Source organism: Dermacentor albipictus, chromosome 1 (genome assembly GCF_038994185.2).
Source record: "Dermacentor albipictus isolate Rhodes 1998 colony chromosome 1, USDA_Dalb.pri_finalv2, whole genome shotgun sequence".
Taxonomy (NCBI): domain Eukaryota; kingdom Metazoa; phylum Arthropoda; class Arachnida; order Ixodida; family Ixodidae; genus Dermacentor; species Dermacentor albipictus.
Genome location: NC_091821.1, coordinates 70117755 through 70406112, shown reverse-complemented (window position 1 = coordinate 70406112; position 288358 = coordinate 70117755). Strand labels below are relative to the sequence as shown.

The following is a 288358-nucleotide window of genomic DNA, read 5'->3' as shown; positions in this document are numbered from 1 at the left end:
GCCTCGATTTAGGTTGCGACTAATGATGCGGCGCACCGCGAAATATATTTCGCCTCTCTGGGATTTGCGGAGAACGGCCAACCGATTAGTCACAGCTTCCGCGCGGTGACTGTACACGGATACACAGCGCAAATGAACAGAGGTGTGGTGACGTGGTCAAAGAACACAGCCGCCGACGGGCTCACCTTATCGTCTATCACCGCCAAAACTACCGCAGTAAGCATCTTTATCTACCGCGGCGGGTTGCCGTTGAAGGCGTACTGTACAATTTTAATAAGCGATAACCGAAACATGCCACCGTTCTCTGCTGCCTCTTTGAATTGGACCGATCCGAATGTGCGTTGTTTCCAGAAGCGAAAGGAGCGCCAATCGGCGCGTTGTCGCCTCGAGCTAAGCGTCGCACTCGAGCACTGTTTGCGCGGTGAAGAATGACGCGAGCATGAAGCTAGCTCACTGCGCGGACGTTACCGCGCAAAACGCGCAAGGGCGTGTACGCGACGTTCTGCGCACAAATCGCGCGGGATGATCGGAGCCGCGCCGGAGCGGCTAGCTTCAAAGAAGCGGTACATGTTCTTACTCGTACAGGCACGCTCACGCTCGCATCGCTCTCGGCGTATGTTTAGGTCATTCCTTCTACTGGACTTCTGCCCAAAGATTCGATATCTGTTTGGTATGGGCTATGCACTGTCGCGTGGTCTTTGGTTCTGCGAGAGAGCCGGGAATATTTTCCCCACTGTGAAACATCGCTGTGCGTGTTTTAGCTAACATTTACCGTAGCAACCCATTCCTTCCTTTTCTCGACGGCACTCGTACAGAGTCCCAAATTTTTACTTGTCAGTATAGTGTGTACTTCTATTTCGTGCGTAGTTATGTGCAGTGCGTGGCAGATTCTTAATCCGCGCAATCTCATTTTCTGTCCACATTCCCTTCTCACAGGTTACGTATGCAGTAAATTCCCAGATGCTAAAGTGTTCTACGCCAAAAGCACCTTGGCGTCGTGCAAGAGACACCCGTTGATATGTGGCTGATTCACTAGCAAGCTCGCCTCAAGTGGGATTTTCAACTATTTTTTGTGTTACTCTGTGGTGTACCAGCTGCTGCATGGACGCTGTGAAGGCTTACTTTCGATTTGCTCTGGCGTTTAGTAGTAAAGGATGGGCTACCTTTTGAGAGGAGGCATTTACTTTTGTTTGTGAGAATGTTTACCAGCCTAACCAAGTGATACGTGGGTACTGTAAACAACAGCAAACAGGCACATGAACCTTTTTATGCTCTAAGTGCATGCGTTCTTTTTCTATATGTTGGAGCGAAAATTGTAAACTTACATATGGATATATATCATTTCCCTTGTAATCTTTTTCAACATGGGTGCTGTAGCTCCCTCTGTCTTTCAGTTACTGCTTTGTCCCAATTTTTATGCAACCTTTATGTATTTTATGCAGCAAAATTCTGGTGCTATTTTAATAAAATTTATCTGCGCAATTGAGGTAATTGGTGTTTCGTATATGCATTTATTGGCGTTTTTCACTGTCTCAGCAATCGGGCTCGAGGATAATGAATACCTTCTTCCGCAAGCGGGATAGCCGAAAATGGACGTGGAGGAGCCCGAACGGCGAGACTAGAAATGAAATAGACTTCATACTCTGTGCTAACCCTGGCAGCCCGGTACTGCACTTTTGCTGTACTAAATTATGGTTTGCTTGATGGTATGAAGCCTATGTTTCGTACTTACACGAAGAACACTGCTAGCTAGCCAATGTTCGCAAAACCTGCGCTCTACGAGGCAATTTCTAAGCGTAAGGTATGAGTCAGGAGCCACTCTTTCATGCAGTCAGACACTTTAACGTTTAATGTCGCACCCTTTTCAAGACAAATCTGTAAACACGTTGTTGGGGTCCTGTATAATGTCAAGAAGTACTGACTTCCTTCAAAAGAGCTGCTTTGTTTAACACCCACTTTTATTAAAGGGTTGAGGATACACGGGGCTTCCAAATTCCAGCCCCATTCATGGGCTGCTGCAACGCCCTTTATGGCGACCATGCTTTTGTCCTTTTTTCTGTTTGTTCCGTTTGCGTCGAGTGAGAAGGCGAAAAAAAAAAGGCGTTAGCTGGACTGGAAGCGAAATTAGCCCGAAGGCGAGAACCTTATGGAAATCACAATTTTACTCCAAATTTCTCGTTCCTTACAATTAGTATTCAATCATGCTCTGTTCCAACTATTTCGCTCCTTTGATCGCCATCAGGGCTGTTGCAGTCCAGCTGACATCGGCTTCCTCTAGTTTTCGAAAAGCCTGTTTGAGGTCACCAGACGACCTGAAAGCTTCGGCTGACGCTCCATGCTTATCTACACACAACAGAACGGATGCACATAGTGCCTTTTTTCTTGAAGTTTCTAGTCCTCCATGTCGCATTTTTTGTTTTGCTTGTGCGTGTGGTGAGAGTACCGTGAAAATGCGTCGCTTCCCGGTGGGAAAAAAGTTACTTAATCTAATGATACTGCATGGTGGCACTTTATTGCACCTTGATAGAAAGTTTGTTCCAAGAAGAGCGAGAAGGTTAAATGAATCCGATGGGCTCGGTTTCCTGTGTCAGTTACAACCATATGCAGAAAACTATGTATGTCTGTAACACCTTGTTTAAAGGTGTTAAAGGGAGCCCGAAAAATCGGACGTTGACTGTACAACTAACCAAGAGGATGCTTCAAAGGGTCCATGGGGCGAACGCGTGGTGGAAGGAGGATGAGAACAGAAAGGACGGACGCACTGAGGAATTAACGAGAAAGGAAGCATGCCGCCGCCTCTTTGAAAGAGCTTGAGCTCAAAAAACAAAGTGTTGGCTGACGCTGAGATGCAAGTGTCCCTCATCCAAACCAAAATAAACTTTTTAAAGCAGTGAAACCCAGCACTGAGATGTTGTGCAGCTGAGAGTATGCCAGGACAGTTGAGGCTGACTTCCCAGCTGCTGAGAGAAAATCTTAGTTGTGACAAAGTTCAGGCCTCACACCGATGAGCTTGCTACCACTTCATAGAAATAGCTCGTATTCGAAAATATTTACTTTTGTATGCATCTCCTTTTAATTCTTATTTAAAAATGTTCGACTCAATTTGGAATGGGTTTTACCATTTTTCTCGCTGTGCATTTTACTAACACCTTCCTTCTGTTTTATTTTTGAATAAAATATATACTACTCCTTACTATTCAAACTGGATTAAGTCATTTTTTTGTTTCAACATGCTTACTAGAGAGTGACGGCATCGGGCATCATGGTGTCAGCCCGTCTTGACATAAAACAATGTTCTGGCTCATTCAGGGAATTTTGCAAATGTGCTCAGGGGAAACCTGGAAAACTCAGGAAATTTGGAAATGTCAACTTGGTAGACACCCTGACTAGTGTTTTAGCATTTCGCTCGCCATAGCAATGTAGATAAACATAAACAATTGATAACTGTTTGTGAGCAGCTGCTTTATTTTTACAGTATGTCTATCTACTTCAGCTTAGTGCGCGATAATAAGCCATTATTTTCATCAATTTTTTGTTTTGCTTTCATGTCCTGCCTAGCGTCACACGATAATAAACGGAATATGAGACGGTCGACGCACGTCCTACGACTCAGTTTTCACTAAAACGCTCAGATCAGATTTCATGCAAATTTGATCCCGGAAAGGTCAAGTGTCCCGTCAGATTCATGAGCTAAAGTGAGGCAGTCTTTCTACAATAGAGTTACAGAGTTTGAGGTCTGAATTCTTCACATACATTTCCAGTATGTGGGCATTTTGTTGAACAGCGTCGTTTTACAGAGAGAGCACGCTTTACAGGGGAAATAAATGAAGCTTGCACGGGCTGGTTTTGTCGCGGACTACCGGCGTCGTTGTTTTTTGAGGAGCGCGAAAAAGCAGATTTGAAGCGTCCACTTACAAATATTTTACAAACAACGAAAGCGTACACCCCAAAAATGTCTAGTTTTCATAATAACGTATAAGGTGTTGCTGAACACACAGTTACGCGATGTTCGGCTTTTCACATGGTAGCTTTGTTCAGAGGTTTGCACTCCGTGAATCGAAGATGATGTCTATTGAAACTATGAGCTTTTACAATTATTACATGATTACTCTAGTGAAGTATGTATCGTATCATTGAAATCGAGTCTACTTAAGTGATAACTGCCCTCACCGTATTCAGAAGGCAACTTTTTTGTATTGATGTTATTATGTTTGGCGATGTCTCGCTTGAAGATTCATGTTATGGAACCTGAATAATCTTCAAATATTTCAATGAAATATTTGAAAAAATGTAGGATTTATCGTGTTGGAAATCCATACTTTCAGTTCGCAATAAGAAAAAAACTGGTTGTGGCTTAGCTAAGGTTAAGCCCAGGATGCGAAGCATACTAGCCTTTATTTTAATGCGACAGCGTTAAGGAGCTCGTGTCGCAGAAAAGCCGGTGTCGTCAGCGTCGGCTCAGGCGTGCGGCGCTTGCTCAGGCGCACATTTCATTGTCGCGCCGAACGCTGCGTTGCTCGACGGTCACCGCGTCCGATGCGGGGCGCGTAGTCGCTGCGCCGTAGCAAAGCCACCTAGAAACAGTCTCTGTAGCACGCCGCAACCTTCGCTTCTCATTCCAACGAGCAGCTCTGTCTCCAGGAGGCATCTCACCTCGTGAGTGTCTAGCAGAGGCAAGCGCAGCTGCTTATATACCGCCGCGACGCCGTGAGCGACGGCGCGAGTTGGAGCCCCGTTTCTCCTCTGTCGTGACGTCACGGTGTCACGTGGTATTGAAGGTGACACTGCCGCGCCTGAGGAGCTGGGTTGAGCTCTAGTAATATGCTTCGCATAAAAAAACGAGAACCAACAATGTCGTGAGACAGCGCTTCGTCCATGTCACGTTCGTCTTCGTCTGTTGATGGCGAGATAGCGTACTGAAGGTGTTTAATGAAGCATCACACATGCGAAACCACACCCAGTTGTCTGAGTAGACTTTTCCCTTGAAGTTCTTGAATTGTTTGAGCTTATGTTATCCTTTTAAGCATGTCGACTACTGTAAGGCGTTCTGCTTCCTTATCCCTTACACTCGTGTCACTTTGTCGTCAGTTATCGCGTTGTTCTCTTACAATAACTGACGACCCAGTGGCACAAATGTAATGGATAAGTGAGCAGATACCATCCTTTGGTACTTTGCAGCAGGGAAGGCGGACCTATTCTTTCCTTTCGCTTCAAAAGCTACAACATGCAGCGACAGGCTGGCGCGGGAGATCTGAATGAGCAAGGTCTCGGCAATCTCGTCATCTGAGAAAAAGCTCATCGTACTGCAGTGTAATCTGGTAAAGCATTTTGGGAGATATAAGGGTGCACAAGTAATTCTGGTACACAACTATGTGCTCCATTTCATACTTTTAAGTGTAGAAAGGTACCGCTTTGTTGGAATTTCTTTCCTTGTAAAGCAGCTATCCTGTTTAGAGATACTACGTTTTCTCAATTGGAAGGTCATTGGATAATTAAAAATATCCAAAAATATGTGCGCACAGTTCTGCACATGGGTTAGCGTTGCGTCTTTATTGCCTCCGACGTCGCAAGAAACTTTATTCTAGAACCAACGTATCATAGGTTTCCATCGGTGTAAGCGGCTTATTGAACTTTTTAAATATCAGAATTTAGAAGAACCCACAATAAACGTGGTCTTTTTCAAGGCGCACCCATTAAAATACCTTTTTATAGTGAGCAAGGCGAGAGTGCTGCAGTAGAAGTGCGCATTGTATGACTATTGAGAAGACTGAAATGACATTGCTGAGCGTAAATAGGATATACGTAAACTTAACAAGCCTACATTACCTACGCATTCATGATTTTATAAACAACCAACTCCATCACGCACGTGACTACAGAATGAACATGCTTTACGGTACAGAGAGAATGACGAGAAATCTATTTTACCCGTGCAACAACACCACCACCACCAACAACAACAATAACAACAACAAAAAAGCTGGCGTTTTCGAGTTCCAGCAAGCTTTGTGTTTCCTTGTGGATCCGGGACACAAGAAAATCTCCTGTGAAATGAGTGCACGTGAACAAGTCCTCTGCGATGTGCGCGCACTTTTTTTAGGCGTACTTTGTTCACTTATTTGTGGGTGTTATGCGCGAAGTCTCTCCTATTTCTGTTGCGAGTTTAAACTGGCCCTTCGACACTGATTGATTGGCGATACCATGAAGCCGCTCATCTAAAGGGACATCGAAGCATGAAAGACAAGAGGAGCGAGTTGCCTGCTTCGTGCTACACGAAGCATCAACGTCCGACAACCGCTAAGGCGATCGGGGAAAGAAAAGTAAGTAGAAGACCATCAATTAAATGTGCTAAGTTACTTTGTTTGAATAACGTGACTTTGGATATATTCTGGTCCGGCGAACAATGTCTCGAGCTACACGTTGGAAACGCCGCGCATTCCCAACAAATTATTGGATCGAATTAAAGTGCTCCACTTCTGTTGGGAGGCCTTGTATTGGTGACTACCGTATTAGTTTATTTATTTTGATGAACGTTCTGTTTATGTACTGCACTCAAGAAAAGTTGCCACATTTATGACGCTTGATATTGTTCGTGCTGCTTTCCTACACTCATGCTTAGTGGAGAAGGGCGATACTGTAGAAATGCTTTTCTGGTTGCGGCTATTATTTTCATCCTTCCTAACCTTCGACATACTGTGCAGGCTTCCGATTTTGTGGCGCTTAATTTTACCTGAACAGGAAAGATATCGTTTTCGCTGTAAGGCAGTTTTTTGATGAATAGCAAATAAGTGATGTTTGGTGCGGATATTGTCTTTCACTCTTTATTGTAACCCATTTTATAACTTACTTTTTACTAGCCGAAGTGAATGGTGCAGGGATCGTTGTAGTTGCGGAGCCCTCTGTCAGTCGCCCTTTCACTATAGTAGTTTACTGGGCTAAGTAGTTATGAGCTAGGAAACCGGCTACTTTTTACTCTCGAAAGACTGCCCAACGTGAATAACATAATGCAGACAGAAGAAAGAGATAGAGAGAGAAAAACTTTATACTCATGTCGGGTGGGTGTGATGAAAAGGCCATCAGTCCAGAGCCTCGTTTGTGGCATTCTTCAGTGCAGCACTGATAAACGACGCGAGGTACCGTTTGTCGTCGGCGCTGGTGGCTTCTGTCAGCCACCCGGCATGGAGTTTAGGGAGCAGGTTTGTGGGGGCAGGCAGGAAAGGGTGGGGATGATCCACAGGACCAGAGGATATGCGATGTGTTCGGGTGTTGGCCACAGTGTCGGCACGGTGAGGGATCTTCAGGTAAGAGCCCGCGGAGGAGGAGTATTCACGCTGGCAACGGGAGTGTTTGAGTCTGGGCCTGGCGAATAGGTACACTCTGTTCACGACTGAGTGCTTTGCTGAGCTTGGGTAGCTTGCGCCTTGCCTCTTGATAAGGCCGCAGACGCAGGGGTGTACCGTATACCAATTGAAGTAGGCAACCCGTTGGCGTCGCCTCTCCTCGTCTCGTTCGGGATTCATGTGGCGTGGCAGTGGAGCTACGGTTAGGATTTCGCGCGGGTTCGGGTGTATTGGACACGAGCTTCGCCACAATAAGCGAAGTTCGTGGATGATAACCAATGCTATGGAGGATGTGTGTGTCTTTACATGTGTGTTTGAAATGAAATTATCGGCGAGGGCGATGAATACTACCTCGTTCCGCCACCGTGTTATCGGAACCCATGTCAAGGAGGAGCTTAGTGCTGGCACTAAACACAATGCCAATGGCCAGCTTTGTTGCCTTCCGCATGAGAGCATCAAGGCGATTGATATTCTCTGGCAGACATTAGTATAGGACAGGTGGCACCGCAGGCGAGACATAGTGAGTTTCGCAGTTGCTGCATATCTGCCTCCTTCACTCGACTGGTTCGCTTGGCGGCTCTATAATAACTTGATATAGTTATAAAGCTTGGCTCCTCAGCCAGTAGCTTCGAGTTCTTGCAGCATAGCATCGTGATTAACATAATCAAAAACTTTTCTTAGATTGGTAGCGAGAATTCCTTTAAGCTGAGCGCTGCTTGGTTCCTTAGCGATTTCTTCGCGGAGTTACAGCAGAACGTCTTGAGTCGATAAGTAATGTCTGTATCCAATCTAATTAAGGGATAGGTGTTGCGTTTTCTCAAGGTGACTAAGGAATCTATTGAGCATGACACGCTCAATCAGCTTACCGACGGAAGATGTTAGTGACAGTGGACGCAGATTCGCTATGGCTTTGGGCTTCGGAATGATATTGATGTTAGCTGCCTTCCGTTGTTCTGGCAAACTGCCCAATTCCCATACATTGTTCATCTGCTGAAGTAAGATACGTGGTCTGCTTCTGTAAGGTTACGAAGCTGTGTCGTAACTTGGTCCGGTCCGGGCGCTTTATTCAGCTTTGCTTCTGCTAAGGCACGCTGTTATTCTGCCAGTGTGATCAAGCCGATCAGACTCTCATTTGCTAGCTCTGTGCTTTTATAGTCCGTAAACTGTGGTTGGGCTGAATCCGCAATGTAACCTGCTTTAAGCTCGTTTAATAGTTGGTATGTCTTATCAAATGTTGCTAGCAGCTTGCGGAGGACGACGAGGCGACGCTGTTCTTGTGTGCTTTGATTCGTTCCTCTTGTATGCGCGTGCTGTATTGCATAGGTTTTCAAACAATGTATTCTTATAAACTAGCTGGGCTTTCTGTTAATCAATGTCACGCGGGTACTGTGCCGCTACTCTACAAGCTCACTGCATTACCCACAAGAAAGAAATGTGCATTAAGGATGCACATGACTGCGCGCTTACTACCGCATTTCTTAAGTGGAATGTGAAGAGAGAATTCATTTAATCGCGCAATAAGCTTGCAGTCAGCTTAGAGATCGCTCATTACAGCATGCTTAGGTAGCACAACACGAGACAACAACACAACAGGAAGTGCAGTGGACTGGCTGGAAAATAATTTTTTCTTAAGCGCACAGATGACACAAACAACGTGGGGACTGCCGTATGGGCAGCAATTTGGGAATATTTATTTCTGGGTGCAAAGAAATCAGTGACCAGAGAAGTTGTAAAGTATTTCTTAGTCATGTTAAGTGAAAGAAGTTGAATACAGGTGTTTCTGTTTGTGTGGCGTGCAGCTTAACCTGTCTCTAACAAAACAACTTGAATCGTTTACGAGAGCTGTTTACGAGAACGGTTGAAATCTGGGCCTGTTGGTACATACTTGAAGAAAAAAAACAGTCAAAAAACACGAACGACAAGAGGAGAGGTTCACACCAGTGGTTGTGGTGGGAGCCTCTCCTCTTGTCCTTTGTGTTTTTTTTACTGGTTTTTTCCGTCAAGCTGTTTGCGAGAGCCCCTCGTATTTTGGAGAATTCCCGTCGAGGTGTCCGAGGTTGCGGCTGACGCAAGGAACCACACGGGAGCACGGTCGGAGCTAGCGTTGAGCTTACAGTCAGCTTAGAAATACCAAGAGCCTTCTATGAACAAAGATGGGCTTGGTGAAAATAGAAAGACTAAGAAAGGGATCACGAAGTCCTGTTATCAAATAGTTGTTTGTCGCTAATATTTTGAAAAGTGTCCTTGCCGGTATAGAGTAAAAAATGGGTGAGAGGCTATTGCCATAAATAAAAATTTGTTGTCGGTGGATAAGGTTTGCCCGTTGATCAAGCTACTCACAGCGCTGCTGGATAGTTACACGCGCCCCTTAGTGAGCTGCTGTTTTCTAGCAGATAATTAAGCTGGCCTGACGTCCCGATTTTATCCCCGTGTTTCCGCTGTCCCGTGGCTTACATGTGGAAAGGTGTTTTGTACCACTTTGGCCCCTACGAACCCTGAGTTGTCCGGAGTCCGAGAAACAGTGCCCTGTACAGCTGCATCATAAAATGGATTGGTCTACCCCAGTTTTTCCCGCAAGGAAATTTGAAGATCTGCGCAATGGCAACTAACTTCTTCTTCAGATAGACGCAGTGAGGGCTCCACCCTTTCCCCCACTCCCAGTGTAGGGTAGCAAACCGGGTGCTCTTCTGGTTGACCTCGCTGCCTTTCCTGTCCTTGCTTTCTCTCTCTCTCTCTCTGAGTTGGCCGGAAATGCCTGCCCTGTGATGCCAAATTGGTTGCTAGCTTCCTACGATGTGCTGGCGCCACACTAAAGAATACTCGAGAGGCAGTCGGCAAAGCGTAACACTTGCGGAACTGAGGCAACAGCAGTTGCAGTTATATAACGCGGTTATATTGGTCACAATGGTGCTTTTGCTTACGAAAGCGCTATTCTGACCAATCACGCGAGGGCAAGCGAATGGTCGGCTTTTCGCCCCGTTATGAGATTGCACTCCTCCTAGTACGCGGGACCACTTACGGCTCGTACATTTTCTCGATCCAGCTATAATAAACTTCTAGATTTCCGGGCTAAGAAGCCGTAGAAGCCAAAGCACTTAGCGCACTCTTACTTGAACCGCATGTGGTATTGGAAAGACGTGAAATAATGATGAAACGCAAGTGCAAATTTGTGGTATGCCTTGTAAAAGAATTACCATTCACATAAACAAAACTTAGAATGAATGCCGAATCTCGCTTCTACCTTCGAGTACCACAGCCACTGCATTGTTCACGCAGTTCGCAAAAGAAGAGAAATAAAATAAAAAAGGAAAAAGAAAAAGAGAAGGAAAGGGGAAAAATAAAAAAGAAAAGAAACAAGAACAATGAAAGTCAGAAAGAAAGAAAATAAATATATACTCGCTTCTCTGTCGGCTAGAACGAATAACAATGTGTCTGTGCTAGGATGCGGGCTCTTCTGCTTGCTGGCTTGATTGCTTCCTGTTTGCCAGCCGCTGATTTCGCCACCAGCTCCGCTGATTCCTTGCTTGTCACTGGCTTGCCTCAATGGTCATATTCTCCGGCCATCTCCTTTTCAGGCTTGCTCTTTCTTTTGTGACGCTTTCGTAGGCTTGCTTGCACAAATGACATTGCGTATCTGCTATCATGAAGGCGGGCTGTAGTGGGGTCTCCGGATTAATTTTGACGTCATGGTGTTCTTTAACGTGCAATCATTGCAGGGTACACATGCGGTCTCGCATACCGCTCCTATGGGAACGCGGCCGGGATCGAACCCGCAACCTCGAGCTCAGCAGTGCATAACGCAACGCCATAGTTACTGGGCTCAAGCCGCGGGTCGTGCATAAACCGGCTCGTAGATATAGCATATATCGCGGCATTTTGCCCTCAAAGTAGGGCCAGTTCTGTTCTTTAGGGCTTGAACGCATTTACTGGCATTGTGCACTTTGGGGGCCGGACACGTTGGACACTGAGCTACCACGCAACATTCGCGCTCGGTAATTTGTGCAACACCTAATGGCACCGTGGAGCCACTTACAGTAATTTGAGAGTGGTGGCTTTTGTGCTTGTACTTCGAAGGCTATAATGTGGATACTACTTCGGTTTTTGAAAGATACGAGATTGGACAAGCGGCTGTGACAGTGATATCACGTACCACGCAGGAGTGATGGACTCTAACAGACGATGTGTGTGCGGTGCTAAGTGCTCTCCCTCTTTCTCCCTTCCCTATCTCTCATCCCCCATCCCGCTGCCATTGTAGGGTAGCGAACCGGTTAAGCTAAACTGGTTAACCTCCCCGCCTTTCCTTCTCTACTTTTCCCTTCCTTCCTTCCTATATAGCGGACATGGTCAACGTATGTATCGCAAAGAAGTTTTTCTTGAGAACGATGTCCGATGTGAAAGGTTGTTGCTATTGCAATAAATGAGTGCTGAAGTCTGCTGATATTTTTTTTTCCGAACAATGTTGAAAATTCTCTTAAAAATGGCACAGTTTGGTCTGTTCAGGTGTTTCCGCCATGTTAGCTATAATTAATATTTCAGCAAAAGATGCTTTTAAATATATTAATAAAATTTGTTGCTGGGCGATTTGCTTAAATACTAAGGAATACATATTCAATCTACAAAGAAAGGGAGACTTAGAGAAAAAAGAAGTAGACAACCAGAGTAGAAACAGAACGCCCACACTGCTTCTTTCTACTCCCTTCTTCCTAAGTGATTCATTCCTAGAAGCGCTAATATGTATTTCTTAGTTCTAATAATTTCTTTTCATAACCTTGAATAACCTTGAAGTTGCGAAATTGAAACACAGCAGTAGAGAAGTCATGTCTGCTTAGTATAAATTCTAATAATAGCAGGACTTGGCGGATATCTGACCCCAAATTCCGCTAAACAACGCATTCGCGTTGCAGTTATTATCGTTCCTAACTTTTGATGGGAAGCTTTTGCGAAACGATTTACTTGGATGCCAATGTTATGGAACAGTTCCTTTTCGCGGAGCAGTTTGTTCTAGAGAAACGAGATGGCGCTTTAGGCGGCGCACCGCACGTGGCCTCAGTGACAGCGCACGAAAACGAAGCCATTACCGTCTCCACCTTCTTTCTGTGCGATCAGCTGTCAGAAATGCAATTGAGTTTTCGCTAATGTAATATATTCCAGTCATGCTGGATTGAATCACGTGGATTGAAGACGTGTGCAGTAGTTGACTGCAAAAATAGGGACTGGCATATTAAAGAATGGAATGAATCTGTGTTGACAAGTTCACGGACCGCTGTTACAACTATCCGTGCGTGTGAGCGCCACTTCGAGATGTACGGCTTCCCTTGAGGATACAGAAAGTTGCTAATCCGCCAGCATTACATTACTAACCTTTAAGGAAAGATGTATCAGGCATGTATGCAATGCGCAAATATTTGCACATTGTTGGACGGACAGCCTCCCCGGACTGTTCAGTGTGTGGCGCTGTAGAAACTATAGAGCATGTGCTCGTGGTGTGCCCTCAGTATGCGCGCGAAAGACTGACAATGACAAACACATTGAGACATTTGCAAAATGGACCACTGTCGGAGGACCTCTTGCTAGGCGCATGGACACAGAGTTGGCAGACGACAGAGACAATGCGCGCACTTTCACGCTTCCTAGGTGACACGGGCCTGGACTCACGCCTGTGATACCAGTTGTGTAATGTGTCCTTCACTTCGTTCCTCCCGTTATCATCCCCCATTGTGACCCTTTTTCTTCCCCTCTTCCCCTTCTCTTGCGTAAAGTAGCAGGCCAGATGCTCCATTATCCGGCCGACCTCTGTACATTTTCCAATCATTAAAATGCTTCTTCTTTAAGGAAAGGGCATCAATTCCGGAACGTCGTCAAGAGTGATTACCGCCCGTTGAACAATGACAAAAGGTGTAAAGCCGCTTGCTCTCATAGTACATTTCGCGCACAGTATCTACGCACAACTACCCCAACTGGCACGGAAACTTACACCCGCTCTATCGCAAACGTGTCAATAAATGGATGGGCACACATTTCAATATACAAGCGCTATATACGCACAATAAATGACGGACTACACCGATAGCGCACGCGTGGTCGAAGCTGAATGTTTCGTTACGGTCGACAAAAGTAATTTAAGCGAGTTGCTGGCGATAACAGATCTTTGCTACGAGGTGTTACACTGCACAAAGCAGCTATGTTTCAAGCCTTGTGCGCAGTAACAACAAATTTATTAGAAGTAAGCACACCTGCGAGCGATTACGCAGAAAACCAGATAGTGACCGCACCGAGGAACTTAATTTAATCAAAAACGTGACAAGCCGCTGCTTCAAAATATTTGCCAAATAAAGAGCGAATATCAAAACACACTACTCCTGATTGAATTCATGAGCGGGAAGTTGGCGTAACTTGGAAGATATATTTAGCCACACTTCCAGCTTAGTGATGAATTATCACTACTTGCAGGACCAAATAAAGCTTTCCTTCCTTCCTTCCTTCCTTCCTTCCTTCCTTCCTTCCTTCCTTCCTTCCTTCCTTCCTTCCTTCCTTCCTTCCAGAACAAGCAACATATAGGCTGCTCGCGCCACTCGGATATAGCTTAACCAGCTCCGAAAGCGCTTTTGCATGTATGTTCTCTGTAACTGTGGCCATAGCTTCATTTCGTCCACCCAATCACCGTCTACAATATCTCCCGAAACAGAGCTTTGCTAAGCCGCACCGGCGTCATATAGACCCATTGTCAACGTGGAGGCGATGGAGGCGCTTGAGGCAAGCAATGTACGCGTCCCCACGTGATCAAACATGGCAGCGCCCACGAGATCGCCGCGAAAAGGACCAATACAGACTTACGATTTTCGCTACGCACTCAAGACTTCATTTACTAATGCTCGGCTTCACTTTCACTAATGAACGATTAAAAATGTTTATTTTTGAAGCATGTTAATTAGCTACTTGAACATAGTGATTTGTCGTGTAATGTCCGCCACATCAGGTAATCAACCTAAGCAGGTGAATCTACTTTTCTACAGGTGGTTTCTGAAACACTTGCTTGAGCTAAAAGAGACCAAAAGAAAAAAAAAACGAGCTACAGGTACACTCGATGCACGTAGTTATTTTAGAAAAAATAGCGCAAAATAGTAATAATAAAAAATGTCGCTGAATGGTAAGAGCGTTCGGCTTATTGCCGCACATTGCCACACGCCGCGGTAGCTAATAGTGGCTGGGGTGTTGTGCTGGTGAACTCAAGATTTCGATTTCTGCGGTGGCTGCCACATTTCGAAGAGGACGAAATGAAAAAAAAAATGGCCGTTTACTTCGATTAGGTACGCGTTAAAGAACCGCAGTTGAACGAAATTAATCCTGCACTATGGCGTGCCTCATATATTGTGGTTTGGTGACGTAAACCCCGGAATTTCTTTTTAATGCTAATTGCCGCTTGCAAGGGCAGCGACATACACACACATACTGTGTGTGTGAGCGTGTTAATTGGGTGCCCTTAATTTTTAATGACCAGAGAGCGTTGCGCCTCGTGCACGAGAAAGAGGAGGTTATATAACACAATTCTCTCTCTCTTTCTCTCTCTCTATATATATAAATATATATATATATATATATATATAGTCTTCCAAAAGCTCGTCGTCTCTTTCCTGCGTATATATATGTATATTGTAGGGTTCGCTTGCTGTAGACCCCCCATCGCAGGCACGCAGACAGAGACCAGCGTCCTTCATTCGCACAAGGGCGTTCACTTACGCAACTCGAGTGCCGCGCAACAGGCCAAACAACCCCTGAGGCGCGCAGCTCTCGCATTTTATGCGGATGCTTGTCTCAGAGCGCATGCCCCAGTACCGATGGCCAGTGCTCCAGGCGCCCCAAAATATGCGCCCTCGACAACTTGCTGAACTGGAGATTTACATTCAGATAATGTAGGCGAGAAATAATAACGTACGCACAGCAAGCCGCCGAAAATAGGGGTGAAGTAATCCTTCAGGCATCGGTGATGGCACGCAACAAACGCATTCTGTCGCTTCTTTTTATATTTGTTTTCCTTTATTTGAAACCCGCGAAATATGTGAAGGGTTTACTAGGGTTGTGCGAAAGTCTCAGTATGCACGATTGCGCCTGTTCCATCATTTTGTACATCGACATTACGCTATTTCTGGCATTATAGCCGCGTCGACGTTATAGAAATTCAACAAGTGTGCCGACAGAGATCTGACACATCTATATACTACTCCAATCTTTATTCTTGTCACGTTTATTACTTCTAAAGCAGAACGTGTATCCCTTTGAAATCCGGTATTACCCAATTCGAAAACTGTGACACTAACGTTGCACAATGCCATACAGGCGGCACAAGTGTGAATGGAAAGCTACACCTTGAATTTAAGTCTCGGCAAATACAGTAAATAGTTATTGGCAACGCATACAGAAAGACAACTAAAGAGTTTCGCCCTTTCATGTAAAAAAGTAAGTTGAAGCATAGATAGCAGAGAAGAGTGTCGGGGATTTTCCTGAATGAGATGTAAACGACGAAACATTTATTTCTGTAACCATGGCAAGGGTCGAAAAATGTATTGTGTTACTTTGCATCAAAAGGCATCCCGCAGTTGATACCACCGCAGTTGGTAAGGATGCATAAGAAATTGTGCACTTTTTCTTGTTACTAACTCTGAGTGAGTTGATTGTTTCCTCAGTAATAGCAACCCTTTGCAAGGATTTTAGGGCTGACGTCCAGGAGCTGCTCTATACTTTACGTCATGGTTTCTTATTGCAGTCTTTGAAGGAAATTATCAGACATTTTAATGACGAGACCAGCTTCACAGAGAAAACAGCCATACTGTGGGTAGCGCAATAAACACACGGCAAAGAAGGGAAGCCACGGACCGCACAAGCGCAAACTCTCAACGGGTATTTTTTATTGAAAGTAGGGTAATGTATACAAAACTGTCTTTGACAAGCGCTACCTGGTAGTGAAAACAATTTAAAATAAACAAAAATTTATCGGAATCATGCGAACATGCAGGGTCATAGTTCCAGATTCATTACCAAGATGCTTAGGAAGCATGATTTCTCCCTGCCTAACTCTGCCCGTAGCCACTTGTTAGATCAGTGCCGTAGTTGTGGTTGCAGGCCGGCGTTCACGGATACCCAAATTTTGGTAAGATACAGACAAAAAATTAGCAGGGAGGACATGCAGAGTTTCCCCCATCCCCTTCCTTCCCCTTCGAAAAAAGTTTGTAGATTCAGGGTTGGTTCTGTCATGATGGCGATGAGCGCTCTGCGCAAAACAACGGACAAAAATCTAATAATGTAACGATAATACAGCGAAGTGTCCTCGTTACCGCCTGGTTTCACGTCCCTTGTGTCGCATAGTGCGCACGTCATCATCAGGATTGAACTGTTCCGACTTGCCCAAATCACCACTCTGTTCAGGATCTGCCTGTGTTATGGCGACAATTTCCCTATCAGGGCCAGATTATGGAGGGTTTTGTAGCCATTATTATTATTATTATTATTATTATTATTATTATTATTATTATTATTATTATTATTATTATTATTATTATTATTATTATTATTATTATTAAGTTCCTGATCGCTACCCTTTACCGAACATTCAGGACTTCACGGTAGCATTGCACGGTGCGACGATCTTTTCTAAGATCGATCTCGTTCGCGCCTACCATCAACTACCGGTCGCTGAAGAAGACATTCCCAAGACCGCCATCACCACACCCTTCGGTCTTTTCGAATTTCTCCGCATGCCTTTTGGTTTACGGAACGCGGGTCAATCCTTTCAGCGTTTCATCGATTCCGTCACCCGAGGTTTGCCTTTCGTTTTTGCATACATTGACGACCTTCTCGTTGCAAGCTCTACGGCAGAAAAACATCTTCACCACTTGCGGTTATTGTTTTTACGCCTTGCCAGTAAAGGAATTGTCATCAACGCCGCCAAGAGTGAATTCGGGCAACCCGAACTCGAGTTCCTCGGTCACATCGTCGACGCTAATGGCATTCGACCACTGCCGTCCAAGATTCGCGGCATCGAAAACCTTCCCCGACCGACCACACTCACCAAGCTTCGCCAATTTCTCGGATTTGTCAATTTCTACCGCCGATTCATTCCCGAGTGCGCAGGACTTATGGCTCCGCTAGACGCTCTCCTGGTAAACAAACGCAAACAAGTGCTTCAGTGGACTGAAGAGGCCACCGACGCTTTCACAAGAGTCAAGTCTGCCCTCGCCGACGCCACGCTGCTTAGACACCCAAAGCCAGACGCACCCACTGCCATCATGACCGACGCTTCAAACACTGCCGTTGGTGCCGTTCTGCAACAATTCATCGACAATGCGTGGCATCCACTCGCTTTTTTCTCCAAGAAACTGAAGCCTGCGCAGTCCCGCTACAGCGTGTTCGGCCGTGAATTACTCGCTGTTTACCTGGCTCTCAAGCATTTTCGCCATTTCCTCGAAGGCCGTGCATTCACTGTCTTGACTGATCACAAGCCCCTTGTGCACGCAACGAATCGTTCGGCGTCCTGTTACTCGCCCCGCGAGATTCGACACCTTTCCTACATCTCCGAGTTTACAACAACGTTCCGCCACATCAAGGGCACCGACAACGTTCCAGCCGACGTTCTGAGTCGTGTCAATGTCGTTTCCACGTTGACATCGGAACCTTTCATCATCGAGGCCGACTTACTCGCCAGTCAACAGCGTGACGACACTGAACTTCGTACACTCCGGAATTCGTCAACGTCCCTGAAATTGGAACACGTCGTTGTGACCCCAGATGGTACGTCCATCGTCTGCGACACTTCTAACGACACACCCAGACCATACATTCCGGCATCCCTTCGCAGACGTCTATTCGAAACCGTGCACAACCTGTCGCACCCTGGCATACGCGCGACACAGAAGCTTCTTTTTAGTCGTTTCGTTTGGCCTCGGCTAAACGCGCAAGTTCGCGATTGGGTTCGCTGCTGTTTGTCGTGTCAACGTTCGAAGATACAGCGTCACCCCATTCCGCCTGCCAAGTCTTTTCTTCCACCGGATGCTCGTTTTGACACCGTACACCTGGACCTCGTCGGCCCTCTTTCACCTTCGAAAGGTTACTGCTACATACTGACATGCATCGACCGTTATACGCGGTGGCCAGAAGCTACACCTATATCTGACATCTCAGTACCCACTGTTGCAGCAGCTTTCGTGTCTACCTGGATCGCAAGGTTCGGCTGCCCATCCACAATCATCACAGATCGAGGTCGACAGTTTGACTCAGCACTCTTCAACGAGCTTCTAAAGCTACTCGGAACGACACGTTTTCGCACAACTGCTTACCACCCGCAGTCCAATGGACTAGTTGAACGTTTTCACCGGCATCTCAAGGCGTCCCTTATGGCACATGAATCACCGGAGAAGTGGGTCCTACATTTGCCCCTCGTCTTACTTGGCATCAGAGCCGCACTCAAGAGTGACCTAGGATGCTCCTGTGCTGAGCTAGTCTACGGCACTCACCTACGCCTTCCGTGCGATTTCTTTGTCGCCACCCCCAAAACGCCTATGCCATCACCTGCCGAATACGTCGCCGACCTGCAAGCCTTCTTCAGCCAGATGCGCCCCATGCCTACACGTTCACAAGAAGCAAGGTCCCCGTACGTTTCTCCCGCACTCAGCTCTGCTACCCACGTTTTCGTGCGTAACTGTGCCGTGCGGAAGCCTCTACAACCACACTACTCCGGGCCGAGCGTCGTCCGACGACGTTTGTTGTGAATGTCAACGGCCGATCAGACACAATTGCCCTGGAACGTCTCAAACCCGCCTACATCGAAGCACCCGCGCCATCAGCTCCACCAGTATGCGACGCGACCCTGCTGCATCCTTCGCCGCCGCCAGTGCACGTGACACCCAAGACCAACGCCAAGACACGCCGCGTCACGTGGACTTTTCATCGTTCGTCGAACTTTCCTCCTCTCTAGGGGGGGGGGGAGCCCTCTGTAGCGGCAGCAGCATCGGCGTCGCACGAGGAATGACGTAGACGCTCGCGTCTACACGAGGCTCGAGCGGCTGGCGCATTCCGGCGCGTGCTGGCGTTCCGAAGATCATTAAAAGAATGCTACGCTAAGCGACGGAGTGTTGGTTCTTCCTCTCCTGCGACAGCCCGAGACTTTACCGGTCTACGTGGTCGCTCGTCGCCACATTATTATTATTATTATTATTATTATTATTATTATTATTATTATTATTATTATTATTATTATTATTATTATTAGCCACGGAACCATATTTCGACATACGTGATCACATTTGGTAAGAATTTGGCGGGTCGCTTTTGTATCTTCTAAAGGCCTTCACATCCACCCAGGGGCAACGTGCTCCAAGATGATGGCGTTGTGAGCGGTCTCTCCACACTAAGAACCTGTAACCTGTTTGGCGTCGAGGCACCCAATGCTTTGCGTGTGCATTCAATCGTCTCGCGTGTGCATTAGGTCTACAGGTGCTCCCGTGCTAAGGGGTATCGTAAACCAGGTACATTGTGCCGGGATAGTCTGATGACCCATGTGTTTCGGTACGTCTGTTATAAGTTCATTTTTGTAAATCATGCCATTTGCACTCATACGTGGTAAAAGTTCAAAAGCTCTTTTTAGGAAAGAGGTCGCCGACATGAGGTTACTTATTATTGCAATTATATGGGCCCTCCATGGGCATTTTTGCCATCGTGGTCGCTGTCGCCGTAATGTCCCTTATAAAGTCGAAGGAAGATAACACCGTTGCCGCGCGCCGTATGCTGTATGTGCGAGTGAAAGCGCGTGAGAGTAGCCGACCATCGCGGCTCAATCTGGCGCGCGCAAGGGAGGACAGCTGAGAGGAAACTGTGGTGATAGCGCCTATGCCACGTGTCATGTGTCCACGTTATCTGGCGCTGTGGCCCTAATGTCGGAAACGTTGTCTGTGAGTTTTCTCTATGTATGCAGGCTGCTGGCATGGAATGAAGGTTGTTGTTATCAAGTCCGCCATCGGAGCTACCACTCAGTTCTTGCGGCTAGTCCTGCTGCGCTCGGCATACGGCAAGGGCCGTAACACCACATGGTATCAGGAGTGACCGTCTTCTGATATTCGAGGGGCGTTGCACTATCTTCGTGAAGCGGCGCATTGTCAGAAGACAACATACTCAAGCCCTCTCACGGCATGTTCGCAGTTCAAGCTCCATGACTTCGACCGGACGTCCGAATGACCTTCTTGGAGCCAACTCGTTGATGACTACCGCTTTGCCTCTGGCCTAAATGAGCGCAATGAAGAAGCGTAATTCCGGACTGTGCTTTATACGATAGGCATGGAAGCAAGAGAAATCTTCTCGACTGTTGCATTATCTCAAGGAGAACAGAAGCAGTATGAAGTAATCAGGAAGAAGTTTTACAATCACTTCGTGGCCGCACGAAACCTTGTTTATGAGAACGCATGTTTCACCGACGCATTCAAGAGCCTGGAGAGTTAGTCGACCGATTCATTGCCGCGTTGCACGAGCCGGCGGGCTGGTGCGACTACACGGAAAGAGAACGCATGATTCGCGGCAGGTTTATTGTCAGCTTCAATGATATAAAGCTATCCGTGTCATTTCAAATGGACGCAATTTTGACACTCGGCAACACTTTGGCAAAAGCCCGCTTAAAGGAGACCGTCCAACGACAGCAGCGAACCCTTGCAGCGGCAACCACCAACTTTGACGCGGTCAGCAAGCAAGCATGGCCCAGCAAAAATTCTTCAGGACAGCATTCGGGCAGCTGGTCTAAGAACTTTTCGCCTTGTATACAAGGTCGGCGCACCAGAGCACAGTCCTACCGTCCCGGCACCCCCTGTCTGTGCCACAACTGGGGTCAAGGAGTGCACCCCAGTGCCTCGTGTCTGGCAAGAACAGTGAAATGCAACCATTGCGCTTGTTCCGGACATTTTGCAGCCATATGTCGGAAAAAAGCTGCAGGTGAACGAAACAAGGAACAAATTTCGTCTCTGCATACAGACAAAGGTGCGCATTTTGTTGGCGCGGTGAACGGGGTGCTCTCTAATTCTCGGTATGCACAGGTCGTCATTAACGGCACTCCGGTGTTCGCTAAATTAGATTCGGGTGCAGAAGTTTCTGTTCTAACCTCAACGCTTCCCAAGCTGCCTACTAGGTTGGACAAGTGCGACATAACCCTAACAAGCCCTACGGATTACGCTCCGTATGTTTGGGCCTCCCAGCGATTGAAGCCCTGGAGGTTACTAAGTTCCCAGACTCGGTCACTTGTGCGCCAGCCATCGCAGCTTCCTACCCGTAGCTTTTCGGCTGTCTAGGCGCTACGAAAAGGAAAATACAAAATTAGACTAAAGCCACACTCAATACCTTTTGCAGTTAATGTTGCGCGTCGCATTGCCTTACCCTTGGGTAACCAAGTTAAACAGGAGCTCGAGCGTATGGAGCCAGATGTAATCCGCAAAATAGATGAACCGACAGAAAGATGCTCGGGAATTGTGCTAGTACTTAAACCATCTGGAGCTGTTCGTATTTTCGTTGACTTGACGCAAATAAACAAAAGTGTATTCGCAAGTGTTGTGTCATGCCGACTGTTGATGATAGCCTCGGTATATTAAGTGGGGCATTCGTGTTTTCAAAGCTGAACGCCAACTCTGTTTTTTATCAAATTAAGTTGTCGCCCGTAAGCCAGTTGTTAATTACATTCTTAACGCCCGTTCGGAGCTACTGTTTTCAGAGGCTGTTGTTTGGAGTGGCGTCAACACCCGAGTTCTTCCAGAAGAAAATGTCGCAGATACTTGAAGGAATCCCAGGATGGTGTGCCAATTTTTGGCTGCGGCAAAACTCAACATCACGAGCGCTGCGCCTAAATTTATATCGTCTCACAGAGGCTGGGGTTACGGTAAAAAAAGTGTTGTTTACGGGTAACCGAGATAAATTTTCTTGGCTTTGTGCTTAGTCGACACGAAATCAAGCCAGACACTGAAAAAGATTGAGCTATTAGAGAACTGTCTACACAGCTAACTTGTCTGACGTTCGACGGCTGCTTGGTATGGCTAATCATCTGACAAGATTCATAGCAGATTTGGCTTCGAAAACGGCGCCATTACGTCACTTGCTGTTGAAGGGTTCTAAATGGATGCGGGGACCAGCCCAAAGGCAAGCACTGTCGAACACTAAAGACGTTATCGGTTCGCCGCGTCATGGCTAACTATGATGCAAACTACACTACGATTCTTTCCGCTGACGCGTCATCATGCGGTTTGGGGGCCGTAATGGTGCAAGTTTAACCAAACAATGAAACACGGCCAGTTGCCTTTGCATCGCGCTCGTTTATGCCCGCCGAATTCAGATAGTCTCGAATTGAAAAGGAAGCATTGACGATGGCTGGGACGGCAGAATGATTCGAAGGGTACGCGAAAGGTCACAAAATTTTGCATGAAACCGACCACAAACCGCTTGTAACATTGTTGGGAAAATATTCTTCAGAATTTTCATCACCTCGTATTCAACGTTTTCGCATGAGGTTTATACGGTTCAGTTATGCGGCTGTGGTTGTACGAGGTAAGACCTCGTTACTACAGATTTGTTGTCAAGGGCCCCTGAATGGGGCCCTTGGTGGCGCTTCAGCCCCCCCCCCCTCCCGCCCCCCCGAAATTTTTCCCTGCTGTCATTCACTGCCGGCCAAAACAAGCCCAAGCACCGGAAAGCAGGCTGGATTTGGTCTAGAATGTCCTTTTCACCCTCGAAAAGACATTTCAGCGCGAACATTGCGAAATTGGGCTTTTTATTTCGCGGCAACGCACATGCACCGGGAGTCAGATCACGCAAGGAGCCCCATCCGAGCAAAATTTCAAGGGCGTTTTGATGGCGAGCGGGCTCGTCACGGCACCTCGCGGAGGCCGTGGAATGTACGGAGCGCATTAATTTCATTTCCGAATTTTCATGGGTATAAAGTTCTCATGAATTTTTGATGCAAGGTGCATTGACATTTCTAAAGTCGTGCTTCATTTAGATTTTCAATTCTGGAACTTTGTGGGTTTAATATTGCGAAATACATTTGACGCCAAAGGTGGATTGACTTTTTTGAAGTCGTGCATCGGACCATACAGCCAGAGAAGCCATACGAACACACTATCAGACAATTTGACAAAGCACGCAGCGAGGTCCGATGAGACGAAGCATTGTGGTAGTTCAATTTCGCCGTCATGTCATAGAAAAGAATGTCAACATTTTTTTTTTCACCTGCTCCAAAGCATCCATGTCAAGAAACTAAAGCCAGAAAATGTAACTACATTCTTATTTATTTTTCTACTTTGACTTTTATTCGCGAGGACACATTGAGCCTCTTCAATTTTTTTGTTCTCGCTACCCGCGGGCTGCCAGAGCCAGCAAGAGTGCATGCGCTTTTCTCGTGTTGCCCCGACGACCACGCGGAGCACTTCGACGCGCGTTCGTTTTTCTCTGGCCGAGTGGATTTTCGCCTGGCAGAGTTTTGGACGCTTTCTGGCTAGCAGACGAGAAAAAGAAACAATGGTCGCTTGCCGCCTTCACTGCGGGGACTCGACGGCTTGCAACGCGTTCGCTTGAGCGCAACCTCTCCAAAAAAATGTTTCTCGCCGGTATGGGATGCAGAGCAGTATGCGTATGGATCTCTGTCGACCAAGCATCTCACGCTTTCTTCAACATTCCTTCGGTAGCCACATTAGGTGCCCAAAGTAGGCATTCGATTGTGCCCAACGTGCTTTCATTTGCGCTTTTTATTTCTGAGCCCCTGCCCCCACAAAAGAAAAAAAAAACATTGTTGCGGTGCCGCAAATTGTCGCATTGTGAAAGTTCGATTTTGTTACTTCTTTTACGGAAAGTAGTGGGCCACGGGACGCTTGAGTTGCCGGATACTCTTATTATATTATTGCGGTAGTAATTATATGGACACTCTAGGCGCATTACTGCCATCGCCGTTGCCCTTATGTTCCGTATAAAGTCCGAGGGCGATAACATAGCGGCCGCGCGCCGCATGCTGTATGTGCGAGTAAAAGCGTGAGGGGGGGGGGGGGGATGGGAGAGCCGACGATGGTGGCCCAGTCTGGTGTACGCAAGGGAGAAAAGCGGGGAGGAAGCGCGCTGCCTCCTGTCTTGCGCGATATATCAAGGGGAGTGGAGGGAGGGGTGCTGTGATCTTTGTATTTCTGATTTCACAACATGTTTATTTGCCTTGTTTGACGCATTATATACAGTGACTTCTTCTTCGATGCATAGATTTATTGGAGACTTATGCGTATATATAAATATCTTGTTGCGAGCTTTTTCTGTATACGTGCAGTGAACGCTGTTTCCAGGGGCACTTTTTTGCCCTTTATCAAGCTGTATCTTCACATTTGTATATTCCATGGTATCATTTAATTTCTAATGTACGGGCACGAGTCAAATGAAAATGAGCTAACCCACCCCACGCAATAATGGTTCGGTTCTTTATTTGCGAGGCATGTGCGTAGCGCAGAGGCATCTCTCATTTACAAAAGTGATACGTAGGTGTGAGGACAAAGGTTTTTAATTCTGGGTTGAACATGGTTGCGTGACATAATGGACACTCCAAAAGTTGAACACCGTCGTGTCGTGAGGATTTTGACAGCTGAAGTTGTTTCCCAAAAAGAAAAAATTAGTCGCCGTATGGCTGCCGTGTACGTATAACATTGCAGTTCATTTGGCCAGTGTGAAGCGTTGGAGCAAACGGTTCAAAGAAGGGCGTGAAAGTTGCAAAGACGATCCAAGACTGGGCTAAAGCCACCATGCAATCGCCCCCAACACAGTTGCCAAGGTTGATGAGCGGATTAGACAATAACGGAGGATAAGCATCGATGAACTGGCAGAGCGTATGAACACCAGTCACGGTTCGATTTACACCATAATTCATTAGCATCTCGGTTATCGGCTCTTGTGCGCGCAATGGATGCCCAAAATTTTGATTCACCGCCAGAAGACGAAGTTCGGCACTGCCTTGACTCATCTGATCTGGTGTCACAATGAGAATGACGACTTCTTGTCTGCAATTATGACAGGGAACAAATCATGGTGCCATACGAGCCTGAAACACGACGGCAAAGCTTACAGTAGAAACATTCCAATTCACCGCGCCCAAAGGAAGAAAAGGCCGTCATTTCCGCCGGAAAGATGTTGTTGACTTTTTTTTTCGATCATCAGGAGCCATTACTACTCGAATTTGCTAAACCTGGAGAGACTATAATTCGTTTCTGATATTTTGAAACGCCGGATCGGCTGCGTGTCGCAATGAAGAACAAACGACGTAGAAAAATCGGGAATGGGGTCATCTTGCTCCACGATAATGCCCGTCCCCACGTCGCTGATGTGGTTAACATAAACAGGCAAAGTTGAAGAGCGAAACGCTGCAGCATCCGCCATGCAGACTAGACCTGTCGCCTTGGGACTTCCACATTTTGGGGCAATTGAAGAAACACCTCAAGGGAACCAGATTCGTGTCGGACGATGACGTCAAATAGTCAGTTACAGAATTTTCGAAGCAGCAACCCAAGGAGTTTTATGGCACAGGAATCACGCTACTCGTTAGACAATGGGACAAATGTCTAAATGCTCATGGAGACTACTTTTCAATATAGTACTGGCCGTTTGTCATATATTCGCATTGGCTCACTTTCATTTGACTCGCCCTTGTATATTTTGCAGAACTCCTGCTTTTTATATGCTCTCTCTGTTGCTACTATAATTCCGCTGCAATCACAATACTTGACCGGTGATGGCTGCTCCTGGGCAATACATTGGGACAAAAGACAGCGTCACTGAGATTTCTCCCTGGCCGTTTCATATGTACAAAAATGTAAACAAAGTTCTTGAAGTATAAAGTTTCATTAAAATATTTGTCCTCAACTTGTTAATTTCATAGCCTTTACATTTCTTATATCAGCGGCATGCACTGCTTTGCTAGTTTCAAGCTGATATAGTTATAAAGTTCGTGTGATATTACCTTTACTTATTAAGTATACAGAAAATATGGAATCATTGACATCAATTATTTCGGGCATAATTTTCGTGACATACGAGTATATACTTTTGTATATACTCGTATGTCACGTAAAAATGCATATTTTACTTGTCTTGACAGTGCACAGCGATCAAGAATTCGTTTGGAGCATCTTTGGCAATGGCAATGCAGTTATTCACGTATTGAATCCCTCGACAAATTCTATAAGGAGGAGGCCAACCTGCAACGTCAGCTTGGAAAAAGCCCCGCAGAAATTCTGATGGGCAGGCGGCTACGCACCACAGTTCCTGTCTTTCCAAAGTGCTTTCTACCTAAGAGTGGACTCTGAACAAGTTCAGAAAGGGCGATATGGCCATCCGACAGCGGCAGCGTAGGTAATTAAACAGTCGTCATAGGGCTCTTTCGTTGCCACCCCTCGAACCGGGCGCGTAAGTGTGGGTGACAGGCTGCAAAGCGAAAGCGCGAGCCTGGCGTCTTCCAAAGCGACCGAGGTCGTGTGTCGTTGGAACTTCCACTGACGTAGTTCTAGAAAGAAACAGGAAATTTTTGGTTCGATTTCTTCCACGGCAGCATTAGTGCGAGGACGACGGAGGGAGCTATGATTTCCCACAGGCATATGATAGTGCGGTACTGATGGAACGGGAAACTAATAGTGCTACAAGCGGCAAGGAACCTGGTGGTTCATCTAGCACTCCCTTGCCCTGAACTGACCCTCCTGGATACAGAACGCCTGTTGGTCGTCTTTCTGACAGCCAGCCCGCTATGGGTTCAGCAATTGAGTGTTATTACAGCGAAGCTGTATACTTCTGTCGTCCAAAAAAATTTTCGCGTCGTTTTTGTAAGCAAAGAAACTCTCCATACGTGGGCTAATCCGGGAGATAGTGCAATGCCGGGCCGACCCGCGGCGGAGGTGAAGCAGGCGTTAAGCACTCCCCATACGTGGGCCAATCCCGAAGATGTACAATGCCGGGCCGACCCGGTGGTGCAGGTGAAGCAGGCGTTAAGCACTCCCCGTACATGGGCTGATACCGAAGATAGTGCAATGGCGGGAGGACGCGCGGCGGATGTGCAGTTCACCATTAAGCCGCCCACATACACAGCTTCGCTGGTCATCCTTCTTCACAGAGTGGAAAGGCACTGAGATTTTTTTTCCCTTTGCACATTGTTCGTTTCCGTTTTAAGTGTTCGTCTTCGGTTGGTTGTGCTGTGAAGTTTCGCTGTGACTGTCGGCGTGTTAATAAATAAAAAGGGGAGATGTTTTGATAGCGCCTGTGCCCCATGTCATGTGTACACGTTATCTGGAATTGTGGCTTTGATGTCGGAAACGTAGTCTGTAAGCGACGTCACTTGTCACATGAGTGTTCTCTATATATCTAGGCTGCTGGCATGAAATGTTATCACGCCCGCCATGGGAGTCGCCGCTCAGTTCTTTCCTGTGGCTAGTCCGGCTGCGCTTGGCATACGGCAAGGGCCGTGTTAGGTCTCAACACCACAAAGGCGTTAAGGTCGGGATACATGGAGCGTTTCTTTCGGCGAATTGCTTGCAGCAAAAACACCCAACTTGTGCTGGCTGGGAATACATGGCGCGAGAAAGCGGCAGGTGCCGCCTCAGTGTCGCCAGACAAAGCAAAACTGCTTTAGTCAACAGGAAATTCACAAATAAAGTTTGGATACCTTTGCTCTTTCTTTACAGCAACAAAATACAAAAGAAAACCCCTAAAACCTTGTCTAAAGCTCCTTCAGTTGCTATTAATAATGTATCAGTATGTTTTGTGCCTGTTTAGCGGAGAGACTGCGTTGGAAATAAGCGGTATTGCCACACTGTACGAAATCAGAAAAGATTGACGTACAAATGAGTCTCCGTCTTGATAATTTTTATAATCTACCCTACCACTATCCCACAATATGGGACGCTTCTACACCGCGCAGATAAGCTTACCGTTAAATTTTACGCGAGCTGCCCTTGAAGTCATGGCCATGTCGCTAACACAAAGTGCCAAGCCCGCGAACACAGAAGCGCGCGCGCGCGAAAAGCATGTGTCGGTGACGAAGACGCAAGTGACGGAGGTCTCGGTCAGTAAGCCATGATTGGCTGCCCTTGCTGGCCGCTTCGGGCACCATCAGACGTCGTGCGTCAAATATCTGGCGGGTTTTGATCGGCGGCGGCGGGCGTTTTTCTCGACGCCGGGCGTGGAGTACGTGTCGTCAGGCGAAGACCGCAGGCTTGCCGCCGTAAGAACGCTCCATGTATCCTGGCCTTTAATTAGACTTTTAGACGTTAGACCGGACGTATTGGTCGATGGGCTTGGTGGATTCGTTGCCCTAACGCTACCTAAGCCGCACAAGCCGTAAAGGCGCAACCACTGGCATGCGTCGGCACGCTTCGGCACGTGCCGACAGGCGAACACGTCGCTTCGCGTCGGTTGGAGGAAAAGGGCACGCAACCACTGGACAGAAGCAATGACGCGGCACCGGAAGCTCACTCCTCGGCTGCGGCGCACTGTTGTTGGACTATTTTGTCTTCAAGCGTCCAAGTCCGACCTAAAAGAGCCTGCTGTAAACTAAGCTTGAAACAATAAGTTGGTGATCTGCATGCTCTTTTGATAGGAACAACACGTTTGGTTAATGAATGTACGCCTGCCGCAACAGTTCTTTACCAATTTGAATTATTATCGACATCAGCGCTCGCGCTCGCGCATCGTCAGCCTACAAGATAGCTTTGCGAACACCTGCACGACCGTGTCATGTCGCATCATAATCTGTTGTATGATTTCATTTTTTGTTAGCCCACTGCACAGCTCACTATGTAAGAATTAGGTGTGCAAAGTATCACTGAAGCATCTGTGTTACAAATATTGTCACGTAGTAGTGACGGTGAAAAATGATGCAGAATCAAAACTGGGAGTTACAAATCTAACTCTTTATTAGGCGAACTTGTGCCCAGCAAAAGCAACACTCATTTGCAATGATAGCGGCGAGCAAAGTCGGTGGCCGTCGAAAATCTCATCTGAGGGTCAAGTGCGTCGGCTTTCATATATCAGTCCTCCAAAGTTCTAGCGTACTCGCTGGTGACCTCGCGCCTTCCAGAAACTACTACGAAACTCGTGTTGCGTATGCAGTCAGGTTATACAAGGTATCTCGACAACTCACAACCGACAGAACTATCGATAACATTCGCAAAACTTCCGATACGTGCAGGCGCGTCCCGCGCCGAGCGATAACGTTCAACATTTGTTAGCCGGTTAAATACTGTCACTGTGTACAGATAAAAAAGCATTCATGTCAATATACTTATAGTCGTTGGTGCATGAAAGAAACGTGAAAAAGTGGGTTCTGAGAAAATCAGCAAAAAGAATTGAAACACCTGCAGCACTCACCAAAAAACATGTAGAATAGCTAAAATTTTCGTAATTCGTAGCTTGTCTCCTCTCAATTTTCGATTCTGTCGAATTTTGGCAATGAAGCACCTTCTTCATTACTCTAGGTTGTTTTGAAGCATGAACACCACATCGAGAGACCTTCACATTGAGTGTATTGCTAGAAAAATTTCCACTGTGTAAAGGCCATGTTCTATAGTTAACTGGTTTCAACATCTCAAGTCTGTCTTTCTCTCTGTTAATGAAATGAGATACCGTCAGATAATATAAGCTTGAGAATCGGAGGGCTTTAATAGGCGTCTTTCGTTGCCCTTTGCCAAGTCGTACTATTGAAGCACTTATTCGAATGTATGGAGGCAGCTCATTTGCATAATATAAGAAATATATATATTGATACATGCATATTGCGTGTATCATTGCGCATAGCATATTGCGTGTATTGCGTGTAATATAAAGACGTTATTTTCATAATTTATGCACTCAAGTCCCCGCAAAAAAATACCTGTTAATTGTCTTCAGCCTACTGTGACGTTTTGACTGAGAAAGTCATTCAATTTATTCTGTGAGGCATGCAATAATTGCGGTGGCATAATATTTTATTGAACACTACTAGATACAGTGGCTAAGCATTATTAACACTCAGAGAAAATTAATAGCTCAAAACATATTGCCACGTGGTAGTGACGTTAAAGAACACAGTAGCAGTACTGTGAAAGACAAAACTGTTTTTTTATTGGGTGAACCTGTGCCCACAAAACAGGCTACACTTAAAGTGCAACGATAGCGGCGAACACAGTCGGCGATCGTCGAAAATCTGATCAGCGGGTCAAGCGCGTCGGCTTTTATACAGCAGTCGTCGAATGTTCCAGTCTAATCGTTCGGACCCGCGTGCCTTCCACAAAGTTCTACACCATTCGCGTCACGCGATGAAATCAGATAATACAAGGATAATACAGACAGCGGATAGAAGCATCGATAACTTTCCAGAAACTTCGGATACATGCAGGCGCGTCCCGCGCTGTGTGATAACATTTGTTCCGCGGCGAAACGTGGTCGCCCGATAGAGATAAGTACACGTGTCAATATGATTAGGCACATAGCATTCCATTGCACTTTATTAATTTACGCCTATTTTTAATTGCACAAAATCTAGTGCACTGAAATAATATACTATAGAATACCTTTAGTACATACATAAAGCACGATTTTATGCTACAATAATCATTCAGTCAGTCAAGCAATCAAATGTTCATTATAGTGCCCAGGGACACCTAGAGAGCCTTCGTACTGGTGCACTTAAAGAGCAACATGTGATACAAAATGTACAGAAAACATGAATGTGGTACACAAAACAATGCGTGGCAGAGAAGCAAATAGGGAAAAAGAAAACGAGGAAGGGTAAAAGGTAGTTAATCATAAATGATTGTCTACAGATACGCAAAACACAGGAAATGAACTCTGAACTATGTCAATACAGGCAAAATTATTACATGTTTAATGGAGTCAAGTCTTATATAGCGCAGTCTTTAATGCAACAAGGCCAGGCTAAGAATGCGGAATGCTGTGTGGTATACTGTTGCAGCACGAACAATTGCATATGATGAAGAACCTTTGGGGAATGTATAATGCCATGGACTACCTTATACAGGAACAAAAAGTCTGATTAATTAAGTCTTCAGTCTACAGGTGCAAGTTGAGATATATTTGAGAAAGCTGAACTATGCTCGCCAGAATGGCAAAACTAGTGCTTGAAGATCAATATCAATTTATTCTGGGCGCGTTCAATGAGGTCAGCATTAAATCTGCACGTTGCACCGCCATCTACAGAGGCATACTCTAGTAGTGGAAGGCCCACAGCAGTATGGAACAAGTATGCTTCCATACATCTTAACCCTTTTAGACACCACTTTATCCCATTGATTTAAAACTTGCTTTCGCCACATCTCTTGCATTTTCAGAATCATAGAAAGTGTACAGCTGCAGAAAAGATTAAGAATTTTCAATGGTTTAGTGAGTTTTGTCAAGTTTACAGAATTTCGACTCAATGCGAAAACTCGCTGCAAGAACATCAAATATGAGAACAAACTATTTCGTGTTTTGAAAGGCTTGGAAAGGACTTATGCAGCCACTTGAAAATTATGCCTGCTGCATGACATTGTCGAAAACAATAAAAGAATGGAACCCGCTACATACAACATACTAACGCAGAGTAAAAATACCCAACCGTCTACCTTTCCATTCATTTTGCTAAGACATTCTGCACGTTATTCAAACTTTCAGCACAGTTCCAATAATAAGTGTTTCAAAATGTATGCAACACGCTTTAAATATCATTACTTTGATTACTTTCATATCATTACTTAAATTGAGGACGACGCAACGAGCTATGGAAAGCAGAATGGCGGGTGTAACGTTAAGGGATAAGAAGAGAGCAAATTGGGTGAGGGAACAAACACGACTTAATGACATCTTAGTTGAAATCAAGAAAAAGAAATGGGCATGGGCAGGGCATGTAATGAGGAGGGAAGATACCCGATGGTCATTAAGGGTTACGGACTGGATTCCAAGGATTCCAAAGTTAGGTGGACGGATGAGATTAAGAAGTTTGCAGGGACAACATGGCCACAATTAGTACATGACCGGGGTAGTTGGAGAAGTATGGGAGAGGCCTTTGCCCTGCAGTGGGCGTAGCCAGGATTATGTTGTTGTTGATGATGATGATGATTTTCATCAATCCTTTTGCTGTCGATGCACTATCTTAATGTAGACAATTGTGTAGACAGCGCCTGAAAGAGTTAAGCACTGCGGAAGGAATACCATCAGCACCGCAAGAAAGGGAAGGTTTGAGACGCTTCATACACTTGAAAACCACGTCTTCATTGACTGATAGCGCACACACCATGCAAAATTGAAAAGGAAGGTTACTTGAATCATCTCTTACATCATACACAGAACACAAATGTTCTGCAAAGTCATCAGCAGTGTTCGAGACAACATCACCATTTTCACCATGAAGGCATACATCATTGGCGCTCTCTTTAAAAGAGGGAGAGCGCATGATTGAAGCTCCAGAAATATTTTGAATTACGTGTGACGCTGGCTTCAACACATTCAATGTGGTCGTAGTGATGATTCTGACGATAATAGTAGTAGTAGTAGTAGTAGTAGTAGTAGTAGTAGTAGTAATAATAATAATAATAATAATAATAATAATAATAATAATCTTAGTGGTAACATGGAACTCTAGACAGCTCGCAAGACTAAAAGAAAGGCTGATGCCTGTATGCTAGAACGTCTGAAAGCTAGCCATCTAGAACAGGAATTTGCAGGGGGCAGAATACACCCGCCCCCTCCATGTGTACGCACACACACACAGACTTGCTCAATCGCAGAGCACAGCACACACGCACACAGTCGACGGGTGCACAACACGCAGGAGTGCCAAGTCAATCTGGTCGCAAGGAAAGGGAGCCCGAATGGCCAGGGAGATGGAGAGAAAGCTCTGTATGCCAGATATAAGCAAGGAGTTGCGGTGTTTGGCCGTACAGGCGTGATGGGGCTCAGGCTGTGCTGACCGCTTGTTCAGACGGAATGAAGAAAGATGAGTGCTGTCCAGAGAGCCGTCAGGCAACCTGCAGAATAGAGAGACTAGTGCAATGTTGCACTGGTACTGCACGGTGTGCCACTTGAGAGCTTTGAGGCAATCCTTGTAGGCTGGCATGAGCTTGCGACGGGAGACGGGAGTAGAGACGGGAGTAGAGGGTACGTGTTGCCCAGCGACGAACAAAATCAAGTTTGTCAGCGACGTGAATTTGGTACAGGGACTATACTGAAGATTAGTACTCAAGCCATGGCGTAATGATAGGGTAGTGGGCAGTACTCATAGAACCCTGCGGTAGAAGAAGAGATTGGACTAGCGCCATCAGGCATATATATAGACTCGACGATGGTATCCCCAACATCAATGCAGCTACCCGTTTAATAAATGGCAATTCTTTGGGGGCCTTATGTTCCTACAATAGAAGTGTAGAGTGCTAGGAAAAGCTCAGGTCCATAGGCAAGAGACACACGGGACACAAAACTAAGAATGCAATGATACTTAGATGCGGGGCTGGTGACATATGAAGAAAAGTCGAGAGAAAGGCTGAATGTTACACCCAGAATGGGAAGGGCCCGAACAGTCTTTATAAGGGCGCCTCAGAGGAAGTAGGTTCGACACGCATCAGTTTTGTACTGGCTGATACTTATGGCAGCACCTTTTGCAGTGCTACTACAAAGTTTTTTATTGTAGGCCCAGTCGTTCACCTTTACGGAATGTATTTATTTCAAGCACGTATGCTGTACATCGGCATAATTTTGCAGTGGAAGTGTTAACTTGTTAATCGAACACATGCTGCAAAGATGCATTAGCGACTTGGTTTTGAGTTCATTTTTTTCCTGACTACAGTTTATAGTATAGCAGCGAGTGACATTTTAGTGGAAGCTGAAGAGATTTGGGCAGTTTAAGCATACCGACTGCACAAAGCACTGATGACACTTTTTCACCTTCCTCGCAATGCACTCACATTATCTGCTCTCTCCATAAACAAAACAAAAAAAAAGATCAAAAGCCAATTACAGTTTCACTCACTCGGTACGTGCTGCTTCTCAAGCAGGCATCGAATCAATACTGGTATACGCGGCTACATGCATATGTCTTGCATGATGCAGGTCCTCCTATGCATTGCACATGGTGCACATATTGCAAGCAGATGATTTCTTTTTGCAGTGCTCAGGTAAAAGGACACACTAAGTCAAATATGGCTGCGCTGTGTCGCGTTTCCTTCTGTGCTTCAGCGTTCTTGAGTGCTGCACGAGTGATTTATTTTCAACTAGCCCATAAGACGCATGCACTTGAAAAACGTTAGTGAAGGAGTACTGTGAACTTGTACTGAACGGCATTCACATGTCGAATAGAATAGCGCACTGCCGGCTGAAACGGACGGCATGGCTGATGACGTGCGTACTTCCTATTGTTCGGTCTTTCGCTTTCGAAAGTTATCTTTGCCACATGGAAACAGCATAGTGCTCGCCCGTTAAAGTTGAGCCACCTGAGACCACACAAAACACGCCGCCGTTCACCACCTGAAGTTCCACACAGTTCATTCACTACTTAACAGGGAGAGGCGGGCTAGTTGGTGGTCGATATTGGAATGCATCATGTACCCGCGAGAACGACAACGGGCGAAGAAGGAAACACACAGGACAGGCGCGGAACTTCAACTTAGATTTACTCCGGGAAAGCCCACATTTATACATGTATCATAATCACACTTGATAATCATCGGACAACCATCACTCGACAATTGCATGCGGGCGTGAGTGGCACAAATTTGCACGTAAATAATTGAACTCTTCATTACTCAGTGACACTGAAGAGCTGCTTACGCAGCTGCCAGATTGCATTTTTATACAGTAAGCTTCATAGATTTCTCGGCTCAGTTCTGACGCGAACATCTTCAAGACGTTAGTGTCGCGGAACCTAGGCTTGCAATTACGACAGTGGCGACAATAGTAAGCCAGTTCGCCACCCCAGCCAATCCTCCTACCCCTGCGCGGTGCTCTTGCAGCCTGACGTTTAGACACCGTCCCGTCACGGGTTTCCAAGTTCATGTATACGGCTGATAAAACTACTATCCTTACTTTGTACAGCCATCTACTATTTTGCTATCGCAATCCATGCTTCACCTTTCGGGCGAAACTGCGACATTTTTGTAAAGTGTCTACCAAGGACAAGCCTCAATACATGGACGAGATTGCGTTCTTAGTCGGGAAACATATATATGTTCTATTTATGCTATCAGAACTGTCAACATCTGTTAAAGTATAGCACGGCGACTCTACGTTGGTGAAGAACAGGCGTGACTTTTCTTGTCTTTATTGAGTTATAGCTCAGCAGGCCTACGGGCCAGCGTAGACGCCAGTGCGCATACGCGGTGCAACATGCGCAGTGGCGTCTGCTCTGTACTGTTGGGCCTGCTGACCCGCTGGCTCGCTGAGCCATAACTCTGTTTTACTTGTAGTGGTCTGAATCCTGTTTTCATAATAAGTACCATATATACTCGTGTAATTGCCGCGCCCGCGTAAAGACCACACCCGGAACTTTGCAAAAAAAGAATTCCCCAAAAAGGCATATTTAAAAATTACCCGAATGCGGCCTATACAGGCCACATCCTTGATTTTTGAGTAGGTTAGCAGTGTTATCTCTTGTGTGGTGCGAGAACACCGAAGCTGCTATTTCAATCGGTGACAAAACAAGGCAGCCGTGCTGAGTTTTCGGTGACTCGAGGAAGCAAATGCACAGCCTCCGATATTTAGCGGATGCTTCGTAGACGCTGCCGTCGCTGGCATGTGGGCGTCATCATTTATACCAGCCGGCATGTGACACGCTACGGGAATAGCCAGAGCCAGTACAAGCGAGTACTGCAGTTCAATAAAGGCAAATACCACGGAAAATATTTAGGAAAAAAAATTGTTCCGCTTTTTGACCGTCTGACGGCCGCACTACCGATTTTCACCCAAAATCTCGGGGGGGGGGGAGAATTTTTTTTTTTTTGTAATCAAATACACCACCTCAAGACCGCCCGTGTTTCTTCCGTGGTTCTTATCAGAGAGTGAGAGGAAGAGATGAAAGGAAAATAAATACAGGGAGGTCAACAAGAACCCTTGACTAAGGCTTCCCAAGAAGGTAAATGCTAGATAGCCAGCCTTCCGCGTACTCTAACGCGGGCAAACAGTTCGCGATTATTCCGCGCACGCATGCAATCTCGCACCGTTTGATGAAAGGGAACGGGTGCTGCAACATTGTTATTATTATTATTTTTTTCGTACGCAAAACGCTTACCAGTTTGTTGGCAGTTGTTGACAGATAGAAAGCAGGAGTAGATAAGGAAGTTCGCGATTGCTCCGTCATTCAGTCAACCATGTTAAAAGGTACGCCGAATTTGGCCCAGAAATTGTGTGTGACACACCTCTATCCTATGGCACACTATGCAGTGCATTGTGAATGGCTGCCCAGCGCATGAACAGTTGGGCCACGATGCGACACGCCGTGGGAGGCGGTGACAGTGCAAACCTTCTCGCTTCCTATACAAACGATGGCGTACAACAGCGCCGCAAGCTAACACGCCTCGCTTTGTGTTTTCTATACTCCGCTTCAGACGTAAGGTGCAACGCTGTGGAGGGTAGAGAGACTTTTTGCAGTAGCTGCGTAAACCATTAGAAATGGTTCGATATTCTTGATCGCAATTGTGCGAAACTGTTCTTTATATCGGCTCAGTATTGAATGAACGAAATGTTGATACTTAAAAACAGACTGTGGTATACAGCTATCAAATACGTTGTTTTAGCTAAATTTGTTTTTTATCCCCTTTCTTTTCGGCTTTTTATTGGCAGCCCGTCGCGGCAGCTTCGCGCGGAAGCTCGCGCGAGCGAACGCCGTTGGCGCGCAGCGAAGCATGGATGGAACGCGCGGAGTGATACATTTTCGTCACCGAACTTCTGGCGTAGGTTCCGCAGTGTTGCACCTAATGCCTAAACGGAGTATAGATACTGCGTAAATAAACACATGTTCTTCAAACAAGATAAGGTTAAATATCAGTTCACCACTGTTGTATTACACTAAGCGTGGAACAACAGAATTCAGCGTCAGAATCAGCACCAATATGCGCAAATCAGAGCAAACACTAAGGAAAGTGTCGCTTAACCTGATTACCGGAGTGCGTGGGATCCGCGTAAGTAAAGACATATATATATATATATATATATATATATATATTTGCTAGGAACTGTAGCTGCGGAGGTAAGAAAAAACATCTGCGCCTTAGTATCACATCTGAGATAAGGCCAGTACTTTTTAATGTGACATACGTGCCACTCTTCAAGGGACCCTTATCAAGCTGACATGCTCACTGTAGAAGCGGGACGCCAACTTGGGTGATATAGGTATGTGCTTCTAAAGATGTGCCCCTCTGCTATGACGAGAAAGTACTCTTAAATTTCTCTGATGCTGAGAAGAATGGAATCCACGTGTCAAGGGTTCCTCATGGACAGCAACCCGACCCATTATCAGGGTGCGCCATAAATGCACTGGCTATGTGCCGCTTTTCAATGAACGCGTTTACCGCCAATGCTTTACCAAGCACCGCCATGAATGCACTGAGTATGTGCCGCTCTTGAATGAACCTGTCGCCAACTTGGGCCGCTGAGTGTTCGGCAAGAGAGGGAACAATCCACCTTTTTTTTTTCATTTTCCTGTGCTGGCCTCTGCCGCACGCCACTGGAAAAATTTTGGGCGGGTGCCGGGGTTTACGCCGGTTGATTTATGTACCTGCGCCCACGTTGTGCGCGCGTCAGTTTCGCGTTTCGTGAATCGCGAGTCATCATTAAGGGCTTCTCCGGCGCAGAATGTCGTTCCTGGAAGCTAGGAAGCACTCAATAATATGTATTTTCCTATTATTCCGAACTTGTATATTGAAGTGTATGATGAGATTTCTATGGTGAACTACGACTACTATTTTTTGTGCAAATTAGTGAGCTAGTATAATTTCCTATTTTTATTTATACTGTGCCTTGCCTGTATATCATTTTTTTACCTCCTTTATGTAGCCTCTTCCCTCTATAATGTATATTTACTCTGAGGGCACTCTAAATAAATAAATAAATAAATAAATAAATAAATAAATAAATAAATAAATAAATAAATAAAATGACTATAGTGGGCGAGCAGGCCTAAGTGCGCTGTTGTGGAAATGGTGCGGCCTATATAAAGGCACGCCGAGTTACCTTGCCGGCTCGGATGCCGTGGAGTTTGTTGTCGCTGATTTCTGCGCTTGGAGCTCGATTTTTGTATTCTTTTCAAGCATTATTTAGACAGTTCGCATATTCAAGAAGTGTTCGAGCGCAGCCTTCCGCGCCGGATTTATCAAAGCGATGCACTTGTTTACATCGACATATACAGACACAGATTGTCGTTAGGGTTAAATATATGGAACAGGTGCATCGCTGATATGAAATAATGTCAAAAAGTAGCAAAACATGCATATATCTGCGCATATTTGCAGTGTTGTTCCACCCTGCAGAGACAAGTCGATATGAGCGGCCGAATCAATTAAACAACGGCAACTGTGATCCGGATAACATATTATGGGCATTTAATTAATTTCTGATTCTCGTTTTTCTTTAACTCCATAGTACTTACAGTTTGCGCGTGCCATAAAGCATTATTAGAGAAAACTGTGCTCGCATAAGTGCTCACTTATAGGCCGTGTTGTTCTCTCGCGAAAACGCGGATGTCACCACTGACACCATTGGTAACTAAGCGACGTGGTTGTCTAGGCTGCTGTATACCGAATACATTTTTTCTTGTTTCCTGTTTGACACAGAGGTCAACGTACACCTCTGGAATCGAGAAATACGTCGGCATAAAAATACGTACAGACCCAGCCATCTACTTAGCGAATGCGACCGCAGCCGGCAACTGTGACGTACACATGCTGGCACAGCGTTCCGTCACGGCTAGCCGCTTATTGTGTACGCGCCGTGCGAAGTGAAGGGCAGTTGATTTCAAATCGCTAAGGACAGAACTGAAATATAAAATCAGTTTCTTTCATCCTAATTGCTGAGATTTCAGTTCAGGTCCGCCGGTAGCGGGCGCATGAACTGGACGGCGCTGCAGGCTTAACCTTCGGTGAACAGTATCAACATTGGCTCAGACTTTACGTGCACGGCTTGAGAGGGTTGAAGCTTGTGCATTTCAACTTTGTAGGCATGTTTCGACGCACTGTTAGCGCGATTAGTTATATATACAAGCGAAAGCGCTGTCGCTATTGCGTTGTCAGTTCGATGGCCGATCGCGCAGAGTCCCACGAGGATCGGCACGCTGATTTTGTCGGTGACGTCGACAAGAAAGCCCGTCACATTACGACAACTCGCGCTCGTCTTTTGCGTCGTTGTCGGCCTGGTGCTATGAAATGGTTTCAGCGGCACACTGTGTTGAATATACGGTCAATTGTTGACATGAACGTCTTGTCAGTCTCGTATCGACCCAGTGTTACCGTGCCTTAAACGAGTACGTGTAGTCAGGCACGCGCTGCCCCCAGCAAGTGAGGACAGACGCTGCAAGCAGACTTCATCAGCATCGTGATGCTTTCAAGTGTCGCTCAACTGTAACGCACGAGTTCTTTTTTTTAAATTTGCTAGACATCAATGAAAGGCGGCAACTACGTGGTTCACGGTGCAGTCTGAACCACTCGGGCGAAGCCCTGGCCCCTTTCTGTTTTAAAGTGAAGTTCCAGTCTTACACTGCGCACGTTTTCGGTACCGCAAGAACGTCGAGCTACCAGTGGAGTTTCAACGCGGTACTTGGCACGAGGGTTTGCAACAGCGCGCGCCCGAGTGCTTTTTTTCTTTTTCGGGGGACGTTCCGGCGCACCGCGACGCGCGAGACCCTTCCAAAACTTTTCGCGACTAATCCGCTAGGGCAGTGCGCATGCGCCGTCGTTCCATGAAAAAGGTGGATTCTCGGCGTTCGCAGGCACCGGTGCGCTACGCTTCTCGTCCAGATAGGGTGCCTCGATGCGCGCGCATCGAGGCAGCCTACGTCCTGAAGGCAACGCGCGGACTTCTCGGCATTGCCACGGATGGCGGAGCGTGTCCAAAAAGAAGCGTGAAAGAGGAGTCCGGTTGCTGCGTTTCTCAGCGTTCGCACGCACCAGTGTGCCATGTATTTCGGAGGCGACGCACAGGCTTCGCAGCAGCTGCTCCACCTGGTGCAGAGTGTTCATAGAGAAGCGTGATATAGGGGAGTCCGGCTGCAGTATAAACGCCTCATACATAACTCGTTTCGACGGTGGCAATACACTGTGTGGCTGTATTGATTCAATGTTAACGCATTATTGTCGACAGTCATCGTAAGATGGGTTCTGCCGCAATTTTTGAGCTTCCCTGTGGTGCGTAGCGCTGCTACAAGGTCGATCAAATAGGTCGCGAAGCTTCGGGCGAAAAGCGGTTCAGTACAGATTGTCACCAACATCAGGCAAGGGTGGTTGAGGGAGCAGCTATTGAAGCGCAACTATGTTTGGAGGGAACAAACATTGCGAAAAAAAAAGCGCTTTTTAATTCAAGCAAGACACAGTTAGATTCATTCAACGAAAATAAAATTCCTGGTCAATTTTATATATTCGTGACGAGTTAAGAAAATACAAGTTTATTTAATGTTAATATTATTAATAAATACATTTCTTTTCAGCGCCCATCGTCACAGGGGGCGTTGACGCCGCTATCGCTCGCAATGCAATGCGCCTCTTGGAATGTGAAGAAAGGCGCACTCGCAAGTTTCACCTGTTGAAACACGCCTCCCTCACACGTTGTGCTTTTTTGCTTGTCGAAGTTTGTCTAAATTTGGTGACACGGGTAGCTTGAGCGCTTCTTAACCTGTTCCGTCAAAAGTAGTGAGTTAGGACCGCCAGATAATTGTGTAGTTGTTCTCGGGCGCCTTCGCTGGCCGACGGGCTTGGCATTCGACGATAGGATAGCACTCTACACCTAAAGCTTTCGTCGACCTCCAAAGAAAGTATGTTCTGTGCAGGGTAGCGATTTCGACAATCCTACGGCTGGCTTTTTCCTGCATCGCTTTCCGCGCTGAAAGCTCGAAACGCCCATAAAGTCGAGTGGCGGGGCATTTGAATATACAGTTCTAAAGGCAGGCCAACAAAACAAATTTCGCGGCCCTCGAAAACAAAATGACGTCATTTCTGTTTTTAAAGGAACACTAAAGCGAAACAATAAATCAGTTTAGACTGATGGAGGATTGTTTGAGAACCCTACAGGCAGTCATTAAAAAAAAATAGTTTGATTATTAGATGAGAAAATGAAGGTCTAAGTTTCAGTATTTGAATTTCGCGCCGAAACCCCAGCGCTGGTACGTCAGCGTGACGTCAGGGATTCCAAAGTACATTTTCGCATTTGGGCCGCGCTGGCTGAATAAAGGTTCCCAAAACTTGCCATGCTTAATATTTCGTTCCTTTAGAACACAATGTAGTCAATCTGTACCGCTATATATAATTAGTAAGCCTTCGAAGATGCCATCAAAATCCAAGACGTCACAGCCCCCGAGGTGCGGGAACTCAAGTAGGCGTCGCCACCCGTATTTCGTTCTTCCGCTTTTTCTGGCTTATCAAACGTCTTATCGTTGTAAGAGTGGTGTTTTTGGTGGTGTAGAACTGTAATTTACTGATGCAGCAGAAATCATTTTTCACTTTAGTGTCCCTTTAACAGATATGGCGTCACATTATTTTTTCCTCCACCGGAAGTGTTCCCTCCACATACAGATGGCGCTAAGCCCCATGAACCACCGATATAAACCGCCATGTTTTGAACGTATGGGCTCCTATGGAAGCTTCATTACCAGGTATATTTACCTTGGCTGCTATGTTCGCTTAAGATTATTGTTGCTGTGTTCTGCCCACGATGAGCGTGTTTACTTAAAATGTATTCGAAATGTCACGCGCCCTTTATAGGGGCCCTTTAATCTTACACCAGGGCACTTCGTCAGCGCTTCAAGTGCGGACCAATGGCCGCGTTCAAAGCAACAGTCTTTTGCAGGTGGTTGCGGTCCAAAGTTGTGAAAACCGTGATGGAGTGCCAATATGCGTTTGTACGCTGCATATAAAAAGTGTTCCCAAATATACGTTCCAGGCATCTGAGACCAAAATCCTGAGCAGTTGATAGTAGCAACCGAATTGGGCAAGTAAAAATAAAATAAAATAAGTGACGTTGATTCACCTGTCTGCGATGGCTCAGTGTGCAAAGGGTGTACCGGCTAATGTTAGCCAAGCCCTTCGAAGAAAATAATTATTTTAAAGAAACGCAGTGCAAGAAACAATTTTAGGGCCTACGGTGTTCAGTCGTCATACCTCTGACGACCGAACACTGTAGGTCTTGTCATTTAATCTTGCACCGTTATTTTTAATCTTTTTCTTTTCTTAGAACAGCTTTGCTAACGTTAGCTAGGAAACACGGTATACCATCTTGTTGGTGATCATAAAGTCAAAAGTTCGATTCCCGGCGTCAAAGACCGCATTTTGTTATTGGGAGAATATTTAAACGCTCGGGTGACGAGCTGCATTCTTTAGAAGAATGCAGGTGCATAATAGCCAAGACTCTTTTTTTCATAAACATAATGTGGTCTTGAAACGTAAAACCCTATACTGGGTCATAAAAAGCAGGGCAGCGTCTTGTTATTCGTAGGAAACGCTACGCTGTAGTTCGTTTTGCCGAGTACTTCGCACATATGTCGGTGTTTGCCCTTGCTAAAATGCCCGCCTTATATTTTTATATTACGTATCATTATTATGACTAAATCTTATTTTTATTGTTTTGTTCGAACACATTCTTTTATTCACGGTAAGTGAAATGAACCAGCCGGAAACACGTTGCCTCAAGCCTCTGCGCTTAGACCCGAGTTGACGCTCTACTGTACCTAACCACAGAAAATCAACAATTCCACTGTACTACACCACATCAAACTTATGCAACGTCGACGGAGCTGCATCCGTCCTGTACTAATCGAGGACCGCATTCACAAGGCTTATTGCACAAAAGAATGGTGCGCTGACAACTGTGTAGTTGGCGATCGTTACTGTCCAGTGCATGGCACGGCCCCCGACCAAATGCGAAACCTTTCCGTGCCCCATCAGCTTAGCGACAATGGCGCTTCCATTAGCTTGCGCCGACCTTAAGCTCTCTCTCACGATATTTTTCGTACCGCGATGTGTATCACATTTTCCCACTGCGGGAAAGCAATTGGCTCTGTTTCTCCGCATGCCCCGCCTTTGATCTTTCCACTAATGCACCTCTTATTTCATTTTCCCGAGCGCATGAATTTTTTCTATTGGCTCCTTCTTGATCTTTTTTTTCATCGTTAATTTGTAAAACATATGCCCCTGTAACAAGGGTCCTAGATACTTGGTTAAGCTAAGAGATAATGATAAAACGCGTGGCTGGAGTGTCCCTCGCGCTTGCAAACCCACACGCACGCGAACAAGTGTCATGCGTTGCAGGAGGCGTGGCTTGGCGGAGTCGAAATTCATGGCTGCGTTTAAAAACGTGCATGATGCTCTATGGCCGCTTCCCACGGCAAGCTTCCGGTGTGCTCTGTGAAGTCACTCTTTGCGTGTGTACGAATATTTCCGTGTGGGGGTTTCCTTGGGGGACGACTTTGCCGTCGACACCTTCGATTATTTGAGCTACGTGCACTACCAGTGCGCACATTTGACATGCCTCAAAACAAATGCGGTGTAAAACACACTATGATAAAGCGTTTGGGTAAGCAAACAAAAATGGGACGCAACAATGGGAATGTCGACAACGTTAGGCAAAAGAGAAGAAAGATCATAGAGAAAGATTCCGCTACTCTTCTCCTAACACAGTCAGGGCTTGCAACTTTGGCTGCTCGAGTAAAATGAGCTCGTCTAAAATGTCTGCATCAAATACTACACAACCGACTAAAAATAAATGCCTCTGCGTACATTTGTGGCCGTTGCCACACGCGATGGAGCCCTACACCATGCCTGCAGCGTCACTACCCCCACTGCAGAGACGGCTGAAGAAGTGGCCATCGCCCTGGCCACTTTAGATCCCACCTGTCACACCATAGTGTGTGACTCTCGCTCAGCCGTTACTAACTTCAGCAAAGGGCGTATTTCTCCCCAAGCTCTTCGCATCCTCTGCCAGGCACCACACTCTAAAGACAGCATAATCTCCCTAACATGGATCCCGGCCCATGCGGGCCCTGTCCACCCACACCTCCCCAATCTCAACGAGGTCACCCACTCCATTGCACGAGGCCTAGTCAACCGCGCCGGAGTCACTGGAGATGAGTTGGACACCAGGGACAGTCTGACAACTTATAACGATCTCGTTAAGGCCTTTTACCTGAGTCGCCGAATCTTCCCCCCGCCTCACCCAAAGTTCAGCCGGGCGCAGGCTACCACCCTGCGTCTACTACAAACAAACACGTACCCTTCACCCGCCCGCCTCCACCTTATATTTCCGGACGTCTACACTACCCCCAACTGCCGGTGCTGTGGAATTCACCCGGCTACGCTTCCGCATATGCTATGGGAGTGCCCAGCACAGTACGCACAGACTAACACCACGACTCTCTCGTCGAGGTTGCATGAGGCTCTGCGGAGCTCCGCCCTCGACGACCAAACCTGGGCGACCCAGCACGCCCGCGAGGCGGCGGCGAGGCAAGCCCTCGACGTCCCTTCGTGGGAGGTGTAGGCCCGGCCATCATAAAGTGCTGGTTCTACAATAAAAGTTTATTCCTCCTCCTCCTCCTGCGTACATTACCTTTTCTAAATCCCGCGTACTTGGTCATAATCGTCTGTACACACTTACACACTAAACGAGTTCCTTTGTAATAACGAAACGTGTTGTTCGCATGTGGAATAACCTATACATACATATATATATATATATATATATATATATATATATATATATATATATATATATATATATATCGAAGCATCTGTAAGTGACACTGTATCGCAGTCTGATTTTGTTAAGTTATTGGAAGATGAAATAAGTAGTTAGGAAAGGAAACAGTTCTTATGCACATATAATCGTGAGAACTGCCATTCTTCTGAATTATAGCTAAACATTTAGCTCCTTTGTTTACTTCTTCGTTTTTGTAATACTGCAATAATCTTTACGTACATTTAATCTGAAGTGTGCTTTTTATGTGAGTTGCTTAAGTTATGCATTGAACCTGTTTGATGTATTTCCATTTACATGTTTGGATGTTTTTACCGTTCGGCATATAAAACATGAATGGTATCTCTAATCATATGCCCACTTGCTATGGTCTCGATATGAGACTGGCAGTATTGTAATAAATAAATAAATAAATAAATAAATAAATAAATAAATAAATAAATATTAAACGATTGTACAGTATATTCTTGAGCAAGCTTTATGGCCCCATGTTTACTCTCTACCCCTATGTTCGATACCTGAATAGCGGCAAATAGAGACGAGAGGTGGAAATTGATGGAAAAAGAAAATGGAGAGGGAGGAGAAAGAAGACATAATAGAAAGATACAAATACATGTCTGCTTTTTAATGCACTAAGCATTTTTATCTTACTCACGTTGTGTCTATATATCTAATCTGCTTACCACCTGTCTTCAAATATTATTAATACTAAAGCATGTTAAATTAATTTGATGCTGGGCAGAACGAACCCGCATCGCACGGTTTCCTTAGTACAGCAGCCCGACACCAGGGTAAGGACATAGAGCGAATGGGGAAGGAGAGAGAGAGAGAAGAGAAAGTAAGGGGAGGGAAGGCAGGGAGGTCAACCAGAACAGCATCCGGTTTGCTACCCCACACTGGGGGTGGGGGAAAGGGGAATAGAAAGGGGAAGAAAGGGAGAGAGTCAGCACTGAGTACATGTGGGAGGGACACCTTACACAATGACACTATAAGCGGTCTCTTAAGCCCGTGCACTTGAAGTACCGCACTAGTGCACGAATCGCTTTTCGTGCCAGTGACGGTTGTGGCCATGGTCCGAGTATCTTTGACTCGGTGAACGGTCTCGAGTCTAGTCTGTGTAAAGTTGCCCGCAGAGAGAGGCGTTGGACATCGTAGCGAGGGCAGGTACACAATAGGTGCTCGATGAATGGGGAAGGATTTTCTGTTGTCACAAGCGCCTATTCGGTGCAGATGCAAACGCACAAAGCGGGTCAAGTAATATGTTTATTTAACATTGGGTGTCATTCTTCTAATTATGTGCATTACCAGTACTTATGAAGAAGTGTGAACACGTAGTGCACTTGGGCTAGTGCGCTCGCATGATGGGCGCGAGAAGGAAAAGAGGAGGAAGGTTAAATAAAGCAGGTGTTCGGTGGAACAGCCTCTTCTCTGCTTGGTTCTTCATGTAGGAATTTAATAGGCTTTTATGTACAGGCTTTAGAAAAAAATGACAGTAAACTCTGGAGATAGCGCAGAATGTATCGAGCCGCACCCCTGAGAATTCGTAATAAATCCAACATGGGGATGATCGTTGGGCTGGCCGTTCTCCTGTTCACCGCACCGTACACGCTCACGCAAGTTGCACTCTAGTAGCGCTTTTGTTCGTTCTGCAGTATGATTTTCGCGCTACCCGCTGCTTTGCACCGCATTGCCTTGCCCTCGCAGGCACGTGCGCACCTACTTGCGGCTCGCAGAGTAGCTTCTTTGGTGGCGGGCTGATTAATGGTCAATAACACTCCATATCAACGCTTATTAATAGATGTTTATTTTATGCGTACAGAAATGCTTAGCCCTATACGTACGAATGTCACAATTGAAATACCGCTACGCTCCTATGGCGTCTATTGGTTCGAGGGAACATTGAAGAAATGTCTGTGTCGTCGTTGTGCGGAGCTGTCGCACCACTTTGGGCAGCAGTACGCGTGGTGAAGGGGCGGGGCCAGGCTCCCCCGGCTCCCCCTTCTAAGCACTGAATAAGACCATACGAATGTTTTTTTTTGCTATCCACACACACACACACACACACACACACACACACACACACACACACACACACACACACACACACACACACACACACACACACACACACACACACACACACACACACACACACACACGTGCGCACACACACGTGCGCACACACACACACACACACACACGTGCGCGCACACACACACACACACACACACGCACGCACGCACACGCGCACGCACACACGCACACACACACATACACACAAACACACACACACACACACACGCACGCACGCACACACGCACACACGCACACACGCACACACACACACAATATCTACAGTACAGATACAAGGTCAACAGATACAATATTCCCTTTTTTCGTGCTGAACCAGCGATAACGTGCTGACACGTATATGTCTTTTTTTGTTTATCAAATAGGGCCTCAAATATTTCCCAGACGCTCGGCTTCTGGTGCCACCGCTAGGTGACGCAACGGGTTCAGAGGGAAGCGTGGGAGAGGAGCCCAGCTGTAATACACGGCTCATACATGACGCGTTTCGGTGGGGGCCATGGTGGTGTCGCCAACTTGCTTGAATGCTAATCGCATTAACGTCGACAGTCATCGCGAGATGAGTTCTGCCAGTGCTTTTTTTATTAGAACGGATTTTCTCTATATGTATGAGAACGTTAGTACAGTTGGCCTGTTCAGGTGGACTACTAAATTTTACCCACAAACTGCAATACTCAGGCAGCTAACAAAAATACTTTTTTATTACTTAGTCGCTCTATAGAACACATGCTGAAATGATGAAATTGAAGCTGAATTGTTGTGCGCTCATACTGCTTAGCGGAAATCGTAAAACTAGCACCAGTTTCGAGATATACATCCTTAAAATGAGCTATTATATACTGTGCTTGGGATTTTATCCAAGTGTCCAAGAATCTGCTTCTAGCAGTTCTCGACGACCTTAAGTCATACACGGCTGCGCTTTCAGCACATTTTAAGTTCAGTTCCATTGCATGTTAGTAAATTTTCAACATACACTGAGTAGATTGCACATAATATGAGGATGAGGGTCCCAAATTTAGAAAATATGACACGACCCTCGAAAAGACACATGAGCGCACAGTGGTGCTGGCCTTTAGATTAATTTAACGATACATAACTGCACCAGTGAACGGCTTGAATCTCACAATTTCAACATTTGCCTAAACGTGAACAATAAAAAGAACGGGCTAGAGTTGTGTTATAGCTACTAAGGGATATCAAACAACTCCAGGAAGGACCATAATTTGGAGCCAAAGACTGCAGTATATAAAAAGCAGCAATCTTTTCATAAACCACTGGATTTGCGTCTTTCTGCCCTCTGCTCCCGTTTCTCCCCTTTAGGGCTATCCTCATGTCTTTGCCATTTTTATTGTAGTAACTGTTATTGACATTGGCAGTGGTGTCTTCGCATAACTATTTTCTTGAAATATATGTATGCCTGTCCATTTTCGTTCTCATTTCACTGCCTGGATATATATATCTATATATATCTATATATATATATATATATATATATATATATATATACAGATTTTGTATGAATATGCTACAAAGCGAAATTAGCGTTCTTGCAGACTAGTTTCTATGCGAGGCGAACAGACGAGGCGAACGTGCCCCAGTGCACAGGACACGGGCGTTTTTGCATTGCGCCCCCAACGAAATGCGGTGGCCGTGGCCGGAATTCGAACCCCCGACCTCGTGCTTAGCAGCGAAACACCATAGCCGCTAATCCACCGAGGCGAGTACAGTTCACTGTAAATACAGGGTGTTTCACTCAACTTGAGCCAAACCTTAAAAATACGTAAATGCCACGTACTTGGACAGAACCAATGTAATGTCGTTTCCCGTAGCTTGAAGATACTCGAATTACTTTTTCATTCTGTCTAATTGGATAATTAGCCTTAATTAATTATTCAACATATGTATTATAATTAGATGAAAAGTGTCAATGAGAAAATTGTAGAGCGACATCAAACAGGACAGGCGTAATTGGAGATCGCAGGGAGCCTTCGTCCTGCAGTGGAAATAGAGTGGGCTGATGACGATGATGATGACGAGGACGACGACGACGATGACGATGCTGATGATGATGATGAAAAAGTCCCGATACAGCTTTCTGTTGCTCAATAGGTGCTGCGTAAAAGTATTTTTCCGAACGTGAAAGAAGCCCCCAGATACACGCAAAGTGCTTCAAGAGGCCAGTCGCGCGGCAATTTTGTGTGCATTTGCTGGCTTCTTTCACGCTCGGAAAAACACTTTTATTTGTTTGAAACCAACAAACAAAGAAGTCAAGAAACAATGAAACCAAGGACAGCACAGGAGAAGAGTAGAGGAGAGGAGAGACAAAGAGGAGGAAAGACAGGGAGGTTAGCCAGTGTAAGTACCGGCTGGCTACCCAGCCGGTAGCCAGCACAGGAGAAATTATCTGCAGTTCTTAATTGAAGTAACTGAATAATAAATTAATTGAAATGAAAGTGGATGTAGAAACAACTTGCCGCAGGTGGGATACGAAGGCACGTCTTCGCATTACGCGTAAGATGGATGAGGTTGATGACAATTTTTCTGTCTCTTAAAATTTTATCCGCATTGAGTATTTCGGCACAGACGACTTACCATATATGTATGCAGTGAAGGCTATGCTTGACTTATGTGATGTTTTAATCCTCTTACATTTGGGATTTTTTTTTTATTTTGACATGTGCCTGTCCTAATCTCTTGTGCAAAATTTTGGCGCTGGGTTTAGCGAGAAATTACTAGGCACATTTTCCCAGGATCTCATGATATAAAAAAAAAGAAAACGCAGAACAATTCACATAAAAGAATTATATGTAAAGGCGTATTACAAGTATGTCTCTGCAAAGACATTGTTTCATACAACCGCAGAACACAGCATGTACAGCCGTCGAAATAATTAGCCCGAGCATGCCTTAAGCACCTTTTTCATTCTGCTGCTGGAGTGGCTATTGATTTCTGACTGGGTCGCCTTGAATTTCCTAGCTTAATGCGTATTGTTTACAAATTCCCTAATGTTTGCTCTTTACAAACAGTGTTCGTCCAAATTAAACTCACCCACCGTGATTGCTTAGTGGCTATGGTGTTGGGCTGCTACGCACGAGGTTGCGGGATGAAATCCCGGCTACGGCTGCCGCGTCTCGATGGGGGCGAAAACACCTGTGTGCTTAGATTTAGGTGCCCGTTAAAGAACCCCAGGTAGTCCGAATTTCGAGAGTTCCGCACTACGGCGCGCCTCATAATCCGATCGTGGTTTTGGCTCTTAAAAATCCATAATTTAATTTTTAATTGAACTGTTATAAATATATTTTCTGTGTTCGCATTATGTCTGACGACGGCTGTACATGGCTCCTTGAAGGCGGACCATGAGAAGAGAGAGATGTTGTCTCCAATATAAAGCTCGACATATTTGCCTGACTGATGGCCTCGCACATTAAAAAGTGTTAGGTGAAAAATGTAATATACCCAGTGATCACACAACAGAGAGGGAAAGAGACGAAAGAAGAGCAGGTTGGTGGACCAGAAAAATCTCGGTTTGCTACCCTGAGCGGGGGAAAAGATATCCAAAGAGATAGGGAGGGAGAAATAAGAGTGCCCAAATGGAAACTGGTGCACAAAATTGAAGTTGCATACGTCACTACACCAATCTATCTCGCAGGCCCGTGGACCGCAGGAAGCGGACCAGCACTAGACTACCTTTACAGCACACATCTAATGGGAGTGCTGTCCATGTATACTTTGCTCTAACAGTGGCGGAATGTGGAGTATCTCAAATGCGGTACACAGCACCTGCCTATCCGAGTACTATAACTATGCACAGAATGTGCGCGATTCTGTGTTCACAGCCGCAGGTGTTACGTGTAGGGTTACAGTAAAACCACGACTTGGGCTTTTTGGTAATGCTTCATTTCGATACAAAACAGCCCACAAAAACACCAGGACAGACCGATAGCGCTGAATGATAAGCGCTGGTGTTGTGTGTCATTCTATTTGTTCGTCCAGTTTTTATGTGTGCTGTTTTATATCAAAATGAAACAAGTAGGGCTGTCGGCCCTTCCAATTTTGGATCGACTTGTTTATGAATGTTATGAACGCGACACGAAGCCACAGCCGAGGTAACAGTGTATACTGCCACCTTGTTGTCTCAGGGGGTAGGTAGATCTTCAAGTAAGGATCCTATGAATGTAGGCGACTGTTTGCGAAGCTTATTGAGTTCCATGAGTCCAATGTACGATCGCGTGCCATGAAGCAAATTATAGCAGCTGCGTCTGTTCTTGCGAGAGGAATTGAAACGGATCTGCCATTTTCATGCACAGAAAGAGGGAATTCGTCTGCGCGATCACTTTCACTGCCACCAGTGTGCTGGCAGCCACTTATACAGTACGGTGCATCTTGTCCCTATTCTGTTTCTCAATGGTGTAAATGTCTTATTTCTGATACGAGCATTCATGAGATCCACGGCGCATTGAACTTTGGATACTTGCGAGGAGCACATTCGATTTGCAATATAATGGTTGAGCGATGAAGCCACTCCTGAAGAATTAATTTGGGTGACACTTGAAGCGCAGAAAGCGCCGCTCCCGTAGAGCTTGTCAAACAAGTTTTCTTTATCTTCATTTCAACAGAGTCCGCTGGGATGACAACTGCACCTGCCGTACTGCTAGATTTAACAGAACTGGCAATATAAACATGGTATCGAGTACTGTGCAACTCGTATAGAAATTGTGGCATTGCTTGTTTCAACAATGCTAGTGGCACTCCAGCTTTTCGTCTGGAGCAAAGAAGAGCCAGGTATACGTAGGGTTGGTGCATAGACCACAAAGGCAAGGCGATCTTCTAGCAGGTTTGAAACCTAATGGCAGGTCGGCATGATGATGTGCATTGACGTTGGCGTACTCTGCACACGACCCCGCTATAGACAGGTAAATCAAATGGAGCAATATAATCCAAGTACGGTGCGTTATATGTGTTTTAAGAATGCCAAATGAATTGTATATCGAGTCCAGGGGAGATCAAGTGCACCTGCTGCGGTAGCCGCTGTAGGTTCCCGTATGGGGAATCCAAGGTAGCTCCGAGGTGCGTGTGCTAGGATGCTCCATAGCGGACGGATATGGGTCCCGGAAATGTTTCCCAGTACAAGTTTACGGTACCTCAAGAAGCCCAAAAAGTGCACGGCACAATGGCAGCACTCATTGCACTGATGAATCTCAGGAGTTCCCGCTGAGAAATGTGAGAAAAAAGAACAATTGCTGTCAGCTTCTTTGTATATGATATGTGAAGGCTCCGCTATAGCTCTCAGTCGATGACAATCCCCCCAAAATTGTGCATTCTTTTGCTTCGAATTGCTTGACCGCTGCTTCGAGCATCGTACGATGACATCAGTTCGCGGGTGAACGCAGCCAACAAGCAGTTTTCTGGTGAAAGGTGCCTTCCTTGTGGAGGTACATGGATACTTTCCTCGCCACCTTTCGCAGAATCACACGAATTTGTACACGTATTACAAATGATGCCCGTATGCAGGTGTCGTCTGCATATATTGTTCAGACGACAGCTGCAGAATATATATCACAATATAAATATTTCAGTCCAAACCCATTTAGCTTAGTCGCGTTTGGTGGCAGTGACTACGAGGTGCCAATTAGCGCAAGAATGAAAAATGTAGGGCTCAACAGCGCACCCTGTAACACGCTACGCGAAGTGAGATAAGAAGGCGTTGGCCCATCTTCAATTACGACAAAGAAATATCTGTCACACAAATAACTGCGTAACCAACGGTAAATGTGACCGCCAGTTTGACAGCCTACAAGTAATGCCGTATGGCCTGATGAACCAGCTTATATTATGCTCCTTTCATGTCTAGAAATAGTTCCGCGGTCAGTCGTTTAAGGTGTTGTACTGGCGTAGAACGTTTGTGATGTTGTACTGACGTCACGAGATCAGTTACATTGTCTACTGGCGATCGAATACGTCGAAAGCCAGTCATAGTTTTTGAATAGTCGTCATTTTTCTCGAAATAAAGTTCAAAGTGTGTCATGACCATCCTACCCATCACCATCCCAACGTAGTTAGCCAGTGCCACTGGATGATACGATGCTTGGTCCAATGGGGACACAGACCCACATACACTCGCGCACAGTCCAGCTGTTAATTAATAAAGCCTAATTAAGACCTGTAGTTCTCAAAAGAGACAGAAGTGCTTTCATTGAACTCAATGTGCAAGCTGTGTTTTTCCTCGAGTCAAGAATATCCCGCACTTTCAAGCTTGAGTCGGGGTACAAATTCACCGCAGCCTTTAGAGAATGTCTGTCTGGTGAGAAATGACTTCAGTCACAGAAAACATACTATAAGTGCTCAGGTACATTGCATAATGAACACATTCGCGTGTAAGTAGTTGGTGCACACCACTTTGAGCCTGATGCAGTGAAGGCAGCTTTGCTGAGTTTAATGCCGTCAGCAAGGTTCATCGCGCTGTCAATGCTGTAGTGGCCTCTTCTGAAACCAGATTTTCAGACGGCATACATTCGTGTTTTTTTTTTAATATTCTATCCATGTGGATCAATGCCATCTTCTCTATGACTTCACTGATGCACCTGAGAATGGCTATCATGCGATAGGAGCAGCTTATATCTGTTGGAGATTGGCGAAGCTTGGGGACAGGGACGATACGAGCCCACTTCGAGCCAGTTTCTGGGAGGTAACTCTCCCAGCTGCAATTAGAGATGCCAAAAAGTCGTGACTTTGTCGCCTAGGTGTGATATCTCGATGTAGCCGACTCAGTCACGACCCGGATATGACACCTTGTTCACAGATGCCAATGAGCTTAACTCCGTCATTGCGAAAGATTCATCTGGTACCATGTTCATTGATGCAGTCTGTCACTCAGCTGGTGAGGACGAAGCTGCTGGCAGCACTAGGAAGTAATCTTAGAGCATGAAGAATCCGGCAATTACAACTAGTTCATGTTACAAGACAGTGCAAGAGCTGAAAGAAACATTTGAATTACATCCGCGCTTTCAATGTTTCATAATAACTACCGGTATCATTTAAACTAGCCTAAAAGTATCATAGCAAGAGTTAATACGTTTCAAGAGATTCAACTGCTCTTTTTTTGTTTGAGGAGCTGCTCTGAAGTGCGTGGAGAACTTTATTTGTTATGATTTTTGGGATGAGAATGCACATAAGTTAAATTTAAAGCAGTGCAATGTAGTGAGCTGCGAGAGACGACTAGGAGAATACAAAATAGGTTTTCTCCTCTGCCTACATTGATATATTTCTACGCCAAACGTCAAAAATGGGACCCGTCACCCGGAAAGATCGTGAAAAGGTTTGAACTTGAAAAGCAATGGCGGGAGACCCGGCATGCTTTTTGCCGCAAGCGTACCGTAAGCACAAGCAATCGTTTCTCACTGGCAGCTCAGACCATGTATAAAGCGTATGCAACGAATGCTCCCGTGGATCGCTATTTCAGCGGCATAGCAGTCCAACTGCTGCCGTCACCGCCATCTTTATTTTCTCTTTCTTATTATGTTTTGTACGTGTTCGGTCGCTCTGTTTCCCTTAGCCGTATGTTTGATTCAGCGTTTTTTAAGCCTCATCGAGATAGTTCAACGCCTGCATATGAGTCCATTTCTGTCCTTCCTCCGAGATTGAACGCTGAACGTTGAGATTGAATATTATCGGGTTTGCGTTTTTTTTTTCCTCGCAAACGGTGACGATCTTCGTTTCGTACTCAAAACGAGAGAGGGCGGACATTTTTTTTTTCGCTGGAAATGGCTTTATATATTGCGTACATTTTTGTACTGTTTCTCTTTTCTTTATATTCTGCAATTTGAACGCGTGCTATTCCTTCGTATCAGAGCGGCGGCGGCGAAATGAGATGCAGTATTCAGACGGTCGCATTCGGCCAAAAATGTTTCTCGTCATAAAATCTGATTCCGCAAAGACCCGAAGTACTTTTCTGGGACCTCAAATGAGGTCGGCGGGCAGTGTTTGCTGCAGCTCGCCAAGCCTCGTCGAGGGGGTGCGCGTATTTTCTTCGGTGAGTGTCGCTGAAGGCAGTGATTAACGATGCTACAGAACGGCATATCTGCTTACACATTTGAGCGTGCGTCCAGTGTCATAAACTTGTCAGGGAAAAAAAAGCCAGTGCGAGGAAGAGCATGAGTTATTGATAAAGTTTTAAGAGCCGATAGTGTTTTCCAGCTAGTGGTTTAAATATGCCTGCCCAAAGGCAGTGTTATATTCCGTGCACTATCTAAATTTTTGGTTTGCATAATGCTAATGTACAAATATGCTTGCCATGGCCCCATTGCGAAATAAAGGAAGGTATTGCATTATGGAACATTTCATATACTTATTGGGGTAAAGAGACGATGTAAACATATGATTTCTTCAACGTAAAAACAGGTTCAAGCATGGCCTTTTTTCCGCGGGAATCTTCGTATATCCTTTACCGATCGTGATTTGTATTTTATTAATTTAACCGGCTCGCACCTCTCTTCAGAAGCGTTTTATTCAGCAGCAATTTGATGAATTCGCAGCGATAATATAGAAATGTCTTGCAGTTCCGGCGCAACAATGCACGATATATGCGCGACATGTGTCGCTCTTAGCTGAGCACGAAGTCATCTAGGGCGCTATAACGTAAATCTATTCCAAACTTTTCGATTCCAATTCTGCAATCAGCCCACCGCGATTGGTCAAAAACTTTTTCGGACAACTACCACTTCACCTGTCTGTCACGCGACGTCACAAAAACAGCGATAGCTCCCCATCTGATATGACATTACACTTTGATTATGCATGATTTGACCGAACAAAAGAAAAATAGTTATTTCTGATTCGATGCCTTTTCGCCATTAGCCCTCGGCTATAGGTCAAAAGTTTTCGGGGTGCACCCACTTCACCTGCCTGTCATGCGACGTCACAAAACCACAAAAACACACTGCGTCAAAGTGAAGTGAATGCTGCATTATTATGCCGAACAAAGCTGAGTTTTCTTTTGAATAGCCGCAGGCTGCCCCGTTCCGAAAGGAATAAAAGATGGCTGCCACCGATGGCTCAGGCACTGGCTACTCGCAGCTGCCGGAGAGTATGGGTTTATTTGCGTATAATAAAGCTTTTTGCGTGGCCGTGTAACGTTTTCAAGAACTTTCGGCACGTTTACGACTTTGTTTTGCCAACTCTTCCTTGCTGAGGATCCGTTTCAGCGGCAATTCTTAATCTTCCGTTGCACGCCGCCGCGATTTTCAACCAACCACCGTAAGCTAAGTAAGGGAACGCGGACCAATAGCATACGCCGGCACCACCCTCTTCATACGGTTATCTATATTCAGCTCGCTGGCTAGGCGCCATCAAAGCCCTCTCCACTTGAGCGTGCTCCTCGGTTCCTGGCAGCCGATTACAAACGAAAAACCGCTCAAGGTAGGCAATGTTGTTCATATTGAAAGCAAAGTGACGTCCTATAAACTAGGAGAGCCTTTGACTTCGCTTTTGAGGCAACGCTGGGGGTCACCGTCCGATGCTTGTTTCGGCTGTTACGCAAGTTCGACGTCAGGAGATTGGAATAAAAGCATACTGGAATAGTTTTACGTTAGAAGACCCCAGGGGCGCGATCGGAGATATTTTGTTCGATACGCGTTCTTTTCGGTTGCTGCAACGTCACAAAGTGGCAGTATGCAAAATTTGTAACAACGGGGCGGAGAGAGCAGCCAATCAGGAAGCGGTGACCTCCCCGGAAGTTTACTTTCGTCGTTTGTCGCCTGCTTGCAGACAGTATACTACAAAACGAAATGTTTTCCAAATGAATGAAATCTTTATTTAAAAAAATGTATATTTTCTTCTTAAGCCCAAACACGTTTTCAAATAGTAGTAAGTGTGAATACTGCAATTTATAACTATTAGTTTTTTTGCGTCCTCCTTAGATGGGGCCGCGCACAGCGAGAAGGAAAACGAAAAATAAAAAACGGGAAGAGTGGCGCACTTTTCAAGAGGCAGCGACAACATTCCAGTGGCTCCCTGGCACCGATGATGGGGTCGATTTCGCTCAACAACCAACGAAATATTTGTTTCGAGAAACAAAAACGACACCGGAATTCACTTTCTGCCATTTCTTCAAACGCGTTTCGGACCGCCACCCGCTCTCCTCCTTCCTCTAGAAACGCCAGCGCAACAACCTAAGTTCTCAACGGAAGCGCCATTTTCTTGAATTAAACTGAGGATTGGATCCAAACGTGCCATGTCGCAGCCGCCAGTTGGATCCAATCCAATCCACCAGCCGCGCTATGCGAAGCCGTATGATCGCTCCAAACTTCCCAGCTCCCGTCGGGTTCGACGCTTAGCAGACGAAATGCTCGGTGGGAGGATGATTGACAGGAGCGTGTCGTCATTTTGACGTCACCAAAAACGGGGCGGCGCCCCGCGGCTGGCGACGTCGGCGCGGAGTAGGCCAATCGCGCGCCGGTAACCGAACGAACGCGCCGAACAACCATCTCCGATCACACCCCAGGAGTAATTTGATCGCCAACGGCACTGCAAGGGCTTGAAGTCTATGCGCACTTTCTCATTGACTCACTGTCTCGTCCATCCTAATTATTTATTATGCCTAAAAAAAGCAGGTTTCCGACCAAAGGAGTCTCGTATATGATAAGTCTAATTTACTCCATGACTTCAGCACGCAGTATGTCTGATACGCTGCCATGCAAGATATTTCTGATGCTACGAAAATAGGAAAGAAAGCTGCCGTAGCAACGCGAACTTTTTTGGTCGTGTTGACAGTTTCTAGCCTGGATATAAGAACTATCGCTTGTAGAGAAGGCAGCGTCCAATAGTTGCACGCTAGCTTAATCACGGAATCGCAGCTATAGGTACAATTAGATACAACTACCGCTCTCGAAGAAAGGGTAGCATCATTTCAAGAGCAGATTAACTACATGCGAAACGAAATTGAAGCACTTGAAGCTAAAGTCAATGACTGGCAAAAACATGGTAGACGCTCAAATTTGATAGTTTACCGACTTCCAGAAAAAGACGACGAAGCAAACGCAGCACTTGAAACTGCGGTAAGTAAAGACATTGTTCAGGATATCCTTGAACTTGACAGCGTTCAAATCGAGCGTGTACATAGACTAGGCAAGCGGGGACCTGACTCGACGAGACATGTCATTCTTGAACTGTTAGATCAAGAAGCAAATATGCAATACTGAAAAGCGGTGTTAAACTAAAGGGCGCGAATTGTTCTATAGGTGAAGCTTTTTCTCAAAGAATTCGTGACATCAAAAAGAAATTGTGGGCTAGTGCGAAATCAAACCGCGACAAAAGATAAGGTTTAAATAGCATTAGATAAACTACATATCAATAATGTACCTTATGTCTGGGACCATGGTTTGAATGATAAAAGTTCTGTTGCGAAAAAAAAAAAACGACAATATTGGCACGTACCGCCCTATAAGCAGACGCCACGCGCAGAAGCAAAGCAAAAGTTCAGATGCCAGGGTAAGCGCCCTTCCACTTCCTTTAACCCGTCGATGTCGTAAATATACGGCGCCGCGAATAGGTCCGAAAATGGCCGAAGCCGTATATTTACGGCGCCGTCTGTACGTTTAAAACGCGCGCTAATTTCCTAACTTTTTCTTGCCTTGCATGTGCTGTTGCGAAAAAAAAAAAAAACGACAATATTGGCACGAACCGCCCTATAAGCAGACGCCACGCGCAGAAGCAAAGCAAAAGTTCAGATGCCAGGGTAAGAATGTGTGAGAATACATGGAATTTTTTTCTCGCGTCTCTCTCTTTCGCTTTTCGTTGTATAGTTTTTTTTTTTTTTTGCCTCCGGTGCGTCTGCTACCAGTCGCGCATTAGCGCCCTCGCGGGCGCGCGGCGGTTAGTTTTGGTTTCGTTTCGCACGCGTTTTCGGCTTCTTTCGCTCGCAAAACTGATGGCTATCTCGTTCTTATCACTCAAAGGGTGGCGGCCTGTTGCTCGCTCGTTTGTTGCTCCCAGGGGTCCACATACGAAGGATGCCGCCGGGCATGCGTTTCCTTTTTTGGCCCTTCATTCAGAAGTTGCCGCCCACGGCTGCTCAGGGAAGCAGTACCCAGAGTAGGTGCCACGTCTGCGCCAACACCACTCGGCAGCAAAAACGTCGCAAGGGCACAAGGTACATGTGCGCTGAGTGCAACAAACCGCTCTGTGTGGAGCCATGCGTCGAGGACTACCACACGCTGAAAAAATATTAGTGCAAGAGGAACATTTGAGACTTGCGAAAAATTTTCGTGTGCGCATTCTTCTTGTGTATTTTTCTCATGTGGACATTGTGTATAACAATGCGCCAATTTTTTAAAATTCTTATAACACTATTTGCTATTTTTTATTGTTTTGCATGAATAAACAGTACATATATGCCAATGCAAAACATTTTTTCCTCACTTTACGGTCACCCTATCAAAATTATGGAAATATTTTTTCGAAATAGGTCCCTCTGAAGAATTTAAATGTGCAATAAAAAAAACCCATCCTGGGTGGTCGCATATGGCGAAAAAAATCGACCTTCAAAGGGTTAAACATGTACATCTATCTCGTAAAGTAACTCGTAATAGCCGCAATGCTAAGAAACTTACGGACAAGAACTTATGAATCTTCAGTATAAATGCAGAAAACATTCTAAATAAAAAGGATTCTATTGAGGCTATACTACCTGAATACGACCCGCACATTACAGTACGCACTAAAAACGTGGTTACTAAAGGAAGTAAGTGATTATTCAGTTCTTCCACCGCGTTGCAGCGTCTTTCGTAAGGACCGGACAAGCAAGGACTAGGTGTTGCTATTCTTCTCAAACTTTCAGTACTAGCGATTGTTTTAGCGGATGTCACTGAGCTCGAGTGTTTGTGCGTTAAAATAACTTGTTGGGATTACTGATTTGTACTATACGCGTGCTATAGACCACCAGACGCTGCGACTGAATATTTGATAAAATTGCAAGAATATATGATACAATTCTAGAATAAAAAAAAGAATTTAGTTGATGGCCGAAGACGCCGCCAAAGCGCAAGGCCTGGCCACCGCCTGAGGAAGAAGAGGACGGGCCCTCCACTCCCGTCCTTCCTAAACCTCATCTCGGACAAAATAAAGTTTATTCCTATTGCTACGCATAGGTGATTTTAGCTTACCGCACGTTGATTGGGAACTCGTCCAGGCAAGCCGCAATACGAAAAAAACTGCTAACTCCGTCTTTGAGATCATGCTTACTTTTAACCTAATTCAAGTGATCAGGCAGCATACTCGTGAACGAGGTTCGTCTCCTGCAACATTGGACCTAGTGTTTCTAAGGCGTAATTTTTATGAATATACGGTTTTAATTGAAAAGGACCTGTTTGGTCATCATCTTGTAAGTGTAACTATTCCTCTAATCAACTGTGTCGCTCCCAAACGCACAACCGTTCGAAGCTTCGAGGATTACTCGAGATCTAACAATGCCTCTATTGTAGAATACTTGAAAAGTTGTTACACTGGCTTTATTGAAAATGAGGGTGATGTTGATGCGCTATGGAACCGATTTACTGAAATGTGCCATCACTGCATAAAGATTTTCGTACCGAGCAAATGCACAAAGATTGCTAAACGCACACCTTTAATTACGCGTAAAACTATCAACTAAAAATGGAAATTAAAACAACTGGGAAAAGTAACCCATGATCCGCTGTTATTCATGAGCATAAAATAAATCTGGTACGCACTTCACGCGAATCAAAGGATTTTTACTTTGGAACAACCCTGGCAAATTAAAAAAAAAATGATCCTACTAAGTTGTAGCACTTCCTAAGTGACTGCAAGAAGCAGGTGTCACAGATCTTAGTATTGAAAAAACAGTTACAGATCTGAGAGTCGTTGCGGAGCATTTTAACAACTTTTTCATAGTGTTTTTGCCAGGGACAGTCTTACTACACCTCATCAAAGAATGTTTGAACCCACTGACGTTAACTTCATATCATACTCTGGTGTAGCTTCAATGATTCTGAACCTGAACACAGGATCATCTTGTTGTAAAGACAACATGTCTATGGTGTTTCTTCATCGTTATGCAAAAATTATTGCTCATTTTGTCATTGTGCTATATTTATGTTCACTATTAACTGCAAAACTACCTATTATTTGGAAGAGGGCTCGTGTTGCTCCCATCTTTAAGAAAGACAACCATTCATTCTGAGAAAACTACCGCCCTATCTCATTAACATCACAAATTTCTAAAATGCTTGAATATGTAATATTTAAACACATTGCGGAATTTGTTGATTAAAGCTCTATGCTAACTAACTTTCAGCATGGCTTTAGAAAGGGTTATTCAACCATAACTCAGTTATGGTTGATTCATTAACAGAAACTCTGAACAAGAATAGTCAAATGAACATCATGTTCCTTGATTTTAGTAAGGCATTTGATGAAGTTATTCATCACAGATTCATTACGAAACTTGGGAACTATAATCTTACAGATACATTGATTGCATGGATTGAAGACTACTTGACAGAACGTGCCCAGTTAATTTCAGTAGACGGGAACAGTTCGAGCTTCCTTCCTGTAAAATCAGGCGTGCCCCAGGACAGTGTTCTGGGGCCATTGTACTTTTTACTTTATGTAAATAACATTGCTAACGTAGCAGTACCATTAACTCAATTCAGACTGTTCGCGGATGATTGTGTGCTTTTTCGTCAACTTACTTGTACTAATGATCAACAGAATTTGAATTTAAGTCTTAATGGTATATTAAACTGGTGTGATGAACATGGTTTGACTCTAAACACACACACAAGAAAACTGTTGATCTTTTTGCACCACGTACAAAAAACCTCTTGATTTTACGCATAACCTTCGCTCAACATCACTAAAAGAGGTAACCAACTACATATATGTCGGCGTAGAAATAACCAATGACCTGGCATGGAACCTACACATAGACAATATATGTTCAGCCGCCTTCCGCAAGTTCTATTTTTTTTTAAAAACGTAAGCTTAGAAATTCTCCTTCCAACAATAAACTACTCAGTTACTTTGCATATACAAGCCCTAAACTAGAATACTATTGTGTTGTATGGGACCCCTTCACTAAAGCTAACATAAAAAAACTTGAAGCTCTACAGAGAAAGGCTGTTAAGGTTGTTTATTCTAAATTTAAGATTACTGACTCACCATCTGAACTCATGGCTGTTAACAAGATTGAAAAACTTGAACTACAACGAAGAAAGAACCACCTCAAATTTCCTTACTTATTTCTTAACCATAAGTTAGCCCTTGACCCGCATGTATATTTATCGCCTTTGTCCACTAGCCATACACGACATCACCAAGCCCATTCTTTAACCCCGTATATTGCCGAAACTAATGTATTCAATTTTCCTTTTATCCCGCGTACTGTATTAGAATGGAACCGGCTAACTGATCTTAGCCAATTATCTGTGACTTTAGAGCCGTGACATGTGCTGTTAATTGGTTTTATGTTTCCATTTTGCGCAGTGTGTTCTTATGTTACGTACTGCTAATTGTCGTTTCTGTTTGTGCCTATTTCTTGCCTCTTGTACCTGCCCTGCTTGGACTGATACTTGGTCTACAGTATGAAATAAATAAATAAATAAATAAATAATGGCCATCGGCTGCCACCGCCAAGGTTAATCTCGAGTCTATGCAGTGTGGACAGACCGGTGCCTCTCACGATTGAGGGCGATGAGGCAGCTACATAAAGCAGCTCAAGTTTGACCCCTAAAACTTTTAGCTAAAATGGCAAAGTCTCGGAGGCTTCTGATTTGCATAATAAAAAAGAAATCTGTTCAATTCGTGGAAGTTAGCTCGCGAGGAGTATTCCTGTCGCTGGCGCGGACTGCTCTGAATGGGGGACACAGTTTGCTCTCAGGAGTTTCTCGTGGATTGAACTTTGCCACGCTGACGTTGCGTGTGCCGCTTGGCCTGACCGCATCTCGAATCACAGGCTTAAAATTTTAAACGAGAATATATAATCAGAGCATAGAAAATAGCCACTCAAACAGAGTAGTCCTATAGTAAACTCTGCTGAATTGGCCTTTAGGAAGGAGCGTAATTTTGTCGCTCATAAAGCATCGTTCTGTTGTGCTTTTGCGGTTTAAACACTTTTTATTACTTGTTGTATGAATAAACCTTGTTAAACTCTGCGGCGGGTATGGACTCTCAGCCGTTTGCCTTGAGTTCCTCGGTGCACTTACAGCTGGTGATGTTTTGGCTTTTCCGACGGCTCTGCCTTGCTTTGCCTATTTGAATTATTTGTGTTAAGACTACAGTGTTTTCGCAGGGCAGCTCGAGACAGTTTGCATAGAAAGGTTTCGCCACGATTGTTTCGCCTGCATTTGCATTGATTAGCTCCTGAGTTTACGGAGGTGAGAGGTGGAATTGAACAAAAATGGAAGGTTAAGACGTCGCAACCATTGCTTTTTTTAATTTCCTACCATTGTTTACCTAAGATTCACTAAAAAAACTCAAATATTCCAATGCGGCTGCTTGTGTGATTACTTCGAAGAACGTTCCAATATTCCTTTGAAGGCTTTCTTTGGGCCGATTTCTCAGCACTTTACAGTGAAAGTTCTTTGTTTCCCAGTGATAAAAACACGAAATGTTCCTAACCAACAAACTAGAAGCCACTGAGATATTATCGTAACGATGGAAGGAAAAAGCACGTCTGACAAATTGCGCACGTTTCTTGGGATCTCTGTAGGTGGGAGTTTGTTGGATATTGGCGACATATAGCGCATGCGCCAGAAAAACGCACTCTCTTTTCAGCGTCATTATTTCTGCGCGACAACTTAGAAAAAAGAAGAGTATATTAGAGTTAAAGGGGTCCTGAACCACTTTTTATTGAAGTCTAGAAATTTATTTGAAGTTAAATTGGACGATGTCAGAAATACTTTGCCGTCAAAAGTACTCAAGTGTGTCCAACAGAAGCGGAGTTATAGGCAATCAAACACCCCTTTGCGGTGCTTCTGCTCCTTCTTCATTGACTTGCACTGCCAAGGATACGGTGGGGCGTCGTGTGCCCACAGTGCTCCGCCAACTGAATGTCACCGCGGTGTGCAGTTCAATTGAGATTGTGGATGTTCACGTAGATGCCACCATTTCCGCTTTTGGCGCCCACAACGCGCCAAATGCAGCCAAATGCGGTTGCCCTCAGCGAGCCGCAGTGTTCGCTGCCAGCGGTCTCGTGGCATCGTCCCCTGGCGGCCGCGGTATTTACGCTACGTAGCAGACCGCAGCTACATGCAACTGTAGTGCGTATGCGCCGTGTTTGCTTTGTGCACCACAGGGCTTGAGTGCACACTCGCGCTCATGTGCTCGAGTCTGTCCATGCTACGTCGTCCGAACCGGCTTTGTCCAGCTTGAGCGACATATAGCCAGATCCGACTTGCGCATTTTGAAGCGCTGTCAATAGCTCAATACGAAGCGAAGTCTGCCAAGGCGACAAACTAGGAGCGGCCAGAGGTGTGTGCGCACTGGCAAGCGTGCGTGTGGTCTCACCTTAAGTTTCGCGGGGTTCGAGGCTAGTTGTGTCCCACACTAATCGAAATTAGCGAGACCAAATGGCTACGACGCCTATAAGGAGGGTGGCCAAAGTTTAATTCCTATGCGGGCGGCCGCCATTGAGCATGAGCAGACGGAAGTGAGTTTCTTCCGCAAATACGCTTTCTTCTGCCTGTTTATTAAACTGCGCCCATAAATATACACAGCAAGAGTAGGAAGAGGTGCACTGATCTGAACACCCGTCTTGATTAATTTCAGCTATTGGCCAATAGCAGACGCGTGTGGAAATCTGCTATATTACGAAATAAAGCGTCCGGGAAAGAGTGAGGAGCAGGCTTCTGTTCTAAAGAGAGCGTTTTCGGCAAAAGGTAACTTCGAGCTTTGCTTGGGAGCTGCATGAACCTCGCACGAATGCAAAAAATTGGCTTATATGATCACAGCAGCGTACGTGGCCCACGGACTTAGTATTTTGACCAAGCCCGAGGGGTTGTTCAGTACCCCGTTGAGGGGACTCAAGCCACTCGGCTTTCAATGCTATCATTGTCTGAGGGAAACAGAGACGGTTAATTGGATGAAAAGGTTGAATTAAAGGAAAATGAGACATCCACTCCTTCGTAGCAACTGCTACAAAGGAAACCCATACAGGTTCATCGAAAGAAAAGCCTCGCAGTAGAAGAAAAATTCGTGCTGGTCAGGTACGATATTTTCTTCAACTGCGAGGCTTTTCTTCCGAGGAACGCGTATGGGTTTCCTTTGTAGCAATTGCTGCAATGGGCTGGATGTCTTACTTTTCCTTAATTAATTACTTCTCTCCACCTTGCGGGTTTCCGCAGAACTATTACGTCAAGATAAAATGGATGGAGACAACAGACAATCGAGATATACAAGAATGACAAGAAAAAAATTAGACGGGAAAATTTGTACTCTAACACAAAGGGCAATGCCTTTCTATCTGAGGCCCGAACTTCTTGTCTTAGGACAAATACACACCGGAGCCAATATTCGCAATAGGATAAGGCATGTGTCTGCTAAAAAAAAAAAAAAAATCCGGAAACAGCTCAGCACATTCCAATGCAATACGCATATATTCACCCAGGTAGAGCGGTAGGTAACGTATACATTCCAGAAGCGCTGTAATTTAAAGTTGATGGAACTACTGACTGGTCCGCAGTCAAGATAAACAAGACACTTTGAGAGAATTGCTGAAAAAATTACAGGGAAGAAATTGATCGAACCACATTCAGTACAGGCATAGGTAATGGTGCAAGATATAGGAGCTCTAAGAATGGTAAAAAAGAATAAGGATATTTAGGCAAAACGCTACACTGAAAACCCTGTATGGCATACCTGATTAGGTCGAGCATGCTAATTGAATATTTTTCACCGCCCCATTTCAGAGGGGATGCCAATAAATCATCATCATTATCATCATCATCATCATGCCTTTTGCATATAACTTATGCGTGAAAAACTTTTATTATCTGTAAAGAACCTCACTTCCTTGGTTTTATTTAAGACCGCAGTGCACCTGTTTATCGTTTATGTGCTACTTGCTTTTGGAAAGGAAATTAGAGTAAATAATACCAATGATAATGATAATGATAATGCCCGTACAGAAATATTCTGGCGTCTTTTGCTTTTGCGCAAACTTTTCTGATGTCGTTTGTACAGAAAGACGCACGGGGTTGACTGGCATGGCCGGCGTGCGGAGGACGAGGCACGGGAATGCGTGCTCAGCACGGACACGACGACCACCACGGGATTGCCCGGAGGGGTTCTTATTCTTAGCGACGATCGCGCAGGGTTAGCAGAACGCACCGAGTGGGACGTGCTCGAGAGCGGCGTGCAATGCCGGCTTACATTTCAGAAAGTGCGTGACAGCACCTTTCAATGGCGCGCACCATCAGCGCTGTTTCTGCTTAGATGCAGCGATGCCTCGACGAATCCGAGCCCAAGCTGCGATGGTTGCACTCTATCTGTGCCGTAAATAGCAGGCGCGAAGAATGCCTCCAGGAGAGTTAATTAGTTGCGGAGAGTTTCATTGCGTCGATAGAAACCGGATGGGGCGAACGCTTGTGGAAACACGGGGACCGTATAGCCCCGGGACCAGTTGATAGAGGAAAGTGAGGCAAAACGTCTATGAAGGGGAAATAGCTCAAGGTATACAAATGATCAGGGTCAGGTTAAGGAGGCGAGCTGTGGTTGTTGCCTCAAGACAACAACAGGCGAGTTGCTCGATGAACTAAACCATGATCTCCGCATCCTCGCCTTTGCCTTGATATGCTGAAACGGCCCCTTTCTGCGTCCTAAATTTTACCTTTCTATGTTCTCACTTCTTTATGGTAATTAGGGTTAATAGGTATTGTGAAGTCTGCGTTGCCGGTGATGCAGGTATTGCCTGTACACATCTCAAAAAAATATTACGTAACTCTTAACCCTTTTCTGTGCGAACCATTTCCTATGGTGGAGCCTGTTGGTGCGCTGAACGTGATTCGCTGGTTCGGCCGGGCATGTGACGATGGTGACGCTGAAGTGGATGCTGCGGTGTTTAAAATGGATGCTAAGACGATTAAAGCTTGTAATGTATGACGCGCTATACAATAAGTTGAAATTGGCACGGATATATGTTTATTTCTTTCTTTATTCCAACACCGTGAGCATGATGCGGTGGTCTGCACAGTATGCCGGGAACGTAAAGGACTCGCCGCTACACAAGTTTCGTACAAACACAATGTTGAGTCATGTTTGTCGGCGGGTCGTAAATGTTTTTCGGTACGTAATGCATTTGTATCCAAGTTGCCTCACTTCATCCACAGACCAAGCATTGCGTTCCTTTGACACGTTATTGTTGAAGTACCTGGTATTACGACGTGGTTCTGCGGCTTGTGAGACTTAACGATGTATTTGGGGGATCAGGAAATGCAAGGTGACTTTATTATCTAAAAGCTATCTCCTTTTTGCACTGTGCAAGCAATGGAGAGTAGTTGGCTAGGGAGGTGAATTCCTTTAACAAACAAGGATACATAGAAAGTTATGCAAGTTGGTGGAAATGATAATGTTAATTAATTCTGCTCCGTTAATTAAAGACGTTCAAAATTATTTTACTGTGTTTTATTGGTGCCAGAAGTGCTAAATGATGCTCTGAGATATTGTTTAGGCTGTTTAACTGCGTTTTCTGTGCAAAAAGACGTTGAAACTAAACTTTCTTGTCAGTTGTTTCTTTTTTTGTGTGTGTACGTAACGACGAAGATTACCTGTAGCCTGGAAAGTGCCTGGTAAGAAAAATAAATAAATAGCATAAAAACTTCAACGGGCTACGCTGCGCTGGTAAACATTACGTAAATTGAAGCGATGGCCATGATGGGAGCGTTCATGCCAAAGGACTGAGAAAACGCCAGTCAGTTAACTGTCATCTTTTCGCCAACAGATTCTTTGGTACTTTCTCCGCTGTTGTAGTACGAGGTCAACACAGAATATCAAGAAAGTGAGTGCCATACTGTGATTTATTGTATGTGTTCTTCAATGCCTTCTTTGCCAGCAATGCCCGCAATTAAGCTTGGCAAAGGCTCGCCTTCAGTCCAGAAACAACAAATCGCTGCTGGTGCTTATTTTTTTTTGTGTGTGTGTTTACTACTGTCACCAAACGACGAAGACGTCGACAGAGGCAGGAACAGAGGCGCGAGTGATTTCGAGTGGTAGTGCAGAGGGTTACCAATGAAACAAACGTGGAAGAAGAGGATGACGGCAAACGTAAGAGTAGTGGCGTGGGCAAGTTCGCGTGGTAGTGCCGAGGGGTGTGAATGAGCCACTGTAGAAGAAGACGACGACAAACGCAGGACCAATGGCGCGAGTTAGTTCGCATTGTAGAGCCGGGGAAGTCATCGTCTTCGCCTCGCCGCCAAACTAAAGTGCATCCGAAGTGAAGCGTCGAAATGTGCACAGACGGACGGATAGACGGATGGACGGATTATGCCCTTTGTGTTTGGATTCTGACAGCTGTCACCATGCTGTTAGATACGCTTATCTAATTAAAGTTTCCTTCATGCTCTGAGAGATAAATTATCATCTTTCTCCACAAGCTCAGTGATATCCATAACCTGCGTATTATACACAGCGTGACGGCTGTTAAATAAAAATCTTTCTTTGGTCTCTTTGCTTGCCTCGTCTACTAGGGGCTAAAGGAAATTACCTTATTGCGACATGCTCAATTCTTTTCCCGCAGATTTGGATATAGCACCAAATATCACGTACGTTGCTAAACGTTTACCTGCAACAGTTTGTGCTTCGGCACGCAGCCCTCAGAAAGCAAAGTGTTTTGTTTTGGAGTTTTGGACCTGCGGCAAGTTGTTTTTTTCATCCACTTTAATTTCGATTAATTTATTGTTTCATTACTTCATTTATTAGCACAAGTAATTTCCCCTATGTTGTCCTTGGTGTTAGTGTTTGCTAGCTTCTTATGATATGACTAATAAAAAAATCGGGCCCCTCGGTTAACCCCCTTTCTTCTCGTTGTTTTGGAGTGACACACACACACAAGGCGAGAGATAATATTTTATGTCTTAGTGATGTTGGCGATGGGCGTCGTGACTCCGGTTGGTTCCTCCTCCTCCTCCGTTCCTCCTCTGAGGTGTAAGCCGCCACCGAAAATGCTGTTGCGGAGAGCTTCCCCACAGCTGAGAGGTTACTATCATTCCTGCAAAGATTTGACCGGATATTGCCATAATGAAGGCAACAGGACTTTACGCGCTTTTTCATCGCGCGTGAGAGAAAGGTCTGGCACGCGCTGAGCCTTTCCTCTTTTCTGGATTGTGCGAACTTGTGCGGTGCTGCTAAGATGGTTTCAATCGCGTGCTGTGCAATAATTTTTAGATGCATTATCACGTTGTGTGAAATAGTTACGTGGTGTCAGCTCGTCCAAGGTCTTCAGGGAAGCGCGGTGTAGTCTTTGTGTGCAGCAGTAACTACCGAAAGCGGAGTCTTGGCACCGCAAACATGCGACGTGTATCAATGCGATAGCATTAAGGAGCCCGTGATGGAGGAAATCTGGTGCCGGTGTCGAAAACTACTTCGGCAAAGATATTTTCGAACCACCTATTGCCAGGCCCTCCATGTGGCGCAAGAAACGTACTGAACTAATTGTATTTCTCTACCTAAAATACATTGAAAGATAGTAAAGTACGACTAACACACAACCCACAAACGTGATAGCTCTCGGATTGTAATTTGAATATACGAGAAAACACAATTCTGTTACGCGAAAACTCAAACAAACCCCCTTTCCAGCGTTTCTACAATGCATACAACGCCGACAGTGTCCGCCATTTGCGCGCGTCGGCGCGTGAATATCTCGGAGTCCACGTAGCGGCGCGCCCGCTTCCTTGGAACACTTCGAGAATGCGCTCGCTGCCGCCGCATCGCGGTCCAAGCAAGAGCCCGCGTTTCCACCAGAAAGCACGTTTTTGTGCATAACGTTCGCCGCGAGCATTTCCCGGTAAACATTACGGTTACATACTCTGCAGTTGCCGGGAGGCGTGTGGAGCAGTCAGGGATCTTTGAACGCTATCACGTTCCGCTCTTAAAGGCGAAGCTTAAGCATCCTCCAAATTTTTACCAGCCGTGGTGTGTTCGTGTTGTTGACTATATTGGCTGCGCCGAGAATGCGAAGCTCTTTAATAAAAACAAGAGAAGCTAAACGGAAGAGGTTAGAGTATAATTGAGACACTAGCCTTATAGGAGCGAAGTATTCCAGAAAATTAGTGTAAGGAAAAATGTAATTGCACTTAAACATGCTTGAGAGAAATCTTTCCTGCGTCAATGCCCTGTGCACCTGGGCGTGTAAAATTTCAGGAAATTTTGAAGGCGTTTAACAAAAAAAAGCTTTTTCTCCAAACTTTCAGAAACACTGAACAAACATTCTAAACTATTTATTTATGAGGTTCTAAAAAAAACTCCAGACGAGGATTCATGCATGAAAATTTTCATCTTTACCCTCTCTACAATTGCATCTTCTCCCTCGCGCATGGTGAAGCCTCCAATGGCTATCGCACTGTTGTTACTAAAAATTCAAGCTCACATTATGCAAAAATGTTTGTCACCTTGACAACTGAAACCCACGAAAACACGTCCATCCACTGACACAGCCACATACAAGCCATGAATGGATGTTATGAGGGTCCCTTTGGAACGGGGCGGTGGGTTGCCCTCCCCCCCCCCCGCAAGCTCTTGCTGTTATACTGCTTAAACTCCTACCTATTGGTTGAAAAAGAAAAAAAAACGCTATGAACTCCCACTACCAAATTTGCTGATCCCCTATTGCGAACTTTGCTTTTGTACGTCCCCGCTTTCCTACTTTTCTTCCACCAATGCTCCATACACCTTTTACTAATCCTTATTGCGGACATGTTTACTTTTACACTGCTCTCGCTGAACCCAAGGGGTTCAAGGAGGCCAGTGGTGCCTAAAATCGACCGCTGGGCAGACGTCTTTCGAATAAAACATGCTTCATAGTTTCCCTTGCTTTACCGCAGCAAGCACATGCTTCTTCTTCCTTACATCTCGCTTTATAGGTGCCTGTTCTAAGGCATCCTGATCTCGTTTCGAAAAGTAATGAGCTTCCCTTTGAGTCATCATGAATTGTTTCTTTCCTGATTTCGTTTTTTCCTCTTAAGCCACACATGAGATTATTTCAGCCTCTCTGACCTTCCGCTTGACGTTCTTTGTTGCTGTGTTGCTCAACCTACAGGCCGCATACTTGTTGGTAAGCTTCCTAGTTCTCCTCCACTGTGAATCAATGTTTTTCCTGTAAAGATACCTCAACACTCTCCCAGCGCATTTACTTTCTTTCACATTTCTCATTCATTCTTTATAACTAATTTTACTGTGAGCTTCCCTCACTTCAAAACTTGTCCAGCCCATATCAACCTGCACAGCTTCATTTATAGTCTTCCCATGAGCGCCCGTGCGAGTCGTCTCACTGGCCTTTGGTTGCTATCGAGTCCCGGTTGTACCCCTGATTTCAAGCAGACAACCACATTTCCAAAAGTAAGTCTTGGAATCATTACACTTTTTCACATACCCCGGAGCACCTCGTATCTATTATATTCCCATAGTGCTCTGTGCTTCATTATGGCTGCATTTCTCTTCCCCTTTACTGTTATTGTTTTTTCCTGCGTTTCCACATATCTATTGCCTTCGTTTATCCATATGCCAAGGTATTTATATTCTCTTGCTGGAGGTGTTTCCTGGCCCTGTATTGCCACTGTCTGTTCATCGTTTTCATTGACTACCACAACACCTGATTTTCTAACACTAAATTCCATACCTAAATTGTTGCCTTCCTGTTCACAGATATTAGCCAGACGTTGCAAATCACTTTGCTTGTTAGCTAGCAACACAATGTCGTCCGCATAAAATAAACCTGGAAGCTGCTGCTCTACTACTGTACCCGCCCGTTTGTATGAGAGATTAAACACGATATTGCTTGCTTCTAGCGCCCTCTTCATCCTCACCATGTCCATCAGAAACAGCAGTGGGGATAAAGGGCAGCCCTGCTACAGTCCCCTTGTTGATATCAACTTTCTCCTCGCTCCTCATCCATTCCCATTCAACGAAAACGGCATTTTCTAGGTAAATTTTTCTCAAAAGCTGTAGTCAATCGTCGCCATAAGCCTTCCCCTTCCAGAATATCCCACAAAATATTGTGGTCTACGTTGTCATACGGTCGTGTTATGGCGGACTGCCGCAGTGCCATCCATCAGTCCAGAACGTTCTGCCCTATCCGTACTCCTTGATTTGCTCTCTGAGACTTAATTAGTCCCGCTGGGGTAAGAGAGAGAGAGAGAGAGAGGGAAACGAAGAGGGAAAGGTAGGCTGGTTTACCAAGGACGTGCCTGGTTGGCTGCCCTACAATTGGAGAGGGGAAAGGGGACTGATTGATAAGGAGAGAAAAGCCGCTGGGGCGACGGTTCTTTGTCATCTTCAGGTATTTACAACAATTACGACAATATATGTGTGAATGCGGGTTAAACCACGTGGTTCCTCATCGAGACGCCTTCCCTTCGTAGTCCTCACACGTAGTAAGAGTTTGCTGCGGAAGCTTATCAGATTCAAACAGCAGCAACAACAAGAACAACAACCTCTCGTTCTGATTGGACAGCTTGACCAAATACGGGTAAAATATAAAGGAAAGTGTAGTACAAGCAGCACGACATCGAAAATTATAAATAGTTGAGCATGCCCACCGTAATTCTTTATTCACGAGAACTGCGAGATTCCGTCACTTTAAGTAGCCTTTAGTCACCGTTGCATTACGGGTGATCGATAAAGTGTATTAATAAATTAGTTTCCCTTTTCAGTCGGTCATTCTTCGTTTTTACGCTCAAAGTTACGCTAGCTGCTTACGCAGTGTTTTGGTGATGCTCATTATATGTTTGCAGATTTATCACAGCGAGGAAACTACCCTCTTATTACTTCGATAAGAAGCTATAATCTAAGAAACGGAATATGTGTAACAGCACGCTGGAGTACCACGACATTAGTTGGGTTCAAACCAGGCATCTCACGGTTGGGATACGGTCGCTCTTCTGCTGCATTGCACTGCACTGCACTGCAGTGCACCACACTGCACTGCCAGAAAAAAAAAAGATACACTGTATCCTCACCTTCCCAGTTCACAGAATAGCTTTAATATCACACTAAATGTACCCTCAAATAAAATAACCTTAATTGCAATTTAATATGAAAAGTGGTGTTGAATCAATAAGATCTGCTAAGGTTAAGTTTACAAACGCCAGCAAGCGGATAATGGTATTAGCCATTTGCGTGGGCCTCAGAGAGTGTCCTTGACTTCCGCTTACCTGAAGCGTACACAGTAAGCCTTCTTCACACAAAGTCCCCTGACGAAGTGGCTGGGAAAGTTTCAGTCCTCTCTGTTTGTTGCGTTGTCGGCTTGTATCTAAGGGTTATCCCCGACACATGCATTCTACGCGGTGGAGAACTACAAATATTACCACGTCACCGATACCCCGAACTGCCACGTGGTGGATCAGTCTGCCCGCCTGCCGAGGCACAAAGTGAAAACATCTGTACTGCACAGTGCACAGCGTCATTCAAGCGAAGGCACGTGTTGAGTACTGCTTTTGTGAACATTCCTTCGGTTGTGTGACTGGCTTTCGTAGGTCGTGGCCTATGGCATAGCGGCTGCTTCGCGAAGTCATTGACTCTGGGCTTTCATTATGTGTGATTTTTTTTTTTGCTGTCTAAGCAGATTGAATATTCCGTAAATTCAAGGGCACTAGTCGTGACAAACTCTTGTGCTATTCATGAAAGCAGAGCATGTGATTACATTATAACATGTCAAGAGTCCCAGCCTGATTGTCGCTTTTGTGAGCCGCCTCCTTTGAACGTCCTGCGTTGCAATGCATTTGCATGCCTGAAACTAGCGCTTTCTGATGAGTGACGACTTCCCATGCTCCATCACTTCCACTACACCTACTTCATGAAAAGCTGAAGATTTTAGCGCTCGTGAAGCAAGGTCACTGACATTTTGCATCTTGTACCATTATTAGAAGACCATGGAAACGAATTAAGACAGTCTTCGCGTTTGTGAATGTGCTGGTTAACTTCGTCAATAAGCTTCGTTAGCACGAAGGCCATTTATCAGCTGCTGGTGCAATACTAGTCATTGCTTTAATTAAGGTAAGTTGTAAAGTTGTGCGAGATGACTTCGGACAGAGGTATGGCGATGGAGAAAATATATTTTGCGAAGAAATATTTAAAAAGATCTTGGCCTGAACCAAGCACCGGCAGCCTTCTGCATACTTTGATTTTGCCGTCTCATCAGCTGCGCGCGTCACGGGCGACTTTTCACACTCTCCTTTATCAAAGTGACGTTTCTATACGTCGTACTCCCTTACGAACTTGCGATTTCTTGCACGCTGTAACGCACCCACGTACTCTCAAACACACCGCAAGCTTTCGCTTAGGTAGCTCTTAAATGCATCAAGTCCACCTATAATGCTATAGAGCAATCAATGATCCATGGTGGGAACTAACCTATTTTCCAGCACAGGATCTCAATGCTTTAACAATTAGGCAACGATCACCCGTATGTTTCTCTCGTGCCCGAGTCGCTCTTTGAAACGTCAGAGGTGTGTGTCACGTGTCAGACTCTAGCATTCTTCCCGCATAACAGCTAGTGCTTTCAAACTCTGTGCTATACTGCAGTGCCTTCGGGAGTGGCCTACATTTTTTTTCTTTTGACATAGGAACGTGATAGCTCCATTGTTAACAAAATTAAACCCTGGGGTTTTACGCGCCAAAACCACGATCTTATTATGAGGAACGCGATAGCTCCAACGTAGCTGAAGTCTGCTTATAGTGCTATCGCATAAAAAAAAGAAGCTTTTCAAGAGGTAGTTCGTGGTCAACTACTATTTTCCTATTTAAATACACGTGAAACACAGAGATGTACTTACTAGACAACCGCTGAAATTATTAAAAATTTGTTGCATTATTGATAGAAAGTTTAATTGTTGTGGTTCCATGGGATATATATCTTCAATATACGGTAATTAGAACATGCCGGTATCTTTAAGTACCGCTGAATAGTACATCTCACATAGAATTCTGTTCTCAAAATTAAACAAGAGCATGAGGCTGCGCAAAAAGAAAAAAAGAAATAAGAAGAAAGGCGGTTGCTACTATAAATCACTTAGAACTGCAATGTTGCGGCTCGAAGTGGCATTTGGGCCAGGAATCCGCCAAGCTCATTAATGAGTGCGTCCAGTCGTAGGAATGAAGGAAACATGGTTTATTTTAGATTATTTACACTGGCTCCACATACGGAAGTCCACTCCATATGGAATGGACTTCCGTATGTGGAGCACATTTAACGTCTGAGTTCACATCAGCACACGGCACCCCTCCTCTCACTGCACCAAAGGTCTCCGCTTTTAACAGCGTCGTCGTCCCTAGGGGACCAGACTAGGGAATCTGATGACTGTATCTCGGCCAATCACAACTGTCGAATCGGTCGCAATATCCTTCAGATGATGTCACACCGTTCCGCCTATACTATGTTGCACCTTCGCCCGCGCATATGGCGCAAGCCCGTAGCCACCTGGGAATCCGAGGTCGGCACTGTGCCCACGATAACCTTCGACGTTGGCCCTTTTCATCAAAATGTTCAACTTGTCAGGGTCAGGTAGAGTGCGCTTCGCGGTAATCACCGCTTCTACGATGGGCGGCGGCTGTTGTCGACTCGAAATGAGCCCCGTTGCTTGCGCGTCGCAGTCTATGTCGGGCCCCGCCGTCGTCTCGGCGCGCGCTGATGACAGGGCTGACTCGTACTAAATGTCCAAGGAATGCTCATGGCCGTATTGAGGTGCAACAGACTCCTCCACTGCCGGGAGATTCCACCTCAGGGTGACCAGTTGTCAGGTTGCCCGAAGTGTGGATGTTCAGTCGCGACCTCGGGGATTGTTCTAAAAGTGATGGCTGATGACACACCGCAGCTTGAGGTCCCAAGCCTTCGCTTCACTGTGGCCTTGTACCTGGGAATACACAAGCACACACACATTCTGGTTGGCGTGCCCGAGCGACACGCCTACCGGACGCTATGATTCCCGCATCGCTTTACAAAGTTGCACCCCTCCCACTGCCTCGGCCTTCTTTTTTTTTTATTGTCGTGGTCAGCCCTCGGAAAGAGCAATTATTTCCCTATGTCGATAACTTCGATAGCGATACGCACAGAACAAGTTTTATTTAAAAGAGATACCCTTATTTTGTTGCTTAATATCCGCGGCTTAGACCTTCTGCATTCTGGTTCTGGCACCCTTTCCTATATTTGACTTCGAAGTCGTAATGAGACTGCATCTCAGCAGTCTTCCGTTTTTTTTTTTTAGTTTTTGACATTTGCTTCAACCATGCAAGAAGGCAATGGTCGGTCTCGACCTAGAATTTCGTGCCTTGAATATAGCATCCTAGCTTTTGAGTGACCGATATATTGCCCAAACGCCCTTTCTCAGAGGTGCTGAGCGTCTCTTCTCACGGTGTTAGTTTTCGACCGAGATACAGCTCGACGCGTTCGTCAGCGCTTACGTGAAGTTGTGCAAGGATGACACATAGACCATGATTGCGTCACAGGGAGAACGAAATCTCTGCCAAGGTCTTCCGAGACAGAGGCCGTGAAGTCAATACCTTCTTTTCAAGACAATCCAGATATTCAGAATAAGGCTCCGCAAATCTTCCACTTTCGTGCGACTCACGCACTAACATTCTTTTAAAGTAAAGTTCTCTATGGTTAGCATCTAAAAACATCTGTCCCCCCCCCCCCCCCCACCCTAGATGTTGACAAAAACAAACCATCACCTAGACCGATCCTGGTGACGTGCAGAAAGCGTCCAAGCTCAATAGCACATACCTCTGTGGGCTCGGGGACCTGTAACGCACCCTTGAACTACCCTTGTAGATCATCAGATTCCCTAGTCTAGTATCCCAGGGAAGGCGAAGCTATTAAAAGCGGAAACCTTTGGAGACAGTAGCAGCAGTATCGAATGGGCTAACGGAAGGCTACCCTTTTCATTTTCTCGGAACAGCTCGGAATGGCTACTGAATAAAAGTGGGTGCACACCTGCGGATGTCCAGGTCATGGCTTTGACGAGGTCCAAAGCACGCGAACTACGTCAGCAGCTGAGTTTCGACGCTGAGAAATAGAAAAAAAAAAGGAGAGGAAGAAACAGCTAGCTTCCTAGACGTAGTTAAGCCGGAGGAGGAAATCTTTCCGATTTCCCCGACAGAAATTCAGGAAGAGGGTCAGGCTGATGAGCCGCCAATAGAAACAAAAAAAGGCACTAGGAAATGAGAACCAGAAATCGTGCTAAGAGAAAGAGACGTCGCAGAGTCAAGAATGTGGCAGAGAAGGCAACGCGGGCGAATAAAGCGAAAGCAACTAAAACCTGTAGGGAGCACAGTCAAAGAAATAGAAAGGCGTGTTTGTTCTTTCAAATGTTTACAGTCGGAGCGCGTACAAATCGCCAAACGAGGAAGAAAAGAAAGAGTCGTTCGGCGCAGGGGAGGACTAAAGCCAGGGGGCAATTACGTTCCACCTCGTTGAGTTCTTTTTTAGGTGTAGTCTGTATGACCTAGTAGAACGCGGTGGTAAGGACATCGATGTGGTCATGCCAGGCAGTGAATTCGTAGTTCAATGCCTTGAAGGCATGTAGCCAGTACGTAAGGTGTTGGAGGTCTGCAGCGAGGGCACTGCCCTACGTGCCCCTTGTATTCCCTAGATAACAAGGTTGACAAGAAGAGCCTTCAGACCGCACCCACCTCCAGTACGGCTTAGAGATGATGCAACCGTCAGTTACTCGGAATGAATAACGGTGATACAGCTTTCCTGGAAACAGTTTGTTGAATTTTACTATCTGGTAAGAAGTTTCTAGATCTCCGAGACTAGAGATAGTTTGGATAAGCAAGTTTTGAGCTTTGTTTAGATTGTTGGCTTTAGAAGCTCATCAATATTCTGAGATAGTACCGCGAGCGTAATATACTGAAATTTGTTTTCTTAATGTGTCGTTTTTTTTTTCAAGGAGATCGACTTCATGTACGTCTTTTCTTTTTTTGTGTGTGTGGGGGGGGGGGGGGCGAAGAGATACGCTTGCACCGCCCAGTCTAGATTATTTGTGAGAAGCCTATAGTAGCACGCTTGAGTATCAGTTCACTTTCGGAAGCGGTCGCGAGATTTCTTTCTTTGAAAGAACGACGCGTTATTCGGCGGAGCCTTTGGCTTCATCGCATAATCTTAGACAGTGTTTGTACCATTCCAATAAGGCGTATCTTGTTCAGACACAGATAAGCAAAGCGTTAGTGCCTGTCTCACACGTGTAAACATAAGACAGCATCGTTTTGAGTAGCGCTTAGAGCGTGCGAGGCAGTATTTAGAAATAAGCTCGAAATTTTTGTGTAGATTCAAGTGCGTAATTCAGGCAAGTATTTTTTGTTATTTGTTCAATGCGTATCTTTTGTGGACAAAAGAAAAATGGCTGTAGCTTAGCTAAGGCTAAGCCCAGGATGCGAAGCATACTAGCCTTTATTTTAGTTGTTGAACCACTGTTTAGCCTGGTGAACTGCTGTTGCTTGGCTATATTTGGTTCGGCTAGACGAAGAAACAACTCATGCAGGCGAGCGCACGAGCTGAGACCCGGCTATGTAGCTACGCGGCCGCAAGCGAGCGCACGAGTTGAGCCTCCGCTTTTGCAGCTGTTATGACGTCATATGGTAGCTACGCGGCCGCGCGCGGCGCAGCAAGGAAGAGCGTGGTTGTGCGGCTAGTATGCTTCGCATAAAAAAAATTCGGGGACCTGTAACGCACCCTTGAACTACCCTTGTAACACGTGGGACTCAAAGAGGCCCAAGGATCAAGGACAAGAACAGTTCTTTTTGAAAACTTTTTGTACAACTTTTTCAAAAACGACTGTTACAAATTTCTCAGCGCCAACCACGCAAACGCACTAGTGTCGGTGCTCGTGCGCTCGAAGTCATCGTCATTTTCCACAGCTGGCTCCGTTGTGCAAAAAACTATAATCATCACTAATGGTTCTAGCGTGGTCGTCTTTCACAGCTGGCTCCGTTGCCGCTCATCATTCCAGCGAAGAATTTCTCTTCTCTTGCGTCGTCGTTGTAGTGGAACGGCTGCTTTTACGGAGGTATGGGCCATTGCTTAAGGGGGCATGAACCATTCGTGACGGACACATTTAATAACAGAGGTGACACGCGAATGTGCGTGCGTACATATATCGCCATGATGACCAAAGATTAGGACAATAAATATGTTCGTAACTTTGTTCGGTATTCTGGGTCACTTCTGCGTCGCGCGCATTAAAGACCTTCGCTGGTCATCCACATTCACAGAGTGGAATGGCTCACGAATTTTTTTCTTTTGTCCACAAAGGACACGCACTGAACAAATAACAAAAATATATTTGCCTAAATTACGCACTTGAAACTACACAAACTTTTCGAACTTATTTCTAAATACTTCCACGCATGCTCTAAGCGCTGCTCAAAACGAGGCTGTCTTATGTTTACACGTGTGAGACAGGCACTAACGCTTTGCTTTTCTGTGTCTGAGCAAGATACGCCTTAATGGAATGGTGCATACACTGTCCAAAATTGTGCGGTGAAACAATGGCTCCGCCAAATAACGCGTCTTTCTTTCAAAGAAAAAATCTCGTGACTAATTCCGAAAGTGAACTGATACTCAAGCGTACAGGCTTCTAACAAGTAACCTAGACTTGGCGGTGCAAGCGTATCTACCCTCCCTCCCCCCCCCCCAAAAAAAAAATTTAAAAAAAAATGAAGTCGATCTCCTTGAAAAATAAACGACACATTAAAAACACAAGTTTCAAAATTTTATGCGCGTGAAACTATCTCAGAATATTGATGAGCTTCTAAAACAAACAATCGAAACAAAGCTCAAAACTTGCTTATCGAAAGTATCTCTAGTCTCGGAGATATAGAAACGTCTAACCGGACATTAAAATTTAAAGAACAAACTACTTCCAGGAAACCTGTATCGCCGTTATTCATTCCGAGTAGCTGACGGCTGCATCATCTCTTCACTGGAGGTGGGCGCGTTCAGAAAACTCTTCTTGTCAACCTTGTCATCTAGGGAATACAAGGGGTACGCAGGCCATTCCCCTCGCTGCAGACCCCCGACACCTTACGTGCTGGTAACATGCCTTCTAGGCATTGAACTACGAATTCCATGCCTGGCATGACCACATCGTGTCGCCTTACCGCCGCGCTCTACAAGGTCATACAGGTTACACCTAAGAAAGAACCCAACGGCGTGGAACCTAATTGCCCTCTGGCTTTAGTCCTCCCCTGCGCCAAATGTCTCTTTCTTTTCTTCCTCGTTTGGCGATTCGGACGCACTCTGACTGAAAACATTTGAAACAACAAACACGCCTTTCTATTTCTTTGAGTGTGCTCCCCACAGGTTTTAGTTGCTTTCGCTTTATTCGGCCGCGTTGCCTTCTCTGCCACATTCTTGACTCTGCGACGTCTCTTTCTCTTAGCACGATTTTTCGTCCTCATTTCCTAGAGCCTTTTCTTTGTTCCCGTTGGTGGCTCATCAGCCTGACCCTCTTCCTGAATTTCTGTCGGGGAAATCGGAAAAATTTTCCCCTCCTGCTTAACTACGTCTACGAAGCTAGCTGTTTCTTCCTCTTTTGTTATTTGCTATTTCTCAGCACCAAACCTCAGCTGCTGAGCTAGTTCGCGTGCTTTCGACCTCGTCAAAGCCTTGACCTGGGAAGCCGCAGATGGGCACCCACTTTTATTCAGCAGCGATTCTGAGTTGTTCGAGAAAATGGAAAGGGTAGCCTTCCGTTAGCCCATTGGATACTGCTGCTACTGTCTCCAAAGGTTTCCGCTTTTAATAGCTTCGCCTTCCCTAGGATACTAGACTACGGAATCTGATGACTGTATCTCCACCAATCACAATCGTCGAATCGGTCGCAATGTCCCTCCGATTATGTCACACCGTTCCACCTCCTATGTTGCACCTGCGCCCCCGCATATGCGCAAGCGCGTAGCATTCAGGGAATCAGAGGTTGAAACGGCTCCGACGATAACCTTCGATCTTGGCCCATTTCATCAATTAGTTCAGCTTGTCAGGGTCAGGTAGTGTGAGCTTCGCGGTAATTACCGCTTCTACGGAGGGCGGCGGCTGTTTTCGCCACGAAGTGAGCTCCTTTGTTTGCGCGTCACAGTCTGTGTCGGGCCTCGCCGTCGTCTGGGCGCGCGCTGATGAAAGGAATGACTCGTGCTAAACGTCTGAGGAGTGCTCGTCGCCATATTGAGGCGTAACAACCCTCAGACTTTCTCAGTTCCCAAAATATGTCTGAAGAGAGCTCACAAAAATATGTTGAATAGAACCCACTCAAACGTAAATTCGGGTCACACAAATGCGCTAAACACAGGACACAAAAGAACACATGATGTCAGCTCATAAAAAGTAACATAAAATCACGTAAAATAAATCGCGTATGGTCAGATTATATTAAATGACCTAAACTGCGATTAAAATTTCCCAAGAATATTGCTCGTCTGGAGAAATCTCTGGAGGGCTACTATACGTTCTCCTTCGTAATGCAGTAGCTGTTGGTCATAACCCTATGATCTTTTCAGGCTTAAGGGACTGCGGAACAATGCCATTAAGTCACGTATCAAATGGCGCATTTCAGCATCATAGCGTAAATATTCAAGAAGATGTACTATCGAGCTCAATATGAGTTACAACACGAGAATCCATATTTTTTTTTCTTTTTGCGTAGCGTAGGCGCTGCCATGCTGCCACACAGTGCCCGTATGGTAGCATGGCAGCGCCTGCACAAAAATTATTCCGGAACACCGTTCCGATTACTAGAGCCCGGTTTATAAGAAAAATGACATTTGTAATTTTTATAATTCAGATAAATGATAGGTGTATGCCTATGTAACTCATATTGTACAGTACTTACGTATCCACGTGGCACAAATGCATTGTGGGCTATTAGCGTGGCTAAGTTTATGCAGAAAGTGTTTGGTGAAGGCGCTACTAAGCCACCAACGGTGGACTAACGCTTGAAAATATCTTCTGGCATCCAATTTGCGTGGAATATGAAATATTATGCAAAAGCCAATGAAAAATGGTTCTGAAGATCTTGTTATTTTTTCATTTAGACGCTGAACTTCTTGCGGAGGATTTCGTGGAAGTCGACAGCATAAAAAGAAAATGACTAAGGGAGCACGAAGTTTATGGCGCCCTAACTCTGTACCAAAACAGACACCATAATTCTGTGCATAATATCCTGGCTAATTGATTGGCTAATTGAATAGCACTGAGGCTGTGAGCGAAGTCGTAAACAGGAGCACTCTGGAATAACTTTCTCTCCCTCGCATTCTTTTTAACGTGCACTTACGTTTAACTATATTTCTTTTTGCATTTCGCCCCCATTGAAATCAGGGCCGCCACGTCCCGGAGTCGAACCAACCACCCTGTGCTGAGCAGCTGAATGCCAAAGCCTCCGAGCCACCTGAGCTGGTCAACTGCATTTTATAAACTGAGCAGAAATATTTTGCATTTGCTTACCGAGCGTTACGTTGTTCAAGTGAGGTATTCGTAAGTACCGTGCGCAAGTTATAATACTGGTATAATTCAGATCGGGTATGTAATCAATCACTTTTCTATTGTTTAGATGCCCCAATGGAAGCAGTTAACGGAATTGTGATGGTGTTTTGTTTTTACTCCTGAGTTATTGCGGTGAATTGGACCCTTCAGTTTTTTAAGTAGCCCATTTTCTACAACCTAAATTTATAGCCCAGCTAAATCATGAAACTACTTCTAACAGTCGCTACAGTCCAACTTTTTAATTTAAGAAACGTCATCAGATTGGATCGGGGAAAGCGGAGAAAAACGTTTTCTCCTTTCTCCCGTATATTATTAACTCCCGAGGCAAAGCTTCCTTTCAAGACGCAAAACACTTGCTTAAAAGCACAAGAACAAATAAATATAGCGAAGAACCGCACATGTTGTTTATTCCAGCGTAAATCTTTTCCTTTCTTTCCTAAAATGAACGACATAGTAGGCAACACAGGAATGTACATTGCGCAGAAATAGAAAAGAAAAAAAAAGCATGGCAAAGAAGTAAACAGGAAGCGGCATCGAGGTGAAGCATGAGAGATGGAACAAAAATAATTTGCCTGATGCTTACTTACGTTCGCACTCTTGTCAGCTTTTTCTTTTCTTTTGTTCGTGAAATAAGATATGCAAGTGAGCTGATCAAACATTATGAATATTCAAGAGGCTAAGTAAAGGAGAATGCTTATCGTAGCGGACAGATAAATCGATAGGGCCGATATACCACATACGGGTTTCTTAGAATGGGAAAGCTTGATGCGAGTGAATTATAAGCGCCAGTCAAATGAGTGACTTGCGCACCTTCTTGCATCCTCATGCACCGTATTAGCGTCTCAAGAAAGAGGGCAAATAAAGTTAGAAAATACGTGCATGCAATTGTGGGCTTCCTTATTGAAGCGAGATTGCAGTGAATATAGTTATCTTCAAATGTATTTACGTTTGATGATTTAGCTTGAAAGCTTATTCTAGATAACTATCCACAGCATTGAATGTTTAGATCCAAAAATGCGTTTTCGCAGTCTCACACATACACATGCATGACCGTGCAAGGCTTGGCTACTGGTCATCAGCATACATGTGTTCTTCCCACAGAAAGCGTAAGTTTACGCTGAGATCTTTGAAGCCATGAAGCAAACGAGCTGTGGTCGCATTGTGTTTTAACGGCAGGTTTAGCATTTTGCCACTAAACGGTGTCACTTTGCCATGTAGACATATTGAATTTTCTAAATATGTTAGTTGCGATAAAAATTAGAAAGATGTTGTATTTTGTTGTGGCACATTACAATTTTGAACCTCCCAATAATTGGAAAAATAAAATATTACTACCTTCATGGCTAGGTCGAGAAATGAAGACCGCGGATGAAATATTTGTAAGAAGCCAATTTAAATGCGTGAAATAAATTGAAATGCCAACGTTCTGATGATAGGGAGATCAAACATTCAATAGAATGCCAAATGTTCATCATTTCAAGAAGGCAAAAATAAGTTGTAGGCTTGGTACTTAACAAACAGTTGTAGGCATGGTACTTAACAAACAGATGTGGTGTACGTCCTCGAAACATACGGTGGTGTATGCTGTCTGTAGAGCCTAAAATGAGCAAAAAAAAACGGCCAATAATAATTTTCTTCCGCCGCACTTGCTAAATACTAAATTGAAGGGCTAGTTGCTGTGACATAAGGAAGGGAAGCACAAGAAAATATACAAGAAACGCGCCATACTTACGATAGTAGCAGAAGAAACAGTTTATCCTAACGTGCGTAGCAGTGACGCTGATAGCGAGCAGGATACTACGCTCAGTAAGATTCACAGTATTTGTTTGGATGCATTGCTCGTCCACTGCCGCCCATTAACGCCTCCGGCATTTATTTAGTGACATACTTATAAATGCTGATGCCTTCTTTACAAGACATAGCAGGGGCAGGGGCAGAATATTTAATACATAAAATGCACAAGTTGAGAAGAAATGCCGATCTATAGCACTTATTAGAATCTTTGTGAGCCGAAGCTTAGTCAAGTGGTGTGTATTAAATAAAATGCATAAAAATAAATAAAATAAATTTCTGTCGACTTAAATCTTCTTCAGCTTGCAACCCCATGCAATGTTTACGCTGATCCACCGCAAAGGCCGCAACATTAAGGCAATTTTTATGCTCATGCATTATACCGCTCACAAGATATGCTGAAACGTATACACCAAATCGGGAGGACGTACTGTGTGAGACGTGCACGCAGCGACGCCACGAGAACTAAAGCGACGTACGATGCTTCTCGAAAGAGGAATCAACCGGTGCATGCACCGTGAAGGTACGACACATACCGAGCTATGTTGAAGTATTGCGTGCCTTTTGCGACACAGTGGCACATGCCCTTTCTGGAAGATTGACGAAGAATTGGCGCACGCTCAGTGGCGCATACCGAGCGGCTAGGTCAAACAAAATTAAGTAAATCAAAGAAACCGAGATGCATAAGGCGCTATTCTATTAAAAGATCTGTAGTTTAGCAGAATGCGTTGTTGGGCAAGTTGTTTCATTGTATTTGGAAAGATTGGATGTGCTTTGTAGACGATCACGCGGAAGAAGACGGGACAGGCGCAACAACAAACAGGCGCCTGTCCCGTCTTCTCCCTTGTGATCGTCTAAAAAGTGCATCCAATCTTTCGAAACATTAAAAGATCGGTGTGCTTTATAGATACCTATAAGCAGACATTATACGGTTTTCTTTTAGTATACCGATTTTTCACAAATACGCTTCGAGTGTAGCAAACATGGTGTATCTTCAGAAGAGTTGTATTAGGCGAGGAGGACATATTTCACCGCTACTAAGGTGTTTCAGAAGACTGACTGGCAGAAATTTGTAAGTTTGCTTTTTACTACAACATTAAGGGTGGTTTTTTATAAGGCAAACTTGGAGGCATTTACATTATATAATGCTACCCCTTTTAAAAAAGAATATTTTTTTATATCGCACCAGATTCGAGATATTTACCACACAATTTCAAAGATAAATCCAGAAATAAAAATTTGAAAATGAGTGTGCCGGCAGCGCAGAAAAGGGAGCCCCACCATCGCATCGGACAGAAACGCCTCGTGACGAAAAGCGCGGCGAAGTTTGAAACTCAGAAGGGTTTGGGTGCGAGCTAGTTGGCACGGATCGTTCATATTAAAACAGCGCCTAAAAAAAAAAACACGGACAAGGGAGGACACAGGACGAGCGCTGACTGCCAACAACACCTTTATTGGGGCCTGCGCAACTAAATACAGTTTGCAACAGGCATAAAGAGAGTGAAAGAAGGGGAGGGAAGGCGAGTCATCGTCGGTCAACTACTGCTGCGCATGCGTCAATGACATTAAACAAAATAAAACCATGACATGGTGGACACAGGCCAAACTGCTTAACTTCTAAGGAACTGAAGTTCTTTATCACAAAGTGCAATAGAAGGGGAACTAACACAGGTGGCTCCTAACTGACACATTGAAAATGCCTGAAAGATTTCTCTGGCCATCTGATTGCTATACCTTTTCAACACACGTGTGTGGTCAAGGAATGGAGTACAGCCACACTTGACACAATGAACAGCCAGACTACTGCCAGTCTTAATCTTGACACAGTGAGCATGCTCGCGCAAACGTTCATTGGCGGAAGTTTTATTGCAAGAGGCTCGTTCCCCGAAGAAACAGCGCGAAGTGGGTGATGCCTTAACCAAGACTTGCGATCCCGTATATACATGGTGTGTCCCATCGCATCAAGAAAGCCGCAGGCCGGGCTGGTATAAAGGTCGTGTTCACTGCGCCTAACAAGTTGGGAAGGAGAGAGAGAGAGAGAACAACTTTAGTGAAAATGCCTGCAGAGTCGATTTGGCTCCCTCCACGCAGGGAGGACAAGCTTTTACCGCGACGCGGCCACTACGTCAGTCTCGTGCATTGTGCTCCTCGAGGTCTTGGTTCCTCGCTACTTCCGCGGAGCCGAGAGGGCCGCCGCCCCCTTCCTGGGGGTGCTGCCCCCCTTCTCCTTGGTTTCGCGAGGTCGCTGCCTCTCTAGAGCTGCCGAGACCTGCTGGACGGCCTTTAGTTGTGTATCTTGGTCACAGCTCCTCGTTGCAGCCTCTAGCTGCGGCAGGATCGTCGTCTTCTCGCTGGCTTCTCGTGGATTTATACTACAGTCCCAAAGGATGTGAGCCGCAGTGGCTCTCTCCTTAGCGCACAGTCTACACACGTCACTCGCGTACACGCTCGGACGCACGTGCTTAGTTAGCACAGGGGTGAGCAGGGACTCCGTCTGTAATTGCCTGTACAACACTGCTTCCTTCCGGGTAAGCACCGGGTGAGGTGGCGGCATAGTCTGTCTGTTAAGTCTGTACCACTTCACTATTTCGTTGAAGGTGGTGATCTTGTCCTTGGCACTACACCGCGACCAACACTCCGAGTCGGCCGTGCTTGCAGCTGCGCAGTTGGTTAGTCCTCGCGCGGCCGAGTTGGCCGTCTCGTTGTGGTTGTGTTGGGAAGGATGTGCAAAAAAATAAACGAAAGCCGGAGAACACCTGGACCGTGCAATAAGCAACATGTCGCCAAGCCTGTACACTGCAGTTCCAATGTAGTTTATTCCATTCCCACCTCTTGCGGTTGCACTTACATAGGGCAAACAGGACGCTGTATCAATGAACGTTTGCGGGAGCATGCTCACTGTGTCAAGATTAAGACTGGCAGTAGTCTGGCTGTTCATTGTGTCAAGTGTGGCTGTACTCCATTCCTTGACCACACACGTGTGTTGAAAAGGTACAGCAATCAGACGGCCAGAGAAATCTTTGAGGCATTTTCAATGTGTCAGTTAGGAGCCACCTGTGTTAGTTCCCCTTCTATTGCACTTTGTGATAAAGAACTTCAGTTCCTTAGAAGTTAAGCAGTTTGGCCTGTGTCCACCATGTCATGGTTTTATTTTGTTTAATGTCATTGACGCATGCGCAGCAGCAGTTGACCGACGATGACTCGCCTTCCCCTCCCCTTCTTTCACTCTCTTTATGCCTGTTTAAAACTGTATTTAGTTGCGCAGGCCCCAATAAAGGTGTTGTTGGCAGGTGCTGTGTCCTCCCTTGTCCGTGTTTTTTTAGGCGCTGTTTTAAATATGAAAGTTTGAAACTGAAGGTCGCAACAGACACTCATACAGGCCTTCTTGCCTGGCGAGCGTCTGTCGCCCTATGCCGTATCAATATCTGCCGAAGCACGCCATTATTCAGACTTCGTCACCCACTTCCATGGAGGAGCGAAACAAAATAGGAGAGGCCCTAACGTCGCGTTTTGGAAGCCGGAAGTGTAGTCATGTTGGTGTGCCATCTCCCTTTGCGCTTCTAATCAGCTCGCCGGTGCGCATGGGCGCGAGCGTTGAACTTGCACTGCTACGAGCCGCCGGAAGTGTGTGCGGGCGACGCGCGTCAAACCAAGGCCTACGAAACTTCTGTAACAGTTTTAGTGGAGCCGACGCGCTCCTGTGTTTTTTCGAGGCGTTTTAAAGAAGACAACGAAGCCCTGCGCTGTGATTAGTTGAGTGTCTATGTTGCTGGATGACACTCACACTCATATACTCTAAACCCAACTTTCAAGCTCACACACCACCCTCCAAAGTCAGCTTGTCTCGCGTACAGGATGTGCTGAGAGAAAGACGCGGGCTGAAAAATCTTATCTTACTTTTCAGGGGCCGAGAGCAGCATCGAGAGCTTCAGCAGAGTGGTTGCTATGACAACGTTGATGTTTGGGGTAAGAGTCCCAGTGCTTCTTTGCGAAAAACAGCCCGTGACTACTGCTACACTTTCTCCAATACGTCCGTGCTGACCGGGGCCTCTCCTACGCTTTCCTTCCTCCATGCCCACTTCGTAACCAGACGTTTCCTTCTGATTTGATAGCCGGGATGCCGTGCCTGCGGTCGGTATTGCCTGGATTGAACACAGAAATTTGATTATGAATAGCTCGATGTAGGTTAGATCTTTGAGATCTTCTAAAAATCCGGGTTGCATTAAAATGCGATTCCTTCCAAATTTGCCATATAAATAACAAGCCCCAAGGTTTTAAGGAAAAGCTAAGTAACAAATTTTCGTTAATTAGTCTTCTGAAACTAACGTTCTTAGAAGTAAAACGTGTACACCTTCTCTTACAACTCCTCTGCGTAAACACCACGTTCGCTACGCTCATAGCCATTTTATATATATAAAAAATTAGGTTAGAAAAAAACGCTGTTAATATTCAGGTTTTATGGAGGAATTTAGTTTTTATTGCGCAGAACAGAGGTGGGCTTGCGGGCGCTACTCTTTCGGTCAGCATATAGGGGTTATACAAACCCGTTCCATGCTGCTTCAATGTGGCGCACTTATAATCTTCGTATTTATATTTGCAAACATGTCCGCCCAGATACCGGCCGTCCCAGCAGCAGCCAGCAGCTACGCAAAAAGCCCGCGAAGGTAGGCAAATAAAACTTCGAATTAAAAAGGCGTATGATTAACAGTGGCCGGTGTAAATATGCAGTGTGCTATATCGGAAAATGGAAAACTCAAAAGCACACGAGGCGGCAACAAATTTAGCCACTTCATTGCAAAACTAATCGAATTTAAGGCTGTGCAGTACGCCCCATCTAGGTTATTCTACAGTAATGATAACGGAAAAAAATGATAACTTCACTTGATGCTTCACTTCAATGATAACTTCACATGTAGTCAAAATAAAAACGCACATTTTCAATGTTGATTCGTTGGGTTGCCCGACCGAATGTGTATTCAAAGTAATAAGTACTTCAATGTTAGTTTAAGAGTGCCTAACGCTTTACTGTGATCAGCAAAATCATAGCGAGTATAACAAATCAGTTCTGCGAAAACCGACACGGTCAAAAAATAATAATGAAAAAAAAAATGTGGTACCTCAGCAGTATCATCAATCTACAAACGAAACCCATGCGGGTTTCTCGGAATTAAGCGTTTCCGAGATACGCGTATGGCTTTCCTTTATAGCGTCGGGGTACTGTCGAGTAGATCACAATATTTCGGTCATCTCATAGTCAGTTAATATAAGCTTCGTGTGGTTCTAACACAAATTGTAGGCCAATCCATTCCTTTTATTTTCTTGCTCTTGACAGCGATCAGCTTTGTAATTCAGGGTGATTTTAGCTCAGAGTGTAATTCAATGGTGTGACAATCCGGAGGCCTCATGCCGTTTAACTTTTTTCTTTAACTTTTTGCTCCTTCGATCCCCGTGTGAGTACTGTAGCAGTCAATGAAGAATACGTGGTGACTTAGCGGCTATGGCTTTGCGCTGCTAAGCACGAGGTCACGGGATCAAATTCCGTCCGCAGCGGCAGCATTTTGATTGGTGCGAAATGCAAAAAAACAAGAAGAAATAAACGTTCTGGCATTGGGTGCACGTTAAAGAACCCCAGGTGTTCAAAAGTAAATTCGGAGTCCGCCACTATTCAGATTGTGGTTTTGGCACGTAAATCCATAGAATTTTCTGTTTGAAATACTTTGATAAACACGACAGTACACTGGCACGGAAGATCTGTGAGGATGAATCCAGCTGAAGTAGATATGCTGTACTGGCAGATTTGGCTGTGGTATGCCACCGACTACGTGGACGCTCCAAGCTCGGGTCTGGCCATGGTGTTTCATGCAATTACTAGAGGAAATTGTGGCACTAATGTCTCCGGGAGCTGCAAGCACGGCAGTTCAGCCAGCATGGAAGTGATGAGAGAATGGGTAGCACATGAATTTGCCTAAACTTGTTCCTTGTGGCTTTAAATGGTTTCGTGACTTCGCAGGATGATCATCTTAAAAAGATATGGTGTTATAAATAATTAAATAAGATATATAAAAAAATCTTTCGACGGCAGGATTCAAACACAGGACCTCTAGCACAGAAGCCCAATATTGAAAACATTACGCCACGGACGCTTAGACAAACGAAACCACTGCAATTAGCAGCGATTATGCGGGCTTGCAGAGTTTTCTTACCTACTGCAATAATAAAAGTATAAATTGCTTTGAAATTTAGGCCGATTTAGGCTAAGATAAAGCGCAATAAACGAAGCCACATGAACGTGGGAAGCGGCAAGCACGAATCCATGTACTACCCATCATCCTCATGGTGGCTGAACGATCGCAGTGCCAGAATTCACTCTAGTAATTGTAGGAAACTCTATGGGCCTGGTGATTAAAATCGTCGACCACGGTTGGTTTCATCAGGTCACGCTGCAATCTACAATCAGCCATAGAATGGCGCAGGCGTATTGAACATCGACGGTTTCACTCGCGGTAACAAGCATATTTAGGGCCAGCTGGAGTTGAGATACATCATGGCCACGGCGAATCAGTGAGTATAAAGCCATCTGAACTGCGTATTATGTACTTGCAGGCAGATAAGCTTAGAAAGTGCTTCAGAATGAACAATCGGATCTTGTTTTTGTGCCATGGACTAAAATGTGTGCCGATGTTGCACGGATACGCTTGTCAAAACTGTTGTTGCTGAGTGCCGATGTAGAGCAATAGACCAGACCTAGTATGGTAGCGGCTATGCTGCAGGAATTTCGGCTGAACAGAAAGAAATGATAGAACATATAAAGGAATTGTCGCCGACCGATATACTTTTTCGACCACAACTATTCACAATGAACCAAATAATTTGGTGTCATTTACAGTCACGTAGAGTGAAATTTGGCAAGAAGGCATGCAAATGTGCACGTGTCTGCATGGCGGTGTATATACCACACTCGATATTTCACACTCTTGAATATTAATGCCCGTAGCCTAGTAAACTAAACGACCGAAATTGTGCACCTTATCTATCTGCATAGCCCCGACATGGCTATTGTGACCGAAGGTTGTTTGCACCCAGACATAGCCGACAGCGAGATAATATTCCCATCGTATCAAATAACTCTTACGGATCGCGGCATGCCTGGTCGCGGCGTAGCAACCATTTACAAAAAAAAAAAACTACGAAACAACATACATTAAGCTTGTAGAGATACACGGATACCCAGATAAGAGTATTTGGTAAAAGACTAAGCTGTTCGGCACTTCTTGTGTAATTCGCGTCTTTATAGACCTCCCAATGCCACACTTGCATTTCTAAAGTCAATTCAAGATATCTTACAACCAGAGTGGACCAACTACTCAGTCACTGCTTGATCTCGCGTTCGTAGAAAGCCAAAGTACTGACTATGTTGCTTCTGTTAGTGACGGCCTGTCAGATGGTAAACTGGTCCTACTGCGTAAAAAAAGTTTTTTTCCAGCAAAGGAAAGCAATGTACTTTAGAAAATTTTCTTCAGCAGGTAATGTAAGTATCTTATATTACCTGTAAATGGCACTGCGGAAGTTTGATAGAGCAGCTGACGTAAGCACGTCGTGAGATAAGTTTAAGCGCATCACTAATTACTGGCTAGACAAATTTGTTCCCATCCAGACGAAAAAAAATGTAAAAAAAAAACAGAACCCTTGAGTTCGAGAGAAGTTCGAAGTGGCCCCCGTGCACCGAAACGTCCATGCCGTCCACAACGAGGGCAGACGCAAGGCCAGAGCAGCAGCGACCCTCAAACAGTACCAGCAACAAGACATCAGAGAAAGCTTCGTCGACGCCGCGGAGTACAGCGATGGGAAGACCTTTGCCGTCGTATTGGTCGACTCCAGCGGCAAGACTTCCAATAGCGCCTCGATTCGCACTTCAGATTCCGAAGTAGCCGAGCAGGCCGCCATCGCCCTCGCCCTGCCAGACGGTCGTGGTTTCGAGATCTATGGCGATTCCAAAAAGGCAGTTAGAGCTTTTTAGAAAGATTGCATCGCCGAGCAAGCTGCTCGTTTTCTTAGCACCTCGAGTCCGTATGCTCTCACGCATCATTCGTTTCACTGATTTCTCGCTCACGTAGGGTCGGTCGAGGGTGCTCTCCCGAACCTCGAGGAGTCTGCTCACGAGGCTGCGTGCGACCTGACCGACAGCGCTTCCTCTGTAACAAGCCCCGCCCCCCCCCCTCGCCCCCCTCCCTTTACGGCCACAGGGACGCGCCCGCTACTCACAACATGTCTAGAAGGGTCTTTCCACCCCCTCACCCCAATTTGAATAGGGCGCAAGCCTTTTCTCTAAGACTGTTACAGACCGGCACATATCGCTATCTGGCCGTTCTACACGAAGTTTATCACGACGTATATCGCGATAACGCCTGCCCGTCCTGGAGGCAGACCTCCACTCTAGCACACATGCTCTGGGAGTGCGGGTCGAGATACTTCAAGTTCAGCAAGGAGTAGCGGGACTCGCTTCTGCGTAGCCCCGCTCTAGAAAAGCAAATACTGGCTGCCCGGCGTGCCCGCGACCGGGCCGGTGGGCTAGACTGGCCGGTCCCGACGTGGGACTAGACGGGAGCGCGACGAGTTCGCGTCCTCGCCGGATTTCCAATAAAGTTCTTTCACTCACATCATGTGGTATAAACCAATGTGTTATAACAAGAACAAAAAAAAAACAAATAAAATTATAGGGTTTTACGTGCCGGAACCAGATCTGATTATGAGGCACGCCGAAATGGGGGGCTCCGTAAATTCGAAACACAAATAAAGCCAATAAAATACTTCCCTATCAATCTTAACAATAATCTACCCTAATAGGCTTTCTTGCAAATATCTCAACTCTTTTCTACTAAAAGCTACAGATGGCTTACTAACGCACCTTTCCCCTTCCCTATCAATATGAAAGGTTTCCATAAGCTCCCTTGTGGTTTGATCCCTATGCCAGAACAAACAAATACTTTTTTTGCTATCGTTTGGCACCCGCACTCTCCACAATTCAAAAGCAAGTGCAAAGCCCTCGTACTTTTTAATAATGACAAGTGCTCCTTTAATCTAATGTTCACACAGCGACCGGTCTGGACCACATAAACCTCCCCGCTTGACAGTGACAACCTTTGCACAACGGAAGATGCATATGGAACGTATCTATTTTTTTTAACTTCTCGGAACAGAAACTGCATTCCTTGCTATGGCCCAATAATTTTTTGTGCAAACGGGAACAAATCGTAGCAAGTTTCTTGGCAGCGGGCACGGCCACACGGACCCCATACCTACTAGCCACGTTCTTCGAGCAATGCGAAAACTTGTGCAAGGATGGCACCACCACCGGCCTGTTTTCGTTGCGCGCGGAATCTCTTGATTTTCTCTTTACCTTATGAGTACCCGTTACAAACTTCATCAGATAATGACAAGCCCTAAAAAATTCACTTTCCGGGTAACGCACGTTCTGCAATCTCTGAATCTGGCCAAGAAAACTCGTCTTCAGCGAATGCTCGCATGTCTTCTGTAGCACCATGCGCTGCGCAGCGTAAACCACATCGCTTTTTTACTATTTTAGCGTTTCCTAAGGAAAAATTTAAAAGCCCTTTTGCCAAAGGGGGCTTATATACCCAGCACAAATGGTCCTCCCGAAACATCAGTTTAAACATCAGTTTAAAGCTCGCCTTCGGCAGGCAACGCAAACGTAAATTTTAAACCTTTAAGGCATTCCTTGAAGATCGTTAAAATATCAGCTAGCTTACTATATAGATTCTCTCTTTCCGTGATGATTAAGAAATCACCAAAACACCTAAAGACATTAAAGGCCAAACTTCCTAAATTACTGGCAATAGAGTTATTGAATCGACTAAGGAAAATATGGTTTAAGACTGGGGCCACCCTCGACCCTATACGATTTCCCGACTTCTTTAACAACGTGCTCCCTTTCGATTCAAGAAACATAGAGCACAAATGAAATTGCAACAGTTATTAAAATGTTTTCACAGATAGGATGTGGTGCGGCCAATGCTATGTTTTCGCAGATAGAATGTGGTTCCGCTTCCAAACAGAAAGAGGAGAAGGTTAACGCAAGATGAAGTGGGCGTTCTAGGAGACTGTTCCACTCTGGATGACATTCGAAAGGTTCTGTGCCTGGGCCCGAAGTTCGCCTTCGAACCAAAAGTGCCCCCGGCAGAGAAAGTTGCTTTTTTAAGGTGCGTCTCCCGGCCTTTTCCTGACGGTGAGCAAGCAAGAGGCGTGTCTGAATGTGTTGACGTTTACGCTGACTCTTCTTCGACTCGGAATAATGCTTCGCCTGTGAATTGTGTTGTTCAATTTTGGAAGATGAACCACCTCAGAATGTATGTGTCGGATAAGAAAGGCGTGTTTGCGGTTATGCCTGAAGGCGTGTTTGCGGAAAATTCTGAAAAGGCAGTAGTGAAGAATTTTTACCAGATGGACGTTAAAGCATCAAAGGTTATACAGCAGGCCCTTGCGATGCTACAGGATGGAAATGTGGAAGGTCCTCCCTGCCTTCTGCTTTTCTCTTTCCTTCGTTCCATAAAGGATTTGCCTCGTCATATAACCTCAAATTTACGTTTGTATGCTGATTGTTGCCTATTATATCATAAAATTTCCTGCTTTTATGACCATATACAGCTTCAAAAATCACTTTCTAATTTTAGCTATTTGTGCGCTACCCGGCAAATGACAATTAACATCGGCAAAAACATCGTTATGACTTTCACTAATAGAAGAACTCCTTCCGTTCTTACTTAAAAGATTAATAATACTTCCATCAATAGCGCTAGTAAATATATATATACATACCTTTATATATTTTTCACACCCAGTATATCTTGGTTCAAACAAATAGATTTATCGACCTCAAAAGCACTGAAAAAGTTACGCTATCTGCGCCGCACATAGACCGCATCCCCAAGGGATACTAAACTACTGATCGGTAATCCGGCCACTACTAGAATATGCTTCTCCTGTCTAGAATATACACAAACAATGCGACATTAATCAAATCGACTCAATTCAAAAGAAAGCGATTCGCTTCATATGCCACCGGTTCAATAGGGATTTTTCACCTTCCACAGCGGTTTTATCCCTAGGCTAATAACGACTCTCAGATCGCCGACGTACGGAACCACTGAAGTTTCTGCATTGCATTATTAATTCCTTTTTCCGGATGTCTTCAGATAATTGACTAACTCCTGCTAAACCATCTAATACTAGGGGTGCGATCTTGTACGCGTTCCAAAATAGAACGGAGGCGGTTCGTTCCACCGAGCCAAATACGATTCGTCAATTTGAACCGTGCCGAACGCCATGACGTCAATTGTGACGTGATATCTGCTGTCAATCATTCCGTGTCGTCTGCTATCGGACGAACGGAACGGAACATACCGCCTATTTCATGACGTAAAGAACGAACCTCCTCCGTTCTATTTTGGAACGCGTACAAGATCGCACCCTAGGAGTCAGCATTACCTAAACGTCGCGACTTATTTTGCCAGTAGGGACACATTTAAATACCGTTTCTTTCCCTTTGTAATATTGAAATTCCTTACATGGTCCTAGTCGTTCTTTTCCTCTAAACTTACTTTTAGTGAGTATTGAATAGGTAGTTTGTATTTTCATCTAGTTTTTATTATTCATATTCCCTCTACTATTGGTCATTCTTCTGCCTTTTCACGCCCACTCTTGCAATACCGCAGTGGTGGCCTAGCAGTAGACCGTCCGACTAGTATGCGGGGGGTACTGAGTTCAAATCTTGTTGCCGCCGGAAAGCCACCGTTTTCTGTTTCTCTTCGTAAATCGTTGGAAATGTTGCCCTGTCTGGTGCTCGGCTTTCGTGGGGGCTCAGATCTCAAATATGTGGCCCAATGGAGCTTTATGAGTGGCCCCTGTGCGCCTGGTTGTCCAACCACACAGGGCCTTGTTCCAAGAGTATCCGGCGCGGCTGTGGAAGGCAAGTACGGCCACCGGTCAGCTAGGTAGCTAGGCCACCGGTGAAATAGGTACAAGCGCGCATCCCGGCTTAGTGCTCTGCCGTTGTGGGGCCTCAACGCTTGGAAACGGTGTTTTTATCCTCAACCCGAAGGCGCTCCCAACTCAATCGCTGCTGCAATAGCCCAATATGGCTGCAGCATGTACAAATAAATGAAACAAATAAATAAGACGCGACTGCACTGCTACGTAATGCAACTTATAAAATAAAGTTGACTCCTTATAGATATCAGCACTGGCCCATTATACCTTAGGAAAGGGTTAACACAACAAGTTCCATCCTGTAGTTATGCAGCTAGGCGCATCGTGTGGCATTTTTCGGCCTGATGCTTGTCGGAGTTACTGTGCTCTGGAAATAAGACTGGAAATCTACTGTGCTCATGACTGTGAACATGTGTAGTCGTTGCTTATAATGTTTTTTGGAGTCTGTCATACTGTAATCCCATTTTGGATCGTTTTGCCTTTCTGGACATTCATGGGTCAATATTGATTTGTTTAAACAAGTATATTATTCTGATTTATGTTATACTCGTTTTTGTAGCAAATTTTGATAGATTAACGTTATTATATATTCATTCTGTAACGGCTTTTCGGTTGAAACGTAATAATTAAATAACTAATTATGCAAATACTTAATTATTAATTATTAATCTAATTAAGTAGTTGAATAATTAGTTATTAATTATTAATTAATTAATTAATTAATTAGTTAAATGATTAATTATTTAAATGCTTGAATGGTTAGCACATAAATGTAAAACATGCAGCTATTCATTGTTTCAATCGGATTTGGTGAGATGTCGCCTATAAATGGCAATACCCATTGTTGTGCTCTTTTCACCGTTACGCGAAGTAGCGGATTATCATCAGGAAAGCAACTGCGCCTCTCGAAATAACAGAAGCAGAACCTTGGTGACTAAGAAAAAAGCGCTAACATAAGAACGCGCCGAAACTTCGTATATTTTCCCGTTCTTTGAACACTGGTGCAAATCTTTCACAGGAAGTGGATTGAAGGGCGAATGTAAAGACTTGTCGAGAAAGAACAACTATAACACCGCTGGGTGTCCGTGGGATGCTGCATTGGTAGAAACATAGTCGATGGGGGCGTCAAATAAGGAAGGACTGAAAACACACGGAGCTTGTGGTATTATTTTACATTGTCAAAGGCCAACGTATTCTTATAGTCACCTTTCTTTTCTAAATGTCACTGCTAAACCACTCCACAAGTATGCTTTACATTGGATCCGCCACTGGTTTTCCGAGTTATCAATCCAAACATTGCTTGCATGTGATATTTGCTTTTACAGTACGTTTCCAATATTAAAAAAGACATACATTAGGATAAGTAAAATGCCGTCATGCGCTCAACTTTATAGAAGCGTAAAGCATAGCACGCAACTTCCGTTGCCAATCTCTCCAATTAGATCAATATAAAGCACTTACACTTAACAGTACTCTTTTCGACAAATACGCCTTCCTGTAGACGCAAAACGAGAAAACGCCGTAAAAGTTTCGGAAGAACTCAAATTGATGTTGCACTGAATTTCTGCAACGTCCGTAAGATTTGTTCATAAGTTCATAAATGTTAAAGTTGAGGGCACTATCTCACGCCAGACCCCTCCCACCCCCCTCCCCCACCCCTGTGTTACTAAGAAAACAAAACATTTGCGGCAATATTTTACAGCTGATTATAATTCTAATAACAGAGGGCTGTCACAGTTTATTGACAATTACATGCCTGACTTCAGAACGAACAGTTGACTCTAATTGGCCTATGTTTAAGAGCAAAGTTAATTAATTTGTTACTAAGCGTATGTCATTATGTGTTATTTCTTGCAAACATCGTTCGGGCTGGTTCCGTACTTCTTTAAAACGCCTTCTAATTAAAATAAGGAAAGCGTACCTGCCCATAAAGCTAAGCAATCATCATCATCATCATCATTACTATCATCATCATCATATTCATGTCCACTGCAGGGCGAAGGCGATCTCCAATTACCCCTGTCCAGCGCCAACCGATTCCAACTAGTACCCGCAAAATTTCCTAATTTCGTCGCACCACCTAGTCCGGGTGGCCGATCTCGAATCACAATTGCTGGAACTTGGCGAGAGAGGCACCCCACAGGGGTCGGTCATTTCCCCCTGTTTATTCAATATAGCCATGGTTGACCTAAGCAGAAAGCTTCTCGAGATTGAAGGCATCAAACACACTATGTATGCTGACGATATAACTATATGGTGCACAGGAGGCAATAGACACTATTGAAACCTATCTCGAACCCACCGGTCTCAGATGCTCCCCCTTGAAGTCGGAACTTTTGTTGTATAGTCCCAAGAAACGCGGTCCAAGGCCCAAGGGATGGACATCGTTAGAAGACAAAGATACTAACTTATGTACAAAAAACGGTTGTCGTATACCCAAAGTCGATTCAATCAAGGTCTTGGGCATGATCGTTGAGTCAGGGGGTACAAATGGCAAGACTATACGCAAGCTAATTGCTAAAACTGAAAGTGCTGTTCGTTTAGTTCGGAGAGTATCAAATCGGCATCATGGACTCAAGGAGGATAACCTCATTCGACTAATGCATGCCTTCGTTTTGTGCCACTTTAGCTACGTGGCAGCCATGCATCGATGGAAACGGGCAGAGAGGGATAAATTGAATGCACAGCTTAGGACGATTACCAAGCGGGTTCTCGGGTTACCCGTATACACTTGTACAGAGCGCTTAATGCAGCTTTGCATTCACAATACTCTTGAAGAGATCGCAGAGGCCCAGGAGCGCGCACAGCTAACTCGACTCACAACAACGAAGGCAGGGAGATCTATCTTGCAGGAACTCGGATATCACCCCGATAGAGTAGCAGAGGAGTTCTCTGACGTTCCTCCGTCGATTCGTGAGAACATTACGGTCGCGCCAATACCTAGGAACATGCACCCCGATCATAATCGCGGTAGAAGGAGGGCAAGGGCGGCCAACCTCCTTAGGCAAATGCACAGTGATCAGCGACAGGTCAGCTTTGTGGATGCCGCTTCTTGTAAGGGACGTCAGGCGTTCACCATCGTCACTGTTGATGGTCGGCAAGGAATCACCAATGCTGCCTCGGTTCGGACGAGGGACTCCGAAATAGCTGAACAAATGGCTATTGCACTAGCCCTGCTGGATAGCTCACGGGATGCCATCTATAGTGATTCAAGATCTGCAGTCAGAGCATTTGAAAAAGGCACCATTTCCAAACAGGCCCTCAGACTTATTGGGGGCAAGGCAATCACGCACCACTTCATTTATTGGTTTCCGGCACATCAGGGTCAGATAAAGGGTGCTCCTCCCAACCTCAACGAGTCGGCTCACGGGGCTGCGCGTGAACTTGCCCACCGCGCTACCCTCGACCAATCGGAAGCCGACTCACTAGAGAACAGGGACACGCCCTCCACCTACAACGAGATAACTAAACACTACTATCTCAGCCGTAGAACCTACTTTGTTCCTCATCCGCGCCTCAATAGAGCTCAAGCGTTAACGCTCCGCCTACTACAAACGAATACCTATCCGAATCCATCGCTCTTGAATAAAATCTATCCGGATACTTACACCAACGCTACCTGCCACGATTGTGGAGATATAGCCACGTTAGACCATATGGTCTGGCGGTGTGCTCGGTCACGCTCTATCATCGCTAACAGCTCGGCCAGATGGGAGGTGGTTCTCCGCAGCCCTCTTCTGGCTGACCAACTCTGGGCTGTCCAGCAGGCCCACGATGCGGCCGAGAGGCCCGGCCTTCCGGTTCCCACGTGGGAGCGGCCCGCTTCGTGAAGACTCACGATCTGCAGGACTTTAATTATTAAAGTTTTACCATACCATACCATACCTAGTCTTCTGCCATCCTCTACTGCGTTTCGCTTCTCTTGGTACCCATTCTGTCACCATAATGATCCAACGGTTATCTAGTCTGGGCATTACATGACCTGCCCAGCGCCATTTTTTTCTCTTAATGTCTATTAGAATATCGTCTTTACCCGTTTGCTCTCTGATCCCAACCGCTCTCTTTCTGTCTCTTAACGTTATGTCTAGCAGTCTTCGTTCCATCGCTCTTTGCGCGGTCCTTAACTTGTTCTCAAGCTTCTTTGTTAGTCTCCAAGTCTCTGCCCCATATGTCAACACTGGTAAAATGCACTGATTGTACACCTTGCTTTTCAATGATAATGGTAAGCTTCCAGTCAGGGGCTCACGATGTCTACCGTAAGCGAACCAACCCATCTTTATTCTTCTGTGAATTTCCTTCTCATGGTCAGGGTTCCTTCTGATTAGTTGACCTAGGTAAACGTACTCCTCCACAGACTCTAGAGGCTGACTTGCGATTTTGAACTCTTGTTCCCTTGCCAGGTTATTCATCATTATCTTTGTCTTCTGCACATTAATCTTCAACCCCGATCTTACACTCTCTCTGTTAAGGTCCTCAATCATTTGTTGTAACTCGTCTGCATGGTTGCTGAATAGAACAATGTCATCGACAAACCGAAGGTTGTTGATGTATTCACCGTCAATCTTTACTCCTAAGCCTTCCCAGTTAAATAGCTTCAATACTTCTGAGCCGGCAGTGAATAGCATTGGAGAGATTGTGTCTTCTTGTCTGACCCCTTTATTTATAGGTATCTTCCTACTTTTCTTCTGTAGAATTATGGTGGCTGTGGAATTTCTGTAGATATTTTCCGTGGTTTTTACGTAAGCGGTTTGTGCTCCCTTGATTACGCAATGCCTCTATGACTGCTGGCATCTCTACTGAATTAAATGCTTTTTCGTAATTCATGAAAGCCTTATAGAGAGGCTTAGTGTGCTCTGCGAATTTCTCGATAACCTGGTTAATGACATGGATGTGATCCATTGTAGAGTAACCTTTCCTGAAGCCAGCCTGCTCCCTTGGTTGACTAAAATCCAGTGTTGTCCTTCTTCTATTGGAGATTATTTGGTAAATATTTTATGCAATACTTGGAGTAAGCTAATGGGCCTATAATTTTTTAATTCTTTAACGTAGCCCTTTTTGTGGATTAGTGTAATGTTTGCATTTTTCCAGTTTTCTGGGACCCTTGCTGTCGATAGACATTTTCGTATAGAGAGCCGCCAGTTTTCCTAGCATTATGTCTCCTCCATTTTTGATTAAATCGACTGCTATTCCATCCTCCCCCGCCGCTTTTCCCCGTTTCATGCCTTGCAAGGCCTTTCCTACCTCATCTCTGGTTAGAGGAGGAGTTTCTGTATACTGTTCATTCGAATAAGTCAATGGAATAAGTCAATCGAATAAGTATTTCCGTGGGAACTCTAATATATAAATATACGATATGTGAAGCGAAGGATTTTTTTTCAATGATACTCTCCAATCACTATTGATAGAAAATCTCAAAATGCTTTGGGTAATTTTGGTGCTCCAAAAGATGACGCGATAACCTTGAACGACACTGACGGTGTCCCTGTTCCACGTTCGCAATGTTGTTCTTTATTAAAGAAAATGTTTGCGATGTCTTTTCCCATGTATCAGGTATTAATCTTCCTGAATATTGTGTACTGAATTACACATCCCTATGAGATTCCTGTATTCATAGATTATTTTGGTGGGTTTCACGTTATAAAAAACACAAAATCGTCTTCCTCACGCAGAATTGACGTTCATACCTCAAAATTTTTGAACATTGAAAAGTGTACTTCGTTATTAATAACACAACTTTTTTCACAGTCTATCGCTTCTGGCTGGTTACCCTGCGAGTAGAAGGGGGTCAAGGTGCTACGGCTCTTCAAATCTAATTAGGTTCATTCTCTTCTTAATGTCAGAACTATATCACTAATTACCATCTTTCATAAATTGTTATAACACGTCATTTACTCATGTTTATTTAACTTCCTCCAGCTTTATGCATTCTTATGGCTAAATAGCCTGGATTTCTTAAATAATTTTCGTGTGAGAAGCAACTAATTTATTTTGCTAAAGAACTGTTTGCTGCTCTTGACGAGTGATTAATGGATAGTATATTTCAAGCCCTTCAGAAGGCGGTTGATCTTGTCTCTCACCAACTACTACGTTTAAAATTAAGAAAATTAAACATTGACGCTAACATTATTGCATAGACTGAAAACGTTCTTTCTAAATGAACGCAATTTGTGACAGCTAACGATTTGAATTTTCTTTCCTGTACAGTTATTTCTGCCACGTTGCATGGTTGTGTCCTCGGCCCCCTTCTATTCTTCATTTGTATTAATGATCGGACTAATGTAGTCCAGTCATGTAATGTCAAGTCGTGTATGTTGATGACTCGGCAATCTACCGCGTAATACCATCTGACAGTGATCTTACAGTACTTCAGTCTGACCTTAGCGCTGTCACTAATTGGTGCAACACCTGGTAAATGCGCTCGAATGCTAAAAAATGCGAAGTAATGATAATCTCCTGAAAATTGGCTAATCTTAAACCTTCCGTTTATCTCATTGAGAGAGAGAGAGAGAGAAAGAGAGAGACACATTTATTTACGGCATAACGAGGTCGTTAAATTAGCTTGCCGGTGGTCCGAAGGGTGGTGGCCAATTGCTTGCCTCAACTATTTCGTACCAGTTACCTCTGCCTGAATCTGGTAGTCAGTCGTCAACAGGAGCGACTCCCATGTCTCGTGGGAGGGAGTTGACAGTATTAACTGTGGAGGAGGGTTTCTCTCGCATTGCCAAATAATGTGATTTTGGATAGCCTTCATGATGTTGCAACGTTGACAGTTTGGTTGGATTTCATCCGGGTAGATTTTGGATAGCCATTGCTGGTTCTGTACTAGACGAAGTAACTTCTTAATACTCTAGCAGCCCGCATAACTGCTAATCTTTGTTGGCAAACTCTTGTTAACCATGTTGTTAATGATCCTGAGTGCGCGTTAGGTTATTTATGTCGAAACTTTTCAAGGACAGCACCTTCAGGTAAATTAACACTATAAACAACACTTTTAAAGTGTAAGCTTGCATATGCATGTGCAATATAGGGATCGTAGTCAAGGATATTTCATCAATCAGAGTCAGTGCAAAAAACCTTACTGCGCATTTATTTCTATCAAATTATTTTCGTGTTTCCAGTACATAATTGAAGAAAGTCATTTTGCAACTTCCCAACCTCTCTTTGCGCAGGAATATATCCAGTTTATGACTGTTCCACATGTTTTTTTTTTATTTCACACGTGAAAGATGTACTTCTTAACGAGCCAATTTTTGTGTCATTTCGTACGGAAAACCACCATAAGGTTGACGCCCTTTTTCGTCACACTAATTTGTTTTTCGACTAATTTATCCCGAAGAAAACCAGTAGATGGAACCAATTGTCCAACTCCATCGTCAAATTCTCAACACTTCCGTATTTCCCTTTTCAATTCAAGTTTTTATTTCGGACAACCACTGTCCAGGAGAATGGGACTATATGTATCATACCTGCCTGACGTGGTCCTGTGCGCCTGTCGACACTCATGCGGTACAGAGCAAGAAATTGTCAAAGTGGCATACATCAGTACAATATGTTTTTGCTAATAGTATGCAAGTACATACACGAAGGCTGCGGTAACAATGTGAGTGAGTGAATAAACTTTACTTCGGAGACCAGGCTGTTGAGGCCCGAAGGTGGGTGGCGGCCGTATTCCAGGTAGCCGTGGCGCTGGGCTGACAGACTGTCCTGTTCACCAGCCGTAGTTGGTCATCAGGTTTTGGGCTTGTGAGCTGTGCCTCCCACTGATCTTGTGCTGCTTGGAGAGGTGTTGTACGCGGGTTCTTTTCGCATTCCCAGACCATGTAGTAAAGGTCGTTTGGTGTATTGCAGCAGTGGCAGTGTCTTGTAAACGTAACAATCTGAAAATAATAAATAAGAGCCAAAGGGACATACAGCGACAGCGACAGCGATAGCGTAGCTAAACGAGGGAATATGTTTGTGCTAAGGGGCACGCAGAAACTAAGACGAAGGTAGATAAATATGAGCATAAGAACAAACAACACCGGAAAACGTTTCCAAGTTTGCATACATAGCACGAAGTACATTGTCACAATTTTTTAAAAACCCTTCGACAGTCTTGACATCATAAGCTAGAGGAAAAATAAACGCTAACTTGTTCAGGAACATGACGATGGCATATCGTGTCAGCTATAAGTCATACTGCGACCTGATACGAGGAATAACAAGATCTGAAGTTTCAAATTAGTACACGTCTTGTTTTACAATTCTACCGTGGAATGCTACAGGGTCAGACCAAACTTGTTCGTGAAGAGTTACTTCAAGTTTTGGGTTGTAAAAGATCTATTAGGGACAGCACTTTAGCTCTAATAAAATAAGGCAGAGTGTTATCAGTTCGTTGTAGCCCATAAATACTTCAACTTCCACGTTTCAAAGCCTATGTAATACACGAATGTTGCGCTGCGACATAGAACACCCCACGAAGAGGCAATACTGCGGACGGGTCTGTATAAGGGAATATTGTAGTCTAATGTTAAGCCGTAGGCGCAGGTAATATTTCTATTTGTGCAACAGACCTGAGAATTTTGAGATGGATTGGCGTAGAACCGCCACGTTCGCATCCCAGCTAACATTTTCGTTAAAAACAACTCCGAGAAACTTCTGAGACGAAACGTGCTCTAGAGTGCTGCGTTCATTTTACAGGTTGAAGGACATGCTAGTAATTTTTTTTTGTTCTTTGCTAGAAAACCAACATTGTTTCACGAACGCTCAACTTAGCTTTTTTGCATCTATGCAGGTAGTTGCGCTAGCGAGGCGTTGCATTATCTTTTCAAGCAATGAATGTTTTCTCCTGCGAAAATATTTGTGTCGTTTGCGTATTGAATGGCTTGTTGAGTTAAAGTAATGTCATTGAAATCATTTACGCAAACCAGAAATAATATGGGTCCCATATTCGAACCTTGCTGTACGGCGTATTTCATTAAAATTATATTGTGGGGTTTTACGTGCCAAAACCACTTTCTGTTTATGAGGCACGCTGTAGCGGGGGACTCCGGAAATTTGGAACACCTGGGGTTCTTTAACGTGCACCTAAACCCAAGTACACGGGTGTTTTCGCATTTCGCCCCCACCGGCCGTATTTCATGACACCTGTCTGCGAACAAATTCAGTTTGTTCAGTATGCTGACAGCGATTTATAAAGTAATCGTCTCTAAGTTCCTGAGCGATCGCTCGAACTCCATACTTTGTGATGTTGTATAATAAAATGGCATGCTTAATCGAACCAAGCGCTTTCGTGCAATCAAGAATTATACCTAGAGTGCAAAGTAGCTTATGTAAGTTTTTAGTATTGGTGTCTTTAGCGTGCATGCGCGCTTCTTCTGGCTTTTTTTTTCTTATTGAAGGCCATACTAATGGTCGGAAATTACATTGCGCTTAAGAAGAAAATTTGACGATCTCGTGTTAATGAGGTGTTCCGGGCGTTGAAGAAAAGTAATGCGGAAGTATGGTGGTAGTTGTCAAGGTCGTTAATGTCTCATCATTTATGAATTATAATTATTCTCGCAATTTTCATAGTGTCTGGGAAAACACCTGTCGCTAGTATACAGCTGCAGATGTGTGCTCAGCGGATGCTAATGACTGAAGCTTTAGTTTTTATGAGAATGAGCTTTACGTTGTCGAAACCAGTTGATCAATTAGATTTCATAGATGAAATGGTCGTGCATACCTCGCTAGTGTCAGTAGGTCCGAAGGAAATTCTAGGCGCCGCGCTTCTAGTTAGGTAGACTTCAAAAGAAGAGCTGCACTCATTAGTTAAAGAGGAGCTGCTTGAATCCAGAAAATTCTTATTCGAAAAGTTGATTATTGCTTCACCTTCGTATGCATGCCCGTTCGAGCTCATTTGAGTGAGTGGAGCATGTTTGTTGAATTGATTAACGCTTCTGAAAGTTTGACAGATTTTTGATTGGTGATTTCATCCATCTGCAAACTTCGCTGCAAAGTAGTCAATTTTTGCTTTACGCTGGTCTGAGTTTAACTTAGTAAGAACTTATTTTTATTGAAGAAATAATTATTAATACCGTGTCTACGAAAAGTCGTAAAATAGTTTACTTTCTTTTTTCTTTGACGCTCTTGTATAGCTCTCTAGATACCCACGGCTTCCAAATTTTTGTTTTGTTTTGCGGTACATATATAACTAATGGAAATTATAGTAATATGCCGTCTGAACTTTTGAAAGCAAAATGTTGTAGCCTGTGTTGGGATTCTCATTTTTGAGTAAATCCTCAAAAATTGCGTTCGCTACTGATTCACAAAATGTAGAAATGTTGCCATCACTAACAATTCTGTGAGGTCGAACTAGATGTTTGTCCACTTAAGTTTTCATAAGGTGTTCCGCAAGAAACAAAAAGTAGGTATAGGTGGTCGTTTAAGTGCCATGAAAGAACACGTTCCACACCGTCTTCTGCGTTGTAGTTTGTGACACACAAGCGTACAAAGCTGTTCGAATCTTCTGAAGACCTCGTTGGTGAAGTTATAATGTTTCCAAACAACGCGAATGAGCACTGATAAGGAAGTTAAAGTTTTCTAAGTCTCTGCAGTATTATTCGCTGGCGAGTGATGTCTGCGAAATGAAGCAGTCGCTCAAGGAAATCTAGTTGTTACGGAACCTGCTGCAGGAGCGAGAAACCACAGAGATGAGAACATTCGAATACGAAATCGTTCGGCATTCAACATTGGGTGTGATAACCGTAAAATCAAGCGCGCAGAAATTGAGATGTGGAGCGATGTATAGCGCAACGCTTTTTTATCGCGCTGACGTTATACTAAACAGATATTGTCACCTTCTTATTGTACGTGCTGCAGGTAAAGTTCGTCGTCTTTTGGCCATCGTCGTCACCGCACTTTTATCTACATCTGGGTCTACTAGAAAATTTATTGTCGTTTCGCGCCTCCACCAAGGGTTTCGCAAGCAGTACAGCCCGTTTACCGACTACGGAGAATCAGCGAAATTTCTCCGGATTGAAACAACGATGCGATTAGTGAGAAATGGACATCCATTACGCATTGCCACCAAGAAAGGCAGAGGCAGAACTGAGGGGTTCTTGCCTTGAGAGAAAATAAATAACTACATTTGAATGAGACATTCGCCTTCCTGAGGAAGCATGCATACGCATTTCTTTTGTTGGCGCAAACGGTATATCAATTCGGTGAATGTCGCAATATTTTGCACTAAGACAACGAACCTAAATTGTCGAAAGTCGGATGAAAGCTATCAAAATAACACGTTTCCGTCTTTGCTATACACGAAGATAAAATGGCGCAAAACTGGTACATGCACGCTTTCCCAGACGTTCATGTATGAACCGCTTAGATAATCAACGTTAAGCGTCTTGTTTCGACGCCTTTGAGCGTGTCTATCTGCTTTGACTCGCCTTCTGCATTTCCTTCTTTTATTTTCCACCTACCACTTGCTTTGCTCTACTTTAGCGTAGAAAACCAGAACATCTGGCTGTCTTATCTCGGCTGTTAGTTTAGATTATGCACGGTATGAATTGCTCACCACATTAAAGGGGCACGCGAATATTCGATGTTTCAAGCACGCTTTGAGTAATTGCGCTTGAAGAAGAGCTAAAGAGAGATGGAGACTGTTTAATGGTTACCAAAGAAGTTGGCTTGGCCAAGCTGCTTAGCATGCTACTCCAGGTGATGCAGATATCTGAAATGACACGTGACATCACATATCAAGTCAGACATAAAACTACACATAGGAACGCCAATACGCACGCTCGTAACTTTACACAAGCCTGCACAAGGGTACTTATTCGGCATGCGGCCCAGGCCACTGCCCCGGAAGAAGCGCCGGTGTACAATCGTTATTCACGAAGCACTACAAGTGCTGCTACAAGGTCCAAATATGTCGTGCCACCCAAGAGACCTATATACCACGAAAGTTTCAAGTGCAGTTAAGCCGCCGAAGGATACGAAGCATTTGGAAACATGCGTATTTGTTCCACTGGATACTTTAACGCTCTGTTTCCTAGATCGTCGGGTGATGGCCGAATGTACAGAATTGCGGCGAACGTGAGAGCGCAAACATTTGGAAGAAGAGTCCTCCAATGGTGACTGTCTAGTGGTCACTCGAGTTGACCCCTGGTATAGCCCAGCTGACACAGGAATACGCCACTGTTTGAGCACTCTCTTCTGCGATTGTAAAATAGTGGACCGTTGCTCCAGAGGAAAAACTGTGCATTAGTTCCCTCTCTCGAATATAATTTGCAGTGACCTAAAAACCAATGCTTCATTTTTAGGCTGCACTCATATTCGTTATTTCAAATTGGGCATCTGTGAATTCTTTCCTTTATATACATGAATAAGTGAGCAGGTGCAGGTATCCATAGATGATGCCGGCTGCACGCGAGAAACACGGAAAGATATTACAATTCACTCTTAATTTCTGATGTAAAAGAAACACATAAAGTAAGATAAAGGCGATAAAAAACTGGAGCAAGAAATGTCACAACAGACAAACACAGCTTCAAATTTAACAAACACTGTAGCTGCACTGGGGCAAACAAGTTCTGCGGAAGCTGCGAGGGCCGCCGAGGATCTTCTCCGCTGGCGTCGCCGCCGCTGGAAGGTGGCTCTCAAAAGTCCGGAGCTGGAAGACCCGCTCTGGGCCAGCCGGCAAGCCGAAGGTGCCGCCCGAGTCCAAGGATTTCGAGCCACCACCTGAGGCCACCACAACCAAAACTGCCGGACCATTCTTTTTCATAAAGTTCATTTTCTGCTTCTTCATACGTCGAGACATCCCGTCAGTGATAGCGACCACGGGGTGATGGGTGATACGTGGCAATTCGTTATTAACAACATTCATTGATTAAATTTCGAACTATTAGATTTAGTGGGCTCATTGAAATTGGGAAATTGCAGCGAGCTCTCCCCGTAAAAGCCACAGCAACTTTCGGATTTGGAAAAAAATGCGATTACCCGCAGAACTGTGGTATGGCGAATTTCGGCTATCACAGTGAGTGAAGCCGAAGCTCGGAGGCTGCAGCGAGCGCAAAACTGCACCGGTCGAGATGACGTTCGGTTACGTCGCCCAGTAGCGGGCAGCCACGCGCTGCGACAGCGAGGATTGTGGAGCCGCCGCGCGCTGGTTTCGGCTTCGATTTCTGATAGCCGAAATTGGTCGTTCTACAGTCCCGCGGTTTTTCCAGATCCGAAAGTTGATATGGCTTGAGCGGAGAGCTCGCTTCACTTTCCCAGGGAAGATGGCCCTGCCAAAGCTAAACTATTAAAAGGTAATGAATTATGTTTTGTTAATGAGCGACTACTTACCCCGTACCCCTTGCCACACCGTTTACTGACGGGATGTCATGAAAGGAAGCGCCTTTATTTCAAACCGGCTATATTTCATACCCTAATGACTTCGTAGAAACACCCTGTATACATTGCACGCATTAAATGCAATTTTCCCCGGGCAAAACTATACGAGCACGTGTTTATCGACAACATGACTACCCTAAAGAAACTCAAATATCCGTAAGCCCACGCTTTTGAATAGTAGATGCTGGCCATGGTCTCTACTACTTCATAAATATTCAGTGGTCTCCGGTGAAGTCTCATCAATTCGGAAATTTTCTCCTCTTCGTTGAACTCGCCCCTTTTCTGATCATAAAAGGATATAACATGGTGTTCCACTTATAAACGATTCCTTTTTAAAGCTATATGAACGATTCCTTTCATTTTTATAGTAGCATATAACCACCTAACGTTCTACGTATATTTAGGCTCGCGATATTCTCTTTGTCTGTTATTGTGATCGCAACAAACAACGACATGAAACTTTGGGAGGAATGACGTTTACAAACTGAAAGCGTACCAGTTTAACGCAGTAGCGAGAAAGATTGTCTGCATACGATTTTGAAAAAAAGGAAAGTAAGACGTATCTTAGTACGTTGCGGGGCGCAAACATTCCTTGCACGTCTCAAAGCTGCCTTGATTATCCAAGAGCTGACGGATAACAATAGCGCAATTACTTCTAGGCCCAGCAGGGCTCCTTGTGCACTTGAGCAAGTGCTGTGGTTTCTTTGAATAAGTACGCGTTTGTTCAGACCTCACCTTGTTACTTAGATGCAAATTGCGATGATTTACTTTAGCTGCAGTTTACAAGAGCGGCTCTAAACCGGCAGTGCTTTCAGTTAATCAGGGTGTTCAGTGCGTTCCTACCACTTTCGAATTCTAAAGATAAAGTTACTTCGACGGCCACGAATCGCTTCCCCGGCTAGTCGAAGCTTAGTGCCACACACCATTCAGGCATGCATTTAGCAAACAAGCTGTGAGAGTTATTTTGAGCGCATGTTATCTAAAGCGCTTTCACAGTACTGATAACGGGTTCCATAAGCTTTTAGTTCGGACCTCATTTCATGGCTGTGGTTTGTGCCGAATGTAAAGAATAAGCTATGTCGTAAGGCGAGCGCGTGTGTGGGCGTTTGCATGTGTGTGTGAGTGTGCGTGCGTGTACTCCCTGTAACATCTACAGCAACAGGCCTGCCTGCGAGGCCCTTACGTGTCCTGTCTCCTTAATGTACTCCGGCACACATTAGTTCCTTCTCACGAAACGCTACAGATAGAGCACCTGTCGCTGTCATAGGCTATACCGCGATGAGCGTTTGGTCAAACACTCCTCGCATCACTTCGCCCAACGAATAACGGCCGAAGACAGCGCACGCATTCCTCTTACTCGACCTGTCGGGACAGAAAACGGAGCAATTAGCACCCAGCCTCTTCGTTTCGCCTACTCCGCGCTAACACCTAGCCTCGTTACTTCTTACTTTCTTTTCCAAGCTGTTGCTCGGCCCCTCTGATTTGCGTCACGGCCCGTGTAGAGATGGGAGAGCGACCGGCTCCCGCGCTTCCGCCGTCGCTGACGCGGCCGATGCGGGCAGCGGCGTCGCTGGCGGTCCTCTCCTCCTCCTCCTTGGCGACTCTCGCCACGTTCAGGCAGCGCCAGCGCCGGCCGTGCTCGGACGGCGCGGGCTTCATTCGCTGCTATCGCCGCGGACCCAGCGGCCGCCCGCTCCTTGCGCCGCCGTCGCTCCCACCGGTGGTCCCATCGGAGTGAGTTTCGCACTCGGCTGTGGTCATTCCCAGGCCAGCCTTCACCGGCCTCTTTCAACGTGAGTTGGGCGACAGTGCTTTGAGACTCACGTTGCGTGTATTTCCCTGTCGTTTCCCGTGAGATCTGTTTTTCGTTTCTATGTGGATGCGTGTGTGTTTTCTTCATTTTTTTTCTGCGTTGCTTGCTTGTCGATTTGCATATGCGCGTACTGTTGGAGAAGGAAGTGAACCTGTTGTGCCGCTAGAAGCGGAACAACAACAACAACAAAAATGTTGAAACAATAACGCAGAACAATAGAGATAAAGGTTTTGGAGAAATCCGAACAGTATTTTTTTACTTTATATGTAGAAGAAGTGTGTTTCGGACGTTAGGTCCATCACTTTTGGAACTGCGCAAGGAGAGAGAAAGAAAAAAAAGAAGGAAGAACTGGGCAACTTTTTTACGCTATGCGTTGCGTACCGACCAGCAACTTTTATCCTTCACTCGTTCTTTATACTTTTAGTATTTGTTCTTTAAATTCATTATCAATTTCAAAAGAGAATATAGACAGGAGTTCTCAGTAAAGCGACACCGTAGCAATAAATCGACATTTTTAAAACATCAGCAGCAAATTATGAAGCAGCATGAAGTTGTCAAATCATTATATATCAGTTTCAGTTTGTTCATACAGCAAAGACACATTAAGCTATAATAAACACATGAAGTAATAAGTACACTTCAATTCATAACAATGGTTCTTGGTGTGCTCACTATATTAATTTGTTGCTTTGTGAAGTTCGACTACCTGGCTTAAAACAACGAGAAATTGCGCCCATCGTATGCACTATTTACATTTCACTTTGCGTATTCCGGCTTTGTTGCAGTTCTTGTAACAGATCGAGGAGATTGTTACGGATCGAGGAGCTGCACTCCTTCTTGTGACAGCGACGAGGTATGTGACATATCTCCTCGTTGTTAACAAAGAAGCGAATCAGCCCAGTTACGCATGACATCTTTAAAGTTGATTTGGTTATACCCCGTCTGGTAGGCCCTCTACGGCCTTTTATGGGCCTATAGCTGCGGTAATCTTTGCTGATATTTTAAATGTGTAAGCGTTTCTATGCCGACCCAACGATGAAACCCGCCCGCCCGTCACGTAAGACGAATAGCTATAAAGAAAATAATGTGTAAAACAATATGAATTGTAAAGGGAAATCTTTGGCTGTGGTGCGTTTGGGACCTGCGAGCCCACGCTCAGAAGCCGAGTCCTTTGCCCACAGGGCTAAACACCCACGTTTGTTGAAGGTAAATATATCTGAACCATACGAATGCGTTGTACCGGTGGTACAAATGTCAAAGGAGAACAATCTCTATGAAGGCGTTCTTGAAAGATTTGGTGACGGTGGAATAAAAGCCATCTCTAAGACCGCATGTAAAGCCGAATCGGAGCATTGTAGACACCAGGAAAATTCCGACTTAGCGAAAATTTAATGCCAAACGCACGAAATCCCCGATGCGTTACAGTGGTCGTGGGAGGCACTTTCCGTTGAGGCGTTCTTTCAACAACCGAAATGCCACCGATCTCTTAGGGCTCATGCCCTCCGCGTCGCGCAGCACTGACAGATAAGCAGTCGATGAGTTGATGAGAATGATAAATAGTGATGAGGCGTTATATGAGTCTCATAACAGTTGATAATTGTTTGACGTGGATGGATAAGGTGCTAAAAAGCTACAAGGGCTTAAAATGATCGGATCAATTCTGATAAGGTTAATAGAAGTCGATAAGGATTGATAACGGTCGCATCTTGTCCGATAAGGTCGATAAAGACTGATAATAGTTGATAAGAGTCAGATTCTGTCCGCTAAGGTTGCTAAGGGCAGGTAAGGGTTGATAAGGATCAGATAGATTGTGATAGTGTTGATAACGACCGATGAAGGTTGGCAAGCATCAAATCAAGCCCGATAAGGTTGATAATAACCGATAAGGGTTGATAAGGGTCGGATCTATTCCGATAAGGTTGATAATGACTGATAAGGGTTGATAAGTGTTTTCACTGGTCGGATCAAGTTTGGTAATTTTGAAAATGACACCAAGCTCTGTGGAGATGAGCAAGTGAACAAATGCTTGCGCATACTCAGACAACTCCAGTGGAGTTTCTGCTGTAGTTCTTTTCTTGTACATAGATTCTGGTCTGAACCGAGAATTACAGTGGGAGAGGACTGCTGTTATAAGTCAAGTAAGCAAAGTTAGCGATGATAGCCCATTAAATTCTACTCGTGTGCACTGTCAAGTACCCACAGGCTCTAATACGCTTCTGTGAGTTTTTTAGAGCAAATGAAAGCACAGCTGCGCTATTGAATAAACTGGCAAACTTGTGCGAGTTTTCGTGGCAATGTGAATACTTTGCACTTACACTATTTTGAACGCAATGCAGAAGGGAGTTATGCTGACCTAAACTCTGATCAAGATTTGTGTAGTCAAAAAGGACGGATTATGCAAATTCAAGTTCGCGTCCTTTGTGTATCCCTCTGGCTATAGCTTTTGATTTACGCTATTCCTTTTAGGAACGCAGACACATCGTGAGCGCGGCGTGAGGCAAATTTGCCAAGCGCCTGCACTGCAAATTGATCACACTGAAGCAAATGATAGGGCTTTTAGTCGGTGCAACCACCCGAAGCCCACATCCTGAGCATGGTGACCTTAATGACCAAAGTTCTGAACAACATGCGATTCACTTATTCTCGGGCGGCTACTGATGCGTTGCCCGAGGACGCCAAGCTAAGACAGGCTGGCGGAACAAACGCCAGGTGGTCAGGTCACCGTTAAGGTAACACGTGGTTCAAGTCCCCAGCCGGCGAGTGCCAGTGATCTCAGTGTTGTCGTAATTATTTAGTAAATTAGATGTTTATTTGGTATGTATTTATACATATTGCAGAGACTAGGAAGGGCCTATGGAAGGAGATGGGGTGTGGGTGGAAGCGACAGAACAAGTCGTAAAGGCACATTCAAGAAATTACAGGTATGGGCAAAAAAGCAAATACTGCAACACACTGGGTGATCATTTTTAAGTTCTACGCAATTTTTTAATATCGCCTTTTAAAGCTACTATAGTACAAGCCCTTGAGCTGGATTGTTCAGAGCGGCGGACATTACTCGCGCGAAAAATCGAAACACATATTCAACTAATAGAGAAAACTTCAATGAACTTCCAAATTAATTACGTTATGGCACTTATTGCAATTTACAAATTGTAGCTGGTGAGATTGTCAGGCCTATCCACTTGTAATGAATTTCTAGAATGAAGTCAGTTTGAAAATATGCGTAATCAAACTCGCCGTAAGAATGCACTGTTGGCCCACTTACTTTTTTTAACAAAACGCTCTTTTATGCATTGAAGCACAAAAGTAAGTGGCACGCCCATGTATTTCGTATCCTACTTCGGAAAATAGTCTCTCGAAACTGGTATAATGCTGTAAATTTATCTCAAGTTGATGAGTCTTGCAAACTCAAAGGCTACAATCCGTTAATTGCAATAAGTACTGAAAAGTAATTAGTTAAGAATTTAAGAACATATTTAGACATCTTCTGCTAAATCGTTGAACCTGTCTTTCGATTTCCCGTGCTAGTAATGTCCTGCTCTTCGAATAATCCAGCTTAACGACAATAATTATGCTATCTGCCACAAGCGATCTTTAAAAATTCCCTAAAACTTCAACGTGATCTCTTTGTATATGAAGCAACAACAACAACAACAAAAATAGAAAACTGAACAAGCAAAAATCAGCTTCAACGTACAGACAAATAATCCCGTAAAGGGAAAGAATCACCCTTGTGGAATTCCAAAGGTTTTAACAAGCGCACATACTAAGACAAGGACGATAAATATAGGCATGTACGGGACAAGGAAAGGATACGTGCCCTTTTTTTGTCCTGCTTTTAAAGTGTGGCCTTGTTAAAACCTCAAAGTATAAAGCATGTAGCGCAGCAACATGCTCTTTTTAGCACAATTTCACAGGCGTTTACTTGGTTGTGTGCGTATGTGCGCAGTATAGAGAGTGTCACTGCGTTTATGAGAGCTATGTGTTAAGGATGATTTAGCGAAAGTTAAAGGGCAACCATTTTTATCGAAGCCGAGAAATGCGTCTTATTAGCAACAAATATTTCAATGTCTTTAGTAGAAGCGGTGGTATCGCCAATCACAGAACATCCTTTATCCCGTGCACGGTCTTCCCGCTGCTTTTCAACAGCTTGCACTACTGAGGCTACGGCAGAGCGACGTGGTGCCCACAAGGCTCCGCCCCCTGTATGTTACCAAGGCGAACAGCTTAAATTTGAATTCTGTTGTTCACATAGCCGCAACTATCGGTTTTGGCACCTACGACACGCCAAACACAGCGGCTATCCCTCAACTTCCGGTTGAGTTACTGTAGAGTTTATTTGCTGCACCAGGCGATCACTATCCCTGTGGCGTTTAATACCCCTGTCACATGGCCCATGTAACGACATTTGCAGCGAATAAGATTAAGTCTTAATGCCATTTTTGTTGCTTCTACACGGGCATAGTGTATGACATTCACAGCTAATGGCATTCACCCATTGAATGAGTTTGCCGAACTCATTCAAGCGCGACTTACGCAATCTCGACGACAGGGGCTTGGCTAAAAACTACGAAATCGATAAGTTAAAACGAAATGTAATCAGAGTAAAGGTTGTCATAATTGTAGTTAGGAACTTTTTAATATTTTTTATGTACAGCATGATAGTTGAAGTAGTTTGTGCAGCTATATTCTTGTTCCCAGTGTCCGACTGGACGCTAGCACACCCTTGTCGGCCGTGCTTACAAACGCTCGTCTGCTTTTTTTTTTTCCATTTCTGCATATTGTCACGAGAGGAAAAGCCAGTCAGACAGTTCTAAGCGAACGGCCGTTTACAGTTTGTTTTTGCAGCAGCTACCACGCACACTTCTTCTTCCTCGACAGCTCGCGTAACTAGCTCGTGCCATTACCCCTCCCTCAAAAAAAAAAGAAAAAAAAAACAAATAAATAAATAAATAAAGTTGGGGAGATGTGAAATGCCACAAGGAAAAAATAAAAGAAATGAGAAAGACAGCGGACGAGACGACAGGGGCCGAATCACAAAGTTTGTGGATGAGAGTCAGCGCGAATGGTAGGGCTTCATCCTGGTAACGTGAACAATGTCAGAGGAACGTGGTCTACGGGAGTGGTGCGAACTGTCGGCTGGAATAACTTCGTAGTTGACAGGACTTAGACGACGCAAAACAATGTAGGGTCCAAAGTATCGGCGCAATAATTTTTCTGACCGGCCTCTTTGACGTATAGGGGTCCAAACCCATACAAGATCTCCCGGGTTGTATGTGACGTCTCGATGACATAGGTTGTATCGACGAGCATCTTGACGTTGTCGGGATAGAATTCGTTCCCGCGCAAGGTGCCGCGCTGCTTCGGCACGCTGAACAAAGGCGTCTGTATCTGGTGCGGTATGTTGCGACGAAGTTGGTAGGAGCATCACGTCGAGCATAGTGGTGACGTCGCGTCCGTAGACCAGACGAAAAGGAGGAAACCCGGTGGTTTCTTGTAGGGCAGTGTTGTACGCGAATGTCACATACGGGAGCAGTTCGTCCCAATTTTTATGGTCCGTGGCAACATACATGGAAAGCATATCCGCGATCGTTTTGTTGAGACGCTCAGTTAAACCGTTAGTCTGCGGGTGATACGCAGTTGCCGTACGGTGCGTTGTCCCGCTCAGCTGCAGGATATTTCGGACCAACTGGGCAGTGAAGGCCGTACCACGGTCTGTGATGACGACAGCGGGAGCACCATGTCGAAGGACGATATTTTTGATGAAGAAGTTAGCAACATCTGAAGCAGTAGCTCGCTGAACGGCTTGTGTTTCGCAGTATCGAGTGAGGTAATCGGTGGCGACGACGATCCAGCGGTTATCAGCCGAAGACTTGGGAAATGGGCCGAGTAAATCCATCCCAACTTGTTCAAAAGGTGAGCAAGGAGGTCGGACAGGCTGAAGCAGACCGGCTGGTTTCAGAGGTGGAACTTTGCGACGCTGGCAATCTCGACAACTTCTGACGTACTGCTTCACGGTTTTTGTGAGTTTTTGCCAATAGTACTTCTGCTTGATCCTCGCGAGAGTACGCGTGAAACCAAGATGCCCAGACGTTGGTTCGTCGTGGCATGCACGTATAACGTCGTCGCGGAGAGTAGCGGGAACAACGAGCAGGAAAGCGGTTGCCGTAGGGTGAAAGTTCTGCTTGTATAGGATGTCGCCACGTAGGCAGAAAGATGACAAGTGACGCGCGAACTGCCGTGGGGGTTGTGGGCGGCTTCCTTCAAGGTATTCAATCAAGGGCTGGAGCTCGGAATCTTGGCGTTGCTGTTGAGCAAGGTTTAAAGACGGAAGAGTACAAAGAAAACCCGAATCGTCGTCAGTATCTAGTGGTGCGGGTTCGACGGGGGCGCGAGAGAGACAGTCGGCGTCAGTGTGTTTCTGGCCAGACTTATAGACGATGGTCACATCAAATTCCTGCAACCGAAGGCTCCATCTTGCGAGACGGCCTGAAGGATCTTTGAGATTCGCCAGCCAGCAGAGAGAGTGGTGGTCGCTGACGACACGGAAGGGGCGTCCGTACAGGTATGGGCGGAACTTCTGGAGAGACCATATGACTGCCAGACATTCTTTTTCAGTTGCTGAGTAGTTTTTTTCAGCAGCAGACAAGGTTCGGCTGGCATACGCAATAACGCGCTCAACACCAGCTTGAAACTGCACGAGTGTCGCTCCGAGACCAACGTTACTAGCATCAGTATGCACTTCTGTGTCAGCCTCGGTGTCAAAGTGACCAAGGATCGGTGGTGTCTGGAGACGTTGCTGAAGGTCGTGGAAGGCGTCGGATTGTGCCGGGCCCCAAACAAATGTGACGTCGTTCTTGATGAGTCGTTGCAAAAGTTCGGCAATTTCACAAAAATTGGGTACAAAACGCCGGTAATACGCGCAAAGCCCTAAAAATCGGCGGACATCGTGTTTTGTCTTCGGTATCGGGAACAGAGCGACTGCCATGGCTTTGTCAGGGTCAGGGCGCACACCGGTGCTGCTGACAATATGACCTAGAAATTTGAGCTCCTCGTAGCCAAAGTGACATTTTTCGGGCTTCAGGGAGAGGCCGGCGGTGCGGATAGCTTGAAGAACCGCCTCAAGCCGCTGGATGTGTTGTTCAAACGTGGTGGAAAAAACAACTACATCGTCTAAGTAGACTAAACACGAGTTCCACTTGAGGTCAGATAAAACTGTGTCCATCATGCGTTGAAATGTGGCCGGAGTGGAACACAATCCAAAAGACAGGACCTTAAATTGATAGAGACCGTCGGGTGTTATAAACGCCGTTTTTTCCTGGTCCCGTTCGTCAACTTCAATTTGCCAGTACCCACTACGCAGATCCATTGAAGAAAAGTAACGGGCATGTCGCAGGCGATCCAAGGAGTCGTCAATTCGAGGAAGTGGGTAAACGTCTTTTTTCGTGGCCTTGTTCAGTTTGCGGTAATCGACACAGAAGCGTAGTGAACCATCTTTCTTTTTAACTAATACAACAGGTGAAGACCAAGGACTTGTCGATGGTTGAATGACATCATCGTCGAGCATTTGTTTAACTTGATGACGAATAGCATCCTGTTCTCTTTGCGACACGCGATAAGCGTGTTGGCGAACAGGTTGGACGGTCGGTTCAGTGATGATTCTGTGTTTGATTAAAGGAGTCTGTTTGACCTTCGACGTGGTGGCGAAACAGTCGCTAAATGACGATAGCAGAGTGAAGAGCCTCTGCTTCTCATTTTGGTCTAGCTGTGGGTTGACGTTGATGTGACTGGTCAAGTCCACATCGCTGGGTTCCGGAATCGAGATTGTCGTTACCGAAGCACAGGCGTTGGAATCTGCCACCGTTTCAAAGTAGGCCATGGTGGTATGCCTCGCAAAGTGCTTGTATTCGCCACTGAAGTTGGTAACTAGAATCGTGGTTTGCCTATGTTGGAGCTCTACGAGACCTCGTGCGACGCCGACTTCGCGATCCAGCAATATGGCGAGGTTACCTTCGGCAATGCCTATTCCTAGTTGTTCTTGGGGGCATTCAACGAGGACGAAGATGCTACTTCGAGGCGGTAACGTCACGCAGTCATCGACCACGCGTAAAGCCGCGCGGTGATGTTCATCCTCCACACTCGAATCCGAAGAAACGTAGTTAGAAAAAGTCACGAACAAGTCACGAAGGTTAATGATCGCCCCATACTCCTGGAGAAAATCCATGCCCAGTATAACTAGTCGAGAACACTTGGGCAGCACAAGGAAAGACGCTACGAAAGTCGAAGTAGAAATTGCAAGTCGGGCGGTGCATCGTCCAATGGGTGACACGAGGTGTCCTCCGGCCGTAATCAGATGTGGGCCGTCCCACGCTGTCAGCACCTTGCGTAGCCGAGTGGCCAGTGAGGCACTCATAACCGAGTAGTCAGCTCCCGTATCGACAAGTGCAGTTACCGGATAACCGTCGATTGAAGCAGTAATAACAGCAGAAGTTCTTTTTGCAGTTTCGAATGAAGGCGTCAGCGGTACGTCGCGAGGGGATGGCGTCGGCGGAGGATATTTGACGGTTCGCATGACAGCGGCCTCACCCCCGGAGGTCGCCGTTTTCAGTTTCCCCGGCGCGGGCTTCCACCGTTGACTCCAGCGGAATCAAAGGCGGGTCGAGCACGGTTTGGTGACGCGTACCGACGAGGTGAAGGCGACCGTGACTGTCTTCGCTGTTGGGCAGGAGGAAGCCGGTTACTTTCTAGGTATTGCTCGATGTCGTGCGGGCGTTCGCCATAGCGCGGGCAACGGGCGTCCGGATGGTATCCCCGCAGACCAATCCGTCGGTACTGGCAGTCGCGATACATGTGACCAGGGGTGCGATCGGAGATGGTTGTTCGGCGCGTTCGTTCGGTTACCGGCGCGCGCGATTGGCCTACTCCGCGCCGACGTCGCCTGCCGCGGGGCGCCGCCCCGTTTTTGGTGACGTCAAAATGACGACACGCTCCTGTCAATCATCCGCCCACCGAGCATTTCGTCCGAACGCGACGGGAGTTGAGAAGTTTGGAGCGATCATACGGCTTCGCATGGCGCGTCTGGTGGATTGGATTGGATCCAACAGGCGGCCTTTTCGGCTGCGGAATGGCACGAATGGCACGTTTGAATCCGATCCATAGTTTAATTCTAGAAAATGGCGCTTCCGTTGGAAACTTCGGTTGTTTCGCTGGCGTTTCTAGAGGAAGGAGGAGAGTGGGTGGGTGTGCGAAACGCGTTTGAAGAAATGGCAGAAAGTGAATTCCGGCGTCGTTTTTGTTTCTCGAAACAAATAATTCGTTGGTTGTACAGAGAAATCGACAACATCATCGGTGCCAGCGAGCCACTGGGATGTTGTGGCTGCCTCTTGAAAAGTGCGCCACTCTTCCGGTCGTTTTTTTTTTCTTTTTCCTTCTCGCTGTGCGCGACACCACCTAGGGACGACGCAAAGAACCTAATAGTTATAAATTGCAGTAGTCACACGTACTGCTATTTGAAAACGTGTTTGGGCTTGAGAAGAAAACATACGTTTTTTTAGACAAAGATTTCATTCAATTGGAAGACGAGAAACATTTGGCTTTGAAGTATACTGTTTGCAAGCAGACGACAAACGACGGAGGTAAACTTCCGGGGAGGTGACCGCTTCCTGATTGGCTGCTCTCTCCGCCCCGCTGTCACAAATTTTGCATACTGCAACTTTGTGACGTTGCAGCAACTGAACAGAACGCGTATCGAACAAAATATCTCCGATCGCGCCCCAGCCTCCCCGCAGTGATAGCACAACGGACTGTTGTCGGGGGCGCACCATACTGTAGATTTGCGCGGACCAGGATGAAAAGGTGCTTGCGGGTTCGTGCGGTGGATCGGACTTGGGGAGCGTCGAGAAATCCCAGCAGGCGGCTGCGAAAAACGGCCCGTCGACGGCGCGGAAGCCCGAAGAGCATCCGCGTACGAGAACGTGGGAGGTTCGGGTCGTGTTGGCGGCGAGGGATGAACCACTTTGCCGATTTCTTCCCGAATGACATCCGTAAGAACCGCGGCACTGGGAGGTGCCGGAGCTGATGCATAGGACTTCTGCAGTTCTTCTCGAACGATTTGTCGTATTAGCTCGGTAAGGGACTCCCTGTCATCATTTGCAGGTACGAGAGAGCATGCAGCAGTCATGGTGGTCTGGCGTTCATACTGCGAGAGCCGCTGCCGAAGCATACGTTCCATGACTGTTGCCTCACGAATGAACTGAGAGACTGTTGTAGGAGGATTGCGCACGAGGCCCGCGAAAAGCTGTTCTTTTACGCCTCGCATTAACAGACGCACCTTCTTGTCTTCTGGCATTAGTGGATCGGCCCGACGGAACAATCGCGTCATGTCTTCGACGAACATGGCGACGGTTTCGTTTGGCATTTGGAACCTCGAAGACAGTGCCTGTTCGGCTCTTTCTTTCCTTTCGGGAGTGCTGAAGGCTTCGCAAAGCAGTCGGTAAAACTCCTGCCAGCTGGTAAATGAGGCTTCGTGGTTCTCGTACCATACTCTCGCCGCGTCTAAAAGGGAAAAGTAGACGTTCTTCAACTTACGGCGATCGTCCCAGTCGTTAAAGGCGGCGACCCGGTTGAAATGGTCCAACCAGTCTTCAACGTCCTCAAAGGCGTCGCCATGGAACGGGTTAGGCGTGCGAGGCGCGTTGAGAATGCATGGTACGGCAGCATTTGGCATCCCCTCGGTTTGGCTTGCGGTAGTTGTTGACATCTTCCTCACGGAGCTTGCCAGGGGGCTGTGTTGCGGTGGAAGACCTTGGAGGCGACGGCTGCTTCGATAGATTTCTGCCGTCCCCGAGGTACTGGCGTCGGTACTGGCGTCGGTACTGGCGTCGGTACTGGCTTTTCCTCTCGTGACAAACTGGTGGACGTGCTGGGTACGCATCCATCGTATGCCTACGGGTCCTCAACCAGCAGCTACCACGCACACTTCTTCTTCCTCGACAGCTCGCGTAACTAGCTCGTGCCAATATTGTTTTCAAAGTAGTGCCGCGCTAAAGCCTATCTACGAAGCACGGAAGCCAACTCTGCAGTTTCGTCAGCGGAGAATGAGAAGCGAAAAGCGCACTGGACCGACGACGAGACGCGCGCGCTGCTGAAAGCGTAGGAAGACCCACTTCACCGATTTGCGCAGGATGAAGCTCAACGTGTAATTATACATGCCGATTGCCGACTGCCTGCGTGCCGATAAGCAGCGCCATCAATTGCGAACGCCATGTTGTATACCCGTGTAGACAGGGAACGCAAGACCGCAATGACATTCCGTATGAATGTCATTTACTGTGAATGACACTACACATGCCATGTGACAGGGGTGTAGCATCGTCAAAGTAGTTAAAACAAACTGCGTAGGGTTTTCCCCGTGGCTGACGCCAGTGGCCGTGCGGGCTCGGTCATGTTTACGAGACGATGAACCTCAGTTTGCGACGACGGCTAAAACGCTTGATGGCTGACTTCGACCGATACGTACCACTGCACAACACACGGACATGCAACACTTGCCGAAGCAGCGCCGTCTCAGGGCAATCAATGCTTCCACAGAACATCCACGCTAAAGGCCTCACTCGCGTTATTCAGGTCCCTGCCGTCTGCGGGGCTTCACGATAGACTGTAAGAACGCCACCCCCTACCGCTCAGTAGTGTACGCGGTTTGTTCGTGCTCGTCTCTATTTCTCTCTGTCTCGCCCTGCCGCTATCTTTCTCTTTTATCCCCTTCATCCTTCCCCCCGTGCAGGGTAGCCAACCGGAACTGCCTCTTGTTAACCTCCCTGCCTTTCTATGCATCCTTTTCTCTCTATCTCTCTCTCTCTCTTATCGCTGTCGCTGCCTCTGCAGCCAACAAATGCACAGCACTGTCGCCGTTTACCGTTCATTTTGAGGAGACGGCCTTGAAGCGGATTTCACATTAGTTCGACAACCTCAACAACCACGAACAGGACAAACACCTCGCTTGCGCTGCGCGTTTATTTGCATTCAACTGAGTCTGTGTATGCAGAAATTCTACACATAAAAACAAGGACACACTGGAACACCCAGACGCGCCCAGCGGTAGCGGTAAGCTAACTTCAGCGACGCTACGTTCTTGCACTGCGGAGGAGGCGGAACAACTCGATGAGACGATGGCCACGGAATACCGGAAGTACAAAACTAAATTTGAAAATTGACAGTTTGCACGTAGCGTTATTTCGTATTTTTTTTTCTCGCGTGAACTATCATGAGCATTGTTGCCGTCGGAGGCACTTTTGTGGCTGTTTGGAGGCACTTTTGGAGGCACTTTTGTGGCGCTGTTGCGTCATCATGTGCAGTTTAGATGGCGGGTTTTCACGAAGCCGTAGAAACGGATGCTCGATTTTTTACAATGGCACTATACGTTCCTCGCGGCTTGTACGTGAGCAGTATTTGGCTCGGTGGTCCACGGAAGCATTGCCTGGCATCTGATGATTTCCTTATCATGCTCAAAAATTGTTGCAGTGCCCCTTTAAGCATGTCGCCTTTGATAAGCGAAGCGGCAAGAAGAGTTCCTTATGTCGGTTAAAAAATTCAGTGATTCCGTGTCACGACGAGTGGCAAATGACAAAATCAACACCGAGAAAGCAGACGATGATGAAAAATTGTGGTTATAGTTGCGAAAGCACAAAATAGTGGTCTTCTTTTGAACACGTTCTAGCTTGGTAATGTCGCATAGCTTGCACGGGCACCAGACAGTAGCAGCCTTGTGAAGTATGCCATAGACAGGTTAAAAATAAATACATTGGCTTCTTGATAATGCTCTCCAAGTATCATTCGCCCTAACCGGTACAAAAATAAGTGTATATGATTGCAGATTTTTGGGACGGATGCTTCGAAATTGGCGCTAAACCGCGGATTGGTGATTGTTGACTTGATTACAGGCCAGCTTCAATTCTACATGTGCAACACGCACAATAATGTTATCAATAAAAGAGTGCATATTATCCGCCGTGTAGACTTAGTGGTTGTGGTGTTGGCCTGCTAAGCACGAGGTCACGGGATCAAATCGCAGCCGCGGCGGCCGCATTTCGATGGGGACGAGATGCAAAAACGCCCATGTCCCGCGCATTGAGGGCACGTTAAAGATCCCCTGGCGGCGAAAATTAATCCGAATTCCCCACTGTGGTGTGCCTCATAATGAAATCGTGGTTTTCGCACGTAAGACCCCAGAATTCAATTCAATTCGAAAGTTGCGCATTGAAATCTTGTTGATCAATTAATTAGCGTCCCCAAGGATGTAGCCTTGTGGAGGGGGCCGCACACTAAGCATGTGCACCCGCCCTGCCCGAATTTCTGTGTACCAGGCTTGCGGGATAATAAAACAATGTACGACAACACTTGCCTCAGCCCCCCCCCCCTGACCCCCCCTGTCTTGCCTGACGCCCCCCCCCCCCCCTTGGCACGAGAAGTCATGCCAAGTAATAGCCACCTATTCAAGTAGTTGATCTGAAGACCCTGCTATCTGCCATTCGTTACTTACCTAAAATCTCATAAAAAATGATAAAACAGGCGGTAATCATGTTCAGCGGGAGCCAGGTCCTATTATCAGCCATATTAGTATATCGGTGGCCGAAGGCACTGATAAGGACACCAACTGACGGCATGCCGCGGTTGTCTGATCGGTAAATGCCTATCTAGTCAACCTGAATAAAAGAAATATATCAATGCCAATGCTTGCTCGAATTGCCGCATGTTCGCGAGGAGAATTCGCGCAGGATTTCACTTGCTCGGCAGAATATTCCATTATATCGTGAATGCTCTCCTGCCAAATGATGCATTCAGCGCCCCAATCGCGAACACATTCGCATATTCCTCGAGCGTAAAGTCCTTCGCTCGTTCATCATCTGATATTCACGAACCCGTTCACATCAAAGGAAGCTTTCGGTTCATTTAGTTGTCAAGGCTTTTTTCTTCTGTCACCCGTGCCCCAAAAAGGCAGCGTCCAAAGTGCTCCCGACGGTGGCGATTTATGGTGGGAGGTGACGCCAGCAACGAAGAGAACAACAAATCCCGAGCTCGCCCAGGGCGCCTTTATGCGAGCGCACGTGGCACCCGAGCAGTCGTGGGAGTTTTATCGGCCGGTAAAAAGCTTGGCGGCTCGGCACTTTTTCGAGGGAGCAGTGCTTAGAGTCTGTTCACTTCTCTGTTCTGGCCAGCCAGTGTTCGTCCTCAATTTCTATACTTTTTCGTTGACTTCCTGTGTGTCGAAGCACGAAACGCTGCCGAAAGTTCTACGCGCTGTTTATTAGTAAAAAAAAAAAAGAAACTTGCATTATAGTCTGTCTGGAAATCGACGTGTATAGCGAGGGCATTGATGAGTCAAATGAGTTACGAGAAACCGGAACAGCGCAGACTGCTATATTCGGAATGGATGCAAGCAAAACAAAAGGTAATGCCCCGGAAATGTTTCACTCAAGGCATGTGACTTGCCGCATAGGGTACTTTAGCCCCACGTCCTGTTTCACTTGCAGTGCTTGATAAAAATGTTACCTGTCGTCTATATACAGGTTGTCCCACATACGTTGAGCGAAAGATTTAAAAATGAAAGGCACTCTGGACGCAAGTTCAACTGAATACATAATGTTGGCACTGGCCTGGAGTTACTCACGCAATTTTTTATTTTCCCCTTAACTAATGTATTAATTATGTTTGATTAATGAACTATTTAAGTTTCCATGTTTCGAAGCGGCGCGCCGCACGGAAGCACCTGCCCATCGCCTCTCCTCCTCGCGCCCTGCGCGGTATCTCATTGCCCACCTCCTAGCCCCGCCTCCTTCGCGTCGCTTCTCTGCTTCGGAAGAGAGCCCCTTCTTAGGTCTGCCCATCTTTTCGGTGGATCGGACACTGATCCCGCCGGCGCACGCCGCATCTCTCAACTAGGAGTGCACGTGCACGTCAGAGCATAGGTCATAGCTCGGCGCAGCCAATCCCCCTACTGCGCGCCTCCTCGCCCAAACACCTGTGCCGCGACGGGCGCTTCTAGATATTGCCTCGCTGTCTCGCCTAGCCTTTCCTCTTCTCCACTTCCCTTTGCACAAATGCGCCGAGTTTTGAGCGGTTGCCGGGCACGGCTGGAACTTAAGGTTAAACAGCTCCGCCGTTAAATAAGAGGAGTGGGTTGGGGGCATTCCTGCAGGTATGCTTAGTATCAAACAATCGCTCTTGCGTTTTCAAGCTTAGCACTCTAACCAATACGGCCACGGCCGTTCAAGCGAACCCATAAAGGCCGATCCACACGACGGACCAAATTGCTCTTTTGGACCGCGGTCCGCGCATCACGTGATAGGACGTCACCAGTTCGTGCGTACCGCCGTTGGCCCGCGGAAGACCGCGGCCCTCGCTGTCCTACAAAAAGCCGAGGCTTTTCCCGCTTCCGTTTTGGCGGCGGACCGCATGCAAACCGCAGCGATTTTGGCGTAGCCAATGAAAGTTGCCCGGCAACAGAGTGCCTTCAGCCAAATCCAATCTAGTTTTCGGCTCAGCAAAAGCCAGTCAAGCCAGTCGTTTCATGTCCGCCGTTCCGCCTACACGTGCGTGCAGCAGATATATTTTATAAACACCGTGTCCTCTTGGAGTGACAAGGAGGTTTTTTCATATTGTATGCCTCGTTGAGCAGTTCCCGGCTTTGTGGGACTCGAGCCGGAATGATAACAATGATAACACTGTGGCCGGGAGATTAGCTGGTTGGTCTGCTCTGCCGTCTGCTACGGCGATCCGCCGTGTGGATGTGCTCTGCGCCGGGCCGTGACGTCGCATCACGTGACCGAGCGGCCCGCGGACTTGGTCCGTCGTGTGGATCGGCCTTAATGGACGCATACTGACGGTCTTGCGTTGGGCTCATCTCGCGCACCCTGTCAGAACCTTGGTGCAGACGCGATATATAGTTCGACGTAACGTCCGCGCGCGCGCACGCTACGTCACGTCGGCGAAAACGACCCGTCTATAGTCGGGCGCGCCGGCGTAGCCAACGGAACCGGCGGCTTCCAACGCTCCCCGACGGGCCCGGCGCTGGTATGGCTCCTGAGCCATTCGCGTCGGAGTCGGCGGAACTCTCGCACCACAATGCATTGCGCGCGAAGAAAAAGACGCCAACACAACTCCGCAGACGGCTTTTGCGGACGGCGCGCGACTTGCGAACGTTCTGCGCATGCTCCGAAGATAGCAGCCGACGGCGCGCGCGTTGAAGTATAGAGGGGATAGCATCTCGGCTGGCGCAGCGCAACCGACGTAGCGTGACTGACCGCGAACGACGTTCGCCCGCGCGCCGATAACGCCGGACTATAAACGTACCTTAAAGGCCACCTCGAGGAGAGCTCCTTAACCAGGCATGTCTTGCATGTCCCGCTTGCCAAAGATCGCACTGCAGATAGCGCCGGTCGTCTGCTTCATTAAAGGTGCGGGCTTCTTCAGATTGTGGAGGAGCCTCTTAGCTTTGACAAGGAGCTTCCAGGAGGTCATCAAGTGGCCACTAAAGTCCTCTCTATTTTTCTCCGGAGTGACGGGGTTGTTCTCAAGATCACGAGGTATAGTTTGAATGTATTCAGGGGTCGGAAGCACGTAACTGCTTTTCATAGTACTAGAGTTAAGGGAACAAACTTTTCGCTGGCGTCTGTGGCTAATGTTTCCATTTCTGACGACCATAATATATTACACAGGAACCGCTAACAATGCCTGTTCTAAGAATTAAAATTGCTGCCCCTCGCTCCTCCTTTTTGTCTTCTCAGTTCACTTCAGCGGTTGAGAAGGGCTGAAGTTCACTGACCCACTGAATTTTTTATTACCATCATCTTACTGAAAATAACGATGAAGAGCACAATTACGCCGAATACAAGTCGCGACATTCTGTTTAGGATAACTGATGCTTATCTCGCCGCCGGCGACGATGCGCACGACTGACCGCATTTCTGCGCTGACGTTTCACAGCTTCGCGGTCGTCCATTGGCACGAAAATTTTGAAAAGCATAAAATATTCATGACGTCTCTCCATTGATAAGAAAGTTATCGCGGATACCTGCTAGAGTGTTTCTAAGGCTGCAATCGCACCGTTTCATAAAACAGCTACAAATCTGCACATCTTTCGAGTTCCTCAGTTTTGTAACGTGCTATAGCCATTAATATCAGTTATTATTCTTGCCGGCGTCTATGCACGGTAAATATATAGGGTGTTGACAGATAAAAAAAATTAAAACATTTTTTCGGACGTTCCCTAGGATTAATTGATGCGGGTATGGGTACTTCAAACAGCAGAGAGAGAGAGAGAAAGGCAAAGGAAAGACAGAGAGGTTAACCAGAGATTATCTCCGGTTGGCTACCCTGTTCTGGGGGAAGGGAAAGGGGATGCAATAGGTGAGAAAGAAAGAAGGATAAAAAAAAGGAAAAAGAAAAAAAAACCTAAGCACACACACGCACGTACACACGAACTATTTCAAACAGCAGGATTTGTATCGCGCCAAGAAACATGAGTTCTTGAAAATTATCCGTCGGTCTCTTTGAGCGGCATCGAAAGATTCGGATAGAACAGATGAACTTTGCATGTTCATGGGGAAAAAATAAGTCCCTCATAATTTTTTAACAACGAGAGCTGTCATATTTTATTTACATATAAGACATTTTTAAAATAATTGGACACGGATATAAAGCAAACATATCTTCTCCAACGATTTCTATGTTATCACATTAATATCACGACCGCTCTGGGTTGAATTGACTGATCCATGTGGATCAACATCTGAAAGCAACACTGGGTCTATGAGAGAGGCCGTTAGAAGAGGGCTCTGGATTACTTTTGAGCGCATGTGGTTCCTTAACGTGCAGCTAAATCTAGAGGCCGTTAGAAGAGGGCTCTGGATTACTTTTGAGCGCATGTGGTTCCTTAACGTGCAGCTAAATCTAAGTACACGAGTACATTGTTATTTAACACCTATCTAAATGCGTCCGCGTGACCGGGAACCGTACCTTCGACCTCGTGCTCGGAAACACAATGCCATAGCCTCTGCGCCACTATGGCAAATAAACGGTTCCGGTAGCAGTTAAAACAGGGGGTTGAAAAGAATAATAATTTCAAAAATACCGGTTTGTTAGGGTTTGGGTTGAACGTACTCCAATTTCGTTCTAGTCCACTTCTGGTTCCAGATAATGAAAAGTTATAACGAGGTCCGAGAACCAGTTCGCAACACTGAACCGGTCCGCAAACCGGTTCGGTGCAGTCTGTTTTGTCTTTCCTCATGGCGATGTACTGCATAATACTGCCGGCTTGTCTGCATTGCGCATGCGCATGTTTCATCAAAAGGAGGCTGAAACTTTCGAAAGAATTACGCAGATACGGGGGAATTTCCTGGTACTAATTAACGACACAGGTAATTAGTGAGAATATATGTGTCGGGGTAAGCTATGCGTAGCTTCCACCCTTGTTTCTTTGACATAATCAGAGTTAATTTTCGTTTTCTGTCAGGTTTCTACTTCACGACTCCATGGTGGTGAGCGAACTGTGGCATGTGATCTATTGTGTCGACAACAGTGTGATTTCACAATGCGTGACATATATTGCAACTTCAAACTTCTAGTCTGCAGCAACGAAAGAAGAGCACGTTTGGCATTTCGCTTAGATTTATGTTTCTTTAGAAGCAGTTGAGTACATTGATGCTTCTGAACGATGGACAGTTTGTGCTGAACCTTACATCGATGTTTCTTGTGCACCTGCATGTGGCGCGAGGTCTCGGGCTAGCTGAGGGCGGACAAAGAAGCCAATTGAGTCTCGCACATTGTGACCCACGAACAATTTCCACAATTCGAAGAACGCTGCACTCTTCTTGGCGCTTAACCCCATGGCACGTAACAAAAGCCGACCTCAGGTGCAGTTTATAGCCGTGGTTACCGCTCAGTGGGAAGGTGACGACATTAATCAACAACCGCAGCGTTATGGTTGCAATAAGTCATGCAGCTGAACTCATTGGTATCCCTCCTTGACGACATCGTCCTCCCCTCTCTCCGTGTTAATCTAGTTTGTGTAGATTTAGTAACAAGTTGACTTAATGGCCGAATTGGAAACGTCACCAGAAATGTTGGTTCCACGAAGCTCCTTGAAAGAACTTTTCTTCAGGTTAACACAATTCTCTTGGCCGACTTCACAACTGCAAGCGCCCTTGCCGAGGTGGTCGTATATAGTTACTAGAACATGCCCATCGTCTATCCCCATTCTCAAACACAACGCAACTCGTGAGTCGTAACAATTTGCGTAGGGTGAGCCGATTGAAGAAGTAGTTGTTGGAACAATCGTGCAAAATATCGAGCACAATTATACATTGTATTAGCTGTGTTATTATTTCTCAATATTGTGGTGATGAGCATTCCGTTAATTTTGGCCATTGTTCGTGTATATAGTACTGTCCACCTGCCTTGTTCTCACATGAGACTGGCAGTATTGAAAATAAAGTAAAAAAACAAACAAAGAAATGCTAGTTACGTGATTGTTCTTAGATAAGTTAAAGCTCGAATGTGGTTCTGGGATACCTAAAGTGTAAGGAGGATGGCCTTGAGATTTATAGGCAATTGAAATTTTACTAGTTGTTTTTTAAAGTGACCGGTCAAGTCATATATCGGGTATTTACTTATTCAGGATATACAATTTTTTCAAACATTGCCTGTACCGTAGCACCATTCTAGTCCTTGAGCTACATTTCTAGAAAAGGCGCATACTACTGGTAAGAAACAGTGAAGTGCATAATAGACTAACTAAGAGTTCTTCAAAAATTAAATTTTAGCTAACTACATTATGGCAAATATTTGCAATATATAGGAATTGTAGCCGATGAGTTTGGAAGGCGCATCCACTCAGAATGAATTTTGAGGGTGACACCGCTTTCTAGATATTTATTCCCAAAGGCGTTTCTGCAGTTGTTTTTACAGAACTGTCCATATGTAGATACTCCTTGCTTGATTCGTTAGCATTATCAGATACTCCACCTGTACAGAGCGCTATCGCACAGAGGGATCATAGTGGTGTGTGCCCGCTGTTGTACTTCACTTGCAAATTAAGTTTCTTGCTAAATAAAGAAGAACAGAGAAGCTCACGCTTATATATAGAACTACGCACTACACAAAAAAAAAGAAGTTTGTTCATTTTTTCAGACCACTTTGGCTACCCGTCTCGCAACTCCAACTACTGATACGGGCCCTCACGATCTTCAACACCCCTGACTAGCTCAATACAGCTGAAATATTCAGATAATCTTTATCGTTATTAGCACATGGGGTGCCTCTCTGCTGACTGAGAGAGGTGTCGCCGAAGTGCCCCTCTTTGTTGATGATGATGGCAACACTTTACTGAAAGGAATATAATGAACTGGGCCCTCGGCCCGAATTGCGGAAAGGGATCAGCACCGCCTCGCGAAGGCGTGCCGCGCCGTCAAATTCCCAGAGGGACCGCAGGACGCGTGGCAGATGTCCACTGGCTGCTCGTTACACCTGCAGGTCGTTGCTTTCGCAGCACCTTTGGGAAAACTCATTTTGTCAGCGTCGGCAGTCTCCAGCGCAGATAACGATCCGTATAGGGTTTCCTCAGATAAAAGCCTTATGGGCGGCAATGATGGCCAAATCGTGCAGAAGCTCCAAAAATAGCTGATGGATTGAGAAAGGAGTCTATGTCTCACACCGAGAAAAAACAAAGGAAACTGTCTACGACAAAGCACTGTGTCACTATAGCTGAAGCTGGGGTGTATATAGGTGGGGAGAGGTTGCTGTTAGAAGATGTCCTCTATAGACTGTACAAGCGTGGACGGGGCAACGAACCCAACAATGCGCGGCCGATAGTACGCTCAAGGGCAACTCAAACGCTTCTATTTTGTGCCCATGCATGCACCTTTATTTTGAGTGAAAGCCTGAAATAGTGACTGGCTGTTTATGCATGGTGCAAACGGGCGTTCTATAGCGACCAGACTTCATTTTAGTTTCTCAGTTAGCGTGGTAAAAACGAAAGTAATCTTGAAAGTGAGTACTTCCTGGGCATGTTGCAAGAGGCAAGAGCGCGTCCAGAAAGACTTATCTACTGCTTGTTTGCGTACGTAGTTACTGTGAGTCACCTGGAAAATCTGTTGGGTCCTTCCAGTGCATTATTTTACGGAAAACACGGACTGCATCTTGCAGAAACTTCTGGCGTGCAGTAGCGCAGCGTTAATAAATCTATTTAGAAACAATTAGGGTGTCATACCTTAAACTGTGCTACATGAGCTTTTTTCCCCAAGTTCTACTGGTTCTACTGTGACTGAACGACGTTGGGTGCATCGCGAAAAAGTTGTTGCCGAAAATGGTGTGCGCTTTGAGAGCCTACTGCTGTTGCAGTAAATGTGTTCACTCTGAGAGAAATCGCTGACGTCTGCCGACTTTGTTTTTTCGGTGGCAGCCGCGATATTACAGCAGTGCAGACGTGTCGCAGCGGCGCCAGGTGTTCCTAACTTGTTCGTTTAGGGGTACGACTCTCGCTTCGGGTGCGAGAGATCCGGGGTTCAAACCCCGGACGAGCCCATTTTATTTTAGTGAGTCCATGGTTTTTTTTAATTTTTTTTCAAAATCAATTTTACATGCGCTACAGCCTCTTGCTTTACGCGCAAAAGGTTAACCTTTGTAGCTCTGAAATAAATTCGTCATCTAGTTACACTCCGCGCAAGCAGCAATAACCAGTACCAAGTCTCACGCTATAACTATATGGAAAGTGTGTACTCGCTTAGCAAGTTTTGATGTTCCTTAATCTAAATCAACCCCGCGTTTTAATTTTAACTTTGTGGTCAAGAATTCAAATTGCATATGGGTGCCATCCTTAATTACCCGTGAAACTCTCCGTGGTCGCTTAGTGGCTATGGTGTTGGGCTGCTAAGCACGAGGTCGCGGGATCGAATCCCGGTCACGGCGGCCGCATTTCGATCGCGGTGAAATGCGAAAACACCCGCGTACTTAGTGCACATTGAAGAACCCCAGATGGTCGAAATTTCCGGAGTCCCGCACCACGGCGTGCCTCATAATCAGAAAGTGGTTTTGGCACGTAAAACGTCATAGTTTTTAATTATCCGTCAAACACTGATTTCATTTCTTGTCTCATTTACTCCCAGGTATTTGTCTTTACCCGTAATTGGGAGTTCTTGTTTACCTTCCGTGTTTGCGTATGGTCTGCTCTATACCTTAAAATGATAGTTTCGTTGACATCCCACCATACCTTTGCTCTTAGTGCTCCGCGTTTCTGCGATCAACTACTGCATTTTACTGCATGAACCTCTGGCACTCTCAACGTGTATGTGACATTTACTGATTTTGTGACAGTGGCCTGATTCAAGTTTCAAAAGAGCACCGCGCTTAGAAACTGGCCACAGAGAAATTGCACGTGGCTCTTCAGTGTAATTACGCGTTACATGCTTTCTTATCAGCCCACTTCGGTTCACTTTCAGCCTTATGCTGGTGGATCATAATTCTGCCTTTATACAACTAACTAGGATGAAAATATGTTTTTCATGAGCCAGGTGGTGCCTCCGTAATGACTCATGCGGCACGCGAATACATACTACACCATTCCGAAAGCACCTACAGTCAGCAGATGGTGTGAGCACCCCCCACCTAGCGTTATTTGACATTCCCATTTCACTGATTTCATATCACTGCATATTAAAAAAATAAAAGAAAAAAGAACTGCAGAGAAACAGACTTTGGATTACATCCGAAGTATAATCGATGTCAAGGTCAGAATAACAAATGCTTTTAGCGCATTTATACGATTTGCAGTAGCGTGTCTCACACATCAGCGAAGGCTGTTACACTTTCCCGCTGTATGTGATTCCGTGACACGCAGCGCCTTTTTCTAAGGAATAGTTTATTTTCGTGACCACGCTCTTCTCCCATGATCTTTCCTCCACTGCCTCCATCGCCGAGTGCTCCCCGCTCTGATTAAATATTTTCAATTTCGTAAAGGAATTTTTAATACCTACGCCGGATCGTAGAACAGTTTACCTGTACCGGGACATGCTTCCGCTCAACGTTTTGATTCCTCTACTTACGACGATAAATTTAATATTATTTATTTTTCTAAGCGCTTTAATGGGCCTTATACGTTACGCTGTTAACTTCCTGTGCTTCTTGTACACTTTACCGTGTATACCATTACCTTGATATTTCACCAGGATGTCCTTGTGGACTATGAACGACTTTCGTTTATTTCCAAACAGCAACGCTTGAGTAGTTCTCGGTTGAATAAAAACGGGCCGTGGTGTACCCAAAAGAATTTTGTTCTTGTATCGTTCAGGAAAGACAATGACGCTGTTCAACTACTATTTTTCCTGACTCCTGAATATTTGAACCACTTAACGCAATTGAGTCCATGAATCGTAAAAAGTTGCTCATGTTACACAAAATAAATGAAATGGTCTTGATAAGATCCCAAATGAATTGCTACAGACATATGCGGAATGGCATAGCGCGTCTCACAGATTCATCACGTTACTTTTGTTCACATACTTAGGAATGTTACTATAAGTGGGGTAACTAAAAACACCGATAAAATTGCTTCTGATGCTAACTATTCATTAGCGTGTGAACAGACAGCATGGGCGTGGAAACATTAACTACGCTGCAGTAATAAAGTTGGTTATTAACTTTGTCATGCATGCTTGCGCTGCAACAAAAATTGCTGCAGTGTGAAGTGGAAATAATAGTAATATGGTATAATCTTAAAAATAAAGTTAGTTAGAAGCTAGTAAACGCACGAGTTTAATAGATTTCTATGTATTTTACTACCTTCTCAATAGTTCTGTACTAGCCAGTGGCTAATAAAGCTAGTAAGTGCTGGCTTTATTAGACAGAAAGGCTAGTTAGTAGTTTTTACTAAATAACTACTAAGCCAATACTACCTCATCTGGCCATGGCCTATAGTATGCTGGGATTGTGACAGTCTTATGCAAAATGGAGATAAACTGTAGTGTTCTTCATTATATTGGACTAACAGTTACGTGCGACGTCGTCGCACTCATATACGAAGGCAATAGGCCTTTTAAATTTGTGCACAAAGGTTTGATTATTTAACCAAATACATAGGTGCTCATCGGTGCAACATATGCTTCCTAAATGAGGGTTATAAATACTGTCGAAGTTGCTCTTTGAGTGAGTACCGCGTAGCACCTTTGTCGTTCTGTATGTGTGTTCATGCGTATCGCTGCTTGTTGGCGATATGTAGCACATTCTTACCCGAAATCAGTGTGCCTTAATGTGTCTGCCAATGATTATACCCTTAATGTGATGCCTGAATGTATAGAGAAAGGACGCGGTTCTCTTTCTTTCATAGATATTTATCATTTTACTTTATTATGCTTTTACAATACCATCGACTTCGTATGGTAATGCGGGCGGCACTTTTAAATCGTATAGGACCGTTTGTATTGTGGGTAATTATAATTCAATTTCATTAGTAACTGCACTGCCGAAGTAGCATTTAGGTAGTATTAAGTTAGTGGTTTTTGCTAGCTAGAGCAGGTAGTGAAAGTACTAGCCATCATTTTAGTACCTGCACTAAGAAGGCAGTGCTTTTTGGGACAAGAACCGTGTAAGTAATTAGCTAGGGAAAATGACTACCTTGTCTTAAGACTGCAGGTGACGCGAATATACAAGGTGTCCCAGCTAACTTTAGTCAAAGTTTAGAAATATGCTGATGCCACGTAGCTGGATAGAACCAAATTAATGTTTGCCGTCGCTTGGAGATACTCAAATTATTTTTTAATGGCGTCTAATCAGACAATTACACTTATTTAGTTAATAAACTTCTCAAATATTATAATTTGATGAAAATTGTCAATGAGAAAATTGTAGAGTGGCGTGAAAAACTGCCGATACAGCTTTCTGTTGCTCAAGACGTTCTACATAAAAGTGCCTTACCGAGCTTGAAAGAAGCCCGCAAATCTGCGCAAGATTGCTGCGTGACTGGCCGCTTTTCTGCAAGAAATCTCAGGACCAGCATCAGCTTTCTAAGTGCGACAAGTGCCGGCTGCACTACCAAACACTTACCGAGAGGGGGGTCCGGGCAAGGGGCACCCGCTACCCCCTCCCCCCCCCCCCAGCCAACGCCACCACTCCTCACACACATTCCTCAGGCGCCGCCAAATCAATCTTGAGACTCGACAGCTGTTCCGCGGTCAACATTTTGCTGCATTTTTCGCTCCTTTAGGATAGCGGTAGTTATCGGCAACTCCTGGGGTGTGAAGGCCAGTTTTCAAACCGATTTGGCAACCGCGCGATTAACTCGAGCTCGATAACTTAACTCGATAAAAATCGATGACGTCACAGCCACCAAGTACGGGAACTTAAGTAGGCGTCGCCACCCGTATTTCGTTCTTGCGCTTCTTCCAGCTTACCAAACGTCTTATCGTTGTAAGAGTGGTGTTTCTGGTGTTGTAGAAAGGTAATTTACTGATGCAGAAGAAATCATTTTTCACTTTAGTGTCCCTTTAAGGTCAGCCATTAGCCCTCGTCAGCCAGAGTTTAAAAATATGCCGATGCACTCCAAGACGACGCGACCAAATGCATGTTGCTGAGTATTGTATAGAGTAAATTGCACAACTTTTTCGTATTCTACTTAATTGCATAATTAGTTAAAATAATGAAACAACTTCTGAAACAATGAAGTTAGGCAAAAAATTCAAAATAGAAAGCTGTAGAGCGGTTTGCAAAACGTCCGATTAAACATTTTTTAACTTTCTATCTTTTAAGTATCAGTTTTTTCCGCTTACACACACACGCACACGCACACACGCACATGCACGCACGCACGTGACATGCCGGCTTGTGCGCCGAGACTGCAGTACTCCCAAACGCTCCGCGTAGAAACAAACGTACCATTTAGTGGAGTGTACTGCCGCTTAAAAGGCGACAGGGCAATCGTTATCTCAGCGCAAGCGATGACGGTTGCTTGCGCACATCGCACAGCCAACGCCTGTGTCGCTGCCCTGTTGCCTTTAAACGACAGAACACCCTGCTGAATGCTATGTTCGTTTGTACACGGAGGGTTTGGGAGTACTGCAGTCTCGGTGCGCAAGCCGGCATATCAGATGGTATTATGTTTTATTGTATATTTTGCAGGCATCTGCAGTAAGCGGAAAACAAGGGATACCTAATACATAGAACACTGTTTAGTCGGATGTTTTGCAAACGACTCCGCAACACTGTAATTAGAATTTTTTGCCTAACTTTGTTGCTTCGGAAAAGTTGCTAAATTAATCGTGATAATTGTGCAATTAAACAGAAGACAAAAACTAGTGTGACTTACTTCATACAAAATTCAGCAACATAGATTTGGTCGCGTCGTCTTAGCGTGCATCGGTATAATTTTAAACTCTGCATAACGTTAGCTCGGACACCCTAGCTGTATACATTAGACAGCTTGAAGACGAGCGGCTGTCCACACGGCTCACATTTCACTGTGCAGGCATTGCGAAATAACAAAAAAAAAGAAACAAAAAGAAAGGAGAGAGAAGAAAAGAAAACTATTGCCCACTGCACTACTGACATAAATAAAGTTGTTAACTGCCACAAACAAGTGTTAGTGTGGAAATGCAAAAAAATAAAGAACAGACTTACAGAAAAAAACACATGAAAACCACATCCGTTAAATTTGCATATCCTATAACGCGGGTTCAGTTCAATGAAGTGTCTATACTGTTTGTAACCATTGTGATTACATTACATTTCGCAATTATTGTACACAGTGATTATGTTGTATGCAATTATTTATATCGAATCTTTCATTAACTTTTTAACTACTTGTCCATCTAAGTAAAATCTTCCTGGCCTCTCACTTACTTCAAATGCGTAGCAGCTTTCCCATCAAAGCACGTCGCAATGTACGTTTCTGAAGTACGCCTTTTTTATGAGACCAAAGAGCATCTTAGAGAGATAATAGCTGCAATACTACGAAGAGATAGCATAGTACCGGCCGCGTGACCGACCAGTGGAGAAGAGCTCCAACGCAAAGCTTTATACCTAAATTATAAAGGATCAACCCTCAGTAATCGACTGCCACGGTCGCATGTGGACTCTTGAGGAGTTCTTGAGGAGCTCAATTGTTTCTATGTCTTTGGAAGGTGGCAAGGGGATGCATCCCGTTAGGGTGAGACACCTAAAGAAAGTGTGCCTAAGATGACACCAACTACACAAGGTGACAACAACTTTTCTATCACCGACTATAGTTGCTCTTACACTAAATATGTGATACTCGAAATGATAAATTATATTTTGGCGCAGCAGCCGTGTCGACAATACAGTGCACTGAAAATCGAAAACTTACAATGGGACACCGACTGCTAGGTCTTTCGATACCTCAAGGAACCATCCAAGCTTCTTGAAAGAGAAAGAACAGAAACGCTCTCAATGCTGTATTGTTGTGGTTCAGCATGCCTCGCTTCATAAGGGGGCGAAGTAAGGTTCTCTGTAAAGCCAACGCGTGTAATTTGAGGGTGACAACTCAACTTACGCTACGGGAGAACACAGGTGAAATTCACGAACGGAATGCTCCGCCCCAGACAAGTGCTGCTAAAGAGAGCTCAGGGATTGAAGTAAGCTTCATTAAGCCGTTAGTATACTATTCAGATAGCGATTTTCATTTACGCAAGGTGTGATTCACTCGACACAAACGCAAAGAAAAAGTCCTTAATAGAAATCTGTGCCCAGAGAAAGTCAAGGCAGATGTACGCTCTCTCCCACTGAATCACCAGGGACCAGGGAAGGTTTTGTGGCGTTAAACGAAGAAAGCGCGCTGTACCATTACTTAGCCTACAGTCACTGGAGGATTGCCTTCTTGGTGGTGGTTTTTTTTTGTTACTTTTCGGAAGGCCAGCTTCATTAGACGCCTTTGTGAGGCTTGAAAGAGATGAGGGTTGCGATGATTATAGGAAGCTGAGCCGGTACTGGTTGAACGTTTCTGATGCAGATCTAAAAGAGATTCACAAACCGCCCAGCTAACAGGCGCCACCCCGGAACGTGAAGTAGGCGCAGAAATCTTCCCTGGTTTTGTGTCATTGCGGGCACGCTGCATGTTGAAGGCACGGGTTCGGAAGTTTTTTTTTTTTTTCATTTGCGAGCTCTCAGGCACCGTCTTTCTGTATTTTGGAGCGGGGATGTGATCTCTACGTCCCCACCACCTGTATGTCTCCTTAAGTTTATAGTTATCCACGTCATTTTCCTCTTCGCGTGAGCGTGGCGTCCCTTTTTCCGAGCCTTGTGCAATCTCAGCGCACGTGTTAGTTTTCTGTGTAAAACTAAAACTTCTTATGTAGTCTTCGTCTGGGTAATCACTTTACGATAATTATTGCTCAGCGGTTCTTTTAACTGTTTACTCCCACCACGAAAGAAAACTGCGGTTTTGAGTATGCAATGAAATTTCACCACTTTCTTTCGGTGATGTCAGATTTCGGACATTATTTTTATCCAATGTATAGTGTGTAAACACTCCTGAGAACATATTTTGCAATGACTCCTTCCATTAATTATCTGTTTCGTTTGCTCTTCGACATAGACTCACACGAAGCCTATGGCTCCTGCTTCTATTGGTTAGAACCTTTCGAACGGCGCAGATACAGTGGTGGTGACCCCACGTTCACATGTTCAGTGTCCAGGGGCCGAATTCAGAGTTTTTCATTCGTTAGTACCGTTCGGTTCAGACCGGCCGCCTTCGCTAATGATTAAAAAATAAATAAATTATGGGGTTTTACGTGCCAAACCCACTTTCTGATTATGAGGCACGCCGTAGTGGAGGACTCCGTAAATTTCGACCACCTGGGGTTCTTTAACGTGCACCTAAATCTAAGTACACGGGTGTTTCCGCATTTCGCCCCCATCGAAATGCGGCCGCCGTGGCCGGGATTCGATCCCGCGACCTCGTGCACAGCAGCCCAACACCATAGCCACTGAGCAACCACAGCGCGTATTCGCTAATTATGTGCCATTACAAACAATCCTAGCGCAAGTCCTTTTCGGTAAATACAGGCCCATATTCGAAAAAGTTATTGCGCTATATATAGAATTGTCTGTATGAGCAAGATGCCACTCAGTCGCATTGTTGGACATTTTATTAGTGAAGGGGGCTGGCCAATTGCTATAGGACTTACGACTAAAACTATTCGTGGATCCGGCGCCAAATTACTAGCCGCTAGATAAACAGCATTTTGAGCAGTTATGAACGTAATTAATAGACTTGTCTCAATCGACTTTTAAAATTACTCATCACATAAAGAAGTATTGCATTCGAGCAATTGGAAGCATGTACTGGATTTTATCTAGCCGGTCGACGGAATTTTGAATAAAAGAGTTGTGGTCAGATCAATTACTCAAGATCAATTACTTCACCTTCTGATGATGCCTGAAATCGAAACTGAGAAAAAGAGAAGGAAATGAAATAGACACGACAGGGATGTTAACGAGAAAAACGTCTGGTTGGCTATACACTACGCAGGCGGTAGGAAAAATGGGAATAGAAAAAAAGAGTGAGGGGGGTGCAGTGAATGTCTGAACGTGCGCGGACAGCAGTGCGCCACACATTCAATGGCGCCCGCATGAGGCCTCCCGTTTTCGAAAAGCGCAAATCGAAATTAAGTGAAAAAAAGCTCGTATAGTAATGTGCCGATTCCTCCTGGCTAGCTTTCGTGGTCTGTATGCTTTCTGCAGCACTGCAGGGTCTTAATAGCGGTATTTAACTAAATCTAGACTAGTATTCCATCTTGCATTGCTGCTGCGCTGTAGCAAGGTTTTGACCTGTCAGCGTTCACAGCCACAGGCATTCTAATGCTAGGCTGATTGCTATCAAAAATAAATAAATAAAAGGCTAAAGACAAAAGTGGGCCAGCAGCAAGGCTTTGGCCCTCGAAGCTATGTCGGCAGGGACGGTGGCAGCGGGTTGAGAGGAGGGCTACGGCAAATCGAAGTCACACGCACTGTTCTTTCTATTTTTTTCTCCGGTTACCCTCGATTTCAGCGATTAGGGGATGAAGTAATCATCCTTGTAGCTCCCACAAAAATTCTCTTAGTCAAAGTTTCCTCCCTCAGGTCGATAATGTATAAGAGGGACTCCCATCAGCTGGAATGCATTAGCCCTTTAAGATGAACGAATAAATCTTACTTCATACAGCTCTGCCAGCGGCGTTCGCAACTTCACAAGTTGCCCTTCACGTTGAGGTTACCTATGTGGGCGCTCGTATATAGGGACCAAAGTCATCGTGCCGTAATTAAAGAGGAAAAAAATTGTAGAAGCTATATTGAAATTGTGTATAGGCACAATGGTTCTACTTGTATACCGACCGTCATGTTTACACTACTTTCAAAGGGAACGCCGTCAACACGTTAGCCTAATTTTGTTCCGTCGCTATTCTGGTTGCGCAGCAGTGCCACTGCGGAAGCGATGAACTGCGAACATTTTTCGAAGAAACTGAATATTTCCACGCGTCTCGTTTAGAGCAAGCACGTGTAGTATAGTGAATAAGTGATGTCAGCCGCGTGGGTCGTGAACGTTGAGTGATGTGTGCCTTGTACTCACGTGCGCATTATACACGCCACTGCAGGAAGCGGCAGAAATAAACCAGCAGGATATGTCGAAAATTGTCTGTATTAAACACATGCATGTATTGCGAATGGGAAGCAAGCTAAACATCAAGAAAAATTTGTTGAAAAACTGTTTTGATAGCGCATACTTTATATCTCCCTCAATTTAGCTGCTCACCTGCAGTAGAACGCTTCCTTGGGTGTTTCATTTGCGTTCCTGTCGAATATTCAATGACACTCGAAATAGCGCACAAAAATTAACTAAGCTCGTTCTGAGCAGTTGGGATCGCATTTTGAGTTTACGCAGTAGAACTGAAAGAGAGAGAGAGAGAAAAAAAAGAAAAAATTGGGTGGTGAAATTCCGTGAAAAATAGAAGAGTAGTTGGAAGAGTGCAAGTGAATTTTACTTTTTATATCTGCATCAGAAGCGCGAGCGTTTCTTCTGCAAAATGGAACATTTCCAATTTTATTTGTGTTTCGTCTGTGTGAATTTCTAGGCCGATTATAAAGTTAACAGGGATAGTTAAGTTGGAAAGGGCTACATGTATATGTGTGCGCTTAACAATGAGGAAGACGCTTTTTTTTACGTCATATTCAAGTGCCTTTAACCTTCTTGCAGAATGCAGTGGAACTCTTCATACGTACCTTAAAGATGGTAGATTAGGTTCGACGCAGTGCCCATTTTCCCTAGTCCCGGTGTCTCTATTTAAAGTTTTATGCAGTGCTTACGCGCTGGAGCCGCGAAACTTTAATACTTGCCGGGTTCACTCCGATGTGCCTTGTTCTCAGGCTTTGAGCGCAGGTTAGGAGAGCTGTCTTTGAGAAGCGCGCTTCGGTCAATGAAAACTGCAGGAGCGACCAGTTCAGAACAGGGCACCGCCTTATTCCCCGACAAAGAGCCGACGGCGCTGTATAAAGAGCTCTTTTCAGTTAGCCGTAGCAGCACGCTGGCGTTCATTAATAGATGTAGGTGGTCCATTACGGGTCTGTGTGCCATCCCGGAACTCTAAATCATATAAAATAAATAGATACATGAGAGAATAAAGCATATCCCTTCAGGCTGCAATCGTAGTGTTGTTTTAATATCTCTCTGAGAGATAAAGAGAGAGGAAAGCCAGGAATGGCAGAGAGGTTACCGAGTCGCCACGTCCATTCTCTGAAAATTAACCATCAGAAGTGCACCTACACATACCTGCAGCATTCGATAATTACCACTGACAAGCTTGGAACTGAATAGATATTTATAATTTTTTTTGACATTGCATAAATTTTGTAACAAACTGAAATATTTCCGTGGCGATAGGGAGGTTAGCACTACATTAAGCAGCAACGATCGAAGACGATTGTCGGAGCAATCTAAGCTACTCGTTGTTCGACCGTCTTGGCAACCCTCTCCCTGCCGTCGAGCGTCTCGTCTCTCGGCCAAAGCAGCTGCACGTGCTGCTTCTTTTTTTCAGTGATAGGCAGGGAACTCTATTTGTAGTCAATTTGGCAGTGTTCCGCCGCCCACCAACGTAAAACGCCGGCGTAGCACACACCACTAATGTATGTCCCCTCTGAACGCATGCGTTGATCCACCGTGATGGGGAGGACGTCCCCTCCCTCGCAACCTCCTGTCTACCCGACCCCCTCTACATTCCTTTCCACATCCAGCCACCACACTATCAAAATGATCCCAGCTCTACAAAGAAGGCTTCGTTTTAAAAGAGCAACTGCTGAGTGTTTACGACAACGCGCATCATACAGTGAAGTTTCTTTTTTTTTTTAAGCCGACCGTTATAATTTCCCAGAGACGGTATCTTATGACTTATATTGTCGGTTGTCGTACTCCACAATGAATCGTGCTTCCCATTCGCGCGCATTCCATTAACAAATTGGCATTGCTCTCTCGAAACAAAAGAAGAGCCGCGGCGATATTTTTGTGCAGTCCCCCCAAGTACGTGCACCTGGTGTTTACCCACGTTCTTGGGGGACAGTGCGAATTCGTTTTTTTTACATTGCAAGGCTAAATGAAAGGGCTTTCTTGGGAAATGAAATGGGAAAATTAAAAATAGTACAACCATTCTTATCGAGGGCAGTAGCGTCAAAATATGGCACTGCTTTAACAAAGAGAGAGGGAAAAGAAAAGAAAATGTTTGTCTAAGAAACAAACCCACGCGCAGAACGTATTACGAGAAGCACTTTCCTGCATGAGTTTCAGATACGCGTGTACAAAACACACGTCAGCGACCAAGCTGTATACAGGATCAAATATCTTACAGTAACTGATGCCAGCAATCGGCTATATGCAGGGTATACCGTTCATTTCACAAGGAAAGGACATTGCAAACTGACAGCAGACTGGGTAGTTGCATCTGTTAAGATCTATACAATTTTTCACTTGCAAGACGCTTGCACGAGCCGATTTCTTCAGCATTTTTTGCACTCGCTTGCTTCAGCGACCACGTCGTGCCACTGAATGACATAGCCAGATGTCGTAGCGGTCACGCGCACTTGAAAATCAACTATCGCAAACGTACGACCACCGTCGATCACCTACTCTGGGCATTGGAAGGGCACTAAGTATTGAAATTGTTGTCTGGTGCAACCACGAGTGACGAATAGACGCCCTAGGCCACTATACAAAGCTCTGCGGGAATGTTTCAAGAGCTCCTGGCTATAACAGGAACAAGCGAATCTCTTCTTGTGAATTGGTCAGACCACGTAATGGTATAATATTTTCTAATTTTATTTTGAGCTCTTGAACCCTAGACATGTGAGGTCGAGTTCACAAAACTTTTGTTTTGTAAATGCGCTTTGCCATTGGCCGTCCGCCTTCACTAATGTGATGTCCGACATCAGGATTCACTGAAGTTTGCTCTTACTAACAATTATTCGCAAGATAAAATTTTAAGCAATCCCAAAGCTGGACTTTCTAAAGCGAAGGTGACCGAAAATGGCATAAGATTCTTATGAACTAAAAGCCTTGTAGATATTGCGGCTGTAGGGCCAAATTTACAAAGTTTTTCGTTCGTGAGTGTTGCTTGCCATTGACCAACGGGGGGGGGGGGGATATTGTGTACGAGTCCACCTAGTGGACTGTCCATTTCGGCCCCTGCTGATTGGCTAGGGCCGCTCGGCTCCTCATCGCTCGTGCAGCTGCATCCAATCAGCAGCGGCCGAAATGGACAGTCCACTAGGTGGATTCCTACAGAATAACTCCCCCCCCCCAGCTGCCTTAGCTAATGATTTGTCAAACACTAACATTGAATCACATCTGCTCTTGCGAAAGATTCTAGAATAAGAAATCTTGGTGAATGTGGACCCTGAGTCCATATTCACAATAGAAGTTCGTTTATTTCACCAAAAAAATCCAATGGGTGCAAGGTCCCCATCACAACGACAGTAACATAGCCGGCAAGTTTACTCACACCCCTTGTTCATCTGATAACCAATTTATACCCTTCCCTCCGAACCCTGCTCCATCTTCGTTGCCCGAAACTCTTCTCTGACGGGACACACGGGCTCCCATCCCCCTGCGTGCCCGCTCGGTTCCTCGTATATCTCAATCGTGTTGAGGAAGTATCCTTAAGGTGTATATTGTGAACCGACTACCGGTCAAACCGTGGATATGTGCAGCTATACTTCGCGTATCTGCATGGAGCGCATAATTAGCCGCACGGCGAACTAGCCCAGGCCTTGGTTACGGAGACTTCGGGCTGGGGCGGCCCTAACCCCTTCCCTAACCTGGGCCGGGTGCTCAGCACATGAATAGCGTGCGAAGTGCCCCAGGGTGCTCTGCTCTCCTGTCTCCAGCAGATGCCCGCCATCTTCTGCAGTGCGCTGTCTGCCGTTCACAGGGGCAAAAACCACAAGTGCTTAGAGGCGCCGGGGTACGGACAGACCAGCTCATAGACTACAAATGGTTTATTATGGTTGATAAGGTTCACAGTAAAAATATGCAGATTCTTCGCAAAGAAGGCCTGCGCGCATTTATTTAGCCATATTAGGCTGTATGGCAAACCATGCAGTAAACAAACAAACATTTTCCACATTTCATTGCGTTTTTTATTCAGCTGAGTAAAAAAGAGGGTACATAGTTAAAGTTCTTTTAGTATAAAAGTGTAAATTCCAGGTTGTCGCTTATAAGAAAATCGAAGATAAATTGGTCCATTCCGTCCGCTTTTTTTACGGGCCCAGAAATATCCCTAATATATAAAGTGCTATACTTCATTCTTATAATTACATGCATTTATGCATGAAGGCCTCTAATTCTTACCTGCTGCATATGACTTTCATTAAAGTGTGCTTTATTTTAGGTTTATATGTTTGCTTACTTTTTTGGCGGTTTGAATAAAGAACAGAAAAACTCCCTTACGTCCACATTCATATGCAGGGTGTTTCAGCGAACACTTTCAAAACTTTTTAGAGGTTACCTACGGCAGACAGCACAATTATAGTTCGTGAGCTGGTCTACTCGAAGAGGCCTTTACCTCGAACAAAGCCCATAAGTTCGGTGCACAAAGTTATCAGTAACCGCAATATCAAACAACTTCATAAATGTGCGCTGGCGATGCGAAGTTTCGCACATTGTATAACGGTTAAACCCCATGAGAGCGAGTTTGTACGCGACGGCGACGAGCGACGGCTTCGAGCGACGAAAGGGACCGTCGCTTGAAAAGACCGCTCGGTCTTGTCGTTCGATCGCTTGATTCTGGAAATCTAGAATTCGTCGCTCGTCACCCGGAAGTGCTATGAGTGATTAGCCAATAGCGCGAAGCCGAAACTCATTGTATGTCGCTCAAGTGCGACCGATTGTCGCACGGAACGAGCAAACGATTGAATATTTATACGTGCAAGAATCGGAACCTACTGCAGGACCGTGAGAAATATTTTATGCTGCTTTTCACAGCAAAATACATGAACTGAAATTAATAAAGCACGCGTCACACTTGTTTTGACGCGTATTTGCTGCCCCCAAATATCGGCAACACCAGGGAGAATTGGACGGATGGTATCTCTCATTGAATTTCGATATGTACTCAGGAGATAAAAAGGAATTAATTTATACGGTTTTACGTGCGAAAACCAGTACCTGATCTAAGATAGTGATACCTAAATCTAAGTACGCGGGTGTTTTTGCATTACGCCCCCATCTAAATGCGGCCGTCATGGCCGGGATTTGATCCCGCGACCTCGTGCTTGGCAGCCCAATACCATAGCCACTAAGCAACCACGGCGGGTTTACAATAAATGCACGGGCCCAGCCACTGAAATTTACGCAGTTCCATGTGCATGAGCTTGACAGCTAGGAAATGCTAAACCTCTGGTATTTGGGATCGTAAGGACAGCGTGAGGAGGACGAAGTGGCTTTACAGCTGTGGGAGCCATATCACAGGTTCACTCGCAAAACGCTGGAAACGGCACGAGCGCCATTCAGAAGTTGTCTTCGCTGTATATATACGGTAAGGCAGTAGCTGCCACGGTGATCGACGTTCAAGCTCACCAGATGTAAGTGCCTAGTAGGAGCGGCCTCTAGGCTTGTTCTGTGCAATCAAATTCTGGGGTTTTAGGTACCAATATCACGATATGATTATGAGGCACGCCATAGTGGGGGACTCCGGATTCATTATGAAAACAACAAGATGTTTTCGGACGTTTCCTGGGTTTCCTTAACGTGCACCCAATGCATGGTACAGGGGCGTTCTTGCATGTCACCCCCATAGAAATGTGGCCTCTACGGCCGGAATTTAAACCTGCACGCTCCACCTTAGCAGAGAAACGCCATAGCCTCTACGCCATCACGGCGGGTGCTTCTGGGCATGCGCAGCTGTTCTAGTCCGGCCACCCGCCAGGCCCGTGCAGCGGCATTGGCTTCGTGGGCGCCCCCACGAAACATCTGGTTGTTGCCGTGTATAAAGCAATGCGGAAAAACAGCAAGAGAGGACATGGTCGCAGAGCTAGGTTCGTGTCCTCTCTCTTGTTTCGCTTTTCGCGCAATTTTTTTTTTACAAAATTATTACTCACATATTCTAGCTAGCCTTCGATGCTACTTGTTCTTGGTTTGTTAGTGTGTTTTTCTTTTGATTTTTGCTGACGGCTTGTAACCTCTATGGGCGATTGGCCAACATTTACATGGAACTAGAGGAAGGCATTCAATGCTGACAAGAAATCAACAGAAATATTTGGGACAGAATGCAAGGAAAAAAACATACCACGATTTACCAAAAATTTAACGATAAAATCGCCTGGAAACAATTAGAAAACTTTCAACGGCTTAGCAGGCATCCCTGTGACAGAACCCAAAAGAGGACTCTCCAATAAAAAAAAAATCTCCGCAATGGAAAAAGATCACTCCAAGCGTATAATTTACTACAAGAAACTTTTAGAATGATTTCTTTTTACAAATGCGAAACGGCGACAGAATAGAAAGAAAATGATCCATTGTCTCGCTGTCTCCATATAATAGGTACTTTCTGACAAATATTGGGTAACGGCTCTATCTTACCTAAACCCCTCTACTTCTCGTGTCTTGCTCTTCGCGATTTATCTTCACGACTGAAACAAGAGCTTATAGGAACGCGTTTTCAAGATATGGATGAGGTAAGAACAAAGCGACGGACGCACTGAGGATCATTGGTTTGCAAGAGTTGCTGAAAATTTTGCACTACGGATAACGGATAAAGCGGAGAGACAAGTCCTTTGCGTCCAATTAAGGGTACTTTACAAGCGATGAAGGTTTGAAATGCTCTAAAAAATATGCGCATTAAAAAAACACTGAACGGAAGTAGAACTCGGTCATCAAGAGCCCGGAATACCATCGTCATCTCTGGGCTGTCTAGAGAACCTACGATGCGGCGGTTAGGTTACGCTCCCACGTGGGAGCGGCCCGCGGTGTCGCTCTAAGGATCCTTATAATAACGTTCTCCTTATCCGTATCCGTATCGGTATCTTTGTGTCCCCCGCGTATGATAACCCACAAGACTGATAAATGCAATGAATCAATTTATTCATCATCAATGTACATGGAGAGGTGAAAAAAAAGCTGCCGTATCACCCCGTACGTTTAAGCAGCAACCGTTTACAGCAAGCAAAAAGTAGTAACAAAGAAAAATACACGTACAAGCATTTCGCTCAACTAGTACAGGTATAGTAGCAATAAAATGAAGTTTAAGACAAAAGAAATAATAACTTGCATGCCGGATTATACAATGTTTAAGTAAAGTGCAAGCTTGTGAGCCATGTTCAACAGTATCAAAACATTTTGTTGGAGAAAAAACAAAACAAACAAAGTGAAAGAAAGGGACAAGCTATAAAGAAGCACGCTTAAGTTATCCTGCGTTTACATTTTCTAACACAGTACCCCGATCGTGAAAGTAATTTAATAGTTTTGGAATATTACTTCTGAGCCTCTGCGCTCCTTAATTAGTACGGTTGAGTGCCACATTCCAGCACTCCCAATTTCTTGTATTATATAAGTGTATCGTATTGCTCCATACAAGAAAGCAGTAGAGTTTGTTACAAAGAAAAAGTGTGTGATATCCTAATGTTCATGCATAGTGCATCTCTATTCCCTTAATGTAAACCTGCTACTCGTAGCAGCCTTGCTGTATAATCGGTCTGCATGTCCGAAAGTCTATATTAAGTGAATTTCACACCTAAAGATTTAAAATTGCTGACTATGTCTATTGGATTGTTATTTAAAGAGAGTGAAGAATCTGCAGGCACTTACTTGCGTTTTGACCTAAATAACATTGTCTTGTTTTTCATCACATTTATAGTTAGTCCATTACTTGAGACACGGAGCGCTAGTTTTGAGAGGATTTGTTTCCTCGGCGGAATAGTGCCGCAGGATTATTAGCCGGAATGAATGAACTTGTATCGTCCGCGTATGTTACAAATTTTAAATCCGTATCGATCTGTGCGATATCATTAATGAACAACTTAAAAAAAAGGTATGGTCCTAAAATACTTATTTTTGGTACGCCGCATGAAATGCTTTTCACAGAAGAAAGGTGATGTCACATTATCTTGTTTCTTGCACTTGGCAATGCGCTTCGAATTTCTTGCAATGTTTTTATTTCTATTGATGCATTGCTATCTCGCTCTTATGAATTCGTATCTTATGCTAAGTCATATGCTCACTTGTATGCCCTGTATATATTATTGCTTTCTTGCATATTTTTCCCGGAATATCCCTAGAAGCATTATATTCCTTTATCTGCTCATTTTTCCTGTATGTTACTTTACAGTATTAGTGCCTTACGTGAATTTTACTCGTGTTGTTTCCATGAAGTGTGCCTTTGTGGCATTTTATTACTTCAGTTTTTCCTTTTTCATGTTTTCATCTTTCTAGTAATGTTGAAGAGCCTTGCATTGGGAAGTATCTTTTGTACCAGACTTCAGAAGGCTGCTTAGTCTTTTTTTTTTTTTGCCTTTGATTTTCTAACCCCCCTACACAATGCCCCCATAGGGCCTGTAAGGTATTTTAAATAAATAAATAAATAAATAAATAAATAAATAAATAAATAAATAAATAAATGTACTCTCTACGTGAGGATCGAGGGTGAGCTCTGTGGACCGGTACTGTCTTAAGCCCAAGTTGTGCATTTATTATTAGGTTGTGTTTATCTGTAATAGATGACAAGCGAGAAAGTAAAGTTGTTTTCGAGAACCTTTGAAAGCACAGGCAAGACTGATATTGGTTTGTAATTGTCTAAATTATTGCTATCTCCTTTTTTGTGAAGGACTCTACTTTGGCGATTTGTAACTGCATTGGAAAAGTATCACTGGGAACATAGAGATGTGCGTGAGGGGTCCCACAGTAAGTTCTGCAACAAGTCTTATTGGACAGACCTTCATATTATAATAGTCACAGCACTACTATTTATCAAACCTGAAATTCAAGAAAACACCTCGCACTCATACATGCAGCTTAAGGACACTGTATCTTTGCATGATTCTTTCTGATGACGTGTTAGCATCCACGATATGGAGATTATCCATATGTACAAAGCAATCATGAAAAATATTGCCTTGTTCTTTACCGTTTTCTAATGTCCCCTTAATCTTAAGCTCAAAAGGTTTGCTTTGTGTCTTATTGCTACCAAATATCGTGTTTATTTTTTTCCATGTGAGTGACAGGCAATCTGTAGCTGCGGAAAAGTGCTATTAAAATATTCAGTTCTAGCAATCCGAATTTCCTTGCTCAGCTTATAACACTATGTCGTCACCTTCATCGTCGCTGTTCATACAACAATGTGTACGTTCACTAGAAAGATAAGCAAACAATCAGGTGGTAGGAGTAGCAGAATAAGAAATACGTACACCATATAAAATGTGCATTGAGTGTTGATTAATAAAATGGAATGCGTTGTATAGGAGTGAGCCTGGCAAAATCAGAAGTAAGAAACGAACAGTTATTCAAGCGGGGAAGCAACTGCATGAAATAAGGATATGTAAAGAATTTGAGAGATGGTGAGAGCGCTGATAATAAAACGTACAGACTAAAGTGCTACACGTATCGCGAGAAATCAAATTTCTATAGCACAGCAAATGTCACTGCTGAAACACAGAGCCGCAGCTAAAATGTCAGTTATAGGACCGGAACGCATAATCGGCGCTCCAGGTTGCGAAAAATCAGGTGATTTTTCCCTTTCCAAGCTCATTTACTGGGACGGCAGCAGGTTCTCACAGCGGGCACTGCCACCTCCCTGGTGTTCCTGTTAATAGTGATGATGCCAGCAGGTGCCACATGGCACGTGCACGTGAGGTGACTACATCGCTTTCTGGTTTTTTACTCTAAATTCGCAACTTCTTGAATAAGTTTTTCTTCGCTGCGCACCCAACGGCACTACAACGCGTTATAACGCTGTTACAACTCTGTTACAACGCTGCCTACTGCGTGCCCCAGCATCCATCATGCGCGGACCTCCCGGCTTTCAGAGCCTGCGCGCCGCATGAGACGTCGCCCAAGTTACCATTCGCAGAATTTGCGCGGCACCACGGTATTTGGTGAGTGCGCCTCCCATCGGCACATTGTCGCCATTCGTTGTAAAAGTTATGCATAATATCGAGTTGCATCAAAACAGAAAGCATACTGTGCAGATGTAAACGGAAATGTAACAGACCTCCTGTAACAACTTTTGTAAGGGACGGCGTGAGTTCAATCCCCAGTGGCGATGCTGGGCAACGTTTCTTTTCGGTCTTTACTTCAGAATGAGGAGTCGGCCCGACAAGGACGACGCGATGATGACCGCATGCGCGCCGCGGTCGCTTAGTGGCTGTGGTGTCGCGCTGCTGAAGTCACGGGATCGATGCCGGCCGCTGCGGCCCCATTTTGAGAGGGAGGCGGTATGCAAGAACGCTCGGGTGCTTAGATTTAGGTGCACTGTAAGGAACCTCAGGATGAAAAAAGGAAAAAAAAATTGGAGTCCCCCACTGCAGCGTGACTCATAATCTAACCATGCTTTTCACGCCGAAATTGAATTTATTTTAATACTGACAGCATAGCTAAAAAGACAAACCAACAGAGCAAACTCGGTTTGCGAGTTCTGTACTGCTGTTTCACTAGAATGCGAAGCTTTCCGGAGCCTTTATGTGTGTCTTGAATGCCAGAAACAACGTAAAAATAAGCGATATTCAAACTAAGTTTTACTGAAGAGATGACCTGAAGGGTACATGACTGTATTTATTAGATCTATGTCAGCCAATAATAAATTTAGGACGTGGTTGCACTTACTGCCAAACTTCTTTTTTTATGGAACCGCACACATCGTAGCAGGAATATATAAGCATCCATGGAAAATGCTATGCAAATAACGGTGTTACGTAAACAAAGTTTGGCAAAGCGCATGCCACCGGACCATTGATTGATGCTCGAGAAAACAAATGAAACAGCTTGTTTGGCTATCAAACAATTCATTGAAGCGTAAACTGTGGTAGTCTAGTACCTAAAATGCGTCGACTATACGAAACCACAAGATCTTGCGCAAAGGGTGCCTTTAGTGCTACGGCTATAAAACTGACATCAGCAATGACTGCAGGGAATGTGGTAGCAAACAGGTTTAGTTTCACGTACGTGGAAGGTTAGCGCAAGCAAACATGGGATCTCAGCGTGGGTTGTGCGCCGCAAACCCGGAACACATAGTTTCGCGTATACGTAAAAGTTTGTGCATTCAGGAGCTTAGCTCTATAGTGGGTACTTCTACATGCTTATAACGGCGGCGTGCAAGACAATGACGAAGACCGAAAGGTATAGAAATTCAGAAGAATCGTTAGAAACTACAGTGCTATGATAGTAAAATAACAAAAAACAAGGAAACAAATTGCCTACATCATGCGTTAGACCCCTCCCCGCATGGCTCCCGTATGTTTTTCTGTGGTTCTTGGCATCAACGAGTGAAAAACAGCCCTATGTTGAGAGGCGGATGTATCAGTATTTTTTTTTTTTCAGGTTGTCAGAATGACGGCACATGGGCGTGAGGGCGAGCAATTAGCGCCATTGCTTTGGAGTGTGTCCATTTATCTCATTCGAAGCGTCTTACGCGCGTACCTCGAGTCCCAATTTACGTCACATTTTTCTATAGAAGAAAGCAAACGCCTTGTCCAACAATTTCATTAGCCGCTGTAAGCTTCCTTCCTGGTTTACTTGCACGAAAAGTAAATTACTTTTCCAGGCGGGTGAATGCTGTGTCTGCTCTTGAACGTAAAAAAAAAGAAAAAAAGAAACGGATCTTCCCGTTTTCTTGCAGCGGCTTTCCAGCAGAAGAGCTCTCGAGGAGTTCGGTGACCGGCATCGAGAACCAGGGGGCGCCCGCCTAGTCGAGAGCGCGCGCGTCCTCTCGAATGCGGCAAGCGAACGTGACGTTCCACTGCTACGGCCTCTACCACTGGACTCTGTCGACGCTGGTGCCCGCGCTGAGCGGACCCTCGCTACTGGCAGCGGGACCTAACGGGACGGGCCTCGCAATGCTGGCCACCGCTGCGGCGCCCCAGGCACCGCCGTCGACCGCTGCGGCCAAGGGCGACCTCGCGGAGGCCGAGATGTCGGCCGGCGAGTGGGTGGACGCCTGCTTCCTCCGCCACTCGGCGCCCTGGGTGGTGGGCTACTGCGTGGCGTACACGGCCGTGTTCGTGATCGGCGTCGTGGGCAACTGCTGCGTGCTGCGCGTGGTGAGCCGCAACGCGTCCATGAAGAACTCGGCCTTCCACGCGCTGCTCGTCAACTTGGCCGTGGCCGACCTCATGGTCATCGTTTTCTGCCTGCCTGTCACACTTGTCGGGCACTTGTTTGGACGTAAGTGGCTGTCGCTCTCTTTCTCTAAAGAATATCTTTAGGTTATAGGCGCCGCTGTAGGCTATAGGAGCCAGCGCACGAGTCCCGTGGCTTCAGACATTTGTCAAGCTATAAAGCACGATACTTGACATCCGCTATCGTTGTACTCTCTGGTAAGGTGCCATCTGGTCACTCGAGTCGGTATAGCCGTAGGTGGTATGGACAACTGATGACTAGAAGGACCGCAATGAAACACTGAGGCACTTTGCGCGTGCTGTCATATAGTAAATTCTAGCAGTAAACCAAGTAACTAAAGAATACGTCGAAATTAACCATGAACTTCAAACCTATACCGTTATTTTACGTTGCAATCGCGCTGAAAAGTATTCCTAGTTCTGGAGTTCTAATTAGTCAGCTAATAATGCTTTTTCTTATAAAGTATCGCAGTGTAAGCGCGTGAACACGAATGAATAATCAAGCAGTGTAACTAACGAGATGATTGTCTGAAATATGGCGCATGAGTTTATTCAAATTATTACGTGTCAATAAGAACTATCTGTCCATGGTTCAGATGGCAAGCCCTGTAAGGAATAAGAAGATAGGGGGTTAACCGAGGGGCCCGATTTTCACTAATCATATCATAAGAAGCCAACAAACAAAGACACCAAGGACAGCACAGGGGAAATCACGTGTACTTAATAATTGAATTAAAGAAATGATAACTTATTGTAAATGAAAGTGCATGAAATAAGAACTTGCTGCAGGTGGGCAACGATCCCATGTCTTCATATTACGCGTGCGATTCTCTACCAATTGAACTACCATGGCGCCTTGTTCCCATCCACTTTCTGGGGTATTTATGTGTTACTACAAGACCCAACTCTGGGAGTGTTAGCCAGCACCACCACTCACAAACCTTGGCGGCTGATGTGAAACATCCTTTCTGCCGCAGGTGTCACGAGTACGTGATCGTTTTGAGTGAAGGCAACTGGTCAATAAACCCACACGGGCTATCTGAAGGCATCAATGTTGCCGGATTCGAGACCCTCGTTATGTAATGAACGAGAAGAAAGGGGTTGCCGAGGGGCCCGGGAGGTGTTCGAATCGAATAGGGATTATTCATAAATGCGAATATTTTGACGATGTTTTTTGAATGTTTGAAAGCGTCAACTGCACTCAACTAAACATAACACTAAAGCAAACGCATGGTAAATTTTCACCCCCACGGGCATAGTATTGACAGAAAGCATGAGAATTTGTGTACTGGAACAGGCTACGTCGCTTAGACAGCCATACATTACAGGCTATGCAGCAGTCATTCACACTCTCTAGAGAGTTTTGTGCACGCGAAGAAACTACTTGTTTCCTCCTAATTTTCTATTGGAGCTTTTAACGAACAACGCTTCACAATACACTGTGGAATGACACGAACTTGCTCACGTCCTGGTATTCTTAATGTTATCATCATTCTATAGTAATTGTGAAATCTGCTGTTCATTATTCAAAAACTATTCGAAAACTGTTCGATATTCGGTTCGTCTCACTTCTGGCGATGTTCGATTCAACCTCAGAGATCAGTATTCGCGCTTCCCTGCTAATTATGCTCCGATAGGTTCACGTAACTGCGGCTTCACTTTTGATCACTGATGAAGCCTAAGTAGCTGCAAAAGCTCAACAGGCGCGTAACTTTATAGATGAGCATAATATACTAATTATATAAATAACTTTCGGAATATGGCAAGTGAATTCTACGTAAATCCACAAGCGGCAAAAACATTCATGAAAGGAAAAAATGTCATCCACCCGACAGTAAAAAAAGAGTAATGAAGATGAAAAGGCAAGGAATGCTTTCCTTGTAACTTCGTGGTACTGTCGGGGGGATGAACATCTTGCCTTTCACATAACAAACTTGTTTAATTCCCTGAGCCCAGGCACATCTACTGTTTAAGTCAATGAAGTCATTGATTTCGATGTTCAGGATAAAGTGAATTATTTATTTTTATTTTCTTTAACGTAATGAAGGGTGTTGGACTCTGAAATATCGTTGACAGAAAACAACGCATAACCAAAAGTGCCAAGAGTGCTTCTTTAAACTGTTAATAGGGAGGTTGGTTGCAATTTGGTGGGTTGCTACTGAATTTACAAATTGAAGTTACTTTCTTTGTGAAGACGCGAAGTTGGTAAGCAAATGAAGCAGCCATTATAACAGTTCCACCAATGCTTCATGTTTTGTTTTCAGTTATTTAACAGAGAAACGAATTGTTTTTTTGTTCGTTAGCGGGATACCGCAATATTTTTTTCGAGAGCACTAGAAGTCACGAAGAAATTCCAGGGCAAGCATCTGAAGAATTGTGCATAAGAATCCTCAGAGAATCTAGGTAGTGATCACCGAGATGTCAACACCCCATGGAGTAAGGCGTTTCACACCCTTTAGTATTTAAGAGTCTGACCTCACTCTTCTAATATAGGTGCTAGCACACAATCAACGAAAGCACTGCCTAAAGGACTTGCTTGTATTTTGTATAGGTTCTTTGCATCTATATCTTTTCCATTTGCCGTGCTTTCTCTGTCTTTTGTTAATCACATCTGGGTCGTGCCCTGCGCAAAACAGGAAATAGCACGGATATCGGCAACCGGGAGTATGATATGTATACCTCGCATGCTATTAATGTACGCTTTCACTGAGTAATCGTAGTTTCTCACCCACAATGTACAATCACCTTTGAATTTAGTATCCTTGAATATGCAACAGCCTCATTACCAGCGAATATGCTAGCACAGACAACGATGTGCAACAATTTTTTTTTAATGCCAGATGAGCACAAAGGTATTTCCCATTTTATCTTTAAAAATCTTGAACTTCGATTTTCTCACTCGAGAACGGGGGACCAACTGCGCTAGTAAGGTGTCTTCTTGCTCCGCAGAGGACTGCTGAGACGCACTTGTTTTGTAAACTCACCTGACTCGTGACGTCATTAACTACTCCAATGTTTTTCCAGTTCGACCTTGTGACAGGCATTGTACCGCGAAGCTACTCGGGCCACTCAGTTGCCGGAAGGTGGCGACCATCTAGAGAAAGCTATTACATTGTACCGTTGGTCGGTGCTGCTCTAGAAAAAGTGTTCAATAGTGGCACCGTCGGGGTGAGCAATTTACTTGGCTCCACCAGAATAATGGACTCCATTTCCAGGTACCCTTTCACCTGGTAATTGGCTCGCCTGACGAAGTCCACGACGCGCCGTCTGAAACGCACTATACAAAAGGGTACAAGAGAAGCTCATTGAGGTCCATTGGCCTGTGGCGCAGCCTCGATGGGAAACTCTGACACTCGCCTGACCGGGTTCACTATGCGAAACGCCTTTTATTGTGATGCAGCATTGGCCGCTCGTCGTATTGCTGTATTCATGACATGCATCTCTCTGGAACTTAGGCCATGAGTTGCATCTCATTTTAAGCTTCTGTGCATTCCGACATAGGATTAATTAATCTGTCCTCTGCTGCTTTCTTCTAGCTTAATTGACCCACGCTATAAACATTTCATTCCTTTTAGGTAGGCGGATTACACAACAGGGGCCGAATTGACGATGCTTTTCTTTCGTAAGAACGTTTGGTCGTTGGCCGGCCTCCTTCGCTAATTGCATGTCCAGCATAAGGATTTGCTGAACTTTGCTTTGACAAAAAAAAAAAAAAATCTCGCGCACTAACTTTTTCTGAACGCGGGCCCAGATTTCTGGCTAAAATCGCGCCTCTTCGTTTTTAAAGTTGTGTCCCACTGACTGGCCGCCTTCGCTAATTATACATCCGAACTCAAGATGGGGCGGAATCTCCTGTTACCAGCGTAAATTTTTCTTTTTGTGGGGCGGGGAGAAGGGGGAGACGGGCTCTGAATTTTTAATTTTTCATAAATGCGTGGTTGGATTTGCTGTAGCGTACTTACTGCTTTATAAGTAACGCCTAAGAGGCCTAGTCAGTAAAGCTTTTTTCTTCATAAAAGCTGTTTTCCATTGGTGGGCCAGCATTGCTAACATTTTATTTCGAACCCTTTAGGTAGATAGGAGTCGCTTTGTAAAACCTGCCAGAGCTACATAACGTGATTCGTCTAGAAGGGTAAGGATAGAGTGCATAATAATATGGTAGAGTTGATCGAGAGGCCGGCCTGGCGCATGCTTATCGGATGAGTGCGAAACAAAACAAAAATATTATGAAAGCCCCGTACATTGGAAGCCAATTGTTGGATGCCACTGGGAACTGCTGACCGTCGCATTCTGTTGCTGCGTCTGCCGTATTGATACGATGTTTTGTTGTTTATTGTAGATGGCCCGACAACGTTTGAGTAAATCCCTATGACATTTACTCTCCTTCGTATAGAGAGGCGTGCATTTCTCGTTTAGCTGCGCTTCTTCCGGTGCATCGCTTGCTCATACGTATTGTACTTGGGCACGTAATCCAATCGCTGCATCTAATTTTACTTCGTGCTGTCTGAGCTCTCTTTGGTTTGAGCTCGCACGCTGCTGTGGGCTTTTCTGCCTGGCACATCAAGTAGTTAGAATCTGTATGTTTAATCCGAAATACAAAAAGCAAAAGAAAAGGCTTCGTTAAGAGTGTATCCATGAATATCGGCCGCAATGGCCATTCCGCTAGTTCGAACGACATATTTATGGTTTACAACACTTTTTTTACAATCTCTGTAGGATTTGCCAATATATATATATATATACACATATATATATATATATATATATATATATATATATATATATATATATATATATATATATATATATATATATATATATATATATATATATATATATATATATATATATATATATATATGTTTTACTCAGTCGTTACCGGCTGCGGCTTTAACAGGGTGGTGATTTTGGTGAGTTGTTCGAACAGTTCAATCATGATGGCGATCAGCACACTACGCGAAGAAATGACAGAGGAACCACGAAGGAAACGACTCCTTGTTTCGGTTTTGTTTCTTCTGTCCTTTTTTGTCGTAGTGTGCTGATCGCCGTCATGTCGGCTCATTTTTTTTGTGTGTAAAATAAGTCATGCTAACTTTCGCCTTCTTGGGGCTGCAAATGGGTGTATAAGCGTCTATTTTTCCCATCACGCCTCCCTCTTCTATTTTATTTTTATGGCTACAGAGATCCAGGTCCAATTAATTTGCACAGGGAAGTATCCTTATTCCTCTATGCGTCAGTGTAAGCAAACTTATAATCCTGTTCGTGTGTATTCACTTGAGCAAGAGACGGGAACCGCCACTTAAGTCGAAGCACATCGCTGTCACGAACATTTACGGGTAAGTTCCGCTTTAGGGCCCCAGGATCCCACGAGCTTCGCCCTTACGAAAGGCGCAGGACACGTTTATAGCCGAGACTGCAATTTTAATTAACTGGAGGCGTTAAAAAAAAAGGATCAAGATACAATGGAACGTAGTTGTTGAAAGGTTGACAGGAGCTTCTATTTTGTCCGAAGTCAATGAACGTGAGAGAACGAAAAAGAGAGAGAAAACAGACGAGCAATAAAAGAAGAGAATGAACAAAATGATGTCGAATGGAAGCCGAGAAAAATATGTTGAAGGCGCAATGGCAAAAAAAAAACATGCTCCCGGAAACCGAAGAATGGCTCACCACAAGATAATTTGCTGTCCCGTCAATCATTCACGGTGGTTAAAACTTCTAGCGTGCTTGCATTGCCACACCGAGAGCCAGCAGCACTCATAATGTTGAAGAAAGGATTATATGCCAAGAAGCTGAGATCAATCGCAAGTTTAATCGCCAATTCGTTGAAGTAAGTTATATGAAGCCATTTATAGAACTAGTCCTGTCCCTGTCCTCCAAATTATCTGGATTCATTAATGCTTCTTCCAATGGACAGGGCTCACCTATTCTTGAACAATAGCCATTTTTTTTTATATCGTGCTAAATGAGCTACATTTTTTTGTCGTTAGTTGTATACATGCAAGACCCCGAAGCTAAGGAATATAGATGATACATTTGCTGCGGTACATGGCGTAGGTGCCAACGTTAAATGGTTTTGTGGTTATTTGCTTGTTTCCATAAATGTGCTTTGTATTTGTCGGTGCACTCGGAAGCGACAAACAACTATATTTTTTTCACTATCTGGCATTTTGTACAACGTAATTGGCCACGGTATACGTGGATCATCCCATCAAAATAATAAAAAAAATTGGTTTATTTTTAGAAAAAACTCTCGCCCGCGGCAGTTTCACTGCCTTTAATACCCTGACACGCGAGCACTGTAACACGGTGGCACTTAGCACTGTACTGACTGTACTACAATTTTGACACGTTGAACAAAGCGGGAGCCTATTGGTGCTGCTAGTTGAACAAGATGTTAATGCAATCATATAGCAAAATAACATAAGCATGTTATAAAAGGAGAAACATAATTTGACAAGTTGTAAAGTTACGGGCGGAGTTGCAGTTGGGTTGAATTTAATAGCGAGGTCCCCTTCGCAGGCAGGGATGTCTTAATGTACTTGTCAGTGCCAGTGCCTTCGAATTCTTGCATGCATTCTAGGCGTCGTGGTCTTCCCTTCAAGCACAAAAAAAGAAAATGAAAACGAAAAGAAAAAGAACGAAAAGCAAGCAAGCAAGAAAGAAAGAAACCAAAGATGAAGAGAACAGTCGAGGTGGATAGCAAAGCCGATATCGAGATAGGTTGGATGAGTGAAACAGCGAAGATACGTACCTAGATTGTACCCAGTATTAATACCAATGGAGCTTTCCACCCTTTCTCAACTTGCCTTCGCCTTTATCCGATCAGAGCAAAGCACAATCTTTGAACTCTAAAGTGTTTTATGTCGGGCTCTATCAAAAATTTGTTCCATGCCGATACGTCACACAATGGACTGACGGAAATATGCGAGATAGCGACACTTTGCCATTTTGTGCCAACCTAATGGTTAGGAAAGTAGAAACAACAATGTTATAAAAGTTTGCGTTGTTAAAAGAACTGTGCGTGTGATCACCTGCATTAACTGCGATGAGGATGTTTAGGCATAATTTGTTTTCTGAGTGAGTAATTGCATAAGAAATATGACCGACGACCTGGACACATATAGGGGTAGTAAAGGTGACAGTGCGAGGGAGAGTGTTCTTCACGAACTCGGTCGGCGTTTTCTGGCGACGGCCTTCATGGCGCGCTTCTGGCGCTTTTTCAACGGGGATCCCCGACAACCGTCACCGCGCGGTCGTGTCGCGACGGCTCACGCGACAAAAGTAGAAAAAATAGAGCTTGCTGGCGCCAGCCATCAACCCCGTTTCGAATGGGACGCTCTTAGGAGACATCCATACATCCGTTCCCGCCCGTTTGCTCACCTTTGAACATGTGTATCACGCGCGCGATGCTGCTGGAGCTCTAGCCACTCTAACGACTTAGTTTCGCCACATACGCACCCACCGTTAGGTCGGATATACCCGTGACGCCTGGTAGCCTCCGGGGTGTCGTTTCCACTGCGCAGCAGCACAGGCCTTGCGTGCGTGTTATCGCGGCCATTACTTCGGCCTTCGAGCGAAACTGTAATAAAGGAATGTGCACATTCATGGAGTTGTATTTGTGCATGTGCGATAAACGCACTTTTTCTTAGAAATTGTGCTTCATTTTCGTGTCCTGAATAAATTTCTCTGAAAGAGAGATAAATCAGTTTTAGTATATCCTTTACTCACCTGCTCTTCAGCCAAGCTTCAGGGTCCGCATTCATGAGGCAACATGAGCGAGCGGAAAATTGCGATGGTGATTGTGTTTTTACTTGCAAATGCAACTCCGCAATTTAGAAACAGTTCTTTCGCACGAAAATCTTTGCGAATACGTCCGCTAATGCGCTTCGAAGATGCCAGCGCCAGCTTACCGTTCGCCAATTTAATCGGTCTTCATTTCTGTGTAGTTAATGTTGCCGTGGGGTCAAGTGCGTTCGTGGACACGTATCACTGATGAAAAAATTTACGCAGAAACTCATCTGGGAGTTCTCCGAGTATGCGTAAGCATTGTGCCACTTGCTCATCTCAACACAGCCCGGTGTCATTATCAATGTTACGAAACTTGATCCCACCAGTACAAGTGACAGCGCTGCGGCGACACGAACTGCTGCCGACGACGTCGCAAGGTGAATTGACGACGCAGGCAAACTACTGCAGATGGCGACGCCAGGTGCGCTGACGACGTTCAGATCATTAAAAGCCGTTATCGCTCTTTAGTACCTTATCCATGGTACTAAACCGTGATCAACCCCACTCCGGCGTCGGCAGCATCTGGCGTGGCGGCGATGCCCGTATATTGAAAGCGACCTGCGATGGCGACAGAGAGCACCGACTGCTGACAGCCTCGTGTGCTTTGTGCTCTCGCCGCCGAGTTTGCGTTGGAAAGAGATGCGCGGGCTCCCATTTTGAAAGTGATCTGCGATGAGGGCTCGGTGCGGCGAGTGCTGACACCCGCATGCACGTGCTATTCGTTCTCGGTGTGTAACTCGCGTTGAAACGAGAGGCAGCACGAAGGTGGATTCGTTCGCTGCTACGAGCGCTATATTGAAAAAGGATCGTCTTACGGGACGGACAGGCAATTTTCTCATTGGGTAAGTACATAAATGCCTACGCATTTTAATATAAAGAAACCCCTGGTCATGGGCACAACAAAATAGTTACTGTAGGTACTAACTTAAAACACACTAACTAAGGTCATACGTAAAACGGCTTGATGTGCTTCCGTCAGCGTTTCGTACAAGAAATGTACTCCCTTTTTTCAGCGAAAGTTATTGCACTCACTCTCACCACGCGAACACGCGGCTTGTATGGCGTGCTTGCAGGCCGAATTTGTTGAAAAAAAAAAGACAAACAAACAAAACCACGTGCAATAAAAAAAAGATGGGATGAAACGATTAGGGCACGCGCAGACTGCCTTTTGTTTTAAAGTTTAATACTTTGTCATTTGGCTTCCAATATTTAAAATAGGTACACAAGAAAACTATAGCAGTATCTTTTGTTACCTAAACCACCCTGTATTGAAGCTTGAAGATTATAGAAGATTCTTGCCTTACCTTATAGACCTCTCAGAAAACCTAACATGCGGTGCCGATGCGTAAGGAGATCTGCCCATATGTTTTCCTACACATCAAACAACAAAAAAATGTAGAAGAATGTATATTTCATTTAGCAATGAACCGAATGAGAAGCGCGGAAAGTGGCAGTCACGCAGATAAGAGAAACGTGTTACAAAGAGCCCAATAATTGCTTTTAGCACAACCACTGAAAACATTTTAGTACATCTTTCATTGCTGTCTTGTTGGGGACGCATAAAGAAAGGAACAACAACAATAAGAAGAAAAGTAAAAGAACATAGCCAGTCAACGTAACGAAATTCACCCTTTCAGAGGGCTCAGCTAAATATATTTGTGGCATGGTAAGGCGCGTACCTGTGTCTTACCGCTCTGCTTAACTCCTGCCACTCCCCCCTCTTTTGTTCTTCTCTTCATTTTTTTTTTACACCCACGTAAATTGAACTTACTGTGCAATATACGGAAGCCCGGCTTATGAAGTAAAGAAAATGACTATGTTTCTGTGCTGCTTTTAGTGCCACAGTAGTTCCAGTTACTGCTACAGGCACAAAGGGAGTGGAAAAGAAAATCTCTCTGAGTGGCTTCCTATTAGCTATCTCTGTAACACCAGTACAGCAGAGAAAATGCCGTGGAGAGAGCGCTGCTGCGCGTTATAGTACACTATAGTGAAGTGATATTTTAATTATCGACAGACTGCGGGAGTGACGCCAAACTTAATCCAAGTGGTCATTTCCATACGAATGCATACAGCGTTCTCCCAGGCTGGCCGGACAAGTTAGTAACCTCTTTGACATGAGAGAAAGTTACAGGTGGGTAAAGAGAGAAATTAACGTAACATGGGCATATTGCTGCGTTTGAATAGTTCCCGATTTTGCCTTGCGTTTGGACAGATGTAGATAGTGAAAATAGCTTACTTTCTCGGTGCTCAAAAGAATGAAAGGAAAAAAAAAAACTGCAGCATGTTACACTCCTATAACACGTGAAGGCAAAAACCTGCTGCACACGTGGTAATGCATTAAGTTGTCTGATCGGAGCGGTCAGACTTCTCGTAAGAAACAACGAGCTGCAGTGCGAAGTAAATGTATTGCACTGTAGGTTACTCTCCTCAGCGACGAATGCGAGCAACTAATGCAATATGTAAAGGTTACTTCGTTCTTTCTTTCGTTCTTTCTGTCTTTTTTCGTTGTTTATTTCACTCTTTCTTTATTTCGTTCCTCCTTTCTTTGGTTTCTTTTTTCACATTCATCCATTGCATCTTTGCTTACTTACGGGCGTATGAGCCAATCCTGATGTTGATGTTTCCATTCTTTCCTGCCTTCGATCTTTTTTTCTGTAGTGTCTTCATTCATATTCAGCCATTGCATCTTCGCTTGCTTGGGATATGAGCCATTCCAGATTAGTATTTTCTTTTCGGGTAGGGGCCATCACTAACGATGATATTTTATGTACTACTCATCAAATTTTTAAATCACTTGACTTGATATTTTTTCGACCACTCGACTAGACGGCACTTTTTTTCGGGTATGAGTCATTGCAACGAGCCAGTCAAGGCTTTTGCACATGTCGACATCTATATCTGAAGCGATGCTTTCATGAAGCATGAAATTATTGAGGCTGGCCAGATATACGCACACTCTGTCACGTGTGTCAGTGTTCCGTCAGTTGCCTTGACGGATAAAGAAAGATATCTCCTTGGGCGTTAGTACTTATTGCATGTGATTATGCTTGAGCTTTGTATCAGCTTTTGACTGCCCATGTGCTGCCCTCCGCTCCCTGGAAAACCTTTCATGAGACTTCAGTTGTAAGTGAGCGTCTGTCCTGTCCACTCCGTTTCTTCCCGCCCGTATTTCCGCTGAACGACACTACAATTTACGAATTGTAGCTGATGAACTTGCAAGGCCTACTCATTTTGAATGAATCTCCAGAATGACGCCAGTTTGGAGATTTGCGACATAAAACTTTCTGTAAAAATGCACTGTCGTTCCACTTACTCTTTAAAGAAAATTACCTTTTATGCATGGAAGCACAAAAAGTATTGCAACGCCCATGTATTTTGTCCCACACTTTGAAAAATAATATTTCGAAACTGGTCTGATCCTGGAAATTAATTTCAAGTGTATGCGTCTTGCGAGCTCTCCGGCTACAATTCGCAAATTCTGATATGTGCCGTAACGCAATTAATCAAGAAGATAATTAGTGTGTTTATGTTAATTACTTGAATCTGCATTTTCATTTCTCAAGCTAGCAATGTCCGCCTCTTCGGATAATCGAGCCAAAAGTAAACGATTACGCTATCTGCTGCAGGCGATCTTTAAAAATGCCGGCAAACTTAAGATAATCAGACCGCATAACGAAGCCGTTCGCAGAGTACAGGCCAGTCACGGGCGCGTCGTCGCTCCGCTGCTTCGTTTGCACGGCTCGAACATCCCTAGTATAAATAATTCATTGAGAGCTCTGGCGTCAGACGGCTTTGATCATCTCACCTTCACCTCACCATCTCATCTCACCTTTGATCATCGAAGGCCGGGCACTCGGGCAACATGTCCTTCAGGTTTCTTCAAAGCACATGTGTCTGAAATTAGCAGTGCCCACCGTTTTGATTAGGAAAGAATAAGTGCTCACGAATGTCTCGCAAGCGACACAACAATGCTCCTCCACGTCTGGTGAGGCCAAGTTAACGCAGCAGCGCCTTTATAGCGGCTCGCGCTGAGATGTCCGTGCAGGCTAATATCCAAGAATTTTGGTTTTTGTGAGCGGATGCTTGTACAGTTCGTCCAATGTGAAATAAGAGCGCTGCTCTTCGCTGCACCAGCAGAAATCCCAGGGTGGCCGGTTGGTCATTACAATGAAAAAGGAGTGCGCATTTGAAAGTGCTACACCCAGCCATAACCCGTCTAAAAGGGTGCAGTCATGTCGTGAGACACCGGACGTAGGACGAAACTATTAATTATAATTTAGAAAACGAAGGCGTGCGTTCGTAAACAAAGATTCGTTCTACGGGTGCAATGTTAGGTCACGCCCGACCGCGCAAGGTGTTTTCGCTGCAACAGCTCTCGAAAGCATTCGATCTGCCCACGCCCTCGTGGGCAGATCGAACGGTTGCGTCCACTAGGTCGCACGTTTACATGGATGGCGATGTAACTAGGCAGTCAATGAAATATTATGTCATAATTTTTTGTCAACTGCTCAATTGTAGTCTTGTGTGATAGCTGCGGTAGCTGCTCCCAAGATCCGCGAAACAGGGCGTCTGGAAAGTTGCCTTGTTGTTGGAGCACAAGGACCTGGAGTGCGGCGTGTCGTTGATGCTACACGAGATCTGCCGTATTTTCACCGCTCTTGATGCGGATCACCGTCACGAATGCTGAACTTGAAGGCGTGACCTATGAGCAGCCCCGCTCTCTCCCCCGCCTGGTAAAGAAAATACTTCGGCTCATTTAGTAGTGCCTTTCATCAAAAAAAAGTTTGCTATCTTCTTTTGCGCAGCAGCTGAGGCTAAATATGGACAACAGCGGTGCAAGACATGAAAATGCATTCAAAGCAGTCGTTCATTGCGGTGCACTTTCCATGAAGGCAGCCTGTTAAGGTGAATAAGCTTACTATAAATACAGGGCGTTCAAAATTAAGCTTTATTGTTTTCTTAAAGTTAGGCACTGGGAGGCACGCGAAGACAACCTGTGCAAATAAGTTACGTGGCCAGGGGGACACAAAGAGATGATAATTACGGCCGTCAGCAGCCCAATTAACTAAAATTGAATGATTAACTTTTTGTTGACTGCAGTAAGTGGGTACGTTTGTATTGAAAAGTTAGAGGCAGTCGTGTTTCTCCACAGTATCAGTTGGAAGAATTCTTCTAACGTGTCTGTGCTCCGAAATATCCGACTCCAAATTTTAATTGTGTCATAATTGTGTCATCATTTAAAGGCATTGCGGCTTAATATACCTACGTGGTTCGTGTGCCGGCACGTGTTCTCATAAAATAAGTGGAAGCGTGGGACATCACGAAGCACACATTGAACTTGATGCCTCGAATGTCCAGCATGGCGTTATATTTCGCAAGGGGAGCAGTGCTTCAGAAAATCTCTCTAATTAAACGCTATTGCCTGCGGCAACGTCCAAAACAACCGGCAAGCAATGAATAAAGATTCCACTCATAAAACAAAGTCTGATTAGTTTTTTTTATTTCCTTGTTTTTGTTAAACTTCTTCATAAGTTGTTCTGCGGTTGCATTATCGCCGGGACTAACAGACTGCAAGCAAAAATCACGCATCAATGTTATATTTGGAGTTTTGGTATTGTAGAAAGCATAGACGATCAGTTATTCAACTTTATCGTTCTACCGGGTGTTCAAAATTAAGCTCGAAAAGAGGAACAGTTACAATCTTTGCCTATGCCTCCGCCCCGTTGTCAGACTAAACGCCACAAACAACAGCCGCGTCACATCAGGGAGGAGCTTTGCGCCGATCCTCACACTCTTGCATGCGTAATCAAGCGAAATACAATTAGAATTTGTAGTCTGATATCTCGGAGCAGAGACACGCTAGAAGAATTCTTCCAACTGGTACTGCGTAGAAACACGACTGCCTCTAACGTTTCAGTACAAACATACCCACTTACTGCAGTCAACAAAAGGTAAATTCTTCAATTTTAGTTAAATGGACTGCTAACAGCGATAATTATCATCTCGCATTGTGTCCCCCTGGCCACATAAGCTATTTGCACAGGTGGTCTTCGCGCGCCTCCCAGTGCCTAATTTTAAGAACACCATCAAGCTTAATTTCGAACACCAGGTATAACGATAAAGTTGAATAACTGATCGTCTATGCTTTCTAAAGTACCAAAACTCCAAATATAAAATTGATGCGTGATTGTTGCTTGCAGTCTATGAGTCACGGCGATAAAAAAAAAAGTAGAACAACTTATAAAGAACTGTAAAAACAACAGGAAATAAAAGAAAACTAATCAGATTGTGTTTTATGAGCGGAATCTTTATTCATTCCTTACCGGTGGTTTTGGACGTTGCCGCAGGCAACAGCGTTTAATTGGAGAGATCTTCTGAAGCACTGCTCCGCTTGCGAAATATAACATCATGCTGGATATTTGACGCATCAAGTTCAGTGCGTGCTTCGTGATTTCCCACGCTTCCACTTACTTTATGAGAACACGTGCCGGCGAGCGAACCATGTACGTAAAATTGCGACACGATGCCTTCGTGCGAGGATCAAGTACCAAGTTCAATGCCCTGATGCTGACAAGTAAGAGAAAACATCTCTGCTGCAGCGCTAGCATTCTTCTGGCAATGAGAGGTAGGGGGAGTCGATTACTTTGCGGAGATGCACTGTGGGACGTAGGATTGTAAGGTGACACTGCGTAAGACTAGGAACGCCTTTGCGGGCTGCGCGGCAGTGACCACAGAAACAGTTCGTGTGTACGTGCGTGTGTGTGTTTAGGTTCTCCTTTTACTTTTTTTTTATCCTTCTCTCTCTCACCTATTGCATCCCCTTGCCCCTCCCCCAGTACAGGGTAGCCAACCGGAGATAATCTCGGGTTAACCTCCCTGTCTTTCCTTTGCCTTTCTCTCTCTCTCTCTCTCTTTGCGGAGATGCTGATTTGATTGATAATCTGTAAATGTTATCCTGGCTTAACACTCTGATTACATTGATAGGGATAGAAAATGTTGTCGTTTACGATGATAGTTATTTTCCTGTGCTGAATAGGACACTTGATGTAGCTGAAACTGACCAAATCGCAGCCACTGGATTGTTTCCACGGGCCGAGTTCACGAAACCTTTGGCCAGCAAGAGGTCTCCAACATTGGCCGGCCGCTTTCGCTAATACTAGCTCGGCTGTATATAATGGTTGGCAAACACATGTTCTTAGCAACAGTTATACCGTACGAGCTGATTGATCCTCACGGGCTCAATCAGATCCTATTTTCCATTGCGCACGAAAGTATCAGGTACATTAATGTATTTGTGCGAAAAAAACATAAAGACGAAAGAGACACCTTTACTTGTGCAGGAGTGACCAGACGAATCGTCGACATGCCGCCTTTTCAAATCCCGGCCGTTTGTGGCAAATTTCCTGCCTTAAAGCCATCTTTGATGTTACGACGTGATCTGCCGAAAATAAACGTACTTCCTTATGTTGCCGCCCCACAGCTCATTCTTCGCATACAGTCATAATTTCAAGGCGGTTCAAAAAACTTGCGTGACCGATTATCTGCTGCCACTACTAGCCGCAATTTCCAGAGCAACACTAGTAGGTGAGGAGTTGGGGGGGGAGGGGGTAAAAACCCGTTATTTTTGACATGGAGAGGCCTATAAGTCTCACTTTTGTCAACTAGCGATCGATCATTATCTCGTCAGAATGATTGCTTAACTGATTCAATATGCGTTTTTGAATGCCAAGTAGTTCAACGTGATGGTCACTCACTGGGCTTGCAATTCTTCGAACAACCTGTCTAATTTGTTTATATATAGCCCCGATATTTTTTGTTTAGGCCCGCGTGCACGTGTTTACGTAGGCGCAGGGTGATATATTTCTTTTTGTGAAGATAGATACGAAAAGATTTAATGGCGCTTGCAAGTATGCGGCTGGTGACTCTGTCATAAATGAAATAAATGCTTAAAATAATGACAGAAGAACTCACCGAATTGAAAACTAGCGCCCTGAAGATATTGTGTAGTCGCGAGTAACACACATTGTGTGACATTTACAAAAGAAACACGCGAAAGTAATTATATAAGTATAGAATCTGTATATCGAGTACATGTACAATGTTCATGTAACATACGCACTCGAGCAGCACATTACGTTTTGCGTAAAAGAAGCAAAAAACGAGGACAAAAGCATTCAGTAACGTATACCACCCAGCTCGCACCAGGAAATAAGTAGGGGGTGCTCAACCGAACTCTAAGTTAGTTACCGCGCTTATGTCATGCTTACTATCTAGTACTATCTAGTACTAGTACTATTACTACTACTACTACTACTACTACTAGTACTAGTACTAGTACTACTACTAGTACTACTAGTACTACTAGTACTAGTACTATCTAGTATCTAGTACTATCTATCTATCTATCTATCTAATGGTTGCTGCGTTGATGACAGGCACAGAGGCGAGGGCCTAATTTGTCGCAAGCGAGACTGTTACAGGCATCAGGAACTCGGTGAAATGAGGCTGGCGCTCTTCCATGTAATGTGTTCGCTCACCTTGCAGCATGCATAATATATATCGGACACTTGAGTTTCTACCAGTTTAACAGACATCTTTAGCTGGGCATCGCTTACTGTCCACACTCTCACGTTTCACGAGTTTGCGCACCGCGGAGAACTGCGTTGATTTCGCACCCCGTGATAACCGTATCGCAGTGTGCCTCGCAGAAACGCGAGTAATGCGCAATCAGCTTGGCTTCAAAACGACAACGAAACCAAGGCGGAGATAACGTAACGATTATGATCCAATTCCGAGCAGTGCTCCCACCCACGTTATTACCGGCCTCGGCGTGAATGGTGAATAAACAAACAAGGGGAATTAAATCGAGGGAAATGAATTCTTGCGTCATGGCGCCCCAAGTGGACGCGTCGTCCCGCTCAGGTCAATCGGCTCTACGGCAGCGTTCTGGTGTCCGCTGGCTTGAACGTTCTGCGCACGGACTCCGGTGGTTCCGCAGCGCGTCTGTCTACAAATTGTTAGGACACACCGTGCCAAGTAGGCTGCACTGTAAACTAGTGCCTGTCCTCAGGTGCTTGGCAGCATGATAATTCTGGATTTATGTGGAGGCACTTTCTATGGAAAGGTTTTGTGAGACTGCCTGGGGCAGTCGCAAAAGCACGGCTATCGTTGAGAGGCGTCTTGGCCGTCGTTCTTTGCGGGATATTGAACGAAGGCAATGCTGAACATGAATTGCTTCGAAATTTCCAGACACATGATGAAACCGTCTTTTTCTACACTTGCAAGCCGAGGTCTCCTTCAACATGTGGCGCAATGACCGCCGAAATAAAAGAGAGCCTATATTAAATTTTTATCCTGTTCTTGTCGTGCGTCTTCGTACGCTGCCGCTACGGACTCACTGAGCATTACGGAATGGAGCATTTTGTTTGCTGTGGAAAACTTCTTGAGAGTTTCGTAAAGGTGGATATTAGTGAGCACCTTGTTCCATTGACTTTTTATTCTTTTTCTTTTGGCGCCACAAAAAAGACAAGACTACAAGAAGAGAAGAAGCAGGATAACCTCTTCTTGTCTGTAATCGTGTTTTGTGGCGCAAAGAACATGAACGTCATTGTGGGTACTTCAACCGTCCCTTTATAGAAGCTTTTCGGCCTCACCTCGCTAGCATCTAATCCCGAGGATTTCGTGGGAAAAAAAAATGAAAACAAGTAGATGCAATGCAGTGTTGTCATTTTTAACGGGAAGGTTATTTGAGTTTGCAGCAGTAGCGGATGACGCGTGTACAACCTCATCGCCCGTAGCTGTTACTGTCTGCATCACAGGGATGTGTGATGCTTGCCGAGGAAAATATGTTGACGAAAGGTGATTGTGCAGATAAATATGACACATATTTAGGTCAATTTAAGGCTTTATACCTGGATTAGCCACAAGAATACAGAAACTCGTCCAGGAAGAATCTCAACTGGCAATTCTTGGTTACGTCTGAAAAGGGCAGTGCAAAGTGGAACTTCCGAGAATAACTAATTTCTTGGCTTGTACAGATGTTGCTCTGCACGGATAAAAAGGGAAAAAGTTCAACTGCACATCATGACACCCCGCAAGTGAGGTTAAGTGAATCGTTTAATATCTTCGCTTGTTGACACAAACTCGACACTCCAAAGTGTTTAGATCGCATGTTCATCACCTTCCACACAAATTTTACTTGGAGCATGCTATCGTCCGCCAGATTCTGGTCCGTCGTTTATGGAACTGCTCCGGGAAAGTATATCTCAGGCTGCTAAACACCTTCCTGCCAATATTATTTATCTTTCCGGTGATTTTACCTGTCCGCATTTTGACTGGCACCTCTTGACATCCACGTGTAATGCTAGGAAAGATTTCATCAACCTAATTTTCGATTAGAATTTGTGTCAAGTCATTAACCAACCCACTCGTGGTTCGAACATCCTCGATCTCCTATTAACTTATGATGCTGGTACCGCAGGGCCGATTTCACACATCAGTGGCTTTAGGGATCATTATATGTTGCAGCTGCAACTTGACATGGCGCTTGCTTTTTCAGAAGTTACAGTTAAAAACATTCATCATTTTAACAAGGCCAACTTTAATAATAATAATAATAATATTTGGGGTTTTACGTGCCAAAACCACTTTCTGATTATGAGGCACGCCGTAGTGGAGGAATCCGGAAATTTTGACCACCTGGGGTTCTTTAACGTGCACCTAAATCTAAGCACACGGGTGTTTTCGCATTTCGCCCCCATCGAAATGCGGCCGCCGTGGCCGGGATTTGATCCCGCGACCTTGTGCGCAGCAGCCCAACACCATAGCCACTGAGCAACCACGGCGGGTGCCAACTTTAACAAAATAAATGCAGAGTTAGAGATGCTTTTTAATCGGACATTTCTGTCCTCATTTTCATCTCACTATGTAAATGGCAACTGGATTCTTTTCAAAGACAAAATCTCGGTTCTGGTGCACAAGTATGTTCCCTTAATTAAATAACTACTGATAAAGCTAACCCATGTTTTAATCAAAACCTCAAACAATTAAGAAATAAAATCAAACGATTTTACCAAGGCGCAAAACACCTCCAAACGGTGTTTGCTTGGGCAAAATACAAAGAATATTTAAAAGCATATTGTAAAGCTATAAAAACAGCTAGAAATAAATGCTACTCATATGATTTGCCTTCTCTCTTGAAGTCTAAGCCTAAGATGTTCCGGAGAACAATTGCTTCCAATGGCGTGGGCAGCGTTGTTTCCTTACACCACAATATTGCCTAACACGACTTTCTGATCAAGAGATGTGCATCAGAGCTCAATGGTTTCTTTTCTTGAGATTTCATCAAATCAGTCAAAAGATGAAGGCCAGAAGAGATACGTGGCACACACAACGACTAACAACTGTGGCTGTTGTCAGTCGAGTCCTTGTGTGTGCCAAGTCTCTCCTTTTTCTTCATCTTTTGACTGGTTTATATCTCAAGAACGGGTACCAACTGCAGACCCAGATCGCAACTTACTTCTTCAAGGTTTCTTTTCATCTGTTTTCACTCTAGAAGATCGTTCCAATGTGCCATTTGTTCCCGAAATGGCCTTTCGTTTCATGCAGCCGATTAAAATCTCGCTGGGAGGCATAATATGTCTGATTTCTAACCTTAAACTATCTACATTTAGTGACATTGATAACATAAATTCTAAAATACAGTAAAATATCTCTTACACTTGAGGTCAAATATTATTCCACCTATTTAAACAGTCATTAACATCTGAACCGTTACCGGCCGACTGGACGGTCGCTAAGATTATTCCCATATTTAAAGATGAAAGTCGACAGCCAGCTGAAAGCTACTGTCCAATTTCGCTGACGTGTATCTGCTGCAAACTTCTCGAACACATTATTTCATCGCACCTTTACAACCACATTGAGTCCAATAATTAGTTTTCAGTAAACAGCATGGATTTCGGAAAACATTGTCATGCGAAACGAAAACACTTGAATTATCCACGGATCTATATTCTAACATGTCTGATAACCTTCAAAGTGACTGCAGCTCTCTAGACTACTCGAAAATATTTGGCCGTGTAGCACATAGTCATGTTATTGTAAAAGTATCACCCCTTGCAACTGACAGTTTAACTTTGTCGTAGATTAGAAAATTTTTATCTTCTCGCCTTCAATTTACAGTGGCAAATAATTTTTCTTCTTCATTTTTTGACGATATATATGGTGTACAGCAGGCTAGCCTCCTGGGCCTTATCCCATTGTTAATTTACATTAATGACAAGCACTAACAACTTCCAGTATAATGCTCTTTGCCGATGTCTGCATTGTCTACCAGGTTATTAAAGATGCTAATGATAATCTTACCCTTCAAAACGATCTTAATGCTGTTAACTCCTGGTGTGATAAATGGCTAGTGACCCTTAACTCAGCTAAAAGCAAAGTAGTTTCGTTCAGTCGTAAACACTCTACGTCTAGCTTCCTTTATTCTATAAACAATACAGTGTTACGTCATGCTTATTCATACGCGCACTTAGGAATCAATCGAACCCCTACCCTCTCCAGGAAGGAGCACATAACTGCCATTTGTGCGAAGGCATCTAAAAGACTTGGCTATTTCTGTCGTAGTTTGCGTCATTCTAACTCCGATGTACGTAAATAAGCCTATGTAACTTTCGCTCGCCCGCAGCTAGAATTGCCTTAGGAGCAGTGGCGTAGCTAGGTCGTCTGGCACCCGGGGCCCATAGGTCTTCTTTCACACCAACACCGGATATTCTGCGATAGGGGCCCGATAGAAAGCAATGGTGGGCCGATCCCGGCGGTAGTGCAGGGTCGAGCAATGGCTCATACCACCGTAAGGCAGAAGCTACTAGCAGTGACTCATAAATGGCTCATACCCCCGCAAGCAAGGATAAAGGGGACAAACAACCCTGGTGTTGTTTCCAGTGTCTGAGTTTCCGTGTAATAGAATGATGTCTTCCCTGTATATTCCAATTATTTTCTCGTGTATTAAAATTACATTTCGGCGCTATCATGTCCGTAGGTTGTGTGTAAGTCGGACTTTATTTTTTTTTTAGTTTGAGAAATTCAATTACTTTAGTAACGCTTATGCTCCACGCGGAAGACCTGCCTGGTTATGGTTCGGGATGATTTTTTTCTGAAAGACAACGCCTGACGGCGACACCGACAATGGATTTTCTATGACATGGGGCGCTTAACGCTGTCGCGTTAAAACACCCATAATCCGCTTAAGCTTTAGGTACGACTTCTCGACTGTGTGAGTTAATCGACTTACACGGACAAGAGTACATGACACACTCTGCAGTTCCGTAGCTCTGAGGTACCAGTAAGCGGCTGCAACATTCCACATCGGCATGCTACGACAATACACTCCAGGGCTGTCAGCAAAGGCGTGGTGCGCGTAACTTCAGCGTAGTAGTAGTGCTCCTTGTGCATCGCACTTTGTAACGCCCACACGTGACATTGTAGAAGCTGATTGACGTTGGCCTTTAACAAGCAAAACTGATCTACTGGTTCAAATCGGCATGCTAAACATCCCTTGGAGCCATTATGACTGAGAGAAGGGGCACAGATAACGGGACTCAAGGCTGAATCTTTCATGTGCTGGGGTTTACGTAAACACAAATTTTGTAACTAATTTTTCCCAACATCTAAGCTCCAAAACGCTACGCCGGAACCCATTACAGCAACGCCATGAATACGCAAGATCAGCCCAGCAAAGAAAGTGTCAGCTGCTTCCGTGCGACAGCCTGCAGAGCATTAATGTTCGCCCAGGGAAGTTTTTTTTATTGTATTTTTTTCTTTGCCGAATTTCGTCACTAGGGTTGCGCTAAAAGACAACCGGTTCGTGGCGCTACGCAAGTCATTGGTCCTGGCACGCTTTGTCCCTAATTAGGGGCAGAACTAGAAAAAAGAAAGATAGGAAGGTTTCCTTGATCAAGAAATGCACTAGAAAAATGGATAGCCCTCCTCCCACCCCATTGCACTGCTCTGCAACCAACCATAGAAATACTACACGGAGGAGGGCAGCAAAGGTGGTCATTAGGCTGAACTTGTGTCTCTTCATTTCGTTTTCATGATAGCAGCGAGTGGGAAAAGGAACTTTTGCGCCACTTGATTTCCCTGCAGGAAAGAGGCTCCGGCAAGGAGAAGTAAGAAAGTGTAAGCTACGCCCAATGCACAAACAAGTAAAATGCAGGTGCGCGCGAAATAGCTCCGGTCCACGACATGCTTTCTGCTTTTTCTCGCTTCTTGAAACGCTCATATGAACATCCCCGCTTTTGTTTTTTTCTTTTTTTATAACATAGCAGCCTTGATGATTTCACTTCATGTAGCTTGAATAAAGTATGAAAGAAACTCCATGAGCAAAAAAAAACACCCAAAGAAATAGCACAAGTAGTACTTACAAAACGACAGCTGCGCCTGTCAAAGTGTTGGCCGGAGCCTCTTCTTCTGGCGAACCCTCTGGTGTTGTTTTCAGTTTCTACACTTAACGTGCGCTAACGTGGTTCATAATTTATTTTCTGATATTCTGGGGCCGTCTGTTGCGAGAGCGAGTTTAGCATACGCTTACGGGTTATCTTGAGATGTACAGGTTTCAGTCATCACAAGCTTTCTACGCGCAACAAATACGAAGGACTGTGACCTTCAGGCGTTCAGCTGTGGCCGTGCTAACCATCACGGCGTGTGCACTCGCTGTTCACCGCAAGCTTTCCCCGTTCCGGATTAAACAGTGTGCGAAATATATCAATAACACGTGCAATATCAATTTCAACACTAATGTCGGAGTTTTCTTTTGCAAATATTCCGCTAAAAACACCACTGGGATTTCGCCGATTTCGTTGGATACCTCTGTGAACCCGCTGAAAACTTGTGAGGGACCATTTCAACGGGACGAAGAATAAACGTTATGAACAAGTGCTTCACAGTAGCGGAAGCACTAATTATGATACAGAAACTGTATATTCTACAGAAACGCCTGTGGTATGCAAACTTTAAGAAGACGTGCCCCCTTAAGACAATTAGATGAACTCGATGAATTGTACGAATGATTTTTCATTATTATTATTATTATTATTATTATTATTATTATTATTATTATTATTATTATTATTATTATTATTATTATTATTATTATTATTATTATTATTATTATTATTATTATTATTACAGTGAAGCTGTATATGCCTAGGGTTCCGTGTATTTTTCGTGTGCGTCAACAAAACCTATCATCATCAATGGTTCATAGCCCCGTAAGGTTCATGGCTACGAAATGTATGTGCATTTGTCCTCTTGGCTCGCAAGAGGACAATGCCAGTGACTGTGGGGACGACTGTCTATGCCATACAAACGAAAGACGGAATTGTGATGTTCAGTTTGTATATATCGCCCGACACACCCAAGTGTGATATTATTATTCTTTGTTTTGAAAACATATATACATTTGACAGGAAAGGGAAAGCGTTGAGCAGGCTGGCAACTGCCACTGGAAGGGGCACAACGCCTACCTACTCTTCAGAAAGGAGGAGACAGAAACATATAAATGCAAGATAGGAATGACGGGAGGAAAGAAGAGAGAAACAGCAAGATGACAAATCTGAAAGAATAAAGTAGAACACACAGTGCAGGTCACGCACACTAGGGTCGGTGACTGAAGGTTACGCTACTACAGAATGTCAAATAGAAGAAATAGTCTCGTCACCACAAACGTGAACATAAATTAGTTAATCCTAGAAAAGTAAGTGGAGCGCGATGAGCCTGATCGCGTCGAGACGCACAACCATTGGGGTACAAATATTCGTCGAGTGTCGCACACCGCAGGCCAAGGAGATAGTAGTCCCTTACAGCGACATGCGCTGCGCAATGAAAGTGAGACACTCCTATATCAGGTGCTGAAGTGTCTCGCAACAGCCGCAAGACGTATACGATGGACTGGCCACACTTCCTTGTCTGTATAAACGTTCGTGCATGTTCGCGCAGCCAACCCTCAGCTTGAGTAGTTGCACTTAAGCGCGACGAGGCAAGCCTCGACCGCGAGCACGCGGCGGGAACGTTCCGTTTGCGACGCGCTCCTCTGGATGCTGCTTGAGTAGGTGGCGACGAATCATCAGACGAACGTCATTAAGCTTCCACGAAATTTCAGGGCAGACACAGTTGTTATGAGCGCAAGTTGAAGTCAGTCGATCAGCCTCTTCATTTCCGGCGATTCCTACGTATGAAGTTATCCATTGAGCAACGAGAGATACCCCACATGATTAAATTTTGTTTGCAGAGTCAGTAATGCTGCGCACAACTGGACCATGAATCTGTTTGCGTTGTAACCTTCTAAGAGCAGCGCGGGAGTCATGCAAAAATGGCAGTCTTCGATGTGGTGAGCTCCTTTTGCACTTAAGAATAATCGCTGCTAGCTCCGCAGTTGTTAACGAAGTTGGATGAGGTATTTGAAAGATACGTCGTACTGTAGTCAAAGGGCAGAAAAAAGCTGCAGAGGCGCCTTAACCATCGCTGTGTACAGATGCATCTGTAAATACTTGAAGATTATGTGGAAATCTTTCGAACATGTGAGACTTAGCCAATTGGAATATTGCCGAAACAGACATATAAGACTTTTTGTGCATGTCAGTGATTGTGAGGTAAATGGGGAACACGTGTTTCGTGATATGTTTTGGAGGTGGAGGCGTAACTGAAGCAGCATGTTCAGAAATGTCAGTGATATTCATAAATAATCCCCCCATTTTTCCCATGCGAGATAACGGGTGGTGAACGAGACGATCAAGGAGCGATTGACCATTCGATTACCGGTGCAGACGCTCAATATGATATAGAGCTCTCCGGTGTGCTTTTAGCCTCAGGGGTAACTGATTCGCTTCAGTGAGTAATGCAACAGATTGCGCCTCACGAGGTAATCCAAGCATTCGTCGAAGGGCGACGCGATGATCTCGTTCCAGTTGGGCCATCAAACTAGGTGGTATGTTCAGGACTGGTAACACGTACATCATGCCTGAGAGTACAGATGACTGGTACACCTGAAGAGCCACTGTTTGGTCGCAGGCAGCACCTCGAGCAGTCAGGGCGGCCACATACTAAAGAAGGGAGTGCGATTCGCGTCGTGCAAATTTAACGGCATGACGCCAAGAGATGCGATCATCCACAATTAAGCTCAAATAACGGCGTTGTCGCACCCAGTTTATATGCGTTTGGTCAAAGTACAGCCGGCTCTTTGTTCGACGAGCGCGTTGTTTAGAGTGATATGCTATTGCAGCCGACTTAGCGGGTGATATGAGCAGGCCAACTTCACCCAAGTACTCCGAAGTTGCGTTTAGAGCTCTTTGCAAGCTTGCACGAAGCCGCTGACCAAGATGTGAAGGGCCGCTAATCCAGAGAGCAATGTCATCTGTCAAGAGAGACACAGAGTCAATGTCATCTGATGTCAAGAGAGACACAGAGAAAAGGTCTTTGGTGGTGCTATGGTAGGCGTCTTCAGGCTCGTCGACCGGGTAGCGAGACAAGCAATCAGCGTCCTTGTGGAGACGGACAGATTTGTAGATGACCGAATTCGAATATTCTTGTAGGCGTAACGCCCAGCCACCAAGTAGTCTGGTTGGATCTTTCAGTGAGCACAACCAGCAAAGCACGTGATTGTCTGTAACGACAGAAAAGGGTCGACCATGTCAGTATGGGTTGAACTTCCCAACCACCCGAACTAGATAGAGCCAGACACTCACGCTCAGTGATGGAATAGTCGCACTTGGAGTTTGAAAGAAGCCTGCTGGCGTAAGTGATAACATGGTCACTGGTGCGCTGGCGTTGTGCTAGTACTGCGCCGATTCCGTGGCCGTTGGGATCGGTATGAACTTCGGTAGGTGCAGAAATATCGAAATGGGCCAGAACGGGCGGCGATTATAGAAAGTCGGTTAGATGCGAGAAAGCAGAGGCCTCGCTATCGCCCCACTTGAAAGAGGCATCTTTCTTTAAACGCTCGGTGAGTGGTCGTGCTATGGCCGCGAATTTTTACGAAGCGGCGGAAGTACGAACAAAGGCCGATGAAGCTGCGCACATCCTTGACGCACTTGGGAAAGGGAAGTGTGTAACAGCGTGGATCCTGCTTGGGTCAGGTTGCTCTCCGATCGCATCAACGAGATGTCCAAGGACAGTAATCTGGTGACGGCCAAAGTGGCACTTTGATGCGTTGAGCTGCAGACGGGCTTGATGAAAAACGTCCAGGACTGTGGAGGGGCGCTCGAGGTGCGTCGCGAATGTTGGGGAGAATACTATAACGTCGCCGAGCTAGCAGAGGCATGTGGACCATTTGAAATCTTGAAGACAGGAGTCCATCAGGCGCTCAAATGTGGCCAGAGCGTAATATAGACCGAATAACATCCCTTTGAATTGACTAAGACCGTCCGGTCTTGCAAAGGTCATCTCCTCGCGCTCTGGATTGTCCACGACAATCTGCCAATAACGGAAAAGAAGGTCAATGGACGAGGAATAACGAGCACCGTGGAGGAAGTCAACGGCGTCATCAGTGGAAGGTAGGGGATACACGCAACTTTTTGTATCTCTGTTAAGGTGTCGATATAATCCCCGCAAAATCACCGTGAGACCTTTTTGTTCTTGACCAAGACAACAGGTGACGCCCGTGGATTACACGGTGGTTTAATGATGTATTTCGCAACCACTTTGCGAACTTCTTTGTGAATAATTTGACGCTCCGCCGGAGACAATCGATACGGGCGGTGATGTATAGAATGGGTATCGCCGGTATTTATGGAATGTCCAACAGCTGCATTGTGGGCTAAAGGATGATCGTTAAAGTAAAAGATATCGCGGTCTAACAACAAAACATGGTAGAGCTCATGAGAGTGCTCAGATGCCCTCACTAACCTATGATCCCTTCACTTCACCCTACCTATCACTTCTACATCCTGCACTGTGCTGGGATCGGCAGAAAGTATGAAGTCAACTTCGTTTCTTGTTTCACCATTAGGGCCTTTTCCAGGTTCACTTTCTGTTGCTACGCTTCTTGAAAAGGCTGTTCAATATCTTCAGCTTATTCTTTGCTGTGAATTCTACCAGCATCTCTCCTCTAGCCTTCCTAGAATCGATGTCGTAGTTGCCAAATGCTTGTTCATGAGCCTCCTTTTCCCCCACTTTTGCATTGAAATCGCCCATTACTACAGTATACTGAGTTTGCACTTTTCTCATCGCTAAATCAACACCTTCATAAAACTGATCTACTTTATCATCATCGTGACTGGATGTTGGAGGGTAGGTTTGTACTAACTTTAATCTATACCTGCTATTATGTTTGATTACGACTACTGCTACCCTCTCATTAATGCTGTAGAATTTGTCAATGTTGCCCGCTATGTCCTTATGGATTCGGAATCCTACCCTGTATTGCTTCTTATCTGGGAGACCTCTATAGCATAGGACATAGGCGTTAGTCAGCCCTGTATAAGCCTCACCAGCTCTTCTAATCTCGCTAAGGCCAATGATATCCCAAACAATATCTGACAGTTCCTCAACGAGTCCTGCTAAGGTCTCACGTTATAAGTTCGAATATCCCTTATTTCACTTTACAGGGTTCGGCTGTTAAAGGTTGCCAGAGTGAGTTTCCATTGACGGCCTGTCCGGGTCCAGATATTCTTAGCACTCTCTGCTGCGTTACAGGACTGACCGCCGCCTTGGTCAGGTGCTGCGCAGCTGTTGGGGACTGAGGGGCAGGGGTTATTTGTAGGAATCCTGAGGGAGGGGGTGGCCGAATACTGTACCAGGGAGGCCAATTCCAGAGGGAGTGTTTTTGTTGAAGCTTAGTGGGCCTTCCTAATTTGGTGGTGCCTGGATTAGTATAGCTCGACTCGATCTTGGCATCTTTTGCCGTTGTCAGGCGTCACTCCAAGCCTGCAGATGTTGTGCACTGGAGGAGTTCGAAGTCAGGGTCGTGAAGCTAGCCTATTCCCTTGGTTTACTAAAGTCCAGTGTTGCCCTAATTCTATTGCATAGTATCTTGGTGAATATATTATACAATACAGGAAGTAAGCTAATCGGCCCATAATTTTTCATTTGTTTAATGTTTCTCTTTTCTGCGGATTAGTATAATGTTGGCATTCTTCCAGTTCCCTGGGATCCTCGAAGTCGTGATACAGTTCGTATGAAGGGCCACCAGCTTTTCAAGCATGATGTATCCTCCATCTTTAATTCCACTGTTATCCCATCCTCTTCCACCATTCATATCTTGTAAGGCCCTGCTAACTTCATCGCTAGTTATTGAAGGAGCCTCCGTAACCTGTTCATTATTACTTCGAATGGAGGTATCGTGGCTGCTCTGGCTACTGTACAAGTCAGTATAGAATTTACTATAGTTTTATAGCTTATTACTATAGCTATTGCGATATTTTCGATAATGCTGATGATATTACCTTGTTTATCTTTCAGTGCACACATCTTCGCTTGTCCTATGCCAAGTTTTTTCACTGATTTCAGGCTGCGTTCCTTTTTTGACAGCTTGCTCAGTCATTCTCACGTTATAATTTTGAATACCCCTTATTTTCTCCTTGTTGATCAATTTTGCCAGTTCCGCGAATACTATCTGATCGCTTGAGTTGGACACTTTCATTCTTTGCCGTTTCTTTATTAGGTCCTTTGTTAATTGGGAGAGCTTATCTACTGGTTGCCTTGGTGCCTTACCTCCCACTTCAGTTGCTGCTTATGAAAGGGACCTAGTTACGGTGTCATTCATTAGCTCTATGTCATCTTCGTCTAGAGCTCTCTTTTAAGGCTGCATATTTTTTTGCAAGTACCAGCCTCAATTGGCCTGCTTTTACCCTTACTGCGTCTAGGTTGGCTTGTTTCTTCTTGACCAATTTTACTGTTTTTCTCTTCAACTTGAGGTGAATCCTAGACCTGACTAACCAATGATCACTGCACTTTACCCTACTTAACACTTCTCCATCCTGCAGTATGCTTGGGTTGGCAGGAAGTATGAAATCTATTTGATACTACTCAGGGTTCTTTGAACGAGCAAAGCCGGGCCAGAGACATCCTTCTTTGCAACACTTGTGTCGTCAAGCGAAAATTGACCCCTGACAGGCAGAGGCAATTCGCCGTAATAGATAAAATTGTATAAGATAGTGTGATACCGTGTTTAAGGAGAACATCTTGCATGGGAGTCGCGATGTAGTGACCATCGGGCACTGTTGGGGATGACACAAGGTCAGCGTAATTCAGTGCGGAAGGTAGCAGGCGAACGAAGTCTGCGGAACTGAGGCGATGGAGGTGGTTCAGCGGGATCTAGAACAGGCAGGTCAAGGCGGAGAGTACAGCCTATGATAGCAGAGTGCGCGGAGAGGGAGACCAGGCCGAGAATGATTTTGTGAGGACAGTGAGCGATGATGGTGGAGAGAACGATAGTGGCACGATCGGGGAAGGAGACTGGCGGTACACATACCAATTATGGGAGTTGTTCCGCCGTCGGCGACACGAACCGGCGGCATGACGGGTGTTAGTATTTTCTTCAGGTGGTTACGAAGGTCAGCGCTCATGATAGATAAATGCGCCCCAGTGTCTCTAAGAGCAGACATAGGACCGCCGTCGACTTGCACTTCAAGACGGTTCATATGTGTGGGCATTCAGTAGAGGATTTGGCGGCGTAGGGAGCAATGAAGCGTCACTTCGAGGCGCCGCATTGTCTAGTTTTCCGTCTGGGAGCGTCCGTAGGGAGTCGGGGACTATGAGCGATGGGGCTGGGGTGAGCGAGATTACTGGCGTTGTGGCGAAGGCGACCGTGAATAGGGGCGGTTCGGTAAAGGAGTTTCAGTGGCAGCATTATAGGACCGTGATGTACAGGGACGAGAAGGGTCACTTCGGCGACAGTAGCCAGTATAGGTGGCCTGGGGCGGGGAACTCCAGCGAGTGCGACAGTGACGAGAAATGTGCCTGATTCGATAGCAGTGAAACCGAATGGGCTGGTCGTCAGCATTGCATCATTCAGGCGGTTTGCGGAAACGTGGTGGGTAATAAGCTGTGGGGCGGGGTAGAATCGAAGAATGCGGGCAGGCGTCCGGGTTGTGGGCTGAGCAGACGGCGTAAAGGCCCATGTTGGCGGACTCTCGGCGGAGAACTGCCTGAATCAGGCAGGGAAACCGTGATTGCAGATGTGTTGGAGGAGCTGGATTTGAAGGCAGGCAGATAGGCGGCATTAATCTCTCGCCGTACAATCCGGGTAACCTCGCCAGTGTTGTTGAGACGGGAAGCGTCGGCAGAAGATGTCGCGGTGATGTTGGGTAGATCGGCAAACTGTTGGTCTACGTCGGCTTCTTGCGAGTTCCAGGCGACTGTACTCTTTGATAACTGCGTCGACGTCACCGAGTTGTTGAAGACGAGCAAGTTGAAGGTGTTATGGGCAATGCCATTGAGAATGTCGAAAACTCAGCCTGGCTCAGTCAAGTGCGCGCCAGCATTGCGGCACAGAGCCAAGACGTCTTGAATGTACGTGACGTAGGGCTCTGGTGACGTCTGCACGCTGCCGGATAAGGCCTTTTTCGCGGCATGTTGCTATCCGTAAGGGCTGCCGAACAAGTCTCTCAGCTTTTGTTTAAGTGTATCCCAACTCGTGAGCTCATCTTCGTCTGTCCGAAACATGCATGCTCGAGGTGTGCCACCGAGATAAAATACTACGTTGGCGAGCACGACAGTAGTGTCCCACCGGTGATTGGTGCTGACGCATTCGTAAAGGCTGATCTAGTCGTCTACATATTCCCCATCGTTTCCCGAGAATACGCCAGGATCGCGGGTAACGGATAGTGCTCTGTAAGCCGTCGGGGTCGCAGCAGGCCTCGGAGCTGATTGAGTCGAGCTTTCGTCACCGTTAGCCATGATGGAAGGCTCGACGTTCCTTCCAATGCGAAGCTCCGCGTCGTGAACAGGGAACGTCTACATCCACCAAATCTGTTACGTGGGAAGACACAGATGAGAACCTATATGAAAGTATATTTACAAATTGAATGCGCTGTACACACACACACACACACACACACACACACACACACACACACACACACACACCCACACACACACACACATATATATATATATGTGTGTGTGTGTGTGTGTGTGTGTGTGTGTGTGTGTGTTTGGGGGCAATTGTAGATTAAACAATTATGCGTTGTGGGTGGTATTTCCCGCCACTCTATCACGCTATGTCGCTCGTAAATGGAATATATTCCACGTAGTTAAACTCTAAATGCCTTAGTTTGCAAGTTGTTGGCGTGTGCTGATGCATTAGAGCTCTTCACATGTGCTGTTTCAGGTTTTCAACAATGTATGTGCTGAATAGTCTAAGGCCCACACAGTCTGAATGTAATTCCATAAAGCTCAATATTTCTTTTTATCTACTTAAGGATGACACATGTTATCCATACCACCCGAGCTTTCTTGAAAAGTGTTGCTCGGAGTGCTATTATCCAATTTATTAAATAATAAAAAACATGCCGTTTATTATCATGAGCATTAGTGTTGCTCGGCGTACCGCCCTCCATCTGGGTGTATAAGTGAATTTATGCAGTTTGCAGAAGAAGTATTTGTGCGCAGTATTGAAATCAACCGTGAATGTATTTTTGTCGGCGACTTTAATATAGATGCTTCTGAAAATAATGCTACCTTCTTGCATTTCACAGAACTTTTCGAATCATATGGTTGTACAAATGTAATTAACGAGCCTACCCGTGTCACCTCAAGTACTGAAACAATATTAGACCTGTGCATTACAAGCTTTTGCCCTGATGAAGTGAAGTCAGGTGTAATCACTTGTGACCTTACCGATCATTTACCAATTTATTGTATAATACTATCGAAACAAAAGCGTACATTAGTAAAAGAAACACTGGTTAGAGACTACTCGGAACAAAACATGTTAAGGTTTAAAGAACTCATGGAACAACAGAAATGGGATAGTGTCATAAAAGGAAACGATCCAAATGTTGCTTATAATGTCTTTCTGAAGTGTTTTACTTCTGCCTACAATGCCTCCTTTCCGCTAAAAGCTCCTAAAAAACACAAAAAACAAGAAAACCTTGGATATCACATGAATTATACACCAGAATTAAACAAAGGCAGAGACTTTTCCAGAAGTTTTTAGACACGAGATGTGAAGGTGATCTTCAAATATTTGAGAAAATGAGGAACAAATTAAGTGCTGATATCAAAAAAGCAAAACGAGAATTCTACATGAAAAAATTTTCTGAAATTGTGGGAAATTCTCTTCTTGTATAGAAAGCGATCTGGGATATTATAGGAAAGACAAGTTCGCCAAAACGTGTTTTGTATGAAAGTGAGTCCATAAGTGACATTGAGGTCGCAAACTTGTTTAACGAACCTTTTATTAATGTGGGTGCTTCGGCAGATGACCGCGCCAAAATGCCTTGTGAACATTTTGTGAAAACACACTGTCAAAATACTATATTTATGTCACCCACTGATCAATATGAGATAACTGATGTCATACTAGACCACTGAAAGCTGTCGCGCCGATGGTAAGCATCCCGCTTATGCACATTCTCAACCTTATTCTTTCAACCGCAGTGTTCCCAGACGCAATGAAGCTAGCCCGTGTTGTCGTAATACATAAAGGTGGTTCCGTTAAAGACAAGAACAATTACAGACCAATATCAGTGCTTCCTATCTTTGCAAAGATAGCGGAGAACATAATACATAAAAGACTTTCTGGCTTTCTGACGGCAAACAATATAATAGTAAGTGATCAATTCGGGTTTAGAAAAAACAAGTCGTCTGAGAGTGCCCTTCTTGAAATAAAGGAGCACATACTAGACAACATCGAAAGGAAAATAGTTACCCTGGGAATATTTCTGGATTTTAAAAAAGCTTTTGACTGTGTCCAACACGATGTGCTCTTAAAGAAATTGCCATCGTATGGAATACGGGGCGAAGCTTGGTCTTTGATAAAAAGCTACTTAACTTCGAGAGCTCAATTCACATGCATAAATGGCGTAAATTCGGACTTAAAATTTGTAAAATTTGGCGTACCACAGGGATCATTACAAGGACCAACGTTATTTTTATTATACATTAATGATATTGTAAACATTAACAAAAATACAAAGTTAATTTTATACGCAGATGATACGAATGTATTCTTCACAGGTGCTCATGAAAGAGAGGTATTTCATCGAGCTAACGAATGGCTAACAGGTCTGGATTTGTGGCTTCAATCTAACAGACTTCAATTAAACATCAGCAAAACGAAATACTTACTCTTCCGGCCGCGAGGACACCACTCGACTATAAACTTGGATTTAAAATTTCAAACCGTTACCATCGAACAATCTGTATCAGTTAGATTTTTGGGGGTGACATTTCAAGAAAACCTCTCACGGACGCCTCACGTTGACAAGCTCCGAAGTGAGCTAGGGCGAGCTGTTGGAATTCTAAATAAAGTGAGATATTATATCCCGTCTGTGGTGAAAAGGCAGATATACTACGCGCTATTTCATTCCCGGTTATGTTACTGTTTCTTAGTATGGTCAACAACGACTAAGACCAACCTAGACAGTCTTCTTTGTTTGCAAAAGCGAGCGGTGCGTGCAATCGGAAATTTAGAACTTTCTGAAGACACTACACCCTTTTTTAAATCTAATAAAATACTGCCTATTCATAAATTGTATAAATACAAATTGGCCCTGGAAATATTGCATCAGCACCAAACAACACCTATCCAAACCAAATATCAAGTGAAACCTGGTCCGTACTGCCTACGAAAGAATTTAATACCCAGGCCATGTTCTCGTGCAAAATATGGTGATCAAAAACTAAGCTTTATGATACCAGACCTTCTCAACGAATATCCGGAAATTGCTGAAGCGCTCGTTACAGCTACCTCAGTGCACATTTTCAGAAAAATGCTCAAAAATTTTTTCCTTAACACAGACTAAAAATCGTGCCGGACTGATCCCAGTTGGTTTCCGCTTACTCTGTCTTGGCTTTTCATTGTGAAAGTCCGAGATATTTTCTGTACTCGGACGATAGTTTCGACATACCAGTACAATGTATCTGATTGTATGTGTATTTATGTTATTGATGTAAAAAAAAGAACACTTATTGATGTTTAGGTTCTACCGTGATCCAAATTGAGCCTATTGAAGTGAATACTTTTGTTATTATTGTTCTTGTGTGACTGCTGCTGCCAAGGGTGGCGAGGCCCAGTCAGGCACGTTCAGTGCCTTTTGTCGCATCCCCCAAGGCATTTCTGTAAGGAATGTCTTGAATAAATGAATAAAAGATAAAGAAAGAATAAAGAATGTGCATGAAACGCAATGTCTAGACAGTAGAATAAATGTTGTCTATGGAAGTCATCTCCGCCGCCACCGATGTAATGCGCAATCGGTGCTCGAACCATCGAAGCAATATTGGCCATAAAGTTCTCACAAATTGAGTTGTTCTAAAATTTGAGTTAGTACCATGAGGCGCAGAAACCCTTTGGGGCAAGGCGAAGGGAGCAAGCTGTTACCGTTTAAAGAGACAACTTAAAGGGTTCTATTTTCTTGTTCCGGTCCACGGCACCGCTCTTATCACGGACAGTGCATTGAAGCCTTCACTGCGCCGCCTGCTCATTGTGTACGTCGGCGTTTGGAACAGAATGTCGTTATCAGGGCAAACAGTATTTTTTTTTCTTTCCCAGGTGAGTCCGGCGAATGAAAACGCTCTGGTTTGCTCTCATTTAACTGTGAAGAGAGCCTCTGTCGAAAATGAAGTTGAGTTTTTATATTTCTGATAAATAAGGTTATGAAGAAAATACTGAGAAGGAGATGAAATGCGTGAGCGCTTCACCCTGATCTTTTATTCAATCCTCTCACAAGAGAATGAAATAAAAATTGGAGGACGCTTAAGCTTCGCCTTCAAGAGTGGGACGCGACAGCGTTCCCGTCGACCCGCCAAGGGGTATAAGACAATGCGCTACGGCACAGCAATCACTTACGATGCGCCCCGCATCGGACTTAGCGCCCACCTATCACGCGGTGAACGTCGAGCAACGCAGCGTTCGGCGCGACAACGAAACGTGCGCCTGAGCGAACGAAACGAACCAAAGAACTCGGTGTCTCGGAGGGGAAACGATCTTTGCCAGCGAAACGTCGTGATCGGCACGGGCAGAGAGATATATAGTAATCTAAACCGGGAGCCCGGCGAAGCGTCGTCAGGGGAGAGGGAGTCCCGCGACGCGCCTGGCAGCGGTCCCAATGCGCGCGCGGCGCGCCTCCTGTCGGGGCAGCGCCGTACATTGAGAGGAGGGGGTCTTCTGTGTTTGCCGCAAGATGGCTCTGCGTGTGCGGAAAGCGCAAAAGAAATGCAGCGGAAACGCACTTCGCAACTCGTGTAATTGTGACTTCTGTACGTTACATGTTCATAATTACCGATATACACCGCAGTATAACTTTCCACGGCTGGTTTCGAAGGCAACACCGCATTCACTAGAGGCGCGTTTGCACCGCTTGGAAGCATCGAACTCGTGGCTGAGTGGTAGCGTCTCCGTCTCACACTCCGGAGACCTGGGTTCGATTCCCGCCGGGCCAATCTTGGAAGTTGCTTTTTATTTATGAAGCGCCTGCCGTGATTTATCGCTCACGGTCAACGCCGCCGACGCCGACACCCGACGCCGACGACACCGGCTTTTCTGCGACACGAGCTCCTTAACGCTATCGCGTTAAAAAAAAAATGTTAGTAGAAGTACAACATCGCAGGTGCTGCCAACGCAAAACAAACATGATAAATAACTGCACGAACCTCTGACATCGTTGTTTTTCTAAAGGCGACCTATCTGGGTGCTACAGTGAGACCAAGTGTCGCTTGCTACAGTAATGAATCTGGGGTTTGCAGAACGTAACCTTCATAAAACAAGAAGCATCGTAGTTGTCTCAGCGGAGAGCTCCCTTTAAGAACCAACTCAAAAGCAATGCTTTACTTGGACGTCCGAAACAGCTTGGATTCTAAGAAACAAAACAGACGAAAACAGGCCCAAACATAGCGAGTATGAATGATGAGAAAAGACAAATGAAAAAAGTTAACTGGCGTATTATTTTTCCTATAACAGTGCTCACCCCGCGAGTCTAGGATGCCAAGGGCTCAACGTGACATGAAGAGAAAAACATGAATTGGGATGTGAGCTGAAAACTAAATGAAAAAAAAAAGAATTGCAAAGGGTTCCAAAACCGGCTTCAGTGGCACATTACACTGAGGCACTTCAAGGGGTCCTGCACTGACTAGTGTGCTTATGGGTGTCACGCCCGAACTTGAGTTCCTTATAATATAGGCGGCCTGATATACGCCAGGCGACGTGTCTCAATTGTTTGTGAGGCTCGCGGCGCAGCGGCAGTTCCGACGCTACAACGGTTTGTAAAAACAGGCCCCAGCCAATCGTTATTAGCAAAAGCAAGCAGCCAATGCTGAACAGTTTGATGTGCCAAACGCTCTAGGAATTGTCCTCTTAGATCGTTTTCTTTGCTTCTGGGTCCATTAATGATTACCTAAATTGAGCTACTGCACCAACGATGCGCTAAAAGCCAATGAAAATATTCATATGCCCTATAACCTCATTTTCAATGACTCCATATGGGTCATATGAAGGCCTTATGGAGCTCTGCTAAAACTCGCCTGATCATACTCTGCGATAAGATAGAGATTTAGTAGGCATATGTACTTTTTCGATTGGGAAGGGGGTAAATCAGAGTCTGACCTTGGTGTATGCAGCTTTGAAATGACAATTAAAAAACGTAAATGCCTCAGGTTTAAGCTTTAAAAAACCATGATTGTCACTGGAATACTGGAAAATTATTTCAGACCAAGTTTTTCGCATAAGGCTTATTTGAGCTTATTATGTTACTGTACAACTATGGGAAATTAACGTACTCACTTGCACCATTGTGCCGCCATTTTGGATTTCTTCTGAAACAAGAGATTTCGTCTGCTGGCTTTATTGTGAAGATTTGGTTGTGGTTTTTATTTTTATTATTTCCCTTGGCTTCAATTGCAGCAACGTTTCTGATCGTAGGTCCACATTTACAAACTATTCAAGTGAACTCTTGTCAGTACTTAAGACGTTGATGGTCATATTTAGCGAAGTTGTTGCTTTCGTTTTCGCAGGTCAAAGTAGTGGCTGGAGGCTTGAAGAGGCTTTAACATATCTTGACGCGCATCGAATAAAATAACTGCTGTAGTTTCGTCCATAATGGCGAAACAGTGCTAATATAGCTGGTGCAATGTTATGCGAGGACAGTCTTGCACCATATCGTGCGGCATAAGCCGGAGCAAACATTCGCTGGTGTGCGCGAGCAATCGCTTCTCGAGAAGGGAAATTTCTTCAAGGAAGACTCCAGTATGAGTCAGTCTTCCTTTGTGAAAGAAGCTGGAGAAGTGGTGAGACACGACTTTTTGCTCTTTCTCATTCCTTTCCAGGTGATGGCTTGATCCTTACCGTTCGCTTCGTTATTAAGTTATTAAGTTATTTCACCTCGGGGCTGGTTTATGAATAAGTTGTGGCGTCAGCCAATCATATCAGCTGGTAGTGTGACCGAGCTCTGCAGATGGAGTATTTTTCTCCACTGTAGCATAAGTATACAGTGGCTCAAGGATAGACTCTTCACCAGGAAGTCTGTGGTTTCGGAGTTGGAATCGCCGTGGGTCACTCCAACTTTCTGTCTTTGTAATCTTCTCGCAAAGCATTTTGGGATTCTTGCGGCGGATGCCAACGAACACAAAAACAATTAGAAGATCGAGCCTGTACCAGAAATCGCTGTAAAAATAAGAATTTCTAATGCAGGCGTGTTTTTGTGCCATTCAAAGAGCAAGGATTTTGAAAATATTGCTTGAAAACCAAATTTACGGTGGCCTGGTGGTCGGCTGCAGCAGCGTAACAGTGACTGCCTGTCTGTGCTAACTATGGCTTTATTTCACGTCATTATATTTAGAAAATGTCATGGGGTGAAACAAAATTTTAAGATGCCAAAGTATGGGCAAGACCTTCTCAATGTCCGGGCATTAATTATATCTGAAATTTCGAATAATCAACGCTTTACGTTGAACATATTCCCTATGGTGAAACTTCAGCCGCGATTTCCTAATATGTAGGCATTAACTGCTTCGAAATTGACGCCTTCGCTTTGTGGCTGCTTTTAGCTTTTTGCATGTGTTCTTTCCGAATGTCTTTCGACATTTGCTGCTGACGTTAAAACTGTATCTTGAGAGTTACGCTGCCCACTGAAATTTATGGAGGCGTATCGTAAGCTTGGAGGAAGAAGAAGAAGAAACGATAGCGTGCGTCAATATCTGCTTCTCCTGCTTCTCTACATGATTAAGGTCGAGTACTTGCTTCATTCTTGAAGATGTTGGCACCAATCGACGGCTAAAGGTGCAAGGATTCCGCCGATACCAAGTTTTCAACGGTGGGTGGACATTTTCCCAGTCGTTCGAGGACTTTTCTGTGCGACCTCTGCCCGGCCGAGGCTCGGTGGGCGAGCTCAGCGCGGCTCCGCACGCTCAAGCCACGATGCCTACGGCTATGCAAATCACCGTTGATGGCGAGGATATTTCTCCCGACGAAGTCAGTGAAAGCGCTGGGTGGACCACAGCCTTACACAAGCGAAAACCCATCATCCAGGACCCGCTAGGGCAGGGCGCCCGAGTCACCGACATGCGACGTGGCGGGAATAAAAGCCAGGCTCCGTCGAGTGTCAAGGCACGGCTAACGACTGCTTCGAGATTGCCTCGACTACCGAAAGAGCATGTTCGCATCATAATCCGTCCCCGTGGAGGACTGGACATCAGGAAGATGGGCCACTTCAGAGTTGCCCAAGCCCTCACTACTGCTGCTAGGCTTACGGAGGCGGATACGGTGGAAGATATCATATGTCCGAACATGGTGCAAAACATATTGGTAGCAAGCACACCATCAAAGCGTAACGCCATGGCCTACGCCGAAGTGGAAGCTATACATATTGGACAAGCCAGCTACGAAGTTAGTGCATATATCGCAGCCCCCGAAAACACATGCAAGGGAGTTATTCGTGACATTGATCGCACCATCGATCGAGAGGAGCTCAAACGCCTCATCATTCAATCCAAGAATCCAAGCGCCCTCGAGGTGAGACGAATCAAGAACACAAGCACGGTAGTCATCCTGTTTGATGGACTCAAAGTCCCGGACTACGTAAAATGCGGTCCCAGTTTGGTCAAATGCTCTCTCTATCGCAGACAAACTGACGTTTGCTATGCATGTGGAAAGCTTGGCCACAGAGCTGACGTTTGCCCAGCCCCTGAAAATGCAATCTGCCGCGGCTGTGGTGCGAGCAACCCGGACGATAAACACGAATGTACATCGAAGTGCACCCTCTGCGGTGGCCCTCATCCCACGGCTGACAGAACCTGCAAGCAAAGGTTCCAAATTCCGTTTGTAGTTAGACAACGGAGAAGAGAACGGCGCAACCGCGAACAATCCAAACAACCAACTGGGTCGCCAACCCCTATCAAGCCGGCCCTCAGCAGCTCGCGCAGATCCAGGAGCCGATCCCGAGACCCCGGCGGCGAGGATGGCGGCTACCAGGACCGTGCCCCTTCTAGGGATCGCTCGACGGAACGTTCGTCTTCCAGGGGCCGCAACGCCCTCAGGACCCGCTCCCGCTCCAGGGGCCACTCTCGTTCCAGGGGACCTGCAGTTCAGATCCAGGATCCTGCTGATCGTGGTACCACATGGGCTGACCGGGTCAAAGAATCACCGAAAAAGGTAACGGGGGGTCAATCGCCAGAGCACAACAGGATTGCACAATTGGAAAGAGAAAATGCTTCGTTAAAATACGCGATGGAGCAGCTCGCAGCAGAAATTGCAGAACACAAAAAAGCCAGCAAGCGAGATACAGTTCAACCCACTCAGGCCCCTGCAGTAGAAACGCCCATGGAGATCCCCGTAGCGGAACCGCTCACAGCAGAAATTGCAGAACTCAAAAAACCCAGCCCGCGAGAGACAGTCCAACCCACTCAGGCCCCTGCAGTAGAAACGCCCATGGAGATCCCCGTAGCGGAACCGACGGCCAATGGTCTACCCAAAAAGGGGGCGCTGGCAGTTCATGCCTCAGACAAGAGCGCCAGTGTTCGTAAATTGGAAAAAACGATAGATAAAATTGATGAATCCCTCGAAAAAGTTCAAATTGTGATTGACAAACTCGCTGAGGCCGTCAGATCACTAGGAATCAGATGCGACAATCTGGAGCGCCACGTTTCTACAATGGCTACAGCTACATCGTTGGACAAAGTAAATAACACCGACACTGAAAGGTCGGCAGCGGCTGCGCTTCGCAGCATTTTATAACACAAGCTAACTGCTACGTCCCACCATGGCGGCACATCACAGGGTAATTAATATCTGGCAATGGAACTGTAGGGGATTCCATCGTAAAAGGAATGTCCTCCAACAGTTCATTCGGACCCACCAGGAAAAGCCACATGTAATCCTATTACAAGAAACGCTCACGGATACGGTCAGCCTACCGGGCTATAAATCGCATACCCAATATGGTGATGGGAAGAGGGGAATCAGCACATTAGTTACCAACAAATGTGCGTTCATAGCCCACGATTTGAATCTTGAATCCAATAAGGTTGAGCACTCGCTCGTTGAAATCATCCTCAGCGGACAGTTCAAGACAAGTATATTTATACTTAACATATATAGTAGACCCAAAGACCTCAGGCAAAGATTCGCGGCAATTATCAACAAGGCTACAAGCAAGGCCAAGACATTCCCACTACTGGTGGCCGGAGACTTTAACGCTCCGCATCAAGCATGGGGGTACCAACAAGCTAACCGCAAGGGCGTTGACCTATGGCAAACTACAGTCAATAATAACCTCACGCTTATAACAGATCCCGCTTTTCCGACCAGGATCGGCAACTCCTGCTCCAGGGATACCACACCTGACCTCTTTTTCATACGGAATGTGGAATCGGCATCTTGGTCCAACCTCCAAGTGGACCTTGGCAGTGATCACAACATCCTGGCCACCTCCGTCAACGTGAGAAGCGGGGACCTCAAAGAGTTCACTATTACAGATTGGGATTGCTTTCGCAAGGTTAGGGAAGAGCGAGCACAAACACATGACTCAGCACTTAGCCTAGAGCAGTGGGCTGAACAGTTAAAGGAAGATATCAGCGCGGCGACAAAGAAAATCCAGACTGAATTGGAGGTAGACAGGATGGATAGCCGCCTCGCTCATCTTCTAGAAGCTAAAACGTCACTGCTGAACAGATGGAAAGGGCAGAAACTCAACCGAAGGCTCCGAAAAAAGATCGCGGAGCTCAACAGAACTATAGAAGATCACTGCCAAACCTTGAGCAGACAACAGTGGGATGAGGTCTGCAATTCCGTGGATGGCCAGATGCGAGTTGGAGCTAAATGGAACCTCCTCAAGCATCTGCTCGATGATACCAACGCCAAGTCAAACCAAAGACAAGTGATAGCGAAGGTTCTACACCAGGCATCACAATCAGAGACATTGCAGACCGTACTCGACAGACTCGCTCGCATGTATCTGCCACTGGGAAACTCGAGTGACGAAGACTATCCCCCCTACAAAGGTTCCTCTTGCCCCGAGCTAGATAACCCTTTCACGGCATGCGAAGTAAGGGAAGCTCTCCAGAATCTAAATGGTAGGTCGGCCCCTGGTGCTGATGGCATCCCCAACCGGGCCCTCAGAAACCTGGACGACTGCTCTATAGAATGGTTGACAGAGGAGATTAATGGAATATGGGAACGAGGGCTTGTTCCGGAGTCCTGGAAAATGGCCTCGGTCATCCTCATTCCAAAGCCTGGAAGGCCCCCGAGTCTCTCAAACCTCAGACCCATTTCACTCACGTCCTGCGTGGGGAAAGTAGCGGAACATGTTATACACGATCGAATTTCCAAGCACATCGAGAAACAAGGATTGTTTCCGTACAACATGATTGGCTTTCGTCCGGCCCTGTCAACGCAAGACGTGATGAAGCTTATCAAGTGTCAAATCATTGACAACACCACAAGAGATGTAAGAGGCATCTTAGGCTTAGACCTGGAGAAGGCCTTTGACAATGTATCCCATGCTCACATTCTTAACTCCATCTCCGAGCTCAATTTGGGAGACGCCTTTCACAGATACATTAGCTCGTTCCTACGGGATCGCAAGGCCACGCTCAAAATCGGTGACCTCAAGTCCGACAATTTCATTTTGGGCCCCAGAGGCACGCCACAAGGAGCGGTAATCTCACCACTGCTTTTTAACATCGCCATGAAGAAACTATCGGAAAGGCTCTCCAACATAGAAGGGATCAATCATACGCTCTACGCTGATGATATCACAATCTGGTGCACCGGAGGAAGCGAAGGAGCTGTTGAATCAGGCTTACAGGAGGCCGTAGATCAAACAGAGATGTACCTGGAAAATACGGGGCTTAGATGCTCCCCGAGCAAGTCTGAGCTCCTCCTCTACAGGCCAGTCAGGAGAGGTCCCAAACCTAGAGGCTGGAAACCATTGTCAGAAATAAACATCAAGCTCCACACTAAAAGCGGCTGTACCATCCCCAGAGTAGACACCATTCGGGTACTTGGCATGTTCATCGAATCCAATGGCAGTAACAATACGACACTCAACAAGCTCACAGCCAAGACTGAGAACATGATCAGACTTATCAACAGAGTCTCGAATAGGCGTGGAGGCTTAAAGGAAGACAACCTCCTCAGGTTGTTCCACGCCTTCCTCATGAGTCATATAGTTTATGTGGCAGCCATGCACAACTGGTATAACTCCGAGAAGAAACGATTAAACACGCTCATCAGAAAAAGTATTAAAAAAGTACTAGGCATTCCATTACGGGCGAGTACGGATCTCCTTATGCAACTAGGAGTGCACAACACATTGGACGAGATAATTGAGGCCCAGGAGTCAGCCCAACTGGCCCGTCTATCCTGTACCCCGGCTGGAAAGAAGATCCTGGCGGTTCTTGGGATCAACCCTATCCTCCTGGAAGAGCGGAAGTATGAAATTTCAGAAGATCAAAGGAACAACATACGAGTTGCACCGTTTCCTCGTAACGTTAATCCTCAACACAACGTAGGCAGACGCAGGGCAAGAGCCCTCGCCCTCCTCAAGCGTACCAAGGACGATCCCTACTCGGCATGTTTTGTCGACGCCGCCCAATATGGACAGTCGTCTAACTTCACTATTGCCCTCGTTGACCACAACGGACAGATAGTGAATGCGGCTTCCCTGAAGTGCTCAACACCAACCAGAGCGGAGCAGGTCGCAGTTGCTATAGCACTCCTAGACAACAGAAGATCACAAATCTTCACTGATTAGAGATCGGCGGTCAGGGCTTTCGCTTCAGGATCCATTGCTGAGGAGGCTCACAAGATTCTCAAGAACAAGATCATTTCTCCGCACACCATCACGTGGTTTCCGGCTCACCTCGAACCCCAGCTTGACTCGTTTCCCAATCTTAATGACATTGCCCACTCCCAAGCGCGCGCACTAACCCACCGCGCGGGAGCAGGATCGAGCTCAGACTCCGGGGTCCTCGAGTTTCGGGACACTCTCACAACTTTCAGCGAAATTACTACGCACTATCACCTGGGTAGGAGGACTTATCCTTCCCCTCACAGCAAACTGGCTAGACCTCTGGCGTCCACTTTACGCATGCTTCAAACTAAGTGCTATCCAAACCTGGCCCTTTTCCACACGATCACTCCAGAGGTTTTTAGCTCTACTTGCCCCGACTGTGGGGCTGTTAGCAATCTCGCACACATGCTCTGGCGATGCCCCTCGTTACAGGGACCCAATCGCATCACAGAAGAAGAATGGAGCTCTGCCATCCAGAGCTCAGACCTTTCACGTCAAACCTGGGCTGTCCAGAGAGCCCACGATGCGGCGGTTAGGCTCAGCCTACCCGTCCCCACGTGGGAGCGGCCCGCAGCTCTGCCCTAGGGCAAAGCTTCTCAGGACCTTGTAATTAAAGTTCTTTGTCTGTCTGTCTATCGTGAGCTTTAAAAGTGTAGAGCATTTGTCTGGAGACTTACATTCTTATGCTCCTGCAGGGCAGCTTGTTTCGCGTGTGCTCCAAGTTCGTAAACAAGCGCTTAGTGAGGGAACCAAATTGACAAATAAAAGCGTGTGAGTGGGAGAACCGTCGCCGAGAACTACCTTCTTATTCATGGATGAAGGGAAACGATTCGCCTTTCTCGGGGAGCAGTGTTTTGCGCTGATTGATGAAGCGCCTTCGTGCATTAAACTCGACCTTTCTTCCCAGCAGCACAGTGCTTCTTTGGACGCGATGATCGTTCGTTGCAGCAGTACGTCGAGCTTAAACGACGAAGAGTGGTTTAATGTGCCTCTGGACATCCCCTTTCAGAAGATACAGTTTTGCTTCTTGAACAAGGGTTTTAAGAGTAGCGCCAGCCCGCTAGTTTCCTGAACTCTTCATAACGCTGGTGCATGGCTATAAAGACAAAAAAACGTTACGTCATCGGTGAGCACTTGTAGATTTTGTAAATGTGGAGGAGAAAAAATAAAGAGAGAGAGACACGAAGGTTTGTCAGTGTACATATCGGCTGGCTACTCTGTGCCAGGAGAAGAGATAAGGAGAGAGGGTGAACGCTTTATTATGGGTCACACTTAGACCTCATTCAAATTGGGGAAAAGAGATAGGGTATGGAAGCGGTAAGAGGAAAAGGGTAAGGAGTGTGGTAGGATAGAGGGTAAGCTAGGGTAAAAGCATTTAAAGTTCAATAGATTCTGGGGTTTCACATGCTAAAACCACGACATGATTATGGGACACGCCGCAATATACGGCCTCCGGAACAATTTTCATCACCTGGGGCCCTTTAATGAGCAACGGAATCTAAATGCACAAGCGTTTTTTGCATTTCGCTCCCATAGAAAGGCGGCCGCCGCGGGTGGGAATCGAGCCCGCGACCTCGCGCTCAGCATCGCAACGCCATAGCCGCCAAGCCACCATGGCGGGTTTGAAAGCTTTCAGAAAGGGTGTACTATGGAAGAAGAGGCCGACACTATACACCCCGAAGAGAAAGCAGCAGAGGGGATGGCAAAATGTATACGAACGCTTTAAAGGAGGGAGAAAGACAACAATTTCAAACTCGCATATGCTGCAAAAGCGGATTTCGCTTTTGTCTGTTTTACGATATTGACTCAACAGACTCGGCCACCTATCCTCTCGTGGCACTTCTTTATCGAACAAGACTAAGCTGGTAGGAAAGGAAGATGAGATACCTAGTGATTGATATTTATGTTCCGAAATTGTGACCTAAATGTATTCACCAAATTACAAAACAAGAAAATAGGAGAATCATGGCAGAACGTCGACTGTGATAAGCATGTCGGTGCATGGCTGATGAGCTTTGAGCCAGCATGTCTAAGGTCAGAGACGTCTTGGTGTTCCACATATTAGAATCTACATTCGACGGCGTCTGCTGGTAGACTTTCAATAGTTTAGTAGAACTTGTTGTTGGGCGAGTTGGTAGGTATTAGCGAACATTGTTTAACTGCGCGAGCAAACGAACCACAAAGACAGCGAGGGACAAGGACGGGCGCAGACTTGCAACTAAAGTTTATTCCACAATGTACACATATATGTGTACATTGTGGAATAAACTTTAGTTGCAAGTCTGCGCCCGTCCTTGTCCCTCGCTGTCTTTGTGGTTCGTTTGCTCGCGCAGTTAAACAATGTTCGCAGACTTTCAATACTCGGTCCGTTTTACATTTGGGCCGTGTTCTCGATCGACCCTAACGTGAAAATTGCTTCTTTTTTTACGTTGCACAACGTCCCTCACGATGCCTCACTGGAGCAATGTTCGCCTTGGCAATGTACGCTAGAACCATGCGACATGAAAAATATTATGGAAAACATACTATTCATTGCACCAGGTTCACTATATACCGGTGACATATATAGCTAAATGACGTTTACTCAAAGTTACGTACCTGAGAGGGACCGATCGGGAATACACTCCTCCTCTCAACTCATCGACCCTTTTTGAAAACTACTTTAAATGTTCGAAGCTAACGCAGATATTAAGTCTATAAGTAGATTCTGTTCATAGAAATAGCCTTGCTTGTTGTTGCTCACGTAACAACCGTGCGGCTTGGATAATACAATGATGTTGACGACATTTGTCCACGGTTTCTTTATGGCAGAGTTACAATACTCGATGAAAATAAATTAAGTGCTGAAGTGAGCCAGAGAAGACAGAGAGAGAAGGGGAGAGGGGGATATAAGGTAGGCAGGATAAGTATACTTTGTGCATTTCGCTACCCAACACTTGGGGAGGAGATGAGGGAGTGCAAGAGGCAGAGGGAAGACATGTGCAGGTCAATCGGCAAGTCAAAGGCCCTGCAAGCCTGACCTCTCGACTCACAAGCCTAGAAAGCTTCACGAGCTCTTCTACACTGCCTGAAGGCAACAGACTTGAGTGCCCAACTGTAGATACGCTGCACCTTGCGGTTGTACAAGGCAGACATTAGTTGAAACGCTCAAGTAATTAGAAATACATAATATTCTAAAATGTTATATGTTCAAGAAAGCACCGAATCGATATCTTAGGTTCAACTAGGTTAGCATATTTTGCGTCTGAAATACCACGTATGTGACTTTTACTCAAGGCACAATATTGTTACGCCAGAAAATGACATGAAACCAAAAGGCGAGTAGCAACGCCCACTTGAAATTGCCTCACCAGCTCCGCCTGATGTCACACACCGTAGCGACATCTGGCTGATGATTGTCAGTCATTTATTAACACGATAACCATCGGAATCGCAAATAACTAAGAAAACAAGGACTGAAACTCGGAAACTTTCTATGCACGTTCTGAAAATAAAAAGCGGGGTTGGGTTGGTGGGAGGACCCAATAGCGTGAAATTTCTGCAAGATGTCTGGAGCCTAGCTCCATGGTTTAAGCATGAAACTTAATATGGAAAGGTTACTATCCCAAATTATAAATTTCTGCGAAAATGTGCAATTTTCCATATGAAAAAACTGTGATTACTTACGTGAGGGAAGGTTTTCAATGCAACTATGTGGTCGGTTTGAAGTCTGATAACAATTCCTAAATACTTAACGTTTGCGTTAAGGTCTCTGCCCTGCCCATGCTTTCAGGCGCCCACTTTGTAATCCATTATTCACGTCGGTACCATATCGTACTGACGTGAATGTCAGGTGATCAACGTTACTCATGCCACTTATGCTAGGCAACAGACAATGAAGCCGAGGAAACAATAAAACGAACCAAGTAAACCAATGAAAAGTAACCAACAACCACGCCTCCTGGTTCATCCAATTCTTTTCGCTCACGGCACTTGTATATATTTATGAATTACGCTTTAACTTAATCTCTCAATCCGCGAAATTATCTCTCCGTGCATGAATGCAGGTTTGCAGAGGTAGTGTAAGGGAATGTGTAAATTGTAAGGAAATATCTTGGCAAGTGGGCAACGAATGACCAAATAAGCAATAACCATAGTAAGCCTCACCTTGCTTTCGTGTTCTTAAGGACATCGTCGGCGTCCTCAAGGCGCTCTGATTAAAACAATGACGCCGGCAGGCAAGAAGCAGCGATGTATTGTTCCGCTGTCACGCACAAAGGTCGCTATACCTTCGTCCGCGAAAGGTGATAGCTGGCGTGTGGCTCTCTGGATCTTTTTCAGGCAGGTTCAAAGCCCTCGCCATCACCCTGCGCGTTCAAGGCTCGTAATAATCGAAAGACAGAAAAGAAACGACTTAGCGTATCGTGTGACGACGAGGTTAGCGTTATCCGGCGAGTAGGATTCATTGTATAGCGCCGACTGGCGCCGTGATGCTTTGGCGTTAACTAAGGCCTTAGACAGTGTCAGTATGGCAGAGTGATAGTAACCCGAGAAAGTCGTGCTATTCAAACTCGCTCTTTATTTTTTCAAGCGAGCTTGGTTCTTGTAAGGGGAGTGTATGGAGCGACGTTTGGTAGCTCTGTTATAGTACACTCTCCACCCTCGAACCCGCTCCCCTTCCGTTCCGTCCCTTTCGCCAAGATTGCTCAACGGTGACCCGAAAAGATCGCGTCTGTGATCAGCAACGCTCTTTTCTAGATAGAAGCGTCTTTCTTTCTTTCTCTTTTTTTTTTGCTGCCCTCACGCAGGGGGAGGGGGTTCTTTTGTCCAAGCAGTACTTGCGGAAGCATTATTTATTTTACCATTCGTCTTCTCTGAAGCGCTGAACCTCCCGAAACTTTCATTCGTCAGTTTCGAAGCTGCCTCGATGGCCCGTTTGCTTCCTCAAACGATTGGCCACAGCAGAGCGATTGCGATTAGAAGCTCAGTATAAGTGGTGCCAAGTGATGGCAAAATAATTCGTTAGAAAAAGGTCAGAGGATTAGATGCACTGCTGAGACGAAGGGACTAGTGCTTTTATTTTGTCGCGTAAGTCCCACTTCCGTTCACTTGTCGATGCCCTTATCTGACGGACGGCCTGTGCATGCAGGAAGCAGAACAACCTCGACGGATTGCGGAAGAAGACAATGAGTTATCCAAGAGTTTGCGTGCGCAGCTTTCAAGCATTCACTCGATTAACGATGGTGAAGTGAGTATTCTAGCACGAATAACTGTGTGAATTGCGTAAGCACACACACTTCATTTCCAGTGTATAAGGATACTGTACATATTAGCGACTATTGGAGAGATCGCCGCTGCGTCATGGTTACTGCACAACGAAAAAAAAGAAAGAAACGAACACTGGCTCTTACGCACAACTACACGCTTTTCTTTTTCATGAATTTGAACTCTCCTTGGCTGTGCAGAATGGTGGACCCTATCGGAAATACCCGCTACATAACTGTAGCCGAGAACTATAATAAAATGACGCATTCTCCCCGCCCTTCATTTCTTGTTAAGGCCGTAAAATTTGTCCAGGGCAGCCACCTAAATTTTGTGCATTTCTTTGGTGCCACTTTTACAGACTTGTGTGCAAGATTTCGCAAAATAAACTGAAAAAAGTTACTGGCACGTGTTTACCGGTGACACTGCGATGTGAAGCCCTTTAACGCCCCCCAAAATATCACGACATCCAGAGTGAAAGCATCAGCCTGTACGGAATTTACGATTTGAGTCAGTGACGTTATGTACAGTTTAGTAATTTAGCGCATCAGATTGCAATGATTATTGCTGCAGTGCCACAAAGATCACATGTAACGCAATCAGCGATTCTCTAATGTAATTTTCTCTAGCAAGGTTTTTACTTGCAACTGCACGCTTTCTTCGGGTATGTGTCACTGCACTTGCGATCCCGGTCTCCGAATCCATATCTAAAGTCATAAAAAAGTGGAACCGGACGAAGCACATATGCCTTGATGTGCCTGAAATTGACTGACTGCCGAGATGCCAGAACGAGAAAGATTAAGGAGCTAAATTCCAGCGGCCTCTTGTTCACTGGCACGTCGCCTCGTAAATATGGCGTAATAAACTGAAGCGCAGGGCTACAAATCACAGCTTCCAACTACGTTGTTTTTTATATCAGGGATTATTGTCGCTCTGCCATGGGAATTAGAGGGGCACAGACGTGAGCCATGTCTACTTTATTTTTATTTTTATGCTTGTTTCCCTTTTTGACTTACCAAGGGAGCTTAGTGGCGCATTGGGACTAGGGGCAAAACCATGAAATAAACTAATGCGAACGGAAAGATGACAGGACACAGGCCGTTGTGATTTTGTTATACAACGCTACTCTAAGAGGAAATGCCGAGTTCCAAACGGAAAGGGCTGCAAGTTCTATGATGATAAAAAAATAAAAGTAAAAATTGGAGGACGCTTAAGCTTCGCCTTCAAGAGTGGGACGCGACAGCGTTCCCGTCGACCCGCCAAGGGGTATATGACAATGCGCTACGGCACAGCAATCACTTACGATGCGCCCCGCATCGGACTTAGCGCCCACCTATCACGCGGTGAGCGTCGAGCAACGCAGCGTTGGGCGCGGCAACGAAACGTGCGCCTGAGCGAACGAAACGAACCAAAGAACTCGGTGTCTCGGAGGGGAAACGATCTCGTGATCGGCACGGGCAGAGAGATAGATAGTAATCTAAACCGGAAGCACGGCGAAGCGTCGTCAGGGGAGAGGGAGTCCCGCGACGCGCCTGGCAGCGGTCCCAATGCGCGCGCGGCGCGCCTCCTGTCGGGGCAGCGCCGTACATTGAGAGGAGGGGGTCTTCTGTGTTTGCCGCAAGATGGCTCTGCGTGTGCGGAAAGCGCAGAAGAAATGCAGCGGAAACGCACTTCGCAACTCGTGTAATTGTGACTTCTGTACGTTACATGTTCATAATTACCGATATACACCGCAGTATAACTTTCTACGGCTCGTTTCGAAGGCAACACCGCATTCACTAGAGGCGCGTTTGCACCGCTTGGAAGCAACGAACTCGTGGCTGAGTGGTAGCGTCTCCGTCTCACACTCCGGAGACCTGGGTTCGATTCCCACCGGGCCAATCTTGGAAGTTGTTTTTTATTTATGAAGCGCCTGCCGTGATTTATCGCTCACGGTCAACGCCGCCGACGCCGACGACACCGGCTTTTCTGCGACACGAGCTCCTTAACGCTATCGCGTTAAAAGGAGAAGAGCTACATCGCTGCGTTAAAGTGCCCGAAATACGGCGAGGATTTTCCCAGAGAGCATGCCCGCTGCTGCTGTGCTATTCTCAGGAGCACGTCGACCATGTGCACTCTTTTAGATGGCACGTTCTTCGTAACGCTTGATGCTCATACGTGAGGTAATTATATGGCTTCTGGTCTTTTGTAGTTTGTTGGATAAATAGGCTTACTTTGAAATTTGGTTGCCCCGTTCTTGATGCTAAATTTAAAACAAGTTCGTTGGGAACGCGTTTCGTAGAACAGAGATCTGTATTATGGTATATAGTACAGTACAGTTGTTAAGAAAATGAGCTCATTCGCCAACGTCTAGAGCAAAATATTGTTAAGCTTCTGGCAAAGAGAGTCATTATGTAGTACGTGATTCCGCTGAAATGGCCGTACTTCCGCCCTTCCAATGCAACTTGTATTTTAGCGTTTGCTCACGCAACTGGGCACTGTAAGCTTTTTTATGCCAACAAAGGTGGTGCTGGTATTGGTAAATGCCGAAACAAAAAGAAAAATAATTAGGCAGAACAGATCCCTGATGTCTGCACACGCAAGCGAAGCGTTCTTAGTTTTGGAGAACGATGCACTGAAACACAATTCATGGTGCGTAAAATGTGCAGGCCTCTTTATTTACAGATTACGACGTGTCCATTTGCAAATTACGATGGTTTCGGGTTGTTTCTTTCTTTCTATTCCGTAGCTGTCTGGGTCTTCGGCGGTGGCGCGCTGTTCGCAACTGAGAGAAAGGGTCTTCTGGGCCGCTATTTTGTAGTGATGCCTTATGCCTTATTCTGTGCCATTCTTATCATCCACCACACACGGCCGCCTGATCGCGTTGATAATGTGGGCAGGCCATCCCTCTGACCAGTGGCCAAGCGCGAAATGCCTGAAAAAGCATAGAATCGGAAAAGGCATCGCTAGAAAATACCGGCCCTGCAGTCTCTCTTATTTTTAATATCTGACCCCGTTATTTACCTTTTCCTTCCTGGTTAGTAGTTCAGAGCGCATTTTTCCAGTTATTTGCGAAAAGTAACTGCTCTTGTTACTGCCGATAGACACTATGCCTGATGACTTCCACACATTTAAATAACTTTCTGCGATGTACATGCGTCATAAACCGCATGGGTGAATTGAGAACACCAGCAGCGCTCAACCTTTAGTCAAAACGCCACGATCAATCGGGGTTGGTTAGATATTCATTAGAGTCAAGGTTGCGGGAAAGGTGCAGGATTACGCTAGCTGATACAAAACCATTGATGTCAGCGTGTATCTGCGTAATCTACAGTGTTTAGACAAGGAAACGACCAGTAAAGTACGGGAGGGATACTAAGAAAGCTTCGTTTCAAAAAATCCGATAAAATTCTACAAAGACGATGATTAAGAAATCAGGAAAAAGGTTATAGGATAACACAAAGGACAGTACCTCGCGTTGTAGGTGGCTGCCTGAGGACGAGGGGATACTGGAGCAAATATTCGCAACTGGATGAAACGTGGGTTGCCTGCAAAAAAAAAAAAGGAAAGAAACGTCTATAGCGCTCGACTTTGTAATGTATATGTTGGCCATGCGCCTCGAATATTTTGGACGCTCAGGGGCCGGCAGTCTAGTGTCATTACTGCTTATATCAAATGACGTCATTCATTGTCATATCGCATATATTTTACTAGAGGAACATCCTCATTTGCGTGGACACAAATACATTGCAGGCTGTCAGCGTGACAAATTTTCTGCAGTGTTTTGTGAAAGTGGTTTTAGAACGCAGTACCAAGCCTGAAACGGGGGACTCGCATTTCAAAAGATCTGCTGGTATCTAACGTGCTTGGGATAGGAAATCTAACCCAAGAATAAATGTAAAACAATTTTGAAGATTTCGAATTTTGATAGAACGATGCTTATCTGCTACCAAGAACACAATTAGAACATTCTGTGGTTTAAGCAAGTTTGGAAGAACCGCGCCTGTTTAAACTAATCTTCGTTTGAGCTGGCTGTCTACACTCAAAGGTCACTTTTTCAGAGCTCCCTTTCGCTGAGTGCAAGAAAGTTGCCCATAATTGAACTCCACGTTAGATAGCAAACAGCCCCGCTGCTGTGCGTGATAATAACGCGCGACACTAGGTGGCGGTCGCCGTTTAGCCATTTACCTGTTAGCACACACCAGGCCAAGGTTAAGTTCCTCAGTAAGACGGAATAGGGTAAGGCATTCTATAACAATATATCAACGAGTAGGGATGACCTTTGCGCGCAGAAGCATGAACCGAGACATAGGCGGCATTCACAACTGCGGGAGGAAGAGGTCAGGCGACCAAATTGCTCGCAAAGCGGCAGTCGCAAATGACCGCTTCGATCGTAAATCGACAAATTTCTCAAATTTGCTCACTCACCTATTTATGTAGCTGTGGGACAGGAATCGCAAAGCTACTGGACCAGTCAGCGGGGCAGGGGCACGAAGTTGGCATACGCGTACGGTTATATTATGTGACGATGGCTGTGCGAGCAGGCGTGACGGCACCAATCACGAGACATGATTTCAAAGTAGCGGCGGGCAGGTCACATGCCGGTGTGAACATCGGTCACCGTGAGTTACTCCGTGGTCGCCAGTCACGGTAGGTGGCGTAACCTGTGTCAACCACCGTTGTGAATGCGCCCTTATGTTGTCTCATTCTAGTGGCATCCGTGGCAAATAAAATTTACAGAACGGCGACAGGCTTACAGTGAGTTGGGCGCAACAGCCACAAGACGCCAAATAGACGCAAACACACATTCTAAGCGGTTGCAGCGCTATATTAAAGCTACGTATATATATTGTACAAGATAGTAGTTCACAGGAACATGGAGGCTTGAAGTGATGAGCAGCGGTCGAACAAGGAATGTCGCTGGAGCCAACATTTCGACAAGGGGATTTTTTTGCGTCAGGGGAGCAACTGCAAACGGTGTCTTCAAAGGTTCTGCGTGAAAGGCCATTATTTTGCAGCTGTCGACCATCGCTTTTCCTTCTGTGTCAAACTACTTGCATAGCCAAATGAAATGTTCTATGTCGCCACAAAAGGTACACACCGGGCAAGCGCAACATCCTGTTCGAATAACCAAGCCAGGTGTATGAGGAGTCAGTTCTGATGGGGTACAACAGCGTCACTTCCTCGCGAATAAGTCCACGGATCCCATAGGCTTGATGTGGAGTATTGTGGACCACACTAAAGTGATTCCGGATTGCGTCCTTAGAGTTCTGAAAAATGTTTGGCGATCTCACTTTTGGGACAGGCGTCGGCGCTAGGCGTGCAAGAGCATCGTCAGCTTTTTAGTTTCCTTCAATTCCTACGTGGAATGGGATCCATGACAATTCTACGTAAACTCCCTTGCTCATTAGATCTTCAATAAGTGCCAGAGATTGACTTGTAAATTTCTCTGAAAGTAGGCCACGAGGCAATTGTTGTAACACTGACTTTGAGTCCATCAGCACCACATCTCGTGCAGAATAGGCCCGTAGTTATCGCAAAGCAGCGGCAATTGCGGTGCTTTCTACTGTCGTAGACGAAACTACGCGATCCAGGCGGCCAGACCATGTCACATCAAGGGAGGGTATGCGTAATGCCGCTGCGCAACTATCTGTTTGTGCACGCGCCGACCCGTGTGTGTACACTTGTAAGTAGCTTTGATACGCTGTGCTCAGGTGATCCAGTACAAGAAACGTTGCTTCAGCAGTTGGAATAGTGAGCTTTGCTGGTAGCTGTGGTGCACTGAGGCTACACGTAACGCCTGAAAAAGACCATGGTGGGTCGAGAGGGCACAGTTTAGGCCATTCCAATCCAAAATGTCAAAAGGTGTTCAGCGGCGCATGGAAATGAGAGCGAGTTGTTGCTCTTAGCCACCGTAGAAACGCCGTGCCCGCGGAGGCCTCGCCCAGCCTTAATAGCTTCGTTAACAAGGCCTGAGATGCCTGAAGGCGGAGTGAAGGAGACTTTGCTTCAATCGTAACCTTCTTGCTTGAAGCCGCCGGACGAAGTCCCCTTCCTTATAGTGCCTCCAATCGCTAATAGAATTCCTTGTGGGCCTTGTTTAGGGTACCAAGCGGGTAATTTCTTTCAGTAGTGTTGCCGTTAGATAATTTTAATGGTGAACATAATTGCCGTCGGCACTATGGATCTTATGCGTTTTGCCTATCCCGTAAAGATTCCACGCTTACTGTGTCGTGAGTATAATCTAAATATTGCTGGCTAACCGTAGACTTTCTATAAAGTGTCATTCTTTTTTTTCTTGTTTTTAATATAAACTGTGATGTCGAGCAAGTTAACTTGATTGCAATAGTGGTGCAAGGTAAACTATAAGGTGAAAGAAGTTAAAATGGCTAATGAATGTGTTTAATGTACTCATGCCATGTTCCCATAAAATGAAGATGTTATTTATGTAGTCGAGATAGGCGCAAGGTATTAACGGGGATAATTTTAAAAGTCCTGATTCTAACTGTGCCATAGAAATATTGACATATGTAGATGCAAAAATGATTTTCACGTTAGTGCCGCAAGTACGTAGGTAGTAGGTCGAATTGAATTCATTACAGTCAAGGGTAAGTATTAACTTCAGCAATGAAAGGGAAACTTCAGGAGCGTGTGCTTGCTTGTTATCATTGAGTGATTTGGAGAGCGCTTCAATTCTTTCATCAAGAAGTATATTCGTGTACAGGGCAGAGACATCCAAAGTTACAAGAACGGTTTTCTCAGAGGAAGTGTGGTTTATCGTTAATAAAAGATGGAAGGTGAGGGAGGGTATGCTTGACAGGTGATTACATATAAAATGCTTCCCTTAGACCATAGAGATTTCTTATTTATAAACTAACGAGGACGGCGATCGCGGCGTTTTCGCGGACGCGTTGCTAGGCAAGGTGGACAAACTTTGTGGCTAATAGTGTCAGTTTCAGAAGTCTACAATGAACAAACGAATCTACAAGAAGTCTACAAGTTAGAAGTCTACAATGAATATGGCGAATTTGAAGGCAGTCAAATTTAATGCATATCCATCATGCATGTAAATATGTTGAAAATCACACTTAATACGATAATCAAATTCCAAAGGTCAATCGAGGCAATGCGGAGATTGAGGGCGTCCCCCTGCGCGTCATACGGTAAACGCCCCATGAAGAAGTGTGGATCGAAGTTTGAGAGAATGTCGTGGCGAACCCTGACCCGGCACACAGCTCCACATGCATGGCGCAGGCAAAGCGTGTAGTGTCAGTAGACGCCGCCACTGGCCGAGACGTTCCGTTTCAAACTTCCTCGTGCTTGTCGTCGCGGAGCGTTTCCGTCTAATTGGATAACTGCGACGCCTTTTCTGTGCTCCTCGCGTGCTCGCTTTCGACATTGCCTGGATTTACCGTTGAAATCCTACTGTAAATATAACTAATTAGGTGCTACCTTCAAAAGTTTTAAAGAAGTACTGGGCGTATTGAAATGTCATCGTCATCATCAGCCTGGATACGCCCACTGCAGGGCAAAGGCCTCTCCCATACTTCTCCAACTACCCCGGTCATGTGCTAATTGTGGCCATGTTGTCCCTGCAAAGTTCTTAATCTCATCCGCCTACCTAACTTTCTGCCGACCCCTGCTACGCTTCCCTTTTCTTGAAATACAGTCCGTAACCCTTAATGACCACCGGTTATCGTCCCTCCTCATTACATGTCCTGTTCATGCCCCATTTCTTTTTCTTGATTTCAACTAAGATGTCATTAACTCGCGTTTGTTTCCTCTCCCAGTCTGCTCTTTTCTTATCCCTTAACGTCACAGCCATCATTCTTCTTGCCATAGCTCGTTGCGTCGTCCTCAACTTAAGTAGAATCTTTCTCGTAAGCCCCCAGGTTTCTGCCCCGTAGGTGAGTACTGGCAAGACACAGCTGTTATACACTTTTCTTTAGAGAGATAATGGCAACCTGCAGTTCATGATCTGAGAATGCCTGCCAAACGCACCCCAGCCCATTCTTATTCTTCTGATTATTTCAGCCTCATGATCCGGATCCGTGGTCACTACCTGCCCTAAGTAGGTGTATTCCCTTATCACTTACAGTGCCTCACTACCTATCGTAAATTGCTGTACTCTTCCGAGACTGTTAAACTTTACTTTAGTTTTCTGCAGATTAATTTTAGACACACCCTTCGGCTTTGCCTCTCCAGGTCAGTGAGCATGCATTGCAGTTGGTCCCCTGAGTTACTAAGCAAAGCAATATCATCAGCGAATCGCAAGTTACTAAGGTATTCTCCATTAACTCTTATCCCGAATTCTTCCCAATCCAGGTCTCTGAATACCTCCTGTAGACACGCTGTGAATAGCATTGGAGAGATCGTATCTCCCTGCCTGACGCCTTTCTTTATTGGGATTTTGTTGCTTTCTTTATGGAAGACTACGGCGGCTGTGGAGCCGCTATAGATATATTTCAGTATATTACATACGGCTCGTCTACACCCTGATTCCGCAATGCCTCCATGACTGCTGAGGTTGACAAGGCAGCCACTCATCTCCAAGTCTGCGCCGTTGTGGCTTGTGTAAAGTATTGCAATGAAAATGCTAAAGTTGTACGAGACCTTGCACTGAATGAAATCTATCTCTGCTCCATACGTATATATATGATCAGATGCACGTTTTTTATACAGTATAGTAGAGATGCGAACTTGTACCAAAGATCAATTCTTTTGGCATTGAGTAAAATCTTACTTGAAGCATATATTGGTACAGAACAACATACCGACTCCCCTGTGTGTTGCTCATCTACCCTCCCCCAGTGCGAGCACTATTCTACGACGAAATTCCCAGCTTCCCAAAGTTCCTTCAATTTTAAGGCCTGTAAGGCCAATAGCATGTAGCTAATACTGCACAAAAATTGCAACTATGTATTTTTTAACAGTTGGCCCGTGCTACTTCAATATTCGTTAACGTTGATCCAGAATAAATATTGTTGGAGTGAAACATAGCCTATTGGCAGTAATGCCACCATTCGATATGATAATTTCCACAATATTGCCATTTATTCCTTTTTGGGTGGTGAACATGTGTCGCGTGTATACCATCTTCCTGTCCGGTAAAACAATAAAACAACTGAAAATATCTGAATGCATCGACACTGCATCACAAGAACGTGCGAACATAACAAAACGCAACAACGCGCACCAGATACTTGTACGCTGTCTCTTGCTGCACTCCCTTCGATTCCCCCTTTTATGCTGAAGTTCTCTTTATTGCGATATATGGACACTTCAGGTGAATTGCCGCCGTCACCGCTATGTTTCGTATCAAGTCCCAGTGCGACAACATCGCAGCCGCTTGCCGTATGCTGTAGGTGAGTGCGAGGGTGAGCCGAGAAGGATGCATGATGCTCCTGGGGAGGGGGGGGGGAGGTGTTTTCTCGTGCTGGCAAGGAAGGAAGGCGGGGAAAGTACCTGCCGTCTTCTCGCGCACGCAAAGGCGGGGGGGGGGGGAGGGGGGGGAGGGAGCAAGTTAGTGCGCATATTCTGTTTTACTCCAGATGCGGCGGTTGAGCTTGGCCGCGCGCGTCTTACCTTGGAGGCAATCTGCGCTGGGTTCTAAGGCTAGCCCACAGGAGATAGCTGATGGCTTCGTTTGTGCTGTTTTTGTGTGCGCCTAGTTCGGCATTGAAGCGAGAGGCTGCACGAAGGGGAATGGGTTCCTGCTGCTTCGGCTCTTCATCGGGCCAGCATTCTGACAGTGACTCTCCGCGGTCACCGAGTGAGATGTGTTCCTGTTTGCCTGTCCGTGCATGACAGCGCGCTAGCTAATTTCATAAGCGAATGTTTACAACAGTTTATGCAGCTGATAAAGCGACTAAACTTCCTTCGTATAGCTGTCTAATAACTTGCATCCGCAATCAATGCTTCGCCTGTTGGGTGAAACTGATACGTTTTCTCCTTCTTTTTTCTCTTTCGCATCATGTTTTAACGCACTCGCATTTCCCTCTCGCGCTTGCTCCGTGCACTTAAGTGCCGGAAAAAAGAGGGAGAGCGGGTGAAAACGGCCGCCGCAGGCAGCCATGACGGTGGCTATAAATGTGGTTGCCCCACCCCTCCCATTGTCAAAAGTGGAGGCGCAAAGTATGCTACTTGCCTCTGCCTCCCCACTCTCGGCTGCACGCTGGGAAATTCCAGAAAACAACACTGAGGGCAAAGTTGTTTTCTTTATATATTGCCAACGTATGTAATACCTTTCTTTAGTACGTATCCCCTCCCCTGCTTGAGCAAAGAGGATTGTCTTTTGTGCCTAGACCGGCTGTATCGTACGACGCGCAGGATGCCCCTTAAGTACAGTTCACGCCATAATAAATTTCAACTTGCGCTTCTTTTCGTTTTTTTTTTGGACAAGCTAATCACATTTGAAAACACATAATTTGTTTGATATATTGATGCGAAAGGCTCAAATGGCCCATTCAGAGAAACTGAGTGAAAAAGCCAGCATCTGTCATCTGGACGAGCCAAATAATAGCTAAACTCCCATTGGCTGCGACGCCTGACGAGCGCGCCTCGACTTGGTTGCCATGGGCTGAGACGCCTCATTTTTTATGCTTAATATATTGGGTTCGCTTGGAGTCGTCAGTGAACCAATCTGGGCAGCATCTTGGCGCTTGGCGACAGCTTGGGCAGCAGCTTGGCGACAGGATAGACCAGGTAATGGCTGATATGTGTAGAAAAAGTTAAATGGGGGTGGGTAATTGGGCCTTTAATCGGGAATAAAATTTTGAATGCAAGTTCCTTAAAGCGTTAGGAGTGCGCCTGCGAGAGGGGCAGAATGTAGCCCGCTGCCCTGGCAGAGCTACAGATGCCGGCGAGATCAAATTTGGCGGAAACTGGTGCAACGTGCTACGAGCGCGAACTAAGATATGACTTGTTGATGTATTACTGGCTTTTGAAAAATTCCTAAAAACAAGCACTCGAAAGTGTCACATGAGCGCAAGGTTTCAAACAAAGCAGAGCATGTACGGGCAACTTTTTAAATGATGCGATATAATTACAGCAAACTGGAACCTTTATTGTAACTGCCCGAGAGAAACAGCCGAGCTGGAAATTGAGTTGTAATTCTACAAGGTCGCACATCTGCGGTCGTTCTTTCTTCGGAATATTACAAGTGTGTTACGTTGACTATACTTTGTTGTGTATTAACGCGGGATAAATTTGTGCCATCGATTGAAGCATCAAGTACTATTCTTTGTTTAATTATTAAAATTGTTCGTAGCAAGTGTGTTTTCATATGCGCTGTACTGCTGATACTGTGCAGGGTCAGCCCCTCCTGTCAGGCACTCATGGCCTTTTGTCCCTTCATCATCTTAAGATTTTTCCATAATTTCAAGCCATAAATTCAAATAATTGTTCTGTTTCCCATAGATGACCATGTGTGATTAATAATCAGGTGTATGTTTTGTTAATTATAGAAATAACTGACAGAGGCATGATATATAGGTAAGTTAACGCACGCTCACGTTAAACACAGCAAGTATACCTCGACCCATCATCAGAAAACCAGAATATATATATATAAGTGTTTGTATGTACGTGTGTGTGTGTGTGTGTGTGTGTGTGAACGAGAAGTAAGGGGTTAAATAAGTGGCCTGATCTTTGAATAACATCATAAGAAGCCAATAAACAAAGACACCAAGGACAACACAGGGGAATTCCCAGCGCTTAATAGCTGAAATAGCCTGAAATTTATCATTGTTTTATTTCTCTTATTAAGCACAAGTAATCTTCACGGTGATATCCTTCGTGTCTTTGTTTGTTAGTTTTTTTATATGATACACACACACACACGCACGCACACACGTGTGTGCGTATATATATTTATATATATATATATATATATATATATATATATATATATATATATATATATATATATATATATATATATATATATATATATATATATATATATATATATATATATATGAATGGTTGATCATGTCATCGCGCTGAATATCCTGTGTATTCGTCAGATTTGACACAGTAGGTGAGCTTTGCATATTTCACTTTATGTTGCTATTCTCTCAGAAAAAAAGTTAACATGGTGGAAATACAGATAGACAATCAACGGGCGTCGACAACGTGGAACTATTTCCGTGTTAAATGGAAAGTCACGGCCGACAAAGAATGATCAACCTAGGTCGATGAATTCTGCGTGTAATTGTTGTATAGGGCCCTTTCAGAAAAAAAAGACCAACCCCGCATGAGACTGTACAGCTGCTTTGCAGTATTTCGTCACCAGTCCCGTCCTCTAGCGCTGGTATAGCTTAACGCTCTATCGCTTTCTCGCCATACCACATATTTCCTCGCGCTCTTTAGGCAGAAGTGGCCATGGCTTCATTAAATCGCAATCATCAATCAATCACATATATTCAACACCACTGAAAGAAAGAACCGATTTATATTCCATTTGAGTGAGGAATAAGCTGCTTAATAAAACGATCCGCACATTGGGTATTGGCTTCAAGAGCCCTGTGCACACCAATGCACTTTCCGAAAATAAGCGTTTCGAACACCACTTGCAGCGCACCACAGCTGTACGCACGATTTGAGGGAAAAATTTCTATTGGTCTGAAGAGCTAAAGCTTCCTCCGACCTTTCGCTTCATGTGCGTCGCCCATGCAGTCCCCGAAGAACGCACTCTTGTTCGGTCCACGCGTCTAAGTGCTTCATATTTCGCTAGGCGTGCTTTTCCCGCCTGTATTATGCGTCTATTGTCCTTATCGGCTGGGGAAGCGGACATCCATTTAGGCGGCTGGCGTATCATGCGCGTATGCATTCCCTCCTACAGCCATAGAAGGGCCACTTAAAAGTACCTTGAGAAAAGAAAATGCAGCAAATCCAACGAGTTGGAATCTATATACTCCGAAGCTTTGTGCGAGTGCATAAAGAGTGGAAACACGCACGCACATACGCACAAGCGCAGAGAGAGAGAGAGAGGATTGCCGCGCACAAGGCTCTACTGGTAATAAAGTCCCTTCTAGCGCTTGTCGAATGGATGCCGCAGTGCTATAGATAATCTGCCTGCCGAGGGGGGGGGGGGGGGGGGGCTTCCCTCTCCTTAAAAAGTGGAGGGGCGGGGCCAGGCTCCCCCGGCTACCCCCCTCTAAGTACCAAATAAGACGATACGAATGGTTTTTTGTTGTGACACACGCACACACACATACACACCCACACACACACACACGCTCGCGCGCGCACGCACGCTGACAGAGGCGACTCATAAATGAACTTTTTTTCAGGCTTATTTGACTTCCTATGCATTTTTGAAAGGATGTGGAAACCCACTCTACGCTGCTACGAGTCCTTTTTTGCATCGCAGCACGCACGATCTTATTAGTCCTGTTTGAAAGGAGCCGCGCCGTCAAATCCGCACAGCATCCGCAAAACAGTTCAACGCGGCTTGGAATGGCCTCGCCGGGAGGTGGGGATCTAACAGCGCGTACTTTTCTTGGCACGTAGAATGTTGGCTGTCGGGCCTCTTTTGAACCACATCGGCCCTGTGAAGTAGTCCGACGGGAATTTCTATAGCTCCCCAGAGCTGAAATTCAAATCTAGCTAAGCGCAGGATTTGCAGGAACAGGTTGCCTTCGGATGAGATGAAAATCCAGAAGTATGAAATAGATTACGTTCACATAATAGCGGATGGGGGTCGAAGAAGGGGATGGCGCAATGTGGACTCACATGGTAATACATCTGTGGTCGAGAAACGTTTTGTGTACTTTACGAACTAAATATTTCGTCTGCCACCACCGGCGTCCTCCTTGGAATTTTCGGTTGAGACATATCTTCAATTCGATTCCTCCGCGTCCAACCGGTGTCTAGCCAACGTCAACGCCGCTACCTTGCAAAGGGGAAATCTATTAGGATACAGTTGCCAGTATGCGTTAGTCATTTCATTAATCAAATAAAATGTTTGCAGAAGGAGCGGTACATACGTTGCCAGATGGCACGGATTATGTTGCCTATATTTGAATACACCAGGAAGCACATCGCTTCTTGCTCGCGAGAAGCTTGCTGGAGATTGCGAGATAAAGTTACAACGTAAAGCTTGAAAGCGAACGCTTCTAAGAGGAACGAAAGCCACTTCTGCTGAAAAGTCTATGTGTCCTATCGGAAGTTGCGCATAACGCCAATCGGAGCCAGCCAAAGCGATGAGGGAAGTGTGACGGCAGCTTGATTTTAGATCACACCTTTACGTAACGCAGGATTTGGAGGGATAGCAGCTCATTTCGGTGCCTTGGGCATAATCAAGTAAATTGACCGAGAAATGTGGTTTCGGCTATTTCAGTTTACATGCCCCTTTTTCAATTATTGGACCCCGTAACTGGGCTTTGATGGCGATTGCCTTGAACTTTCCAATATAAACAATTGCCGTAATGTTTGTAACTAAGAAATAAATTATTGTTGCGAGTTTAATTAGTGAATGGGAGTGCTGTGGCCTTTCTTGCAAATGGTGTCCGCACAGCCCATAGTTCTTTGGTGATGTGGTTTGAGTACATTTTACAAGCTTTCCTAAAAAAAAGTGCTCGAAAAAAAGAGTCTACATATGAAAAATTGGAGGAGCGCTTAAGTTATGTACTAAACTTAATTTTCATCATTTTCCACTAACTAATATGCATTTAATTAAGACGCGTAAGCGATTATCTGTCGCAATGTTCCTCGACATCGAAGGAACGTATGACAATGTTCTGCATGAGGCTATATTAGAGGCTCTGGAAATGGTTAGCCTAGGCGGCTGACTCTATCGTTGGACTTGCATTCCACATGCGGTCTCTCTTTATGAATACCGAAGACGGTCCAACTTACCAACATTATACACAGTGTGGAGTACCGCAGGGTGGTGTGCTGAGCCCAACACTCTTCAACCTTGCGCTCATTGGTCTCATAGACTGTCTGCCGAATACAGTGAAGTTAATTGTCAATTTATGCCGATGGAATATGCATCTGGGCATTTGGTGTGACGCATAGCAACTTTGCAATCTGCGAAGTTGCTATTGACGTACCTTAGGGAAAAAGGCCTCTGGATTGCTGAAAAAAAAATGTGCATAGGTGGGATTCAGCCGGAAGCTAATGCTATCATACGCCATATCTATCGATGGGTGTCGATCCCTAATGTAAGGACGCACAGGTTTCTAGGGGTAATTATCGACCGTCCCCTCTCTTGGACTCCCCATGCGGCTGACCTAAAGGAGCGTCTGACAGCCATCTCTCATCTTTTCAAGTTTCTTGGAGGAAAGCCTGGCGTACGTCAGTACACGTGATGATGCAACTGTACCAGACGTTGTTCCTCGGGCATCTGAGGTACAGCGTTACAGTACTGTGCAATACCTAAAGAACTAACATCCGTACACTCGAAAGTGCTCAGGCCCAGGCGCTTAGAGGAGGAGAAGGAGGAGGAGGAGAAACATATATATAAAAAAAAGAATGGACAAGCAGGTGTATTTCTGCTTGTGCGGGAGGCGCCCTTAGTCCAGGGCTCCTGCGGCTCTTGCTGTCTCCCGGGCCCGCCGCACCAGTTGCTGCTGGTTACGAGGGTTAGTTTGCCTAGGGCTGCCACGATGTACCTTAACATCCGAAACCATTGCAATTGCGCATGACTACCCAGCCAAGATTCACATTGCTATGGAAGCGCTCAGGGCACATGTCAGGCAACTTGCTCGCGCCCTTCTCCACTATCTCGCCTCACTGCCAGAAGACCGACCACGTGCCTCTTTTTGCCAGAGGATACAGCCATATCATGTATACCTGCCATCAGGTTACACAGCTGTAGCGAGAGTTTTGCTTCCCCCTTGAGCCAAGTTCGAGTGACAGTACCAGGGATTCGTATGAAGACGCAACTCTCATCACCAGCTCTCAAGCAACTTTCGTTGCTCTTGCTGTACGAACAATACAATGATAATACCCATATATACACTAATGGTTTGACCGCTGTGGATGGTTCTGCAGGATCAGTAATTTTTCCTGCGAAAATGGCCACCTTGAAGTTCAAGACATTGCATCAGGCTACATTGACAGCCGCGGAGCTTGCTGCTCTTCGTAGCGCAGTGCGCATAATTCGAGAGGAACCACCTCAAAAATGGAGCATTTTCAGCGACTCTAAGGCAGTTATACGTTGCTTGCTTTCCGCCTTACGCCGTGGACCAGACGAACAACTAATGTTACAAATCCGAGACCTCCTTCATCGCCTCGTCGAGCAAGGGCACGACGTCACATTTCAGTGGCTCCCAAGCCGTTGTGGCATAATGGGTAATGAACAGGCCGATTAAGCTGCTCGATTTGCTCATGAAGACGGCGTGCACAAACCAATCCCGCCGTCAAGAGCAGATGCAGCAGCGCAACTTTGAGAGCGTTCATATGATGCTTTACAGTAGTGGATCCCAGCTAGTTTCCAGCACACACGCCTACATCGACTGGACCCCTGTCTGCAACTTCATCCTCCACTTGGACTATCCCGACCCGAGACAGCGGTACTTTACCGACTGTGGCTTGGTGTCGATTTTAAAGTCATTTGCTTTTCGCATTGGATGCGAGGATAGTTCTGCGTGTGACCACTGCGGCGACGAGTAATCTATGGAACACGTTCTTTGTCGTTGTCCCCGATACAGCGCACGCGGGCAGCCGCTCGCGACCGCGCTGGCGTGTCTTGATGACCGACCGCTTTCCGAGCAGACAGTCCTAGAACGCCGACCTATAGAGTCGTCACACCACAAGACAGTGAAGGCAGTCTTGAAATTTTTACGTTCGAGAGGCCTATTGGAGAGACTGTAATTCTCACGGATGTTCACGACCTTCCACACACTTTTTTTTTCGTTTCCTTGCCTTTTTTCTTCGCTGTTCTTTCCGTCTTTCATTTCTCCTTAACCTTCTCCCAGTGCAGGGTACTAAACCATAATTTTATCCGGTTAACCTCCCTGCCTTTCCCATCCCGTTTATCTCTTTCTTTAATTTGCATCATGAGCTTCTGTGCTTTTCCAAGAGTTACGCAGCAGTTCAAGCAATTAATGTTTTCGCCCTCTACCTCAATGCCACAGTTTCAAAGGTTCTCATATTTTTATCATGGGGACATACAACCACAAATTGCAAGACTAAATTTTTGATGAGCGTTATCAAAATTGAAGAGGTGCGATACAAAGCAAACCGCACTTTATCAGTCTATTAGAATATCAATGACCTGTTATATTACGGCAGAAGTACCAAATTCAGCTATCAAACCATTAATCCAAATTTTACCTTGTGTGCAACATATACGACGAAAACTGTATTCACAGCCTAAAACCTTGTCTCTCAAAAGGACGTAAGTTGCCCGCAGGAACAACTTCTATATCACGGAATACGTCCATCCGTGAAAGAAACTTTCTGGAAGCTCGTTTCGACATACCCGAGCAAGAAGGAACGTGGGGCAGCGCCTGTAGGCGGCTCGCACAAGCCGATGTAGGTTTTCGCTTCATTAGACCTACTGTACCAAATGCCACGAAATACGCCACAAGGCCGAGTATTTGTGTTGTTAAAGTTGAATGCGTGAGGGAAGTGCAACGAAAGTAGCAAGCTAAGAGTTTGAAGGAACTCTACAAAAGCATTACAATTCGCAACAAGGTTTTATTCTTTGCTAAACTGTCTCTTCTCAGATGTTGTTTCTGCCAGTAATCTCTCACGTAAGCCCTTCTGGACACAAAACAGAGAGAGAGAGAGAGAGAGAGAGTTAGTTAGTTTGGGAAGGAGAGATACTTTTCCTGTGAAAAAATAGCAAACAAGAAACTTCAGACGCACGTCGCAGGATTAAATCCTAATGCGCTTTCTGCGTCGTAAAAGTTAAAAAAATTTCGGCTCGCAAAAGCACTGTTGGCTCCACCACGGCTTAGATGAAACACCTCCACGCCTTCTCGGAAACCACTAGAGTTCTTCTTGAAGCTGATTGCGTCTTGCGACTGACTAAGCAAGAAAGAAAAAGAAAAACGTCCGTATGGATTTCATAACCTAATAGACATCTTGATATAAATTTGGGAGACATTTCGAATTTTTCCAGGAAAGGTCATGTCCTTTCTGCTAGCGCGATGTTTAGATTTTTTGTCCTTATTGCTATATTCCATCTTGTTACGACTTTTCTTTTTCTGAAGATATATAGAGCACAGGATTGTCGGTAAACACCAGACGAAGACATTTCTATAAGTCCTTGGCGTTCCCTCTGAACTTTAAGTTCCCTTCGATCACCTCTTCACGCGACAATGCACCTTAATTAGATAATTTCTTGTTTTTTTTTCTGGTGATTTTGTTAAGTACATAAGGTGCAGATTTATGTTCGAGAGCCTTTTCTTACAGGATGATTTCTGCCACCGGTGTTTATATATGTAGGTCTAGCCCTGAGAGTGTTAACCAGCGCTACTCACATCCAAGGTGGCAGATGTGGAACGTCCTGTATTTCCTCGATGGCTCACGCAACACGTACATTTTGGAGAGCAGGCACGTAACTATTAAACACTTGTATGCTACTCAGTCGCATCAATACTGCGAGATTCCAGACCCTTGCATCAAATCATCAACAGACATCAACAGATCATCAACAATCATCAACAATCATCAACAGACAGACAGACAGACAGACAGACAGACAGACAGACAGACAGACAGACAGACAGACAGACAGACAGACAGACAGACAGACAGACAGACAGACAGACAGACAGACAGACAGACGGACAGACAGATGGACAGATGGACAGACAGACGGACAGACAGATGGACAGACGGACAGACAGACGGACAGACGGACAGACAGACAGACAGACAGACAGACAGACAGACGGACGGACGGACGGACGGACGGACAGACGGACGGACGGACGGACGGACGGACGGACGGACGGACGGACGGACGGACGGACGGACGGACGGACGGACGGACATTATACACAAGACAGCAGTAGTAGTAAGTGGTTATTTATTAAAATATGTAAGCAATAGGAAAGGAAGGAGATTGCTGCTGGCTGCGCTGTTGTATCGATCGCGTGATACCTGGGCAGCAGCAGCAAATGGGCAGGGGTTACGGGATTACATGACATCGAGAGAGGACAGCAGAAAGGATAGAGCGGCGTATGAGAAAATGCTGTTTAAATTCTACATACATGGGATGATCACGTCATCGGCTACCATAGTTCACATGTTTGGCACAGTACTGTTTCTGGCACGACCCTGCACACCGTCACTGAGGGCAATACTTTTAGGGAAGCCGGGACGCGAGACCCTACTAATCTAGAAAGTCAGATAGAGTCTTGGTGAGCTACATCGGGCGCGCACGAGAGGCCCGGTTGCCGGAGGAGCACCTCCGTGCTGCCTGCCAGCAGCGCATCCGAACGGTAGCAGCTCACGAGTTTGTCCAGTAGCACTGCGTACGCGCTGCGCCGCTAGAGCATGCGGTGTCCAAGTGTCTCCACCGCCCCACAGTTCCTGCAGGAGTCTCAATTCGCGAGATCGAGGCGCTGCATGCGCGCCTGCGTCCGCACACATTCGATACGCAACGATAGCAACCGTTCACGCTGCCGCATCGAAATGCTTCCCGCACTCATCGCGGTCAGCTGCTTCCCGCTCGCTTTGCGGGAGTCGGGACACGCACGTTGTCACTTCAGATGGCCCAAACACGCGTTTCTGCGCGCTATATACTCCCGCGCTCTATAGACATACGCCCTGGAGGCTGTATTACAACGCATTCATGACAGGTATAGCCGCGGAGGCCACAAAGTCGAAAACTAAACTGTTTCAAGAAGATATACGATATATCACAGGAAACAAATATTAAAAACGCAGTTATCTCAACCATCCAAAAAGTTACACGCTTATGAGGTATCGGCCTCTTACTCTGCTATTACACTTTTAACCTATCGGTCGTAGGCTAGCAATGGAAAGAAATGCTTATTTGCTCGAGCTGGCTCCCGGAAAAAAACCATAGAGTTCGAACCAAGTTCGAGCTGCTTCTTTTTCTTTAAGAGGTCGCTACCCATTAAATGGGTTTCGTGGACGACCTATACTTCCAAAAGGAGACGCGATTGAATAGCGTTACTGAAGCTAATTCAGATGCCCGACGAACTCCTTGCACTGCCTTTTTGTTTTAGGAATTCTGCCTTACAGGCTTTAGGAACTCTACCTCACCCTGTGATAACTGTGTGCACAAAGATATTCACAACCGTAAGGAAATAAGTAGTGCGACGCGAAACTCTGAAATCAATGAACTCCCGACGGAACGGCGCTGCTTAGAAAGGATCTCTTAAGGGCAACAATAGTACGCAATTCCCTTATAAGGCGCTCCCTCTCTATGATGTACCTGCTAATGGGAGAAGCTATCACATCATCAAAGGACACTTCATAATACCCGTACCGCGAGAATCACTGTAACTCAACGCACGATACACAGAAACATACAGTGCAACGTGTATTGTGCACCATGTTACAGTACGCCGCCGGCTCTCGAGCGAATCCTCACAAAAAGCTATGGCTGCGCTGCTGTACTAGGTCAGTTCTGAGCGCGTAGAAAACACGACCACATCATCGCACTCTCTTGATTAGTTGCCTATAGAGGCACCGGGACCATTGCGAAGTTATCATGACAAGCATTCACGCAGTTCGTCGGCACCGCCGGACACACGTTTTGGGTTTCGGGAACTGTCGCTTCGAGTGTGCTTTTGCCTGACACGCAGACACCGTGGTGTTCTGTCGTGTGCCGATGCACCGACCGCGTTTGTAAACAACCCTGGAGAGCAAAGCCTAATGCACACAGCCACATCACTCAAGACGACATATCGATGGTTGCGCAGGCTGCTGTGACATTAGCACCCGAGAAAGGGTCTTTCGCGATGGACATCGTGACGTAGTCTTCATAAGTAATATCTAATACTATGTTTTGTCCGTAGTCACTGGCGAATTGAAGATGGGAAGCCGAGAACCAAAAATATATCAGAAGTTGCAGTTTCTGGGATACTGTTTGGCAGGGGATTATATTATTAAAAAGGGGGTTTGATGGTCTGGCTTGAAGATGTGATAGTTATTTGACCCATCAACGATGCTTGTCGCTGATCCCTTTGCAGTGAATTGGAAGCAGTTGCAGTGGTATCGTCATTATTGTTGGCTAATAGCGTTACAATTACGTATACGTGCTAAACTGAGGTATACAATATACAATTAGGTAACATTGGCGATGCGATTGTTCGAATATCGTCAGTCAGGCTATTCCAACAAATTAGTGTAAAATATTACTTTTGTGATTGCTTATGATAAAATACTCACATTTTCATCAATGTAAGCTCTTTGTAGACTAGAAGAAAATTAGTACTCAAGAACCGTATATCCCACATTTGCAAGGCACAAGCCGTGCTTTGTTCAGTCGGTTGTAAACTACGTGCTAGAGTGATTAAACTTTTTTGTCCGCATTATGTATACTTGTCATTCGTTGGAATATTTGCTGTCTGCTCGATCGCCGTCACGATCAGTCGACGCTCACTATATTACAAACAGCTCATGCTTACGAGTAGCTCCGCGGATTGAGACGTATAGTACGGGTGAGAAAAGTTTTCAGAAGTCACGGCTGAAAGTCTAGCTAGTAGTATAGTGGTGTATGCATTTTACATTTTCGCCTTAAAAAAGAAGCGTTAATGGTTGACTCCATTCTAAGCACGACCGTGATTTCACGCTCCTTAATTAATGAGTATTCCTCTGAGTTATCAAATGACGAATATGCATGGGCAATAAGGCTGCTTAGAGGCTGCGAGACTTCGCGCTCACCTGACACCGGCTTCATTCGCAATTATGTTTGCTTCTTCTGTGGTCATTGTGATATCTATTAATCAATTTCTCTCCAAACGGACAGCCACAGTAGCAGCAGCAGTAGCAGCAATAATAATAACAACAACAACAACAACAACAACAACAACAACAACAACAACAACAACAACAACAACAACAACAACAACAACAACAATAATAATAATAATAATAATTTAAAGTTTGTTATTGCCTAAACAATCGAAAATATGGAAGGTAGACCTCCTTAAGACTCGCTAGTCCAAAAACCCATATATAGTACTCAGGCGAAAATTCTTAGTGTCCTGAAATATTTACGATGCTTTATATACTTGTGACAGTCTAAAAAACTAGGGCGAAATTGAGATACGAAGAAGCACTGGCAGAAAGGGAGTATTTCAGAAAGGCTGAGATTTCGGCGTGAGCTTATGCGCTATAATCTGCTTTGTCGCGCTAGAGAAGGCGGGAATTTATTGAAGGAAAAAAGGGATGGAGAAGGACGATGACTATAATAAGCGCAAAATAAATTCTGGCTGTTAACACAGCAGCATGCACGAATCAGAGTCATTAATCGTCTCCTGCGTCGTTCAGAAAAGAAGCACTACGAAGTGCACAGCGAAAAAAAAATAAAGGAGCAAATTAGACAAAAAATTTGAAGCAACGCTGCGGCATCATCACACACGATTTACACTATACCGTAACTATACTCACATTATATTTGCGCTATACTGTAGAGCACAGGAAATTCACACTGAAATTTATATCGAAGGTCCACTTCTTTCACCTTTGTCTCGATACCCGTCCCCGTGACCACCGCTTCCTTTATTGTGCCTCCTATATGTCGCTGTGCCATTTCGAGAGGAATTTCTGGGCCTTTTGTTTTACACAGGAAACTCCCAGTTGTTCGCGCTTCTTCTGGCCATTTGTGTGCTGCAGGCATCATGGTTATGACGTGGAAGCACTATGCGTGCGACATCATCGGGCCTATAAGCGGCCCCTCCCAGAAAAGCTGGCGGGGTTTATTTTGCATGTTCAGTTCTTTTTGGTGTGCACATCCGTGTAATACTTTGCAGACAGGATGGTTATACTGCGTGATCTACGCACCGTGCATGTCTCTTTGCAATGCCCAAACCCGTTGAAGGTCCGTCAACCCTGTAAACATTGAAAGTGTGTGCGAAGCGCGTGGAATACATCGCATTGAAAGAATACGAGTATGCCCAGCATTTAACTGAATCGTGGATACAGAAAATGGTGATATGCTACAAGCACGAGCATGCCGGTCTAACTCGAATTCAGAGTTTATTGCTATTGTTCCAAAATACACTAAATCCAAAATTATAGCAAACTAAAAAAAAACATAGCAGAAAAAGCAGCAATCTCGCGAAGACCGTGACCAAAGAGCAGAAAATATACGGAAATTTAAGAAATACATTAAGTTTGTTCGTGCCTTACGGAGTAAGCTTTGGCAGTGATGCAAAACAGAAATGGAAACGGTGGTAAAGTTACTCTTGTCGACAATAAACTCAAAGTAAATAATAAATTGTGTGGTTGGGATGCAACAAGAGATTCAAGAGTATTGTTGAAAGAAACGTATCGTGCAGCTGCCGGGAAACCTAATGCTAGACGCGCGTGACAATGTAAAAATGCACTTTCATTGTCCTTGGTATGCTTTAATGCGGGAAGCATAGTAAATAACTTTGACCAACTTGAACAACTATTGATCCTGTACTCTCCTGATAATATCGTTATTACTGACACCTGGCTACACTTTGGTAATCATGACTGAGAAATAATTCAACTACGTTACTAAATTTTACGATCTCATTGCGATAGTCGCGGGGGCGGTGCCGCAATCGCAATCAAACAAAGTTTGTCTTTTCGCCCAGAGGAAGGCATGCCAAACCACAAAGTGTTTGACGCACCATAACAGGATAAGGCACCTTAATACTAATAAAAGGCATTCACGCGAAATCAAATGTTCCTTATTACTACGTCAAAGGAATCTATGGCTTCCTTTCCGACAAGCTGAAATAGAGAAGCAAATTTCTTCTTATTGGTATTGTAATCTCCCTTCAATCGAGTGGAACACATTTGAAATTACTAAGAAGAAGGTATGAGCGCCTTTTAAAAATTGGCTTAAGTTTCTCATTAAATCAACTTGTCAAAGCCTACACGCGTTCAGGGACAAAGCAGTTCAATACTGCACCTTGCATTTCTCTCGCATAATTTACCATCGGAATTGAAGGTAGAGGATGACATGTCAGATAACAAGTTACTGACATTAATGTTGAATGTCGGGAGCATGAACACCACACGCACGACGGACGTGACACACATAGCCACGAAAATTTACAAGGCTGATGACATCATTGTCATAAATTAATTAGAAACATTACTCGACGGCTTCACACTGCAAAGATGCAGAACTATAGGTAACGTTTGGGAGAGGTACAAGAAAGGCTAGCAGAGTACAATGTTGGGCTATTTGGTACATAGCTTAAGAGGAAGCTTTAGTTCAGGCCCAACTCCGTCGCGGCCTATTCAAATACATTTAAAACGTAAAAACGTTTTTCTGAGACAACCCCTTGACAGATTTTAATGAAATTTGTTGCATTTGAAAGCGAAAGCTAAATTCTAGTGACTGATGCAAGCGGAATTTAGATGTAGAGCCTGAATGTTAATTTTTTTTTCACAAATTCGAAAGTTTGAAAAAAGTAGAAGCATGAAGTTTACAAATTAAGAACTCTGCATCAAGAACAAGTACCGTGGTTCTGTAAACGGCGTTCATTAGACCATTGTAAGCGGACAAATTAGATATGTCATTTTATGTCTTATGTGAGTTTGTTACGTTGTGTACAAGGGTTTTGCAAAAGCTGTATTTCCATATTAATACATTGTTTACAATTCACGTGTAACATATCAATTTTGTGCCCTTTAGATATACTATCGGATGCAATTCACAGAATTGTTATATCATTTCTCATTGCTGAGTTATAGAATTGCAAACTTAATATTTCTGTTTTCCAGAAATTTTCGCTTTTTGCCAATTTTGAGTAAACAATTCACGACCTAAATAACAGATTCGAAACCACCAGCCACTAGATTTTAGGTTTCTTATTTTAAATGCAATAAATCTGGCACTCACAATCACGAACACCTTCAATGTGTATTTCTCACTCTGTTTTCCTCGAGCTCTACTTCACCTACAGAACAGGAAGTTGCCCTAACATCTGGACTAACAATGAGACCAGTGGACTACACGGAACCATAAATTTTGAAGCTGCTACTGAAAATGGATGTTAAAACATATCTAGGACCTGACAACATCTCTAAGACGTTCTTGAGACGCTATTCTGAACAAGTAACGCTTTTTAGCCATAAAATTTGCACAACATGTCTAAAAACTTCGTTTCTATCAAGAGACTGGCTGCGTGCAAAGTATTAGCCCTGTCCATATAGGCGGCAGCAAATTATGCCTACACGACTACAAGCCTATTTCACTAACCAGCTGCTGTTGCGAGCACATGGAATATATTATTAGCAAAGCTATTATGACCTACCTCAAATAAAACAACTTACTGTACTCCAAGCAACATGGTTTTCGTTGAGGTGTTTCCGATGTGACACAATTTCTACAAATACTACACGACTTGGAAACTGTAATTAACTCTATACTTCAACTTGACGCAATATTCATCGACCTTTCGAAGGCGTTCGACAAGGTAGTGCATTGGAAGTTAATTAACAACATTATAGCCACAGGAATGGAAAATGTGGCATCATGGGTAGGCGCATACCTTTCCAACCCCAGGCCGTAAGTTAAAGTCGGCAAGGCGGAATCTGAATGTTCCGACGTATTTTCGGGCATCGCATAGGTTTCTGTACTATGTTTTGTTTTATTTTTCATATACTTCAATGATACGCACCTTCATGTTGCCAGAGGTAAGACTATGATGACTGCATTATATACACGGCAGTGCGAACGCAGGCAAATCCAATAAATTTAAATTCATCTTTGCTTAATATTGCCACCTGGTGCCAGGAATGGGGTATGGATGTAAACTTTAGTAAGACTGCTTGCATATCAACAGCAGGAAAAAAAAAGCCATTGCAATTCCCCTACAACATCATGGGATAAGCTGTTGTACGAACGGAATCATGTAAGTATTTGCACAACAAAGAAAATGGGACGCACACATTAAATACACGTGCCAGAAGACGCTTAGACAGTTGGGCTTCCTTCGTAGAAAACTGGCAACGGCACCAACACACGTTACAGTATCAAGTGACAAATCACTCGCGGGTCCAATCCTCGAATGCAGCCATATAGTGTTGAATCCACATCAAGCTTATCTGACCAAAAGTGTAGAGGCATTCCAAAACAAGGCCCTTCACTTCGTTTATTCCAAGTAATCGGGAATGTCACTATGAGTGCACGGTGCAACCGCGCTGCCATAGAGACTATGGAAAGCCGACGACATATCGCATCTATAAACTATGGTTGTCAACAAAAATGACTACATCAAAGAACCTCACCAACGCTCGACCAGAACCATGCAAAATGTATACGGCTGCTTTTATCGAGTTGCGACACTTTCAAATATTCTTTTTCCCTACTGCCATAGAACTTTGGAACAAGCTATGAAGTGAGTGCACGGGCATCTTATCCACGGATGTATTCATAGCTAAACTTGAAAAATTGTTTTCATGGTGTTGGCTCTCCCAAACTGTTTAAACAGCTATCGGACCTTTAATTCACTGTACAGATATCGTTTTTCGCGCTTTCACATAGGTGGAGTTGCGGTTCCTTCCTTCTTTTACAGTATATATATATATATATATATATATATATATATATATATATATATATATATATATATATATATAAGTGAAGTGAAGTAGACGGGCGTTTGCAGCGATTTATGTTGGTTACGGCCGGGGTCCGGCCTATATGATATATATATATATATATATATATATATATATATATATATATATATATATATATATATATATATATATATATATATATATATATATATATATATATATATATATAGCCGCTGCCAAGGCAGTGAGTTAGCGCTGGCTAACACTCCGAGGGTTAGTTATAGTAGATAAACGAAAATACCCCAGAACGCGGACGGGGAAATGGCGCCGCGGCAGTTGATTTGATAAGACTGTCCCGCGTGTAATGCGAAGACGTGGGTTTGTATCCCACCTGGGGCGAGTTCCAGTTGTTTTGCATCCACTTTCATTTACATTTATTTATTACGTCTTTAATTAAATCAAAAGCAGCAGATAATTTTCCATATGCGGTCCTATAGTGTCATTTTGTCATTGTTTGTTGACTTCTTATATATATATATATATATATATATATATATATATATATATATATATATATATATATATGTGTGTGTGTGTGTGTGTGTGTGTGTGTGTATCCTTTGTTGTTCATATGTTTTGTTTATACCTGTATATACGTTACTACCTGTGCAAGTTACCGATTCTTCTATCAGCCTGAGAAGACTTACGGTATTAAATAAAAAATATATATATCTGTGTGAATTTGGGTACTTCAACTTCACAAAGCAACCCTTCAGTGGTGGCAGAGCATTCAGAATGAACAATAAATGTGGCGAGTCTTATAAGATTTGGTGATGACTCAATAACCAATGTAGAAATCTGTGACTGTAATTTCGTCATATCGCATCATGTGGTTCAGTATGACTGATGACTGTGACCATACATTCAAATTATTGATGGCTTGAACTTTTCTGTGCATTCATTCTACAGAGATGCAGTGCTCGTACACTGAAGAGTTGCACAGAAGGATACTCGGTGACTGTGGTGTTTATGCATTTGTGCTTTGCTTTAACAAGGATCATTAGCTAATGGGAAACGACTTCGCCATCCTTCTAGGCAACGCTTCTCTTTGGGTCTGTCAGTTTCCGCAACGTATAATGCTGCGGTAACTTGAATGCTCATTTCCCAATACAGCTTTACAATTACGTGCCTTAAGTGATGGAGAAGTTTCCAAAGGTATTGAACAAATGTGAAGAGTAATTTTTGTAAACGATGTGAGGAAGTAAAGAAGGTTTAGTAAAAATTTAACAAAACAAAATTTCGGAATCTGAAAGGTGAAGTTAGAACACGCAATGTTTGCAAGCTTGCTTTCTGGAGGGGTCGTCTGTGGAATACTATTGACTCCCACATCGATCAATGTGCCTACTGCTATACATAGTGCGTTACGTCATAAGCAATGCCAAAGCTTTAGAAAAGGTTAATAAAATATATAGTAAAGCACACACCTGGAGAGGTGAGAGCGATGTGGCCTTACATTTGTAATGACACTGTAAATTCAGTCGTAGCATATTCACAATGAAGCTGCATGATTGCTGCACTCTCTATGATTGGCTGGCGGCGTTCGCTGATAATATGTTCAGCAATAGTATTGGCTATATCTAGCGTAAGAACTATTTTGTGAATACACGTCCAGAATTGTCTAAATCACCCTCGGTGTTATGTGTATACTTGCAAAAATACTTTAATGCGTCTCCTTTCAACTAGAGTGAACGGAGTCTAAAAAAAGCTGGCTTGCTTGATAATCTCTCAACTTGTGGCGAGCATGGCATCTGTGGACGCCGCACACCAACGCCGAAAGCTTACGCAAACGGTCAGCTTTACCATGTGCACATCTGAGCAACAACTTTTCGTTTTCGATGAACAAGAATACTTAAAATATGGTGGATGAGTTCTCCCTCGCGCTCTTTGATGCACGCTTTCTCCCCAGCTACGTATATCACCCACAATATTAGATATTTGAGGACACCCGGCTTTACAAAGATGAATGGTGGTTTAGAATGTTCGATTTAGACAGCGCCATTATTCTTTCGCCGCCTGTAATGCCATAAACAACAGCTGTCACAACGCAGCGGGCGGAGTTAGCCGTTTATCACCCTGGCCATCTTACTTGTATTGAAAAGAAAAATGCAGGCGATAGTATCAGTGCCCGCGAATCCCGGAATTTCGGCATATAACAGCTATCGTACTTACGTGGATTAGGGTTGGTGCTGGCCGTTTCGTTTTTACAACTTGGTCTGGCATTTTGTAGCACCAGTGCTTCCGCGTGTCGCTGCTTGGATATAGAACAGGAAGGGTAGACTAGCCAGTTCAGCCAAAGTAGTCTTTAACGTACATCAGTGTTTGTAATTTTTCGGAAGGTCTTCACGGCGAATATGTATGCAGGGTAATGGAGGATTTGCGTCGTTGGCATTTCGTTAGCAATTAAATATTGCGATTAGCATTCTTTTAAAAACAATGAAGTATGTGGTTTTAAGTGCGAAAACCACGATTTGATTATGAGGCACGCCGTAGTGGGGGCTCCAGAAATTTGGACCAACTGAGGTTCTTTAACGTGCACCTAAGTCTAAGTACACGGACGTTTTCACAATGCGCCCCCTTAGAAATGCGGCCGCCGAGACCGGGATTTGATCCCGCGACCTCGTGCATGCTTCGCAGCCCAACACCATAACCACTAAGCAACCGCGGTGAGTAATTAGCATCCTTAGTGTACTACACGCACTTTTCGGGAGCTTTGTGTCTATCTGCCATTGTGTCCGCCTGTCTGTTGGTGTCCCTAATGGTTTTCCCGCCACTTTAGTCTCTGGGTAGTCCGTGGTCTAACGTTTAGTGCATCGTGCTGCTGTGGTGAGGAAACCGGGCTCGAAACCAATCGTCGGGTCAACTTAGGTGACCACTACGTGACATTGCGTATGTGTCGCTCACGAGATAAATCGTCTCGCGTCAACTTGTGTTGCTGCGTAAGTGCCGCTCTTCCATGAACCCTGTTCACCCCAGCTTGGATCACTGCGCATATGTTAAACTGGCTATGCGCCACGCTTCAACGAACCTCTTTTAATGGGAATTTGGCCCATGGTGTAGGTGAAACTGGACATGTACCGTTCTTCAATGAAACTCTTTATCAGAAACTTGGGTCAAGGGGAATGTGCCAGAACGCTTGTGTTGCTCTTCAAAAACCTGTTTCACGCCAACTTGGGTCACTAGGTATGTGTAACTGGGTATGTGTCGCCCTTCAATAACTCTCTTTGACGCCAACTTGGGTCATTGGGCAGGTGTCACTACGTATGTGCTAAATGTGCCAATGACATAAAAAAAATCATTTAAATTTATCTCATGGTAGGCGGAGTAAGCCCGCGTCATAACTGATCAAAGAATATTGTCTTAATATAAATTAACACAATATCCACGCGGGGACTCCGCTGCGGTGACGCTAGGTGGCGCAGCATGTCCAGAGGGAAATGTGTAAATGCACGCTTCGTACATGTCACGTTTCAGCGGTTGAAATACGGCCTATCGGTACATTGCTTCGGTGCTGATCGCAGTGACGTGGGCATTCATTGCGAGATGGTTTCAGTTTCCTCACTATTTCACTGTGAGCATCATCGCTGAGCACTCAGAATTTAATGGATTATGGCTCACCGATGCATAGATTTTTCTACAGAGCTTTCCCCAGCTACCCTTCATTTTTCGTTACTTCAATCACATTTAAATGGGGGCACTGTCACAAAGAACTAGAGCTTGAAGGAATCGGCCGACTAAGAACATAACAAAACGTTAATTTTGTATTACATTTGAAACTCGATATAAAGGAGTGATGACCACGCTTGAATTATTTCGGAAAATCGAGTAAGGAATTTTTCGGCCTTTCGAAATCTAAACTTGAAAAGGTACCAAAAAAGGTACACCCAAAAGGTACCACGGCATTGTATTTGTAGCTAACCCAGTCCTGCGTGTGTAAGAAGTCTGCGAGGGGGGCCAAATACCACCGCCCCTAGCACCATTTGGTAAGTACGTAAGAACGCTATCGACTGCCCAGTCCGTTTTTCCGTGCATGGGCATGGAGTGCAGCCTAGTAAAAATAAAGCTAGGGCCGTGACTAGGCTGTCTAAATGTTTTAACGCGATTGAGTTAGAACGCGCGCTCGAAGAAGAACCCACCTACGTTAAAATTAGAATGAAATAACAGCTTCTTTTACTAATCTTTTTCTGCAAAAGCTTCGTTAAATCGTGTTTAATGCAATGCAAGTTTCATTAATTTGGGTTGATGACGACGTTGAATGTTCCTTATGGGTACTTGCCGGGGAACGGAAATTTCTTCGTTAGATCGGGAACATCGTAAAATCAGGTTTCGTGAGGTCGAGTTTTAACTGTATACATCTTCCGTTGCGCACCGCCGAACGCGCCTTTGGCGGTGGTCTTGCTAAGTGCACTCAGGAAGAGAGGCAGTCTACCGCCGTCCTTTTTTGCGCCGTTGCCCATGTTTTTCTATTTCATGTATGTTTTCGAAGTGAAAAAAAAAATCCGAGGACATCTAAGCACGTCTGATGAGTTGCGAAAACGAAATAATTAATGTCCAATAAATGCCGCTGAGCGGTCCTTCGAGTTTTGAACTCGTCGCGGGCAAGCGAACGTGTTGAGACTCTTGGCGCATTTTGATTTAGCCCTGTCGAGGCGCAGTTAGAACGCAGGCGAGGGTTTGCGCGGACAAGGAGTGCGCGGATAACACGTGCAGGCTTTCGAGAGCGAGAGCGAGAGTGACGTGGCGTCGCGGCAATGCCCTCTCGCTTCATGCAACGCTTGTCGCTCTATCACTCTGGCAGGTGTACTCTTTCGCCCGCTGAGCTCCGTCGAGGCGCGCTCCTGATGTGGCGTCACATCCAATGGGAATTTACCTGCCGTTTCGCTGCCATGCCGCCGACGGACGCCGGTTTTTTCGCTCAAGGGGCTATTTGAAGCTTTCGCATCAATAAGCAAAACCTGTCGCAAGTGTGTTGTTGTCAAAACTTCAAGGGATGTCGAAGAACAATGGTTGCGTCGCGGGCTGCTCGAATACCAGCAAAAACTTGCCGGCGACATGATTCTAATCATTCTCCTCATGCCTCATGAGTGGGCTCAACGGCAGCAAAGGACCACCGCCATTCGGCGGGAAATTACCTCTTCTCGCGCCTTCTTTTGTCATCTGAGGTTTGTTGCACTCGATCATGTTTACACGAGTAAATGAAGAAGTTGATCATGGCTTACCAATGTTTTGGTTCACTTTTTCCGCAGTGCAGCATGCGGGTTAAAAGGCAATTTGCTTGAGTTCTGAATGCCACTTGCCGCAAGCTACTCTTTGCCGCTTGTTTACCGTGTTGTTCAAGCTAGGTTGCGCGACTGTACGAGGGCATCCTGTTGCTTCTTAAAACATCTGAGGCTGGAAGCTATTGAGCTTGTTTGTTTTATAAGGCCAGTTAAATCGTCGCACCAGCTGTTACGCAATTCATGCTTCTGCATCTATATTAAGCGTGGCTTCGCGCATATTGAAGAACTGTTGCTAGTTGCTTCATGCAGAACAGTTGATTTTTTAAAGTACGAGGTGTTCGCCTCGCCTCGTTTGTAAAGGGCCTCAATCACACTTCGGAATGATTTCAGGCAAGCGCTTTTCGCCTGAGGACGTTTTCGATATTTTGGTTGCTTGGGAAATGTATTAGAAAATAGGTAGCTCAGGGTGAGGATTACTGTTAGCTGCTGCATGCGGTATGGCTGTTTGTTTTTCATAGAAAAATTCGAGTCATGTTTGAGAAGTCATTGCACCTTGATGCTGTCTGAGCAGAGTTACCACGCAGATTGCTTTGTTTGTTTCACAGCTGAATGCCTTCTTGCGTGTGAAGTTCTCACTCATTCGAATTCTTTCTTATTATCTTTTGCGGCATAGTATTGCACTCTTATGCCACAAAAGAAAAATAGCCATCCTTTCTGCCAGCGCCCGTCTACCTTGCAAAGAATCAGCGCCCATCTACCGTGGTTGCCTCTGTTGCAATTTTAAGTATATCCTGTGGCTTGTTTTACGGAACATTCGAAAAAAACAACTCAGACGCTGTTAAGACTTTCTCTTTGCACTTTTCCAAGAAGGTCCCCAAGCGCAATTGAAATAGTGAAAACTGTAGCGGGAGGTGCAGTTCGTCGACGTGCTCAGTGGATTTGCATCGGTGGCACAACGCTAACTCGCGCTTGTTTTCACTCGTGCTTCCGGTGACTTGATTGACTAATGTGTGCATTGCTATTAACAAATTCGCAATTAGCTTTCATGAGGACACATTGACGTTACTTATTCAGCGATGCCACGTGTATTCACCGGTAGTAATATTAATACAATGTGTACTAGCATCGCGCCGTGCGGAGTCGTTTTAAATATGTCTGCTGCAACTACGTGGGCCTGTTATTAAGGCACAGAAAAATTACTATGGCAAGGATAGAAAAAAAAATCAAAACATCGCATTTAGCCAACAAAACAAAACTGCTACCTTAACACGGGCTTCACTTCGTATAACTGGACTTAGTTGCGCTTTTATGCGGGACGCAGCTGGCCCATGTGCGGACTAGATTCTGCTAAAATCCAGTAACAGCGCGTGCATGTCCGCTCTCAGAGGCTCGCGCATTTCCTGCAGCTGTTACCGCTAAAGTAGTGGTCTGGCGACCGAACAAAGCGGAAATCACAGCCGCGAACTTCAGCCATTCTGGCTGCAAAGTTTTGTCATCTGCAACTGCAACCCGTGAGTACTTTCGAAAGCGTCCACTAGGTGGCCATCAACGGCGTCTCTAAAGGAGGTGCACTAGTCGTATAGGTGTTAGGACGAAAGTATTTCTTTCTATATGTCGACATATACTTTGTCATCTCGTCCGCACCACAATGAGACCGACCAGCAGTCTTGAGATGAAATATAAAGGTGTCGTTCCTCCTTTTTTTTAGAGCCTAGGTCTTAGGCGCCCGTTCCTGCTGCGAGCGTCGGCGTCGGCGTAACCGAGCGAACGAGCACAGCGAAGGGTGACAGAGCGAACGCAGAGCGCAGCGTCGGTGAAAGACGTGAGGAGGAAAGCGGAGGAGAAGCATGCAGCGGAACCATGAGGCGGGAAAAGTAGGAGGAGGGTTTGGCTTAAGCGTGAAAAGAAAAGCGTAGTGCTCCGACGATGACTACGAGATGGCGCCAGATTAGTGTGCGTCGTCTAAGAGGTCTTTCTGCAGCGGCTGCCGTGGATCGCGCCCTCGCGTCACCAACGTGCTGCCTCTCACGATCTCCAGAATAGCGAGGCAGTCACGCCACACCTCGCTCAGTTTGCAATGTGCCGCACGAGACGGATTGTCGGCGCCAGTGAATATATCGTATAACGCTATCTAGCTATTTAACATGATCGCCGCGTAAGTCCAAGTGCATGGCTAGAATTCACATGCGCGTAAACAACGTTCTTTTCCACTAAACACAGAGAAATAAAATGCGCAAATTTATAGCATTTCATTACCCGCTTCATGATTCCAAGATAGGTGTTGGATCTGCCAACTTTTTTTTTTGCTATCCTATTTCTGCGCAGGCAACAACAGCTAGTGTTGCGGCTCTGGTTAGTGTGTATGCTAGGAATGCTCCAGGCCCATAGACGAGTACGTCCGGTAGTAGAAATTAAGGAAAAAGGGTTAATTTTACATTAGACAGTTTTAGAATAGCATTTGTCGCCTTACGTACGTTAAACGTAAGCACGTTGCGGGACGTTACGGTGCGTGTCCTTTCAAGTCTTTTAGTTTACCTTACGGAAACACAAACGTAAATAAAACGTTATAAAACAGGGCTCCGTGTGGTGCCTCGTGGCAAACGTATCCAAGCCAAGACATTCCATTAGCAACCATCCTGCTGTTGCTATGTGGACGCATCTTGTTAGGCGTACGGGCGCCAGAATCGCCGAACGATCTCAGAAAATGGACATGCTATGCGCTCATAAGTAACCTTTCAGGTGAGTTTGGAGAAAGCGAAAGCTTATTTCGACAGTTACTGGCGATCAGCGCGAGCGAGAGCGTAGCCATCACGAGAATTCACGCTGAAGTGGGAGCCATGGGTGCCGCTATGTTCGACAGCGTTATTTCTTAGCGTGCGTAAACTGCAGAAACCCAATAACGTTCCAAGCATGCGCAGTGAGGACGACGCTATTTCTTTACGTACGTAACGCTTTTACGTTCGGTTGCAAACGCTAAATTAAAGCTCTACTATTAACACTGGCTCTAGATACGGAAGCTCACTCCATGTAGGAGCATATTAAACGTCTGAGTTCACATCAGGACACGTCAACACACTCCTACTGCATCAAAGGTCTCCGCTTTTATAGCCTTTCTAGGTGACTTTAAATCTCTAGGAGACTAAACTAGGGAATCTGGGATGATGACTGTATCTCGGGTAATCACAATCATCGAATCGCTTACAAAATCCCTCCCGTGGCGGCTCCGCCTCCTATGTTACACCCTCGCCCTCGACTACGTCGCAATCCGCGTGCAACCTGAGAAACCGAGGTTGACGCGGTTCACACGGTAGCCTTCGACATTGGCCCCTTTCATCAATTAGTTCAGCTTGTCAGGCCCAGGTTAAGGTAGAGGTGTCTTAGCGGTAATTACCACCTCCACGGAGGGCGCATTTGTTGTCGCCTCGAAGTGGGATCCTCTGTTTGCGCTTCACAGTCTGTGTCGGGCCTCGTTACCGTCTGAGCGCACGCTTATCGAAGCACGGCTTCGTAAGAAACGTCCAAAAAATGCTCATCACCGTATTGAGGCGTAAGACCAGCCGAAACACTGCCTGTTATTCGTGTCATAGAAAGATTTCGCGATGTGGTGCAGCGATTGCAGCACCTTGCTCGCCCCAAAATAAGAGTCATGAGTCCATACCCTTTCTGTCGCCTCCTGGAAACACGAGCATAGTTTTTGTTTTCTAGTCAGTGGCATTTGGAGATGACATACAGATGGTCAGAAGGATGTCATGGAGAGAGAAAGAGGGAGAGAGAGCAAATGATAAACTAAAGGCAGGGAGATTGATTAGGACTGAGCCCGGTTGGCTACCCTACACTGGGGAAAGGTAAAAGCAGAGGGAACGATTAAAACAAGAAGAGAAAGTCCACTGGGTATATCGATCGGGCACTCAGTACGGATCACAGGCGGTGACTTAATGCGGTAGCTTTCAAATATCGCAGCAGTGCTTTTGTGGCATTTTGTAGCTGCGATATGCGAGGCCATGGTCCCAATATCTTGTTCAAGGTGAACGGTTTTCTATCTAACTGATTTAGAGCTGCGCAGAGGTCATGTCTTTCATTTTCAAAAGATGGATAGTAGCACAGTAGGTGTTTTATAGTCTCCTCGACACCACAGGCATTGCACTCGACGCCGTCAGCCATTCCAATAAACACGTATATGTACTGGTGAATGCAACGCCCAAGCGTAAGCGGCACAGCATTGTTTCCTCATTTAGCGGAAGCCCAGGTAATAGCCGCAGTTGCATAGATGGATCGAGGGAGCGCAATCAATGTTGGGTGAATTCAGGTGTGTGCCACCTCTCCAATGCCATACGGTACGCTAACTTCCTTAAGTGTTGGGCTGCGTCCGTCCGCGATAAAGGTAGAGAAACAAGCGTTGCTCCTTCGTGTGCTTTCCTAGCAGCTTCGTCAGCGAGGTCGTTGCCGGAGATACCGTAATGGACCGGCAGCCACTGCAACACGACTTCATGTCATTTCGCGATAATATGTCGCCCCATTTCTCGTATCTCCGACACGATTTGTTCACAGGACCCGCGCCGAAGAGCTGGCACAAGACACTGTAACGCCTCCTTCGAGTAGCAGAATATTGCCCACTGATCAGCCGGTTGGTTGTTAATATAATCAACGGCACCTCAGAGGGCAGCAAGTTCTGAACCGGTCGATGTTCTCGAGTTTCCACAGCGGGCTAAAAGGCACCCTGTAGCGGAGGGCTTCACATCAATCCAAACTTCGTTTGTTTTCCAACAATTTATTAGGGGTCCTCCAGGCGTGGAGAGATGGGCCAGCAAACACACTACAGCTCTCACGCAAGCTAAAGAAAAACAGACCGTTTCTTTTTCGTTCGTGGACATTCATACAAAATATTAACCCATATTAAGAAATTGTCTGCTAGCACAAATATCTGAAAATTTAAATAGGTAGCACAAAGTAGTTAAACAAAAAAAAATTAGGGGGCTTTACGTGCCAAAACCACTTTCTGATTATGAGGCACGCCGTAGTGGAGGACATTGGAAATTTCGGCCACCTGGGGTTCTTTAACGTGCACCTAAATCTAAGTACACGGGTGTTTTCTCATTTCACGCCCATCGAAATGCGACCGCCATGGCCGGGAAAGTTAAACAAAAGCATAACAAGGAGACAGCCATATGCAGTCGCTACCGTTACTGTGCAGCATGCGAGAGCATAAAATTTGATCGAAGTATTCGAAATAGCTCACTTAAAAACAACGGAAAAATTGACGAATTTCTTGTAGTAGTCTGTAATGCCTTTTTGCTTCTCGCTCTCGGAGCGCCACTCAATCAGGATGCGGCGAACAGCGCCGACAATAGAAAAGTTAGGAAATTTATGAAAACTAAAGTAAAAGTAGAGTAAAACAGCTTTACGCCTGGGGAATCAGTAGCGCCGCCTGCTGAAATCCTTGTGTTTTCAATCTTTTAGTAACGACTGCTCACATTAGGGGGCACCGATGGGTGTTGGTGGGGTCGAATTAAGCGAAGCGGCATGCTTTCGCGTTCGAACTGAAATATTTTTCCTGCCTTAGCAATGTGCAGTTCCTCGCCGGGACGCCCCAGTGTGTTCGAATTAAGCACAAAAAAAAAGTCGGATTACCCTGGTGAAAACGGCCGGAGTTGACTGCACTTCAACACAAAGTACTTGCGGCGACAGAAATACTGAAGCCGAATTCGCCAATCTTTTAGTGCGTAAGAGCTGTTTTCCATTGGCCGGCCGCCTTCGCTAATAATATGCGCAGCATCAGGATGGGCTCGAAGTTGCTGTTACGAACAATGGTAGCATAGCAGATTTTTGTGAATACGTGCACTGCACCCGTATTCACAACGATGTGCTTACGCTGGAACTGTTCGTCAGAACAGGTACGCATTCAGAAAAAGTGTTAACACCAAGACATTCTTTTTGATACTTATTTTTTTTAAACGGCATGTGAGAAGGTGTTGTAAGACTGTATTCTGCAGCGAGTGCGTGATCACGGGATCAGCCATTGATCACTGCTATTTGCTCGTAAGTAACCTCTTAGTCTAGCGATTTCTGATGAGTTCTCTAACATAATTTTCTTGCCTTAATTTACTCGAATACTAAAAATACAGAGTAAACCAGACAAAATTATTAAAATTTCATCCCACAGATAGTTTTGTTTTGTATTAACTGCCGATCGACAAACTCGATACGCAAACGGTGGAGGACATTTTTTGGTCCTATAGACCCCCAAAAACCTGTATATAGAATATGGCATGCAGGTTGTACGGTGCCTTTAGACACCTACGCAAAGTAGCTGAAGATTATTGCGAATTACTCGTAGGCACATCCACCTCACTGGCATAGCTTTCATATTGCGACCCCCCGATATCTTATGACGATCACCTCGATCTGCCGTTCACTATGCATGAGCTGGACGCTGCGATTTCTGCTTCCCGACGATCGTCCGCCCCAGGGCCTGATGACATCACCTACTGTGCTCTCTGTCATCTGAGCGAGGAAGCGCGGGAAGTCCTTCTGTCATTTTACAATTACGCCTGGGACACCGCAGCAGTTCCGGACTATTGGAAGTAAATCCGTATAATGGCTCTTTTTAAATCAGGAAAGGGCGCATACCAGCTTTCTTCCGATAGACCTATCGCTCTAGCCTGCTGCGTCGGGAAAGTAATCGAACGCGTGGTGTTGACAAGATTGTAATGGCTCTTGGAGAAAGATGCCAGCTTTCAATACTTTATGAATGGATTCCACAGAGGACGGCTATATAAAGACGAAGTTATCGAGCTCATTTCATGCGTAGAACAGGAAAAGGAACGCCGGTGATTATTGGGTGCAATATTTTCGGACATAAAAGGCGCTTATGATAACGTCCTTCATAAGACCATTCTTGATGCGCTTGAAGACCTTGGCATAGGTGGCCGACTCTACGCGCAGATATTTAGCTACTTCAGTGGACGTACTATTTTTGTGTCGATGGCTGACAGTGAAAAGGGTAGACACCAAGTTAGCCTTGGGGTTCCGCAAGGAAGATCACCGGACTACAAACAAGGCTTTGAGAAAACCTTTGTTTTAGTGTAGATATGCATCCCTTCCTTCTGTACTCATCATAATGTTTCATCCCTCCTTTTTGTCCCCATTCCCTTTTCCCCTGTGCAGAGTATCAGGCCAGAGCATGCTAGCTCAGGCCGACCTCTCTGCCTTTCTAATAAATTATCTCTCTCTATCTCTCTCAACTGCTGACGTGTAATCTATATGCGCCATATATTAGCAACTTATCAAATCGCCCTTTTTTGCAACGATGTAGGGTTTAGAGAGAGCAAGAACAAGTGATAAAAGGCAGAGAGGTTAACCATATTAGTTGTCCGGTTGGCTACTCTGCACAGAGGGATGGGGTACGGGCAGAAAAAACGAAGAGAAAAGAAATGAATATCGAAAAAAAGTGCGTGTCCACACAATATAGTTTTCTTAGTCAGTCTCAATATTAGCCATTATTGCAGTTGCCCCGACAAGCTTGCAGAAATTTTAGTGGGAAACAACTATGGCATGGTTCACTTGTAATTTTATTTTGACGTGCGTAATGTGTAAGATGATTTCATTTGCATCAAAGCCAGAGACACAGGAAATGGTGTCGTCTTCGACCACTATAACAAACACGTCACTTACAGTATCAACGATGTCATTAACCCATAAAGAAAGGACCGCAAGGAACTTTCTTGGAGTATGCAACAAACAATTTGCTTGGAAGAACACAAATGTTTTCTTACAGCATCGCGCTGCCTGCGCTCATGTATACAGAGCCCATTGAAACAACAAAGGCGCCATACCACGTGTTTCATAGACGTACAATTACTTAACAAATTTGGCTTGTGCTTACGAGTTTAAACTTTGCTTAATGGTTAACAAGGAGCTGAGCAGACCACCGGATGCTTTCAACGTGCACCTGAAACATGGTACATGGGTGTGTAAGCAGTTCTCCCACCCGCAATAGCTTCCGCGGCTTGTTTGTTTGCTCGGTGCGAGAAGACACGTACAGGGCACACTTTATTTGATTGTGTTTATGAATACAGCATACATTGTTGGATGACTTAATTCCCTTTTCCATTCATGAAAAAATATTATTAAAAAAAACATGCACACGGATATGCACCCACTGAACTGGAGGAAGCGAAATTTCAGTGATAAAGCCAACGTCACCTTTTTAATGATGATATGTGTTGCTAGTCAGCCCAGTGTGTGCACGTGTGTGACTTTTAAAATCAAATGGATTCAGGGGTTGTGCGTGCCAAAACCAAGATATGATTATGAGACATGTCATAGTGGGGGACTCCGGAATAATTTTGAGCTCCTGGGATTCTTTTACGTACGCCTAATCCGCCTTACCATAGAAATACGACTGCTGCGGCCGGGATTTGATTCAGACCTCAGGGAGAAATGTCAAAGCCAGTACGCCACCACGCCGTGCGTGCGTCATCATTCGTCACTTCGCACGCTGTAACCGTGTGACGATGAACCGAACAACCGACAAGGTTCTTCGCGGAGGCCACTGTCGCAACCTTGTATTGCCATTTGATGAAATTATATGAACATTCTGCTCAATCAGATATGCCCGGATCTTAGCGATAGAACTTAATCGTACTTGAAGAAGAATTATTCTCATTTCGACACTGGGGCTGTTGTTCATATTAATGTGACAGTGGGACGGTATAGTATAACAGCTAAAATCTGTGCACCATGAAATTCCAAATTCAGGAACTCCAGGACGCAAAGAACGTGATTAAATGCAAATTGCAGATATCAAGGACAGACGTCAAGAAGAATGAACGTTCGAACTCCTAGAATATAAACTAGGTTCTCTGATCTGCTTGCTGTAATCCACGCGAATGAGATTATACAGTCCTGACCTAGAGGGGCACATATCTCTCACGGTTGCTGGAATATACCACAGTTTTCTCAATAAGGCACTCTGCGTTAGCTCGCTTTATTTTATCGTCCTCTGAATAGAACCGCGCTATCAAGGAGCATTGATGAGTTCGTGCAGCCGTATAAGTAGGCCTAACATGGACCAGCACTTATTCCAGCGGCACTCATAATAAGCGGAAAAACCGGGAGACATCAGTAATGAGTTGGCAGGGTTTTGCAATCCGTTTCCAGCGCATTTTTTGAGTCCCGTCTGAAACCGGACGCACTAATGCTTTCTAATAAAGTGAAACGTGATATCACGGAATATTGGTAGTTGTAGTTGCAATAATAATAAATTGTGACATTTTACAAGCCAAAACCACGATCTGATTATGAGGCACACCGTAGTTGGGCACTCCGGAAATTTGGACCACCTGGAGTCCTTTAACGTGCACCTAAATCTAAGTAAACGGGTGTTTTCGCATTTTGCCCGCATCGAAATGCAGCCGCCGTGGCCGGTATTCGACTGCGCGACCTCATGTTTAGCAGCGCAACACCATAGCCACTAAGCAACCACGGCGAGTGGTTGTAGTTGTGTAAGCACCAGCAATGTATATGGACCATGAAGAGTTATGAGCTTTTAGTGCGTTTGCGAGACATGGCAAGAACTGTGGCATTAAGCTTGTATGCGCTTTAGATTAATGTCACGCTTCACAATCGGTACTAACGTTGTTGCCTTCCTTGAAACTTCACCTGCATTTGCTGTTGTTCACATTTAACTGTACTGTGGCCCGTTAAAGGACCCTGGTGGTCAAACGTAATCCGCTGTCCACCACTGCGACGGGCGTCATAATCAGATCACGGTTGCTGCACGTAAACCCCAGAATTCATTTACATTTTAAACTGTCTGTCGTGATGTGCTTTGCTTGTGCTATACGTAGGGTGTTTTGTATAACGACTGCGTGGGGGCTCACATTGATGGTATGATGCAGAATAACGCAGCGTTCTCAATCCCAGAAAATTGAATGTTCCTTCATAATAGAGTGATGTATTGGTAGGGCTACCTGTCAACATAAAATGTTTTCTGGAGTTCTCATATCATGTTCGGCTTTTGAAGCCATATATCTACTGAAACTGTAGACAAACACGCGAGATCCAGCGAAGGTATCGTATGGATAAAAAAGTTGAGATTTAATATATAGCCGCAGTGCTACATCCGCGACTATAGCTTTCAACTTCGAACGATGAAGCCGTGAGCCACGCCTAGATATTTATAATTCCGGTTGTAAATCTAAGTAAGCGTTGGCTTGCCTAGATTGAGGAGTGCGTTAAAAAACCCAGTTGTTGATACTGAAATACAAAAACAGTCGCAGTTTCGCTTGAAAGGCGAAGCAGCGATTGCGATAGCAAATTAGTGGACAGGTATACGAAGTAACGATAGTAGATTTATCGGCCGCATAAACCTGTAAACGTTTTTGTAGGCATACTATAGACACGGACAAATTTGTGTGGCTATGAAGGGAAAGCTACGGGCGCGTGGATGCTGCGCATGTGTTACTGCCACTCCGCGGTTACCGCGCCAAGTAGTCTGGCAGCGTTTGACAGTGCTTTTAGTTGCTCGTAACAGACGGCGAATCAATGCAGCTTGCACGCGCCACGGTTTCGCATTTCCCCAGACGCGGAAGAGGGAAGCCGTGAAATAAGTAAACCCTTGCACTCAAGGTTGTGTTCTGTCTCACTAAAGTGTTGATAATAAGGTGTTTGGGTTTTTGTCTTGCCTAGCCTAATCGAACGTGGATTAAAATTCGAGACTCACTTGTGTGCGCTTTGCCTCCGTAGCTTTCCCTTCATAGCCACCGAAAGTTGTCCGCGAGTATAACTAAATTAAAAAGCATTGTCACACGCGCGCACAAAACAACATGAACACATCTCACTCGGCGATCGCGGAAGCTCGCTGCCAAACGCTGCAGTGAGGAAACGCGGTAGCAGCAGCGAGCGAATTCACCTTCGTGCTACCGCTCGCATCAACGCGAACTAGGTCGGGAAAACAGGGCGCAGCACGGACTCGGTACCCGTCGCAGATTGCTTATATGATACAGCGGCCCGGCTGGGCCGCGCTTGGGCCACCCGGAGTAGAACGCGTCCCCATTACCCACCCTCTCCCCGAAGCCTTGAGCGCGACGAAAGGCGTCGCGCTTCCACCCCGCTTTCCACCGTCGCGCGCGCGGGATTGAGCCGCGATGGCCAGCTCACCTCGCACGCTTTCACTCGCACATGCAGCATATGGCGCGCGGCGATGATATTATTTCACGTGGACTTTATACGGAACCTCTCGGCAACGCCGACGACAGAAATGCGCCTGGAGTGTCCGTATAATTTCTATCCCAATAATAAGTAAATAAGTTTAAAAGAAATGTGGTTAGCTGCACAAGAATTCCGTGCTCTTCTTCGTCGGCCACCGTGCATCGGCTAAAGTAAGTTCACACAACTCACTACATTATGTGGACGAGCTTTACGTGGTTGAGTGCTGCCGAATCGAATCACGCTGCACACAAGGATCCGTGTTGCGGGCGAGCTCCTAGTGTTGTGATTCGTTGCTTCTTAGTCGAGTTACGCTCGTTTGCGGGCCGAATCAGCGATCAGGCGCCAGTGGCGTATCCAGGAATGTTTTTCGAGGGAGGGAAGGGGTGGGGGTGCACGCAGTTGACCGGGGACGGGTGGAGAAGAGGGGTGGCTGGGCAAAACAGCATCCTGGCACACAAATTTTGAGAGGTTGCGAGGGCACACGCTTGGTGTGCCTCCTGCTCCCTGGCTACGGTCCTGTTCGGCATAGTACAAACTGTACAAACTCAATTCAGTTCACTTTGAGAGCCTGTGCATAATATATAGCAGCAGCCCATCTAGGAACAGTCGTGTAGTTGCAGATGTTGTTTCAGTCCCCAGAGCAATGTAAAAAAAAAACGGGCCCTGCTGTTGATTAAGCTTTTTAAAATCTTAGATTTATAAAACATCAAACTGTCGCGTGACATGTTTTGAAACATGCGCGACTTTTCGGGCCGCTTTCACGTGACACGTATAATTGTAGGTGATACTGAGGTGTCATTCGCGAATTCAACTCTCTCTACCTCTCTTTCTCTCTTATTATTATCTTTATTTTGTTCAGTCTCTTATCTATTTCTCCACAGTGACAAAAGAGCTTCGCCAATTATTTCTCTTGTTTCATCTTTCCAGCTTGGCTCCTTGGTCTGTTCGTTTGCAAGAGCGTCTCATACCTGCAAGGAGTTTCCGTTTGTGCATCCGTCAACACTCTGATGGCCATTTCAATTGACAGGTATTGTTCTTTTTTTCACTCATATTTTCTTTCAGTTTGCAAGCTGAGCTCACCTGTGTGATAGTGACGTCCGATCAGAGCTTCTTAGGACAGGTTCTCACCCTCTGAAAATGCGGGGTCATAATGCAATCCCGGTGATTCTCCTAATTATAAGCACCCATAAAAACCATTTAAACCATAGCTATAGCGTGGCACATGACCAATGAGTGTTAGTATTTCGCGGTATGCTAAGTTCTATATTTGTTTCTGTTGTGTATATACTGCGACAGTATGTGAAGTTTGGCTATACTGAAGAGCCCGATCAGACAAAGTCGTAGCCGAAGACACACACGTATAAAAAACACTACACGAAAGAACAGTAGAAGCAGAAAAAAGTAGAAATAATCAAAATGTTTCACAATTTCTATGAGTGAAAAAAATATTCTACATGGACTCTACAAATATGCAAAGACTTTGATATAAACTTACAAATTTATGCAAATCACGCGTAATGCAGAATTAATGTATGAGCTATGACAAGCGCGAGTAATATCTGCTCATGTGTATGTAGGCGCATATGCTATGCAAGCAACTTCTCATGTTCACTAAAATGTCAAAGACAATCCTAGAGCACGATAATTGCGATAAAACAAGAGATAAATGATTCCATTAATGCATATAGCTTTATAGATTTCATTTTATCATTGCACTAGTGGGACGCTTATATCCATTTTCTAGGTTGAACTCAGTCATCTTTGATCGCTTCAGGTGACCTCAACGGTGGTCAAACGTTTCTTTCTTTGCTTATTTCCTTTTTCTTTTTCCAGTCGCTGCCTAGAGCAGCGAAATCTTGGTTGTGGTAGCCGCAGAGATTACAGCAAAAAATACATATATGAGTAAAAGGCAGAAGTGCCGAAGCGAATATTTGCGTACGAGGCAATATGTTTGCGTCTAAGCGTATTGAGCGCTACAGTTTGTAGGCAATAGTATTAGCGATAATCTGAAGGTACTGATAACCCTTTATTCGGTTCTCTATACCCCTGAACAAATCTTCGTTGTGTTTGCAGTTTGCCCATAACATTCACAATCTACAAATCTGGAAGTAAAAACGACCCAAATAATATTAGTCCGATTTCTATTTTACCTGTTTTTTCGAAGGGCTTAGAAAAAAAGCATACACAAGCAATTGTATGGTTTCTCATATAAACACTCGCTCATCTCGATATCACAGTGTAGTTTTATCCAAGGCAAATGAAGTGAATTGACTTTACTATCCCAAAAAGAATTTATAACTAAGGCGTTCGATGCAAAAGAACTGGTCTTAGGTATATATTAAGATTCACAAAAGCCTCCCTCCCCCCATTCGATACTGTTCATCATACCACACTTTTACCTAAGCTGGGACAACACGGAGCACGTGGTCACGCAAGCCAGTTATTGTCTTCGTATCTGCAACATCGATCTGAGTACATTTGCCATAATCATTCAAACTCAAAAATGAAACCTTCCCCACATGCATGGTGTGCCACAAGGGAGCATTTTCGGACCACTTCTTTTGATTGTTTACATGAATCATCTTTTTCAGACCGCTGAAAATATCAAATGAATAGGACATACAGACGATACCACCATTTTTTCAGGGGCACAAATCCAGACACACTCGTACATTATGCAGACGTTGTGCTCCAGGATATTGCAAATTTGTGTGATAGAAACTATTTAAGAATTAATGCTAAAAAACACACGCGATCATGTTTCGCCCAAAGCTTAAGGCCCTAAATCTTGAAGACAGGTTGTACTTAAGAAGTGAAGAAATTAAAACTTTAAATGAGGTTAAAACACTAGGAGTTATATTTTCAGAAAATCTAATTCGGAACAAACATGTCGAATGTCTTTGCAGAAAGCTAAACAGATTAACGGGACTGTTACATAGACACCATGTCTTACCTAGGACTATGAAACGAACTGTGTATAACTTACTTTTTCTTTCTACACTAAATTATTGTCACCTAGTCTGGGCAACAACATCAAAACAAAACATCACTAAACTAATATTATGTCAAAAACGAGCAATCCGTGCTGTAGCTAATCTTTCCTCCAAAGAACACACGTCTAAATATTTTTACGAATACAAAATAATGCCAGTTGAATTCATTTATTCATTTCGTCTAGCATGCATGTACAGAATTACGTTGAGAACGAGAAATATTGATTATGTTGATTTGTTTAACCTCAATTGTCGCGAAATTCCCTATAACAAGAGACATGCTGACATTTGGTTAACACGCTTTTGTCGTACTAATTATGGGCAGCAATCTCTATCCTACGGAGAGAGGAAGACGAAGTGCTTCTCTTGCGGAACACATCTCGCCCGTCTCTGTGTTTTTCTGGACTTCTTACTGCACCTGTGGGGTCTACCGCCCCCTCCATCGCGGTGATGGATGTACAACACCCCGAGGATCCTCCCGGTTCCCGTTCACCCGCGGACATCGGTTCGAGGAAGCGAGGAAGTACGTCAAGTGGTAGCGAGGACACAGAGCTGTACTGCGGATCAGGTGACGAGTCCTCGGAGGACAGCTTTCGACTTGTCCAGTACCGCAAGGCCAAACGAAGAATTATCAACTCATCTTCGGCATCCAGCTCGAACACTGTGAAAACAGCTCCTCAGCGATGGCCTCACTCCATCCTGTTTGTGCCACAGAACGCTACCGACAACCTGCGCGTCCTCAACAGGCAAGCACTCTCCGTGTATCTAGAGAACACCGTGCCAAATGAGATCAAGGATGTTAGGATAAATACTAGACGAAACATCCTGGCAATCGATGTGATGAACCCGAGTGCACTGACCATACTACAACATGTAACGCAGCTGGGAAACATCAAGGTCCGATCCATCGTGCCAACGAATGGTGCCACAATAACTGGAATCATCTATGACATTGACAATGAAATATCCAATGCACACCTCCCAATTCTCATAAAACCAGCAAGCGAACACAACGTGATTGTGCACGTTGGTCGCCTCGGCAACACACGTTGTGTGAAGATAACCTTCAAAGGCGACTGCCTTCCACCCTACGTGAAGGTCGGCCACTTTCGCCACCAGGTTCGACCATTTATTCCAAGACCAATGCAACGCTTCAATTGTCAGAAGATTGGACATGTGAAGGGTGTTTGCAGAAATTCGGCCCTGTGCCCTCGATGTGCCGAACCCCACTCAGAAGACAACTGCAGCGCAACCACGTTCAAGTGTCCTAACTGTTAAGGTGATCACTGCGCCTCTTCCAAAGACTGTCCCCAGATCAAGAAAGAGTTCACCATTCTTAAGCAAATGGTGAGAGACAACTCTACCCACAAAGAGGCCGCTGTGAAAGTACGGCGAAGACGACGTCACCGACAACGGTCTTCACGGCGGAAAACATCAAGCTTTCAGGAAAAGTCCCCTCGTCAAGCATCATCATCAGCGGACGTTTCCAGTACTCCGATCACCAATGTTGGAAGGGAGCAAACTGCCAGATCTCTCTCCACAAAGGAATGGCCGCCACTTCCGCGTACACGACCGCCAGAAGAGCCGCAGAAGAAGCCGCCCCCAGTACAGCAAGGTGCTGTATCCGAGGAGTCGCGGAAAACAGATGAGCAAGTGATAGCACTTATTAGACCTTTAATGAATGCCATTCGCGTGCTGCTAAGCAACATGCACACACCGTCTGCCAGAAGTGCGCTTCAAGTACTGGACGCTCTGAGTCCGGTGCTTGCAAGCCTTGAGTAGATCATGGTTCCACAGCCACGCTCTTTTAGGGAAGAGGTCCGACAAGCAGCTATTTTTCAGTGGAATGCCCGCGGACTCAGAGCGCGCCTTTCGGATTTCCGTCGCTTCCTGTTCGCCAATATGTTTGCCATTATCGTCATTTGCGAGCCGAACTTATTCAACAAAATCAGGCTTTCTGGATATGAATCATTTATGTCGTCAGCTGTTTATGAAAACAGTAAGGTTTTGGTGTTCATTCGCCGTGACCTCACCTACACTCATCAGCCTGTACCACCTAATGACAGTAATCAATATATATGCCTAAACGTAAGGAAAAAGAATCTGGCCTTCACTTTTGTAGGCGCCTACCTATCTCCGTCAAGTCGATTTGATTACAAAAGACTACGAGACATCCTTTCCTCAACTTCCAATCCCTGGGTCATCACTGGAGATTTCAACGCCCATCATACACTCTGGGGAAGTCCGATCATCAACGCAAGAGGCAGAGCTCTGGTATCTTTCGCCTACAGTAATGAACTTTGGCTGCTGAATGATGGAAGTCCTACGTTTTTACGTGGCTCCACGTACAGCAGCTGTCTTGACTTGGCTTTCGTCTCACGAAGCCTAGTCAGACATGCAGGGTGGTTTGCGGACATAGAGACGCACGGAAGCGACCATATCCCCACGTACATCAAGATCAGAGGATTGACCGCTTCCAAAATACGGGATAAGATCCAAAGAGTGGACTGGCCTAAATTTCAGTCTATTATGGAAGAACACTGCGACGCCAATCCATTTTTCGACTTGGAAGAGGCAATCAAGAGCGTGGTGCAAGACACTATGCGTACTCTAACATGCTCCTCGAAACTTAATGATTATGATGTGGAACTAGAACGACTTCGAGCAATCCGACGACGTGCTGAATGAAGATACCGACGTACGAAAACAATGGACGATCTACGGACCGCCAGGCGCACGCAAAAGAAGATACAGCGCCGGTTAGACAAGCTCGAATCGCAACGTTGGGCTGCCTTCTGTGAGTCGCTAGATCCACGCAAGCCTTTATCGCAACTATGGAGAATGGTGCGCGGACTGCGGACACTTCCCGTACAGCGATTCCCATTCAAGGCACTTGCCCTCTCTCAAAAGAGATCGGAGATTGACGTGGCAGAGGATTTCTGCGCCAGATTATCCGGCCAACTCACAGCTACCAACATTCCATCGCCTTCGAGCAGCTGTCCGCCACCACGTGATCACCGGCTGGATCTACCATTCTCGATCCACGAACTTAAGGCAGCATTAGCTTTGTGTAGCCGCACATCAGCGCCAGGACCTGACGGAATTTCCTACCGAGCTTTGTGTCACCTGGGGGAGCGAGCGAGAGGGGTTCTTCTTGAGGTGTACAATGAATCTTGGAGAAATGGCACGCTACCCACAACCTGGATGACAAGTCGCCTTGTTCCACTGCTGAAGCCTGGCAAGTCGCCGTTGGAGCTCTCCTCATATCGCCCGATCGCTTTGGCGAGCTGTGTGGGCAAAGTAATGGAAAGGATGATCCTAGGACGCCTGGAGTGGTACTTGGAGTACCACAACACCTACCCAGATGCCATGGCGGGCTTCCGACGCGGTCGATCATCGATCGATAACGTCGTCGACCTGGTCACCTACATTCAACATGAGAAACGCCGTAAGCGTCTCTGCGCATCCTTATTCCTCGACGTTAAAGGGGCGTATGACAACGTTACGCATGAAGCCATCCTCTCTGCTCTCGCAGAGGTAGGAGTGGGTGGTCGGTTGTTTCAATGGATACGGAGCTATCTATCCATGCGATCCTTCTTTGTAAGCACCGAGGAAGACCATACTTCTCTACATTATAGCTACCGCGGCGTCCCCCAGGGCGGTGTACTTAGCCCCGTGTTGTTTAATCTAACACTAATTGCTCTCCTTGAGCACGTGCCAACCACAGTCAGGCTATCAATGTACGCGGATGACATCTGCATATGGACATCTGCAGTAACACGCCTACAGCTGCGAGCGAGAATTCAGAAAGCCGCGACACAAACTGCTGTCTACCTCCGTAATCGAGGCCTCGAAATTTCCTCCGAGAAATGCGCACTAGTGCCATTTACGCGCAAACCCATGGCAAACTACAGTGTAACGATAAATGGCCAAGTAATACGACGGGTCCGATCGTACAAGTTTCTAGGTGTCATAATCGACAGGGACTTGTCATGGAGCCCACACATATCTTACGTGAAAAAACGGTTGACAGGCATATGCCACCTGTTCAAATTTTTCCCTGGCAAGACCTGGGGAATGTCGCCTAGTGCCATGTTACAACTGTACAGGGTGCTTTTTCTGGGATTTCTGCGATACAGCTTGCCAGCAATAAACAACACAGGCAAAACGAATCTACGCACTATACAAAGTTTTCAGGGTCAAGTGCTCCGGATCTGTCTAGGCCTGCCTCAGAGTGCTTCAACAGTGGCTACGATAGCAATCGCTAGAGACCACCTTGTCAAGACCCACATTGAAATTGAAGTACTCAGGACCCATATAAGGCATCTAGCCAGGACTCCTCGTCACCATTTAGCCTCTCTACCAGCGGACAGGCCACACACATCTTTCAGCCAAACGATAACTGCATATGATGAATCATTGCCAGCTTGTTTCACTCCGGCTGCGAGACCTTCGATCCCTCCATGGTGCCTCGCTCAGCCGAAAATCAACCTCGCAATACCTGGTATCTCGAAAAAAGCTGATCTGTCATCACCAGCCCTTAGACAGCTCACGCTACTATATTTGTACGAGAATTACCGTGACTCTACGCATATTTACACTGATGGATCTGTCCTTCCAAGCAGCTCCGCGGCGGCAATCGTCATACTAGCGAAAGCTACAACAATCAAATTTAAGACGACCCACGCGACAACATCGACAGCAGCAGAGCTCGCAGCGCTCTTTACTGCTCTTCATCACATTGGTGATGAACCGCCACACAAATGGACAATATTCTGTGACTCGAAGGCGGCACTGCAGTCTCTACTGTCACCTTTACGACGCGGACCGCACGAACAACTAATATTCCATATTACAGAGACATTACACCATATAAGTGATGCAGGCCACGACATAACCTTTCAGTGGCTTCCAAGTCACTGCGGGATTGTCGGCAATGAACGGGCGGATCACGCTGCCCGCTCAGCCCATACTGAGGAGCGCCACGTCCCCATTCCTCTTGCTAGAACTGACGCTGCACGGAAGCTCCGCCTACTTGCTCGGCAGTGCACCGCGTCGCAATGGAATGAGCCACATTTAAGAAATCCGCGACTGCACTCACTTGATCCAACATTAAGTCTTCGAGCGCCATCACAGCTTCGCCGTAGAGACGCCACGCTTTTATATCGACTTTGGTTGGGCGTTGCCTTTACTAAAGCCTATGACTTCCGCATAGGGATGACCGACACCCCAACCTGTGACCACTGCGGCCATGAAGAATCAATTGGCCATATTTTGTGCACCTGCCCGCAGTACAGTCCACAGAGGGCATGCCTCAGCCAGGAACTAGACCAACTGGACGACCAACCACTATCCGAAAAAAGAATTCTGCAACATCGAAAGGACCTACCGTCACAGAAGAAGGCCGTGCAAGCGCTTTTGCGCTTCTTGCGATCTACCGGCCTGTGTGAACGACTTTAACTGGAACGCCTTTTGTGTGTATGTCTCCATGTGTGCGCGTTCGTGTTTTTTTTTTTTGCGTTTCCCTCTCTGTCATCTTTCTAACCCCTATCCCCCATCCCCAGTGCAGGGTAGCAAACCGGAGACTCATATCTGGTTAACCTCCCTGCCTTTCCTCTTCATTCTCTCTCTCTCTATCCTACCGCATTGCTGATCTTCTAAACACTCTAAATTCAAGTGGATTAAACCGGGATGCTATGTCTCCTCGTTCCTTTTTTACTTATTTCCTTTCGAAAAATCCCGCTGTTTGATTCTTATACTTGTATTTGATTATTGTATACATATCAGTATGCATGAGCATGTGTATTCCGACCTATATATACGTATGTCGTCTATTTATATCAAGTTCGATGCGTCTGATATATTCATTTTTCTTTTCATTTTTTTAGCTGCATTGTCACAGTTTATTTTGTGAAATTATTTCATATGTACCTCTTTGATACCGTTTTTCATTTTTTGTGCTCCACACACACACAAAAAAAAACAATTTACTACCTGTACATCCATGTTACTGTTTCTATTTTTTTCACATTCTCTGTAAAGTGCCTAGGCTTATGTTTTCATGTACCTATGTTACTGCTGCCCATTGTCGAATTGTACCATAGGGGGCCGGGCTTAGTCAAGCTGCAGTAATGCAGCTTTTTCCCGCCACCCCCCTCTCTCTCTTTGTTGAGAGATGAAATAAAGCTTGATTGGATTTAGGTATATTAAATCGAATTTATTTGCCTTCTTTTCTAAGATTTTTCTACGTGCCGAGTGACTTACTCGTATATAATCCTGATTTCCGAGCTGTGTGAATGGTGGCTGGTGGAATGCTATTTTTTAAAGCAAGAATCACTATTTAAATCACTGAATAGTCGGTGGCACATGAAATAGGCAAGCTTAACGTGTTATTACTCTATTGAAATTAACGTTGAAGGCCAAACACTGTCTTCTGACGTGTCTACTTTGTAGTGTTCGGAAATTTGCACGTCACCATTGCGGTCTTGAGCTATATTTACTGAGATCCAAAAGCCTTAAGACAACCCGTCTCGTATTAAATCAGTAGTTTCATTATCGTGCAGGTAGGCCAAGCTCGGTTTTTCTGATGATCCATCAACAGCTTGATCGAAACAGAGCATCTGCCATTGCATGGATGGACAAGCACGCTCGATGGATAAGAAAAGAGTCAAATCGAGGGAAATTAACTGTGTTGTAATAAATATAGCTGTGACCATGGATCAGCTCTCCTGAACAACCAACGTTAATAATTTAAAGTTTAATTAGAATTCGGAGAATAGAGGAGGAACTTTTAGCCCCTATCCAGGAAGCTGTTTGTTCGTTAGTGCTCTTTACCATGAGCCGGTGGCTTCTGCTAATAGCATGTCCAGTATCAGGATCGGCTGGAATTTTTTCTCACAATTGCAGCGTAAGCGCTTGTTGTGAATACGGGCCCTCATTTCCAGTTCATGCCTTTCTGCTTTAGTGTAGGTTGCATCATCGTCCTTTTCAAGGGCAGTATTTCAACAAACAGGGTCTATACCCTGTTTGACACTTGTATATACTAACGGCAATGCTTCAGGGAACTTCCACATATCCGTAAACTCCTACTCGAAAACTGTTCGTAAGAGCAAAATCCGGCCAATCCAAGTCGACGTAAAGCGTACCTGTGACGTAGCTGTGACGTCGCTCATAGTGACATGTGACTTCGAGAATTATTCAAGGCAACATCTGTTATTTGTGTAATTTGTTGCTTCGATAGACCAGTTAAAGTTCAGAAAAATAATAAAACAAGCAATCCGAATGTCTCCGTGTTTTTGTTTTGCTTCGCACCGCAACAAGAGTGATGTATTTCCGTTTTGTCGGCTCGTTCCCACGTCGTGCAGTCGCGCGCACAGACACCGAAACTATGTCATTTTCTACAGTGTTCTAGCGCACGATCATGCTCTGTGAGAGAGAGAGAAGCAACCTTATTTGAAGCCTTATTTGACCAAGGGATTCGGGCACGTAGGCCCCAGGGTCACCGCACAACCCCTCTGCACTAAACGTTTGTGAGTTCATAAAGTCCCATGACGTGGACGTCCCGGTAAGCAGCAATGTTCTGCCTGGCCGGATCCATCGATCCCATTCCTCCTAGGTGATAAGGAGCTCCAGGCCCCGGGCATTCAAGGAGAATGTGGACAAGGGTAGCATAGGAGTGAGTGCATTGAGCACAAGAAGGAGTTCTATGTTCCGGGTGGACGCGGGAGAGTAAGTAGGGATAGGGAAGGCTGCGGGTCTGAAGGTGGCGCCATAGTATTTGGTGATCCACTTGTGTCTGCCTCAATGTTCGTGTAGCACTGACTTATACCGCCAGTCAGGTGCTCTCGGGCACAGAGCGCAAAATTGTACGCTGCACGAAATGACACAAACGCAACAGCTCACGTTTGACGCCTTCAGCGTAAGTGCGCCATGCAGCAAAAAAAGGGACAAAAAAGAAGAATGCGCGGTCTTTGACGTATGCGTCACGCGGTCCTCGAGCTCCGGTATGGGAGAACGCAGGGAAGTGATTTCGCTTGAAGTGGCTAGACGGGGCAAGTGAAGAGACTGTTATGTTGGTGGTGACACTTGCCTCCTGAAATCGTGGGTTCGTGGCACTGAAATATTTTTATCTCGGCTATTAATGAACTGTGCTGTTTAAATCGGGGAACAAAAACGAATTTTCAAATTACAGACCAGTTTCAGTATTACCTGTAATTTCAAAAGGATTAGAAAAAATTATCTGTAAAAGGGTTACATCATTTTGCGAAAAACATTCTATCATATCCAAGCAACAATTTGGTTTTCGAAAAGGAATGTCGACAGAGCTTGCTTTACTGTCACAAAAAGAATTCATTCTTAATGGTTTTGAAGATAAAAAGATAACAATAGGAGTTTTTATTGACTATTCTAAAGCGTTCGACCGGATTAATCATTTAATTTTATTTGATAAATTACGACATTATGGGTTTCGCGGCACTCCATTAGCACTTATACAGTCATATTTAAGACATAGAAAGCAGTGCGTCTCAATTAAATCCCACCAATCAACCCTTCAAAAAATTTTGCAAGGAGTTCCGCAAGGCAGTGTTCTTGGGCCAACATTGTTCAACATCTACATAAATGACATCGTTCATATAAGCAAAAAAACACACTTCATAATTTATGCCGATGACAGCAGCTTGTTTTTCCAGTCAACTAGTCTGGCTTACCTTTCGAACCTGGCAAATAACACCCTGAGTAGTTTACTTAATTGGAGTAAAACTAACTCGTTGGAAATAAATAGTACGAAAACAAAAGCTATTCTGTTTGCTCCACCACAGAAAAAAATTGATAGAAACATAATGTTAACGCTTGGTGCGGAAAGGATAGAGCTTGTAAAAACAGTAAGGACTCTGGGAGTAGTTTTTAATGAGCATTTATTGTGGGATGATCACGTCGCCCGAGTTTCAACGTCTTTGGCCAGGGCTTGTGGCATACTATGCAAATTCAGACATGTTTTACCCCCTAAAATTAAACTTTTAATCTACAACAGCCTTCTTGCTCCTCATATAAATTATTGCAATCTCGTATGGGGAACCACTTCTCAAACGAATCTTCAGAGACTACTAGTCCTGCAGAAAAAAGCCGTTCGCAATATTGTGAATGCCTCTTACGATGCTAATACAGCTGCAATATTTCGCTCCCTTAATCTGATTCCCGTACAACACTCGTACGAAACAAACCTTGTTTTAAAGTGCAAAAACAGTCTTCTATACAACAACACATTTTTCTTAGATATATGCAAATTAACTTTCCCCACACATGTACCGTACAATATGAGGCAAAAGAATGCTTGGCTACTGCCATTTTCAAGAACAAATTATGGCTTTACTAGATTAGAATATCGCGTACCGAAGTTACTAAACGCCTTACAGAATGTTGATATAACCCTAAATGATATTTCAAGGCGAACGTTGACAGCACAACTTTCGGAATACGGCGCATTTACGTGGAACCAGTGACGCAAACGGTTGAGCAATGATTAAAATGACTTATATAACGGTATTTTGCTTATATTTTTTGAGTATCCTTTGTACAAAAGCATGTTGCTGTACTAAATTATACCCTTATAAGTGGCTGTATAAATTACAATGGCGTGTTTTTGAAAAATGAATGTTGTCACAATGTTTAAAGAACAATGTTTCAAGAAAATGTTATAAATGTACTTGTCTTTTTTTGTATTGGTGAATATGTGCGCACTTCTATCTTTTTCTCTCTCTCTCTTATTGACAAATTAACAGAAAGCTTTTTGGTATGAGTGCGTGTATATGCATATATGTACTCTGAATGTCTGTATCAATCTGTGCCTGTTGCCAAGAAGAGGGGCAAGGACCTAGTCAAGCTGCTGTTTTGCAGCTTTTTGTTCTTGCCCTAGTGTTCTTTTTCTGCTGTAAAAAAGAATGCTGAAATAAAATGAAATGAAATGAAACCAATTTGAAAAATGTTTGCGGTAGAACGCTCCCTAGAGGGCGTGTAAAAAGTTTTGCACTAGGCCATTCCCTCGCACACCAATAGCCCATCCCCCAAAGAGAGGCGATTTTACTACTCGAAGACAACATGCACCGCGTGCCTCCTTCCTATGCTCAATTGGACATGCATAAGCTTATATGGCTGAGATAAATATAGAGAGAGCAGCCGATAGCTCATTGGAAGATCGTAGTGTTGGCCTCACCCCACGTCTAGTGTGTACCTCCGACAGCGTGACTTTAGCTCGAGCTACATGGACACTCAAATGGCAACAAAAGCGTGCAGCCAGTGGACCTTTCCCGGAGGTTTTTTTTTTCTATTTCTTTATTCCACTTTCCCAAATTAAACCACCTGTGTTACAATGCGGTGAATAGACAGCGTGAGAACTCTTGTAACGTGATACTGGCTGCAGGATCTCAAGAAAAAAAAACTGCGTCAGCCGTTTCTTCACGACAGCATTCGCGTGTGGCGCCTGCAAGCGTCCAAAATGCCGCTCACGTACCAGTCTCTTCACCGATCGAGTTAGCCGGTCGGTTCACTTTCCGTGCCCAGGGGCAACCGCTGTGGGCACAGCACAAAACGCCAGTGTCACAAGTTGGCTCATGATGTCGCATTTCTACGTGCAACAAAAATTAGTACAGCGGAGTCGAGAGCTTAAGGGTCCGTATAGTGACCGAGACTTTACAAAAGAAGTAGACAAAATAGAAAATGGATTGTGCTATAGCAGTATGAATAGCGGAGAGAGAAACATTTAACGGAATGTACATTTTTAATTGAGTGCTACGAAGGTAGCTCGCTGTCCAGCAATTCGAAATTAGTCGGAAAAATTAGCTTTAGAACAAGAAATTAATTAAGAGAAACGCGATGGGCAACGATGCAGGCATATATCTATTTGGGGCGTATAATTGGAGTTGCTTTTGACCGTAAATCTCATTTGACCCTAATTCTCAGTTTTACGCCGAATTTCCTATTCACTGCAATGCACTGCAATGGCCAGCGGTGTTGCTATATTTCCCAACGGTGCGCATATATCTGATGACCAAGAGAGACGGGTGAACCTCACTGCCTCTCCGACATTGATGAATTTTTATTGGGCCCAATTCACAAAATTTTTCTTTCGTAAGTGTTATTTGCCGTTGTCGAGCCACCTTCATTACTGATATATCAAGCCTCAGAATTTGCAGAAATTTTCTCACTAACAATTTTAGCGAGTCCTGGTTTCCGAAGAACGTCTTCACATCATGTCTTTAGGAAAATGAAATGTCCCAGGCTTCTGCTCCAGCTGTATTTATCAAAACCGTGTCTTTATACGCTCTCCCAACTTATGCTCTGTGCTTATTTTCTCCCAAAGGTGAAAACAGGGCGCACAAGCAAATCCTGATATTCTGCAAGAAGCAAGAGCAGCAAGTGACAGAAATTAAAGATAGCAACGGACGGCGTAGAGAATCTTTTGAGACACAGGCGAGCCGTTTCCGCAGAGCGTATACAAATGCCTATTTGCCCTGCGCTGGAGTTTCCGAGGGCGGTTTCTGGGCTGCTGAGGTTTTGCGTGCAGATCTGGAGCCGCCTGCGCGGCCGTCGAGGTTGGCTGACCAGCTCGTGTGTTTCGACCGGTCCGTTCCCCAAGTCGGAGGCGCCTGGCCCTGTTTATACATCGCGCCCGGTGGGCAAACAAAGCTTACTGGGCCATCTGGTCAGGCGTGTTTATTCCTTCACCTTGGCGGCTCAATTTTCACTTAGCTACCAGTTTCCCTGACGCGTGGAACATTAGGAAACTACACTTTGGTTGCAGGCAGAATTCCGCTATAAGAAGGCTTTGCTTTTGTTCGCCGCATTTTGCGACGTTCTCTTTTCGGCCTGAGGGAAACCGCGCCCGCGCTGGCGGTCGGGGGCCAAGAGTCTTCGAAACTCTTGCTCTGGTTATATATACCAGTGCGCATTTCTGTATGTCTTTACCGTCACTTTGCCGCTGTCTTGCACTTAGACAGAATTTCAAGGCGAGCTGTGGGCGCCGTGTTGACACTGACATATCCAATGTCGTGCCTGAGGCAGTGCTGTCGCAATCCGCTTCTCATGCCGGCTCTTGCTTTTTCGCCTGCGTGTACCTCGTAGTTGCCGCTTGTTTTTCTTGCCAATAAAATATGTCATGCCTTTACCAAGCTCCCGGTAAATTTGCGCAATTGCAGTTGCTTATGTTGCAATAAAGTCATTGCCCGCAGATGTCTGCGCACTGCGAAGTAGAGCAGATTTTTGTAGTGTTGGTTGGCGATGGCTATTCCAGGTTAAAGCAACAATCATCCCCATGCAGGACTCCTATGTTATTGCGAAAGTTTTGGGGTTTTCCTCTTGCTCGAAGTTAGAGCCACTCACTACGAAATATAATATCAAAGTACACATCTAAAAAAAAGCCTCGCTGAGCTAGCATGTATTGCACCCTGAGAAGCAATGATGCAAACCTATGGTGACGTTCAGGTGTCCATAGGTCCAGCACGTTCAACTTCTGAGCTCAACGTTTTCCGCCATAATGAGAGAATGAAGATGGAGCGTTCGAGTTTTGGTGTCCAATTCTTTCAAACAATAATAATAAATCAGTGATTATATACTTTACGGACATGCACAGGGGTAAATAAAACGTACCTGAACCAACAATGAATGAGTTTCTCGAAAATTATATAAACGATGAAAACGTGAATGGCCGCCAACGCATGCACTGTGTTAGCCTCAAACTCGAGCTTCTCACATACTTCGGCAAGAGTCCATGAATTTCTCACGACTTCAAAGCTGTCCTCTGACACCTACTGCGATAGATATTATAACAGTGTTTTATTATTTAAGTCATCACTTTATCATCTCACTCAGCTTTGAATGGTGGCGAAACTGCACTATATCTAGCGTTTTGTGCGACCAAAACGATGATCATTCGTGCGCGCCACATCCTGTGCGCAAGTACAGCAGAGGGCGGGAATGAAATGTGAAACTGCCCATAAAAAGAGAACGAAGATGTTTCTCAATGACTTGAGTGATATTTTGCACATATCGACAAAATCTAGAATTTAACCAAATTTGTTTTTGAAGCTTAAATAAATGTTTTGTTCCTTAAACAAAAAATAATCAAAAGCAAGGCAATCCTAGTTGCCTGTATAGGCCCGACCTTCTTAGACGTTTCACTGGTCTAGGGTGAGCGAGACGGTTTGTACGCAGTTACCTATGACGAAATTGGCGACCGGTGTCGTAATTAATGGTCAACTGCACAAAAATAGAGAAGTGGGCGGGTGAGAAAATGTTTGCGATGTTATAACGCTGAAAGGGACGAGGACGAGGAATGCAAAAGGTGACTTGTCGGAAGTCAGACAGACAAGGAGCCTGTTGCACGAAAATTCAAATCGATCCTCCCCTTCTGCATGTGTTGTGACGGGGTTCTGGCTCTACTTGAATCGATGAGTGGGGCTCGGACGGATCAGTTGCTGGCTGCTTTTGCAAGGCCTGCAGCTAGCAACAACCCTTTTTCTTCGGAAAGACGATACAGGCGTGTGCTCACGTCCACTTTAGCGGTTTAGGATGGCGATGGAGATAATGCAGTGTTGGGGCACGCGATGGTAGAACTGGTGAGTGTTTAGGCATGATGGTGCTTCTGCATTGTGGGAGTCACTAAATAAACCAAATGTCTGCGGTGTCCTTCGTAAGCAGCGAAGATGCCGTTATCCCGAACTTCCATAATACAACACTGCTTGCTTCCTTTTCTTTTTCAGGTACTATGCCATCTGTTATCCCATGAAGCGACAGATTAGCCTGCGCACGTGCCGCGTCGTCATCGGCGTCATCTGGGCATTCAGCCTGACCATTACGTTGCCGTGGACCTTCTTCTTCCGGCTCATGCCCATGCTGAGCGAGAGCGAGACCACGCTGCAGGTGTGCCGCGAGGACTGGCCCACCGAGGGAATGGGCGTGCTGTACTTCATCGTCGCCAACCTGGTGCTCTGCTACCTGCTGCCGCTCTGCGTCATCACGCTGTGCTACGTGTTCATCTGGCTCAAGGTGTGGCGGCGCCGTCCCCCGGGCGAGGCGCACGACTTCGGCGTCGAGAACATCATACAGCGCTCGAAAATCAAGGTGGCCAAGATGCTGCTCGTCGTGGTCGTGGTGTTCGCCATCTCGTGGCTACCCTTGTACGCCATCTTCGCGCGGCTCAAGATGGGCGAGCCGCTAGCCGACGGCAGCCTCGAGCAGTCGCTGATCGAGGTGGCCGCGCCGGTGGCTCAGTGGCTAGGCGCCTCCAACAGCTGCATAAACCCAATCCTGTACGCCTTCTTCAACAGCAAGTTCCGCATGGGCTTCAAGGCCATCCTTTTCCGGCGCAAATGCTGCTGCTGCTGCTGGTGCTGCGACGGCGCCAATGGTGGCCGTCATCGCTCGGCGGCCAGCGTTGTGCGCCACGAGCTGTCCTGCAACCGGCCTTCGAGTGTGAGGACTTCCCAGGCCGTGGCACGCAGGAAGGATTCGGGCCTCTCGCATGTGTTCTGACTCTCGATGCAGAGAAATGCCGCAAAGATGTAGCTGCCAGGTCAAGCACAAAATATTTGTGTTTGCGTCGTAGTATGATATGTACACACACAACGACACACACACAAATTCAGTTCATTGAACTTCCATCTTTGCACAGCAGCTGCGTCTCACTGAATTGTTTAGGAAGGTTTTGTGACACCAGCTTCTTGCTGCTTACAGCGTCTTATTCGGCGGCGTTGTTGTGCCAAGGAAGGGGAAGAGTAAGACGCCGTTTGAAAAGGTATCGGTGCCTCCTGTCGTCGTGTAGTCACACGCGAATATTTGCCAAAATGTATCATAGCGAATATACCACCGATTTTTTTTCAACAGATTTAAAAACATGAACATGCCAGTTATTTTTTCACCTTCTCATCTGGATTTTAGAATATGCGAAAATCGCATTCACGGCAATGTCTGGTAGCTGATTCAAGAGATTCACTGATTACCTTTTCACTTCTTTATTTTAGGGCACATATTGCTAACGCGAAATTGAAGCCTAATAGTATTGCAGTAATTTCTCCTTAAACGGACTGTCTACTGTTATTCATGGACGTTGTGTTCTATAGCGCAATAGAAAGCCTATGATCGGAAGCGTTTAAACTTGCAGTGGTTTCTCTGGAAAGCTTGTAGAAAGTGTAAAACCAGAATTTTTCAATCTGCGTAGTCTCTTATTGAAACCGTGTACAGACGCCGACAACACTGACTACTAGAATGGATGGCAATCTCACAGGCCATGCATCAATGCACCTCTGAGTTCACCGTAACCCAGTTCGTTTGCGTAAGGCGGCGTTACTTTTCAACGCGCGCTGGCTGGAAAGAAGAAATAAATTACTCTCTCACTCAAAGTAAAGCTAGCAGAAGCGCATGAAATACAATTCATACAATATATCGTATAGAAAGGAAATGACTTTTCCTGCGCGGCTTTTTGGTTACGTGGCAATACACCTATTGGTTGCGTTGTTTCACCCTCCACATGTCATTCTTACTCCGCTTTCAGAGGCAAGTTAGAAATATAATTACTTGTTTATGGGATGCAAACATGCTCATTTTTGTCAGTATGAGACACAATGTTCTCATTCTCACCACAATCGAAAGACATCTTCCAATTGGTAGGCAGTCCCTTTAACAAAAATTCCAAAACTAGGAACACATTCAAAATATCTGTCCGTAAAACCCGCTAAAATGATTTGCCATTTTAGTTAGGATTGTTTCGAAGTGCTAGGGGAAGGCTTTTGGAAATCTTTTGCGCGTATGTCTTAGTAACTTTTATTCGCTAATATATGGAAACTGCTGCTACCTTTAAAATTTCTGTTTAGCAGACGTGACTTCACTACTGTGTGGCTTCAGTTTCGCAATTTAAACTAGAACTTTTTAATTAGCCATGTTGCAATTATATGATCGTGATTTTTGTGCATTGCAAGTCGCGCGAAAATTGTGGATCTCTTCATGTGATCTCCTGAATAACCCCAATTGAACTATATGTTCCTTACCATTTTTCAAAAACCTGTCCGAACTAAAAAAAACATAAGAAAACCCACCCTATATAGCAAGAAAACTTACGTGTTTGCTTATGACCATGAAAAAAATTTTATAGAAAAATTTGCTTGGCATGAGCAGTTTTGGATTTTCTAACCGGTAATCTGCACTACGAGAACGTGAACTATCAAAGAAATTGTTCTGCATTTCATCGCTTAGCCTTCAGGAGACAAAAGTTATAATCAATAGAGAACTCATACGCTTTATTATTTTAACAGTTTAGAGAGAGAGAGAGAAAGTGATAGCTAAAAAAGGAAAGGCAGGAAGGTCAACCAGATGAGCGTCTGGTTTGCTACCCTACACTGGGGGAAGAGAAAGGGGAAACTAAAAGAGAAAAGCGGGATAGTCAGCCATGGATATTGTTTTTAAGAAAGAGACCTGTAACGCTTACGTTAAAGTTGAAGCTGCTCATAAAAGTGTTTTGGTATGAAGCCATGTTTCAATAGCCAAATTCAACACCTGCTCGCAAATCTGCACGAATAAAATATTGAAAGTAGCAGGTACAATCAGTGAATGTTTTTGAACCTTTAGCATTGCAAGCGGAGTTAATTTCTTCTTGCACATCTTTTGGAAGTAGGAATTTGGAAGCAAGTGTCGCTACAAAAAAAAAAAAAGGAGCTAGCGTTGCAAAGAGGCCTGTACAGTCCAACATTACGGTCGCACTAGAACTAGAAAATATACTAATTCCCTGACATGGGCGACTTTAGTGTTACATTGATGCTCACTCAGGCAAAGCACAGTGTCATATAGAAATGATAGCAACAACTATAGGGGATACAAGACAAGATGCACTTGATGTTATAATTGGGATTTAGAAAAAAAGGTGATTATTGTCGATTCTTTGTCATAATAAAACAGCTAAAACGGCCCTCACGAAAGCCGCTTGGACAGTAGCGCCATGGCGCCTTGTCATTTTTCTGATTCGTGCTACTAGACGCCGGAAAATAAGCAACCACATGTCGAACGCGATAGACGCAGCCGATAAAAGTGAGTGCTGGAAGCGCGATACGGTCCTTTTTTTCGACTTAGACAAACTCAGATGGAATAATCCTTGCGCTGAATTTCCAAACTGTTCGTTTGTCGTTCCTTTTTGTTTGCCCATGCAACTGCTGTTTGGAGTATAGGGACGTTGAGGGAGCTGGGCAAAGTGGAGTTTGTTAGCCGACCACACTCTCCATCCAGTGCTCTCAACTGCGAATGTCACAAAATGCTCTTGTCGCAGGAATGACACTAATGCGCAGTAATGCTCCAATTGACTTTAAATTCTACTATGTAACAGCGGCATAGGAAACATTATTTTCCTAATGGCCAGTGACCAAGATGTCGCGCATTTGGTGGATGTGTCGTGGTGCTGAATGGTGAGAAAAGAAGGGGGGCCACAAACAAGCAATGTTGTATCTTCCCCGAAAAGGCCGGCGAAAGCTAAACATAAAGAAGGTGGTTGGGATGGCTAAACAGTAACAGTACCAACACCGAATAATAGAGGTAGGAGCAGAGCTCGTGCTCGGGGCTCCTCTCGTCACCATTACGGCTCATCGTTTAGCAGCGAACAGTTTCACAGGGCGTAGCTGCAGACGAAAATGGGCACCACAGTGAACTTGCCAGAAGTAACAATAACGTTGTAACAACGCCAAAAAGAAGTAACGAGCGTGGCACGTTCCTAGTCTATTGGTAACTTCTGCTTTGTTCGGGAGGACCATTTCTGTATGACTGCTCCAGCGTTACTCTCCGGCTACCTGCTGGCATGACGTGAGCTGCAGGTGAACACAACTCCTTTATCTGTGGTCTACTGGTAAGATATTGTGTCTGATGTTCCTGTCCGTCGTAGTAGCCTTGATGGAACTAGTGTGATGAAAAGAGAGACTAGCAAGGCTTGTTAGCATCACGTTTCGGCTATGCGAAACCAGTGAATTTCACACGGAATTCTTCCAGATTTCGTAGAATGACGAAGACTATCGTCCATATTTTTTTGAGGTCCCTATATAGCATGAGCCACAGGTAAACAAAGTTCATGTGACAGGCTAGAGCTTTGACAGCGCTATTTCATTATCCTTCTTATTCTCTTCTTTTTTTGCCGCTCACTTTAATCCAGTTAACTCCCTTCGAACGTTCTGCATTAGCCTTTCTTCCAGGTGTAATTAGAAAACAGAGCTGATGCCACAATGATTGGTATTTGCTGGCAGTAAAAACTCGTAGTGAATTTCCTTCTGACATCCTCCTTTTTCCATGTCAGGGTGCTTCCTGCTTTCTTTAATCGCGTGCGAAACCAACATGCGCCTGACAAGTACAAGCATTAGCTCTACAGGTATACTATAGATTTCTTGCGCAAAGACATGGCAGCAATGAATAAATGTATCTGTTGCCCAGCATTTGCAAAGCAGTTCTCGTCAGTCGGCACAATTTTCTCTGTGTTAGTAGTAAGCTCAATCGCAGGCAGTTGGCGCAAGCTTTGCGAACACTTGCAGAAGTACGTGTGCGACAGCTTCCAATCGGGAGTATTCAAATGACGTCACGTACACCATTTGGTAGGCCTATTCATTCATTCATTTGGTAGGCCTTCCACTGTGCTGCTGGAGACAAGCGAATTTAGATAACACGCAGACTTTCCCCGTGCTTGCTGTGCTACAATATGTCGACCTTGATGACGTCAGTTCATACCCCGTATAGAGGCAGCTATCTGCGAATTCGTCCCAAGACGTGGTTAGTGGTGCCTATATTTGCTTTAACGTTTTTTTTTTCTTTCCTGACAACTTCAGGAAATACTAATAGAGCAGACCAAATGTTCTTCAAAATAAGTCTTAATGCTTGAGTAATAATCTTTAAGAATAAGTCGAAAAGGACAACAAAAGAGAAAATAGTTTTCATTTCAACCTGATTAATACATTTAATGAAACCCGCTTTTTTTATTGTGGACCTTTCCTATATACCTGTATATGGCAGAGTTATCACCAATGGGATGGAGGTTCTCCTAAATTGCCTTCGGTCTTATCATGCCATTACGACCACAGGTACGACGTTACGCCCACTTGTAGGCTCAGCATGCCTTGATTAAGCTATCGTTGACAGAACCGATCTTTAATTATCATTAAGAAGATAGTTCATAGGCTACTCGTAAACAGTTCCAGAGTACTACAAACAGTAGAAGCCGGAGAAAAGCAAATACTTTCAGGAAAAAAAAATGCATCCTTATACAAATAAGGACATCCTGTTTCTAGCTAAAACATTTATGCGATCACCTTTTCATGAAGGAGAACCGAACGAATTATGAATTAAGCAGAAGAGAAGCAATTATTTAACGACAAATTAAAAAAAACAAATTCGCCAAAGATTACGATGCTCGATTACGAGCGCAGCTGTTTAGGTGTCTTGAATTTGCGATATATTATGGCAAAGAATTTGATTCTAAAGAACAAGGTGCTCTCGGCGGCGGCGCTGAGCCTCTGCTCGGGCAACTCGTTTAGCAGTAGTGGCAGACGAAGTATTTCAACCGGTTGCGTCGCTCATTGTTCAGAAAGAAAGCGGGAACGCAGAAACGCGTCGCTCGCGCGGAGCGCATTCTCTAGCGGCTGCTGCGCCGCAAGGCGAAGTAGCGCATGCGCAGTGCGTCCGAAGCCCACGCCAGTGCTTTTGCTTCCGCGCTGGCCGCCTGTCTAGTTATTCCAGCACTCCGCTTTCCTCCTCCCCCTTTTCGCCATACCCTCCTGCGCTTTCCGCTTCCTGGTTGCGTTGCACCCTCCTCTCTGATTTCCTCTTCGCTTCTTTCGTCCTCCCGCTGTACTCCGCGTTCGCTTTCATTTTTCGCTGTGCTCGTTCGCTTAATTACGCCGACGCTCGCCGCAGGAACGAGCGCCTAAGAGCTGCGCTGAAAATAAATATACACAGAAAGCAATCGCGAAGGTGCGGACTGCTCGCTGGAAGGAAATGTCTAGTGTAACTCCGCAGTCTATTCATGTAATAACGCACTAATATAAAGGCAGGACAGTCGTAGTATTTGTTTCAGTATCTCACAGATGCACTAGTAAAAACGCGTCGCAAGAACGAATTGAATAAATAAATTACCAACAAAGAAACATCTCCAATATTTCGCACATTGAAAAATACTTACGAATGCGTTAAAGGCGGTGTTTTTCAAACTAACAGCCAGCAGACAGAAGTCGCAGCAAATATAAAGCTCGACATTAAGAGCTCTAAATTTTACCAGGCGTCAAATTTGCAGACTATATAAATTAGTTGCTGCTTGAAAACGTTTGTCTAAGAAGGATGGGAACTTTGACGACGACGTCATATGTATGCGTCGTATGTGTGTTGCATCAAACTCATCGCAGCTCTTGTTCGAGCTCAGACACGCACACACACAAAAAGAAAGAAAACGACGTAGATGAGAACGAAGACAGACACAACATTACCTTTGGGCAGGATGGTGTCCTCAGTCATGATTAAAGTTTCTGATGGCATGCATGAAAAAATAAAGCACTACATCACACTCAAAAAGTTATGTATATCTAGTGATGACCAGCAAATGAAGGCCAGCAGGACAATGAAGGAACCTTCATTAAGCTCCAGCGAAATAATTTAAGTGAATGTATATTAACTTGCATATAGGCAAAGTTTGGCAGCATTGTCGGCGCGGGCGACAAAATTATATTTGTTAATTCGGCTCGCCCTCGGTGCATATACTGTCTGCGCATGCGTGCGCCCGCGTGCCACCATTTTTTATGCGACAGAACTGCAGCGTTACAAGTCTGGGAGTTTGAGGCACTGTGGTACTGCAGATTGCTTCAAAATATTCTTGCCCAACATATTTAACACAAAAAGCTCGTTGATATTTTCTAATTAGAGCTGCCCATAAATCGACTGATAGGAATCTGTGTAGGTAGAAAGGCTCCTTTTATTTCTTCGGTGAAGAGATGTGCACGTCGAGACATACCACAGGGCGAAATTGTTGTGCAGCACCATAGCGTTACGGCTGTTGGCCTGTTCATTTAGATATCCGTTCTTTTCGTTATGAAATCGAGTTGGAAGGCATACGCTATATATACATATTTTTTCTCAACTTCTTATGCTCACTCACACTTGTGGTTTCGACAGCATTAGGGCAAAACGCTGCGACACTAAAATTTGTGTTTCATGTGTTTCATTTGTCCACTATCGTGGACAAATGAAACCTGTACGAAACAGTTCAATCATACGCAGAAGAAAAAAAAAATTGCTGATGGTTGCATATAATAAAGGATGTGTGTTCCCCTATCAAAGGAACTGAAGGACACGTTAATGATATGATTAACTTTACGAGCACTTCAAGCATGATCTTCTGCTTTCACTGTTGCAAATTGAACTTTTTTATTCCGGTTCCATTTCACCAGAAAGGTGCAAGAAACGTGCAAGGCAGGGAAGAATTTCAGTATCCGTTACACGTGTGATGAAGTGTCCCAAAGAACGTCAGGGAAACGGAACAAAGAAAGAAGATGGCAAAGTTCGGGAGTCAACTTGGAGGAGGATGTGTTCGAAGACCGGACCGGGCATCGCATTTACATGATACTTTTGGTCAGCTGCGAAAAGCTGGGAAAATGAACTTTTTACAGATGAGAATTAATTGCAGGCCTAGGACAAATCTACTTAATGGTTTGGTCATATAAATGTACATGCTTCTCCGCGGAAACACTGTTTTCTGTACATGGTGCGATTTCTGCTTGACAGCAGACGTTTCTATTGTATTTATGCTTATCGTCCTTATATCGTACTGTTTCTTGATGTAAGTGGCTTCCCCTCCCCGTCAGCAGAGAGTAAGAGCATTCCTGTAAAAAAGAGTAATTTAATATGTACCATCTCCTTCACATGAAACAATCAATCCCTTTCAGTCAAGAAATGTGCAATGTATGACAAGCTGTTATATATTATTGCGTGTCAACGGTAAAAGTATATACGTGTAAGTGTACGTGTGTAAAGACAGAGAAGGACTGGGCTCGTCTGGTGGTGTTCAATGACTGCGAACAGCTTTTCCACGCAGAGGGCAGCTAGCGTGCTCTCTTGTGCTATTTCAGAATAGCCAAAAGATACATGCCTCAGTTTGAATATTAGATCGTGCAAATTACTTATGTTACACGCGTGACCAGTGCACGCCCCAGTCATTTCTAAAATTCCCAATTTCGGCATATCCTGGCTTTCCCCATAACCTTTACGCTGCTCAGAAAACTTTGGTAAGCTCTAACCGTTAACTGAAGTCTGAATTTTAGAACGTAATATACTGAACATTTTACTGTGCTGTACATAACTGCAGCAAGGCTTGCACAAGCTTACACATTTTTTCTCCTCATTCATATCAAGCACATGTATATTTGAACACTACAGCGGTCTTTCCTCAGAATCCACTTGCGGCATTACTAACCTTTGTCACGGGTTTTTACACTTCTGTAGAAGCCCTAATGAACTGGTTGGACGAGAGGGTCAGGGAAGCCTGACTGCCTACTGAAACTGTTTCGCTAGCTCAATCCGTATGGCGCGCACTTTGTGTTGGCTTGAAGTGCAAATAAAGATTAGCTTCCTCCAAGCAGAGCTAGCATGTTTTCAACTTGCCCTACATACAACTTCTAGAACGAAGTTTGATGTATCTTTAAAAAATAAAATGGGAACAAGCAGTAGCCAAACCCACAAGTTCAAGCCAACAGATTGACGCGGAACCTTTTCATAACTGATGCGTATATTTATTTTGTCATCAACGTCACTGTAGACGCGGCGTGTTTTGTGCCGCAAGCACTCAATTTGCATTCCTTGCGGTAAACTGATCACAGGAACATATATGCCCTGCCACGATAGTGGCTAATTCTATTCCTTTCCATTCATAGGGAAAGATAGCGTGATGTGTACTTTGTTTATGTTTCTCTTCATGGGTGTATGTGAACAGCACAGCTGTGTGATTTTCTCTGCCAGATTTCATCATCCAAACTTGCAGTGGAATGTCCTGTTGTCTTTTACACTGCGGTAACGTCTGTTGTTTCACTCTGTACATATTACATGCGTTTGTTGTGAACCTAAATATTGTTTTCCGGTAAAAGGAAACGAAACAGAAAATTAAGCGCTTTGATGCTCCTATATCACTTGATGGCATTTCACAGTAAAGGAAATTGGAAGCTGTTGTACGACTCAGACTTTGTCATCTTCGACAGCTTGACTTGCTGTCACTAGTTAAACACACATGCTACCCTTCAATTAGGAAAAATGGTGGCGCTATGAAGCTTTTGGGAAAAACAAACGATCCCCCAGGAGGGGGGATACGCTGTGGAAACGGAGTTAGTTATTTACCCTGTGGTGACGGTCTCCTATTAATATCAAACTGCATACCCCTAGCCTTCCCTGTCGTCTTCCTTACCCGCTGCGGTAGCTTAGCGGCTGTGATGTTACGCTGCTAAGCACGAGGTCGTGAGATCAAATCCCGGCCGTGGCAGCCCCATTTCGGGGGGGGGGGGGGCGAAATGCAAAAACGCCGATGTCTCGTGCATTGTGGGCACGTTAAAGATCCCTTTGTAGTCACAATTATTCCGGAGTCCGAGTTACAGCGTGCCTCAAAATCAAATCCTGGTTTTGGCCTGTAAAACCGCAGAATTCATTTCGTCGTTATCCTTCAGACTGTAGCCTTGCGAGAAGTTGCCGCGCATCTGCCTGCTGTCTGTGCAAGGCAGTTTCTCTGGCTACAACTGAGGTAAGATATGACATTTTATTTATAATTTTTTAGGGCACCGCACTTCTCTGCGGCACTGACGGATCCTGACAGGTGAGCTAAGTCTGTCGGCAAGATTAGAAACGAGGGACAAATAGAAAACGGACGCCAGTAATACCCAGCGAGTTTGAGAAGTGAGTCTCCTCAGGAGGGGTCCACGTTGGTTGGCCGCAGCTGTTCTGCGAGCTGGAAAGCGCGACCGGTGGAAAGCCCTCCAAGCACTCATGCGGCAATGGGAAAGAAACTGGCGTGTTCTGTTCAAGCTGAAGCAGCCGAACACACGGTGGCCGCATCCAGCCTGGCTTGGGTGTATTGCAACTGTTTCCAGGGTGCCGTTGAGCAGCTTTATCAAGTTTGCCCGATTTCCGCTTGGTGAAGCATGCATTACAGAAACCGCTCCCCACAAATCTCCCCTTTCCTGTGCGCCCTCTAAATGCGGCTTAAATAAAACACAGAGCTATGAACGAGTCCTGTGAGGACTCGAGATTGAACTGTTTTGACAACACTGTGTAGTTTGAGTGCACAACATAGTGTGTGCGTGGCTTAAACGCTGATATAGTCTGTGGTTTCCCCGGAAAGCAGCTGCTGCACCTAATCAAGCTCCGACATGCAATGCACCTAACGGACTTGTCTCTAAAATTCTGAAGAGATCTATGGTTGCGTTTTTAGCAGTATCGTCCAGAGTGGCATACGCTAGCCAGCTGTTGCGTTTGCCGCATCGGCTGTCAGGTAGCCCTTGTTTAAATATATACTCAAATCCAACTGAAACATGTTGGTGAGTTGAGCAGTACATGCTTTTGACCAGAACTGTGGCGCAATTTTCAAAATACGGAAGATATTGCGCCTGTCCGTATCGCTTCTATTGCCTGTGTCTCCATTGCTGAGGCATAATTCCGGTAAACAAACGAAAGCAAATTTCTCCTTGATAGCTATGTGTGCAAATTGTTTACCCAGAAAAATCGCGAAAAAATTTGACAGCCGCAACTGCTGTTCAGCGTTACATAATGCGAAGCATTGTTGCAACCATCTTTTCTGGACCCGTATCACCTAGTTCCCCAAGCGAGCTCCGAGTGAAGCTAGGGCGTTTTCAGTGCAACGAGCTGATTTCTCCCAAATAATTAAATGTACAGGTAAATTATTGAAAAACGCAGATGACAGAAAAGATCTAGACGACAACCCTACGATACAAATGTCATGATTATGCTGTGGAAAGCTACAATTTTGTTCCCAGAGCGTTCAAAGATTCAGCAATTGAAGCCTTTCATCATCATCATCATCATCATCATCATCATCATCATCAGGGGCGGCAGCATCCTATTCTTGTGTCCACTGCAGGACGTAGGCTTCTCCCTGCGATCTCCAGTTACCTCTGCCCTGCGCCAACTGATTCCAACTCGCGCCCGCAAATTGCTTAATTTCATCACCTCCTCCCCTGGTTTTCTGCCGTTCTCGACTGCGCTTGCCTTCTCTTGGTACGCATTCAGTACCTCTGATGGTGCACCGGTTATCCATTCTACGCATTACATGGCTTGCCCTGCTCCATTTCTTTTCTCTTAATGTGAATTAGAACATGGAAATGACGAAATTTTGTTCTCCATTATCTAGAGAAAAACGGTCGCTGTGATAAAACTACGACGGCTATCGTAACAACCGGTTCATTGTGCCTAGTTCAACGACTGAGCTTTCGATTGATGCCCATCTCTGCTCTCCAGATATGGCGTAATACTGTTCCCAAAAAGTTTTAGAAACACAGTTGTCCAAATTCACCTGGAATCTTGGTAAACCCAAGTGTATCATTTCTGAAACGTCGGAAGCAGTGACCGAGTAGTTTAATCGCAGGGACCTGTCACCCCACGTCATTCTCGCAGCGGTTCAATACCGTGCTCGGTGATATATCTTTTAAAGCCACATAGGACTTATTTCCACACTCTCCCACCAGAACTCATAAATAGAAAACTCAAGCTTTGGTTTTAGTTTCGCTATTTCAGCGTGGTTCTGCAAGTATTATATAGGGTTTTTCTGCTGCACCAAAGTCTTAAAATTCGTCTGTGGCAGGTAGCACAATTCTAACTGAATTACTCGATAAGGCAGGCCTTACTTCCGCGACTATTCAAATCCGTAATTTACTGATTAATTTTAAAGCATATATAACAATTTACGAATTGTGGCTAGTGAGCTTGCAAGGTATATCGACTTGGAACAAATTCTAAGGAGTGTACTGATTTGGAGATATGCTCTAACTTGCCGTAAGAATGCACCGTTGTTCCATTTACTTTTTTAGCAAAACAATGTTTTATGTGTGGAAGCACAAAAATAACTGGAACATCGTGTATTTTCTCACACACTTCAAAAATGTATACCTCGAAACGGGTGCCATCGTGAGAATTCGTTCCGAGTGGATACGACTTGCGAATTCCCCAACTACAATTCGGAAATTTCAATGTGTGCCATAAAGTAGAGAGAGAGAGATAAATGATAAATGAAAGGCAGGGAGCTTAACCAGGACTGAACCCGGTTGGCTACCCTACACTGGGGGAGGGGAAAAGGGGAGGAAAAGATTAAGAGAAGAAGCCGACGTGGTAACAGTTTTCTGCTCTGTATCACTGGCGGTGACTCAGTCCGGATCACAGATGGTCACTCAATCCAACAGCTTTCAAAAATCGCAGCAGGGCTTTTGTGGCCTTTTGTAGCTGCGATATGCGAGGCCATGGTTTGTAGAGCCCTGGTTATTACGTGCGGTGCAATTTAGTTTTAACTGGACTTTAAATGGAATAAAAAGTGCCATTTAGCTTTGAATACTTCGAAGCGATCTAAGCGCCTCAAGGAAGGCGGAATGGGAGTCGCAGCTGTCTAGAGCCGCGCACGCACTTGCTGAACTCTGCCGCAGGCACCCAGATGTAGATATCCTGAGTTGGGGACTGAACACTGAGCTGTGTTTCTTGGTTACTATCACGACTAATAAGCCTGATAATCAGCTACATAAAGTTTATTATGCCGCCTAGGAAAACAAAAATAGCTATTCGCATTGCGTTTCTTCCGGGCGGCGCCTTTTCTTCGACTTTCGGTTGCCCTCAATGTAAAAACACGATACCCTGCACTCGTAGCTTTTGGCTTGACATAATACCGGCCACCAAGGCAGCAGGCTGACGGTACCATCGTCAGTGACGTCCTCGCGTGTACCTTTGGCATTACGGAACAAAGTAGCAAAGAGGTGTCGACAAATTTTGGTTGTTTCCCTTCGGTTAGTCTGTTACTTCCGTTTGTTCAAAACTATTCCGTTTTCACAGAGCTTTCGTTGCTGTGCTGTAAGGTTGATCAAAAATGCGTTTTTCTTTATCTTTTTTTTTCGTTTTTTTTTTTGCCGCGCAATGCCAGCCGCTTGAGGTGTGGGCAGTGCCAGCGCTCACCTCAAGCCCAGCATGCTACTTGTAGATAACGCCGGCTGTTCAACAAGCGCATCGTAAGGCTGTAATTTTTTTATATATATCTTATACAAAATATCCCTAAAGGCCCTCATGGTTGAAGATATTACATAGGGGGAGAGGGGGGGGGGTTACAGGTAATTGATAAAATATAGGATACACCACAAATTCACTGATAAAAAATTAAGCAAGCATCATGAGACATTAGAATGTCACATGAGAAGACCATAGTCAATTCGATTAAAAAGACTTGGAACACAATATTCCCGCCTTTTGCTACCATAATTAGTGTGACAACGTCATTTAACAAAGCGCTTTGTTGTACGTAATGTTGAATTATTTCTAAAATACATTTGGCAAAGATAGCATTCACTTGATTGATCTAAGTACATTGCGCTTGTCAACCAACCCGGCAGTAGATAGATCAGCTAAATGTGTATAACAAAATTGTGCCCCGGAGTTAATGTATCATCATCACCTGCTACCCATTATTCTTCCAAATTCAACAGTCTTCTGCACGAAATTTAAAAAGCAAATGAAATTGCAGGTGTATAACAGCATCTCACAAAAGCCGGATTTTATAACAGATAACAATGATGTGTTTCTAAAGTAAATAAATAAAAAAAGAAATAAAAATAAAAATAACAAAATAAAAATGTGTAAGAAAAAATAAAGTGTATTTGATGTCATGACAATGCAGCACATGTAAGGATCTTTGTGTTACATTATATATTGACCCCTACAGTCACACACCATTTTCTAGCATTCAAGCTTTCAAGCAATCAAGCATTCAAGGTATTCAACGGGGAAGATATAGGGGTAAGGAACGACGGCGAATTCCTCAGCCACCTTCGATTTGCCGATGGCATTGTTCTATTCAGCAACACTGCAGACGAGTTATAACAAATTATTGAGGACCTTAACAGGGAGAGTGTAAGAGTGGGTTAAAGATTAATATGCAGAAGGCTAAGATAATAATGAATAACGGGGCAAAGGAACAAGAGTTCAGAATCGCAAGTCAGCCTCTAGGGTCTGTGATGGACTACGTTTACCTAGGTCAACTAATCATAGGGAACCCTGGCCATGAGAAGGAAATTCACAGAAGAATAAAAATGGGTTGGATCGCATACGGCAAACATCGTGAGCTCCTGGCGAAACTTATCGTTATCATTAAAAAGGAAGATATACAATCTGTGCATTTTACCGGTGCTGACATAAGGGGCAGAGACTTGGAGAGGGACCAAGAAGCTTGAGAACAACTTAAGGACCGCGAAAAGAGCGATGGAATGAAGAATGCTAGGCATAAGTTGAACAGACTGAAAAAGAGCGGCTTGAATCAGAGAGCAAACGGGTATAAACGACGTTCTAATTGACATTAAGAGAAACAATTCATGCTGGGCAGGTCATGTAATGCGCAGATTAAATAACCGTTGGACCATTAGGGTGACAGAATGGGGACCAAGAGAAGGGAAGCGCAGTAGAGGACTTCAGAAGACTAGTTGATGCGACGAAATGAGGTAATTTGCTGGTGCTACTTGTAATCGGTTAGCGCAGGACAGGGGTAATTGGAGGTCGGAGGTTGAGGCCATCGTCCTGCAGTGGACATAAAATAGGCTGGTGATGATGATCATGATGGTGATGATCGTTACGATAGAGATTGGTAGAGGTCAATAATGACTAGTAATTACTAATAATGACTACTAATGATTTGTAATAACTACTAATGACTCCAAAATGGCCTGTATGTCCAACGACGGCTTGTAATGACCACAATTGATTAGAAATGACTAGAAATGTCCAGTAATTAGTAGTAATGACTAAAATTACTACTAATTACTTCTAATGACTACTAATAACTATGAAATTACCAATATGTCTAACAATGGCTTGTAATGACCACAATTGATTACACATGACTAAAGATGCTTACTAGTGAGCAGTAATGACTAATAATGATTGAAATGACTTGTACTGACTGCTAATGACTATGAAATGATCAATATGTCTGACGACAACTTCTAACGGCTACAATTCGTTGGAAATGACTAAAAATACTTAGTAATGACTTATAATGACTGAAATGACTTGCAATGATTACTAATGACTACGATATGACCAACATGTCTAACGATGACTCGTAATGACCACAGTTGATTCCAAATGACTAAAACTGATTAGCAGGGAGCAGTTATGACTAAAGGAAAGAAGAGAAAGAGAAGAGGAGAGTGATAAGAGGATGAAGAGTAGGCTCGCCTCTTAAGAGAGATCGTAAGAGACTGTAATTTTTTATGGGTAAGTTACTGGTGACGTCGTTCTACTGACTGACCTCCTCCTACGTGACGTCCCTGTCTGGAGATATCAAAGTGTGGAAGTGCCTTTCACTGTGAAAGAAGTGCAAGCAACCTCGGCTGCGTGCAGGCGACCGCCATCACCCGGTCGCGATGGGGCGACCTACGCTGCTTTAAGACACCTATGTTCAACAGCACAATGCTGTCTTCTGGAAATCTTCAATAAATCTTGGCATGGTGGAATGGTCCCCAATGATTGGAAATGTAACCAAGTGGTGTCTCTACTGAATGAAAATTCGACGCTGGACCATACATCGTACCGACTATTGTACTTGCGAGTTGCATCGGTAACCTCACAGAGACGATGTTTCCGACACCTGGGGAATGGTACCTTGAATAATATAACATCTACCCTGATGCTATGGCGGGCTTTCCACGTGAGCGGTCTTCAATTGAGAATGAAGGAGAAAGATAGCGAAGACAGGAAAGGCAGGGAAGTCAACGAGACGAGCACCCGGTTTCATACCTTACACTAGGGGTGGGGGAAAGGGGGATAGAAAGAGGAAAACATATATTCATTGATCTTGCGACCTCCGTGCCGGAACAAAAAGCTATGAAGCGCCTGTTTGTGGCACTCATATTAAACGTAAAAGGTGCTTATGACAAGTAAGCCACAAAGCCATTCTCCAAGCTCTTGAGGCTGCAAAACTTGGAGGCCACGTCTTTATATAGATTAGGAGCCATCTCTCAAGAAGATCACCCGCCGTGGTTGCTCAGTGTCTATGGTGTTGGGCTGCTGAGCACGAGGTCGGGGGATCGAATCCCGGCCACGGCGGCCGCCTTTCGACGGGGGCGAAAAGCGAAAACACCCGTGTACTTAGATTTCGGTGCACGTTAAAGTGACACTAAAGCGAAACAATAAATCAGTTTAGACTAATGGAGCATAGTTTGAGAACCCTGCGGGCAGTCATTTAAAAAAAATTGTTTGATTATTAGATGAGAAAATGAAGGTCCAAGTATCAGTATCTGCATTTCGCGCCGTAACCCCAGCGCCAGTACGTCAGCGTGGCGTCAGGGATTCCAAAGTATGTTTTCGCATTAGGGCCGCGTTGGCTGAATAAAGGTTCCCGAAATTTGCCATGTTTAATATTTGGGGCCCTATAACGTAAAACTATTCCAATATATTTCTATTCCAATTTCCTGACGTCAAATTTGCGTAACCACCGACGCAAGCACCGGGCGGTCACCCGCAGGGTTGTCTGAGCAGACCAATCAAACGCTCTCCTCGTTCATAGGAGGTCACTTTTCTTTGCTTGAAAAACGAATAACATTGCCTACACTGAGCGGCTTGTCGTATCTTATTGGCTGACAAGAGGCGAGGAGAACGCTCAAGTGGAGAGGGATTCACTGGGGCAGAGCCAGTGCACTGAAAATCGATAACCGGATGAAGAGGGTGGTGCCGGCGTCTGCGAGTGGTCGGCTTTCCCTTACTTAGCTTGTGGTGGCTGGTCGAAAATCACGGCGGCATGCAACGGAAGCTTAAGAATCACGCTAAAACTGACCCTCAGCAAAGAAAAGTTGGCAGAATGAGATGGTAAACGTGCCTAAAGGGCTCGAAAACGTCACACGGCCACGCAAGAAGCTTTATTATACGCAATTACACCCATGGTCTCCTGGAGGTGCGAGTAGCCAGCGTCTCAGCGATCGGCGACAGCTATCTTTTATTTCTTTCAGAACGGGGCAGCCTGCGGCTATTCCGAAGAAAATTCAGTTTTGTTCGGCATATTAATGCATCTTTATCGCGTACACGTCACTTTGACGCGGTGAGCTTGTGCGGTTTTGTGACGTCGCTTGACAGGCAGGTGAAGTGGGTGTAGTCCGAAAACTTTTTACCAATAGCCGAGGGCTAATGGCGAAAAGAGGTCGAATCAGGAATAACTGTTTTTCTTTCTTCTGTCAAATCATGCATGATCAGTGTGTACACATCATATCAGATGGGGAGGTATCGCGGTTTTCGTGACGTCGCGTGACAGACAGGCGAAGTTGGCGTGGTCGAAAAAAAACTTTTGACCAATCGTGGAGGGCTGATAGCAGAATTGGAATAGAAAAGTTTGGAATAGTTTTACGTTATAGCGCCCTTGGTTTCTTTAGAACACAATGTAGTCAATCTGTACCGCTATATATGATTAGTAGGCCCTAGAAGATGCCATCAAAATCCAAGACGTCACAGCCCCCAGGTGCGGGAACTCAAGTAGGGGTCGCCTCCCGTATTTCGTTCTTGCGCTGTTTCTGGCTTACCAAACGTCTTATCGTTGTAAGAGTGGTGTTTTTGGTGTTGTAGAACGGTAATTTACTGATGCAGAAGGAATCATATTTCACTTTAGTGTCCCTTTGAAGAACCCCAGGTGGTCGAAATTTCCGGAGTCCTCCAGCCTGCCTCATAATCAGAAAGTGGTTTTAGCACGTAAAACCCCATAATTAATTTTTTTTCATGGAGATTGGTGTTCTTTTCTTACAGAAGATAACCCGACAAATAGCTTTATCTTCAGTGCGGTGTTCCAGAAAGCAGAGTGCTGAGACCGACTTTTTTCAATTTCGTACTAGTAGGGCTCACGGAAACGCTGCCACAGTCAGCTAATGTCTCGCTCTACGCCGATGATATTTGGATCTGGGCGTCCGGAGTGACACGGCCACAAGTGCGCGCCAGAATACGGACAAGGCCGACAAGGTCTGACACTATCTACAGAAAAATGTGCACTAGTGACATTTACACAAAAACCGATGTCTTTCTACACGGTGTGCATCGAAGGCCAGTCAGTTGGGTATAAGATAACTCATAGATTTTTTGGCGTTATCGTGGATCGTGACCTAGCATGGAGTCCCCATGTCTCATACATAAAAAAGAACTCATTTGTATTGAGAATATGTTTAAATTCATAGCTGGGAACTCGCGCTACGTGTTACAACTATGTAGGGCACATTTTTCGGGTTTCTTCGATAGAATCTTCCAGTCTTGTCCAACACATGCAAGACTAATCTCCTTGCACTACAGAGCGTACAAGCCCAAGCACTTCGGATATGTCTTGGCCTCCCGGGATGTTCTTCAATAGCTGCAACAATTATCATTCAAAAGGAGCATATGATTACGTTTTATATCGTCGTTGAGATGCTAAAAGCGCACATTCGAGATCTTTCACGGCTACCACCCCACCAATTAGCCTATTGGCCAGCGCGAAATCCACAGGATACTTTATGTAGTATTGTGATGAGACACCATGACCCTATACGAGCTGGCTTCAAGCCTGCAAAATGCCCAAAATTGGCATTGCGCCGTCTCTAGAAAATTCAAGTGTGCCTCTCAGTTCCTGGGATTACCAAGAAGGCAGACTTGTTACCGCTAGCCCTGAAGCAGCTGTACCTGTTTCTCTTACATGAGTCCTATTTTGACCACATACACATTTACACGAACAGTTACATCAATTGCAACAGCTCTACCGGAGCAGTGGTTGTTCCTTGAGACGCCGTCTCTTGGCAATTTAAATACTCCCACAATACCATATCGACAGCAACAGAACTTGCAGCTCTTCAACGTGCAGTCAAGTACGTGCTCCAGTAGCCACCAAATCGTTATGCCATCTTCGGCTATACGAAAGCAGACCTAGAAACTCTGCAGTTTGTGCTACGTCATGGGTTACACGAGCAGCTATAATGTACGAAAAAGGCCCGCTCAACACCACGCGGTCGAGAAAGGAGAAGAAGAGAAAGGAGAGTGATCGCGGAATTGTCGGCAACAACAGCGCAGATGAAACTGCTCGCTCGGCTCATCAAAAACATTAGCGGTTGCCTATACCACTCTCAAGAACGAATGCTGCACGGAAACTGCAATCACTTGTTCGCCACATCACACTTCTTCGATGTAATTCACCGGGACTCACCGACTCACGCTTGCACTCTCTCGACCCTAACTTGCGACTTCGACCTGGACTCTCCACCGTGGATAGCTTTACTGTGTCGCATGTGGTTGGGCGTCGCATTTACAAATGCCTATTCCTTCCTAATAGGAATGACCAACAGTGCGGCGTGCAATTGGTGTGGTTGCGATGAGACTATAGAGCACCTTCGGTGCCACGGCCCGTCATTTGACGCGCGATGACACACTCTACAAGCTAAACTGAGCCTCTTATATAATAGAGTGCTCTCGGAGGAAAAAAATCCGTGGACCATGGCCTATGCATTCTTGCACGCGAAATGCCACAAAAGCCCTTCTGCGCTTCTTAAAGGCTACTGGAGTGTACGAGCGCTTGTCACAGTGGACATTCCGCTGCGATTGACTATGTGCATGACTCTTTATTTCTTTCTCTCTCCTTCTTATATATTCTTCCCCTTTCCCAAGTGTACGTTAGCCAATCAGGCACGCCTTTGGTGAACGTTCCTACCTTTCGCTTTTAGTCTTTGCCTCTCTTTCTCTTGAAGGCAGTTAGAAATTCATGACACAGAGTTTGCATCTGTTCAACAAAGTCTCAAGAAGCAAGGGGCATAGAAAGGACAAGCACCGGCGCCTTGACGCTTTCGCCCTGGGACAGCTGTATAACGTAACAACCTACACACAGACGACACACAAAGACGAAGAAGGCAACAGGAAAAGCGCTTGTCCCGTTGCCTTCTTAGCCTTTGTGTGTCTGTCGTTTACGCTGTTACATATACAGCTGTCACCGGATGAAAACGCGAAGGCGCCTGTGTTTGCCTTTTCAATAGCTTCGTCTTTGTGTGTCGTGCGTTTGTGCTGTTACATTATGCAGTTTCACCAACTCGCCAACTTTCCATATTATTGACAGCTGTACGTTAGCGAACCAGTGCGAAAATATACTATTCAACTAAATATTACCATCTGGCGGTCTATCTTGCCCCCCATTCTCGTGGCCGGTCTGAAAAAAAATGAAAATAAAGAAGTGCATTCTACTGATCGGTAAATTCACCGGATGTTAATTTAGGCAACTTCAGCTTTGCAGACGTAACAGTAAATTGCGGCAAAGAAATTTGGCAAGGGATGAAGGTAAAGAGCTTAGTACATTCGTGATAGCTTCGTCACTCAATGATTTACTGTACGGTAACTCAAAGTATCACGCAAGCTTGAATAAGTGTCACAAGTCTTGAGTACCATTACCAACGGATAAAAGCGCTCCGGGCCCGCCGCCCGGTTTGTCAGATATTCTCGGTGTGATCTTCACTCCGTCTATCGGAGCAACGACGAAGCGTTTGTTTCGCGAGCTCTTTCGTTGGTCGCGGCAGCGTAGAAAGAGATGGCGCCATGCGTCTACAGACATAGTTCGTTCCTGACGCTGCAGATGAAATGGGATTAATGGCATATTTCCCTTCGTGGTATGCAACCCTCGTAATTATAAGGATGGCTCGGATAATGACCACAAGTTTGACGTCATCGGGATGATGTCATCGCCATAAAATAGGCAATGTTCTCGGAGCAAAAACATTGAGGTCCCTATTTCGCAACATCTCAATATAAACATTTTCCGCAAAACATCTTCCCGATTTGGCTTGGAGTGCTGTTTTCGAGGACGCTACATTTCTAGTACCGTATTATCACAAAGTATTCAGACTGATAAAGCAACAAAATGCTGAATGAAAGGAACGCAGGCACATGAATTAATAGACATGCTCCCAACGCGCCTGTAGATGTCTACACTTTTGAAATCAAACGAAACTTTCAAAGGTGGCGCGCAGTCTTTCGCCCTAATCTGAAGTCTAAATGAGGCGAAATGAATGAATGAATGAATGAATGAATGAATGAATGAATGAATGAATGAATGAATGAATGAATGAATTATTAGGATGTATTTGGAAACGCTGCAACTATATTACCAACAGATTCTACAGAAGCATCAATTTCCTTCATATTTAAAATCTAATCATATTTCCAGTCAAATTTATTTCAACATTTCCACCATAATAGGAAGGCAAACAAAAAATACCTTTAGAAAGGCTTGACTAGAGCTCTGCACCCTCTAGTAAATAATGATAACATTAAGGTAAATGAACTTACTACAGCGATAAAGCAGTATCACGAGTCGCGATTCGGCAAGGAACACAAAAAGGCAAGAAACATGCACTCTTTCCGCCATTTCTCTGATTGAAACTAGGTAACTTGAAACACCACAAATCGAAGTCAGAATAGAAGTAACGAAGATTCAAAAAGAAACAGCAGATGAAAGACCAACAAGAATTGTGAAGATTCCGCAGTAACTGCCAATTTTTTCTAACGTTGGATTTTTTGGGAATACGCCCTAATGGGACCACAAGAGACTTAGGCGGATCGATCGCAGGCCTATTTCACTGGAATAAACCTGCTTATATAGGACCACTTCTAACGCCAGTGTTAGCACACCTTCCTTATCCAAAATATCGATATCTACAAAAAAATATTTTGTTTCGATAATAGACCATCAGAATATGTCTGTTATGTTTTTTTTACCATTCATGAATCGTGCTAAAATCGCAAGATTCTTGGCCGGCATGTGCATCTCTAGCACGCAAAGCTTCTCGCCTCGTGGTCGAATTTCCCCTGTACGCTACCAGATCTCGATCGCGCACACGTTTTCCGTACTTGCTGCTGATGAAATATGCAGTCTTGATAATACGTCAGCTTCTGGCAGCTTGTGCTCTGGTCTGTGGGTCACTTCAAACGTAAATTTCGGCCATTCGTTGATCCAATGCGCAATAATTCTACCTTTGGTTTGCGAGAGATTGAGAATATATATATATATATATATATATATATATATATATATATATATATATATATATATATATATGTGTGTGTGTGTGTGTGTGTGTGTGTGCGTGTGTGTGTGTGTGGGGGTGGGTGTGTGTGTGTGTATAGGCAAGTGCTTTGTTGTCCGTAAATAGTTCGAACTATCGACCTTCAAGGTATGTTCAGAAATACTTGGAAGCCATTACCACTGCAAGCGCTTCATTTTCGGCAGTAGCGTAGTTTTATTACGCTTTCGTAAGTGTGCGCCCTTGAGTTGGTGCCCTGGCGGCTGTGAGTCATGCCGTTGGTAAAAGACAGCTTCCGTTCTGTAAAGTGATGCGTTCGTGCGGAGCTCGAAAGACTTTTAGACGTCCGGGAGTATCAAGACCGGATCTGAAGACTTGATTTTGACAAGTTCTTGATATGCTATGTCGCAATATTCATTCCAAACAAACGGTGTACCTTTCTATGTTACAGATGAGAAGCACTTCCTCAAGGTGGCGTAGTGTCGTATAAAGGCTTGAAAGTGTCCAGCGAGACTTAGAAAAAGTAGCAAGAAGTGCAATTCGTGCGCCCTAGGCGATGTCTTTATCCTCTCGACAAACTCGGCGCTAGTACTTTCCGCGTGGCCATCAAAGACTCTGCGCAGAAATACCACAAATCGCTTAGAGAATTCGCTTTTCCTGACATTTGTCTTTAACTTGACTGCATTGAGTGCTTCCAAAACCTGTTATAAATGATATACGTACTGGTACGTACGTATTGGAACCAGCGATCGCCAACGGTTTTCTGTACTCAGTGAGCCACGCACCCTGGGCGAAGAAATAGTTTTTTCACGCTGATTCCTGAAAGAAATTTTTACTCTCTCTCTCTCTCATCAGTTATGTGCGTTGTGGAGGACATTTCAGCGTTCAACTGCTCGTGAGGAGAAAGGAAAGGGCACATTACCTCCGTATATGTATAATGTATAATGTACAAGGAATGTGCAAGTAATGTATAAAATTCGTACAAGTAAAGCGGCAACATTTATTGCTGCGCTTGGTTTGACGCGCACACCATAAACAGGCGCTCCGTGAAATAGGACACATTTTCAAAACTGCAAACGAAACTCACTCGTAATTTTGTATAACAGGCCACCAGAAAAAACAGGTGCTATTTTAAGCGCATATTCTGTGATGCAAGAGAATGAAATGTTGGTTGGCGTTACAAGTCTAGTTTGTCATACTCGTAAGCACCAACTGTCAGCGACTCACACTGTGCGCTTATCGCTCGACACAATGCTTTGTCATGGGAACTAAGTGTAATTCAACTGAAAAACTACTTGTCGCCCCGAAATGCAAGATTCCATGTCTGACTTCGAGGAAATGATTGTTTTCCTCCGCTTATTCTGAACTTAGTAGCGTCTGCATACCAGGTTGCTCTCGAACGTGCTCCTCGATATTGTATCAATGGTTTTGCGGCTGGTCATTGGTAAATTTGATATCCTGCCCTCAGAACGAATAATATTTTATCTCTCATGAAGCTATTTCGCACTTCCTCTCAGAAAATTAGTAAGAATGCATGCCGGATGGACATCGCCCAAGTCTCCGACGTATCGAGGCGCGAGTAGATATCAGACGCTTCCAAGAGCATAGGAATTCGAGTCCGGACTTAGCTTCGATGCTGCCACTGAGTAAAAGCAGTCAAAACCACTCGTATAATTGAAATCGCGAATAAGGAATATTATAGCTTACCTTCAGATAAAGCTGCAAAACTCACTTCAGCGAAAAGAGAGTCGATAAGATGGCAGTGTTTGAGTAGATCCACAGGAGCCGGTGAAGTTACGGCATGAGGTAATGAAAAGTATGCTTTCTGATATTTAGGTGTCTGTTCTAGTTTTCCCCTCCCGCGTACGCATAATCCTTCCAATCTAGGTTGCGTCCGCAGAGTATCTGGATTTACTGCTCGTAGATTGTCTGTAGATAATTTTCTGCGAACAGTATTCGAATTTTGAAAGCACTGACTCGCGCATCGTACTTGAGCACAGCACCAAAACGCTGCACATATCTGAACAAGATCGTGGACTTACAAGGAAACCAAAGGCATATTTGAAGTCAAGTTGAAGTATTGGATTAGTCTACCCAGATTTCTAAAGCGTTACTTTTATTCCGGCGAAAGATTTAGTAAGCAAAAAAATAACGTAAACGTCGGACGTGAGGGGCGCCGCCAACCTGAAAATGAAACACGTTATCCCATGAGGCATGTCGTCCTGTTTACAATTGTAAAAATCTGGGAAACCACTGATAATAAAAGAAAGTAAATTTATGCTAATATAAAATGACTGAGAAGTCGTTGGACAATTTTATTCAATTCTGCTGGAGAAGAACACCCTAGTGCATCGTCATCGCACTGTTCGATCAGTGCTATTTTTGAGACTAGGAGGCCTTCTTTATGCGGGCAAGTAAACTCGAAGGTGAGGGCAAGGCCCGACAGCGCATGAGCTCTAGCATTGTCGGTTGAGCGTAGCGTTCCGCGCAATACACCATGTTCGTCACGAAAGAGTTGAATTGTAGCTGAGTTTGGGGGCCCTTGGATCACGATTACTTCCACAACAAAGGCATTTTGTGGAGAAAAAAG

General features: G+C 45.1%; 1 protein-coding gene across 1 annotated transcript; it reads left to right on the top strand.

The window, feature by feature from the left end:
• The first annotated feature begins 154426 nt into the window (after positions 1 to 154426).
• On the top strand, positions 154427 to 265544 carry LOC135906723 (neuropeptide SIFamide receptor-like). Its single transcript, XM_065438309.1, has 3 exons — positions 154427 to 154913; positions 247404 to 247503; positions 263224 to 265544. The coding sequence occupies exons 1-3, from the start codon at positions 154463 to 154465 to the stop codon at positions 263993 to 263995; spliced, it is 1323 nt and encodes a 440-aa protein (XP_065294381.1). The 5' UTR covers positions 154427 to 154462; the 3' UTR covers positions 263996 to 265544.
• Positions 265545 to 288358: the final 22814 nt, after the last annotated feature.

What these genes read in the sequence shown, in the direction of transcription:
- LOC135906723 (XM_065438309.1), top strand. Translation starts at nt 154,463, where the DNA reads ATGCGGCAAGCGAACGTGACGTTCCACTGCTACGGCCTCTACCACTGG. An exon ending in TGTCGGGCACTTGTTTGGAC is followed by an intron (nt 154,914 to 247,403) that starts GTAAGTGGCTGT and finishes TCATCTTTCCAG; the next exon opens with CTTGGCTCCTTGGTCTGTTC. An exon ending in ATGGCCATTTCAATTGACAG is followed by an intron (nt 247,504 to 263,223) that starts GTATTGTTCTTT and finishes TTTCTTTTTCAG; the next exon opens with GTACTATGCCATCTGTTATC.